Raw genomic sequence first — 286,308 nt, 5'->3', positions numbered from 1 at the left:
TGATATGTAAATGTTTCTAAGGTATAAGTGAAATAAAGTGTATAGAAGAATGACTAATGTGAAATAGAATATATATGGGATTATGTGCAACAAAAATTTCTGAGGAGGTGAATAAGAGACTTGCTATATCTGGGAATGAGTTGTATAGTGGGATGGACTTCTGCCACTTCGTAACTTTTTTTTCCCTGTTTCTCTAAATCATATGCCTATGTTATTTTCTGTATGATACATATATATATGTGTGTGTGTGTATATATATATGTATATACACACACACATATATATAAATGTCCACTATCTTTAATCCAGAAAAGAAGTATCATTAATAGGTTTTTTGAATCTATACAGTGCCATAGACAGTATTTTATGTAGTGATAAACAGTATTTTCATAATCACAAAACTTATAATTTTGTTTAATGTGTTTAATTTAAAACAAGTTTAATTAAACTCTTTGTAAACAGTTAAAAAAAAAAAAAAAGGAATGCTGTCTTGCCCACAAAGTTGTTTCCATGTTGCCTGATAATTAGCACTGTTTTTAGCGCTCTATAATTCTACCAATTAGAGATTTATGAACATTTCTCTCCCTTAACTTTTTTAAATAACAAAAGGGATACTTAATATGGGAACATCTGCAAAGCATAGATTAGTGTATGAACTGGTAAAAAGCAATAAATTATAATTCTACTACCCAACAATTGTGTTATATTTTCTTCTATAGCAATTCATTTTTTACACAGTTGAGTTCATAAAGAATATAGCACGTAGTATCTTCTTTATTTACTTAGCATTTTCTTTTAAACATTTTTCATGTCACTAAAACTTTTTTAATTAAAAAAAAATGCTTTATCTAGAGATGGAGGTCTCTCTGTATATGTTGCCCAGGCTGGACTTGAACTCCTGGGCTCAAGCGATCCCCCCACATCAGCCTTCCTAGTGGCTGGGACTGCAGCTGCATGCTATTGTGCCTGGCTTGTCATTTTTGTAGAATGGTGGAATAATGTTTTGTTGTATGGATGCATCATAATTTACTTGACCATGTCTCTAAAATTAACATTTAGATTTCTAATATTGTTGCTTTTATAAATAACAGGTAGCCTCTTAAAAACTGCTTATAGTCTAGGAGGGATAATATTGTCTGGGTTATTTGTTGAAATGTCCATCAGTTGCTCTGTGGTCATAGAATTACTACTTGAAGGCTCAAGAAAGGGGTGTTGGAAGGAGGAACCCTTTGGTAGGTAGGGCAGCAGCACAGTTAGGGCTAAGTGCCCTACCAGAGTGTAAAAAGTTATAAAGGGAGCCAAAGCTGTGTGATGAAAGTAAATTATTTTAATCATTGCCAACCTCCAGTCTCCTACCCAAGAACAGGGGAGGAAACTCATCTTCTTTATGATACAAGCCCCATTCATAGGACTCAGCACTTGAGCACTTGCTATTATAATATATTGTATAGTTCAGCTATGTCAAGGATCATTTATGCTCTTGTGAGCTGAACTAGGAAGTTAGCCTTCATTTATAATGTTTCCAAAACTTAGACTTACAAGCTTTTGGAGTGCAACCCTTTTGTCAATTGGAGAGTGTGTGATAGTTGTCTTTATGAATAGGTGCTTAGCTAATAATGAAATTTTGAGGCCAGGTACAGTGGCTCACGCCTGTAATCCTGGCATTTTGGGAGACCAAGGCAGGAGGATTGCCGAAGGCCAGGAGTTCGAGACCAGCCTGGGCAACGTAGTGAGACCCCTGTCTCTGTAAAAAAAAATATATAAAAATTTGGTTATTTTTACCACAATTTAAGGTACATCAGTGTGTATCAGTAGTCAAGATTTTTTCATGTGAGACATGTTTCTCTGTTCTCCTGCACTTCCTCAGTTCTTAGACAACAAAAGTCACTTTTAAGGTTAACATAGCAACAGAAATTCCAATGTTATGGTTTATTTTAAGCTATTTTAATATGAGCAGATTTCTGTTAGAATGTCCTTGGTAAAAGTCTTAGGTACTGAGTTATAACCTGCCCACTGGTCTGGTGTAAATTGGCACATACTTATTTCTTCAATTTATAATTAGTCCCTTCATTTTACAGGTGAGAAAATTGGAGACCCAGAGAGGTGGTGACTTGTGCAAGGTTTCTGGGATACTTGTTAACCAAATGAGAATTTAAAACTTAGACTTTCTGATTCTTAGTCCACTAGGGTTTCTGTTATTCCATGCTGTCTTTTTATGACATAACTGCATTATAAAAAGACTTTTGGAGAAACACCTGCAGCCTGTTAATAGTCATGTATGACAAGCCTGTTGAGAAACTATAACTTAATAAGCTGATACTTAAGAGTGATTAATAGGACTGTATTTCTTCTCTCTCACTGTGCCACAACAAGCTAGTGTGGGTATTTTATCATCTCAAAATTAGAAAGAACAGATGTATTGTCAGATCATAGATCATGGGTAGTCATTAACTTTTATTATCTTTATAAAAATGTTCAATTTCAAGCATACTTGGTGCTTCAAAATATATTGTGCATCTAATGTTGCAAAACCATTAAACTATAAACTGAGAATCTAATGACTATTACTATATGTAGTACTTGTGTGAGTGAATCAAGTCTGTTTGACTGAAATGGAGGAAAGTGGTCCTGAGTGGGTGCTGGATATATGGTTAGTGCAGAAAACTTTTCAAATCAACAAATTCCATTGAATGCCTCCCATGTACTTAACCCTGGTTTAGGGACTGTGACCCAGTATTTACCCTTAAAGGAAATAAAATTCACTTGGGTAGGTGAAAAGTATATTTGAAACAGTTTTAAAAACTGTGCAGTATAGCATATGTTTAGGTGTAAAAAACCAGCTACAGAAATATTGGCGCGGCAGCTTGATGTAAACTCTGTGTCCAGTGCGGCTTCACATATCTGGCTTAAGTGAATTACTACATTATTATCTAGATTTAGAGCCAAGTAAGTTGATCAACCTGTTGATTGAGCAAATAACTGAAAAGGATAAAAAATGATAACCATAGTAAAATAAGGCTAATGCGTGGCAGTCATTCATTAAATTGTTCTCAAATTTTTCATTGGTGAATTATTAGCTTGCTCAGTTCTAGCTTCTGGTCATTCCTTGAGATTTCGATATTCTGGTGGTTTTCATGATTTGGAGACTGTTATGTGTTCATATAGCAATCATATTTGGAGATGGCTCTACATTTTTCTCAGAAGATTGGCTTCTTGAAAGAGGCTTATTGTAGGAGTGGGAAGGAGTAATTAAAATGGTATGTGTACAGTATTCCTTTATATAATATTTCTGTTTTCCTAATATCTAGGAATAGAGAAAAAATAAATTGGTATTCAAATTCCAAGATTCTATATACAGTGGCCTACTTTACATCTTCACTTGGATGTTTTTTTAGGAATCTCAAACTTTAAATATGTCCAGAGAGGAGCTCTTGTTTCCCTGTGGTCAGCTGCCATCTGTCACCCCATCCCAATCTTTCCTGTCTCAGCAAATGGGTACCACTTAATTGCTCCAGCCAAAAACTGAGATGATCTTCTCTTCCTCTTATCTAGTACATCCAACCCATCACCAAGTCTTGTTGAACTTACCTGTCTAGTATATATTTTAAATTAGCCAACCTTTATTACCCTTGTCCAAGCCACCCACCTTCAGTTTCTCAGACTGCAATAGTCTAACACAAAAGAGGGCAATATAGCACCATGGCTAGGAGCACAGACTGAGGGGCTAGACTACCTGGATTTGAACTCCAGCTTTGACACTATTAGCTAATAGCTGTTGTCAAGGGCTCAGCTGAGCTGGGAGAGAGATGAGCTGTTAGGTGTTAGAGTAGCCAATTAAACCAAAAATGAAAGAGTTAAGTCTTAAATCACTGTGATGGGATAAGCAAGAGGCTAAAAGGGGAGAAGGCACCGACTTCCTGTTCGATGTCCCCCAAGGAACTGTGCACTGGTTGAGGATTAGGCAGATAAGTACAGACGTGGGGTCATCTCATTGCTGAAGGAGCCCCTGTGGTTTTATGGACTGGGGTTGAGTACAGTGAATGAGAAGTTGGGGAGGAGGGTGAAGGGGGAGAGCTGGGAGTTGAAAACTACTGGGGACTGAGTCAAAGTGGGGAAACGTGTTTTCAAGCCTCCCCCACCATCACTCCCCTCTCCTCCCCTTTTGTTTGAGAAGGAGTCCTGCTCTGTTGCCCAGGCTGGAGTGCAGTGGGGCGATCTCGGCTCACTGCAACCTCCGCCTCCCGGGTTCAAGAGTTTCTCCTGCCTCAGCCTCTCGAGTAGCTGCGATTACAGGCACGTGCCACCACATTCGGCTAATTTTTTATTTTTAGTTGAGACCAGGTGTCACCATGTTGGCCAGGCTGGTCTCAAACTCCTGACCTCAGGTGATCTGCCTCCTTGGCCGCCCAAAGTGCTGGGATTACAGGCATGAACCACCGTGCCCGGCCCAAGGTTTCCCCTTCTGGCTTTGACAGAGAGGAAGATCTTTGCCCAAGGCCTCAGATAAAGAGACTTAGGAATGAAGGTGCCTGGGCTAGTAATGCAAATGTTTGTATAAGAGCGTCGCTGGGCCGGGCGCAGTGGCTCACGCCTTTAATCCCAGCACTTTGGGAGGCCGAGGCAGGCGGATCACCTGAGAGCAGGAGTTCTAGATGAGCCTGGCTAACATGGTGAAACCTCATTTCCACTAAAAAAAAAAAAAAAAAAAAAAAAAAATTAGCTGGGCGTGGTGGCACGCGCTTGTAATCCCAGCTACTTGGGAGGCTGAGGCTGGAGAATCGTTTGAACCCGGGAGGCAGAGGTTGCAGTGAGCCGAGATCTTGCCATTGCACTCCATCTTGGGCAACAAGAGCGAAACTCCGTCTCGGGGGGGAAGAAAAAAGAGCGTGGCTGCCCAGGAATTTCTGAGTTTGACTGCAGCTCCCTTCAAAGACTGCAGTGCATTTGCTGCGCACCAAGTCCATATCCGCAGGTTCCACAGGGCCCACGGCAGAACTCGAGTATTCACAGATTTTGAGATCCTTGGGGGTCCTAGAACCAATCCCCCACAGATACCGAGTGTAATAGAATACTATTCAGCAATATAAAGATACAGGCAACAACATAAAAGAACCTCAAAAGCAAGACACAAAAGACAACATACTGTATGACATTTATGACATTTTAGAAAAGGCCAAATTACTGAAACAAAACCCAGATCAGTTGTCATCAGGGGCTCAAGATTAGGGGAGTACTTCAGAAAAGGACACAGGGGACTTTTTAGAATGATGAAAATGTTCTATATCTGGATCGTAGTACTGGTCACATGGCTGTGTGCATTTGTAAAAAGACATCAAACTAAACTTTAAAAAGGTAAAGTTTATTTCTGGCTGGGCGTGGTGGCTCACGCCTGTAATCCCAGCACTTTGGGAGGCCGAGGCGGGTGGATCACGAGGTCAGGAGATCGAGACCATCCTGGCTAATACGGCGAAACCCCGTCTCTACTAAAAATACAAAAAATTAGCTGGGCGTGGTGGCACATGCCTGTAGTCCCAGCTACTCGGGAGGCTGAGGCAGGAGAATGGTGTGAACCTGGGAGGCAGAGCTTGCAGTGAGCTGAGATCACCCCACTGCACTCCAGCCTGGGCAACAGAGTGAGACTCTGTCAAAAAAAAAAAAAAAAAAGATAAAGTTTGTTTATATAAATTACACTTCAAGCAAAAAAAAAAGAGAAGAAAAGAAAAATCTATCTACTCAATTCACAGAAAAGGCCTGGAAGTTTCAGAGGTAAACAGAGGGAAAACATGAGCCATAAGCTAGAAAAGGAAGTTTGTTACATCTGTCTGACAGGATTTCTGTGCATAAAATATTAACACCTTGTTAATAAAATTATTAAGTAAAGCAATCTCTTTAAGAAATGAGACCTACACACATATAATCAATTGATTTTAAACATGTTCATTATCTCCCAAAGTTTCCTGCCGTCTCTTTATTATTACTTTTATTTTTTTGTGGTAAGAACACTTATCCTAAGTTCTACCCTCTTACCAAATATAAGTATACATAGGATACTGTTAGCTATAGACACTACATTGTCTGGTAGATCTCCAGAACTTATTTATCTTGCATAACTGAAACTTTATACCGTTTGACCATGATTTCCACATACCCCTCACCCCTGTGTTAGTGCTTTTTTTGTCCTATGTCAGAAATCTATTTTAAAACATTTAGTCATGAAGATGTTTTCCAATATTATCTTCTAAAACATTTTTGGTTTTCCCATTTAGATCTATAATCCACCTGGAATAGGTATTTTTATATCTTTTGTGAGGTAGGAGCATGTTTCCTGTCTATTGATTGATTGACCTGTCATCTATTTAGTGTCCTTCTGTGCATGGGTCTGCTTCTATTGTGCTGCCTTGGGCTATTGTCCTTGTATAGTCTCTTAATTACTATAGCTCCATAAGTAAGTCTAGATATCTAGTCGTGCAAATACTCTTGTCTTCTTTTTCTTTTTGGGATCTTCTTGACTGTTTGCATTTCCATAGAAATTTTAGAGTCAGCTTGCAAAATTGCACAAATTATCCTGTTTTACAGTGAGACTTACAAAACATTTAACAAACAGCCAATTCAAGTTATTCCATAAAAGAGGGGATGTAGAAAAGTGCTGACTCATTTTATGAGGCTAGGGCCATTCTGATTCAAATTCCAATAGGATAATTTTTAAAAACTACATGCTTATTATACTTACAGATATGCTTATGAAAATTCTAGTGAAATATTGGGTAATTGAATCCAAAAATGATGAATTAGGTTTGAGTTCAGAAGTATATGATGGTTCAGCATTGGAGAATCAGTGTAGTCTGTTATTGATCCATTTTTGGAATAGGGAGAAAAATCCTATGATTACATCAATTGCTGTAGAAATAAACACTTGATAAAACTTCAGCCCCTCTTGTTAATAAAAACTATAATAAAATTCAAAATGTAAAGGCATTTCCTTGATTTTATAAAGACAATATATCACAAATTCTTCAGCAAATATCTTGTTAATGGGGAAACTGCCCTTCTCATTAAGATCTCTTTAAGATTGTTACTAATTGACATAATACTGAAGGTTTGACCAATGCTATGACGTGAGAAAAAGAATTAAGAGTTCTAAGGATTGGAAACGAAGAGATGAAATTGAAATTCTTTGCAGATGTTATGATTTTATATATGTAAGAAATATGTGGAATGAGCAGACTGTTGGAACTGTTGGGAGATAAGAATGATAGCATTCATCTTTATCAGCAGTAACCAAGCAGAAAATGTAATTGGAAATTAGATACTACCTATGATAGGGGCTAAAGCTGTAAAGTTTCTAAGAACCTTTCAAAGAACACACACACACAAAATCTACAGATAAAACCTTGAAATTACTTAAAGGAATTATGGCCTGAGAGTGGGGAAAAACATAAATAAGACTCCAAAAGCACAAACCTTAGGGTGAAAATTGATTACTGCAAAATTATGGGGTTTTTTTCTCACTTGAAGGATATCACAAAGTTAGCAGAAGATGGCAGATTGGGAAAGATATCCATAATGTCTAAGTCCAATGAGGGGTTAACATACAGAATATATAAACAAATCTTGCGTAGTGATAAGAAAGACAGGACACTCGATAGGCAAATGGACAAAGGATATGGCTAGGCATTTTATAGAAAGATAAGTCTGACTGGCTAACAAGTATATGAAAAGATGCAAATCAAAAAAGGCAAGTTTAAAATAAAAATTAGATTCCATATCAGAATAGCAAATACAGTATTAGAAAATAGAAAATACCAAATTTTAGTGAGGATACAGCACAATGAGAACTCTTGAACCAGGCTGTCTAGAGTGTTAACTGGTAGGGCCATTCTGGAAAGAATTCTGAAAAAGTTTAGTGAAATTCAATATGTATGTACCTATGACCCAGCATCTCATGCTTCGTATTTCCCAGAGAAATTTTACACATGTTCATAGGTGGACACTATTATTCGTTTATTGTGGCCTTATTTATGATAAACATTTAGATTGCCTCCAGTTTTTACTATTAAAACAATATTTCTGGCTGGGCGTGGTGGCTCATGCCTGTAATCCCAGCGCTTTGGGAGGCCGAGGAGGGTGGATCACCTGAGGTTGGGAGTTCAAGACCAGCCTGACCAACATGGAGAAACCCCATCTCTACTAAAAATACAAAATTAGCCAGGTGTAGTGGCACATGCCTGTAATCTCAGCTACCCGGGAGGCTGAGGCAGGAGAATCGCTTGAACCCTGGAGGTGGAGGTTGCAGTGAGCCGAGATCACACCACTGCACTCCAGCCTGGGCAACAAGAGTGAAACTCTGTCTTAACAAACAAACAAACAAACAAACAAACCCCCCAAAAAAACCCAATATTGCTTTGAATATTCTTATACATCTATATACGTGCCAGAGTTTTTTTGGTGGAATTGCTGAGTCATAGTTGATGTACATCTCCAACTTTAATACAAGATCCCAATTGTTTTCCAAAGGGGTGATACTCTCTAGCAGTGTCTAAGAGATGTGGTTTTGCTAGATTCTTGCCAGCACTTGAGACTGTCAGATTTACAAAATCTTGCCAATACAGTTGGTGTCGAATGGCATCGCTGCATATTTTAATTTTAATTTTCCTAATTATTAAAAAGTTAAGCAGCATTTTTATAATTTATTGGCCATTTGTGCTTCATTCTATGAAGTGCTTTGTGGCAAAAAATATAACCTGTATGATATCAATCCTTTAAAATTAGTTGAATTTCATTTCACGGCCCAGAATGTGTTCAATTTTTTTTTTTTTCCTCGAGATGGGGTCTTGCTCTGTTGCTCAGGCTGGAGTGCAGTGGCATGATCTCGGCTCACTGCAACCTCTGCCTCCCGGGTTCAAGCAGTTCTCCTACCTCAGCCTCCTGAGTAGTTGGGATTACAGATGCCCACCACCACAACCAGCTAACTTTTGTATTTTTAGTAGAGATGGGGTCTCACCAAGTTAGCCAGGCTGGTCTCGAACTCCTGACCTTGTGATCCGCCCGCCTCGGCCTCCCAAAGTGTGGGGATTACAGGCGTGAGCCACTGCACCCGGCCGAATGTGTTCAATTTTTATAAATTACTGTTTCAGCTTGAAATGCTTCTCCACTCTTTGAGTAAAACGTTCTATATATGTCAACAGGTAAAGCTTGTTAACTGTATTGTTCAAATCTTCTATATCCTTACTGATATTTTTCTGCTTTATTGAGTGAGCTTTCAACCACTGAGGTGTGTTAAAATCTTCAGCTTTACTGGTATGTATATATTTTTGCTTGTAATTCTTTTAAGTTTTACTTTCTATAGCTTCAAGCTATATTATTTAGAATTTAGTTTGGAATTCTTATATCTGGCTGGTGAATTTAACCTTTTTTCATTATTTAGTTTCATTGTCTTTTGCCTTAAAGTCTATTTTATTTGATATTAATATAGTAATATCAGCTGTACTCTGTTCATATTTTAAATATATATATATTTTTAAACAACTTTTATTTTAAGTTCAGGGTTACATGTGTGGGTTTGTTATATAGATAAACTCATGTCATAGGAGTCTGTTGTACAGATTATTTCATCACCCAGGTGCTAAGCTTAGTACCCAATAGTTATTTTCTTCTGATTCTCTCTAAAATATGTATATATTTTCATCCTTCTAATTTCAACCATTTGTTATCCTTACGTCACAGCCTTCTTTTTAACATACCTCAATGGTGGATTTAAAATTTTTTATTCAATCTGATAATTTTAACTTTTAAATAGGTTTATGTTCCCATTTGCATGTATTTATTTTACATTTATATTTATTTCCACATCTTAATTTATGTTTTTTATTTGTTCAGCTTTTCTATGTTTTTTCTTTAGCAATTTAGGATTTGTCAATCTGATTTGAGTCATTCAATCTGGACAATTCATCCATTACTTCTTTGAATATTGTTTCCTCAAAAGTTCCCTATTCTGTCCTTCAGGAATTCCAATTTGACTTTTGTAGATATTTGCACTCTACCACCTTTTTCATATTTTACATATGCTTATGTCTCTGTTCTGCATTATGCAAAATATTTTTATTTATCTTCCAGTTCATTAATTCTTTCTTATACTATATTCTTTTGTTTAACCACCCTTTGAATTTTAAATGAAAATGATTTTTTATTTATAGAAGTTCTATTTGGTTATAGTTTCCAGATACTTCTGTTCATGTTTTATAGTCTCTCGTTCCTTATTCATATTTTAAATTCTCAAGCAGGTAGTTTCTTGAAGTAATCCCAGGGAACAGGTGTAGGGGACTGGAGAAAGTGAAACAAGGAAGAAGAGAAAGCCAGCACGAGAGTGCCTTAGATATTGTCCACTATGGGCAAGTGGGGCTTAATTTCGTCAGGACCTTTTGAAGAGCTGACATCTCAGAATTGTCCACCAAGAGTGAAAGATGGGACTTATGTATTAGCTTTCATATCCCATCAATCAAAGATTGCCCCAGGGATGAGAACGTCCCTGTGCTTCCAGATAATACAGGTATGAGTGCCAAATTATTTCCGAAGGCTTCCTAACTGATATCAGAGAAGTGCAGGGACAGAGCAAGAAATAAATGCAAAGCACTACCAGGTTATGCCTCTCATTCTCTATAGTATAATTGCACTACTTGATGTCTTTTGGGGTTTGATTCTTATGATTATAATTTCTATTGGCTCTACACTCATGGTGTTTTGTTTATTTGTGTGTTTTATTGGAGCTTATTCTGCTCTAAGCTTTTATTCTTTGCTGGTTTATCTGTGGGAATTGTTTGATGACTGATTTTAAGTTTGACTCCTTTCCAGTGGATTTGCTTTTTGATTCTGCCAAGTGTGTGTCAACCTAATAATAGGCAGACAGAGATTCTCCAAAGACAATCAGTTTATTTGGGAATGTACAGGGGATTTGCAAATTTGGGGTATGTGGACTATGGGGACCAGAGTCATATCCAAGGTGGTTAAGGCAAGGGGAAGATTTTAAAGGTAAAAGAGAGAAGTACATGTAATTTGTTTTTGTTTTGAAACAAAGAGAACATTGGTTACTGGGGCTTATTTCAGGAGTCGAAGTTAGTTTATTAGTGGAGACGGTGTGTCAGGTAAGTGTTCTTTTGCATCCTGCTATCTGTCCTTGTGACACATATAGCAAGCTGCAATTTTGAAAGTCCTTGGCAAAAGTTTTTGTTACAGACATATGTGCATGAGAGCCCTCACTCAGTTATCATAGGCTTGTGTATGTGAGGCTCTCTTTTCTTAACCTCCTATTTTATTTGGGTTTGACACAAGTGATTCCATCTTGATATTGACAACTTTCACACATCTGAGTGCATTTCCAACGAAGAACGATTTTAAACCACATTCTTGACCTGAAATTTTGGGTGGAATTTGGATTAGAAACCCAAATGAAAGTCTGTTTTGTTGTTATGAATTCTTTACATTGAGGTCTCTTATTAGACTCCCCGGCTTGGGCAGGCCCTAGACTTTGCCTTGTATCCCCATATCCTATGACCTTATGAAAAACAAAAGCCAGGGTCATCAAGGATCAGTGCATATCATTAGAGTGGAAACTGACTTTGGTGTTGAGCATTATGCCTCTCTGGGTCCACATTTTCATGTAATTTTAGGCATCTCACTGTTCCTTACCTCCTGCCAGCTTAACAGCACATCTTAAAAAGTTTTTTTCTTTTAATTTTATGCATCAATTTTGGATGTTTTTAGTGGAAGGGTCAATCAGACTAGGTTGTAATACTACCTGAAATGAAAATATTCATTATTGTATTGTCAGAAAACTAATGAAATTTCCCGTAATTCAGAAAGCCATCTCAAATTCATTATTAGCATCACACCATCATCAGAGCACAGGTTGGCTAATCAGTTTGCCTAGGTTGGAAACTTGGCTCTAATATTTACTAGCTGTGCGGTCACAGGTAAGTTAATCAACCTCCAATTGTCTTGGTTTTCTCAGCAGAAGAATAGTACCTACTTCATAGGCTTGTGATGAGCATTTAATAAATTACTATATATAAAGCACCCAGATTTATGGAAAATATTAAGTGCTCAATATATATTAGCTAGTATAATTATTATTATTCTTTCAAGGTTACCTTTAAGCCAATCTATTCTTTCATTGCCCTTTGATTGAACTAAGTGAAATAATAATAATTATTTCTCTTAAAACAATCCTCCAACTGTTAATAAGAGGAGGTCATTCTCAAATAACACCTAGCCCATCTCTTAGGGAGAATTTTCAACCCTGCCCCCAACCAGACACTACTCAGCAAGCTGCTTCCCCATTTGCTGTCTTCGTTTCCTTATCTAATGTTTGATAGGGTTGTCTATGGGAGCAGAGGGACCCCAGCAACCTGACCCCAGTCAGGCACAGGACTCTCAACACTGCTATCCCACTCTATCCCCTTACTTGTTCCCTACCTCATTGTCCTAGCCTGTTTTGTGCTGCTGTAACAGAATAGCAGAGTCTGGATAATTTATAAAAAATATAAATTTATTTCTCACAGTTACAGGGGCAGGGAGCTCAAGATCAAGGAGCTGGCAAGTTTGATGTCTGGTAAGGTCCTGGTCTCAGCTTCCAAGGTGACACCTTGAATGCTGTGTCCTCCACCAGTGGGGAAATGCTGTTCCTTACATGGCAGAAGAGCAGAAGGGGATTAATTCACCCTCAAAAGCCTTTTTTTTTTTTTTTTTTGAGACCGAGTCTTGCTCTGTCGTCCAGGCTAGAGTGCAGTGGCATGATCTCGGCTCACTGCAACCTCCACCTCGCGGGTTCAACCAATTCTCCTTCCTCAGCCTCCCAAGTAGCTGGGATTACAGGCACCCACCATGACGCCTAGCTAATTTTTGTATTTGTAGTACAGATAGGATTTCACCATCTTGGCCAGGCTGGTTTCGAGCTCCTGACCTCATGATCCACCTGCCTCGGCCTCCCAAAGTCCTGGGATTATGAGTGTGAGCCACCGTGCCCAGCCAAAAGCCCTTTTATTGCAGTATTAATTCACTCACGAAGGCAGAGCCCTCATGACTTAAACATTAGACCTCCAGCCCCCAACACTGTTGCATAGGTGATTAAGTTTCCAGCACGTGTTTTGGAGGGGACAAACTTCAAACCTTACTACCCAATCACCCTAACAATAGAACAAAAACTCTAATAATATGATTTAAAGCATTGGAAAGACCTTAAAACCTGAAACCATCAGATCGAAGTTTGAGTCTTAGTTCTGTCACTTACTAATAATGTAAATGATGTAACCATCTACTCACCTCTCAGTGTTGTTGTGATAATTAAACAAGGTAGATTTCTTAAAGTTCTTGGTAACTGCAAAGCCCTACATTGATACAGGTATTATTAAGAGGTTGGAGACCCTGTTTAAAAGATAGGAGGCGAGGCTGGGCTTGGTAGTTCACATCTATAATCTCAGCATTTTGGGAGGATGAGGCAGGAGGATCACTTGAGGCCAGGAGTTTGAGACTAGCCTCAGCAACATAGCGAGACTCCAGTCTCTACAAAAAAAATAAATAAATTAGCCAGGGGTGGTGGTCCATGCCAGTCATCTTTCCTACACAAGAAGCTGAGGCAGGAGGATTGCTTGAACCCAGGAGTTTGAGGCTGGAGTAAACTATGCTCGCACCACAGCACTCCAGCCTGGGCAACAGAGCGAGACCCTGCCTCAAAATAAAAAATAAAAAGCTAGGAGGTCATTATAAACAACAACCACAACCCTTTCTTTTCATCTAGGAGAATCAAGCATACTGTTGATCAGTGCTTATGAGGACAGTGGGTTTTGCAACATGAAGCCTAGTTGCTGTAACATCATTAAACATGAATTGACATCACCACACACAAGAGTGTGCTCCTCTACCAGACTAAATGCAGTGATCATTAACTTATGCACGAGAGGCTAGAGTGTGTGTGTCAACACAGAGTTCAGCTGTATGTACTTATTCCACTAAGTACTTGTGACACGCTATGTCAAGAGTTCAGTGGCTGAGTTTCACATAGGGCAGTGTGACTCATTGGGATTATTAGGATCCTCCTGGAATAACTTCCCTGAGTTGATTGTCTTTGACAGATCAGTTTGCTTAGATTAAAAAGCAATTGCTGCTGTCTAGTCAAATTTAAACACTTTGGGTGGAAGAAGCTGAACTCTAACTCTGTCTAGTCTATAAAAACACCTTGATGTGAAAATTACATCGAATGTAGTGAAGAAAAAAACTGAGTTAGCAAGACTCCAGGGTATGGTTTTGTAATAACACAAGGACGCATAGGTGCCAAACACAAGTGACCCCAGGCATATGTGAAGGAGGCAGGAGTACATTGCTTTTAATAGCAACTTGATCTGTGCCCAATGTACTGCTAAGTCAATAACAATGTTTGAGGTACACCACTCTGCTCTGCGTTCATGTAACATTGACCACCAGTAGAATCTGGATAGAAAAGATTTGTCTTCTGGGAAGAACAATGACAGGTATTTTGGAATCTAGGCATCTCTCTCTTTCCTCTTTCTGAATGGACTCGGGAATTTAATAGAAGAAACAATAGCATCAAGGGGAATGAAATAGCAGTATGCTAAAATACAATTCCTGTTCTAAAAAGCTGAGTGGAACATCCAGTTTTAGTGAAATTTAAGCCTAATGCCTGAAATTACATTCCCAGCCTGCATGAGCTGTAGATGAAATGGAAGCTGAGATGACATTAAGCTGACATCCAACTTATCTGTGGTGGATCAGCAAATAAATAGAGTTTTGAAACTAGTATGAGCAAGATTTCATACATAGCCTCACTTTCATCACAGCCTTCTTTTATGTTTATGTTTCTTGATCTCTTTGACTGTGGAGGCTAACTGGGATGTTCAAAGTGGAGAAGATGAGAAGCCGGGTTTGTTGGGCTCCTCTCCCCTTAGTATGAGATACCCTGAGTGTAATCCTTACATGGACCAAGGCTACAGAAAGCATTGGTTATACAGAATTTTAATTGTAGTAAATTTGGTGTCCATTATCCTCACAACAAAGAGCATTGCTACCCTTTCCATCTGTTAGTATATTCATGGAGTTATGCAACCATCACGATTATCTAAGTTTAGAACATTTTAATCATCCAGAAGAAACCCAGGTATCTGTTAGTAGTCACTCCCATCCTCCTTTCCCCAGTCCTAGGCAACGACTAATCTACTTTCTGCCTCCATAGATTTGCTTATTGTGTACATTTCATTTGAGTGGAATAATATAATATAAGATGTGCCCTTTGGATACAAGTTTCTTTTACTTAGCATAATGTTCTGATAACTCATCCATGTTTAGCAATGTAGCAGTACTTCGTTTCTGTTGCTGAATAATTACATATTAATTGTATGAATTAGAGAACATTTTATTTATCTACTTATCAGCTAATAAAAATTTGTATTATTTGGCTACTACGGATAATGGTGCAATGAACACTCATATACATGTTTTTATGTAGAAGTTTGTTTTCATTTCTCTTGGGTATATCCCTAAGAATGTAACTGCTGGTCATATATTAGTAGTAACTCTATATTTAACTTTTTTGAGCAATGACCAACTGTTTTCCAAAGGGCTAGAGCATTTTACATGTGTGAGAGTTCCAATTTCTTCACATTTTTTGCCAACACTTATTATTATCTGTCTTTTTGATTATAGCCATCCTAGTGGGCATGAAATGTTATCTCACAGTGGTTTTGATTTACATTTCTCTCGTGGCCGATGAGGTTGGTTGTGTTAGTCCATTTGCATCACTATAAAGGAATAACTGAGACTGGATAATTTACAAAGAAAAGAGGTTTATTTGGCTCAAGGTTCTGCAGGCTATACCTGAAGCATAGTGCTGGCATCTACTTCTGGTGAGGGCCTCATGAAGCTTACAATCATGGCAGAAGGCAAAGGAGAGCCAGCGTGTCACATGACAAGAGACAGAGCAAGCAGGGCATTGGGGTTGGAGTGGGAAGGTGCCATGCTCTTTTAAGCAACAAGATCTCATGTGAACTCATCACCGCTCATTACTGCAGGGAGAGTACCAAACCATTCATGACAAATCCACCCTCATGACCCAATACCACACATCAGGCTCCACCTCCAACACTGGGGATCACGTTTCAACACGAGATTTGGAGGGGACAAACATCCAAACTATATCATTGGATGAACATCTTTTCATGTACTTAGTGGCCATTTTATATCTCTTTTTTCGGAGAAATTTCTATTCAAATCCTTTACCCATTTTAAAGCTGAGTCATTTTTATTATTGAGTTGAAAGAGCTCTTTATATATCTTCAATACCAGTCCTTTTATCAGACACATGATTTGCAAGTATTTTCTATCATTCTGTGGTTGTCTTTTCACTGTCTTGAAGATACTGGTTTCAGCATAAAAGTTTTAAAATTTGGTGTAGTCCAATTTATCTATATCTTCTTCTGTTACTTATGCTTTTGGCATTGTATCTAAGAAAACATTGTCAACCAAGGACGGAGATTTATATCTAAGTGTTCTTCTGGATTTTATAGTTTTAGCTCTTACATCTAGGCCTATAATTCACTTTGAGTTAATTTTTGTGTGTGGTTTAAGGAAGAAGTACAACTTCTTTTGCTTTTCATGTTGATATCCACTTGTCCCAGGACCATTTGTTGAACAGACTATTCTTTCCCCATAGAATCATCTTGACACCTTTGTTGAAAAATCAATTGGCCATAGATGTATGAGTTTATTTCTGGACTCTCAATTCTATTCCATTGATCTATATTCTTATCCTATTCCAGTCTTGTACTGTCTTGATTACTGTAGCCTTGTGGAAAATTTTGAAATCAGGAAGTGTGAGTTCATCAAAATTGCTTTTCTTTGTGAAGTTTGTTTTGGCTATTCTAGGTCCCTTGCATTTTTATATGAATTTTAGCATTATCTTGTCAATTGTTGTCAAAAATATAGTTGAGATTTGACACGGATTGCATTGAATTTGCAGATAAATTTGAGGACTATTGCCATCTTAACAATAACAAATCTTCTAGAAACTCACAAATACAGGATGTCTTTCCATTTATTTAGATCTTCTTTATTTTAACAATGTTTTGTAGTTTTCAGTGTACAAGTCTTGCATTTCTTTTGTTAAGTTTATTCTTAAGTGCTTTATTCTTTTTGGTTTGTTTTAAATGGAATTTTTCCTTAATTTTACTTTCAGAATGCTTACTGCTAGTACATAGAAATAAATACAACCAATTTTTGTATATTCATCTCAAGTCTTGCAAACTTGTTGAACTCATTTGTTATTTCCAATAGCTTTTTGTGAATTCCTTAGGATTTTATATGTACAAGATCATATTATCTATGAAGAGAGATAGTTTACTTCTTCTTTTCCAATATAAATGTCTTATTTATTTTTCTTGCCTAATTGCCCTGGCTAGAACCTCCATTAGGATGTTGAATAGAAGTGGTGAGAGTGGACATCCTATTCTTGGATGGACATCCTCATCCGTTCTTGCTCTTATGGGGAAAGCATTCAGTCTTTCATCATTAAGTGTGATATTAACTGTAGGTTTTCATAAATGCTGTTTTTCAAGTTGAGGGAGATACCTTCTGCCATGGGTTGAATGCATCCCCTCCCAAATTCATGTTGAAACTTAATTTCCATTGTAATGGTATTAAGAGATGAAGCCTTTTGGAAAGTGGTTAGGTCATGAGGGCCTTGCCCTCATCAGTGGATTAGTGCCCTTTATAGAAGGGTTGGGGGAATCTAGCTCAGCAGACCTTTTTGCCCTTCTACCTTCTACCATTTGAGGATACAGTGTTCACCTCTCCTGCCATGTCAGGATGCAGCAAGGAGGCCTTCACAGACACGGAATGCGGCCTTCCCAGCCTCCAGAACTGTGAGAAATAAATTTTTATTGTTTATAAATTACCCAGTCTGTGGTATTTTATTATAGCAGCACAAATAGACTAAGGCACCTTCTATTCCATTCCCAGTTTGGTAAGTGGTTTTATCCAGAAGGGTTGTTGGACTTTGTTAGATACAATACCTTTACTGTGTCTGTTGAAATGATCATGAGGTCTTTGTCATTTATTCTGTTTATATGGTTTATTACACTGATTTTTGTTTGTAAACAAACTTTGTTAACTTGCATTACTTGGATAAATCCTACTTGGTCATGGTATATAATCCTTTGTATATGTTGCTGGGTAAGTTTGCTAGTATTTTGTAGAAGATTTTCTAACTTATATTTACAAGGAACCTTGGCTTATAGTTTTCTTTTTTGTGATGCTTTTGCCTGGTTCTGGTATCACAATAATACTGGCCTCATAGAATGAGTTGGGAAGTGTTCCCTCTTGTTCTATTTTTTTTTGGTAGAAAACTGCAAAGAATTGGTATTGTTTAAATGAATGGTAGAATACACTCAGAGAAGCTGTCGGATCCTGAGAGGTCCTGAGGTAAATTTTAAATTAGTAACTAAAGCTTTTTACCTGTTATAGATTTACTCAGATTTTCTATTTCTTCTTGAGTCTTGTTTTGTGTTTGCATTTTCTAGGAGTTTTTCCAGTTCATCTAAGTTATCTAATTTATTGGTATATGGTTTTTCATAGTATTCCTTTGTAATGCTTTTTATTTCTATAAGATTGATAGTGATCTTTCTTTTTTTCCTGATTTTGGTAATTTGAGTCTTTTTTTCTTTGTCAGTCTACACAAAAGTTACAGTAGTAATTTATCTATAGGACTTTTGTGTATAGAGTTTGCTTTAATACAGGAATTAAACAAAAATTCCTGAAGGAATTTCTTTTCATTTCTTGGTCTTCCCAGGATGTAACCTCCCCCTTTTCTCTCTACCATGCTCATAAGGATTGTTTACTCCTTCCTTTTATCCCCCAGTTATGCCATCTTCTTCTTTGTCCTTCAGGACACAATTTTGATCTCACATTCCAACATCTAATCAGATCAAGGGGTCCAATGACGTACATTTCAATGTCTGTGTGTGTTTCTTTGGTGTCTTTGCCCAATCTCGTGTAGCACTACTGACTCCAGCCTTTTTATTTTAAATTATCACAATTCAGAAATTCACTTTACTTCATAGACGTATTCTAAGTTTCATGCTTGGGAAGTCTATTTTGTTCATGCCATTTGAATTCAAAGTTTAACAACAAACTTGCTGCATCATATTTAGACACTCAGGATTTTGTTCCTGGAAGGATTTTAGAGATTATCCAGGATTAAGCAGCAGCCACTCAGTACCAGTCAGTTATTGCCAGATGGGAATGAGAACCTACTGTGGCTGGATCTTCTCATTGAAACAAACAAACAAACATAAATCTGGATATTCGTGGGAAACTTCCAAATTTTTAAATGAAAGCAATGAATTAAAAACTCTTAAAACTCTGCTAACGTCAAGGACCCTGTTCTTTTAGTTTATTTGTATCCTGTTTTGTCCTCAGCACACAGTGGATTGGTGATGTTCCTGAAGAGTTTAGTTGAAGGAATTCTAGGAGATTATAGGTCTTGCTGTATCTTAAGAAGGACATAAACAAAAGAAGTTATTATCTTCAGCCTTTTAATATAAATATAGGCTATTTGGAACCAGATGGGTATTAAGAAGCTATGTGAGTGAACTTTCTTCCCTCCTTAAACTTTTACACTTGATTAACTAGTCATTTATGAAGTTGGATCTTCAAAGACACTTTATATTAGCCCTGGGAGTTGTCCCTTCTACTCAGCTAGAAATTGAAGTGATACTTTAAAATTAAGCATCTGTTCTCCTATTCAGCTCAAGTTTTAAGGATTGGTGTCTTCTGGAAGTGAGGTGCCCATAAAGAAGCATCCTGGGCAATTTGACATTCAAAGAAAATGGCTTGGAAAACATGCCCATGGTGAGTCCAGCACCATTATTCGAGGCAAAGCTGTCAACATGTTTAAAGCCATCCTGGGAAGTGACTAAAGACACTCACATTTTAAAAACTGAAAATAAGTGCTATTTGTTTTGGAGCTAGAGATAGAATATCCCTTTTGATCTTTTTCTTTTTCTCGCTGGCTGATCTCGGGATTTGATTTCTCTATTCAGAAAAAGAGCGTGGTTGAACATTTTGCTCTCTTAAGAGTTTTTGAGCCCTTTACAGCTGACTGGCACAGTCCATAGTTTCCTGATACCTTTCTTAAGATTTCCTTCCTGAGGAAACTGTGTCTCACAGAGGAGGAATGACGCCTCTGACCACATCCTGCTGTTCTTGTGTGTGGTTGAGCAGCTTTTTTCAGATCTCAGGGAAAGGCAAGGTGAAGTCACCTCCTAACGCTTCTCTTTTTTCCCTATAGACCTTTAGAACTAGAAGCCTTTGAGCCAGCACGACTGGATGTGTAAATATGTTTTGCCAAGTAAGGAGATCCATTTAAACAGGGACCATTTAATGGTGAAAATGAAAATCTTGAACATTCAGCCTGGGAGATGACTGATGCTGGAGAATGCCAATAAATTTAGTATAAAAATCTCTCTATTGAAAAATCAAAGTGCTTTTACATCCTTGTCTGTGACTTCTGTTTTTAATCCATTTAGGCAATGTTGATTTTTTCCCTCTTAATGAATAGCAATTGAGCTGTACATTTTACATACCAGTAAGTGACTATGAGATGCTTTTGAAAATTAGCCACTAGCAAGTACATTTCACGTCTGAAGCAACATTTTGGCAGATGGACTCAGCTTAAAATTGGGACTGCCGTGAACAGCCCCAATTTCAGAATCAAGTTAATTCCATGTGGAACCCCACCAAACCTTTAGGCATTAAACAGAGCATTGTGTAAATCCTCGATGTGTACATTGCACTTGATGAGATGGCTGGCCATCCTAATAAAAAGTGAATCCAGAGGCTAGACATCTGGTGTGGTTGTTTTTGCAAAATACATTGTCACATTGCAGCATATAGAAAAATAATAATTGTCATTCTCTTTTGCCGCCATTCCTCCTAGGAGTGTGTTTTTGTCTGCTCTCCTGTCAAAATTATGTTAAACAGTAAAAATAAAAAATATGTTCCATAGTTTTCCAAACTTATCTTTCTCAGTTGGTTGCTCTTAAGGAATGTGACTTATGACCTCTACTTTCGGATGCTGCAGTTTCTTTCTTTCTCAAGCATATAAGTAAGATCTGCTCACAGGGTAAAGGAGGAGGATGTATGTTTTTCCAATGCCGACTTTCTTTTATTACCTGCTTGTATTTATATCAAAGAACATGTTGTATTTCCTCCTTTTCTGAAAGTCACTTACTCCACTTCATTTTGCTTTCCAGTTCTGGTTAATATTTATTATTTTGAAGGCTTAGTTTTATTTTTGTAAACGTTGAGATCTGTGACTTCAAATTATTATTCATTTACCCATTATAAATATCTTTTTTTTTTTTTTTTGAGATAGTCTTACTCTGTCACCCAGGCTGAAGTGGTACAATCTTGGCTCACTGCAACCTCTGCCTCCCAGGTTCAAGTGATTCTTGTGCCTCAGACTCCTGAGTAGCTGGGATTACAGGTGTGCACCACCATGCCTGGGTAATTTTTGTATTTTTCGTAGAGACAGGGCTTTGCCATGTTGGTCTCAAACTCCTGGCCATGAGTGATCTGCCCACCTGGACCTCCCAAAGTGCTGGGACTACAAGCATGAGCCACTGCGCCCGGCCCATTATAAATATCTTTTAAGTGTTTAATTTACTGGAGCATCAAAATACTTAAATTGATGAATTTAGTATGGCTTGTTTACCATGAATTCTAACTTTGAGATGTTCTGAATGTGAAGTTAAGTAGAATATAATGATTTGATCCATATATCTCACCTCTTCAGTCCAAGGGCTATAGGTTAGAAGTTAGAATGGGAAAGGAGTAGAGGTGTTTTTTCATCTGTCTTCTGCCTGGAAAACTTCTAACCCTATCCCTTTGTACATTTGTCAAATCCTACTTGTCCTTCAAGCATCTTGATACACTGGTAGCATTAATCATGTATTCTACAACTCCTTACACTGATGCACTATGAAAAGCTTCTTTCATGCAATGTTTCTTTAAATATAGGCAGTGTTAATGGACATTTGGGGCCATGCTTTCAATTACACTTTGAAGAGACTTGCCCCAAATTGCTACTGTCAAAGAGAACCCTATGTTAAAAAAGAGGGGACAGAGCAATTTATATCAATGAAAAAAAAAATCTAAACTTTATTGAAATCATTGTATTGTTCACCAACAAAAAGGTACACTGTATTTTGAAGGTTTCTTCTAGAGACTGAGCTGCCACTTGGCTGAATTGCCCTGGCCTCACTGTGAGTGAATCTCTGCCCCTAAAATGAAATATCTCCCTTACTGTGGTTATAAGTTTTTGTTCTTTCATAATAAATCTAGCCCAAAGACTTTTTTTTACTGTAAATTTGCCTCCACAGAAGTGCTCATAAACAGTATCTGCCTCCATTACCTGTGGTAGACCCAAGTTTGACCATTTTGTAGAGTAAGCATATGCCTAAGAATCAATATGTGTTTTATTAGCACCAAGAGACTCATTGGATTGATTTTTTTTCTTTTTACCTTTATGGGCAATTGCTATAAAAAGGTAAATTAAAAAGTTAACCATCTGCTACCTCACTTTTCATTTAAAATCTTTTATTTGATTACTCTTTCCAGGTAATCAATGCTTTCTATTTTGCTATTATGCTAGCTAGTGAATGAAGGTGGTTTTAATTTATAGCTTTTATTTATCTAACGGTATTGTCAGAGTCACAATCTTTATGCGTCCTATTAGTAGTCTGGAAAATATTTCTTACTACATCGAAACAGAACAAAATTCAATTTAGAAATATAATTTCCTGCCATGGAGACACTTGATAACAGGGGGGAGATTAATGGAGCCCAGTGACAGAAACTTGATTTAAAGCAGGAGATTAATACTGCTTTATCAGCCTACACTGCAAGTGAATTGGCTCCTAAAGAAAAAAAAATCTGTTTGAAGTTGCTGAGTTGTCTGCTTGTCGGTTGGAAAAAGGTCCCTGGACATCTATTTTGTTATTGCTGAGTATTTGCTGCAAGCTTGTCCGTTTGACAACATAGGAACAAACCTGCTCACAACACCAGTCTGGCTTATTTTACAGTAGTAACATGTTTCTTATTATTCCTTTTGATCCCACAGGAAGCTTGGACGCTGTGGAGGTCAGCCTCTGACTTAAGGGGATTATATTCAGTAAATCATGTCAAAATTAACGAATAGAATTGCGCTGACACTTCAGTTTGGTTGGATTTAAGTAAAATGTTTAAATGGTATTTTTAATTGCAAAGCTCCTGCCCCTAAGTCCCATTATAAATATTTTTTTCTATCCTTGACAGAAGTCATTAATTTCCTTTTCCAACTAGAAAAGTACGAATCTTCCAGAAGAACCTCAAGTAAATCTGAAGATTACCTTAATAGATTGAAACGCTCACTATATGTTCTGAAACAAAATTTGGAGCTTAGTGAACTGTTAGAAATAAGTGCTAAAGGAAGTGGGTCCAAATTTTGAGTTTGATTCCCAGGAAACGAACGCATTTATATTGCTGGAATTAAATTTTTAAACTTGCTGTTGAACTATGTGAATTTTTTAACTTGATATTTGTCTGGAAAATAAAAAAGAAATAGAATGAGTTCCTCACCCAGTTGCTTCACAATAATGGCCATGTGTTTTTCAAAAGCTAGAAATTTTAAATTAATAGCTTAGCTACCTTATTACTGAGGGAAAGAGAAATGTTTAACAACTTCTGCTTGTTTTTACTGACTTTGAAATTTTGTAGAAATGAACTGAAAATATTTTTCATTAATTTTATTAAGTTCTGTAATAGAGTATTTTGCTGGAGGTCAGAATATCTAGATTGTAGTACTAGGTCAGTTAACAACTTTCTGGGTTCTTATGGAGTTTTTAAACCACTTTCTATTTCCAAGAGAGCTGGAGGGTAATAATTAATACCTATCTTACCACATCACACAGTTATTGAGAATATCAAATGAAATGATTTCTGCAAAATATTTAGACACAGAAAGGGCTGTAGGAATATAAACAGTGTTACCTAAAATATTATTAGTATGTATAAACTACTTTAAACATATTGCATTTAGGATTTTCTTAGGGGAAGACGCATAATTTCACAGACATCTACCTTAATTTTATGTTGATGTGACTGAAACCATTAGTAGTTATTGGAATTGGTCCACTGAAGGTTGTTTACATTTTAAAAAATATCTGGAGAATAACTAACCTGTGGTGCATTTGTTCTTGGAACCAAATATGTGGAATAATTGAAATAAGAGAAATGTGGGGTCCATTTCATTTGCTCACTGTGAGCTCTCAATACATGGAAAGCAGGAATGGTATGACTGAATAATAGTGAAAATTAACAGCCTGGTGGACATGAGTTCTAAGGACTCCAGGCTAGATTCTTTGGGTGCTGCCCTGTCTGATGTCAGCTGTGTGACCCCTTTAGGCTTCATTAGCTTGTCCACTTCGTTTGGTGCTTGAGAAAACACATAAGTCTGCAGGGAACATTAGGCCCCGTTAAAACTATTTTCCTGGCTTGCGGGCACATACCAAACTCCCAGGTAAAGCACATTAAAGTGGCTACACATTCACTCAGAGGGGAAGGAGTTGCTTTCAGGAATTTAAAATCATTTCTAAGCCTTAAAATTCAGGACGACCTAAAAACGTTTTTAGTTTCAATGAACATGCATATGCTTTTCTTTCCTCTTGTTTCACTGATCCAGAGGGACCCTCAGCGAATATGCCCCTTTGACCTTTTCCTAGTCATGCAATTACCCTCATCCTGCTTTTTCTCTTTTGCACTTCCTTTCCCAAATAGCCTTTCTTTGGTGGTGTGGTTTAAATTGTTCAGCACCTACTTCAGACATGGCCACCTGGATTAACTTTAATCCTCCACTCTGACTTGGCTGGGACCTGACCATCAAGGGCACTGCCCTCTTGGGAGCCAGTCTGAGGTTTTGCCTGAGGTTCACAGCAACCCAAAATATTTACAAACATTTCGTTTTTCATCCTTGGGAATGCAGTATGGAAGATTTTAGTTTCTCTCTCTCTCTTTTTTTTTTTTTTTAACTCCCTCTTCTCTGTGCTGAGTGACATTTGGGAACAAGAGAAACAGGTATGAAGATTACCAAATGCGACAGTTCAGCAGCGGTTATGAGTTTGAGTTGGCAAATCAGGCCCAGGAGACACAATAGGCTTTAATCTAACACCACTTGTATTCAGCTTTCTGGAAGGAAACAAGGCAGGAGACACAGAAAAAAGATTCAGGATCATCATCATGGGGAGGCCCACCAGCTACACTAGTGACAGCTTTCTTTTTTTTTTTTTTCTGTCTTTTCTCCCACACATGGCCAAGGTGTGACAGCCAAGGTGTGGGGTAACCTTGTCACAGAGAGGCCAGTCCCCTTGCCTCACCAATGTTGTGTATGGTTTTCATCAAGCCCGAGGTCTGCATGCCAGTTCGCAGATCCCTCGACCTGGTTTTTTTTTTTTTTTTTTCCACACAATAAGGAGGGAGAAACCCTCATTTATCTCAACTCTACTGTTTCCAAGGAAACAGGGCCATGCAAGCTGAGGTCATTCTCAAGCAGGCCTGCCTCAGCCGAGGGAGGCCTGATGTTAACCCTTTATTCATACTCACGCCTACTGCTGTAGAAATGGTAGCATCACTATGTACAATGCTAATGCTCAGCTTCCATGTGCTAGTAGAATGTCTTTACCACTGTCTATTTTCTAGGGCAATAGATAGAAAGGAAAAGGCTGAGATAGAGATCTAGCCATCTATCCCTTCATCCAACCATTCAACTCTCCAGTTACTGAGTGTACATTGCATGCCTCACCTGAGTGTAGGGACAGAGGATGAAAAAATGGACAGAATGCAGAACTGACCACTGAATGCTTCAGAATCAGCAGGGCAACCTCTCCGCATGTGGGTTACTGTACTGCTAATCTCCAAGTTCCATACAAAACAGAGTGCTGTGAGAGCACAGAGAAGAAAGCAACTCACTTTTTGGCCAACATTTTGTATCTTATAGACTTTATTCAGCATTTCCTTAACAAACATGTCCATATAGAATAGTAACTGATCTCCACAGTGGTAACTCTGGGATATTGCAAAATCCTAAGGTGCCCTCTGAATCACTGAAAAAAGACTTTAGAGTTATCTGTATTTTATTATATTCTAGACCATAAATATTAAAATAAATTTTGTATTCCCCCCAAGAACATTAACGTAGTATTATGCGTCTAGGAAATGAATGATAAAGATTTGTTGAATTAAATCTAAATAATACCACTAGGGGCATTTCCTGGTATTCAAGACATGTAGTTATGGACAAATAAATAAGATATACTTCAAATTCAAACTTTTGGAGGTTATATCTTCCAAGAGTTCATATCTACTGAAAAAAGATAACATTATTAAAAAAAAATGTTAAGGCTGGGGGCAGTGGCTCACACCTGTAATCCTAGTACTTTGGGAGGCCAAGGCGGGAGAATTGCTTGAGGACCGGAGTTCGAGACCAGCCTGGACGACATAGCAAGACTCCATCTCTACAAGAATAAACATATAAAAACACATTAGATAAGTCCATTAATTGTTTTTCTGTAATAGGCTATGGGAGAGTAGTGCTGAGGCATGTTACATTTCTAACTTTGAAACAGACGTCAAGGGCGTAACTGCTCCCTTCTTCAACATGCTTCTTGATGTCATCATCAGATGCAGTTCTAAGCTGGGGAAAAGCCATTGATCTGATCCAGTCATTCTGATTTCATTACTTAGGATACTTGTTTGTGACATTCACATATATTTTTTCCTTTTATTATTTTCTCTGAATACGATACAAATTCATGAGTCTTTTGCCAGCTTGGGGGAGAATCCAAGTTTATTGTTAGCTTCTAACACGATTAATATCCAGGTTTAGTTTCAACAAAGAGAGGAGGATAAAATTAAAGAAATCAGCCAGAATGTAGACCAAAAATAATTTAAATATAGTTTAAAATACCCTAAATTTAAGGTTATGCATTTCCAGAATCCAAGAGCTCACGGACCCATGGGAGTGTTAAGGGACTCCAGCTAATTTGGAAAACAGTTTCTCATTGCCTGTGGAGTGGAAAGTAGGCATAACATAAGGAATAGTGCTATCATAACAAGACCGACAGCCTCATTTGACCATTTAAACTATGTGCATGTATAACTTCATTAACAATAGATTATTTTTAAAATGCTATTAATAGTTGCTTGCTTTTCATAATAATAATTACTCTTTACCGAAGACATTCTGTGAGGCATGGAGACAAACTTTTTTCAGACATTATTTGTAAGTTTTATATGACCCTGGAAGTGAATTATTATCATCAACATTTACAGAGACAAAAACTACCCCTAAGAGAAGTTAAATGACTTTTCTAATACTACATCTATCTTGCTGTAAAGCTCACTCTCTGGCCAGGTGCAGTGGCTCACGCCTGTGATCTCAGCACTTTGGGAGGGATCACCTGAGGTCAGGAGTTCAAGACCAGCCTGGTCAACATGGTGGAACCCTGTCTCTACTAGGGTGTGGTGGCAGGTGCTTGTAATCCCAGCCACTCTGGATGCTGAGGCAGGAGAATCGCTTTAACTCGGGAGATGGAGGTTGCACTGAGCCGAGATCATGCCGTTGTGCTCCAGCCTGGATGACAAGAGTGAAACTCTGTCTTAAAGAAAAAATAAACATAAAAAAATAAATAAATAAAGCTCACTGTGTGTCCTCCAGACCAGTCATTCCTCTGAGGTAAGTTCCCTAGGACCTAACTTAGGAATATTCCTTTTATGGTATTCCTGGGAACTGAGGCTCACGTAACTTTGCTGTGTGACATACATTCATGATGGTGGCAGCAATAACAGGATGTTCTGAATTTGATCATTAGAAGTGACAACTTTGTTCTCTTCTAGCAACTGGAGGCATTTAGAGGGCTTTTCTGATGGCCACTGAAGGAGAGAGAGCCCTCAGACGTCAGGGGCCTTCCCAGTAGAGAAAGATACTGAGTAGAACTGCAAGGGTGGACGGCAAGTGTCAACATGTGGATGAACTATGGCTTTTGATTCCCTTTTTTGGTGAGCTAGTTTCAGACTGCTGGGTTCTGTACAGGCAACTTCTAAGTAAACTAGAACTGACAGATAATAAATATATAGCTAGGGCTGTAGCAACAGAAATCGATGCATTTCAAGTTCCACATAAGAGAAAGCAGTCAGGGTGTTTCAAGTCCTTTTAGAGTGATGAATGCAATTTACGCAATAAGCAAGAAAACATGATTGGGAGTAGATGGTGTAAAATCTCATCTAGGAGAAGGAAAAGAAGTGTCTGATGGGGTGATGTTGCTAACCTTAGAAACCGCCGGCAAAATCAGCTCTGAAAGTTATCAAAAAGACAAACACACACAAGACCTTGTGAATATAAGCCAAAGAAACAGAAAAGTTCAGCTTGTGTGTTGATCCACATCACCCTCATAAAAGATAGGGCCCAGCCTGGAACGTGCAGTTGACTACATTTGTTTTAAGTGAGTCTACCTTTCTTGCCTGATAGAAGTGGAACCAAATGACAGCCAGATCTAGAGACACATAAAGACATTTTATGCAAGTAAGGGCAAGTGGACCCTATATGTTTCCAGAGAGCTTTTGCCATTTCACTGCCAAATCTTAGACTAGTAGCTAATCAGAATGGCACAGTCCTCTGATGGGAGCCCTTATGGGGCACAAAATAAGCTCACTGAAGTTTTTTTAAAATGACATCTCTTATAAAATAGGCCTCATGTATCCCCCAAACTGTAAAGTCCATATATTTCAATATCTAATAACACAGTGATGGCAGTTGAGGGAGATGTCCCCCTATGCCCTCCAAAGACCAAACTCCCGACATTGGGGTAAATCTTTCCCCTTTCCTCTTCTGCAGAGGAAGCTTTTCAAGGAGGCAATAGAGTATCCCTTGGGTTGAGCCTGGGCTTTGGAGTTGCCCTAGTAGAGAGACTCTGTGTATAATTTTGGATCAGCATCCCTGCTCTGCTATTCTGTGATCTTGGGCAAATTACCTAATGTTTCTGAGGGAGAGTATCACCTGTTGTCAGTGGGGATGGTGTGATCCCCTCCTTCAGAGCATGACTGTGAGCATTCAGTGGGGTAATGCGTATGGAACACGCAGCAGAGCCTGCACACAGTCAGCACTCAATAGATGTTACCTTTATAAAGCTACTTCATTATTCTAAGCTTCCCTTCCTAACTTTTAAACTGGGCATAATACAGCCACGCCCCTGCCCCCACCATGGGGCTATATGTGAGATTCAAGCTAGTGTAGGTGGGGAGTCTGGCTCACGATGAGCCCTTGATGAATGGTGGCCGTTAATTCTTAGCCCCACAAACTCTATCAGAGGTTAGAAATGCAAAAGGAGGGCTGGGCGCGGTGGCTCACGCCTGTAATCCCGGCGCTTTGGGAGGCTGAGGCTGTTGGATCATGAGGTCAGGAGATCGAGACCATCCTTGCTAACATGGTGAAACCCCATCTCTACTAAAAATACAAAAAAATTAGCTGGGCATGGTGGCGGGCACCTGTAATCCCAGCTACTCGGGAGGCTGAGGTGGGTGGATCACTTGAGGTCAGTATTTAGAGACCATGTTAGAGATGGTGAAACACCATCTCTACTAAAAATACAAAAATTAGCCAGTCATGGTGGTGGGCACCTGTAATCCCAGCTACTTGAGAGGCAGAGGTTGCAGTGAGCCGAGATGGCACCACTGCACTCCAGCCTGGGCAACAGAGCGAGACTCCATCTCAAAAAAAGAAATGCAAAAGGATTCAGCAGTCTGAAGGTTAATCCCAGGACACACACACACACACACAAACCGAATGAAGATGAATTAGGTGAATAAGGTTCTGTCTCTCTTCACTCTCTACCTCATTCAATTAGGCTCTTCACGTTGATGCACCACTGGTTCATCTGGCTTCAGGTTCAGGCTCCACCCCAGGAAGTGACTTGTCAAGACGTGCTTGTTTCCTGGGTCCCAGGGCTATGTGCTCTCCTAAACTATCTCCCTTTCTTGCTTAATAGCTAACAGCTGGAGAAAATGGACGAAAGAAGTGTTTCCACCTGTCCTTACTTGCGCCTCTCTTGTTTATTGCACACAAAAGATTAAGAACTCATGGTTTAAAAAATCAAATCTGGTCTGACATAATGCCATGTTCCAAATCACTATTGTTTTGTAAAAAATCAGCCTAAAACTTTAAGGCTTAGAACATTGACAACTGTTTTATTTTCCTGCTGATCAGGTCTTGGGAAGGGTTCAGGTGGGTAGGTCTGGCTCTGGGTTTCTCAGGTGCTTGCAGTCAAACTGTGGCTGGAGTCTCAGTACTTCTCCATCTGGGCTCTTTGAATGCGAGTGCTCACAGGGTGGCTTTAGCTCTCTGGCATGAGTGTTCCAGAGAACAAGGAGGAAGTTGCATCACCGTTTATGACTCAGCCTCAGAAGCAGAACTGATTCTATACTTCGTGGACCCAAGGCAAGGTGAAAATGTGGGCCCCTTGTTCAAAAATTATCAAGAAGCTCAAGGCTGCAACAGCAGAGCATTATACCAAGTGCAGGGCTCTTTGAGCATGCGGCCCTCTATGATTTCACAGGTCTCATGCCTATGAAAGTCACATGGTGTCACTCTGACCATACTTTATTGGTGACTAAAGTTAAGTCAGATTCAAGGGGGAAGGGATGTAGAACCTACATTAAAAAAAAAAATTAATTTTTGTGGATACATAGTAGGTATATACATTTATAAGGTACATGAGATATTTTGAGACAGGTACACAATGTGTAATAATCACATCAGGGTAAATGGGGCATCCATCACCTCAAGCATTTATCCTTTGTGTTACAAACAATTCAATTGTTTAGTTATTTAAAGTGTGAAATTAAGTTATTATCGACTATTGTCACCCTGTTGTGCTATCAAATACTAGATCTTTTTTATTCTTTCTATTTTTTTGAATCCGTTAACCATCCCCACTTCCCACTACCCTATTACCCTTCCCAGCCTCTGGTAACCATCATTCTACTCCCTATCTCTATGCATTGAATTATTTTACTTTTTAGCTCCCACAAATAAGTGAGAAAATTTGAAGTTCATCTCTCTGTGTCTGTCTTACTCCACTCAACATAATGACCTCCAGTTCCATTCATGTTGTTGCAAATGACAGAATCTTTTTTTTTTTTTTTTGTGGCTGAATAGTACTCCATTGTGTATATGTACCACATTCTCTCCATCCATTCATTTGTTGATGGACACTTAGGTTGCTTCCAAATCTTGGCTATTGTAAACAGAGCTGCTACAAACATGGGGGTGCAGATATCTCTTCGATATACTGATTTCCTTTCTTTTGGGTATATAGCTAGCGGTGGGATTGCTGGATCAGATGGTAGCTCTATCTTTAGTTTGCGGAACCTCCAAATTGTTCTCTATAGTGCTTGTGCTAATTTACAATCCCACCAACAGAGTATGAAGAGAACTCGCCTTTTGCAGACAGGAGTACTGAATATTTTGCAGAGATGTATTACAGTCCTCACATCCAGTTTCCTGTGATGCCGCCTCTCTCTTACTTTTCTGTGTTCTGCTGATCATTCTCTGTTTTAAATTAATTCTTGCTGCCTGTGGCTTATTGTTTCCTCATATAGCCAGTGCCCTCTGTATCTGCGGGTTCTATATCCTCAGATTCCACATCCTCTGATACAAACAACTACTGATGGAAAGTATTTGGGAAAGAAAAAAAAACTGATATAACAATAAAAATAATACAAACCAAAAACAATACAATATAACAACTATTTACATGGCCTTTACATTGTTCCAGGTATTATATGTAATTTAGAGAATGTGCATAGATTATATGCAAACACTATGCCATTTTATACCAGGGATTTGAGCATCTGTGGATTTCAATATCCTTGGCGGTTCCTGGATCCAATTCCTCGAGAAGACAGAGGGATGACTTTATTAGGGTCCTTAGTACTAATCTGCAGAATTTTTTTTTCAGTTTTCATATGAAATTCATTAAATAGCAAGGCTTTAACAATTTTATGGAAATATGACTTTCTAATTTCCTTGACAAAATGCTTCCCACCTACCTGGAAAAGGCTTGTCAGAGTTTTCTGCCTTTCACTGAGCTCTCTGCTCCATGGCCAGCTGCCCCTGGGCTGTGTCCCTTTGTGTTTAACATCTGCCAGTATAGAGGGAGGGGTTGAATTCATTGAATTACTCAAAGAGAAAGAATAACTTCTTTATTGGGGTTAAAACTGAAAAGAAAAAATGTATGCGTTCTACCCCCACCCCAGCGCACGCACACCCACGCGCGCACACACACACACACACACCACTCTTTGGACAGATGTGTGAACAGTGCCCTCTACTTGGACACATTGAGCATCTTTGTCTGCTGCAGCTGAGGGGTCTATTTAATCTTCATTGTCATATGGCCTTCATTAAGATTTTCCAGATTATTTTCTTCCACCCAGGCCACTGAGTTTCTAACTTCTTAAAAATTAATTAGATATTAACTAGCTTGTTTATGTCACTTTAAGTTTACATGGCATTAAATTCTTAGAAATTAATTAGATGTTAACTAGCACGTTTATGTCACTTTAAGTTTATATAATACTTTCAGCTATATTACCCAGTTGCAACCTCAAAAGAAACCCCTGTCTTATTTGTCCCTATTGATAGTTGAGAAACTCGAGTTTCAAAAGTGTAAGTGCCCTTTTCAAGATCACACAGCTTTTAAGACATGGAATTGGGAACTAAAGCATGTCTTCTAACTCCAAATACCTACTGTGCATATGCAGTGTATCATGCTAGTGCCTACTGAATTTCAGTGCAAAATTCTTCATTACTTGTGTCAACAAGGCTCAGTGGTGCTGACAATGGATAATCTGCCCGAATATTTCAAGGCCTTGCTTAACATTTTTTCTTCCTTAATTTTTTGATAGATAATATGTGAACATGATAAAAAATTTAAAAAAATACAAGTTTGCCTCCATCCTTGATCCTAAAATATACATATATGCCTGTATACATATATGTCTAATACATACGCAAATGGTAGAACACTGTATGTTCTGTTCTACACCTTGATTTGTTTCACATAACAGTATAACTTGGAGCTCATTCAGTGCACCTAGAGCTATCTCACTCCTATTAACAACTGTAGAATCTTTTTCTTTCTTTCTTCCCTTCCTCCTTTCCTCCCTCCCCCACTTCCTTCCTTCCTTCCTTTTCTCCCTCCCTTCCTAGCTTCCTCCTTTCTTTCCTTCGCTTCCTTACCCTCCTTCTGTCCCTTCCCCCTTCTCTTCCCTTCCCCTTCCTCCCTCCCTCCCTTCCACTCCTTCTCTTCCTCCTTCCCTCCCTCTTTTCCTTCCTCCCTCTCTCCCTTCCTTCCTCCCTCCCTCCCTTCCCTTTTTTCCCTTCCTCTCCTCTCTTCTCTTTTCTTTCAAGACAGGGTATTGTTCTGTCACCTAGGATGGAGTGCTAGGTGTGATTATAGCTCACTGCCCCCTCAAACTCCTGTGCTCAAGAGATCCTCCCACCTTGGCCTCCTAAAGTGCTGGGACTACAAGCATGCACCACTCCGCCTGGAAACTCTTTAAATATTTTGTAGACATGGGGTCTTATTTTTTTGCCCATGCTGGTCTTGAACTCCGCATCGGGCTCCCAAAGTTCTGGGATTACAGGCCACCATGCCTGGCCAAGAATATTTCATTGCATGTAAGTGCTATCACTTATTTAATCAGTCTCCAACTGAAGGATACTTGATTTGCATTATTTTCTATTACCAAAAAATATTGCATTAATTTCCCTTTCTTATATACATGTGAAAATATTTTTGTTAGATATACTAGGATCAGAATATGTATATGTAAAGGTTTCACAGATATTTAATTTTGATGTAAGTATAATTTGTGGGTCAAAAATATGTACATTTATATTTTTGACAGATATTCCCAAATTTCCTTGTATAAAGATTGTTCTAATCACCTTCCCACCAACATTGTATAAGAGCCCTTGTTTCACTTTTCTAATACGTCATCACATTTTTGTTTTTCACCAATCTGATCGTTAAAAATGGGATCTTATAGTGTTATTTGAATTTCACTTATTTTGAGTAAGGTTGACTACTTTCTAATATGCTGGAAAGCCATTTGTATTTCATTTTTGTGAGTTACTATTTTTACCCATTTTTTTCTTTTGTATTGTTGATATTTTCTTTATGATTTGTTGGAATATTTTATATATTGCAAATAATTTTTTCTTTTTGTTATATGTAAGCTGGAGAAAGAGCATTTTCAGGCAGAAGGAATAGCAAATGAAAATATCTTGAGGCATACAAGAAAAGAAAGAACCATGGGGCGATTTTTCTCCATGTTGTGGTTTCTTTACATGTAGAAATTAAAAATATTGTATAGTCAAATTCATTTTTTAATATTACAGCAGATTCTACATAGTTTCAAGACTAACTGATTTTGAAGTTGTAAACATTTATCCCATGTTTCCTTTTAGCAATTTTAATGGCTTCATTTTGTATGCTGAAATCTATCCATCAATAATTTATTTTTTGTGAAAGGCCAAAAGTCAAAATATATTTCCCTCAGATGGCTCTTCAGTTGTTCTGACAGTTATTGGACAATCCATCTTTTACCTACTGATTTGAAATGACACTTTGATCATATCTTAAATTCCTGCATGTATTTGAGTCCATTCCAGGACTCCCTGTTGTGCTCTATTGTTCTGTTCTCCCAAGTATAATACCATATTGTTTTAATTAGTATAGCTTTATAATATCTTTTGCTCTCTACTTGGACTTACCTTCTCATTACTCACTTTTCTCAGAATATTCTTGACTGTTCATTTTTCCATATTAACCTTAGAGTTCATTTTTCCATATTAATCTTAGAATCAGCTGGTTTCATTCTAAATATTCCTGTTGGTGCCTTCATTGAGATAGCTTTGAATGGACATGTTTAATTTAATATTGAGTCTTACTAGTTATTCCTCTGAATTTTAAGATGAGTTTTCTTGAAGTCGACAACTATATGAGGACAAGCATTAATAATATTCTCATTTTACAGAGGCAGCAGAAATCTTCTGAGAGGTTCAAAACATTTCTTATTCCTCAAGTTCACAAAACTGACAAGCCTTGGAGAGGGCCTAGGTCCAGATGGTCTCCCTTATACACTTGATCTTCCATCTACTCAGTCTCATCCATGCCCTTATGACAGGGAGAGGCAGCTCCTGGAAACCAGTGACACACCTGTTGTGGCATGCAGTCAGGCAAACCAGCATGGGGTGGCAAAATAGCATGGGCTTTGTGCCTAGCAAGATCCCAGTTTCCTTCATGACTTTGCTATTTCCTATCTGTGAGACCTTGCAGAAACTATTTCTTAGACAGTATTTAATTTGCAGAGGATTAAGAGACTATGCCCTACCTAATACTTGGCACTTGGAGGCACTCAACCAATGGTATGTTCCCCAGACCCCTTCAGAAAGGTGTTAAATTCTTTTCCCATGTGACACTGATCTTAGTGATATCTTTGTGATGTTAAGCTTACCATACTGGTGATTTTCCCTCACAGATGAAGTTTCAGGCTACATAATAAGGGGATAATCTTTAGGCCACATAGGGAAATAATCTTTAGGCCACCTAAGCTATGCTTAGGGTAGCATGTGGCCTTGCTCTCCACAGCTTCCCCACTCAGCGGTGCTAAGGCATCCTGTCTGCCCCTTTAGGATGCTTTCTGGGGGTCTTCATTGGAGGCTTTCCCCTGCTCCCCCACCCTTTCTCTAGGGCTAATTTTTATTAGAAAACAGCCATTTAAAATGAATCCACTTAGAATAGGGACTAAAACTTTATAGTAAATAGTGAAAAATGTCTAAATTGGTTATTGGTTATCTTGGAAAATAAAACTAAAATTTATAAAAATAAGTTCTGTTTTGGGGATAAAATTAACACAATAATTATAATTATAAGTTTAGAGTGAACAGAGAATGAATCATGATTGATTCATTTTTGGTAAAAAATGTTTCAAAGATAATTGTATGATTATATATATTTATTTCACATTTTTGCATCATAAGGAAAAAGTTGAGCACTTCATTAGTTTTCCTAAGGGTCCCTCTTCATCAGGAGGAATTTCATTAACACTTGCTTTGCTGGATTGAAGAGTTCTGTCTCTGCGGGAGCCTCATTTGTCAGTGGCATTGCTCATAATTCCAGCAGCTCTCAACCGTAACTTTGGTCAACTTTATGAATTAATTCATCTTTTGCAAGTTTGGCAATTTCACATTGCAATTTTATTGCATGAATTTGTACTGATTTTTTCAAATGAAGTTTGTGGCATGTGAGAGCCAGTGTAGTAAACTGAAATCATTGTCCCCCAATCATGTCCATGTTCTAGTTCCTGGAACTGGTGAAGGTTACCTTATAGACAAAGGGGACTTTGCAGATATGATTAAATTAATGATCTTGAGATCTTAAGGATCTTATCCTGGATTATCCAGGTGGGTCTGATGTAACACAAAGATTCTTAGAAGAGGGGGACAGGAGATCAGAATAAGTAGTAGGAGATGTGTTCATAAAAGCAAGAGATTGAAATGAGAGATCAGAAGAGACTGGAATTTCCCATCAGCTGGGAAAAGCCCACAGCCTCTACAAGTTAGAAAAAACAAGGAACAGATGATCTCCTGGAACTTTCAGAAAGAACAAACTCTGCCAATACCTTCATCTTAGCCCTAGAATTCTTTTCAGACTTCTGACCTTCAGAACTGTAAGAGAATAAATTTGTGTTGCCTTAGGCCACTAAGTTTGTCTAATTTGGCTCAGCAACAATATGAAGCTAATACTGTCAAACAGTGACCAAAGTTCTGATGAGAGCACCGGAGTGAATAAGTCTTGTCATGAGGAGTGTCAGTTCATACTGAATACTTTAATGACTTTGTCTTCTTCATATAGCCTGTTGTGATGTATGTGTCTGTAGGTGTACACATGTGTGTGTGTGTGTGTGTGTGTGTGTGTAGAAAGGAAAAGTAATATTCAAAGGGCAATTGGTATAAACTTTTCCTCTCTTCTGTCTTATCAGGAGTGGGGATTCTTCCTCGCAGGATGCCTGTATTCATTTAGGGAAATGGTTGAAGACAAAAACTGAAGAAGCCATGGAGGACTGGTTATTGCACTTAAGAAACAGCCTGAAACTATCTGAGGCCTAAAGGAAGATGCTGACAGGTTAGTGAGACATCCAGCCAGGTGATGTCAGAATATTTTCAGAGACAGAGAATGAGAATAGGTGCAGCTGTGCCAAGAGGGAGGACTCTGGGGTGGGAGGGGCAGGGTGGAGGCAGAGAGAAGTCAGGAGGATTTTAGAAAGTTTTACTGTGTGTTTTGTATTATAATTTATACCTCTGCTGCTGCCCAACCAGCCCCCCTTCATGGAAATCTTTAATAACGATCCAGGGTTAGGCTTTTGTTTATTTTTAAAAGTAGCTCTGGAGTGCAGCTGGTCCTAAAGCAGGAGGAGGCACAATTTTATCTGGATGGCATGTTATCAAAAACTTTTATTATTTCTTACCAGAGGCTTCTCAGCCTGGTCTTTCTGACCTATAATCTAGGCTGGGACCCAAAATGCCTGCAGCTCTGGTCTTCAGCATTTTGAGTAAAGCCTTCTTGTTGACTGTCTTCTTTGAAGCTGCCTTTATGGCAATTTGTGCTTTCTGAGCAACTGCTTTGTGGGAAAGGCCTTCGAGAGAGAAGCCTTTTTAACCTCAGCTTTATGCTTCTGTTTCTCATTTTCTCTGCTTTTCTGAACTTGTAACAGATATCTGTCATTTTGGAATTCCTTTCTCTGGCCACTGTCTTTTTGGTTTATCTTGTAACTTACTGTTTTGGATGGATACTCCTTTCTGGGGCAGCTCCTATACTGTTTGGTGAGCACTGTGTGGAGATTTGCGAGTAAAGTCAATGAACTGTGTATGTTTGCACACCAAAAGCTCACATCATTATACTACTTCATACACCATCAACCAAGGTTTGGTTCTGATCAATAATAATGATGATTACAACCAGACTCCCAGCATGTGGCCCACAGGAAAAGCAGACTCCCCAGCCAGGTTCCATATAGTGTTTGGTGACATCCAGCCTGAAGCACTGGAGGCTTCTGTGCAGTTTCAGTTAGATGTCTCCTTTACTGTGTCCCTGCCTTGGCCCCAGAGAGAATTAAATATGGTTTTCGACTTTGAAATATCCTCTGCATGTTATTGGGCTTGTGGGTTCTGCTTGAAATTATCCTAAAATGTGCTGTGTGATTTGAGTGATTTAATTTTATTACTACTTTTTCCCCAATTGAAGTTTGGCTGAATGATTAACAGTTGGTTAGAGAGGTCATTCAGGAGGCACAACTCACTGGGAATTCCATTGCAGATCCTCACATGTTCAGCTTCCCATTCCAGTAATGACTTCCTCCCTGGAAAGAGGGGCTCTGTCCATGTATTTATGATCTGAACGGATCAAGTCAGGGAGAACATAATGGGATTTATTTTTCTCTGGGGTCTGAAAGTCCTGCACTGCAGTGTCCATTTGGACCATCTTGCCTTGCCAGTGCTCCATGAAATGCGGCTGAATCCAAAGAGCTGGGGACTCCAACTGGCCCGTGTACCAGGAGGCAGGCACGTGGTGTGGCTGGTGTATGGAAGTTTTATGGCTTTAAGGGTATAATTAAGTCCTGAGTGATGACTACAGAAAACTAATAGCTCTGGAAGTGCAAATAAGAAAGGAGTCTTTAGCACAAATGAAAAGCAAGGACTTGTTTCAGGGAATTTTTGACAAAGGTGAAACAAATGGACAAGTCTGAGTTACTTTTTTTTTTTTTTTTAATAGATTTGGTGAGCAGAGGAATCTGTCACCCAACAGAATCATTTACTAAGCAAAGATGAAAATTCTTAGATAAACATCTATGTTTTGCCTGGTGGCTGGCATGATAGGGTTATTTTGACAGAAAGTAAATAGCAGGGTGATATGTGTGACTTGAGAGAAAAAAATTTGGGTCAACTCATGTTATTCTGTGAAAAGATCCAATCAATTTCACTCCCATTGCCAGAGGAAGAAGTTATGTAGGCACGTTGGGTAAGGCTCACAAATTACTCTACAATCAAGAAGTAAATAATATCTAAACCCTACAAATTGAGTTTTTATTAAGAAATTCATCTCTGCTTACCTCAGGGTTTATAAAATCTTTTAGAGCTTGTGAGAAAGGCAATATGTCTCAATGTACAAAGCCAGATTGATTGGGGTTAGGAATTTTAATTCTTAGGGTCAGGAATATGCCTCACCTTTTAAAACAGGCTTAATGAGAAAGGAGCAGACAAATGTTGCTTTAAAAGCGATTCTAATTCTTCTTGTGTTGTCTTTTATCTATATTACCACTCCTGTTGCTAGTTTCATGTACTTTACAAATTGGGATTAACGGCTTTTTTTTGCATAAGAGTTTCAAGGCCACGATTTCATAAATTGAGTAAATAAATAAATCCCTCTCTATCATTGACTTTCTGTATACTTAACATTTATATGTTTATTACTTTCTGCATTCGTAAGATGCCAGTACTGCTATTAATAAAATTTGTAGTTTCCGTACCAGAGCTTGTTGTTTAACCAAAAAATACAAGTGGCAAAGCTTAGCATAACCTTTTTCAAAGGTGAACAAGTGAAAATGTTTATTCTGCTTTTGCGCTGCCCATTGTCAGATTCTCTTCTATAAGAATGGATGATAAAAATAGCAGCTACAGTTTGAGAAATTATGTGAAAGGTATTTTGCTTGTAGGTGGCTCATTTAAGAAGGGTATTATTATTCCTATTTTATGGTGGAGGAAACTGAGATTGAGAGAGTTTAAGGAACTTGTCTGTGTAATTAAGGGTGGTTTCAGAGCCAAATTTTGAATGCTGGCCTGTGTTGACTCTGAAAGCCTGGCTCTTTCTACATTTCCCACCGTATTTCAAAAACTATATCCCTTCTGACCTATGATCTAGGTCATATATCCCTTTACAGCTCTGCCCCTTGACCCCTTCCCTGACCTCTACCAGTTACAGAGGTCTGGGTCATGGAACATTGTCGAGGCAAGAATTTCTGATGTGGCATCAGTCAGGGTAGGCTGGATTATGCTGTGGTATAAGCAACCCTAATATCTCAGTGGCTTGAGATGGCAAAGACTTATTGCCTGTCATTTGTCCAAACTACATGTCCAACTTGGAGGTGTCTCTGATTCAGGATTTCCCTAGGATCAGGCTGTTGGAGCCTCCAACATATGGTACATTGCTGGACCCTGTGACAGGGTGAGGGAACAGGGTCAATCAGGCATGGGCTTTCCAAGGCTTCTGATGGGAAGTGACACATGGACTTCCTCTCTCATGTCCTTGTCTAAATCATTTCACTTGGCCCCGCCTAACTTCACAAGGGCAGGCATGGTACTGCCATATCCCCAGAAGGGAGGGAACAAGCAGTGCCACACTACTTGGCACACTACTATGTAGATCCAAAAATAAAGCTATGTTGATCTTAAAATAAATACATGTTAGCTTTAAAAAATTGCAATACATAATAGTTACAATTTAAAGAGTTCCCTAGACCCATTCCTAAGGACCAGAAAAGACATGACTACTCCAGAGATTGTTCTAATTCAGTAACCTACATTAACGACTTCCTTGTAGCAGAATTGAGAGGTGACATGTTTTCCTTCTCTAAAAAGGCACTATTTATAATGACTTGTTTGTTAGCTGGATTTTAAAGAAGAGATAGAGGTAGATTTAAAAGTAACCAGCACAGATGTGTTGAAAAAATAATTGAAAGGACAGAAAAATTTTCCTAGTTCATCTGGGCTTCTCCCCAAGGGTTCCCATTTATATAATCCATATAAGACTGAAAACTGGAATTTAGTGTTTTAATTCAAATGAGATAGATCACTAGGTACCTTCTAGATTGTTTTTGTAAAACAGGAAGGTGTAAATTAACTCTCAGGTGTCAATTTGAACGAGCCCATGAGGCAAATGACAGGAAAATTGGTTAGAGAAATTTCTCCAGCAGAGAGGACTACGTTGGTTGGGGCTTGGAGGCAAGGGAAACCTTAGCTGTCCTAAATAAAAATTCTGTGCAGTGATTGCAATTAATAGCCCGTCACATGAAAATAGAATGAAATCACCTGGAACTCTGTCCTGTAGTTGAGTTCAGAATTTGTGATTTTTAACTTTGGCATTTTAATTTTGTGCTGCTTTCAACATAAGCTAAGCATAGCAATCCCACAAAGGCATAATATAACTACTGGAGCTCTTAGCTTCTGCCTTGCAGTGCCCGGCAGCGCTCTTGCATGCTCTGTGAAAGATGCAATCACACAATCAAAGTAATATTTTCCCTGAGGTTCCCTGGGGCAGACTGGTTCTGCAATTTTCCAGTAATTGTTTTAGAAGGACAGCCCTGGATTTGGTTTTTCTATTAGATCTTTCCCCCTGGATTCTTCACACTGTGAAGAATCTTCTCTGTTGCCAGCTTCACTTAAGTACCCAAGATTGGGGTGGAATGGCGTGTACCATTAATTACCCAGTGGGATTTGGTGCCTCTCTGAACGGACTCCCTACTCCACAAATCCCCACTATCTGTGCAGGCTGGAACATAAGTATCTTTCCGAAGTACGTGATAAGGCATCCGGATTCTGTGGCATGAGGAGTGAGTTGCCTTTTAAGATTAATATACTTCTTTTGAGTTCACAACCCCAGAAATAACTAAGGTTTGTGCTTATAGATCTTTTTTTCCCTTTTATTTATCAGCCCCCATAGCAAACCTGTGAAGTTGATAAGCCACACACCATTGGTACGATTATTATTTTTTCCTTCCATTTCATAGGTAAGAAAATAAATGGAGGCTCTGGGTGTTTGGCCAAGTCAAAAAGCTACAAAATGCTAGAATCTGGCTTTTCAGACTCCAAGTCTTGTGTTCTTTTTTTATACAATGCTTGTTAGCGTTCTGGCCATGAGGTTTAATAAATAACATGGGAACAATAATAATAATCCAGTGTCCCCTCCCTTCATTGTCCCGAGTTACCAGCGGTTACAGACCCGGACTTCCTGTGAGGCGCCGCTGGTGGTCTGGCGCCCTCTGCTGGTGAAGCTGCCTGGCTTTCTCGTTGCTTGGTTTCCTCTGGATTTTATCTCCGTCTTCCTGGCGCAACATCTTTCAGCAGAATGTGCCATTCTTATACGAAGGTAAGAAGCCATTCTGCTGGGCACCTTATTTGAAGAAACACTCAAAGAGAATCAAAGAAAGCAGGACTTGGCATTTCTTCATCAGTATACCCCTGTGTGTGAATGCTTCCCTTTTCCTGCCATCCGCCGAGGGGGCACTTTCAAGTACTCAGTTCCCAGTGTGGCCCTGGCCCCCCTCAGCTCTGGCACTCTTTAAATTCCCTTTGAAAGAGAATGAATATTCTTCTCCAGAACACACCAGGGGAGGCAGCCAAGAGGAAGAGAAGTCTGGGAGCCCTGGAAGAAGTTAGGCAGGAGAGCCTCATCCTCAGGGAGCCAAGATGGAGACGACCCATGACTCGACCCTAGAAAGGCAGGTCAGCTTCTGCAGAGTGGTAGTGAGCACGGGCTCATGGTGGAAAGAAGCAGGTCTTCATGGACTGGGACCAAGTCCAACAGATCAGCTGAGACGACAAGGCAGGCAAGTAGAAATTGAGTAGAAGTGCTTAAGCCAGAAACAGATGAGTGACTCAACTGGTTAAGATTTGGTTAGTAAAAGGCTAGGGTTCTCACATGCTCACTTGAAATTTTTGTTTCATTGTCTTCTCTGGGAAAATAGAAAATAAATTGTGTGGTGGCCCTGCTGCTGTCAAAAGGAGTTGTCAATTTGCATCAGTTGTCAGTTTGCATAGTTTCTAATACACCGTCTAGAGGTTATTAATAATTAGGATTTTCACTCTGATGAGTCACGGAGCAATTTATATAAATTACAACACACAACATTATCTGGAACAAGTATCAGAAGAAAGATGGCAAATTACCTATATCAGTGGTTCTTAAAGTGTGGTCCCTGGACCACCACCATCATCATCATCATCATCTGGGAACACATTAGAAATGCAAATTATCAGGCTCCATCCCAGACCCATTGAATCAGAAATTCTGGAGGTGGGCCCGGCAATCCACAGTTTAACGAGCCCTCCAGGTGATTCTGATGCACACTCAAATGTGAGCAGCACTGCCTTAGATGATAGTATAAATGATGAATACTAGATCATTTTCACTAAGGAAGGCCTATAAATGTGATGGTTGGAGGGAAAGGAGGCAGGAATATGAGGCAACAATTTGAAAGACACATGTCTGCTATGTACTGAATAGTAAAGATTGCTTGAAGTTTGACAGTGAGATAAATTGAGCTAATAACAATACCATACAGCTTGAAGTTAAATTGCCACGATCACAAAAGGACAAGGTGGAGAGTCTGAAAGAAATGATGATAACTGGGATTGTTCAGGTCCATTCTGTGATTGTTCTAGGGCATTGCTGTGAGGCTGCCCTGTGTTCTGACACTGTGACCTTCTTTGATAGAAATGCAGGAAAATTATATCTTCTTGAAAAGGTCAAGAACAAAACCATTTCATAGAAATTAATTTTCTTAGAGGGAAAAAGGAATTGACAATGTCATGTGAAAATTTTATTGAAAAATGTTTATTCAATTTAGGTAATAGTAAATGATAAAGCATCAGAAATGTCTTCTTTAGTCTTTTATTAAAAGTGTGATTCATAAGACTTCAATGAAAAAAGATACAAAAGGGCCATAAGCATCATTCTCATCTTCACCATCCAATTATTTCTTTCTTGAAAAAACAGCACTTCTTTAACATAGTGTGAGATAATAAAGGGCTTCTGGAGAATTTAGTCCTTATGGCTGAGATTCCTGAAATTGCCAAATAAGTCACTGACTGTCATTTTATGTGAAGGAGACGAAGAAAAACCTGTTCTCAATTACTGGGCAGCTGGTATGTTTTAATTGTTTGCTTTTTATGAGCAGTAAAATAAAAGGAGTATTCCTTAAGTATCCTTATATGCTATTAATGCAGTGCTTCTCACACACATTGTGCATCATGATCCCCAGTGAACTTGTTAAAAATGCAGATTGGTTGCCTTTTGAGATTTTGATTTAGTAGGGATATGATTTTTAACAAGCATCCAAATGATTTTGGTGTAGGTGGTTTGAGGACCACACTTTTAAAAACCCTGCCCAGAGCCTATCCATAATTTATGTGCTCATTATTTGAGCGTATCTGAAAGTGACTGACAATTTATAAAATGCCAGTTTAATGCAGATACAGACTTAACAGTGAGCAACAGCTGCTTATTCCAATAGAGCCTTGTTGTTTGGCATTTGGGAAAAATGAGCATTATACATAAGACAATTTTTTAAAATTAATACTTTATTTTTTTTAGAGCAGTTTTAGGTTTACAGGAATTTGAGCAGATAGTACAGAGAGTTCCCACATATTTCCTGTCACCTACATCTCAGTTTCCCTGGGTACACTTGTTACTGTTGTACACTAACACTTGTTAGTATCAAACTGATACTGATACCTTATTATTAAATGAAGTTCAGAGTTTAGGGTTCACTCTTTGTGCTGTACATTCTATGGGTTTTGACAAACGTACACTGTTCTGTATCCACCATTACAGTGCCCTACAGAATAGTTCCAGTGCTCTAAGAATCCCCTGTGCTCCACCTATTCATCTCTTACCCACTCCCCTGCTCCAAACTTTTGGCAACCATTGATCTTTTCATTGTCACTATCCTTTTGGCTATATCAGAGTGTCTTCTTGTTGGGGTTCAATTAGGTTGGTGGGAAAAATATTAAAGATAGTTATAGTAATAGTCAAAAACTCTCTTGGAAGGCCTGAGAGTTTTTGACTATTACTATAACTATCTTTAAAGGCCTGAGAGTTTTTGACTACCACTGTAACTATATTTAATATTTTTCCCACCAGCCTGATTGAACCCTAGCATCTTCTATAGTTGAATCATATAGTATAGTATATGTATAGTACAGTAGTCTTTTCAGATGGTTTCTTTTCACTAGGCAACATGAGTTTAAGATTACTTTATGTCTTTAAGTGGCTTGATAGCTCATTTCTTTTTATTGCTGAATAATACTCCATTATACGGATATACCACAGTTTGTTTATCCATTTGCCTTTTGAAGGACATCTTAGTTGCTTTCAGTTTTTTTGCAATTATTGAGTAAAGCTACTATAAACATTTGTGGGCAGGTTTTTGTGTGGACTTGAGTTTTCAACTTACTTGGGTAAATACCTAGTTGTGCAATTGCTGAATTGTATGGGTAAGATGAGGTTTCAGCTTTGTTAAGAAACTGCCAAGCTATCTTCCAAAGTGGCTGTACCATTTTGCATTCCCACCATCAGTGAATGAGATATTGTTCCACATCCTTGCCAGCATTTGATATTGTTGGTTTTTTTTGGATTTTCACCATTCTAATACGTATGTGGTAGTGTCCTACTGTTATTTTTTATTTTATTTTATTTTATTTTTTGAGATGGAATCTCAATCTGTCACCCAGGCTGGAGTGCAGTGGTGCGATCTCGGCTTACTGCAACCTCCGCCCACCAAGTTCAAGTGATTCTCCTGCCTCAGCCTCCTGAGTAGTTGGGATTACAGGCGCCTGCCACTGCGCCCAGCTAATTTTTGTGGAGATGGGGTTTCACCATCTTGGCCAGCCTGGTCTTGAACTCCTGACCTCGCAATCCACCCACCTCGGCCTCCCAAAGTGCTGGGATTACAGGCGTGAGCCACCACGCCCGGCCTATCCCACTGTTATTTTAATTTACAATTCCCTAGTAACATATCATGTTGAACATCTTTGCATATATTTATTTACCATCTGTATATCTTCTTTAATGAGGTGCTCTGTTCAGATATTTTGGCCATTTTGTAATAAAGTTGTTTGTTTTCTTGTTAAGTATTGAGTTCTTTGTAGATTTTGGATACAAATCTCTTATTGGATATGTTTTGCAAATATTTTCTCTCAATCTGTGGCTTGTTTTTCATTCTCTCAATAGTTTCTTTTGTAGAGCAGAGTTTTGAATTTTCATGGAGCCCAACTTACCAATTTTTTATTTCATTGACTATGCTTTTGGTGTTTATCTAAAAAATTATTACCATACAAAATGTCATCTAGAGTTTCGCCAATTTTTATTTCTAGGAGTTTTATAGTTTTGAATTTTACATTTAGCTCTATGATCCATTCTAAGTTAATTTTTGTGAGGGTGTAAGGTCTGTGTCTGGCTTCATTTTTTTTTATGCATGTGGATGTCCAGTTGTTACAGCACCATTTATTGAAAAGACTATCCTTTCTCCATTGAATTATCTTTTGCTATTTAGTTTAATATCAGTTGACTATATTTGTGTGGGTCTATTTTTGGGGTCTGTGTTCTGTTCCCATGATCTATTTGTCTGTTCTTATACAAATATCACACTGTTTTGATTATTGTAGCTTTATAGTGAGTCTCAGAGTCAGGTAGTGTCAGCCCTCCAACTTTGTTCTTTTTCAGTATTGGCTTTTGTAGTCTTTTGTCTTTTCATTTAAACTTTAGTTTACATTTTGTCGATACACAAAATAAGTTGTTGGGATTTTGATTGGGATTGTGCTGAATGTATGTTAGGAAGAACTAACATTTGAACAATATTGAGTATTCCTATTCAGATAAGTTTTTTAATGTGTAAAAATATTTCTCTGTAAGCTTTAAACCTTTAAATATAACAATATTTTAGCTAATACTTATATAATATGTTAATTTCCATAACTTTCCAAAAGTTTATGAAACAAAACTTGACCTTTTCCTTATGACTTAGGATCATCCCTGTAAGCTTTATTGTATTGGATGTTAATACAGTTGTATCAACTGCTTATTCTTCTGTCTCTCAATTAGGTGTTTAGTTATCATCATGGTTGTTTGGGTGTCTCTGCCAACAGCTGCACTGTGGACTCCTTCAAGGCTAGGATCGTATTTTGGCTGTTGATGCTTCCCCAGTCCAGTAGACACTTTATACTTGTTCGTTGAATGAATTGTGATCGTCTCCAACATCCATTTATCTTTTCTTATTTTTCTGCTTCTAATCTGTTGTACTCTAGAAAAACAGAAAAACTTCATTAAGAACTGCATGTTTAAAAAGAGTCAGTTAGGTTCAAAACAAAGCCCTTTGTACAATCTTTGTAAGAGCTATTGTGGCTTTTAGAGAAGTACAGTGCTACTGTGTATATTCAAACATATAGAAAATTTGAATATCCATGTGTCTTCCATCTAAAAAAAATTGTTAATGTCTTGTCATATTTTCATGTCTCCCTTGCATATATTAATACATACATACACACGTGCTGTGCCATGTGAAAATTAGTAATGAGTTGTAAAGTCCCACATAATTGAACATGCATCATTTAAGAATAAATATGATGGAAATACTTTACTATATCTAAGAAATTAATCATAATGATGTAATATCATGTAGTAGACATACCATATTTAATTTTTTTCAATTGTTACAATAATATCTTTTTTTGTGATCCGTCCTAAATTCCCACTTTGCAGGTGGCAAGTGTATTGTGTTGTGTGGTGTGATGTGTTGGGTGGTATGATATGTTGGTTGTGCTGTGTAGCCTTATGTAAGTCATTTCACATTCCTGGTAGTATAGGATGATCTCTAGTGTCATTTTGAGCTCTGAGAGTCTATGAGTCTATAATTATAGGCCATTTTAGTTCTATAATGTTGTGATTTTATTTATTTATTTGTTAGAGACAGAGACTTGCTCTTTTGCTCTGAAGTGCAATGGTTTGATAGGAGCTCACTGCAACCTCAAACTCCTGGGCTCAAGAAATCCTCCTTCCTTAGACTCACAAGTAGTTGGGACTATAGGCATGGATCACCATGCCTGGCTAATATAAAAAAATGTTTTGTAGAGACCAGGTCTGGCTATATTTGCCTAGGCTGATCTCAAACTCTTGGCCTTAAGCAAAACTCCCACCTCAGCCTCCCGGAGTATTGGGATTACAGGCAGGAGCCACTGTGGTAGCTTTTGTGATTTATTTTATTTATTTATTTTTCTTTTCTTTTTTTTTTTTTAATTATACTTTAAGTTCTGGGATACATGTGCAGAACGTGCAGGTTTGTTACATAGGTATACATGTGCCATGGTGGTTTGCTGCACCCATCAAATGGTCATCTGCATTAGGTATTTCTCCTAATGCTATCCCTCCCCTTGCCCCCTAACCCCTGCCAGGCCCCAGTGTGTGATAGTCCCCTCCCTGTGCCCATATGTTCTCATTGTTCAACTCCTGCATGTAAGTGAGAACATGCAGTGTTTGGTTTTCTGTTCCTGTGTTAGTTTGCTGAGAATGATGGTTTCCAGCTTCATCCATGTCCCTGCAAAGGACATGAACTCATTCTTCTTCTTGGCTGCATAGTATTCTGTGGTATATATGTGCCACATTTTCTTTAGCCAGTCTAACATTGATGGGCATTTGGGTTGGTTCCAAGTCTTTGCTATTGCTAGTAGTACTGCAATAAACATATGTGTGCATGTGTCTTTATAGTAGAATGATTTATAATCCTCTGGGTATATGCCCAGTAACGGGATTGCTGGGTCAAATGGTATTTCTAGTTCTAGATCCCTGAGGAATCACCACACTGTCTTCCACAATGGTTGAACTAATTTACAATCCCACCAACAGTGTAAAAGCATTCCTATTTCTCCACATCCTCTCCAGCATCTGTTGTTTCCTGACTTTTTAATGATTGCCATTCTAACTGGTGTGGGATCGTATCTCATTGTGATTTTGATTTGTATTTCTCTAATGACCAGTGATGATGAGTTTTTTTTCATATGTTTGTTGGCTGCATAAATGTCTTCTTTTGAAAAGCATCTGTTCATATCCTTTCCCTACTTTTTGATGGGTTTGTTTGTTTTTTTCTTGTGAATTTGTTTAAGTTCCCTGTAGATTCTGGATATTGGCCCTTTGTCAGATGGATAGATTGCAAAATTTTTCTCCCAGTCTGTAGGTTTTCTGTTCACTCTGATGATAGTTTCTTTTGCTGTGCAGAAGCTCTTTAGTTTAATTAGATCCAATTTGCCAATTTTGGCTTTTGTTGCCATTGCTTTTGGTGTTTTAGTGACGAAGTCTTTGCCCATGCCTGTGTCCTAGGTTTTTTTCCTAGGGTTTTTTTTATGGTTTTAGGTCTTACGTTTAAATCGTTAATCCATCTTGAGTTAATTTTTGTATGAGGTGTAAGGAAGGGGTCTAGTTTCAGTTTTCTGCATATGCTAGCCAGTTTTCCCAACACCATTTATTAAATAGGGAATCCTTTCCCTATTGCTTTTTTTTCAGATTTGTCAAAGATCAGGTGGTTGTAGATGTGTGGTGTTATTTCTGATGCCTCTGTTCTGTTCCATTGGTCTATATATCTGTTTTGCTACCAGTACCATGCTGTTTTGATTACTTTAGCTTTGTAGTATAGTTTGAAGTCAGGTAGTGTGATGCCTCCAGTTTTGTTCTTTTTGCTTAGGATTGTCTTGGCTAGACAAGCTCTTTTTTGGTTCCACATGAAATTTAAAGTAGTTTTTTCTAATTCTGTGAAGAAAGTCAATGGTAGCTTGACAGGGATAGCATTGAATCTATAGATTACTTTTGGCAGTATGGACATTTTCACGATATTGATTCTTCCTATCCATGAGCATGGAATGTTTTTCCATTTGTGTCCTCTCTTATTTCCTTGAGCAGTGGTTTGCAATTCTCCTTGAAGAGGTCCTTCACATCCCTTGTAAGTTGTATTCCTAGTTATTTTATTCTCTTTGTAGCAATTGTGAGTGGGAGTTTGCTCATGATTTGGCTCTCTGTTTGTCTATTATTGGTGTATAGGAATGCTTGTGATTTTTGCACATTGATTTTGTATGCTGAGACTTTGCTGAAGTTGCTTATCAGCTTAAGCAGCTTTTTGGCTGAGACGATGGGGTTTTCTAAGTATACATTCATGTCATCTGCAAACAGAGATAATTTGACTTCCTGTCTTCCTATTTGAATACCCTTTATTTCTTTCTCCTACCTGATTGCCCTGGCCAGAACTTCCAATACTATGTTGAATAGGAGTGGTGAGAGAGGGCATCCTTGTCTTGTGCTGGTTTTCAAAGGGAATGCTTCCAGCTTTTGCCCATTCAATATGATATTGGCTGTGGGTTTGTCACAAATAGCTGTTATTATTTTGAGATATGTTCTATCAATACCTAGTTTATTGAGTGTTTTTAGCATGAAAGAGTATTGAATTTTATCAAAGGCCCTTTCTGCATCTATTGAGATAATCATGTGGTTTTTCTCATTGGTTCTGTTTATATGATGGATTATGTTTATTGATTTGTGTATGTTGAACTAGCCTTGCATCCTAGGGATGAAGCCTATTTGATTGTGGTGGATAAACTTTTTAATGTGCTGCTGAATTCGGTATGCCGGTATTTTATTGAGGATTTTCGCATCGATGTTCATCAGGCATATCGGCCTAAAAGGTTGTTGTTGTTGTATCTCTGCCAGGTTTTGGTATCAGGATGATGCTGGCCTCATAAAATGAGTTAGGGAGGGTCCCTCTTTTTCCATTATTTGGAATAATTTCAGAAGAAATGGTACCAGCTCCTCTTTGTACCTTTGGTAGAAATTGGCTGTGAATCCGTCTGGTTCTGGGCTTTTTTTGTTTGGTAGGGTATTAACTACTGCCTCAATTTCAGAACTTGTTATTGGTCTATTCAGTGATTTGGCTTCTTCCCAGTTTAGTCTTGGGAGGGTGTATGTGTCCAGGAATTTATCTATTTCTTCTAGATTTTCTAGTTTATTTGCATAGAGGTGTTTATAGTATTCTCTGATGATACTTTGTATTTCTGTGGGATCAGTGGTGATATCCCCTTTATCATTTTTTATTGTGTCTATTTGATTTTTCTATCTTTTTTTCTTTATTAGTCTGGCTAGTGGTCTATCTATTTTGTTAATCTTTTCAAAAAACCAGCTCCTGGATTCACTGATTTTTTTGGAGGGTTTTTCATGTCCCTCTCTCCTTCAGTTCTGCTCTGATCTTAGTTATTTCTTGTCTTCTGCTAGCTTTTGAATTTGTTTGCTCTTGCTTCTCTGGTTCTTTTAATTGTGATGTTAGAGTGTTGATTTTAGATCTTTCCCACTTTCTCCTGTGGGCATTTAGTGCTATAAATTTCCCTCTAAACACTGCCTTAGCTGTTTCCCAGAGATCCTGGTACGCCATGTCTTTGTTCTCATTGGTTTCAAAGAACTTACGTAATTCTGCCTTAATTTTGTTATTTACCCAGTGGTCATTCAGGAGCAGGTTGTTCAGTTTCTATGTAGTTGTGTGGTTCTGAGTGAGTTTCTTAATCCTGAGTTTTAATTTGGTTGCACTGTGGTCTGAGAGACTGTTTGTTATGATTTCCATTCTTTTGCATTTGCTGAGGAGTGTTTTACTTCCAATTATGTGGTTGATTTTAGAATAAGTGCAGTGTGGTGCTGAGAACAATGTATATTCTGTTGATTTGGGGTGGAGAGTTCTGTAGATGTTTATTAGGTCTGCTTGGTCCAGAGCTGAGTTTGAGCCCTGAATATCTTTGTTAATTTTCTGTCTCATTGTTCTGTCTAATATTGACAGTGGGGTGTTAAAGTCTCCCACTATTATTGTGTGGCAGTCTATGTCTCTTTGTAGGTCTCTAAGAACTTGCTTTATGAATCTGGATGCCCCTGTATTGGGTGCATATATATTTAAGATAGCTCTTCTTGTTGCATTGATCCCTTTACCATTATGTAATGCCCTTCTTTGTCTGTTTTGATCTGTGTTGGTCTAAAGTCTGTTTTATCAGAGACTAGGATTTCAACCCCTGCTTTTTTCCTGCTTTCCATTTGCTTGGTAAATCTTCATCTGTCCCTTTATTTTGATTCTATGAGTGTCTTTGCATGTGAGATGGGTCTCCTGAATACAGCACACAGATACGTCTTGACTCTTCATCCAATTTGCCAATCTGTGCCTTTTAAGTTGGGCATTTAGCCCATTTACATTTAAGGTTAATATTGTTAGTGTGAATTAGATCCTATCATTATGATGTTAGCTGGTTATTTTGCCCATTAGTTGATGCAGTTTTTTCATAGTGTCAATGGTCTTTGCGTTTTGGTTTGTTTTTACAGTGGCTGGTACCACTTTTTCCTTTCCATATTTAGTGCTTCCTTCAGGAGCTCTTGTAAGGCATGCCTGGTGGTGACAAAATCCCTCAGCATTTGCTTGTCTGTGAAGAATTTTATTTCTCTTTCACTTATGAAGCTTAGCTTGGCTGGATATGAAATTCTGGGTTGAAAATTCTTTTTTTTAAGAATGTTGAATATTAGCCGCCACCCTCTTCTGGCTTGTAGGATTCCTGCAGAGAGATTTGCTGTTAGTCTGATGGGCTTCCCTGTGTGGGTAACCTGATTTTTCTCTCTGGCTGACCTTAAAATTTTTTCCTTCATTTCAACCTTGGTGAATCTGACAATTTTGTATCTTGGGGTTGCTCTTCTTGAGGAGTATCTTTGTGGTGTTCTGTGTATTTCCTGAATTTGAATGTTGGCCTGTCTTGCTAGGTTGGGGAAGTTCTCCTGGGTAATACCCTGAAGAGTGTTTTCCAACTTGGTTCCATTCTCCCTGTCATTTTCAGGTATACCAATCAAACGTATGTTTGGTCTTTTCACATAGTCCTATATTTCTTGGAGGCTGTGTTCATTCCTTTTCATTCTTTTTTCTCTAATCTTGTCTTCATGCTTTATTTCATTAAGTTGATCTTCAGTCTCTGATATCCTTTCTTCTGCTTGATCGATTTGGTTATTGATACTTGTGTATGCTTCACGAAGTTCTTGTGCTGTGTTTTTCAGCTCCATCAGGTCATTTATGTTTTTCTCTAAACTGTTTATTCTAGTTAGCAATCACTCTAACCTTTTATCAAGGTTCTTAGCTTCCTTGCATTGGGTTAGAATATGCTCCTTTAGCTTGGAGCTGTTTGTTATTACCCACCTTCTGAAGCCTACTTCTATCAATTCATCAAACTCATTCTCCAACCAGTTTTGTTCCCTTGCTGGCAAGGAGTTGTGATCCTTTGGAGGAGAAGAGGCATTCTGGTTTTTGGAATTTTCAGCCTTTTTGTGCTGGTTTTTCCTCATCTTTGTGGATTTAATTACCTTTGGTCTTTGCTGTTGGTGACATTTGGATGGCGTCTTTGTGTGGTCATCCTTTTTGTTGATGTTGATGCTATTGCTTTGTGTTTGTTAGTTTTCCTTCCAACAGTCAGGCCCCTCTCCTGTAGGTCTGCTGGAGATTGCTGGGTGTCCACTCCAGACCCTGTTTACCTGGGTATCACTAGCAGAGCCTGCAGAACATCAAAGATTGCTGCCTGTTACTTTGTCTGGGAGCTTTGTCCTGCCAGATGCCAGTGGGAACTCTCCTGTATGATGTGTCTGTCGACCCCTGCTGGGAGGTGTCTCCCCATCAGGAGGCATAGGGGTCAGGGACCCACTTGAGGAGGCAGTCTGTCCCTTAGCAGAGCTTGAGTGCTGTGCTGGGAGATCTGCTGCTCTCTTCAGAGCCAGCAGGCAGGAATGTTTAAGTCTGCTGAAGCTACATCCACAGCTGCCCCTTCCCCCAGGTACTCTGTCCCAGTGAGATTGGAATTTTATCTTTAAGCCCCTGACTGGGGCTGCTGCATTTCTTTCAGAGATGTCCTGCCCAGAGAGGAGGAATCTAGAGAGGCAGTCTGGCTGCAGCAGGTTTGTGGCACTGTGGTGGGCTCCACCCAGTCTGAACTTCCTGGTGGCTTTGTTTACACTGTGAGGAGAAAACCACCTAATCAAGCCTCAGTAATGGTGAACTCCCCTCTCCCCACCAATCTCGAGCGTTCCAGGTCGACTTCAGACTGCTGTGCTGGCAGCGAGAATTTCAAGCCAGTGGATCTTAGCTTGCTGGGCTCCATGGGGGTCAGATCTGCTGAGCCAGACCAGTTAGCTCCCTGGCTTCACCCCCTTTCCAGGGGAGGGAATGGCTCTGTCTTGCTTGTGTTCCAGGCGCCACTGGGGTATGAAAAAAAACTGCAGCTAACTCAGTGTTTGCCCAAACTGTCGCCCAGTTTTGTGCTTGAAACCCAGGGCCCTGGTGGTGTAGGCACCCAAGGGAATCTCCTGGTCTGTGGGTTTCAAAGACCGTGCCGAAAGCGTAGTAACTGGGCCGGGGTGCAGCATTCCTCATGGCACAGTCCCTCATGGCTTCCCGTGGGTTGGGGAGGGAGTTCCTCAACCCCTTGCACTTCCTGGGTGAGGTGACGCCCCACCCTGCTTCTGCTCGCCCTCTGTGGGCTGCACCCATTGTCTAACCAGTCCCAATGTGATGAGCTGGGTACCTCAGTTGGAAATGCAGAAATCACTTGCCTTCTGCATTGGTCTCGCTGGGAGCTGCAGACTGTAGCTGTTCCTATTTGGCCATCTTGCCCAGGAATCCCCCGTTTATTTATTTATTTATTTAGACAGAATCTCGTTCCTTTGCCCAGGCTGAAGCACAGTGGCACAATCATGGCTCACTGCAGCCTCAAGTTTTCAGGCTCAGGTGGTGATCCTCCTACCTCAGCCTCCTGGGAATCTGGGACTACAAGTCATACCAGTATACCTAGCAATTTTTTTTTTTTTTTTTTTTTTTTCACAGAGATGGGGTCTCACCATGTTGCCAGGCTGGTCTTGAACTCCCAGGCTCAAGTGATCTGCCCACCTCGGCCTCCTGAAGTGTTAGAATTACAGGCAAGAGTCACTGCTCCGGTCTGTAATTTATTTTTAAGGAATCACAGATGTTGAAATGTTATGCAGTAATTTGACAGGAATTGATTAAACTACCAAGTAAAAGAGCAATGTATTAAATAAGATTTCAAATAACCAAACTCAGGCTTATCTCCATGGGATTTTTAAATATTTCTTTTACGTGGAACTCAGCTATATGAAAATAAAAATATATCTATTTATTGATATCTTTAAAGACTACGGAGAACCAAGAAGAGAAATGAGGCCACTGACCACTTGTGGAAGCTTTTTTTCCAGCACAATAACCATTTTAACTATACAATGACCCTGTTGAGAAAATAATTTTTTTTTTTGGGTAATTGAATTGATTTCTCATGTCAAAATAGTAATATATTTTTTTTTAGCTAGAAATTTTCTCTCTCTCTCTCTTTCTGTCTCTTTTTTTTTTCTTAAAAGTCCAACTTTTAAGTTCAGGGGTACCTGTGCAGGATGTGCAGATTTGTCATATAGGTAAATGTGTGCCATGGTGGTTCGCTGCACAGATCATCCCATTACCCAGGTATTAAGCCCAGCATTCATTAGCTATTCATACTGATGCTCTCCCTCCCACACACAACCCTCTGACAGGCCCCACTGTGTGTTGTTCCCCATCATGTGTCCATGTGTTCTCATCATTCAGCTCCCACTTATAAGGGAGAACACATGGTATTTGGTTTTCTGTTCCTGCATTCATTTGCTAAGGATAATGGCCTCTAGCTCCATCCATGTCTCTGCAAAGGACATGATCTCATTCCTTTTTATGGCTGCATAGTATTCCATAGTGTACATGCACTGCGTTTTCATTACCCAGTCTAATATTGATGGGCATTTAGGTTCATTCCATGTCTTTGCTATTGTGACTAATGCAGTAATGAACATATGTGTGCATATATCTTTATAATAGAATGATTTTTATTCCTTTGGATGTATACCCAGCAATGGAATTGTTGGGTCAAATGGTATTTCTGGTTCTAAATCTTTGAGAAATCACCACGCTGACGTTCTCAATGGTTGAACAGATTTACACTCATACCAACGTGTAAAAGCATTCCTTTTTCTCCACAGCCTTGCCAGCACCTGTTGTTTTTTGACTTTTTAATAATACCCATTCTGACTGATGTGAGACGGTATCTTATTGTAATTTTGATTTGCATTTCTTGAATGATCAGTGATCTTGAAATTTTTTTCATATGTTTGTTAGGTATGTATATGTCTTCTTTTGAGAAGTGTCTATTCTTGTCCTTTGCCCACTTTTTAATGGAGTCATTTGTTTTTTTCTTGTAAATTTGTTTAAGTTCCTTATAAATGCCGGCTATTAGACCTTTGTCAGATGGAGAGATTGCAAAATTTTTCTCCCATCCTCTAGGGTTTTCTCCCATTCTGTAGGTCTGTTTACTCTGTTGAGAGTTTCTTTTGCTGTGCAGAAGCTCTTTAGTTTACTTAGATCTCATTTGTCAATTTTTACTTCTGTTGCAATTGCTTTTGGTGTCTTTGTCATGAACTCTTTGCCCATGCCTATGTCCTGAATGTTATTGCCTAGGTTTTCCTCTAGGATTTTTATAGTTTTGGGTTTTACATTTAATTCTTTAATCCTTTTAAGTTAATTTTATATATAAGGAAGGGTCCAGTTTCAATTTTCTGTATATGGCTAGCCAGTTCTCCCAGCACCATTTATTAGATAGGGAATCCTTTCCCCATTGCTTGTTTTTGTCAGGTTTATTGAAGATCAGATCGTTGTAGGTGTGCAGTCATATTTCTAGGTTCTCTATTCTGTTCAATTGGTCTATATGTCTGTTTTTGTATGTGGACCATGGAGTTTTGGTGACTGTAGCCCTGTAGTATAGTTCGAAGTCGGGTGGCATGATGTTTCCAGCTTTGTTCTTTTTGCTTAGGGTTGCCTTGGATATTCAAGCTCTTTTTTGTATTAGTCAGGGTTCTCTAGAGGGATAGGACTAATAGGATATATATATATATATTTATATATATATATAATATATATAATATATATATGAAATGGAGTTTATTAAGGAATATTGACTTACATGATCAGAAGGTGAAGTTCCACAGTAAGCTGTCTGCAAGCTGAAGAGCAAGGAAGCCAGTTTGAGTCCCAAAACCTCAAAAATAGGGAAGCCAACAGTGCAGCCTTTAGTTTGTGGCTGAAGGCCTGAGAGCCCCTGGTGTAGGTCCAAGAGTCCAAAAGCTGAAGACTTGGAGTCCGATGTTCGAGGGCAGGTAGCATCCAGTAATGGGGAAAGATGGAGGCCAGAAGACTTAGCCAGTCTAGCCCTTCCATGTTCCTCTGCTTGCTTTTATCGTATCTGCACTGGCAGCTGATTAGATGGTGCCCACCCAGATTGAGGGTGAGTCTGCCTCTCCTAGTGCACTGACTCAAATGTTAATCTCCTTTGGCAACACCCTCAGACACACCCAGGGTCAATACTTTGCATCCTTCAATGCAATAAAGTTGACATTCAATATTAACCACCACACATATGAATTTTAAAATAGTTTTTTTCTAATTCTGTGAAGAATGTCAATGGTACTTTAATGGGAATAGCATTGAGTCTATAAACTGCTTTGAGCATTATGGCCATTTTCATTGATATTGATTCTTCCTATCCATGAGCATGGAATGCTTTTCTGTTTGTTTGTGTCCTCTCTGATTTCTTTGAGCAGGGGTTTGTTGTTCTTCTTGAAGAGGTCCTTCACTTCCCTTGTTAGCTGAATTCCTACGTATCTTATTCTTTTTGTGAATGGGAGTTCATTTGTCATTTGACTCTTGGTTTGCCTGTTGTTGGTGTATAGGAATGCTAGTGATTTTTGCACATTGATTTTGTACCCTGAGACTTTATTGAAGTTGCTGAGACTTTGCTGAAGTTGCTTATCAATTTAAGAAGCTTTTGGGCTGAGTTGATGGGGTTTTCCAGATATAGCATCATGTCATCTGCAAACAAAGATATTTTGACTTCCTCTCTTCCTATTTGAATACCCTTTATTTCTTTCTCTTGTCTAATTGCCCTGGCTAGAACTTCCAATACTATGTTGGATAGGAGTGGTGAGAGAGGGGATCCTTGTCTTGTGCTGGTTTTCAAGGAGAGTGCTTCCAGCTTTTGCCCATTCAGTATGATATTGGCTATGGGTTTGTCACATATGGCTCTTATAATTTTGAGGTATGTTCCTTCAATACCTGGTTTATTGAGAGTTGTTAACATGAAGGGATGTTGAATTTTATCAAAGGCCTTTTCTGCGTGTAATGAGATAATCATCTGGTTTTTGTCTTTAGTTCTGTTTATGTGATGAATCACATTTATTGATTTGCATAGGTTGAATCAGACTTGCATTCCAGGGATGAAGCCTACTTGATCATGGTAGATAAGCTTTTTGATGTGCTGCTGGATTCAGTTTGCCAGTATTTTGTTGAGGATTTTTGCATCAATGTACAATCAAGGATATTGGCCTGAAGTTTTCTTTTTTGTTGTTGTATCTCTGCCAGGTTTCAGAATCAGGGTGATGCTGGCCTCACAGATTGAGTGAAGGAGGAGACCCTCCTCCTTGATTTTTTGGAATGGTTTCAGTAGAAATGGTAGCAGCTTTTCTTTGTACCTCTGGTAGAATTCAGCTGTGAATTCATCTGGTCCTGGGTTTTTTTTTTGGTTGGTAGGCTATTTATTACTGCCTCATTTCAGAACTGTTGTTGGCCTATTGAGGGATATCATTTCTTTCTGGTTCAGTCTTGAGACGGTGTATGTGTCCAGGAATTTATTCATTTCTTCTAGATTTTCTACTTTGTGTGCATAGAGTTGCTTATAGTATTCTCTGATGGTTGTTTGTATTTCTGTGGGGTCAGTGGTGATATCCCCCTTATCATTTTTGATTGTGTTTGTTTGAATCTTCTCTTTGTTCTATATTGGTCTAGCTAGCAGTCTATCTATTTTATGATTTTTTTCAAAAGTCCACCTCCTGAATTTGTTGATTTTTTGATGGGTTTTTCATGTCCTTACCTCCTTCAGTTCAGCTCTGATCTTGGCTATTTCTTGTCTTCTGTTAGCTTTGGGGTTTGTTTGCTCTTGGTTCTCTGGTTCTTTTAATTGTGATGTTAGGTTGTTCATTTGAGATCATTCTAACTTTTTGATGTGGGCATTTAATACTATAAATTTCCCTCTTAATGCTGCTTTCACTGTGTCCCAGATTCTGGTACATTGTATCTTTGTTCTCATTAGTTTCAAATAACTTATTGGTTTCTGCCTTAATTTTATTACTTACCTAAAAGTTATTCAGGAGCAGGTTGTTCAATTTCCATGTGGTTGTATGGTTTTGAGTGAATTTCTTAATCTTGAGTTCTAATTTGCTTGCTGTGGTCTGAGAACTGTTATGATTTCAGTTCTTTTGCATTTGCTGAGGAGTGTTTTACTTCCGATTATGTGATCAATTTTAGAATAAATGCCATTTAGTGATGAGAAGAATATATATTCTGTTGAATTTGAGTAGAGAGTTCTGTAGATATCTATCAGGTCCACTTGATCCAGCACTGAGTTCAGGTCCAGAATATCTTTGTTAATTTTCTGTCTCAATGATCTGTCTAATATTGTCAGTGGGGTGTTAAAGTCTCCCACTATTATTGTGTGGGAGTCTAAGTCTCTTTGTAGGTCTCTAAGCACTTGCTTTATGAATTTGGGTGCTCCTGTGTTGGGTTAATACATATTTATTATAGTTAGCTCTTCTTATTGAATTGAACCCTTTGTCATTATGTAATGCCCTTTGTCTTTTTTGATCTTTGTTGATTTAAAGTCTGTTTTGTCAGAAATTAGGATTGCAACCCTTGCTTTTTTTGTTTTTGGTTTGCCTGGTATATTTTCCTCCTTTTCTTTATTTTGAACCTATGTGTGCCTTTGCATGTGAGATGGGTCACTTGAAGACAACATACCAATGGGCCTTGGCTCTTTATCCAGCTTGCCATTCTGTGTCTTTTTTTATTTTTTATTTTATTATTTCAATAGTTTTTTTGGGAAGAGGTGGTGTTTGTTTTACATGGATAAGTTTTTTAGTGGTGATTTTTGAGATTTTGGTGTGCTTATCACTTGAGCATGGTACATTGCACTTAATGTGTAGTCTTTGATTCCTCTCCCCCTCCCACACTTCCCTCCGAGTCCCCAGAGTCCATTATATTATTCTTATGCCTTTGTGTTCTCATAGCTTAGAAGTGAGAACATAGGATGTTTGGTTTTCCATTTTTGAGTTACTTTTAGAAGAATGGTCTCCGCCCCCATCCAGGTTGCTGCTAATGCCATTATTTCATTCCTTTTCTAGTGTCTGAGTAGTATTCCATGGTGTATATATGCCACATTCTTTATCCACTCCTTCGTTGACGGGTATTAAAGCTGGTTCCATAGTTTTGCAATTGCAAATTGTGCTGCTGTAAATATGCATGTACAAGTTTCTTTTTCATATAATGACTTCTTTTCCTCTGGGTAGATACCCAGTAGTGGGATTGCTGGATCAAATGATAGTCCTACTTTTAATTCTTTAAGGAATTTCCATACTGTTTTCCATAGTGGTTGTACTAGTTTACATTCCCAGCAGCAGTGTAAAAGTGTTCTCTTTTCACCACATTCACACCAACAGCTATTATTTTTTGATTTTCTAGTTATGGCCATTCTTGCAAGAGTAAGGTGGTATTACATTGTGGTTTTGATTTGCATTTCCCTGATAATTAGTGATGTTGTGTATTTTTTCATGTTTGTTCACCATTTGTATATCTTCTTTTGAGAATTGTCTATTCATGTCTTAGTCCACTTTTTGATGGGATTTTCTGTTTTTTTTCCTTGATGATTTGTTTGAGTTCCTTGAGATTCTAGATATAGTCCTTGTTTGGATGCATAGTTTGTGAATATTTTCTCCCTCTCTTTGGGTTGTCTGTTTACTCCACTGATTATTTCTTTTGCTGTGCAGAAGCTTTTTAGATTAATTAAGTCCCATCTATTAATATTTATCTTTGTTTTTGTGGCATTGCTTTTGGGTTCTTGGTCATAAACTCTTTGCCTAAATCAATGTCTACAAGAGTTTTTCTGATGTTATCTTCTAGAATTTTTATGGTTTCATGTTAGATATAAGTTTTTGATCCCTCTTGAGTTGATGTTTTTATAAGGTGAGAAATGAGAATCCAGTTTCATTCTTCTCTGTGTGCCTTGCCAATTATCTCAGCACCATTTGTTGAGTAGGGTGCCCTTTCCCCACTTTACGGTTTTTATTTGCTTTGTCAAAGATCAGTTAACTGTATTTGGCTCTACTTCTGTGTTCTGTAATCTGTCCCATTGGTCTACATGCCTGTTTTCATACAAGTACCATGCTGTTTTGATAACTGTAGCCTTGTAGTATAGTTTGAAGTCTGGTAATGTGATGCCTCCAGATTTGTACTTTTTTTCTCAGTCTTGTTTTGGATATGTGGGCTCTTTTTTTGTTCCATATGAATTTTAGGATTGACTTTTCTAGTTCTGTGAAGAATGATGTTGTTATTTTGTTGAAAATTGCATTGAAATTATAGATTGCTTTTGGCAATATGGTCATTTTCCCAATTGATTCTACCCATCCATGAACATGAGCATGGGATGTGTTTCCATTTGTTTGTGTCTTCTGTGATTTCTTTCAGCAGTGTTTTGTAGTTCTTGTAGAGGTCTTTCCCCTCCTTGGTTAGGTATATTCCTAAGTATTTTATTATTTTTTGCAGCTGTTGTAAAAGGGGTTGATTTCTTGATTTGATTCTCAGCTTGGTCACTGTTAGAGTATAGCAATACTACTGGTTTGTGTACATTGATTTTGTATCCTCAAACTTTACTGAATTTATTTTTCAGATCTAGGAGCTTTAGCGTTTTCTAGGTATACAATCATATTATCAGTGAGCAGTGACAGTTTGACTTCCTTTTCACTGATTTAATGCCCTTTGTTTCTTTCTCTTGTCTGATTGCTCTGGCTAGGACTTCCAGTACTATGTCGAATAGAAGTGGTGAAAGTGGGCATCCTTGGCTTGTTCCAGTTCTCAGGGGGAATGCTTTCAACTTTTCCCCTTTCAGTATAATGTTGGCTGTGTGTTTGTCATAGATAGCTTTTATTACCTCAAGGTATGTCCCTTCTATGCCAATTTAGCTGAAGGTTTTAATCGCAAAGATGTTGGATTTTGTCAAATGCTTTTCCTACATATATTAAGATGATAATGTAATTTTTGTTTTTAATTCTGTTTATGTGATGTATCATATTTATTGACTTGGATATGTTAAACCAACCCTGAATCCTTGATATGAAATCTATTTGATCATGGTGTATTATCTTTTTGATATGATTTTGGATTTGGCTAGCTAGTGTTTTGCTGAGGATTTTTGCATCTATGTTTATCAGGGAAATTGGCCTATGGTTTTATTTGTTATGTCCTTTCTTGTTTTCGATATTATGGTAATACGGGCTTCATAGAATGATTTAGGGAGGATTCCTTATTTGTCTATCTTTTGGACTAGTATCGGTAGGATTGGAACCAATTCTTCTTTGAATGTCTGGTAGAATTCAGCTTTGAATCCATCTGGTCCTGGATTTTTTTTTGTTGGCAATTTTAAAATTACTGTTTTAATCTTGCTACTTGTCATTGGTCTGTTCAGGGTTTCTATTTCTTCCTGGTTTAATCTAGAAGGGTTGTATATTTCCATGAATTTATCCATTTCCTCTAGGTTTTCTCATTTGTGCACATAAAGGTGTTTGTAGTAGCTTTGAATGATCTTTTGTATTTCTGTGGTATAGGTTGTAATATCTCCTGTTTCATTTCTCATTGAGGTTACTTGGACCTTTTCTCTTCTTTTGGTTAATCTTACTAATGGTCTATTGATTTGTTTATCTTTTCAAAGAATCAGCTTTTTGTTTCATTTATCTTTTATATATTTTTTTCAATTTCATTTAATTCTGCTCTGGCCTTGGTTATTTCTTTTCTTCTGCTGGGTTTGGATTTTATTTGTTCTTGTTTCTCTAGTTTCTTGAGGTTGGAACTTAGATTGTCTGTTTGTGGTCTTTAAGACTTTTTGATACAGGCATTTAATGCTATGAACTTTCCTTTTAGTATTGCTTTTACTGTATCCCAGTGGTTTTGGTAGGTTGTGTCACTATTATCATTCGTCTCAAATAATTTTTAAATTTCCATCTTGATTTCATTGTTGACCCAAAGTTCATTCAGGAGCAGATTATTTAATTTCCATGTATTTGTATAGTTTTGAGGATTCCTTTTGGAGTTAATTTCCAATTTTATTCCACTATGATCTGAGAGAGTACTTGATATAATTTCAATTTTTTAAAATTTATTGCCTTGTTTTGTGGCCTACCATGTGGTCTATCTTGGCGAGTATCCCATGTGCTGATGAAAAGAACGTATATTCTGCACTTGTTGGATAGAATGTTCTATAAATATCTGTTAAGTCCATTTGTTCTAGGGTATAGTTTAAGTTCATAGTTTCTTTGTTGACTTTCTGTTTTGATGACCTCTCAAGTGCTGTCAGTGAAGTATTGAGGTCCACCAATATTATTGTGGTGTTGTCTATCTTATTTCTTAGTTCTAGTAGTAATTGTTTTATGAATTTGGAAGCTCCAGTGTTAGTTATATGTATATTTAGGATTGTGATATTTTCCTGTTGGACTAATCCTTTTATCATTATATAACATCCCTCTTTGTCTTTTTAAACTGTTGTTGCTTTGAAGTCTGTTTTGTCTGATGTAAGAATAGCTACATCTGCTCGCTTTTGGTTTCTATTTGCATAGACTGTATTTTCTATCTTTTTTCACCCCTTTACCTTAAATTTATGTCTGTCCTTATGTGTTAGGTGAGTTTCTTGAAGAACACAGATACTTGGTTGGTGGGTTTTTATCCATTCTGCCATTCTGTATCTTTTAAGTGGAGCATTTAGGTCATTTACATTCAATATTAGTATTGAGGTGTGATGTACTGTTCTATTCATCATGCTAGTTGAATACCTTGTTGTTGTTGTTTTTTAATCTTTTGTTATTGTTATAGGCCCTGTGAGATTTATGCTTTGAGGAGGTTCGAATTTGGTGTATTTCAACGTTTTGTTTCAATATTTAAAACCCCTTTTAGCATTTCTTGTAGTGCTGGCTTGGTAGTCAAGAATTCTGTCAGCATTTGTTTGTCTGAAAAGTATTTTTATTTCTCCTTCATTTATGAAGCTTAGTTACATTGGATAGAAAATTCTTGGCTGGTAATTATTTTGTTTCAGGAGGCTAAAGATAGGACCCCAATCCCTTCTGGCTTGTAGGGTTTCTGCTGAGAAATCTGCTGTTAATCTGACAGGTTTTTCTTTATAGGTTGCCTGTTGCATTCGCCCCATAGCTCTTAAGATTCTTTCCTTCATCTTGACTTTAGATAACCTAATGATTATGTGCCTAGGTGATGATCTTTTTGCAATGAATTTCCTGGGTGTTCTTTGAGCATCTTGTATTTGGATGTCTAGATCTCTAGCCAGACCAGAAAATTTTTCCTTGAGTATTCCCTCAAATAATTTTTCCAAACTTTTATATTTCTCTTCTTCTTCAGGAACACCAATTACTCTTATGTTTTGTAATTTAACATAATCCCAAATTTCTTGGAGGCTTTGTTCATTTTTTAAATTCTTTTTTCTTTGTCTTTGTCAGGTTGGGTTAATTCGAAAGCCTTGTCTTTCAGCTAGGAAGTTCTTTCTTCTACTTGTTTGATTCTATTAACTTTCCAGTGTAATTTGCATTTCTCTAAGTTTGTCTTTCATTTCTAGAACTTGTGGTTGTCTTCTTTATGACATCTATTTCTCTGGAGACTTTTTAATGCATATCTTGTATTGTTTTAAAAATGTCTTTAAGTTTTTCATCTTTCTCTGGTACCTCCTTGAATAGCTTAATAGTCAACCTTCTGAATTTTTTATCTGGCAATTCAGAGATTTCTTCTTGGTTTAGATCCATTGCTGGAGAGCTAGTATGATCTTTTGCGGGTGTTATAGAACCTTGTTTTCTCATATTACCAGAATTACTTTTCTGGTTCCATCTCACTTGGGTAGACTGTTTCAGGGGAAAGATATGTAACTCAAGGGCTGCTGTTCAGATTCTTTTGTCCCACAGAGTGATCTTTTGATGGGGTGCTCTCCCCCTTCCCCCAGAGATAAGGCTTCCTGAGAGCCAGACTGCAGTGAGGGAGTTTGCTATTGCCCTTCTGGGTCTAGCCATTCATCGGGGCTACTGGGCTCCAGGCTGGTGCCAGGGAATGTATGCAAAGAATCCTGTGATGTGATCTGTCTTCAGGTCATTCAGCCATGGATACCAGCACCTGCTCCAGTGGGGGTGGTAGGGGAGTGAAGTGGACTCTGTGGGAGTCCTCGGTTGTAGTTTTGTTTAGTGCCCTGGTTTTCTCGAATGCTGGTTATGCTAGCAGTGAAGTTGTCACATGGACAGATTCAGGACCCCTGGTTAGTCAGGGTGTTGCAGGTGGTGGAATTAGCTGTTGTTTTCTCCTTTGGAGCAGGGTTGTTCTGTTGTTATGAGTTGCTATAATGGCCTGAGTGTGTTGACCTCCAGCCAGGAGTTGGTGCTTTCAGGACAACACCAGCTGCAGTAGTAGAAGGGGGATATCTTCTTGCCCTACATTAACCAGGTTAAGTACGTGGGTTTCTCAGTTGATGGGTGGGGCCATAGAGCTCCCAAGATTTTATGTCTTTTGTCTTTGGCTACCAGGGTTGGTAGGAAAAAACCATAGTGGGGGCAGAGTTAGGCAGGTCTGAGCTCTGACTCTCCTTGGGTAGGGCTTGCTGTGGCCACTGTGGGGGATGGGAGGTGGTTCTCAGGCCAGTGGAGTTATGTTTCCAGGGGATTATGGCTGGCTGTGCTATGTCATGCAGGTCATCAGGGAAGTAGGGGAAAGCTGGCAGTGGGAGGCCTTACTCAGCTGCCATGAAGCCAGCAAGGCCAGTCTCAGTCCCACCGTGCCCTACGAACAGCACCAAGTTCATACCTGGGCAGCTGGTCAGCATGGCTGAGATCTTGCCCTAGATTATAAGCCTTCCAGCTGAGAAAGGAAGCAAGGATCTCAGGCCCCACCCCTCTCCACCTGCCTGCACCTTTGGCTGTGGCTGCTGTGCTCATATCTGCACTTCCGGTTTGCCTCCTGGGTCCTGCTCAGAAAAATTCATGCTTGGCTGAAATTATTACAAAGTTCAGCTAGGAGCTTCCTTCGAGCTTCCTTCACCCTGTGGCCCCTCCCCAATTCTACTGGTGGCCTTTCCTGAGGGTCCCTGTGAGATAAGGCAAGGGATGGCTTCACTGGGTTTGAGCTGGGGACCAGGACTGCCTGCAGGCCTCTTCTCACTGCTTCTTCTACTTTTATATTTCGCTTGGCTTCCTAAATCCATGTCAGCTCTAGGTAAGGTTAAATTCTTCTCTTGTGATCTGGATTTTTAGGTTCCCCAGTGGGGATTGTTTTTGGAGGCAGACATTTCCCCTCTTCTGCTTTGGGAACTCACAGTTTTTTGGCTAACGGAGTTTGCACCAGCAAGCCACTGCTTTCAAAGGGGCTGTGAATTTTTCAGTTTCCCTGGTATGTTCCTGCAGTGGTTCTTGGAGCAAAAGTTCACCATGTGAGTCTCCACATGCCCCTCCACAGTTCTGTCTGTCCAAGCGCGAGCTGCAGGTTAGTCCTGTCTCCTATCTGCCATTTTTCTGGCTATGATTCCTTCCATTCTGTGTCTTTTAATTGGGGGATTAAACCTATTTAGATTTAAGATTAGCATTGTTATGTGTGGTTTTGACCCTGTCATCACAATGCCAGCTGGTTATTTTGCAAACTTGTTTATGTGGTTGCTTCATAGTGTCACTGGTCTGTGTACTTCATTGTGTTTTTGTAGTGGTTGGGAATGGTTTTTCCTTTCCATATTTAGTGCTTCCTTCAGGAGCTCTTGTAAGGCAGGTCTAGTGGTAATGAATTCCCTCAGCATTTGCTTGTCTGAAAAGGATCTTATTTCTCCTTTGCTTATGAAGCTTAGGTTGGCCAGATATGAAATTCTAGGTTGGAAATTGTTTTCTTTAAGAATGTTGAATATTGGCCCTCAATCTCTTCTGGCTTGTAGGGTTTCTACTGAGAGGTCCACTGTTCGTCTGATGGGCTTCCCTTTGTGGGTGACCTGGCCTTTCTCTGTGGCTGCCCTTAACAGTTTTTCTTTAATTTTGACCTTGGAGAATGTGATGATTATGTGTCTTGGGAATGATCTTGTAGAGCATCTTACTGGGGTTCTCTGCATTTCCTAAATTTGAATGTTGGCCTGTTTTGCTAGGTTGGGGAAGTTATCCTGGATGATATCCTGAAGTATGTTTTACAACTTGGTTCCTTTCTTCTTGTCTCTTTTAGGTACTCCAATCCGTCATAGATTCAGTCTCTTTACATGATCCCATATTTCTTGGAGGTTTTGTTCATTTCTTTTCATTCTTTTTTTTTTTTTTGAGACAGAGTCTTGCTCTGTCTCCCAGGCTGGAGTCTTGCTCTTTCACCCAGGCTGGAGGGCAGTGGCACAATCTTGGCTCACTGAAGCTCCACCTCCTGGGTTCCCGCCATTCTCCTGCCTCAGCCTCCCGAGTAGCTGGGACTACAGGTGCCTGCCACCATGCCTGGCTAATTTTTTTGTATTTTTAGTAGAGATGGGGTTTCACTGTGTTAGCCAGGATGGTCTTGGTCTCCTGACCTTGTGATCCACCCGCTTCGGCCTTCCAAAGTGCTGGGATTACAGGTGTGAGCCACAACACCTGGCCTCTTTTCATTCTTTTTTGCCTATAGTTGTCTGCCTGTCTTATTTCAGAAAGATAGTCTTCAAGCTCTGAGGTTCTTCCCTCTGCTTGGTCTATTCTGCTATTAATACTTGTGATTGCATTGAAAAGTTCTTGTTGTGTGTTTTTGAGCTCTATCAGGTCAGTTCTTTTCCAATCGAAACTGGCATTTGGCTGTCAGCTCCTGCATTGTTTATCATAATTCTTAGCTTCTTTGCATTGGGTTACAACGTGTTCCTTTAGCTCAGAAAAGTTCATTTTTGTCCACATTCTGAAGCCTACTTCTGTCATTTCAGCCTAGTTTTGAGCCCTTGCTGGAGAGGTATTGCAGTCATTTGGGGGAAAGGGGGCACTCTGGCTTTTTGAGTTTTCAGGTTTTTGAGTTGATTCTTTTGCGGCCTTATCATCTAGCTTTGCTCTTCGAAGTTGCTGACCTTTGGATGGAGTTTTTTTTGTGTGTGTGTGTATGTGTTTTGTTGTTGTTTTCTGTGTGTTTGCTTTTCTTTTAACAGTCTGGCCACTCTTCTGTAGGGTTGCTGTGGTTTGCTGGGGGTCCGCTCCAGACTGTAGTCACCTTGTTTTTTCCCATACCTGGAGGTATCATCAGCGAAGGCTGTGAAACAGCAAATACGGCAGCCTGCCACTTCCTCTGGAAGCTCTGTCCCTGGGGGGTACTGACATGTTGCTGGCCCTGCTGGCCCACACACATCTGTAGGAGGTATCTGGAGACCCTGGTTGGGAGGTCTCACCCAGTCAGGAGGAACTGGATTAGGGACCTGCCCAAGGAAGCAGTCTGGCTGCTTTAGATAGTGCAACTGTGCTGTTTTTGGGGTCTGTTCAGCCCTTGATCAGTTTGGGTTCTCCAAGACCCACAGGCTGGACTGGCTGAGATGCTCAAACAGCTAAGGTGGTGGCCTGCCCTGCTTTCCGGGCACTCCATCCCAGGGAGAAATTAGACCTCTGTTGGCCATAGAACATGGGTGGAGGTGGCTGGAGGCCCTTACTGGGAGGACCTGCCCTGTGAGGAGGAGTGGATCGGAGTCCCACTCAAAGAAGCAGTCTGGCCACACCTTAACAAAACAGCTGTGTGATGCTGGGGAACTGCCTCTGCCTCTGTTGGCTTGGACTCTCCAAAGCCTGCAGACTGGGAAGGCTGAGTCCTCCAAAGAACCAAGGTGGCAGCCTGCTCCTCCTCCTGCAATCCTCCCAGGGAGAGATCAGAGCTCTGTCCATAGAATACAGGTGGGGCGATGGCTGGAGGTCAGGGCTGGAAGGTCCTGCTCAGTGAGGAGAAATGAACCTGGGTCCCACTTAGAGAAGCAGTCTGGTCACATTCTGGCAAAGTAGATGTTCGCTGAACTTGGTTTGCTAGTATTTTTTGTTGTTGTTGTTTTGTTTTTTGGGGACAGGGTCTCACTCTGTCACCCAGGCTGGAGTGCAGTGGTGTGATCATGGCTCACCCCAGGCTCAGGCAATCTTTCTCTCTCAGCCTCCTGAGTAGCTGGGACTATAGGCACACACCATCACACCCAGCAAATTTTTCTATTTTTTGTAGAGACGGTGTTTAGCCATGTTGCACAGGCTGGTCTCAAAATCCTGGGCTCAAGCAATCCTCCTGCCTTGGCCTCCCAAAGTGCTGGGATTACAGGCATGAGCCACTGTGCCTAGCCAGTTTGCTATTTTGTTGAGAATTTTTGCATTGCTGTTCGTCAAGGATGTTGGCCTGAAGTTTTCTTGTTTTGTTGTGTCTCTGCCAGACTTTGGTATCAGGATGATGCTGGCCTCATATAGTGAGTTAGGAAGGAGTGCCTCCTCCTCAGTTTTTCGAAATAGTTTCAATAGGAATGATAGCAGCTCTTCCTTATATATCTGGTAGAATTTGGCTGTGAATCTATCTGATCCTGGGCTTTTTCTGGTTTTTATTACTGTTTAGGTACCCTCCACCTGGACCCTCCAGATGTTTACATTTTGCATAGCTGAAGTACAGTGATCAAAATTCATTCAAATTGTCCTTAAAGAAAATAGTTTCTTTTTTAACTTAAGGAATAGCTCCATTCAGTTTCATATTAGGCTGTCTGCTAATTTTGTACTTTAGAGATCTCATGCCACTTTCTAGCCTGTGTAAGACTGTTCTTTATCATATCTTCATAGTTATCTCTAAAAGTCCTAATCTCATCTCCCAAATTCTTCATTACAAGGAGCTAGAAAGACACTAAAAACATGAGAGGGTGGGTTCTGAATAATTTGCTTTTGAACTTAACTTAAGGTTTTGTTCTGGAGAACTCCCCTTAGAGCATAACACAGGGACAAAAAAATTAGTAAGGCACTTGTGTGACAAAATTGGCTCTAAACTTCAGAAATGAATGTTGACATCTCAGCTTTTTTGCAGTTAGAATTTTTAAAAATAGCTATTGCCCAGGGATGCTTAAGAGATTATTGCCTTTACTTTTTCATTTAAGAGCAAAAAAGTCCTTAGAATAATTTATATTCGAACTGCTTATTTTTGTTACTTTTGAGATGAATATGTAATGTTTAAATAGTGTTAGGTAGTGGTGCTCCCTAAACCCCCTGCAACTGTACTATACTGTCATATATTTCATACATAAGCATTTCATTTTTATTTTAATATGATCCAGCCTAAATAAGCCTAGCATCCTCAAGCAAAATATTTAAAGTCTAATTGTAATTAACCTTGACTTGTGTTATGATTTGTAATTAACACAGGCCTTTCAATTACTCTAGTTGATTTTATGAATTCTGACACTTGTCTTGATAAAGTTCACACAGAGAGACATTCAGAAGTGGTATTGATGAAAAGATGGCATAAAATTTAGAAATTTTGGCAGGAAGTTATATAAATTCAATGTCATTCCTATTTATTTTTATGTATACAATTTAATCATTTCAAAATTTAATAGAATGTTTTTATATGAAGTTCACCATTATGTTCATCTTCCTCAGGGGATTAGTGAGATTAAGGGAATAATGTTAACTCAAAGCTAAGAAATTAAACTGTGAAAGCCAAACAGTCAGGCTTCAAGGAGTTGCTGTAATGAAAGTTTATGAAAAAAAAATTGAGATAAGAATTAGAAAGCTTCCACCTATAACTAATTTTTTTCTTTCTCTTTATTTTAAATAGGGAAAAAGGATCTTTGGTTAAAATGAATGTGTTTGGCTATCATAAAACACTATAGTCTCATACTGATTTTTCTGTGGCCTTAAAAATATAATTTGTTCCCTACAGGTATAGTAACCATGTATCTTTGATAAGGACATTTTCTTATAGTAGATTCCCAAGGTAAAATATAAAACATGAAGATAAATTTACATCTGCCACTGAGGAAAGCTAACCTCTACCTATAAAAAAAAGTCAGTAACAATGACATTATGTTAAGAATATTTAAAATGTTGGTTGGGTAGAAGAAGAAAGGGGTAACAGAGAGAACTAATCTATATGTATCAGTTTGGATGAGTTTAGCTTAGTGACAGGAAACCCTGACTCAAAATAACTTCAGCAATGAGGAAGATTTATTATCTAACACAACAGGAAGTCTGAATGTGGAACAGCCCCAGATTGATTCAGTTGCTCATTACTAGCAGACCCCTAAATTCTTTGCATTTTTCTGTTTTGCCATCCTAGACTTGTTGACTTAGTTTCCCTGCATGGTTGCAAGATGGCTGCCACAGCTCTGGGAATCATCATGGGCACAATGACATCCAGCAGCAGAGGATATTTATCTTCAATTATCCTTTTTTTTTTCTGTTGATAAGAAGAGCCTTTCTTATATCTCCTACACAGTATCCAGAATTAAATTACATGCCCACATCCGAACAAATCCTTGGCAGTAGGAACAGGAAATCAGGGCGTGGGAAGTGTGCCCCCCATCTCCTTAGCACCAGGATATATAGAAGAGGGGGGACATCCAAACAGCACAGGCACTCTTAGCAAGGGGGAAGAGAGAATGGATTTTGGGTTAGTAGTGTCTCTTCTATTATGGGTAACTTCATTTTTCTCATCTCTAACAAAACAAATATTTGGTATGAAGGAATTAGGAAGAACTATCAAATGAATTGGCCATATATGGGCCTACAAGTTAATGTTCTCAAATGAACTCAGCTTAAAGACATTGATGGAAAGAAAGAAATTGGAAATGATTCAGTCAGTGATTTTTAAAAGTTCAGCTGTGCTCTGAGGCTGAAGCACATCAGTGCTATGACCCACAAAAGAGCGGTTAACCTTGTTCATCTCAAAATCTTTCTTTAGTTGTCTCTGGAAGATATTTTCTATTTTAAGCTGCAAAGCCTTCTGCAAAATATCTGGCCATGGAGTTTATGAAAAGGATTCAGAAAAAATGGTGTGTTTGGTCTTATCTTAATAATAAATACTATCCTGAGGCTCGTTTGAAGTTGGTAAATAGAAATATGTATTTCCAAAAGAGATTTTGGTGTACATACTTATATGAGAAATGTGGAAATTTTAAATACTTCTGAAGTGTAAAAATATAGCTCATTACTTATCAAAGTATATTGAAGACAAGAAATGTGACTGATGCTTTTTACCCTTTACTTTGAAACTACATTGCATGGTTTGGCCCATACTTCTTGCTCTTCCACTTAATATAACAATAACATAAATAATCTGATAGAACTCGACTTCACTGCCCACTTATGTATAATGAATTACATAATTTTGCTTAATTGCTTTTCCATCCCCACTAAACTCTAAGCTCTAATGATAGTTTCTGAATTTTTATATAGGATGGGCTTGGGACAGCAATCCATTTGAAGGGAAGGGGTGTGTACAGGTTTGAAGTTTTGTTTTCCCAATGCTAAAATAATTATGAAAAATCAAAATAATGGTAGAGAGGGTAGGTATGGGGTTAGTTGAGACTGGGGTTTAAAGCACCCCTCAAACCACACCTTAGCTTATGGTGAGCTCCTGAAAGGCAGGGTCTGTGTCAGCCTTCTTATCCTCAGGGCTAAGCAGTGTGATTCAGTTGTATTGTCTAAACACTTGCCGAATGACAGAATTACCAGAATCCATTCATATTTGCCAAAAGTAGACACTTAGTAACTTGCTACATGAAGAAATGAGTGCTAATCTTCTTTGTTTTCCTAACTGTGAACTTCCTAAAAGAGGAATGACAGATTTTTTTTTTTTTCAACTTGAGAGACCCAATTGTGTAGATAGCCCAATTTCTGGCATAAACTTCATGCAGGTTTTTTGTTTTTTGTTTTTTTTTGAGATGGAGTCTTGCTTCATTGCCCAGACTGGAGCGCAGTGGTGCAATCTCTGCTCACTGCAACCTCAGCCTACCAAGTTCAAGCGATTCTTCTGCCTCAGCCTCCCGAGTAGCTTGGATTACAGGTGCATGTTACCATGCCAGGCTAATTTTTGTATTTTGAGTAGAGACGGGGTTTCACCATGTTGGCCAGGCTGGTCTTGAACTCCTGAGCTCAGGTGATCTGCCCATCTGGCCTCCCAAAGTGCTGGGATTACAGACATGAGCCACCACGCCTGGCCTTCTCTGTGAATTTGAGGCCATTGTTTTGCTATCTTCAGCATTTAGTGCAACTGATGTGTATATAAATATATACGGCCTGTCTTCGAAATTGTCTTTGGTCAAAGGAGCTACCTGTGAATTCAACTAAAGATCTGTCAGAGCTGACATAGTCGATGGAGACAAGAGTCTTCATAATGCAGGTTCAAAATCACAGGATAGAACAGGCAGTAGAGTTTGGTGGTTGTGAACATGACCTTTGGAGTCAGACAGACCTAGGTTTAGGCCTTAGTGTCCCTACTTCTTACTAACTACGTTACCTTAGGAAATTACTTAATCTCTAAGTCTCAATGTCCTCATGCATAAAATGTAGGAGATAATAGTATCTACATCATAATCATTGTGACAATTCAATGGGAGTGCTCAATAAGCCTTTAGCACATAAAAAGCCCTCAGTAAAATGTAGCCATTATTCATTGTTACTGTTATAATTAATAATAAGAATACTTACATAAATATCTTGATTAGAATTTATGAAGCAGCCCACCTATACAAGAAGCACATTTCTTTTTAAATTCTAAAAATGCATACGAACATTGAAGTAAAAATTCAGGCAGTATGAATGTGAATAAAATAAAAATGAAAAGACTTTGTTGCCTTACAAACTTAACCTCACTTCCCAGAGGAAGCCACTAAAACGTGTTTTAAGATTAATTTTTATGTAAAGTATGTGCCAACATTCACTGAGATGGTTTATCAACTTTAAACATCAAGTGTTTTTATGGCTAGTGTCAGTTGACAAATGTCACCTGCTTATACATACCCATACCCATTTGGGCTATTATATTTTAGTTTCTCAATTGATTACTTTTGTAACTTTAAATTATTTACATATTTCTTTGTCTGTCTTACCTATTTCTTTGTCTGTCAAACATTAGGCAAAATCCTCTCTCCCCACTATACTCAGAGGAAATTAGCACTTCTATTGTTCTTTCCAGTTCCCCTTCCCCTACAACCAACTCCCAACTATCATCAGCTATGTTATTACTTTTCTATTGTCAAGATATGTCAGATTTATATTCTGTCTGGTAATTCTATTTATATCTTCTCTCTTTTATAGGTTGATTCTGAAAATGGAAAATCAATAAAGAATTTTTATGTTATGATTATATAAATATTCTCTGCAGTACCAAATTGTATGATTGAACCTGTAGAGAAGATAAAATCTTAGTGTGGCAAAGCTTGTGTTGTTCAAAAAAAACCATTCTAAGTATAAACCCAAGTAGATTTTAATTTTTAAAAATCTTATCAATTTTTGAAAATCATGCCACTGTTTCTTTGGTGAACAAATTTTTCTACATTTCTTTGTTTCTCCTGTTATTTCTAATTCTTTTTCTTTTCTTTCTTTTTTTTTAACATGAGAAAGATATCATATCTTAAGGGTATCTAGCTGCTTAATCACAATATTTCTTTAATGTATGCTAACCATATTAGGTACATATTAGGGTACAGGAGAAATAAGCTTTCTCAGTTATTTTATGTCTGAAAATATCTCTGTCTTCCCCCCACATTTGGTAGGATTCCTTAGTATTGGATTTCAGATTTAAAATTAATGCCTCCAAATTTGAGGCTGTTACTGGCTATCTTCCAGTGTTGAGTGCAATAGAAAATGGATCTGATGCCATTGTGGTTCTCATTCCTGTGTAAGAAACCTGTTTTTTGTTGGTTTGTTTTATCCTGAGGAAGGCCTTTTGGAACTTTTGCTTGTCTTTGGGATTTTTCATTTCACAAGGATTTGTTCATGTCTTCTGTGTGGTTCTCCCTGGGACTCTCAGTATGAGGACCCAGGTCTTTCTTCAGTTCTGGGAGATATTCTTCATTCATTTATTTGATTATTTCATCTCCATTTCTTTTTTTGGTCTTTCTTTTCAGAACTTTTATTTGACGAATGTGTGTTCTTGAGGATTTATCTCTTATGTTTCAGCTTTTCTTTCATATTTTTGATATCTTTTTGTTTTGATTCTGTAATATGTATGTATTTATTAAACATATTTTTACTTTCCAAGAACACTTAGTTTTCTGTTTCCTTAGTTTTTTGGAGGGTGTGATATCATCTGTCATCTCAAATATCACTGGGAATATTAAGTAGTCTTCTTTCATATTGGGTAGATTGTTTTCCTTGCTCGTGTTGGTCCTTTTCTTTTGGATTGTTGATGCTCCACAGACACTATTAATTCTTGATCGTTCAGATCTATGGATAAAGGGCAAAGCTGATCAGTATAGGTAGCTGATGTGAGTTTTCTTTATCACTGTGATGAGACATTAATTTAAAAAAAAATCTTAAATTAAAAAAAATTTTTAGAGAAAAGGTTTTGCTCTGTTGCCAATGCTGGAGTGCAGTAGTGCAATCATAGCTCACTGTAACTTCAAACTCCTGGGCTCAAGCATGCTCTTGTTTCAGCCTTCCAAGTAGTTGGGGCCACAGACATGTGCCACCATGACTGGCTAATTTTTATTTTACCTTATTGTGGAGATGGGGTCTCGCTATATTGCCCAGGCTGGTCTCAGACTCCTGGCTTCCAGTTATCCTTCTGCCTCAACCTCCCAAAGTGTTGAGATTACATACATGAGCCACCACACCTGGCCTAAAAAATCTTTCTATAATTAAAAAATTAATATGAACCAAGATAAAAAAAACTAAAAGTAAAAAGGATATATAATAAAAAGTAAATTTTTGTCTTACCCAAAATTACCAGTTTCTCAGAAATCCAACTAAACCACTGTTACTAGTTTCCTTTGTCTTCTGGAATATCTCTAAGTAGATAAATATACATTTTCTTGTCTGTCTGCCTGCCTATCTATTTATAGCTATCTGTCTGTCTGTCTGTCTGTCTGTCTGTCTATCTATCTATCTATCTACCCATCCATCCATCTAAGCACATACACATTTTGCAAAAAGTGGTAACATGCTGTATATATATTTTAATTTTTTTGTAAAACAGTTTATCTTGCAGAGTATTTTGTTTTTGGCTATATTATTCTTTATCATGGTTGCAGAGTTTTACATTGAATGGATGTGCTAGAATTTATCGAACCATTCTCCTATTGGAGAGAAATTAGATCCCATCTAATCTTTTGTATTACAGACGTTACTGCACCAAATATCCTTATACAAACTTGTTGGCATTTATTTGTACATACATTTAAAAGAGAAATATCTGGGTTACAGGGTATGCATATTTGAAGCATAGGTTAAAAAAACTGCAATTCATATTTATTAACTTCTTGAATATGTAATGCACATTTATTGGACAAAAACCCCGAATGTACAAAATAATATAGTAAAAATTAATCTTTTTCAACTCTTCTTTGACTATTAGCCCCCTCTGCTGCTCTTCTCAGTCTCAACTATTGTTATTATGTGTGTGAGTCTGTGTGTGTGTGCGTGTGTGTGTGTGTCTGTGTCTGTGTATTTCATTTTTGGGTTAAATTCTTATAGGTGAGTGAAAGCCTTGGGAAGTGTTCCTTTTAAAAAGTGAGTACGTATTTTCTGTGAAAGGTTTTCAGATTTGACTACTTTTAAATTGAGCTGTTTGAGCCCTCCCAGAAGTGTGCCATGAGACGGGTACTGAGAGTTCCTCCTATGCCTCCTTGATTCACTGCAGCTGACCGAACCCCACATTCCATCTGGATGCCAAGGGTTTTTCCAGGGACACACTTCATCCTTACCAATATTAGAACAGAGCAGATACTTATGGTTTTATAATCTCTACTTCTTCCTTCTAGTGTTGGAATCCATGGCAAATGACAATAATAAAGAAATGATGCTTGGTTTTTTTGGTCCTCTCTTCAGCATTATAGAAGGTAAATAGTGCAGTTAGATTTTTGCATGACAACATAAAGAGGCCAATGTTTGATGTTGGACAGCTTTCTGTGCAGAACATTGTAATTGCTGAAATGCTGTTTGTCTTCCTACCTTTTCATTACTATCATTTTTGTTCAGTTCCAGTGCCTTTTACAAGCTTTCATTTCTCCGTCTTCAAATAGTCTTGGTATATCAAGTTTATAATAACACTGATCTACAGAGAGGCATATGCCCCTTATTATAGCTCTAAAAGAGAATGGTATCACCAAGGAAGCATAGCTTTTGCACTGAAATCCTCAAAGATGGGTAGTTTATTTTATTAATTTTCATTGTGAGTTTTGGTGAACAATGTGGAGGTTTACATTAGTAAATAAAGCATGACTGGGTAGTAAAATGTTAATGGGATTTTAAAATCAGAAGATCTGGGACTGAAAACCATCTGTACTTGTGCAAAAGAGTTGAAAGATATTAAGTTTTTACTGTATGATGTGTGTGACCTTGGGAAAGTCAAAATAATATCCTTGGGCATCAATTTCCTAATTTGCAAATGTTCACAGGATTTTTGTATGGATTAAAGAGATAATATAAGCAAAGCACCTTGTCAAGTGCTATGAAGTGTTATGTAAAATTATAATCATAATGTTAAAGTGAGAAATGGGCAGGCTTATTCAACTCAACAGGAATAATTTTCATTAAAGCTTCCAACATTGCACATCATACTGGAGTTCTAGCTTCAGAAATGTTGTGTTTTTATAATTCAATAAGTGGAAAATAAGAAAGGCCATACTCTTTTTTTTGGATGGGGTATCTCAGTGATTCAGATTCTTCTTGGTCTTAATAAATGTTGCAAGCAGCCCATTAGGATTAGAGCATATGGTAGTGTATTAGTCTGTTCTCACGCTGCTAATAAAGACATACTGGAGACTGGGCAATTTATAAAGGAAAGAGGTTTAATGGACTCACAGTTCCACATGGCTGGGGAGGCCTCCCATGGTGGAAGGCAAAGGAGAAGCAAAGGCACATCTTACATGGCGGCAGGCACGAGAGCTTGTGCAGGAGAACTTCCCTTTGTAAAACCGTCAGATCTTGTGAGACTTAATCACTATCATGAGAACAGCATGAGAAAGACCTGTCCCCATGATTCAGTTACCTCTCACCAGGTCCCTCCCATGACACGTGGGAATTATAGGAGCTAGAATTCAAAATGAAATTTAGGTGGGGACACAGCCAAACCATATCAGGTAGGTATACAGGTATAGAGGGAGACAAGGCCAGAAGGACTTATGAAGCCAAACTGGAAAGGCCTGGAATGCCAACCCAAAGGAGTATGGGTCTTAATTGTTGGGTACTGCAGATCTATGGGGCCATCACTTTGAGAGAGTGTTGTAGCATATAGAAAGATGACAGCAGATGTGATGAGATGATAAAAAGTCCTTCAGAGGCAAAGGATCCACAAACATATCCATCTGGAAGTATAGTTCTCCCTCAGTATCCATGGGGGATTGGTTCTAGGACCCCTGCAGACTCCAAAATCCACAGATGCACAAGTCCTTTGCATAAAATGGCATAGTATTTGCATATAACCTACCAACATTCTCTCATATACTTCAAATCATCTCTAAATTACTTATAACACCTAATACAATGTAAATACTATGTACATAGATGTTATACTGTAGTTTAAAATTGGCATTATTTTTAATTTTAAAAAATTATTACATTTGATCCATGGTTGGTTGGATCTGTAGGTTCTGCATCCTGGGTACAGAGGGCCGATGATAGCTATGAAAGCAGGAGACTGTTTGGTGTGTTCCCCAGGTGGAGGCATGGGTCTCCCAAAGTTCATACAAAGGGCACTTTGGATTCTTCTGGCTGAATTCTCACTCACAGAAGTAGATTCAACAGCAGCAGAGTCTACTTCTGTGGGTGAGAATTTGGCCAGGAGGTAGAAGCTTACCCTTGCATTCTCAGGGGATTTTATAGCCTCCTGGCCACCTGCCTGACTGTTCAGAAGACTCTGGCTCTAGCCCCACCTGCTTACCATGTGCAAGAAACTATTGCAAAACAAGCTCAGCACATCCCTGAGTCTTTAATGGAGACGCTGGGTGATGGAGTGAGGTACCTCAGCAGACTCAGGCTGTAGGTCTCTAAGTCTATTCCTGCAGGGTGCAAGAAAGTTTTGTAAGAAGGAAGACACACAATCACAGAGCACAGTGAACCGATTGAGGAAGAGGCTGGGAGCAGGGAGATTGCTGAGGACCACTGCCATGGGCTAAGCATGGAGCAGCAATGTTTTAAGTTGGAAGGTGGTAGTGGACATAGGAAGGCACAGGCAGATGGCAGAAAGAGTGTGAGAGCGAAGACCCAGTATTAACCGTAAAGGAGAAACTAGAGGGAGGAGTCAAGGATTGTGTCAGGATTTCCCACTTTAATGAGTGGGAGAATGAAAACATTATTATACAGTAATGGAAAATTGAGGGCAGTTGGACACACAGGAGTAAAGTTCGTAGGGTATGCAGAGTTAGGGAGATAGGAAACAGATTTGCAAGGTTTCCATTTAGAAGCCATAAGAAAAGTCTTGGTGGTAGAAAGTTTTCACGTTATACTACAGCGAAATAAACACTTTACTTTCATGGAAAAGTTTATTTAAATGATCCAAGGTACAATCTGAGAGAGGAAGTTCAGCAATCTGTGCTGGCTTGGCCAGTTCCCTTGCCTTCCTGTAGTCCCATGGCAAGGATACATCAGAGCACTCAACAATACTCGTTGAATGAGTCAGTGGAGCTGCCCTGGCTGGCAGACCTAGAAAGCGGCAATTTGCGTTAGGTGGAACTCATCAATTTTGAGTAGTCACTTAGCCACCATCTACACCAGTGGTGTTCAACTTTGCTGCGTGTTAAGAGTCATCTGAGGGGCTTTTAAAAAATCCTGAGGCTAGGATATAGCTCAGACCAATTAAAACCCAACCCCCTTCCCAGATGATTTTATTGCGCATCCAAGGATCAGAAACACTGCCACATCTCTTCCTTTGCAGGCAAAGTACAGTTGATGCTTATCTTAAACAACATTGTCCTCTGAAAAGTTGCCCCTGTGGAGTTCGTTTTCCAGGGCTTCTTTCCATAGAAACTTCCCACATGTGTGGCTGACTGCATCTCCAAGGTAGTATAGAAGGGTGCAGGAAATAAAGAGCAGGGAGAGGAACTGGTGAAGGAATAGTCAACGAGGGAAGAAGACAAACAGGAAAACACCATGTCATGGAAACCAAGAGAGGGGACTTCTAGGAGTGTCAGTCACTGATGTGAAATACTATGGCAATTTGGGGATGGTAAGGACTGAGAAGGAGCCAGAGAAGGTTGCAGTGAGTTTCAGTATGGGGGTGAGATTGGAAACTGGACTCCAAAGCAAGTAAGGAGTAGGACTCTGAGGACATGGAGGTAGCAAAGGTAGGCAGCGGCAACAGACAGGGTGACCACGGGCCTCACAGATGTGCTTTGATTGAGGTCCACAGAGTGTTCAAAGATTTTTAAAAAATTAGTTATCAACATTTACAAATTGGGAGGTTTTATATAAAACATAATTTCTGATTTCTCTTGAAAAACTGGGAGATCTGACAACACTAGAACTTTGTCCTCTCTTGGCACCAGAGGGAATTGGTTGTCCACCTTAGGAATGACATCCTTTCTCCCCACTTATCACACAGTCTCCATGCCCGGAAGTTATCCTTTAAACCCAGTTCACTTCTCTCACTTGCATGACCTCCCTGGCCTTGGTAGGCAAGTGAATTTGGGACTTGGGCTTGATGCAAATAGCTGTTAGGTGGTTTGTCAGAAAGGGAAAGGAGAAGTCCTGATCACCTTTGTAGGATGGCGGGGAATAGGCAGAGGGAAAGATGGAATAAAGGAAAAGCTTCTCAAGGTTAGTCTGCAACAGGAAGGACCCACAACTGGGGAAGGAGAAGAGAATGTATGAAGACATAAAGAGATTTTGGGGAGGAGAGAATGGAAAATGGAAGCCTGTTAGTGGCAGTAAAATGAGCTAATCACTGCAAGTTAGGTGGGAGAGAGCGCTGAGGTCTGAGCAATATGAAAAAGATTTGGAACAATCAGAATAGGAACTAATGAAAAGAAAAACATGGGGGCAGTTGGTGGAGGTGGAAGGAACTGAGTACTGAAGAGTACTGAGTACATAAGGATTTCAGATGACTTATTTAGAAGCAGATTTTTCTTATTTATTTGGAGACAACAATTTTAAAGTAGAAAATTTTCTAGCTTTTGTAGTCATTTTAAAACCAATCTTTTTCAAATATATAATCTCAAGGGCATTAAGGAATAAATCCCATATAAATGATTCGTACTATAATGAAGATTAATTATCATTCAATTGTATGTTGCAAAGTTTTCTGTTTCATTGTTTTTCCACTGGTAGTACAGTTTTGATTAAATCATGCAAAGGAATGGTTTAAAAACACTATTGCCAAAGTATTCAAATGTTGTGGCTCAATGCCAGTATTTGTATTTGACTGACCCCTTTCAGATGAGAGAAAAGCAATTTGTTTTTATTGAATCGAACAAATGTTTGTTTGTTTCTTAGATAATTTTTTTATTGTTGTTATTCAGGTCTGCTTATTTTTAGAGATGGAAGGCATTATATATAGCCAAAATGGTGTTGCATCAAAATTATCCTTCATCAATTTGTTTTACATCACTTATTTTTAATTGATGCTGGCAGTGCCCAGGTTTCTCCTGGGTAAATTTGTTTTGCTGATTTAAGTATTTGGAGATTGTTACATGGAGTCTGGAGAGCACTACAAATGCTAAGTCTGTAGTCGAGGAGGCTATGGTTTATAGAAAAACAGGACAGTCAAAAATTATATTGTTTTATCAAAGACTTTATAAGTTAGGGAGAAAATTGACTTTCATAGTACAAGTTTACATATCTATTTTTTTCTTCCCCTCAGAATGCTGTTACAGACTGTACCATTTAACTTGCTTCATAAGGAGAGAGATTTTTCTATGATTTACAAGGCAGTCTCATAAATAGTTAACTAAATTACATAATTTAAGGGATGTTGGGTTTGGGGATTTTGGGAGGCCAATTAGTCCATTCCATCTTTCCTCTGAGTTCTGAACCAATTGACACAGGAAACAGACACAGGAAAATAGACACTGAGACTAGAACATAGAAATAGACATAGGAATTTTATGATGACTAAAACTGAAGAATGTGGCTTTGATATGGGGCCAAAATGGGCTTCCTATTCCCCTTCCCCATAAGTTTAGTTGGTGGGATCTTCAGAGAGATGGGTTGGGCCTGCAGAGTGATATTCCTCTAGCCATCTTCTTGAAGGACTATGGCCTGACCCATACCCATTGTGCTCAGAGAACCTAAGTGAGAGGCCATTCATGGATAACAATCATGAGCCCCCTAATTCACCCAACAGAGAAAAGTGGAACAATGGATGTCAGACTCTCAGCACAACACAGAAAAATTGCTCCTCCTGTGAGAAGGAGGAACCAGGTAGTCACAGTGTCCATGTAATCTTTCTGTTAGAACAGAAGTTCTTAGCTTCTGAGCCAGCAGCAATGTGAGAATGTGAAAGGAAGTTTCCCCTTACATTCTAGGAAACTCAACTACTTACCTTCAAACTAAGTGCCAAACTAAATGTAAAGCTGCACAAAGTTTTACATTTAGACATGAATACCTTTGGGCTAAATATTCCCATTTTTATCCCTGTGATCCATTTAACGTGAATTAATGGAGAGAAGGGCAGTCACAGATAGAGTGGGAATCACCATACTGTGCTATTGTGAGTAGTGCTGCAATAAACGTACGTGTGCATGTGTCTTTATAGCAGCATGATTTATATTCCTTTGGGTATATACCCAGTAATGGGAAGGCTGGGTCAAATGGTATTTCTAGTTCTAGATCCTTGAGGAATCACCATACTGTCTTCCACATAGCAAAGACTTGGAACCAACCCAAATGTCCAACAATGATAGACTGGATTAAGAAAATGTGGCACATATACACCATGGAATACTATGCAGCCAAAAAAACCGATGAGTTCATGTCCTTTGTAGGGACATGGATGAAGCTGGAAACCATCATTCTCAGCAAACTATCACAAGGACAAAAAACCAAACACCACATGTTCTCACTCACAGGTTGGAATTGAACAATGAGAACACTTGGACACAGGAAGGGGAACATCACACACTGGGGCCTGTTGTGGGGTCGGGGGAGGGGGGAGGGAAAGCATTAGGAGATATACCTAATGTAAATGACGAGTTAATGGGTGCAGCACACCAACATGGCACATGTATATATATGTAACAAACCTGCACGTTGTGCACATGTACCCTAGAACTTAAAGTATAATAAAAAAAAAAATATATATATATATATATATATATATATATATATATATAACAATAAAGAAACTTGGCAAAAAAAAAAAAAAGAATCACCATACTGTGTGTTTATTAGCTTTTTCACATGTTGGGAGAAGATAATGTAGCAGGAGATATGGATTGTTCGCCCTTTTCTTTCCTTCCTGTTTCCCACTCTTCTACTTCTCTTCTGGCTGTAATGCTGAGGCAGGTAGCAAATCCGCTACCTTCTGGGTCCTCTAGCCCTAATTCAAAGCTCATTTCTGTGACCTAGTTATTAGGTCTTGTTATGGTGAGGCTTTTGATTCTTGCCCTGATTGAATAGCTGCCCATGATTTAAAAAAACAAAGAGGCAAAGACACTGAAAAAAAAAAAAAAACTGACGAAAAGGCCATTTTATAAACTTATCTGTTGCCAACATTTTATTTAATGAAACATGATCTGGTGGCTACACAAATACACAATATTGATTAATGATAATCAGCCAAACTCAGACTTATCCTGTGTTTCCTAGCTGGTCTCCTGGCCCCCTTCAAATCTTCTTCCACAGTCCACCAGGAAAAGCTACCAAATGATATGGAAAAGCAATCATCAAGTTCAGAATAGTGGTTACTTTGGGGTAGGTGAGTGAGTGTGGGCAGTTGTGGAATTTGGGGAAGTCTTATGGGGACATCAGAGGCACTGGTAGATTTTTTTAAATTGGGTGGTGTATTAGGCTGTTCTTGGGTTGCTATAAAGAAATACCTGAGACTGGGTAATTTATAAAGAGAAGAGGCTTAACTGACTCGTGGTTCTGCAGGCTGTCTAGGAAACATGGCTTCTGATAAGGCTTCAGGAAGCTTTTACTCATGGCAGAAGGTGAGTTGGGAGCTTCTATGTCACATGGTGAAATCAGGAGCAAGAGAGGGTGGGAGGGGAGGTGCCGCACACCTTTAAATGACCAGATCTTGTGTGAACTCAGAGCGAGAGCTTTACTTGCACCAAGGGGATGGCCCAAGCCATTCATGAGGAATCTGTTCCCATGATCCAAATCCCTCCCGCCAGGCCCCACCTCCAACACTGGAGATTAAAATTCAGTATGAGATCTGGAGGGGAGAAACGTCCAAACTATATCAGATAGTAAGTATACACGTTCATTTTACTGATACTTTTCTACATTTCACAAATATTATTTATATCTTTTACACATATTTTAAAATAAAAAAATATTTTATAATTTAAAATTATGAAAATGATTTTAGAAATAATCCAGATTGCTTTTCTTCTTGGCTCTCTGAAGCCTCTGTTCACCAGCCTCTGGAAGTATGAATTTAAAAATTTCCTTATTAATCCACATATGCCTAACATATGAGGCTCTACCAGTCAGTACTCTGGTTTGCAAGTGACAGAAATCCAACTCAAATTATTTAAGCTCTCCACCAACTCAAAGAAAAAAAGAAAAAAAGGAGAAATTGTTGACTTACATAACAAAGAAGGACAGGTGTGCAGTTAATTTTGGGTCTGGCCACACTCAGGAGCTCAACAACGTTAGTTCTCTCTTTTTTTTCTCTCAGCTATGTTTCTCTTTGCCTGCTGGCTTTGATTTCTCTTACTACAGATAACTTAATCCATCTGGCCAGGCAAGATAGTCACATGCAACTCCAGCTCACATTGTTCTTATAACTCGGGGTCCTAGAAGTAAATAAAGGATCTTTCCTGATAGCCAGGGCTAGCAACATAAGTTGTGGGGTCCCATGTTCAAAAAGCAGGAAAAAAGTGTACTAAATATACTAAACTGGAAAGTTTTTTCTTTTCTCCTGTATTCTTTTAGTTTGTCATGGAGTTTTAAAAATTTCCCATTGAATATCTATGTAAAGAAAAATTAAAAATTTAAATTATGAACATGAATCTTACCATTTATATTGTGTGGTGCCAGGTTCCAATGCAAATATAAGAGCCTTTAATTCATATATGGAATCACTGAAGTTACACAATTTATATTTGGCATATGTATTTTGTTCTTACTAGAACAGTGGAAATGATTGCAAAACTAACTTAACTGTTTATATTTCACTTCCTGATGCACTTACATCTACCAGTGCTCTTCAGCTTACTGATGAGTAAGGAAGGGGTGAAAGGGAAAGGAACTATGGGTGGCCCTTTCTCTCTTCTTCTATGCCATCATTTTCAGTGAGCTTGTCTAATAAAGAGAAGTAACACAAGTGAGAAAAGGATATGATAAAGTTATTTGTAGTTGTTTCTTAAAACTCCATTGCTTGTCTTCTGCATTGGAAGCAAGTTCTGGTTTGAATGGAAGACATGACCCTCTTGGGGCTGTCAGCACCACCATTTATTCAGTTTTAAATATAACATACTTATTTGCACTCACTTCACGTCTTGTGGTACTTCCGTGCAAAGTGAGTCCACTGGACTGCTGTGCTCACAGGGAGTCATAAATGCTATATTGCAAGTGAGGTGTGTATTTCCTTGCTCATGTGCATTCCCTATTGTCCCACTGGACATCACTTACAAAACATAAGATCCAAGCTGAAATTATTGAGAATTTCAAAATGGCAGCAGCTGAGCAGTGAACCAAGTGCAAGACTCTTCTAAGCACAGGGGCTTTGCAACTAACAGGTCGCATGCATGAAGCTGGACCTGCTGATAACCCTGATGGGGATTCTGATTGTCCCAGTTTGGGTCATGCGTCTATGCGTGATCCTTTTACTTGATCTAAGTGTATATGGAGCACTCAGATTGGCCAGGCCTGGCTCACTTGCCCACAGCTGGAGCTGAAAGCAGGGTGTTATCAGCCTCCTCAACTAGGAGGAGTAGAGGAGTGCTTCCTCAAAAAAATTAACAATGGGCAGACAACATATGTTTACTGTCAGGGGCCTTACATCTGCCCCTTCCTGCCCTTCACTTTCATTTCCTGCCGGTATTTTAATCCTCAAACATTTCACATGATTGTTTCAAGGATTCTTTTTTGATTGTTCCTCAGATAACCAGGTTCTTGTATGACTGTGCTGTTGTACATGCTGTTCCTTCTTGGAATGTATTTCCTCATCTCCTGGAAGACTAACAATTCTTTGGCACTCAGTTCAAATTCAGTTCCTCTCTGGGGTCTTCTCTGACTTCCTCAGGCATAATAGTTACTCAGACCTTAAATACTTACAGTTTTTTAATTTGTTTTTTTTTTTGAGTCACAGTATTTATTGCTTCTATTTCAAAGTATCTGTTTTCTTGTCTACTCTCTGGACCGCCCCCCACTCCCACCACCACTGGCCTTGAGAGCAGGAACTGTGTCTTATCCTTTTTAAAAATCAATGCCCAGGGTAAAGCAAATGCCTGTTACGTAACAGGTACATGTCTGTTGAATAAAGATATGAAAGGGTGTCATCAAATAGTGTTTTCAAGTTACTGTCTCTAACATTAATCCTGTATCCTAGATGAATCGCATATTTAGAATATCATTGGGAGCATCAGAGAATTTTCAGATTCTTCTTTCTCAAGCACTGGGCTGTCTTCTGATTAAACTGAAGTATTTCTTGGTTAAAACTCTGAAAGGAAACTAGTTAAATGTACAACTCAGAAAAGTAATATTTTGAATTCAAATAAATCTCCAAGAGTCTATTTCCTAAGATGAAGCACACTGTCTAAGGGCTGGTCCTTGGATACTAGATGAGATGTCAAGATGCGTACTCTCTGCAGAGGAGGTTGTTTCCCACCTTGCCCTCTAAGCAGATCAGCCTGGGCTTTTGGGTACTCAGCAGCTACACTGTCATGAATATGAGACCCGCCATATATCACTTTTTGTCTTGATGTTCTTTCTCACATAATATGCTTTTTTTTTTTTTTTTGGTATCAGTGCCGTCTAGGGGGTGTGAGAAAACACATATGAACCTGTGTTTTCCTTGAGACCCTCTTTCCAGACCTGCATAGTTAGAAGCTCCAGTCCAGCACGTGCTAACATGAAAGAACTGCTGCTCAAAATTCTGCCTTTGGAAAATGTTCTGCAGGGAAGGAGCAGCCATTGGAACTGTGGGGGCAATTTCCTTATGTGAGAAACGGGGTTAAGCTGAGAGTCTGGAAGATCTTCTGAAACTGACTATATAATTCCTGGGTTCTAATAGAAAGGATTAAAAAAATGGATCTAAGGTATGCAAGAAGAAAGAGGCAAAAAAACAGAATGACATAATAAAAATCAATCGATTAGCCATAAGATAGTGGTATATGTGTGAATTAGGCTGAAGAATGAAAACAACAAAAGGAAATATGACAATTCAGAATTGTGGAAGGGAAGAAAAAATCTTTATTGTCACAGTATCTGTTCTGCTTAGCAAAATCTTGAGCTATTTCTTTCTACTGTACTTTAGGTTTAATCTTTAAATCTTGTCTGCTTTCTGAGGAAATGAAACATACAGATCATTTTATACAGTTCTACTTAAAATGTTGTTTTCTCTGGATAAATCACACTACTAGCTGTTATTTGCAGTTTGACCTCACATTAAAGTGCAGAAAAAGCTCCACATTTTGAACTTATTTTTCAGTGCATAATGGTAAAAACAAGCTGGTAAACCCTTAAATATAAACTAAACTAAATGGAGTTTATAATTAAAAGACTGCCGAAATTTTAAAAACATAAAAATCAAGCTGGTCTTGTCTCTGCTCCCATATCTCTAGTCCTGAATACTTTTTTTTTGCTAGTTTATTGATTCATAAACTGTTCACTATCCATCATACCTATAAGAAAACTGTAAACCATGATTAATGCACCCTGTAAACATTCTATTTGATTGGTCAGGATGCTGTACCCTCACAGAAAAATTAATCACTTAAATCAATATCGAATTGAGATATATGGTTAGGATATTTTAAAAACCGCTGCCTCTAATCATTATTTGGTGATTTTTCTAGTCCTGAAAGAAGATGAATGTTGTATCAGCTAATGACATCTGATTCAGGGCATCTTGTAAATAACAGCCCCAAGGAGAGAAAGTCCACTAAAGGATGTTGTTTTAAAGGGAAAGGAATGAATATGACAAAAAAACATTCAGAGGTGCCAAAAAAAAATTGGCTGTAAATTGATAGTAATGAATGTAAAGTTTTCCTCTTACATGGCAACAATAATCTATCACCTCCCAGACCCTTCTCAGATGAAAAGCCTAATTGGCCTTGGAGGTAACTTCCACTAAATGTAGTGTCAGAATAACAGGTGGTTAGAAATGTGTTCAATAGTACACTACTTAAGTTGGTGCCCATACATTTTCAAAATTTTAAAACTTACTATTAAATAAATGATTGCGTACATTTGAATAAATCCATGGCTTATTTTTTTGAGACGGAGTTTTGCTCTGTCGCCCAGCAGTGATCTCGGTTCACTGCAACCTCTGCCTTCTGGGTTTAAGCAATTCTCCTGCCTCGTTCTCCCAAGTGGCTGGGACTACAGGCATGTGCCACCATGCCTGACTAATTTTGGTATAGTAGAGATGGGGCTTCACCATATTGGTCAGGCTGGTATCGAACTCCCAACCTTAACTGATCCGTCTGCCTCAGCCTTCCAAAGTGCTGGGATTACAGGCACGAGCTACCGTGCCTGGCCTTTTTTTCCCTTTTTTGTAAAATGGAGACACCCTAAATTCAAATACAATAAAAAAAACTCTCTATTCCTGACTTTGTGCTGTTCAGAATACCTGTCTGTATTCTTAAGTCTCCATTGACTTAAGTTGGTAATTAAAGTAAAACTCACTTTTTAACCTTTTGATACTTTATGACAATAAAAAGATAATTCTTGGGTGAAAAAAAGTTGAGTTGAACCACTGAACACTCAAAGGCTTTGTGTATCCATGTGAATGTTGAGTACATACAATCAAGTAAATATTACAACATTGTCCTACTATGATTAAATGTAGCATATACATGAACACCAGGCATGAACAAACATTTTTTACTTTCAAGTTTGGCCATCATTTAGCCTGGTGTTTATGTTTTGGAATTCTGTATTTCAAGTCATTCCTTCATTTATACAATAACACGTGAGTCCCTGCTGTGTATAAGACTATTCTTTTTCTAGAAAATATGTTTCAGAGGAGGATGAATTACCTAATTCCACTTGATTCTGAATGCAGAATACTGGTTCCCAGGTGTATTGATACTAACAGGAAAAAGGGTTCTGTGCTGTACTGATTTTGCAAAAATACCTGGTAAAAACTAAGGTAAGGTAAACATGTTTCTCTAACATATCACTTCTTAGAGCCTACAGTATGACTGGGGTACATTTTGACTCTCTAAGAAGGAGATATGGTACTTAGCATTGCCATAAGTGTTTTGAACATACGAAACTCTGCACAATGGAATCCTTGACCGTAGGATGGAGGAATGTATTACCCAAAACCAATTTTCCTATTTGTGAAGGTCATTGTCTCCGTCAGAGGAGGGTAAAACCTGAATTATGAGTGAGGAAAGGGACACCTGCCTATTAAGCCAGCACCCCTAGCCTGGACCCCAAAGTGTTTTCCCTATTCATTGGATGATACAGACAGGTATTCTGAATAGCACAAAGTCAGGAATGGAAGAGGCTGGGTGAGGTGGAAGGGGACCCTTCCTCCATGTTACAGTTTGTACTGTCCTTTCAGTTTCATAGAATTTATTCTGTAGTATTTACATTGTATCAATTTTTTATATGGACCTATCAACTGATGATTAATGCATAAAAGATGGAATGGTGAGGGCAAACCAGGGCCTGATCCTAATGGAGAAGCTGATGGCCGATTTCTTTGGTCTGAGGAGTTTGAAGAGCTGCCCCCAGAACAGTCTTCTCTTCATTCTGTGGGACTTCCATGTACCATCTACTCAGGGCTCCCTCGGCCAACCATATCACTCAGAAATACTTTGAACTGTTTTTCATTCATTGCTACCCATTTTTGTATCCCTTGCTAAGACCTCAAATGTTTTCCTATGTTTCTCCAGTATTATTTCTGCCTCCAGTGACACTATTTGTGACAGTGATTTGTGTCATAGGATTATTTCTAAGTACATCTCCCATGTTGGCCCCCAAAAGTGGCCCACCAAGGGCAGTGGTGGGAGCTGTTGGCCTCCGGTACAGTCAGTTAGTGGGTGCATTATCTGCAGAAAATTTAAAAACAGTAATAAAACCAGGTTGCTCTGCTTTTTATTGTCATCATGCTCCAGTGATTCTAAACAATGCCAGTATAAAAATATTCCTACCTTCAGGGGCAGATGCTCCCTCCCCACAAATGGCTGTCTATTAGAAACTTGGTTGGAGAAATTCAGGATACTTTATTTTTGCATTTTATGCTTTCCCTTTCTAACCTATGTCAAGGACAATTTAGTTTCTCTTACTTGGTAAAATGGAATTATTTAAAATTAGGAATCTTAGCCACACAAATCTAAACCCAGTTCGTCATTGTGTTGTGTCTCTCCTTGATTACTTTTCTGAAGGAAAAAGAACTGATGTAATAAAAAGCACTAGGCTTGAACTTCATTAAAGCTTAGGCTTTTTTTTTTGTTGTTGTTGTTCAAAGAGGCAGGGCTGGCACAGTGGCTCAGGTCTGTAATCCTAACACTTTGGGAGGCTGAAGTAGGAGGATTGCTTGAGCCAAGAGTTCGAGACCCGCCTGAGCACCATGGCAATACTGTCTCTACAAAAAAGTAAAAAATTAAAAATAAAAAAAATTAGCTTGGTGGGGTTGTGTGAACCTGTAGTCCCAGTTACTTGGGAGGCTGAAGTGGGAGGATCACTTGCACCTGGGAGTTCGAGGCTGCAGTGAGCTGTGATTGTGCCATTGCACTCCAGCTGGATGACACAGTGAAACCCCATCTCATATAAATTAATTAATTAAATAAATAAAATAGAAGAGGCAGCATTATATAGTAGGATTTACTCTCGAATGCAAAGACCTTACTGACCTAAGGCGTGGCATTAGATCTCTGGGTCTTAGTTTCCCTCTTTCAAAGTTAGGCTGATGTTCTTAAAGGTATTTAGAGAAGGAAATAGCCAGATTCTTTAACAACATGGTCAATCCAACTGATTATGCCAATTAAGGTAATTTTAAAAAATCTGGGTTGAAGGAATAATTGATTATATAGCCATTACAGCCTTGTCCATTTGCAGAAAAATAAATACGTAAGGCCTACCAATTCTCAAATACTAAACTCTTGGCATTTGAAGATGGTCTGTCAGATTTCTTAAACTCTTAAATGGGAAGTGATATCATTTGGCTGTGTCCCCACTCAAATTTCATTTTGAATTGTAGTTCCCATAATCCCCACCTGTTATGGGAGGGACCTGGTGGGAGGTAATTTAATCATGGAGGCGGTTACCCTCATACTGTTCTCATGATAGTGAGTGAGTTCTCATGAGATCTGATAGTGTTATAAGGGGCTTTCCCCTCTTTGCTTGGCACTTCACCTTCCTGCTGCCATATGAAGAAGGACATGTTGGCTTCCCCTTCTGCCATGATTGTAAGTTTCCTGAGGCTTCCCCAGCCATGGTGAACTGTGAGTCAATTAAACCTCTTTCCTTTATAAATTACCCAGTCTCGGGCATGTCTTTATTAGCAGTATGAGAAGTGACTAATACAGGAAGAGAAGGAATTCCTTTATGACTCAGAAATTATCTTGTAGACTTTAGGAGGTAAAAGCCCTCAGAAAGGCATGTTGTTGGCAGATGGTGGATGCATTATAATCAGGCTGAAATTGGATCGCCATAAAGATTTTGCTGCTCTTGCTGCCTCCGTGTTTTGCCTTATTGTTTTCTTTAAAGTTTCTCCCAGATCACTTCTCTACTTTGGAACCCTCCAGAGTATACAAAAGTATTCAGAATCCATGGTGGACATCACTGAATCTTTCTGGTTTTCGCCTGGGGAATGGAAGCTTTAGACATGGTTCCCAAGGATCCATGAATGGCAGCTGCTTTTTTTCAGTGATTGAAAAGACTGATTTTTATTCATTCATTAAAAAGGAAATTGCTTTCTTAGTCTGTGCCAACACCACTGTAGGGGCTGCAACACAACAGGGAGCAAGTTCTCTGCCTTTGAGGAACTTGCCTTCTCGTTATGGGATGGGTGTAGCAAAAAAAACAGATGGAACCAAGATGTGCAAAGGTAGTTTTTAGATTCATTTAGAGTCCTTACACAATAAACCATACCCCACCTCCCCGCCCAAACATTGAGCATAGCAATGTAAAAGTAATGTAGTTTTAGGGGTCAAAGTCCCTACAAACATTTCCAGATGTCAGTTGGACCTTATATTTTGACTTAAACTGAGCAGACTCTCTGCCTACCTTTCAGGTCAGGCCAGTCCAAATTCCCTAGGCCTGGCCTTCATCACTTTCCCTCAGTCAACATGGTCAGAAGCTTTGTTTCTTGTTCTATATCAGTGCTTCCCAAACTTGGCTATGCCTCAGAATTACATATAAAGTCACTTAAGGTACCAGTTTTAAAAATATGTATTATAAATATATATGTGTTATGTATTTAAATAATATACATATTATTAATTTTTTAGGCATATGAATTGGAATTTCTAGGGATGAGGGACCGGGGATCTGTATTAGCCACAGTGCTCCAGGTGATTCTGATTAAGCCAGCTGGCTTTCTTTTTCTTTTTCTTTCTTTTTTTTCTTTTTTTTGAGATGGAGTCTCGCTATGTTGCCAGGCTGGAGTACAGTGGCACAATCTTGGCTCACTGAAACCTCTGCCTCCCGGGCTCAAGCAGTTCTCCTGCCTCAGCTTCCCAAGTAGCTGGGACTAAAGGCACACATTACCATGCCCAGCTAATTTTTTTTGTATTTTTAGTAGAGACGGAGTTTCACCATGTTAGCCAGGATGGACTCAATCTCCTGACCTCGTGATCCGCCCGCCTTGGCCTCCCAAAGTGCTGGGATTACAGGTGTGAGCCACCACGCCTGGCTGGCTTTATTTTTCAAACCAGAATTTAGGAGCCAGTCACTACCAGATTAGTTTTTTTAATGCAAGGATTCCTTCAATATTCTCTTCTGAATGCTCAGGACTTTACTATGCTGTAAGGGATGGGGTATTTGAGGAGTCTCCCTACTCTTCTAATGCCATCTCTCATTGCTTCATTACTGGTGCCCTCTGCTTCAGGAAAACCCACTTGCTGACTTTTTTTGGATGCCATCTGCCTTCCTGCTTTCAGAAAGTCTTCTTCATGCCTTTCCTCACATCCTCAACACCCTCTTCCCTCTTCTCTAGTCTCATCCATTTTTCAAGACCCACTCAAGTCCGACCTCTGAAATGATAACCTTGTCACCCTGCCAACCTGCATATCATTATTTTTGGATTCCCCTAACTTTTATCCTTTGAGTCACTCACTTGTCATTATGTCATAGAAATTTGTGATCATGAGTTTTAGTTCAACCTTGGGAAGGCTTCTAGGTGACATACATACAGCATATCATTTATAGCATATCATTAATGATAAAGGAGTAAAGAACATTTATCAATACTCTTTAGAAATGAATGCTTCTATTTTGTATTTCAAAAGGCATTTTATAAATTTTGCAAAGGCATGCACTATCCCTGTCTTATTCACTAGAACTGTCTATAATTATTTGTTGAACTAATTTAGGAAAAATCCTGTATTATTGTTTCAAAGTCTTTGGGGTTGCTTTTTGTTAATTTTTTGGTGCCTGCCATAATGAGAGTTTGAAGCTTTTCTTTCCACTCTTGTGTCATTGTTATTTCTTTTTTAGCACCTGGCAGGAGTTTAAGCTGCCCACTTGACTGTATGCCTAGTTCCTGTCCCAGAATGATGCTGTTTATCATGACTTCAGAAGGTACGGAGAGTAACCTAAATTATCCTGTTATTAAAGTAATAGGTAAACCTAGAGGGTACTCCACAATGAACATTCCATTAGCTCAAAAAACCCACTGTGCTCCATAAAACTGATCTTGTTGGCTATCTGGGCTTGTTTATTGTTACGGGATTTAAGGCAACTTTGAAGATCTGACTTGACTCACTAGAGAAATCTCTGTTTTATATTCTTTCCAAGTACACTAACTTAAGTTCTTCTGATTTTAATTTTGTTCATGCCTTGTACTCTATCTTCGTTGGATTTGATCTTTCTGATAACTATCAGAAAAGCCCTGGGTATATTTGAAAGCAGACATTCCATCAATTCTCACAGTAATTTGCATAAGAAAAAAAAACACTTGGGAAAGCAGTAGCCTATACATACCTGGATTTAGAAGGCATCTTTTGCGGTCAACTTTGTAGTTCTAAGTATTCTTCTGTTATACACATACCTTGTGTGAATGGCAGCCAGACTTTGCTTACTTTGGTGTGCATATTTACTGGAAGCAGAAAAGCAGTTTCTTGACATACGTTGCCTGTTTGCTAAACTACACAATGACCACAGTTCGATTCCACATGGACCCTTGAGATTCAGGCTGGTTTATGCAGAGCTGAAAGCATAGACCCTGATATTTTACCTGACAGCAACTGAAGGTATCATTCATTAATTTATTCAATATTTATTTATGGGGTGGCTTTTCTAGGTCAGATACCATGGCAGGACCTATGATGCAAAGATGAACTAGACAGGTACATCTTTGTCTCAAAGGAGTTATAGTTTATTCACATAGACATTAAGCAGGGGATTATACTAGTAATAATTTAGTTACTCTTGTGATAGTGATATGAAGTAAAAATCTAGTGCATAATGAGAGAATATAATAAGAAGCCCCAACCTCATCGGAGATGGTGAGTTCCAGGGAGGAATGAGAGTGGGAAGTGTTCAGAACGGCTTCCCAGAATGGGTGTTATTTACTCTAGGGGTTGGAAAATAAGTGGGAAATAGCAAGGCAGAGAGCGGAATTAGCACCTCCACAAATATGAAAATAATGAATGCTTAGAAAACCTACATTGTTATGACAAAATCTGAGTTATGCTTATCTAATCCTATATTTGTTCTGTCACTGATACTAAGTGAGAAGGACTGTATGATCTGTAAAATCTGTTTAACCTGGTTAGAATAAATTATGAAGAACTTGAGTGGTGTTAAGGAAACTTTGAAGGTCAGGAGATGAGGCAGAGATTATAAATGTTTGCAAGAAAAAACTTCCTGTTATAGATATCCCATGAGGATTCTAACCCATTCCAAACAGAATTATTTACACTAAACAAATGAGTTTTTTTGGATATATTTGTTGACATATGTGGATTATAATATAATTTAGCACTATAGATCAAATTGAACCTAATATATTACCAACTATAAGAAAATACTTAGCATTTTGGGTGTTTAATAATGTAACTATTGTGTTCTCTATATGTCTAAAATAATACAAGAAAGAAAAACAGAAAGAAGGAAAGTCAGATACAAAGGAGAGTCAGAAGGAAAGAAATAAGCAAGATGGGTACATTTAACATTTTATGAAAAATGTGTTTTAAATCAAGTAACATCATTTTTTAATTCTCCCACTGAAAAATGCTCATAAGGACTGGAATCCTTTTTACATTTTACATTTTTACATTGACAAGAACAATAAACATATGTTAACTGGAAAATAATGTATAATTTTCTCTATCCCTCACTTTGTAGCTACTAGTCCTTTAGGTGAATCCAAAATACAGTTCCTATGTAAAATTCACTTGTGTTCCCTCTCAATTATGGATGCTTTACCCGTTTTAAGGGCCAAGAGAGAGAAAAGGAAAATAGTGTTGTAGTTGCAGTCAACTGTCGGCTAGAGCTGCAGTCATCTGAGCTAACTACTTTACTTATGTTATTGAACTTAATTATAATGGCAACTTCTTTTTTTACATGTGGGAAAACCAAAGGTCAGAGAGATTAACTAATTTGCTGAACATTTGAGCTAGAATTCAAATGCAGTCCAAAGCCCATTTTATATCTTCTAAATTAAAGAAAAAATGTTTTTCCCCCTAGAGAAAGAATGCCTGATTTTCTTTATTATTTGGGATTAGTGGCTGTCTATAAAATTCTGAAAGGTCTCATAAAGGTAAACTTACATCTGGTGTGTGGTTCAAAGAGAATTTTCTTAACTAGACGGTAAAATATTCCTTCAAAGGGCTGAGCATAGAAACATTGCTAATGACTCTGTTCACATTTCCTCTTAAATTTTTATTTTTCATTATAATTATAAATATGCTTATTCTAGAAAATTAGAAATACATACGTGCACGAAGAAATAAAATCTCAACATGCCAAAGATAACCATTAAAAAAATTGATAACATTTTCTCCTATCCTATTTCCTTTGAATATCTATTTCCAAAGATGTATTAGATACTAAATGTAAAATTTTGTATCATCTTTCACTTAATACTGTAAGGCTTTTTATCTATTGCTAGAAACTGTTTATAAATATAACTTTTAATATGTGCATATTGTTTCATTGCATAGCTTAGAAATATGGGAAATATTCACTTTATAAATCAATTATTATGACATGTTTAGAACTATTAATGGAAATATAAAGTATAATTAGATTTAATATTTTCTTTGAGTGAAACCCTTCTAAAAATAATTAACTTGTTTCAGATTAGGTCATTTGCCAAATGGGTTGAATTTGCAGCAAACCTTCTCAGTCAGGCTGTGTATCTTTCATCCACATTTTTGGAGAAAATTTTGACTTTCAATTCTTTAAACTTTACTGTGATTTGGGACAAGGCATTGCTTATTTTTTCTGCTTCTTAAGATATATTGGGTAGCAATACTTCTTATTTTTTGCTTTTTGCTTACATAAAGCAAATAATTCAGCAATTATAGTAATAGAAAATAACAAGCATATCCCTTTTCTTGACTTTTAATCAGCAAATATTTTTTCCAGGAAAACCTGAAGCATTAAGATCCATTTCATGTATATAGTTCTACCTGTAGTCTGACATTTCCTTAACTGGCAACTGAGTAAAAGCATGGATTCTAGAATTAGATAGTCTGGTTCTGCCATCTAGGCATTGTGTGAATTTGAGCAAGTTACTCAAACTCTGACCTTATTTCCTTGCCTGTAATGTGAGCATAACAACCATTAGCTACCTCCAAGGGATACTGTGAGGATTAAATAGATTAATAAATACAAAGGATTTCAAATAGCACCTGGTATTCTGTAAATGCACAATAAATATCAACTATCATTATTGTATGATGCCCTTATCTTTCATTTGGTAATGAAAATTTTGTTATGCTGATCTTTGGTTAAAACACACCATTTTCAGATTAAAGCCTGAGCCAGTCTGTAATGCCTTTGAGGGCACAGAATCTATATCCCTCGGATAGGCTATTCATTGTTTAGCTCAGTACTTGGTGTTGGGTGTCTATTTCTAGATGTTTCTTACTGAGATTACTCTTTGGCCGAGTTGCTAATTTGATTATCTACAATATGATTTGAGCATCTGGGACTCACTGTAATGGTGCAGAGACATCCCTTGAGTAATGGAGCTGATTCTGAAGCAGAACTGATTCTCCAGCAAAACTTCTGCCTGGCCCTATCTCCACCTGAGGGGAAAGAAGAAAACATGAACTGAGGACAATGATTATGCTAGTCTGGTTGGGGTAAAGGCTTTGTTATGGGGAAGGTGGGATATGGATTGGGACTAGATGATAGAGGACCTTGACTGCATGGGCAAAGCCACTGGATTCTGTTCTTTACAGTATGGAGAAAAATAAGGGAAAAGAGGGGCATCTTTCCGTAGGACCCAGAGTCTGAGTCCAGTCTGTTTATATTCACAAGTCCCCTGATTCTTGGGGGCAGATAGTTCTTCCACAATCCTCAAATGATCATATGCAGATGGCAGCCTCCTTTGCTCCTGTAGTGTTGGCCTTGGCCCCCAGTGATTTTTTGTAAAATTTCTGTTCTTTAGGAGCCCCCGAAATTGAGATTTGACTGTTATAGATACATGATTATGTGGATGATCATTATTTAACCCTTTAACGATAGCAAAATTTTATTTTTATGAGTAGTTATTTGCTAGGCTATACATACTACATACACATGCAAAACAGATGCTCTATATTTTCTAAGTACTGTAGTCAGAATCCCTGAGAGTTGTGCCTAGCAGTAAGTGGCCATAGTAGTCCAAAAGGTTAATTATTTTATCAGCTAAAGAAGTTCTCAAGCATCTTCCAGAACAGAAATATCTACGTAACAATCTTGCTGGATAATGACGGGAAACATTTCCATTAATAATACAGTGTGGGAACCGGGACGCAATTGAAATGAGGTTAAAGGATAAGGACAAAATGCCAGAAGGACGTAGTTAATCGAAAGGGTATCTAATTTTTATTGTGTTTGCAACAAATTCTGTGGAGATTTTATAAACCACCTCAGACAGAAAATGGCAGAAATTAATTATATCCAGCTCTGTATTTTCACAATTTGTTCATGCCCTCATTTTAGCCCTTCCACATCATGTTATAATTTCATATCATGTCAATCAAGTTATATCTATCTTCCCTACTAGATTGCTGATCCTTTGCCTTGGAGATGGGCCACTTATTTTGTGGTCTCCAGCACCTGACATAGTCATGACACATGGTAAGTACTAAAATGCCTGATTCTTGATGTATTTATGAGAATCTGTACTTATGAAAGTCGATATAAAATAATAGATGTTTCCCACCAGTCAGTGGTGGCAGCAGCTTAAAAGAAAACAATGCTCATTACAGAGAGTCTGCTTTGGAAACCAAGTATTCCACAGGGGCATAGTCAGCAATGATGGGGGCTGAAACTGACATGTGATCTATTCTCTGTGACTAAGAAGTAGATCTACTAGGTTACATCCACAAATTACGCCATGTGTCATTTTTGGTGAAAAGTAGGTATAAATGACATAAGAACCTGATGCAGGCTTAGGAGTGGATCAGGACTGCTCTTCCAGTGGAGACTGATTGAGTTCCTTCACAGATAGCAAAGAGGCAGCAGTTGGAGTAGAAATCGGCTGCAGCTTTGTCCCATGTCCAGAATTCCTGGGGTCCCTAGAACTACTAAATACAGAGTAGCGCTCTGCTTTTACTGGACTGGGGTTGGTCTGGGAAGCCCACGTGAAAACACTCCCCCAGGAGTGCTTGCCTCAGCTCGTTCCTGTCATTCCACACATACTCTCTGACTCAGACAGTCTTTGGGTCCTGCCCTGCTCCATGGCGTGAGAATACATGTCCTGCCTACAGTTGTGCCCTGGGGTTAGGTATAGAAAACCTGTTGCAGGCAATGATAGGCAAAGGAAAGGGAACTAATCATTACAGCATGCTCTAACAGACCCAAACTGAGATTCACTCAAATTTTGTTCACCATTTCCATCTTCACCACCAGCTCTAGTCTCATCCACCATCTCCTATATGTTAATGGTGCTTGCTATGTGCTTAGGTGCTGTGTGATGTTCTTTATGGAGATTGCTGCATTGAATCCCGACAGGGACCTTGTGAAGGAGAGGGACCCCATACCTTTAGGATCTTGGCAAAATTGGTCATTATGAGTCCAGAGAGCAAGTGTTCTACCAAAGAATAAAAAATTAGGCTGGGCATGGTGGCTCATGCCTGTAATCCCAGCACTTTGGGAGGCTGAGGCAGGTGGATCACTTGAAGCTAGGAGTTTGAGACCAGCCTGGCCATCATGGTGAAACCCTGTCTCTACTAAAAATACAAAAATTAGCAGGGTGTGATAGCACATACCTGTAATCCCAGCTACTTGGGAGGCTGAGGGACGAGAATCTCTTGAACCTGGAGGCAGAGGTTGCAGTGAGCCGTAATTAAACCACTGCACTCCAGCCTGGGCCACAGAGTGAGACTCTGTCTCAAAAAAAAAAATTAATTAATTAAAAAAACAATCTAGAATGGCCTGTTCTTTGTACAGCTGGATGCTGATGGCAGAATGCACTTTTGAAGCTCACTTGAGGTTATAGAAAGCAATATAGCACATATACACCATGGAATACTATGCAGCCATAAAAAATGATGAGTTTATGTCCTTTGTAGGGACATGGATGAAGCTGGAAACCATCATTCTCAGCAAACTATCGCAGGGACAAAAAACCAAACACCACATGTTCTCACTCATGGGTGGGAATTGAACAATGAGAACACGTGGACACAGGGAGGGGAACATTACACACTGGGGCCTGTTGTGGGGAGTTGAGGGGGGGAAGGGATAGCATTAGGAGATATACCTAATGCTAAATGACGAGTTGGTGGGTGCAGCACACCAACACGGCACATGTATACATATGTAACAAACCTGCACGTTGTGCACATGTATCCTAAAACTTAAAGTATAATAATAATTAAAAAAAAAAAAAAGAAAGCAATATAGCAGTAAGGGACATTTAAGCAGGAGAAAAATCTTATGATTTATGTGTTTTCCTCTTTTCATTTAAAAAGTGCAGCTGCTGATCAGGATAAAAACCACACAAGCAAACTCTGGTCTGAAATATCATTTTACTTCAGTCTCTTTAGTGTTATGCAGTGTGGTTGCAAGATATGCTGAAATGGAAATTTAATGCTACTGTATCCTGAGATGTATTTACGTGGTATTTTTGTAGTCTGTGCATGTACCTTCTGCTTATTACCAAATAAGCTGTATATTCATTGTTGTTGGTTCAGTCTAAGACTGACATATTGACATTGAAAAGATGAAGCAAGATTATATCTCAGAGTAAAAACATGCAGGGAAGAAAATGGAAACTCAGGAGTAAATACTGATATCTGTGAATAAAGAAGCAATTTTCAGTTTGCTTTACATGATTCTTAAGGAACCTATCATGTTTATATCTGTGTATGTTATTTCTCACTACAAAACTAGTGAATGCTTGTTTAATACCTTCAGATGAAGGTGTGGTTTTAGTGAGGACTTGATTCTTCCAGAAAAGCAAAGAATAATAAGAAAAAAACTCAAACAAACAAATGCATCAAATGACTGCCTGTATTGATTGCAAATAGCTTTTTTCCTCAAAAGAAGGTTTCTGGTTGTTGCAAACCTAGTGTCAAAGGAGTGATTTGTTCAGAGCTCTCATTTGTGGAAGTTGCCTCTAAATTATAGGCTAAAGATATGTCAGGACATGAATAGAAATATTCTCTTTCTGAGAAACACATATTTATGTTCCATGTGTGATTTGAAACATGCCTATTTGCCCCATAGGTTCTTAATTTTCCTCCATTAACCTCTTTAACTTTTTGTTTCAGATTTACAAAGAAATGAAGTAGAACTGAATTTTATATGAAAATGGTGGGAATTTCTCTCTTTCTTTTTCGGAGTTGAAAGATTTTTTTTCCCAGAGAGATTTGCTGCCACCTGTATCTTTGGGCTTCACATAGCTGATAAACAGCTCATGGATTATACAAACATAACTGCATTTCCATTACCTACCCTCGACAAATTACAGCCTGCCAATAGAACTGCCATAGCAGAGAGCAGGCATTTGGTTTTAAACTGTCTTCTTTTTCTTAAATCCTTAAAACAAGACCATGATTCTTCATATTCAGTGGAAATAGAAAATGCTCAGGCTCAATGCACACAAGGAAATTGCAACCTTGCTCTCTCCCTCCCCGCCGCCTTTCGTTTGAAAGCGACTCTTTACTGCATTGCAGTCCTGCAGAGCTCTCAGGGAGCCAGAACCACAGGCTGTGGGTGGAACTGCACGACGAGCCCAGCCGCCTCTTTTCTAGGCAAACCACAGATTCTCGCTGGAGGTCATCTTTTACATTGTATTTCGATTTTATAGAGCCGCTTTCGATAAAGAGAATACAGACACATTGCTGAGATGTGTGCAGCATGACAGTTTTATAAAAAGAAAAGAAAAATCCAAAGGTTATTCAGTTACCTACCAGTCTCATTCAATGCTGCGTTTTGGAAGAGGTGGTGGGAGAAAGAAAAGTTTTCATTTCAATGTGTGATGGTAGATATGAGAAGCTGTTTTGGCCTGATTAATTTGGTAATTTTTCTTGAAGAAAATATTTAATAAAAGAGAATGTGTTAGCTATTCTGCTCCCTTTCTTCCTCTCAAAATTTAATTTTTATTATGAAATAATATCAGATTTTGAAATAAATTTACCTGGTCTGTTTTTGACAATGTGCATTAGTAAGATATTCTTCCATTCTGCTTGGGTTTTTAGGATTGTGGAGTGGGCTCTTTCTCCATTTGGACCCCAGAGGGAAGCCTAATCTCATATTTTCCAGGCTATTGAAGGAGGAGAGGCTTGTCCTGGTTAGGGGGAAGTTTCCCTGGATTGGCCTCTCCTGCACCCATGTCACCTAGGCAGCCCAGCAAACCCTTCTCACCTGGGTGAGGGTGTATGACTGAAGGGCCCCCTTCAGTGGGGCTGTGCAAAGAAGGATCCATTGCCTAGGGGCTGGGACCTTAGTTAAGGCCCTTTACTCTCTGAGCCTCAGTTTCCTAGACTAAATAATCTGGATGTTAAATATTAACCCACTTATCACCCAAAGGTTATTGTGAAAGTTAAAAGCATGTGGGACAATGCACGTGAAATACCTTCTGTCACAGAAAGATCTCATCAAATAGCATTTTTTGAGTTACTTTTGCTGTTATTTGAGGAAATGAATGTGTCTCTCCTTACCCTCCTGAATATATGTGAACCTCTTATGTAGGCTGGCTCTGCATTCTGAAATTCTTCTTTCTAGCAGGTATCAGAAGGATAAATAAAATATGTGGTTTGTTGTCTGTCTTGCCTGCTAGGTGTTAACTGTAGGAGGTGAAGCACTGCATCATTTTGCTTAGCAGAATGGTTTTCTTGTAGCTCAATGCCAAGCACATGCTAGGCATTCAGCAAGTATTTGTGGAGTGAACTCAGAAAGTTCGTGAATCTACCTGCTGAGTGTAAGGATGCCTTCTGTTTTGTTCCTCCACTTTCCCTTTTCTGTAAAGGCTGCCTTACCTTTACTACAGTAAGGGACTGTGAAGATGTACAGATATTTTGGGCAAGTTTGAGATATTGTCTGAAATAGTCTAATGATTTTATATTTCACCACAATATTCCCCAGTTCCACTATGGTTTGATTTTCTTAGCACCTACTTTCCTTTTAGGAAAGCAGGCCAAATATCTTTAGTAAATCATGTGATTTTAAAAAAATGCTTCAAGGAATTAAATAATTGAGTGTTTTTATACTTGTTCATTGAAACTAGACCTCTGGCTAAAAATACTTGTTTCCTTACTGACTTCTCATCTGAAGCTAGTTCAAGTGAAGCCTAGATTGTTTTTTGAAGGTTACAGTTGAACTTCTGGGGACCTGTGTAATAGACTGTGGTCTATAAGTGTAGTACATTAATGATTTGACGGATTTAAAGAGCAATTGTTTTCGCTAATATGTGATTATGTTGAAATCTTAATAAAGTATACAACTCTTACGAACTGTGGAACTGCTGTAATGTTTTGAAAGTTGTTTCTTATTCTGTGTTTCACTGACTGTGTGATACTGCAGAGAGCTTTGTGAGCTTTATATTTGGATATTTAAAACTCAGATAATATGTAACACTTTTTAGCTGCCCGTTTGAAGGGCTATAGAGTGAAAAAGCCATGATGATACTTTGCCACTTTATTGCAAATGTTAAATGTAGCCAAATGAATGACATCTCCTTTGTAGCACCCAGAAACAAGGCTGGGTAGGGTAACATTCTGCGTTGAAGGATGGTTAATGGGTTGGCTGATAACCTGGGCCCCTCCAGGCACAGGGTGAACCCCACTGTTAGTGTGGTCCCCACTGTTAGTGTGGTCCCCACTGTTAGTGTGGTCACTCCATCCAGAGACCAGGAAGGATTATGAACATCAGGAGAGTTTCTTTAACTCAGGTTTAAGCCAATAAAGGTATTAATTGAGAATGATTGAATGTATACTGTGGAATATGAGTTGCATAGACTTTATTTTACTGTTGGCTTAAGTGCGATCATATTAAACAAAAATACCAAATGGTATACCAGTGCACTTAGCTATTCATTCCTGGCTCTTCCTGATAAGAAATTGATGCCTAATAATTTTGTATCTCTAACGATGATGCGAATTATTTCTGTTCTGTTCTGGTTCCAATTTCTCCTGTTTGGTAGTTCAGCTTCTCCACATCTTCTTCTCTCTGTGGCATTCTGTTCTTTTTCCATTCATTTGTGCTGGAATCAGAATCGTCTTGTTATTAGAACTCTTTTCACTAATTGCAGAGAATTTTCATCGTCTGTATCAGCAGTTACCCTAAGTCTAGATTTGATCTCTTGTGACTTCGTCATCTGTATTGCTTCCATGGGTTACTTCCTCTAATATACCACAAAGTGTTTGTACCCATTATTATTTGAATATAACTTTTCTAACTATTTTTCCCAATTCTTCATTTTTTCCACTTCCATTTGAGTCATTCCCTTGTTTACCTTTGTGCTAAAGTGGAGAGGGGTTTATGGATTCTTAAGCTTTTTGGTAGGAAGAGTAATTTCTACATTGGGTTTGAGCTGACAGTGGGTTTCTTCATTGGGCAGACATGTAGATACCATTACACTTTGGCATAATTAGGTTTCATTATTTATTAAGGGATTATATAACATGTCTGCTGGTCACAAAAGCTTCAAAAATCTCATGAGTCAAGATATACATATTCATTCTGTATGTAATATTTCCATGGAAATAATGAACATAGGTAAGTTCAATATTTTGCTATGTCCATGAATACAGATTTTTCACAAAGTGTGGTTTTTAAAATGCTTTACTATTTTGGAGAATTCTGTTCAAGAAATAACTGCTTTCTCTGCCTTTCTGTGATCAAAAATAGATGTTGATATAAAGAGACTTTGAAAGGCCTTGGTCTAAATGAGAATACAAATACATTGTGCTCATGTTGGAATCCTGACTCTTTTGCTTTAATGTGGTTTCTAGAACTATAAAATAGGCTTAATGTCAGAAGTCAATTGAGAACACATGTTTTCTGTTAATTGCATGTTTATGAATAGACTCTAAATTAAATGTTAGAAGATTTTTTTCTCCAATTGCCCATCTTAAATTGAAATTCAAAGAGTAGTTTTTATTAAAAAACCTTTATTTTGAAATAATTTTAGAGTTACAGAAGACTTGCAAATACAGTACAACATTTTTGTATTCCTTTCACCCAGCTTCACCCAATGGTAACGTCTTACATAATGACGGTATATTTATCAAACAAAGAAATTAACATTGGTACAATACTGTTAATTAAATGACAGAGTTTATTTGGATTTTACAAGTTTTTCCTTCTGTAAAGGACAGGTTTTAAAATCATTTTTACTGATAGAATATAGAAAGAATATTTTATTGAAAAATTCAATAAAATTGTACCTTTAAGAGATTTGGCAGTCTAATGTACATAAAATTTGAGAAGCTTCTCAGAGAATGTTAATGATGCATTCAAATAATTTTATAAGATGAAATATTTAAAAACATTGACATCTTAATTTTGATGTAGAGAATTGATTATTCTGACCAACCAGTGTAATGAATACAGTATCATTTATATGAATATTTTTTCAAATGAATGTAGTTTTGCTTTTCTTAAAATTTGGCAGTGAGGATACAAGGAAATTTCTATAGCAATTTCTTCTTTCATTCTGCAATCTTTAAATTCAGTGACTCTCACAAGCTTTTTCCTTTAAACTTAATAAATTTTGCACGTTGTGGAAAATACTGCCCATTTTGAGAAAAGCTGAAATAATTTTTAAGAGTACATAAAAGGAACGACCAACAATCCGATGAATAAAAAGAGATAAATTCAAAGGTGTGCGAGGGCCGGGCATGGTGGCTCACACTTGTAATCCCAGCACTTTTGCAGGCCGAGGTGGGCAGATCACCTGAGGTCAGGAGTTCGAGACCAGCCTGGCCAACGTGGCGAAACTCCCATCTGTACTAAAAATACAAAAAAAAAAAAAAAAAAAAAAAAAAATTAGCCAGGCATGGTGGGCACCTGTAATCCCAGCTACTTGGGAGGCTAGGAATCGCTTGAACTCAGGAAGCAGAGGTTGCATTGAGCTGAGATTGCACTACTGTACTCCAGCCTGGGCAACAAGAGCAAAACTCTGTCTCAAACAAACAAAAACAAAACAAAAAAAACCTTCCAAAAAACCAAAGGTGTGGGAGGACAGAATGTATTATTTAGTTTCATTTTCTTCATAAAAAGTCATTGTATGAACCCAGGAAGCCATCTTTTTAAAAATTGTATTTGATTGCTTAGTAGCATTAATACATATAAAAAGATCATCATCTCTGCCTCACTTTGCCCTTTGGTGCTCCTTTGTGCTTGGTACAGGCATGATACCTTGAGATCACTGACTTTTCAAATGTTCTGTTTTCATAAATACCTGAGCACTAGGCTCAGTAGAACATAAAGCAACTATGTGCAGCATTAAAAAAAAAAGAAAAATGAATTTCTAACTTAAAAAATCTCCTAATGGACTCGATATATGAGGGAGTTGGAGGTTTAGTCTTTGGGGCTTCTGGTAAAATTTGAGGCTTTGCTCTCACCTTTTAACTACAAAGCAAATGCTATATAGCAATGTCGATATTAAAGTGAAATTTAAATATATATATATTATACATATACACGTAGATATATTTAAAGAACTTCCCAAACTTTAACCCTAGGAGAAACATTGTGATTTTCAATAAGAGAGAGATTTAAAATGTAAATGCTGAAAAGGATTCTCAGCAAGGTAAAAGTGAGGGTTATCAGTGCAAATCTAATGGGCATAGATTAAAAAGTAGATGCCTGAACATTTATTGAATCTGGCAAAGGAAACTTTAAAATTGAAATTCGATTTCTTCTTTTGAAGATGAAATATATCAAGGAGAGGTTTACAGGAAAAGCATGTTTTTCCATTGCTTCCCACAAAGTTTCGTTTGTGAAGGTAAATTTTAAACGATGGCAAGGATGATCGGTGTTGTTAGAGCCAAGTTCTAATTTAGGTATTCTTACTTGGCATTCAGTGATTTCACAGCAGAGAGTTTGGCCTTAAATCTATAGCTGTTCCCGGAATGGAAACCTATTTACAAGAACTGTTGATTATGAAAGGTTGGCTTATATATTGATTTTTATGTAGGCCAGTGTTGTGGAAAGATTTAAACAAAGAGCTGGAAGCAGGGGAGTTCTCCAAGGCTTCTCTCCTTTGGATTGGCTCTGTTGGACTGGTTCCCCTCACAGTGAGGCCACGGGGCAAGGGAGGAATGCTTTCCAAGGTCTTTTAAATGTATTTTTTTGTCTTTATATTTGGAAGTTCTCCATAGTACAGAACTGCCTGTTTGAATTTACAAAGGCCGATATCACTGGTGTTGCTGTGGTCAAGAAGACCTACTGTGTAATGCCTTGTTGCTGATAGCCAGTGACAGGTGCTATATAGGGGCTGTCTTTTTTGATTAGTATTGTATTTATTTTGGGATGATAGGAGCAACCTTGTACAGGTTCTGGAGAAATTCCTTAGCTTTTCAACAATAAGCAAGGAGGGTTGTCTTAGTCCATTTTCTCTTGCTTATAACAGAATACCTGAAACAGGGTAATTTATACAGAGAAGGAACATATTTCTTGCAGATATGGTGGCTAAGTCCAAGATTGAGGGGGGTACGTGTGGTGAGGGCCTTCTTGCTGGTGGGGACTCTCTGCAGAGTCCTGAGCCAGTATAGGGCATCACGTGGAGAGGGGGCTGAATGTGCTCTTCATGTCTCTCTTCCTCTTCTTATAAAGCCATGAGTCCCACTCCCATGATAACCCACTAATCCATTAATGCATTAATCCATGAATGGACTAATCCATTCTTGAGGGTTCTATTCACCTCTTAAAGGCTCACCTCTCAACCTCTCAATACTGCCACTCTGGGGATTAAGTTTCAAGGTGGGTTTTAGAGGGGGCATTCAAACCACAGCAAGCATGTTATTCATTTACACGCTTATAAGAATAGCTCCTTTTTGGTTCACCTGAAGTTAAATTTATATTAGAGACATGATGATGTTTAATCCAAAAGTAATTCAGTTTGAATTCCAAACTCTTAATGATAGTAATTGATTTAATTCTCTTTCCTGGTATTGGTTGGGAGCTTATCATATTTTATTTGCTTCTATGAGTGGTAAAGTCAAGTTGGGAACTTCAGGGGCCACCAAGAAAGAGTTGCTGCTGGAAAGATTGGCTGTAATACTCTCAGGCAGTGGGAGGATGGGGATTTGGTTCTCTTCTTTAGGTGGAGAGGGTGTGGTATCCCTTGGTTGCTTGAGCTTAGTGATGCCCAAACTAACCCCAGAAAAGAAAATCATCAAGATCTGACTGGTTAAGCAAATAATTAAAATTATAGACAAATAGTCACTTTGCTAGGGTTTTACCATGTGATATTATTATGGGATTGTATTAGGAATGAAATAGAATTTAATGACCAACTATTGTTATTATTCTTTAACTCGCCACCTTTGTTTCCAGTCCCACCTTGGTCCCAACCTTCAGTAGATCCTCAAGGAAGCATGGGAGAGACAGAGTTTTACCCTATCAGCAGGACCTGGGGGAAAGCATAAAACACCAAAAGGATGAAACCACAACTTGAAAATACTTTCAAGTATATATTAGTTGTCTGTTGCACTGTAACACGTTACTCCAAAACTTAGCAGCTTAAAGCAACAAACATTTATTATCTCACTGTATGGGTCAGGAATCCAGATATGGCTTAGTGAGGTACACCTGCCTGTTTCTCTCATGAGGCTGCTATCAAAGTACTGGCTGGAAATGCAGTGTCATCTAAAGTTAAACTGGGAGAAGATCCACTTCCAAACTCACTTATGTGATTGTTTGGTGGGATTCAGTCTGATATGGTTTGGCTGTGTCCCCACCCATATCTCACCTTGAATTGTAATAATCCGCATGTGTCAAGGGGTGGGGCCTGGTGGAGATAATTGAATCATGGGGGTGGTTTCCCTCATACTGTTCTTGTGATAGTGAATAAGTCTCACGAGATCTGATGGTTGTATAAATGGGAGTTCCCTTGCACAAGCTCTCTTGCCTGCCGCCATGTAAGATGTGTCTTTGCTTCTTCTTTGCCTTTCGCCATGATTGTGAGGCCTCCCCAGCCATGTGGAACTGTGAGTCCGTTAAACCTCTTTCCTTTATAAATTACCCAGTCTTGGGTATGTCTTTATTAGCAGCATGAAAACAGACTAATATACAGTCATCCCTCAATTTCTTGCCACATGGGCCTCTCCGGAAGGCAGCTCATAGCATGGCATCTGACTTCTCTGAGAGAAGTCACATTTTCTGTCTTTTATTGAATCTGTCTCTAGGTCTAACCCACACTTAGGAAAGACAATTACATACGGGAATACCAGGAGGAGGGGATCACTGGGGGTCATCTTAGGCTGACCACTGCGGTATTCTACAGCTTATCCTATTTCAAAAGAAAATCGAACTATTAATTTACATAAGTTATCTATGTAAAAGTCGCTAATTAAGAAAGTGTCATGTCTGAAGTAAGGTTATTGGGGGAAAATATGGCTAAATCTAGTAGAGTATGCACTTATAATTGTGCTTGAAATATTTCTCTCCCTTTTAGTAAGCAGTTTTCCCTGTTTTCTCCTTCACCAAGGTCTAGGGCTTGCTCTTTAGTCTGAATTCTGGGTTCCCAACCCATTGTATTCTTCCTTCCCCCTTATCATATATAATCTATTTTCTCTTCTTTTTCTTTGTTTTACACAGTTCTATAAGGTATTGGGAAAAAAAATCTGAGAAATTAATTTGGAATGAGATTTTAGTAAATTATAATTTTTTAAAATGCCTTTACTCCCCAGGTCATAATTATAGTTTGGTATGGACTTTCCTTATGAGTGCCTGATCATTCAAATTTTAATTACTTCAGTGTCACCTCCTCAGAGTAGTCTTTTTAAACCATCCTCCTCAAATAGTTCCCCTATCCCTCTCCTGTTTCTCTCTACATCATTCAGTTTATTAACTTCCTAGTGCTTCCTATTATTTGAGACTGTCTAGTTCACGTCTGTTTATTTATTGTCTGTCTCTGCTCACTATAATTTAAGCTCCACAAAGGTAGGGATATAGTCTCTTTTGTTGGCTATTATATCATCAATGCTTAGAACAGTGCCAAGCCCATAGTGGAGAGTCAAGAAATATTGTGTGAATTAATATGGAATTTCAGGAACTGAAGCAGGAATAGGGAGAATCATTTTTGGCTAGGAAAGCCTTTAGGTACTCTTATCACACCTGTCTCTGGTACTGGGTTTGACTTAAATAGTTCTAGAGTGGACTATAATGTGGTTGGCTGATATCACTGAGCCCTTGGGTCTGGCAAGGTCATCTGCTACATGGTGCTAATAATAGCTACTCTCTTTATAGTTAGGAGGCTCATAAAGGTATACTTAGAGCGCCTTTCAGTTTTAAAAGCTATGAATCTACGACTCTTTTTTTTTTTTTTTTTTTTTACCACCACGACCACCACCGATACCACCACCACCACCACCACCAACAACAACAACAACAACAACAAAAGGAAAATCAAAAAGAAAATAAAAGGAAAAAAGGCAATGTATAGCTTTGGCAAAAGGAGCCACTTAACCTTTGCCATCTAAGCGTCTTCTGTTTGTACAGTGATGGCTCTGGCTCTCAGGTGTGATGACAGTATTCTGGGGACCCTTGAGTAATTGTGAGACAACATGGAAAATGACAGAGAATACAAGCAAATAATAAAAAAACACATTTCAATAAATCTGTAGAAGACAATTGCTTAAGGTTGAGATTTAAAAAAAAATCAGTGAGGATGGTCCTGCCCTGAACAGAATGGCAATTAAAAAAAAATTATTCTTTTCTTGCTTTGGTTTCATTTTCACCCAATGTGGAGCGTGACTTGATTGTTGTGTATTGTGGTTTAATACAGCTCATCATCGTGTTTCTTTTCCATAGCAGCAAAGTGAGCTGAAAGCTTGAGGGATTTCTTCTGCATTAATTCCCCAGATCTCATTCCTGGTCAGCACCGTGCAGCTCATTTCCATTAAGCAGACAGTCCTCCTTTCTCTTCTTTGCTTCCAGACTCATAATTCTGTGCTTATCTGCACTGAACTTCATTTGCATTTATTAGCTGGGTAGGTACTTGAAATATCTAAAACTCTTTTATCTGCCTGCTTTGTTTCTCATTATTTGCTGTCTCTTCCAATTTAGTATTAACCGCAAACTTGAAATGTTTCTTCTGAAACTGTTGTTCAAATTCTTTGCATACCAATGTGGCACCTGGAACTGATGTCTGCAGGGATCCCAGTCAACAACCTGGTTCTGTCTTGAAAAGCTGTAACTTCTCACATTTTACTTTTCTCACTTGACTGACTGAGTATGAACTGTTTATGTAGATTTGTTTTTTTTTTTATGTAGATTTGTTTAGTTCTCTGTTGAACATTTGAACTCTTGAGCTTCCCTACTGTGGTAGACAGTGTGCTAAGGCACACAGCAATGAACAAGAGAGGGGCTTCTTGCCCTCATGGAGTGTACCACCTCTTCAGTGCAGAGAACTGTATATATTGTCCATATTATTTTGTCCTCCACTCAATTCCCCCAATTTTCTTGAATTGCACTTTGTTAATGCTTTGGAACTTCATTGAAGAATATTATACAGAATGACATTATGCAACTCAGGATTATTTAAAAGATACTGTTTATTTCATTTTTTTCTTCACAAAGACTTATGGGAGAAATTTCTTTCAGATTTCAGCATCAGTGTAATTTTTAATATTATACTGTAATTCAAGAATAGATTATACCTATTTTCTGTGAGTTTAAAAGCAAATTTGTAACCTGCTCCTAGAAAATGCACCAGATCTCATTATGGAGCTTTAAATACTAACTTCACAGGGGTTTTGGCCTGTCTCTTTCTGGCTTCCCTATTTTTGCCCCACTTCACAATCTCCATCTTCCAAAATTGTATGATTCTTTTATTGGCTTTAAGAAAACTAAGTCTTATTTTAAGTATTTATTCAAACTGTCCTAAATCCTTTCTGTAACAAAATAGGGTATAAGTAAATAGATGACTTAAATGAACCTGGAGTGGGATGTGTTCAAGTTTGAGGCCTGGGTTCACATTACTTACCCTTCCCAAACTGGTGTTCTGGGATGAGCCTGGACTGCATGAATAACTGTATAAAGTTGAACAAGTCACGTGACCTCCCTAAGTATTAGGGGTTTCATGTGCAAATGGAAAGAACTGTTTGATCAGATCTGTAATGTTGTCCTCAGCATTAACATTTTGTGTTTGCACAACAGATTTGTGATTGTGCCATCAACATGCCTACTTTTCATCTTAGAACCTAGTTGCCGTCTTAGCAGAGTTTTAGTTGTCGGGTGCCTGATGCTAGGTTGCAGAGTTAAGAGACTCAACTCAGGAATTCGAGTCTACTAAGTAAGGCTGAGCAGCAAACCAGGAGTGAGGCTTCTCTGTGATAAGGACTAAAGCAAGGGCAGGCTTCAAAGACCACCCAAAGGAGGGAGCAAACTCAGACTTCAGGAGTTAGGGAAGACATGGGAAGATGGAGATATGGGTAGCATTTAGAAGGGCAGGAAGGAGTTAGGAAGGCATTTTTGGCTCCTGGAAACCGCATTTTCCAGCATGCTGAGACATGAACAACTAGTTTGTATTAATGGCAGGAGTAGACATTTTTTTTCCTTTAGAGATTGAAGATGGTGGGAGGTAAGACTGTAGAGTCAACAGAGACTGGATGTTGAAGGGTTGCCTCTGCTGAGATATTTGGATCTCATTCTAAAGATTATGGTGATCTGCCAGAGAATTTTATATGAGGTGAGGAGAGGTGGGCAGATTTGAAATTTAGCAAGACACCTTCTTATATGAGTATAGATGATAGATTCCAGAGGTTTGAAGGGCTATAAGGTTACTTATGTTGGGCTGACCCAGGTAGTCTGAAATATAATAACAATAATAATTATAGTAGCTAATATTTATTGAATATATATTAAATGCCAGGTGCCTTATAGGTATGGTCTCATTTAATCCTTGCATTAGCTCTATTATTCCATTTACAGATAAGAAAACTGAAGCTGGAAAGTTTAAGTGCCTTGTCCAAGGCCATATAGCCGGCAAAGGATGGAGCCAGCGTAATCATCTCTATATCTTCCTTTTAACTACAACCATGTACTGATTTGAGTTTAGGAGAGAGGTCTGGGATGGACATGTGCATTCGGCCTATTATATTGGTTGATGACATGAATGAAGATAGAAGCTTGGTGATACAGTTTGACTCCGTGTCCCCACCCAAATCTCATCTCGAATTGTAATCCCCACATGTTGAGGGAGAGATCTGGTGGGAGTGATTGGACCATGGGGGTGGTTTTCCCCTTGCTCTTCTCGTGATAGTGAGGAAATTCTCACAAGCTCTGATGGTTTTAAAATAGCAGTTTCCCATGGACTTTCTGTCTCTCCTGCTGCCATGTAAGATGTGCCTTGCTTCCCCTTTGCCTTTCTCCATGATTGTAAGTTTCCTGAGGCCTCCCCAGCCATGTGGAATCGTGAGTCAATTAAACCTCCTTTCTTTATAAATTACCCAGTCTCAGGTAGTATCTTTTTTTTTTTTTTGAGATGGAGTCTCATTCTGTCTCCCAGGCTGGAGTGCAGTGGCACAATCTCGGCTCATTGCAACCTCTGCCTCCTGGGTTCAAGTGATTCTTGTGTCTCAGCCTCCTGAGTAGCTGGGACTACGGGTGTACACCACCACATACAATCTGTTTATTGTGTCTGAGCCTAATTTTTTGTATTTTTAGTAGAGATGGGGTTTCACTGTGTTGGCCAGGCTGGTCTCAAATTCCTGACCTCAGTTGATCTGCCTGCCTCAGCCTCCCAAAATGCCAGGATTACAAGTGTGAGCCACCGCGCCCAGCCAGGTAGTATCTTTATAGCAGTGTGAGAATGGACTAATACACCCAGGAATCACCGACATATTGGAATCCATTGGAGTAAGAGGGGGCTGTGAATGAGGTTAAGAAATAGAGGAGATACAGGAAGAAAGAAAACCAAGAGAGACAGTATCATGTAGTGCTCAGGGACACTGTTGCCACCAGACAGATACTAGCTATGTCATTGATAGCAATCCGTTTATTGTGTCTGAGCCTCATGTGTTTTTCCTTGTAAAATGGGGATAATACTACTTTTTTCCTTTTTTAAATAGTAGGTGTATATATTTATGGGATACATGAGATATTTTGATACAGGCATGCAACGTGTAATAATCACATCATGAAAAATTGGGTATCCATCCCCTCAAGCATTTATCCTTTGCATTACCAACAATCCAATTATGTTCATTTAGTTATTTAAAAATGTGCAATTAAATAATTATTGTGCTATCAAATACTAGGTCTTATTCTTTCTAACTATTTTTTTGTACCAATTAACCATCCTTACTTCCCCCTACCTTCCCATTACTCTTCCCAGCCTCTGGCAATTGGGGATAATATTATTTTAAAAGCTTCTCTGAAGTATTAATCCGGATATTATTTATCAATCTGTTCTGTATCTCATAGGAAGTGTTCAGTAAATGGTGGCTGCTGTTGTTATTACTTCAAAGCAGAAAACAACAAAAGAGGCAAGAAAGTAGGTGGGCAATGGGGACAGTGTAGCATATGTGTTAGAAACAAAAAGAACAGAGTCCAGGAGTTTTAATAACTATGAAAACAGCAGGAAAATGTTTCCCTCAGTCATGCATCTGCTATTAATTTTACATTACAGAGAACAAATATCCCTGGTATCAGTTTTCTTCAAAATCAATCACAGTGAATTCTATGAATTATGAATGCCAATACAAATGAAATGAAATGTTGATATTTATAATTACTTGAAAAAAACATTGCATTGAAAAAGTTTTAAGACACCTTATCATTTAGAACATTAAAACCTACTGTACACTGATGACAAATGAGGGGCTTTGGCAAATGGCAAGAGAAAGTGTTTAAGATTTAAACTTTCTATCCTCCAATCCCCACTTCATGGTGTCATTTTTACAGAAGCAAGAGAGGCTCAGGAACCCCAAAATCAGAGAGGCCTTTAGATTTGAGTGGCTATTTTTCCCTTGATTGAGTCCTTGATGTTGGACAATTTCCTTTACCTCCTTGTCACAAATTTTCTCATCTGTGAAATCTGAAGGATGCATTTTGGATTTGATATAAAATCTCTCAGTATTAAAATCATGGCAACCACTAAAGAGTCACCATGGGCTAAACAAATCATGCTGTGGGCAGAATCTGGTTTCCAGACCACCAGTTTGAAACCTCTGGCTCACACAGATTTTCAATATAAATCTGAAATTTTAGTTAGAAATGATTGGGAGCACTTGCTGTATGCTTGGCCCACAAAACTGCCAGGCTGACCAGAGGTTAGGGGAAGTTTTAATCAAAGGTTTTGACCTTAATGGAGTTAAAATATTCTTGGACAGATAAAATTTACCAATAAGAAACTCAGAATTCAGAGTTCTAGAAGAGTGGAATTATAAAGGGGTTGCAGATTAGTTAACCCAAATACTCCTTCTTATAGGTAAGAAATCTAAATCTGAGAAAGACCTAAATTCACAGGGCTAGTGAGTAGCAGAGCTGATTCTTGAACAAGACTTTCTGAGTCCTAGTAAAGGTCTCTTTCTGGTCCTCCAGGTTGCAGTTCACTCCCTGAGCTAGGCACGGTAAGGCTAGCTCGGGGAGTCTGGGGAAAAAAAAGCAAACTAGAACTGCTACTGCAATTAGAGCCAGTGAATTGCCCCTTCCAGGTTGAAGTACTCTTTTGAATGCTGGCGGAAATAGGGAGCAAATTGGAAAGAACAAGCAAGATTCTTTTTCTCTCCCAGTCCTTCCCCTAATTCCCTTTATTGGTAGAGCCCACCTGGCAAGGCAGACATGATTTGCAGAGCCCAATTCTAGTGCTACAAAGCCAAGTTGAGAAGAGTGAAGGTGAGGCTTAGAGGCAAAGTTTTCAGTAATCAGCCCAGTCAGCATAGTGGTCAGCAGTGAGGAGCTTGCCTGGGGTAGGAGGCTCGTGTGAAGGCATGGTGGGAGATAAGGCTGTAGAGCTTGGCTGGGACAGGTGTGGACAATTTAGAATGTTGGGAAGCGCTATTTAGACTTAGATTTCATGAGGGACTTAAAGACTAGTAAGAAAGGTGGGATTCTGAGTCATGACTGTATTTTACTCATTCAGTTGGGTTCTCTTGACAAAGCCATTTTTCTGTTTAAGTGACTAGATGGATAAACAGATGTTAGTTTTAAGAGAATGGATCTTTCTCAGGAATCAATAGAAGGCAGCAGTAACAAAGTCTTGAAGCATGCAAGGAAGGTTTTGTGTAGCAGAAAGGCATAGCCAGAATTTACAAGGTAGAATTTAGCTGCAATCTCCTGTTATTCTACACATTGACATGTATACTTTCTCCATGAGTCTATCGGCTTCCAAAGGGAAAAATTATGTCACATTTTACTTTTGTATCTGCTTGGCTCAGAAGATTGTCTGAAACACAAAAAGTCCTAAATAAGTGTTAAGTAATTTGACTTACATAATATTTTGTGAAACATAAGATCTCTACGACAGAGATCATGCTGTGTATCTATCCAGATAAGAATCAGTCTCACTTTAGCTCATGTGAATTTATCATTGGCAGCGTAAATAGATTGGATGCAATGCCATATACTAATCAAAATGTGGTAGGCTTCACAAAAGTGTCTTGAATTAATTAGCTTTTGCTGGAAATCTTTCTGTGTATCGAACAATCCTCAAAATTCAATAGTTTTGGAAATAAATAAGGGTTTATTTTTCCTCATGTTACATGTCAGTGGCTGTATGTCAGTGTCTTAGCTCTGTGCTTCAGCTCTGATCCAGGTTGGTGGTGAGATTTTGATTGATGTGCTCCACACACTGTATTAATTTTAGGACCTAAGATAAAGGAGAAGCCCCTGTTTGGAACAAGAACCCATTCTCATAACAGTGGAGAACAGCCAGACTGAGCCAAATCAAACCACAAAGGGACACTGACAAAACTGTCTCAGAATTAGCACATGTCCCACTTGTCAAAGCAAGCCACGTTGTCAAATCACAGATCAGGAAAGTTTATTTCTCTTACTGCGTGTAGGAAAGAATGAATGTTTGCACTCAATAATACCATCTACCAGACTGGCTAGGCTGTGATGCCCAGTTGTTTGGTTAAACATTAGTGTAGGTGTTGCTGAGAAGGTATTTTGTAGGTGTGATTCATATTTACAATCATTTGACTTTAAGTAAAGGAGATTGCTCTGGTTAATGTGGGTGGGTTTCATCCAATCAACTGAAGGTCTCAGAGCAAAAGTTGAGGTTTCTTGGAGAAGAATTCTGCCTCAAGATTGTAATATAGAAATCCTTCCTCATCATTCTCAGTAAACTATTGCAAGGACAAAAAACCAAACACCGCATGTTCTCACTCATAGACGGGAATTGAACAATGAGAACACATGGACACAGGAAGGGGAACATCACACTCTGGGGACTGTTGTGGGGTGGGGGGAGGGGGGAGGGATAGCATTAGGAGATATACCGAATGCTAAATGGCGAGTTAGTGGGTGCAGCACACCAGCATGGCACATGTATACATATGTAACTAACCTGCACATTGTGCACATGTACCCTAAAACTTAAAGTATAATAATAATAAAAAAAAAAGAAAAAAAAAAAAGAAATCCTGCCTGAATTTCTAGCTTGCCAACCTGCCTACAGATTTTGGACTGGCCAGCCCCCCGACCTCTCTCTCTTGGGTTCTATTTCTCTGGAGAAACCTGATGGTTACTCTCTTAAGTTTAGGTGTGCTGTTTTTTTTTGTTTGTTTGCCCAGTTTAAAGCAGAAGCAAAGTATAATCAAGAATATTTCTCTTGTACTAGTATCACTTACCTTTAGAGAGTGAAATTTTAGTATTAACAGAGTCAAGGATAGAGAAAACAGGCCAGATCCTGACCTATGCATAGGTATCAAAGCAAAACGGAGAACAAGGTAGTTAGTAAATGGGTAAGTTATTCTACACATTGACATGTATACTTTCCCCATGAGTCTATCGGCTTCCAAAGGGAAAAATTATGTCACATTTTACTTTTGTATCTGCTTGGCTCAGAAGATTGTCTGAAACACAAAAAGTCCTAAATAAGTGTTATAGTTTGACTTACATAATATTTTGTGAAACATAAGATCTCTACGACAGAGGTCATGCTGTGTATCTATCCAGATAAGAATCAGTCTCACTTTAGCTCATGTGAATTTATCATTGGCAGCATAAATAGATTGGATGCAATGCCATATACTAATCAAAATGTGGTAGGCTTCACAAAAGTGAACTCAGAACTGGTTCTGAGTTGCAATCCGCTAGTAAGAACATGCCACAAACCTAAAAACCAAATACCTGAACTTGTCAATACTATTCTGATTATACTATTACAATTCGTTTCCATCAAACCAAATTCATATTTAATGAAGTAATATTAGGGTACCTTCAGATAATGACAGGTCAGGAGATCTGCTCTGTTCATCTTCTCTTGGTACCTGACACTGTCTGTGAATGGGCCTTTTGTTTATATATTCATTAATTTATTGTTTAATCAATTAATATTCACTGAGCATTGTTATGTGCAAGGCACTGTCCTACAGCTGGAGATAGTTAGTACATAGAAGGTATACAGTTCCTTCCTTCATGGAGCTGACATTCTAGTGGAAGAGTTAGACATGTGACAATTGCACACATTATTAATTGCTGCAGAAAAAGTGGAGGTGGCTGGGCCAGAGATGTGTTTCAGGCAGAGGGAATATATGGAAAGCACCTGAGACAGAGCATGATAGGCTTTCTTTGAGGCACAGAAAGCAGGCAGGTGCAGCTGGAGTTCATAGAGCGGGAATGGAGGGGTGAGGAGTGAGGATGCAGGGCTGGCAGGAGCTTTGTCAGGCTCTGTGGACTGAGTAGGCACTGTTGTCTGTATCTTATGGCAACCAGAAAGCCATTGCAGGGTGTTAAGCAGGGGTGTGAAGTGTTTGTGAAGGAAAGAATTAATTAGTGAGTAGGGGTTATTTGAGTTACAGATATGGTAATTGTATTAAACAATACAGGGAGACTGCAACTTTTGATGATTCTATACAATTGTCTTAATTTTTGAGAATTTTTTTTTCCTGGTAGAATATAATGTGTGTTACATAGCATAGTGGAGATATATGTTGTATCTGTATCTATATAGATATTTATTTGTTGTTTTTGGCCTACTTCCTGTAAACATAAAGTCTTATATGAGCAAAAACAGAGGTCAAATTTATGATTTATCAAAAATGAAGAATACTACCGCTAATCATAAATAAGGACCAATTATTAAAGAAACACAAGTTTAAATTTTTAGGAAAGTTTGATAACGAGAAAGAGTTTTTTTTTTTCCCCAAAGCAACGATACAAATTTAATTATTGGAAGTTAATAATACAAGTAAGGATTCTTCTTTCCCCAGCTTTACTGAGGTATAACTGACCAATAAAAATGATATATATTTAAGGTATACAACGAGATGTTTGGGTATGCATATATACTGTAAAATGATTACCACAATCAAACTAATTAACATACCCATCATCATGCAAGGATTCTTAAAAATCTTCAAGGCTGTCAATTTTATTATAAATATTATAAGTCAACATAATGTCTGTACACCATTCATAATGGATGGTTGAATCACATACAGTTATAGCTAATCAAAAACCATTACAAATGTATTTACTCTCTTTAAACACTTTCATATTTCATTACAAATGGCCGATTGAACACTTCCACATCCATTACAGTATTATATTTCCATTCAATTTACTATTAAGATTTCTTGAACAGCTACCGTGTAATAGTAGCTATTGTGAATTATAAATATTTCATCACCTCTCTATGGTAATCCATTTCTCATTTGCTTGCCAAAGGTTATAAAGTGCTTATTAAACATTGATAAATAATATTACAGCACATGATATGAAATATTGTCTTGCAAATCACCTTATTGGTAAACCTTGAAGTTGGTGATACTTTGTATTATTCAGTCTTCATAATTCATTATAAACAATGATTATTGCTATGTCATTGGATTGTGGAGAAATGGATCATCCTCAGAGACAGCGTCACCAACTTGAGCAATTTTCTTATTATACAGAGTTAATTAGGTGTGTGCCTGTTAGCCTCTGAGGGAGGGCAAGTAGGAGTAACAGTGCTATTTTCTATCTAGTCCTTTGTTAGAATCATAGGGAATCTTCAAGCTTACTCTGGCCAGCTTTCACTATACATTTTCTTTATTTTGAGTCTCTTTTTTTTGCCAAGTTGGGCATCATTCTGTTCAGTATTTCCAAAGTTAGTGGCTTAGACATTCTGCTATGATTTGAGAGAGACATTTAACCATTTGTGGTAGGTCAAAATCCTGGACAAGAAAAAAAATCTGTTGTATGTTACAGTTAATAGAATCACAGAATGTTACAGTGAAAGATAACTTTAAGAATCATTTAATGTGGTGATAAATTAGTGTGGCAATGTTCCCACATTCCCCTTCCATGGCAGACATTACTAATTGAACACAGCACTCTTTCTGGCTGCATCTGGATTCAATTCGATATTGAAACACAGTTCTCCAGGCTCCCACTATTAATTTACTATCAGTGGGATGTCAGGTGAAATTTCTTTTCTGTCCTGGACCATGTCCAGCATCTCCCTTTACAGGCAAGGAAGTGGAAGTTCATAGAAGTAAAATGACTTGGCCAAAGTAACTTTTCTGGTTAGAGACATAGCTGGGGTCCAAGCCCTTGTCTCCCAACTCCAAAACTAGCATTCAGCCTATCATCCTTGGTAAAGCTTTTCTTTCCTTCTACTTTTCCCTTCCTTAGGCCTTTCCAAATGACAATCTTTGTTTTCTCATGGAATTTCAATGGTGGAAATCATTCTTAGTTTCCTGAATTGCTTGAATTGTGTTGTCACTTTTGCCCCCATTTTTTTTACTCCCAAACTTGGTGTTTTTCAGAGGAGGCTCTAGATGAAGTATGGATGTTTAGCAATACCTATGATAGAAGAAATATTTCTTTGTGTATTAAATGCATACATACCTGATATAAAAGTATGTAAGATGTCAATTTTATGTTACTACTTTTAACACTAGAGCCACTTAATTCCAAATTCAAATTCATTTTCTAATGAACAATTGAATGAAGTTTTTGCTTTAATTAGTGAAAATATTTTATGAAAGACAAGTGTGATAATTGTCTTGTTTATTTACAAGAAAAAGGATGACGGGTAATATATAATTCCCTGAGAAAAATATGAGACTTTAGGGAGAAAGATGCTACCTTATCTTTAGTGGAGGATAATAAAGAAACCACTCTGACTTATTTCAGTAGATGCCCAGTGTGGTACCAACATTATGGGTCCTGAGAATTGTAATGGGCCTCTTATTAAAAATCACATTAACCCTCTATTGACTTTAATGACTTTTGTCTTTTGGAAGTTGGTATTCTTTCTTTATTCCATATGGGACTCATTACTCTGAGGGAAAGTTAATAAGTTCTCTTCCAGACCTTCTTTGCCATGAAGCCTTGTTAAATTCCAAGACTAATAGGAAATGAATTGAGCCAATAAAAAGATACCTTAACACTTAAAAAACAGAAAAAAATGAAAAGGCAATTGGCAATAGCATTAAAGAATAACCTTAAACATTAGCTTCAGAGTTCATAATGATCTAGTTTTTAAAATATATAATCTGCTTGTCTTGATGATGTATGCATACTTCCACCTTATCTGTATTTAGCTCCATGATTAACTATTTGGAATAACATTCATGGTAACTGGGAGCTAAGAGGTTGCTTGTCAGTTAGCACAAAGTGCTGGTAATTAACTTCCTAAAGCACCTCTACTGTTGGGTAAAAAATAGGCTTGATAAATTTATACCATGTCACATGGTATGACAGAAGCTCATCCATCCTCTGATTTCAAACAAGGTATTAGAAACAGGTTGAGTTTCCTGAGGAATATAACCCCAAATTGACATTTATATAAGACCAATTCATTTTATAACAGTGATGACTCACTTTGAAAAGGATGTATAGTAGCAAACTTAGCAGGTATTTTGAGCTGACTACGAGTGCAAATTCTTGTAATTTGACATTGTTTCCAGGAACTCTTGGGAAAATGAAGTCTAAGTCACAGGAGGCCTAGGGACTTTCAGTTGCTATTTGTGGATGCCTGGGGAGCTCAGATGAAGGGCGAATGTCATTTCTGCAATTTGTAATGGGTTGGTTGGCACAAACAGCATGATAGGAATCTGAGGAAAATCAGAAAAAAGAGTTTCCTATCTTTTGAACTAAAAGGAAATAATTTGATGCTACAATGATTTTTTAAAGTTAACAAAAGTAAACATAGAAACATTTCACCTATATCTCCTCTAAGAATGATATATTCTATAAACACAAACAAGTAAAAGTTAATGTTCTTCTTTAAAAAGTAGCCTTTACTGGTCCATTTCTATGGGTACTAAGGCTGTTTCTTGAATCATTGTATTTTCCTCTGAATAGAGATGGCAGAAGTTTTAAGTTGCTAAGTGTTCAGCACTGATATTGGTTTGGACATGTGGCAAAACCTCCCTAATTATCAGTTTTTCTCATCTTTTAACTGGAGTCAATAATACCTGCCCTTCTTGTTCCACAAGGCTAGTGTATCACATGAATCAATGTCTATAAAAATAATTGGTGATCAGGAAAGACTGAGACAATTTTAATGAGAAAGAGAGTTCCAGCTGAACCTTATTTTTAGTTGAGGAAGTACAGTGAGTTTCTCTGTACATGTTTTTCTAACCCATGTTTGTAAGATTCACTGTTCTTATTAAAATATTGCCTTGAAGAAGGGCTTAGCAGTTGTAAGATCTGAGACTCTAAATGATCCCATTGTCTATTTCAGATGGATTTCACATATTCCTCCTTGGTTTTCTGCTATCTCTTTGTTATTTATGCTTCATTATAAACGATGTTTTAGATGAACCCACAAACACAGAAGAATCAATAATTCAATATCTTTGGGGAAGTGGGTAGGTTCATTTGTAGCAGTGAAAAATGTAGTAGGTATATTCCAGTTTTAAGGCCAGTTATATATTTTAAGTTTGTAGTTATTACAAATAATAGAAGTCAGAAGGAAAAAGAAAACCCCATCTCCAAATCTCAGCATTCCAAAATGCAGTCTTGGTGGCAACAGGGTTATTGTGGTAGAGGAAAGAGACCTGACTGATATTTTATACTCCTTCCTTTACTTATTGTTGAGTAGACATTGAGGTGATAGCAACAGCATGTAGCCCCATAGCAATGTCTCATGTCCCTCGTCAAGGGCATCCTAAGTGCCAGGCGCAGTGCTGGGTGTTTACATGCATTTCACATTTCCTTTCCTAACATCCCTGTCAGACATTCGTACTCTATTTTACAGACTGGGCAGTGAGCTTGGAGAGGTGAAATACCTTACCAAAAGACACACAGCAGGCAAGCAGAGATGGCAGGATATGAAGCCAGATCAATTTGATTGCAAAATCCAAACAGTTTGAAGCTCTACATTGCACTGTCACCCTTCATCCCCCGAAATTGTGGATGCCTTAATTTATATTTCAAAATACTAGCTTCTTGTGTAGTTCACTGAAATCTCAGTTCTCTGCATTGTTTCAGGTTTATTTCTTTTTCACAAAAAGAAAGGAAAATGGAAAGGACGGTAGGGAGAAAGAAAAGCTCACTTAGGTTAAATCAGTTTTTGAAGGTTTTAGTTCTTATTTCTCAACAGGATGATATACTTCTGTTTTAAAAAATTATCTGTTCTCCTTCTGTAACCAATTTGTTAATCATGTTTTGGTGACTGACTTTTGGGCACATTTCCCAGAAACTTTAAGGCAACCCTTAATAAACACTAATAAGTCTGCATGCAGAAGCAGCCTATTATTATTCATGGACAGTATTACGTAGAATTAAACTTTTGGAAACTGCACCAAACACATTCAGCTAGACATGAAAGTAAGCTGAATTTCCATTTGGTTTGCTTCTTGCTGAGCCTTCAAATTATAAAGTGAAGCAAAGCCAAAAGATTAATACAATGAAAACAAAGATTGGGAAATTAAATGACACGATGCAATTTTCTGCCTCATCGGGCTGGCACCAATAATATGCAAAGGAAAGTCTGCTTAGTGTTGGTTAGCTGCTGTATAAATGCAGGACAATCAGTCTCCTTCTCGAGGGAGACTATTTTCTTGAATCATATAGCCATTGACTCTTCCAATTACCAGAGCCCCCACGCACAGTTCGGCTTTATCTATTTTTTTTAACTTGCTGCTGTACTCTGCCAAGGTATTATTATTATTAGTGTTTACACAGGTACATGCTTTTACCTTATCTGAAATATTTTAGTGATAGCTTCAGAGCATATATAAAAACCTGGAGGCTACTGCCACACTTATAATTAAATAATAATAATATTTTGGAAAATGGGTCTTTATGGGCAGTTGGAGGCCATAATGGAGTATCTTTAAATCACAGCTACCAGAGGAACATTAGCTCATGGTTGATGTCTCACATTTGGGCCTCTGTTGACATGCCACTCATAATGTATCATTGCTGATCATTGTCAAGATTTGTTTTAAAGTGATCTGGGTAATAAGAAATGGCTCTAAGCCACCCGTAATGTTATTTGAAATTACTTTTATCACAGTTGTATTCAAAGGCTGTCATGTTTATACTACCAGAATTCTCCAGATGATTCAGAAGTCCTCTGGAGAATTAAATTGTGCATTAACTTTCAAATTTCCCTCTAACTCTGCCAGACAATATAAACCAGTCAACACTAATCCATCTCCTGCAAAGTGTGGTGTACCATATTTTATCTGAGGAAGGAAAATAAAGAACAGACTGCTGCAGGCCCCCAGCACCTTGGAGAGAGATTGTTCTCTCTGATATCACTTCTGGGTTATCGGCAGACAACAAACTTGAGTATAGAGGACTTGCCTCATGACCCAAGGCCTTCAATAGGCTTCTTGCCCATTTTTTCCAAAGGCAAATTCCTTCTAAAGGGAAACGTGTATGTGTGTGTGTATGTATGTGCACATAATTGTTTTTATTCATTGCAGTAATAGAGGGCAAAATATGCAAAGGAAGTAATATTTGCTGCAGTTGATAATCAACTCTCTACTTGTTTGGTAGACTCTACTTAGTTATTGTACTCTGGAATTTTCTATAAAAACTCATTTTTAGAAATCAGTTTTAGACTTTTTTTTCCCCTTTGGATTTCTCAAGTGTCTCTGGAGATATTGATTTCAAATTTTCTATTTAAGCAATCAAAATGCTTAAAAGATGTGTAAAGTTATTTCAAATAATGACAAATAAAAACTAAAGCTGCCCTGTGGTCAAACATCCAGAAATGGAAAGGAAACAATTGGGATGAATCATATGGACTAGAGCAGAGTGAAGAGAAAGGACCCTTATAGTTGCCAGATTTTTTCCCCTGTTTTCTTTTACTTTTTTGCTGCTTTATTTAAAATATAAAAAGTAGATATTAGAATTTTAGAATGATTAGCTTAACATTCACTCCAGTTTTGTAAAACAATGTGCCTTGTTTTTTTCTGGCTGCCTTCTAATTTGTATCTTGCTTACCTCCCAAATATGGTTGGGATGAAGATAGTCAAAACCAACTGTATTTGAGACTTTCTGATGTGGTAATTTTGAAACATGATAGTCAGCCTTGAAAATAATGAAGCTGAAATATTGCATTTCTTATCCTGGCTCTTCTCATTATTATTATGTTTTCTTCTTAATGGAAATAAACCACCTTTACCCTAGAAAAAGAATACTTCACATTTTGTACAAAATTCTGAAATGAATTTAGGACCGACATTATTTCACTTGAGAGAAATACACTGAAATGTGTAATCTCACCTTTTGGGAGCTTAATCGAGTGCACAGAGACTGAAGAATTTCTTTTTGGTTTATTATTAAAATGAAAGCTTCAGGTTTTCCTCACTGCCTTTCTTGAAACCGTTCGGCATGGGTAAGTGCATGGGTTCTGGAGTATGACGGCCCTGTGTTGAATCTGGCTTCCACCACTTAGAGCTATTGGCCTTGGGTAAATTACATAGCTCTGTGCCTTGATTTCTTCAGCTCTCAAATGGGGATAATAACAGGACCTTTATCACAAAGCTGTTGTGAGTACAAATTGAGTTAATACACTTAAAGTGCTTAGAACAGTGTCTGTCTCTTTTCTCAGATGTTTTTCACGGTCTGAATCTTCTTAAATAATAAAATAGTTCAAGAAAAATAAAGGTTAATAAAAAGGTGGCGACAAGCCCCTAATGATTAGTAACAGTTTTCTGGGCTGTAAATGTTCTTTTTGATTTTTCTTTATACAATATTTCAGGGACTCTTGATGCTTTCATTACCTTGATGGAAGGAAAAGAAGGAATGAAATACAAAAGCATAATGGGAAAATTTTTAATAGAATGTTTTCCCAGATGAAGGAGCATTGCAAGTGCTTCAGTCTTCAACATAATCTATGGTTGCTGAACTTAATAATAAAATGCATTTTGACTTCATCTACTTTTTTTGTTCATTTAAAGAGAAACATGATTCTTGGTGCACCATCAAGAAAAAAAGTTTTATAAAATTTCAAGGGACTAAAATGCTTCTACAGTGGTACAAATTTGTTATCATAAAAAGAATATAATCCCGAGAAGGGAAATAAAATAAGGAAAGATTTTGAGAAGTTTATTTTCTAAAGAATATCTAACTATGTCCTCTGGTTATTACTAAAAAGCTTTTGTATAGGACCAATGGTAGAAATTGCTATAATTTATTGGATTCCAGCTGAATTTTTGCTAAATCAATTATCTCTAATGTGTGTAACTTGATATGGATGTCTTATTCTCAGCCCTCATGAAACGTTTTTCTGTAATGTGTTGATTTTTCTGTTTCTATGACAATGTTGAAATTATAAGGATTTTTTCCTCTCGAAAATGTAAAACTATTGGCAGAACTTAAAAGCCCCTAGGATTAATTTTTATTTAAATTAAAATATGTTTTGATGATGACTGTAAATGACACTGGTAAAATCATCAACTTGGCTTTTGGCTTATGAAAGCATAGTTTGAACTACAATTTCAGGATGCTGATGGTGGTTCAAAAAAGAGAACCCCTCCATTTTCACTTCATTCACACTCCATTGAGCTATAGAAACAGGAGTTAATCCTGCAAGAGTAGTAATTTTCAAGTAAATAACCCCAAGAACCCTGGTCAGACTACCCTAAGATTTTTTTAGTGATAGTTTATAAAGTGTAGACTTTTGCTTCAATCAGTCCATCAATTACTGAAGGGTTAAAGATGAGATTTGGAAAAGGAAGAGGGGGAGTTTTGGTGGCCATTTCCTTAAGCTTTTAGCATTCCCGCGTGACAGGTTGAGTCACACCCATCTTTATTAAATGATGCATAATTCAGTGATACATTGGCTTAGCTCTGCCTGTTACAAGTTGGTCTTGAGGTGTTACAGGGGTCAGCATAGAGGCAATGTGGCTGTTTCATGTCATTAGTTTTCTATGAGTTGCAATGTGTAACTACTCTAACACATGTCTTTCATTAGTGGCTACAATGCATGCTTTGTGTGTGAACATCCTTAGATGGTAAAAGCCAATTTAGAGTGTTCTCACCTTCCTTTTATGGCAGTGAATTCCATCAGCCTCACATGTGTGTGAAGCTAAAGGCTTTTGTGGTGGGGTCAGGTTCATTTCCCATTTGCATTGCATCCTGCCTGGCTGATCCAGGCTAGAAGCTCTCTCTGAAGTTAATGGGTGTTGAGCACTGAATAAGACCATAGTGTCAACTTGCCAAACTTCCTCCTCTGTGGAGTTCAGAAAGCTCTTATAATCCTACTTCCGTTATAAAGCTTTCTTTTGCTAAGTGGAAGACAGTGAATTATTTTCTTCCGTTAACTCAGATATAAAACCCAGACTTTTGTTTTCTATCAACACGTACACCCCTTGCCTGCCCCCCTACTGGTCCAAATACTACTAACAATGCAATTAGCTTTTGGTAAGGTCTCTGTGTGTGCAAGTAGTTACCTACATGTTAATATGTTCCTTTTGGGCAGATAGATCCTTAGTTACTACAAAGCTAGAACTTGTAAACTCGTCTTGTAGAGCATCTACAGTAATAGTGAACACATGTACATTTTATAAAATGATGAAGATCATGATTTCTGTGTCACTCAATCTCCACCTCTTCCTTAGACTTGTTTTCCTAGTTTAGATTAGATTTGTTTGGAAAGAGAGTAGTTTAGCTGAAATAGGGGAGTCTCTGTGAGAATATGGCTTTGAGTTGGACCAACAGGGTTTCACACCTGGGCTCTATCCCTCATTACCTATGTGATAATCTCATGTGATTATCTGAGTCTCTGTTTTCTCAGTCGGAAAATGGATATTATAATATTCCTCTCCTGGAGTTGTTGTGACTGTTATATGAGATATTATACACAAATGTTCCTAGGGAGGTTCCTGACACACAGTCAGCATTCATTCATTCATTCATTTATCAAGTATTTTGAAGACCATGTTCCAGGCACTGCTCTAAGTAGGGAGGATAAAAGAGACAAAAAGAAAATTCTCATAGTGAGATGAGAAAGATAATAAATATAGTAAATAAGTGTACTATACTGTATATTAGACAGTAAGTGGTATGCAGAAAAACAACGTAGATTATGGGGTATGGCAGTTCTAATGCCATAGGAGGGTCAGGAAAGGCTTCTTTGGGAAAATAGCATTTGAGCCAAGACTGAGAGGTGAGTAAACTTTGTGGCTATGTAGGGGAAGAGCATTCAAGAAAGAGGGAGCAGCTAATGGAAGAAGTGTCCATTGAGGTTGGGGCAAGAGTGCAGGAGATGAGACAAAAGGGGTGGCTTCAATTTAGGACCTTTAGGACACTGTGAGGACATGAGCTTTAATTTGAAATGGAGAGTCATTGGAGAGTTTTGACCAGAGGAATAACATGATTTTATTTCAGTGTCTTCAGTTGAGTTCTCCTAGAAACAGACTCTGAGATGTATTGTTGCAGGCAGTGGATTTATTTTGGGAATGTTCTTAGGAGCAACACCTCTGAGGGGGTGAGAGTACAGGATGGAGAGAGCAGGGAGAAGCTGAAATGGAATGCTGTTGCAACAGAGGCTTCCACTGCTCCACAGGGAATCCTGGAAGTGGCAGGGTCTTCCAGAGTTGTCCCAAATCGAGGCAAAGGGATGGAGCTTTTGTATCATCACATTGACCAGTCATTGTTTACACTTTAGAAAAGGGCATAAACTTCAGAAGGCAGCTCCCTTTGAGTGAGGACAATTCCCAGAAGGGGATTCAAATGTAAGCCATTGGCAGCCAATGCTTTTGGCTGCTGGGGTAGTGAGTTCCTCAGTCCTGAAAGGAGGAATCTGGGTGAGGCCCCACAGTATCATGTTTTATCAAGACCAGGCTGGCTGCTACCATAGGGGGAAATGGTGAAAGGAAGATGACCAGTTCATAGGCTATGGCAAAACTCCAGAAGAGAAGTGATAGTGGCTTGGACCAGTGTGGTGGTGTGGTGGAGATGAGGAGATACAGGATTCTGGATACATTTTAAATGGAGTGCTGACAGGATTTGCTGATGGATTGGATGAAGGATATCAAAGTAAGAAAGGAGTCAAGGATAATTCCAAGGTTTTTGGCCTGAACAATTGTAAAGATAGTGTTTCTATTAAGGGGTGTGGGGAAGACTGAGAGAAGTAGGCTTGGGAGAGGGGCAATCAGGAGCTCAATTTTAGACATGTTGAGTCAGACTTGCCTATTAGATATCCAAGTGGGTGTATTCAGTAGGCGTCTGGATAGATGAGTTTGATATGGAGAGGTATTTTTGGAATCCTTGCCATATACATGGTATTTAAGACTATGAAACTGGATGAGATCACCAAATGCAGTGAATATATAAGAGACATTCTAGGAATGCTCCCTGAGATCTAGATTCCTTTGGCTACCTTTATGATTAGTAATAAGTTACCACCTTAGAAAAAGAAGATCCTTCCCCCAGCAAGCCATGGGGATCCACTTATAGAAAGATAGTGGTAGACAGAATAATGGTCCCCCCCAAAATATTAACGTCCCAATCCCCAGAACTCCTGAATTTTTTTGTTTTTGGTTTTGAGACAGGGTCTCACTTTGTCACCCAGGCTGGAGTGCAGTGGCATGATCTTGGCTCACTGCTGCCTTGACCTCCTGGGCTCAAGTGATCCAACTGCCTCAGCCCACCAAGTAGCTGGGCCTGCAGGTGCACACCACATTGCCTGGCTAACTGTTTTTTTTTTTCCCTGTATTTTTTGTAGAGATAGGGTTTCGCCATGTTGTCAAGGCTAGCCTCGAACTCCTGAGCTCAAGTGATCCTCCCACCTCAGCCTTTCAAAGTGCTAGGATTACAAGTGTGAGCCACTGCACCTGGCTTTGAATATATTATTTTACATGGCAAAAGGGGCTTTGCAGATGTGATTCAGTTAATGATCTTGAGATAGGAAGATTATCCTGGATCACTAGTGTAATCATAAGGTTTCTTAAAGGAAGGCAAGAGGATCAGAGCCAGAGAAGGAAATGTGATGGAAGCAGAGGTTAAAGTGATGTGCTTTGAAGATGGGAGAAAAAGCCACAAAACAAGGAATGCAGGCAGTTTCTCTAGGCTGGAAAAGGCTAGAGCTTCCAGAAGGAGGGCAGCTCTTCGAACACCTCGATTTTAGATTATAAAACTAATTTCAGACTTCCAGTCTCCAGAACTGTAAGATAATAAATTTGTGTCATTTTAATGCAGTAATTTGTTATAGCACCAATTGGAAACTATTGAGCTAAATACAGTTGGCTTTGCCCTGTCTTGCAACAAAATTTAGGAACAAAATTTTGTGTTGGGGAATTAGGAATAGGTAACTGTTAAGGATCTAAAATACTGATGTTTGCTTGTAAGTAAAAATTCCTTTCAAATATTATATCTCTAGATCTATGTATCTATCTAGCTATGTATCTATCTATCTATTGACCTACCTGCCTATCTACCTGCCTATCCTTCTATTATCTATCATCTTCCTTCCATCCATCCAGCTATCCAGCTATATGTCTGATAAATTAAAAAAACTTAAATAATTGTTACAAATTGCCTGGTTCTCTAGGATAGTATTACCACTTTGTGAATGCAAGACTTACACCATATTGGCTAAAGATCACTACCTCCTTTTAAATATATCAGCTAGGTAATACATAAGATCTATAAACAGAGAGAAAATTTAATAACTTACATTGTGTTTCCATTAGGTATGCTTTATGATTTATTTACAAAATCTGCGTTTGTTTGGGGGTCTTCTCTGAAAGGTATCTAGTCAATTTGTGCTTGCCAACATTAATGATGCTACAAGTATAATGTAAAATTCACAAACATTATTTTGCTTTGCATTTTAGTTTAAATTAGTGAGATTTAGTTCTATCGTTGGATTTTGGAAAAGTTTTTTAAAAAATTGTATTGGCGACTGCATTTCTTTGCCTTCTAAGAGACTTAGAATTTTTACCTTCCAATTATTCTGAATATGAGACTCAGTGGAGCAAGTGGTTAAGAGCATATGTTTTGGAATCAAGTAGTACCAATTTTAATGCATGATTTTGGCATGGGCAAGTTATTTTTCTGCTCTGAGGCTCAGTTTCCATGTTCATAAAATGGGAATCATAATTTCTTCCATATAGGAGTGTTCCTTATGGGTCAAGTAAGGGAATGCATGTAAGCCCAGGGCTTGGAATATAGTAAGTACTTAAGAAATGGTGGCTCTAATGATAGTTATTATTATTCTTCCATAGTAGCTGAATTAGGAACAGAAGCCTCAAAATCTATCTGAGAATTTATGCCACTTGTGCTCTTTTATTTTGATAATCCATATATCAGGCCTTTGGTATTCTGCTGCCCAGCAATTTATAGGCCGGTTAACCCTGGTTGCTGGACACGTCCAGCAGCATAACATTGTCATACATGTCACAGACAGTGCAGGGAAAGAAGAGTTCACCGCCTCCAGAGGCACATTATTCACCTGCTCCTCCACCATAAAATTTGCTATGTCTCTGAAGGATCCCTTGGTTATATTTTTATTTTATAGCACCCTGCATTGACCATTTTGCAAAATAATGATGCTCTTCTTATCAGCTCATCTTCTGCCAGTCGGTAATTTATCCGAATGGGTTCTTTCAGCATCAATATATACAGTACAGGTGTAGGTGAGGCATTGGCTGTAATAACAGTGGGCCTCGGTGCAGCAGACAGGATTTAAAGTACCCACTGCTTACACCAGTGAAATGGATGCTAAGCAGAGTTTGCTATTTTCTAGAAGGGAAAACATCTGGAACTAGGTACAAATTGTTTCCAGAAGAAAACCCCTTTGAATGCTGGTGCTCATTTGGAAGTCTGGCTAGTATCCATATTTAAGCCTGTGCTCTGTTTATCTTTTATGCTTCACAGAAAGGCAGCTTGGTATAATATAATCAGTTGTGTTAATAATTTTAAGGGGGAAAATACCCTAGACTATAACTCTTTTCTACCATTATCTTTTTTTCCCCCCATACTGAGAGAAGATACTACTATCAAGACTGCTTCAAGGAAAGATTTAATTTTTATCCTACCCCCACCTTTCCACCCCCTTTTCAAGTTAAAATGATTTAAAAAGTCCTTTAGGAAGATGCTGAACGCTTAAAGATTATCCTTATGTCCATTTTCCAGTAGTTAGTTTAAAGCAAATATTTTTAAAAGCTCTACTTTCCACTGTCTTTGGGTGGGAGGGCAATGGAAATTGTAGGGAGAGAAGGAAAGCATGTTGTTGAGGTTGGGGGAAGGTTGTCACTTCCCTGAATTTCTGCATTTCCTCTCTTCAACGGACAGTTGGAAAACCTCTATTGTAGATGATAAATTGAACTTTATTTGCTGCCTCTACGTTTCTCCCCTACCTTTTATGCCTGCTTACTGTTAGCGTGGAAAAAGTGAATGCATTTTAAGCAAATTAAAAAAATGTGAATTTTAAGTGAAAAAAAGTGAATTTGAAGCTTCTATCTAAGCCTAAAATATTTGAACTCCTTGTGTCAGCTTTGATGTCATTGGAGGCCATGCTGATCACTGTCATAGCTTATGAAAGTCATTTGGCTTCCAAATATTTCTACATAGGAACATTTTACTGAAGCTTTATTCATAACATTTAAATTATCCTTTAACCAATTCCGATGATTAATTTTATCCTTCCACTATTCTCAGTCTCCATCCCCCTTCCCACCCCCATTCCTGCCCTTCTGCCAGGTTTCCTAACATAGATACTCAGGAGCAGCCAATCAAATATGTTACTTGGATCTTGGTTTTTCTTAAGGAATTGATCTGCTCTTCTGTCTCACACCCTCTATGGCTACCTTTTGTTCTTCTTTGGGTCTGTAATCATGTTGAATAGAGCAGTAGATTCACAAATTATGACTGTGAGAGTTAAAGAACAGTGTCTCACTGTTAAGGCAAAGGGTAATGACTTAAAGCATTTGCTAGTGTTTGTTATGAATTACACAACAGCACTTGTACATGTGGAGGGTTGCAGTGCAACTGCAGAGAGTAATCAAGCTGAGTTTCCCACGGGACAAAGCATCATGGGTGTATTTACTAATGAATGGATAGTTTCCTGTACTCCAAGGAGACTGTGACTTCCTTCCAAAGACCTATATGTGTGATCCTCATGGTGAAAAGGAATTTCCCCAGAAATGGGAGTCTAGGGAAATAATAATTATTTCTTTATGCTGCAGAGACTTGGGTGAATATTCATCAGGCTTTTTAAAAATTTATAACTTGTGAGAAAAAGTTTTAAGGCAGTTTTTGTTCAGTTGTGAATATAATTATGCCTTCAACTAGTAATTGAGGTATAAATAATTCACTTTTGAACATTTTGTAATTAGTTGAGACATAAATACTGGATCAAGGATTTCAATGATAGAGTTTCCATTAGGCTTCATGCTTTGTATTGCTATTTTTCCTCTGATGCAATTAAAACACTCCTAAATATACTCAAACATATGTGTGGGTATCAACACAAATGCTCACATAAGTAGGAGTATCATGTACTATGTCCAACCTCAAAAAGGCTAAAAATTTAATAAATAGGGCAACCCTGTCATGAATTCTAACTGTTTCCTGATGAGATAAACAATGACTCTTAATTAGAAGCTAAAATTTTTAATTAAGATGATTCTGCAGTAATTATCCCAGTTGTCTGCTTCACTGGATTTTAATGAAAAAGATTGATTAAGTATAAAACTAGTAGCATAATTAAACATTCAGGGTTGCGCTGGCCACTGAGGTGAGAGTAATGTGATTAAACCCTAGCGTACATTCCTTAACAAAGTATTTTAGACAGTCGAATCTGGTGCAGTGTCTGAAAGCTTCATTTTTATGTGTAGCTTCAACATCTTAAGGTAAAAAAAAGATTCAGCCACAACTGATTCATTTATGCAAAAATATTTATTGAGCACTTACTATGCGCTGAAGCTGTGCAGTGGTGTAAGGCATGATCTTTGGAATTAGATACATTTGTTCAACGTCTTGGTTCTTTTATTTAGAAGACTTGGGATATTGGAAAGGCCCTATAACCTCTGGGCACAATAGTTGTACCATCTACAAAAGCAGATAATTAATACTTTATGTGGCCGTTGAGTTTGTAAATGAGTCAGTACATATTCCTACCACAGTTCTGGTACTGGGTAGATGCCTATAAATAGGGGCTATTATTACTATTTCCCTTATTTAAAAAACAGTTCTATAATTTCTTTCAGTCACAGTAAATATGGTGTGCAGATTCCTACTAGTTTATAGAAAACTTAAGCAGAGGCAAAAATTATGTTGATAGGTGATGTTGAGGACTTAAAAGCATGATGGTATTAATTATCTTTGCAACAGTAGTAAACAGATGTTAGAAGTTCAACAAGTTAATATTTTCAGAATTTGAAGGAAATTCTTACTCTCTTTTTTGCCTTAGTAAGCCACTTCATGGAAATGCAGGAAAACTGGCTTCTGGAATTGCTTCATTTTCTTATTTGCTTTAGACTGTAGGGTTTAATGAACAAATTTCTGCATTTGCAAGGATCAATTCACATTATCTCAACTAGTCTCTGTTGGCTGGGGATACGTTGTTTGCCAGGCAGTAGGAATAAGTGAAGAATGTGTGTACAGTGTTGGACAGATTAATCCAACCTAGCTTTGTAGACATATCCTAACTTTATAATCCTGGTCTCCTTGGCCCTGTGCTGTAACTATCTGAGTTAGCCACCTACAGACAGAACAAACATAGTGTGACTAGGCATGAGTGAAGAGGAAATTCAGAATAATTGAGGTAGTTAGAGGTTAATCACCAAGTACTTCATAGAGCACAGAGGGAGTTGCAGGCAATTTGGACCATGAGGTGGTACAATTTCTGTGCCAGTGAGGTTCTAAGGCATCCTTGAATATTAAGATTATGAGCACCGCATTTATAGCCAGACCGTCAAATCCAGTCTAGAGACCTGGATTTGAAACTTAGATCCTTGATTTACAAATAGTATAATCTTGTGCAAGATAGTTTTCCTTTCTGAGACTTTCTTATCAAATGTAATAATCTCTGTAAAAATAACAAATCATGCAAAACATGATTCATTCATTCCTATATTTGTCAGTTTCTTGACTACCATATATATGGTAGTCGATATATACAATATATACAATTTATATATATATATTAAAAACGGTGACCAGCAGCAAAAATTCAAACGTAAATGAGACACACCCATGCCTTCAAGGAGCTTTCAGTTGACTAGTATATAATTCAACAGAAAATTACCATGTAGAGTGGTAACTACTTGGTCTAACAAGTAGTTAGGTCCACTATGGATGGCTTTGGGAGAGAGTGAAGAGCTGTCATTGGCAAGACTTGTTTATAAATGGACAATTAATTATAAATCTGATGAGTTATATGAATCTAGACCAGAGGATGGGGAATATTTACCTTCTGGGCCTCCTGGGCCACCCAGTTCATGGTGCACAATAAGTTCCACCAGAATTTCATAAGGATTCCACTAAACTTGAATCTGAGGCCAGCACCTGGATATCTGGGGACTCCTTATGCCACTAGGGGAATATATAAAAATGAGGACGGTGTTTTTGGCTGGTTTATTAATCTTACCAAGGAGAAATAATACTTCCTGCTTTTTGTAAAAATAAACAAACAAGTACCAGAATCTTAAATAAATATTTTCTAATAGATGTTGCTGTGGCCAGCTCATTAATATTCTTTCACAATTGTATTTTCAGCGTGGTGATAGTGGTTAGGTGACTGTCTAAAGGTTGGAGAATGACAAAAAGCAGGTGTGGATGATTTCATAAGAAACTTAGCAAAGAAATAGATATCACCTGGAGACTGAGGTTTTTAAGGCTGGCAGTCAGCTTCTGAAGAAACCTGGCCAACTTATAGTTGCTAAACTTGACATTAAGTTGCTATCTTCTTGGGGAACATTTGAGACTGTACATATGGTGGTTGAATTATATTAAGGGTGGGACTCTTTTAACCTTCAAAAACAAGATGAAGATTGCTTGTGTCAAGCACATTGCATGTGCGACACAAAGGAAATCAGGCCATGAGCTAGGAGAGTCCACAAGGAGATTCTCTTATGAGGTGGGCAGGTCAGTTGCCATGACCTCTGTTACTGAGATGGCAAAGACAAGGAAGCTCAGCTCAGCCTTTTTCTTGTGTGGACATCTGGACACAGGATGCTGCTGCCCATTCCATTCTTCTCTCCCATTTTCTGGTATTTTGTTTTGAGGAAAGACTATACTATACACTCATTCTACTTACAAGGTTGTTAGCTAATGCTGCCTACAAAGCAGAATAGTGGAGGTCAGTAATGTTACTGTCCTTTAAAAAATTATTTTATTTTTATATTTAAGAGACAGAGCCTTGCTCTGTCACCCAGGCTGGAGTGCAATGGTGCAATCATAGCTCATTATAATCTTAAACTCCTGGGCTCAAGGGATCCTCCCGCCTCAGCCTCAGCTAGGACTACTGACATGCACCACCACACCCAGCTATTTTTTTTTTTTTTTTGGTAGATACAGGGTCTCACTATGTTGCCTAAGCTCGAGTGATCCTCCCACCTTGGCCTCCCAAAGTGCTGAGATTTCCTGTGTGAGCCACCATGCCCAACTGTTACTATTTTATATGAACTTTTTTGGAGTAGGTGTTGGTTCATTATTTCAATTTTTGAAATATAGGAAAAGTAATTTAGGAAACCTGCTTGAGAAGGAAGGATCCCAATATTAGAAGATTCTCAGTAATTCATCAGTTTTGAACTCAAAAGCCACTTACTTTTTGTTATGTTAATATGGAAAAAAAGATGGTTCATAACCTGGTCATTTCTGCTCACAAAATTTTTTAAAATAAACATTCATATCACTTATTTTGCAAAACAGAATATTCCAGCTTGTGGCACTCAACAGTTAATTACTGATACTCCTCTTGTATGTATCAGCAAATGGGATAACAGATGGGAAGTGAGTGACTGTTTTATATTAGTGCCTAATTAGAATGGAGTTTTTATTTATTAATATGAAAGATTACTAATGTGTAGTTATAAATTACAGATGCATGGATATTTTATTACAGTGCAGAATTGAGGTGTTATTTATAAAAATGTATCTACCATTAATATAACTTTTATAATAACGTTACTGAATTGCAACTGGTTGGAATGTGTCTTCATTTCCTAGCAGTCTGTGAGTTCCCTGAGGCAAGAACAGACATAGTAGACATTCAGTAAATTGTGTAGAAATGAATTGCTTTAAGTTATAATGATGTGCTTGTCATCACAGAATCACACTTAGAAATCTAAGAATTTGTGTTTAAATTCCTCATATAATTTGTAGCCAGTCTGTTGTTACCTGAGTGGTTGGATAATATGGCATACGAATTGATGTTTTTTTCATATATGACTATTACTTTTTTCTTTTCCTTCAAAATTTTAGCATTAAATATACTTTAATTGGTAATATGCTTAACTTAAATATACTTTATTTCTAATAGTCTCTCAATCTAAATTTACAGGTTTCAAGAAATTTGAATGTTTCATGATCCCTGATTGCAGTGAACACTATTCATAGTGTCAGTATACTTTTAAAAATGTGATTATACTGAATATGTGAGCTTTAATGACCTGCTGTGTACAACTGCTTAAAGGAGTGGCTTTTGAGTGAAGTTAATGTGTATTTACCTTCTTTCCCTGATTATAGTTTTCTCCCATCAATCTAGTCTATAACCCAGTGAAGACTGTGACTGGGTTTATTACAAAAATAGGTAAAATTGGTAAAAAAAAAAAAAATTCAGCTATAACTTGGAACCATGGGATGGACACACACACCCACACACCCACACACCCCCCCCCCACACACACACCCACACACACACAGGCTTGTGGAAAATTAAAGGCTTCAGGCAAATTAAAGTTTGAAAACATAAATTATATGCTAAGCTGGTCTCTACAGGCAGTGGAGAAAGTTCTGTAAGGATGGCTATAATATTTGGAAGAGACCATTGCTGTGATCTTTCTATGCATAATTAAAAGACCAGAAATATGATACATTTAGGAAAATAATCAAATACCACAGAGACAAAAAAATCTATATTTTGCTTACTGCATAAACAAAAGCAGAAATAGGGTGAGTTTTTTTCAGTATGATCTTAGAAGCATATAGATTTTATGACTCATTAGTAGGTAGTGTTTATATGTCTGTTCTAAAGGTTTTTAAAAATTTAACTGATGGCTATTGTCTTCATTAAGCAAGCATGTTGGATAAAGATCAAGGTCTTGGATTGGGTGTGGTAGCTCATGCCTATAGTCCTAGCACTTTGGGAGGCCAAGGTGGGAGGATTGCTTGAGGCCAGGAGTTTGAGATAAGCCTGGGCAACACAGGGACACCTGGTCTTTACAAAAAGTAAAAAAGTCAGCTGGGCGTGGTAAAAGTCAGTTACCCATCTGTGATCCCAGCTACTTTTATGGAGGCAGAGGTGGGAGCATGGCTTGAGGCTGGGAAGTGAAGGCTGCAGCAAGGTGTGATTGTGCTACTGCACTCCTGCCTGAGTGACAGCACAAGACGTGTTTTGAAAAAAAAAATTCAAGCTGTTTTTAAAAGCAATCTTAGTATACATATTAGGATAAAAATTACTATTAAACCTGACAGAAAACCAAACCAAACCAGCTGTCTTATTGGTGAAAAGAGAACATGTATATGTTTTATTTCTTATACTAGTAATTACTGGAGGTCTTGAAAATAACAGAATAAATATGTAAATAAAATTGTAATACTTTGCAAACATCAAGAGACATTGTTCCACGTTTTCACAAATCATTTCAATATGATCTTCAGTAAGCTATGGAGGTACATTGAAATGACATGCTTCCCAACAGCCACTTGTGAGGTTTAAATGATTCTAGGGTTGTCAGGGAGTATTGACGGGAAGTGAGTATACAGAAGGCACTTCCACGTTGACAGCTCAGGAATGACTTGGACCTAATTTTAGTTGGTTTCTGTCCAGAAATAAATGAAAAAGATCTTTGTGTAGGATAAAACCCCTTATCTTTGGAATTCAAAGAGGAAATTATAATAACTAGGATTAGGCTTAATCTACAATCATCATAGTAATTACACCAGTGAAACAAAATACGGAGTGCAAGATATCATCCCCTTTATCCTGCCAGGCTTCGCAGCTGCTAGCCCTTCAGATCCACCCATTGTGAAAATAACTCAGAGAGAAAGAAGTAATGATTGAACTAGAAGTCAAGTGCTTACTAAATCACTATTCAGAAGTAAGCAACCACCTAGGAAAGTCATCACCTTTTGAGTTCCAAAACTAACCACATGGATCCTGAGAAAATAGTACAATGGCAATACCATGAGACACATTACCCAGTGACGAAAAACATTTGATTATTTCAGTCAGCAACTATTTAATGAGTGTACTTTATTCCACTCATTGCCTTTGGGGCTGGGTTGTTTAACAGTGTGAACCAGATAGCTCAGGTCCTGGCCCTCATGGCGCAGACAGTCTTGCTGAGGGAGAAATCAATAATAAAAAGCAATTATATTATAATATCTTCAGAAGAGCACTGAAGTGGCACCTAATCTAGAACACAAAAGGGGTTATAAAAGAAGTGTACTATGTATGAATGTCACATGAGGCAGTCACTATCATTAGACGAACTGATTCTGTGTTGGCTGGGTGGAGGCGATTCACTAGACATACAGAAATAGGTGTGGAAGGAAGAAGGGGAAATAAAATTTTAAAAATCTTGCATAAAAATTAGCCTGTGCACAAAAACTATAAAACTCATTTAAAAAATCTGATGCTAAGGAAGAAAGCCAAAATAAAGATGAACATAAACCAAACAATCAGAACATGAACTCATTCTGATTAGTTAATTTGAGAGAAGTCTGAGAAAGAATTTGAAATAATTGTTTAAAAAATAGAAGGTGTGAGATGAAACAAGAGAGGAATAAAATAATGCACTGGTAAATAAAAATGATCCAAACAAATATGATGGAAATAAAAATTTAGTCAATGAAACAAAAATGCAATGTGTGGGACATACTCTAGAATGAACATAGTCAAAAAGAATAGTAAACTTGAAGAGGACTGAAGGATAGCCACTATTCAGCACAAATAAAACATATGGGGGAGGAATTAAGAAACATGAAAGATGAGTTGAGTTGCTCCCATATTCATTGAATATGAGCTTCTGAGAGGGAGGGTGTATTAGAGAATCAATAAATACACCATCGATAAATTGTTAATACCATTTCTAGAATTTAAGATTATCATTCACATATTAGAAGAATACTCTTGAGTATGAAACTATATAAATAAAAATAAATTCACTTTTAGACATAAGGAACTATGTTATTGAGAATAAAGGACACTCTTCAAAGCTATCAGAGACAATATACAAATCATCTAAAAGTTAACAACAATTAGACAAACAGCAGCCTTTTGCTCTGGACAACTGATGCCAGAGAAAATGCAATAATATCTTACAAGTGCTGAGGAAAGATATAAGTATACTTAGAGTTCTATACACAAAAATCATGCAAGAATGAGGACAAGGTAAAGAGAATCTGAGATGCATAGAAGGCAAGAGAAATTTATCATTCATAGTTCCTAAAAATTTTTTCTTTGGCAAGAAAAAAGATGAATGCAGAGGGAAAATGTAGAGCATGAGAAACAACAGTGAACATAGAAATTAATAAAATATGTTGACCAATGTAATCAACTATCGATTACAAAAAATGCTTTCTTTGTTTAAAAGATAAGTGAAGCTCTATATAAAAATAACCAGATGTGGAGCTGTTCCAGGGTTCAAAATATGTTATACTCAATGTTATAAATAGAATTGATGTACTAAATAATTCTAGATTGTGTTAGAAAATTTTTGGTTAAGTTTCAATCTTAATATGCTAGGGGGAATCACCAAAATAATAGCAATATAATTTACAGCTTTTAAATTAACAGAAGGAAAAACTAAATGTATAAAAATAATCAATACAACAATAGGCAGGACAGTGAGGAAAGGACCATGAAATAAATAAAAAGAAAGCACAAAATCAGATGGTGGAAATAAGTCCAAATATACCAGTAATGCCATAATCTTAATAAACGTACATGACTAAACTCTCACTTTTTAGAGTGCGGTGGCTCACACCTGTAATCCCAGCACTCTGGGAGGCTGAGGCAGGTGGATCACAAAGTAAAGAGATCGAAACCATCCTCACCAACATGGTGAAACCCCGTCTCTACTAAAAATAAAAAAATTAGCCGGGCATGGTGGTGCGAGTGCCTGTAGTCCCAGCTACTCGGGAGGCTGAGGCAGGAGAAACGGTCAAACCTGGGAGGTGGAGGTTGCAGTGAGCTGAGATTGAATCACTACACTCCAACCTGGTGACAGAGAAAGACTCTGTCTAAAAAAAAAAAAAAAAAAAAAAAGAAGTTGTATTATCAAGTTGTTACAAAATTCATTCTGCTTTACTTTGCATCCAAGAGAAATTCCAAAACCAAATGACACTGAAAGGTTGAAATTCTAGGGATGCCAAAAGATCTAATGTGCAAATATGAATTAAAGTTGGGGTCCTCAAATGAGACAGAACTTAAAGTTTAAAAAAGGATAAAGGGATACTCTGTAAAATAATTTTAAAAAGAAATTATCTTCCAAGATGTCACAACAATCAATAAATATGTGTATATATAACAGAACACTTTCAAAAATACATAAAGCAAGAACTAAAAGGAATAACCAGCAAATCCTCATTCATAACAAAACTGATAGATTAAGAATATAAAAACAAGATCAAGAAATAAGAAACATTGAAAGCAAAATTAATTCCATCTCTAACTCTTTATATGCATACATTGTATGTATATATGTATCTCTATATGTCCATCTATATATCTATATATCATCTCCAATAATACAGAATATATATTTTTCTATTTTTTTGACCACAAGTCAGTTAAAAAAAAGCTAGTTGAAAAATTGCCATGTATTTGGAAATATCAAAGTGTATTTCCAAATAACTTATGGGTTAAGAAAGAAAACACAATTTAAAAGTTGTACAAAACTAAAAGTACTACATATCAAAACTTGTAGGAGGCAACTAAGGCAGTATTTGAGGTAACTATTAAAAAGAAAAAATTGTGAAAATAAATGATTCATGTTCCATTTTGGAAACTAGAAAAATAAAAAACAGAATAAGATTAAAAATGATTAAAAGGAACATTAAAGATGAGAACAAATATTACTGAAGTTAAAAAACCCCCAAACATAGATCAACATAATCCAAAACCAGTCATTTGAAAGAACTAATTCAATGGAGAAACTTTTAGAAGGACTAATCAAGAAAAAAAGGACACAAATGAATATTTATGATGTTTGTTATGCTTGCTGTCCCGTGGGTAAAAAGTCTTTTAATTCCGACCCTGGAGTCTTACATCTTTTGCTGGCACCCATGAAATTGTGAGAGGCTAACTTGTTAACTTGCAAGTAGGTTAAAATACACCATGGAATACTATGCAGCCATAAAAAGGATGAGTTCACGTCCTTTGCAGGGACATGGATGAAGCTGGAAACTGTTGTTCTCAGCAAACTAACACAGGAACAGAAAACTAAACACCACGTGTTCTCACTTATAAGTGGGAGTTGAACAATGAGAACACATGGACACAGGGAGGGGAACAACACACACTGGGGTCTGTTGGGGGTGGGGAGCTAGGGGAGGGACAGCATTAAGAGAAATACCTAATGTAGATGATGGGGTGATGGGTGCAGCAAACCACCATGGCACATGTATATCTATGTAACAAACCTGCACGTTCTGCACATGTATCCCAGAACTTGAAGTAATTAAAAAAAAAAACTTACACCCTTCACTGTTCTTGACAAAACATAAGACTTTCATTAATAGCTGCAGATTTGGCAAGATCCAAAATTTATTCATGATAAGTTTTTTTTATAGCAAACTAGGAATCAAAAGGAACTACCTTAACCTACTAAAGCATATATAGAAAAAACCTATAGTAAACATATGTAATGATAAGATTTTAGAATTATTTCTACTTAGATGGGGATCAAGACAAAGAATTCTGCTATCATTACTTCTAGTCAGGCTAATATTTGGTGTCATAGACAACGAAATAAGACAAGACAAAGCAATTAGAGGTATAAGAATTAAAAAGAAACTGAAAACTGAGATTAAAGAGAAAAAACTCAAGGTAGTCTACAGGCAGACTAATAAAATCAGTAAGAAGTTTCAGCAAGTGACTTAGCCTTATGAGCAGACTTGGGGGAGAGAAAAAGATGGAAATCAGCTTTCCCCTGGGAATATTGTTTCCCCTCACCCACACTTTAGTGAAATAGCATTCCAACCTTCCAGCCACTATAACTTCTCTTTTAAAACACATTCCAATTTAGTAGGAAAAGTGAACATTCTTTATATCACGGAAATGCATTATACTTACATGGCTTTTGTGACATTTTAGAATTTTACTCCAAGTGAAAAATGATGTCAACAAGATTTAGATTCAAATCCTGTAGACATTAGTTGAATACCTACTGTACCTTTGATTTGCAAGTATAAGCAGTATTTCTTGAAAAAGAAAATTCCCTCATAAGATTTTGAATAGTCCTTATAATAATAATCAGTTTCAGTAAAATATTACCTCTGTTAAGATATATGAGGTATCACTGGAATTGCACTTTTGGATGACAACCTGTCAAGTTTTCACCCATTCTCTTAGGCAGAAAATTCCTTCATAAAACAACTTCAGTGAGAAGTTACAATGGTATATAGACACCATAGTATCTTCCAATGCCTTTGCCTGTAATAATTATTACATTAAATTATTGACCATTTTGCCTGGTTAATAATTATTTTCAGTTAGATTTTATAGGGAATAAATAGAGAAATATTTTCTTTCTGAAACACTGTGAAATGTTATGGTAATATACAGCTTGAGTTTCTGAAGATCTTTACTGTCCTGGACTGGGTTGGTACCATGTCCAAGACAACCATCTGTACCATTGCCTCACTCATTTTAAGGGCTGCCAATTCTTCCGGCTGAGAATCCTTTCAACCTTTAAGATAGTTACTAATAAGTCCCAGCACTGGATAGGGGCCAAGACATGCTTTTTTATTTTTCTTCATTATTAGTTCTTTGGCAGACGTAGGAAGGGCAGAGTAGAGTCTCTGGGGAATGAGTGGTTATGTTCAGTTTATTAGTATTATTTTTTTTCCATTCCGTTTTTTCTCTCTCTTTTTAGTTTGGATTTTTGTTTGCTCTTTGGAAAAGAGCCTAAAATAGTATTGGATTGTACCTTCTGTTCTTGTGGATATATTTGCTTGTTCATATGAGATGAAAAATGTACAGTATTTTTGTCTCCTTTATAAAATTCTAGATGCATGATAATCAATTGAAATTTCAAAATTCAGAACATTTTATCAGAACTAGAAAGATTACTTTCTTTTAGCAACTTGTTTCTTTTTACGACATGAGCTGTAGATGACCATAGCCTTTGTAATCTGCTTCCTCTTCTCTTGTCTTTCCTCTCCACGGAGCACTGGCCTGTTTTGTGTTTGTTCCTCTTGGAGCTTGACACTTGGTGTGTTTCAGGTGTGTACACCTTAATTTAAGCCTCTTTTACCCTCTGACCCTTCTTTGGTGCCTCCAATCTCTTGGTTTTAGAATTCTTAAAATATGCTCTGAGATCCATTTTTCCCTGTTAATTTTTATATCATGTGGGTACATTGATAAAGATGTCATTCTTATATAATCAGTTTTGTAGTGATTGAAATGCTAAATGTAATTATTAAGGTTCTGCTATGTGTCAAACCCCAGGCCTGGTGTGGAGGACACACAGATGACCCAGGCAGAGGCTCTGCCCAGGGATTCACTAGTCCAATAGGAGAACCACGGAGCTGACAACGTGAAGCTGGGTTTCAGACCCAGTCTGTGAGGATAGGGAAACTTTTCTGCAGGGGTTAGACCTAAACTGTATCTTAAAGGATGAGAAGAGGTTATTTTAAGTAGGGGAGAGGAGTTGGGTAGAGGGCACTACAGGCAGAGGGGACAGCTTGAGCAAAGTGGTAGGAGGCGCTTGCTATTTGAGACATTTGAGGAATGGCATCTGGCTTAGTCTTCCTGGTTTCGAAAGAGCATGAGGTGAAGCTGCAGAGCCAGAGGGGTACCAGTGGCTTGAATTCTATCTGTATGCCATGGTTCTCAAACTTTGATATACATCTGGCCTTTTGCCACTAATGTACTATGCATAAGAACTCAGCCAGGAATATCATGTTGCATAAGGAGAGCAGGCCATTCTTGATGAGAAATCACTGCGAGAACTGCCCTTACTTTGGGACTCACCTTAGGAAATAGTCATGCTTTTTGGAGGAAAAAAAGAATTTTCAGATAACCAAAATTTAAATGTAGGCAAGAAAGGTTTCCCTTGTTGAATACAAGTAGATTGCTGACATCATTCTTAGTTAAAACTAAATTTAACTCTTTCTTTAAGAAGCTTCATCCAATATCATCTGTGCAAAAAATTCCCACAAAGGGATACTTACAATATAACTTTAATTAAAAAGTTTTGTTTACACACTTAATGAAATTTTGTCAAAGCATACTTTTGTGAATTGTATTTATTTTTATGGCTCATTTTTTTACTATTTTTAAGACCTCAAGTTGGTTTCTAGCAATTAAGCATACACTAAAATTTGGCTTCACCTGTAGTATTTGGCCAAATCTGCTATTCAATTTTTGTATGAGATGAGCCTTTAAGGGTGGGTTAAGGGCTGCATGCTTACTTCAATGTCATTTCTAGTATCTTTGAATTTGTCTGCATGGTTAATGATCATGTGACTGCACTGGATAACATAAACTCTAAACATGTAAAAATGTCAATAATATGAATAAAGAATGTCTTTAAATTTGTAGTTATCTTTAATTTTAATTTTTATTTATTTTAATGTATTCCTAATTCCTAGAAACAAACTTCATTCTTAAAAATAGTTAAAATTTGTCATAAAAATAAACAATACAATTCGCAAAATTTAATTTGATTTAATCTTGATTTTTAGAGACAGTGTCTTGCTCTGTCACATAGGCTGGAATGCAATGGCACTGTCATAGCTCATTGTAACCTCAAATTCCTGGGTTCAAGGGATTCTCCTGCTTCAGCCTACAGAATAGCAAGGGAATGTCACCACATCTGGCTAATTAAAGCTTTTTTCTGTAGAGACAGTGCCTCACTATGTTACCTAGGCTGGTCTTGAACTCCTGGCCTCAAGTGATCTTCCTACCTTGGCCTCCCAAAGTGCTGGGATGACAGGCATGGGCCACCACACCTGGCCAGTCAATATCTTAATATTCACTTTTCATCAACTAAGCAACCTAAATGTAACTTAGTGAAGTATTCTTACATACTTCGTATGTTGAGCTCTATCAGTCACTTGAAGTATAAAGTAAAATATAAATCATAAATCGTAGATTGTTATAGCTGTTAATTTAACTTTACATAAACGCTCAATTAAGATTTTTCTTATGGTTGAATAGAGAGCAAATATATAGATTATGATCATGAATTTATAGCGTATGATGGCTAGATAACTTTAGGAAGAAGATTATATTATTTTTGACCTGAGACATTTAAAAAAATTAAATAATAAGCTATTAGGAATTATACCATAATTCAAATCATTGTAGAATTCTTATATTTAAGTAATATCTTTAAATAATATAACTTTTAAGAACAGTATTTAATATTTAGTTACTTAATTCCATTTAGGCCACAAGTCTTTCAAGAAAAAGTCCTTATTGGCAATTTTTCATATCTCATAAGGATAAGTGAAAGCCATAATATGTCACTTTAAATTTCATTAATGAAGTAATTTCCAGAATATGAACAAAATTATCAGTGATAAATTATCTTTGTTCAGATATAATAAAGAATATAGAGTAGTTGAAAAAAAAGAAGAAAGTGTAAGAGAGTAATGAGATGCTTCAAATATATCAGGTCAACCTTAGTTGAAAGTGAGCATCTTTTTGTTGTTACAATGTGCTATAGTGAATGACCTCCAGGAAAAATCTAGTAGTTGGCATAGCTGAAAAATTATTTTTTAATATTATACTATAGTACTTGGAAAATTTAATTACGTTTTTTCATAAAATTATAGTAATAATTTTTGGATATAAGTTAGGATTTATTTCCATATTCTAGAAGTTCATTTCTTGATGATGATATTCATCTTTGGCAAAATATTGATTTTAATACTCAGCCACTTGGTATTTGGACAAAATATATATTTGGTGCTTTTTACTAGGAATATAACTAATTCAATTTATACCTATCGGGGTAGAATTTATAGAAGCTCAACTTTCAAATGCTACCTGTCAACAGACTGGGTCTTAAGTTGTGGATTTCCTCTATCTATAATCCATATAAAAACCTCTCAGAGGGAATCTGACAGACTGTGACACTCCTTGGTAAATGACAGATTCACATACAAGTCTATTAAATTTCAAAGATTGCATTCTTTTTCATTACACTGCATCCATCTTCTACATATCTCTATTGTTGCTTATAAGTATTAATTGTATTATAAATATTGTAAGCATTGTTAATATTTACTATATTAACTGTATTATAACTATTGTTAATATGTCTGCATTTTCTGCTAAACTCAAGTTGAGAACCATATCTTACTCATCTAGATTACCCAGTATCTAGCACAGTGTCTGGCATATAGTAGATACTGATTAAATTGTTGAATAAATAATGTATTGGATACCTAATATATGGGAATATGGATTCCTATACTTTCAATTTATAGATGAGGATACTGAGACTCAGAAAGACTGAGTGCTATCCTCAACTTTACGTAGTCTATTGTTAGTAGAGAAGATTCAGATATTTGAATCAAATTCCATCCTTTCTATATACCTATGTACTTACTACCTTTGATGCTAAAGTGACAGCTTTTTGTAAATTAGAGAGGCTAATCATTATTTCATATGATCATAGTGCTGATCTGATTTAATAAAACAAAATAAGAACTTTGCTTGAAAGACAATCTTTTGGGACTTTTCTCCTTTCTTTTGTGTCTCCTTTAGATGACATGTGTTAACAGGCTAATGTATTTTCCTTTTACTTTAATGTTGAAGACAGTCTTTAACTAGGCACAGTGCCTGGCCATCCATGGAGGGCACGTACTGTGTTGAATGAATTCTGGTATCAGCATATTCTTGCCCGAATCATCCTAAGTAATTAGTTTCATGGAATGTTGCCTGGTTGGCATATTCACACCCCTATCTTCTCATTCCTAACATTTCCAGAAATGCTTGTCATACAGGATAGGTACAATTAGGATAGAATAACATTTTAATACAATACTTGCTATGTTCAGTTAAACCTCTCCACATTCATGCCTCTGCATTTCTGATCCTGGGAATATCTGACAGTCTGCAAGATGGCCAGAGATAGCAGAAGTTATTCTATTCAGACTTCCTGCCCTGTATCAACAGGCTCTTCTGCCTGTGGCTTCTGGTTAGGTTGACCCAATGTCCTTTTTCCTCCCACCCTGTCCCCAGCAGAAGATTAAGGCAGTCGATGTTCTATGACTCTGCTGTCCAGTCCCGGAGCCACCACCACTTGTGCCTATTGAGCACTTGAAATGTGGCAAGTCCAAAATGAGATGTGTTGTAAATATAAAATACGCACTCAACTTTGAATACTGGATGTGAAAAAAAGACTGTAGAATATCTCATTAATACATTTTCTATCAATTAAATGTTGATGTGACATATTGGATTAAAATAGGTTATGAAAATTAATTTCTCTTGTTTATTTTTAGAAAATGTGCTTTCTAGAAAAGTTTAAATGACATTTTTGGACCTCCTTATCTTTCTGTGAAACAGCACTGGTCTATAAATTCTTCCCCTGCTGAGCACTTGAAACTTTGCTCTCTCCTCATCCCTTCAGTCCTAGATGTGGTAGCAGCTCTCCTGCTGCTAGTTCTGGGTTCCTGCATTAACCTTAGCAGTTCCCCATAGCCTACCCACCCCTTAATATTGTAATTAGCTTTTTTGTAAATAATCCTTCCTGGAACTATACCTAATAACTCTGTTTCTGTTGGGACCCTGACTGATACAATGACTATCTGACACAGGCTGGGAGATGATCAAATTAATTACGGCCTCTACCTTTGGCTGCAGAAATTACTAGAAACAAAGCATTATCCATCTATTCTTATCTAGTTTAAAATGACTATAAAAAATAGTAATGTGAAAGTATTTTTATTATTTTGTTGTTTACATTATTATATTTATCTTCCTCCCCAGCCCTCACTTTGATTAAACCTATACCCTTAATAAGAATAAAAAGATTTGAAACTGATGTTTTACTGTATAGAAAACCATTAGCTCATATGTTTTTTAAACATATAAAGCCTCCTTTGATATTTGTCTACCCAATCATATCTAAAACATTGATAAGGCCAAGAAAATGGTTTGGGAGGATAATATAATAATACTGATGATAGTACTGCCACTACTAATAATACTAACCACACTTTTGCACATAGAATATTTCTGAACATTGTAATTCAGATCAGATTGTGTGTGTCATAGTAAACAGAAATATAAGAGCAAAAATAGGATGGAGGATTGGGATAAAATTAAATAATTTCTTTATCCATCCCTTCAGCAACAATAATACCACACATTCTGTTGTAGCTTTTGTAGAAGTAAGAGCCATTTGTGATTTAGTTCACAGTAGGAAATTAGAAACGGTGATTGCAGTAGCCTCAATACTTACTTCTTAAAATACTTCTCAATTTATTTTTATCACAATAAAATTTGCCAGAGATACTTTTTTATTTCTAGGATCACCAAATGTTTTTGTGGGGAATTTATTTTATTGTTCCAAGTTGACACAAGAGGAAAAATTCTGGATGTGAAAATATTTTGCCATTGCCTTTGTATAGGCTAGTCATTTTCCAGCTCTGTTCTCAGGAACTCCAGGGTTCCCTTGCTTAGGGGAATGCAGAGCATGCAGGAAGGAGGCCACACAGGTTGGGTTCCAGCCCCTTCACCTCACTGCCCTCTCCTTTAGCTAGAGTACCTCCGACTTTACACACTTAAGACCCACATGTTTTAAAAAAGGTTAACTTGGCTCAAAAACATTTAAATTCCCTGCTATAAGAACAGTCCTCTACCTTCTCCTCATTCTCTTCCTTCTTATTCCAGTAAAACATCACCTGGAATTTGGTAAGTCAGGAGCAATTTTCTCTTTTATAAATGAGGAAACAGGTTCAGAAAGTTGAAGTGAGATTGTCCAAGGTCACAGAAAAAGAAAAGTAATTGGATGGACCTAGATCCAGGTCTCCTGCTCACATTCAGAGTTCTTGGCCATTTACCGCAGTGCCTCCCCCTCTGGAGTGACACTGATCCGTGTGAAACTGAGAAAGCCATCAGAAGGGGGATCTAGATGAAGACATTTCTTAATGACACTACAGCAAGTAACTGAACAGAACACAAATCAAGACTTAATTGCTTATGTTGTAAAGTACTGGATTGCCCCTTCAAGGCACCTGCTGTATTAGACCACATCCTTCCAAAAAGGTCTTATGCCTTGGAGATAAGTCGTCTCTTCCTGGAACAGGATCACCTGCTGACAATTATAGCTGATTGGATTAGAGATGGGAAGGAGTCTGGCAGGGCAACTGTAACCATGTGGAGTTCTACCTCTTGGTTGGGGAACGGCTGATTCGATCAGGTTCCTTCCCTTCAAGAGTTTGAATAATGAAATATATGGACAGTGGCAAGAAAACCCACAGAAATAAGGTAGTATGAAGAAACCATAAAGTAGAGAGAAGGAGATAACAGTTAACCCGTTGAGCAGGAGAGTTGAGAAGCTGAGTCAGAGTTTTTGAGTCATCTGTGGTATCCTAAGAATCCATAGTGCTTGTGTCTCCCCATCTCTGTTCTGTGATAGTATGTTTTATCTTGAAATTGGTCATCATGGGGGTTTTTACACAACAGAAACTGGGAAAAACCTCAAATCAGGGATCACCCCTCACAGAATCTGTTGTTAAACCATTTATTAGCACACCACCGTGCAAAGCACTGAGTAGGCAGTGATGGATGCCTCTTAGGAGGGAGTGGTTATGGGAGTTCCTACTGGGTTGCTGGAGCTACTGCTGTGTATACAGAGGCATCCTAATCTCTGTGAGCAGTGTGGAACATGAACTGCTGGCTGTGTAGACATTATCTTCCTTCCTTCCAAGCTCTAACTCTCCATTTAAGGTAGCTCAAATATCTCTGCTTTTACAGCCTGAAAGAGCTTAACTGTCTTCATGGTACCGAGCAGCTGATTTAGCTGATATTCACACCTCTATTGGTGCTTTGGCATCATTTTTACCTGGGGATTCCAACCTTTTAAAACTCAGTGTGGATATACTGTTATACTGATCCAGTTAGAAAATTCACAGGATTTCCTTCGTCAAATATAAAAGCCAGCAGGGCTTTGTTTCTGAACGATCAGTGTTAGCAAGGTTCTTGCTGTGTTTATTCGCAACCTATGAAATAACCTTCAGCATGCCAATGTGTTTCCTGGGTTTGTTTCTGACAATTGTTACAATAGAAAAAATTACTAAGACCGTGTTGGTGGTGTTGGGAATCACATTTTTTATTAAGAAAGTCATGCCCATCAGTCTAAGTCAGGCTGCGAGTCTTCTCCCCCAAGAGGGCTCCTTCCTTCTTTCTTTGTTTTGTCTTCCTCACCTTGTTAACATGTCTGACTCAAAAGCTCTCCTGCTCTAGGAAGCCTTCCCCAATATTGCATTAAATGCAGCGATCTCTATTTTTGTCTTTTCTCTGTTTCCTTAATGCATTCCCGTTCACCTTTCTCAATATATTCATATTTAAGTGATTCTTAAGTGTTTTTCATGTCTATAGTGTTTATTGCTCCAGTTAAATGACAAATTGCTTGGTGACAGAGAAATTACTTTTCTTTTTCTTTTGCTGCTGTCTATAGGTAATGACCTATGTGTGGTTATTAAATAATTAAAACAAAACATTTATGACTTTTTTAAGCATTTATTCAGTGCCTCATATAAGCAAGACATGTATTCTATATTAGCTCAATAAATCTTTAGAGCAATTCTTGGAGGCAGATATGACCATCCCCATTTTACAGATGAGGACATTGAAATTCAGAGTAGTTAACTAATTGCTTAAGGTTATATAGCCAATGCAACTCGGAATGTATCACCACTGTTCTACCTTTGGGAAAAGATTGGTTTTCTTTAATTCTCTTCAAGTACAGATAGTTTTCCTTACACGAAACCAGCATCCCATGTGAAAAAGAGGCAATTATGATAGGAGACACAGAGTCTTGGGTCTCAAGTGATCTCATTCCCTGGTCAAGCCTCCTGTGTTTCTTCGCTTCCTTTAGACTGGATGACACTTTGCCAGTATTTTCCTTTGATTACTGCAAATAGGGTTTCTGCTCCCGAGTCTGTGCCTCTGTTGGTCCACCCTGCTTCGGGTACCTTCCACAAAAGTTTCTAAGTCCTTCTCTGAAGCCTGGGCCTGGCCAGGTCTGGCAATGCCAACTGAGCAGGACACCTTGGGGGTAGACTGGAATCTAAGTGGGCCTTGATCCTAGCTCTCTTTTGGGGCACTCTTTGACCCTCTCTTCTGCACAAGGATTCAGTCAAGGAGCTCTGGGATTCCTGCCTAAGAAGTTGCCCCAGGGCATCATGACTGAGCCCAGTCTTAGGAGGGCAGCCTGCTGAGAAGATGGCTCCTGCTGGTTGGCATGGTATTTTTTTTTTTAATGAAATTGCCAGGATGGTGCTGATGGATTGATTTTGGGTAATTTTCATGTCAAACACAGGATGGAGAATCTTTACATTCATTGATTAGATAGTAAACAAATACAAAAGTACCTCTTCTCTACCCATTATTGTAAATGTTTATTGATAAGTCACTATACTCACATGAGTCCATGAATTTTGTAATATATTTTAAGTCAGATTCTTATATAGGCACAGCCACTTTACAAAATATTTGCCTGGGGCTCTGCATACTCTAGGCATAGCTTTACCCTATAGGGAAGAGTAGCCTGGCTCTCCTCTCATTCTAAATAGGAAGCAGATTTCTATCCATTTATTGTGGGTTTAGCTTTTGAATTCCAAAATCTTTGGCTTTTCTTTTCTTTTCTTTTTTTTTAAGGCATTTGATCTTTATTGCCAAATTGCTCATTAGAGATGGAAACAGCTTCTAGCAAGGTATAATCTTTAGGACTATGTAAATTTTTTTAAATTATACTTTAAGTTTTAGGGTACATGTGCACAACGTGCAGGTTAGTTACATATGTATACATGTGACATGTTGGTGTGCTGCACCCATTAACTCATCATTTAACATTAGGTATATCTCTTAATGCTATCCCTCCCCCCTCCCCCTACCCCACAACAGTCCCCGGTGTGTGATGTTCCCTTTCCTGTGTCCATGTGTTCTCATTGTTCAATTCCCACCTATGAGTGAGAACATGTGGTGTTTGGTTTTTTGTCCTTGTGATAGTTTGCTGAGAATAATGGTTTCCAGCTTCATCCACGTCCCTACAAAGGACAAGAACTCATCATTTTTTATTGCTGCATAGTACAGAATGGGAGAAAACTTTTGCAGTATACTCATCTGACAAAGGGCTAATATCCAGACTCTACAATGAACTCAAACAAATTTACAAGAAAAAAACAAACAACCCCATCAAAAAGTGGGCGAAGGATAATGACAGACACTTCTCAAAAAAGACATTTATGCAGCCAAAAGACACATGAAAAAATGCTCATCATCACTGGCCATCAGAGAAATGCAAATCAAAACCACAGTGAGATACCATCTCACACCACTTAGAATGGTGATCATTGAAAAATCAGGAAACAACAGGTGCTGGAGAGGGTGTGGAGAAATAGGAACACTTTTACACTGTTGGTGGGACTGCAAACTAGTTCAACCACTGTGGAAGTCCGTGTGGCGATTCCTCAGGGATCTAGAACTAGAAATACCATTTGACCCAGCCATCCCATTACTGGGTATATACCCAAAGGATTATAAAACATGCTGCTATAAAGACACATGCACACGTATGTTTATGGTGGCACTATTCACAATAGCAAAGACTTGGAACCAACCCAAATATCCAACAATGATAGACTGGATTAAGAAAATGTGGCACATATACACCATGGAATACTATGTAGCCATAAAAAATATTTGGCTTTTGAAGATTAAAAAAGAAAACTTTGACTTTTAAGTATATGGTTTCTGGAAGGGGAAGACAGAGTCGGGAAGGAAATATTGAAAGCCAAAAAACTTACACTGAAGTACATTATATTGCAGTATGCTGTGGTTTGGATGTCCTTGCCAAAACTCATGTTGAAATTGAATTGCCATTGTGACGGTATTGGGAGCTGGGACCTTTAAGAAGTGATGAAGTCAAGGGAGCGTCATCCTCGTGAATGGATTAACTGTAGTGGGAGCTGCTTTGTTATAAAAGTAAGACGTCTTTCACATGGGCTCACTTGCCCTTCCACCCTTCAGCCATAGCATGACCCTTGCCAGATGTTGGCACCGTGCTCAGACATCTCAGCCTCCAGAACCATGGGCCAAGTAAATCTCTGTTCTTTATAAATTACTCAGTTTGTAGCGTTCTGTTATAGCAGCAGAAAATGGACTAAGACACAGTATTACAGTGAAATACATCATATCTTACATACAGTGGAATGTACCATGCTATTGCATTACAAACCAGGCTGGTGTGATTACAAAGATGGTGCTCCTTATGTCTCATGACACGGATGCCAACTTTATTCTAAGACTTGTGATGTAACTTAGAGCGAATCATGAAAGTTTTCTAAACCTCAGTTTCCTCATCTAAAAAGGAGGATAAGAATAGTAGTTTTCTTATAGAGTTAAAAATTAAATTATTTTGTCTGACATTTGTAAAAGGAAGTTTTGATCAACACTGCATTTTTGGTAAGCACAGCTCTAGGCCTCACTTCAGTGTCACAATAATCTTTGCACCTGGTGCTCAGTGCTGGGGTATCTGCAGTTGGTACTCATTGTTGCTTCATAAATGAATGAGCAAGTCCATTGTGAAGCATGAGCCAGTGGGAAAGCATAAAGACAGAGAGATGAAATTTCTTAGCACTCATTGCGGAGTATATGAAAATGACATGAAAGTCCTATTCAGCTACCAATTTGCAGGAAATACAGTGGATAGGAGAACAGGTGAAACAACACTACAAGGAAGCAATTGGCAAGATCCAGACTGTGAAAAACCCTATGGTTTGTTTAAAAAATGAATTCCAAGAAGGAAAAAAAGAATAGCAACCTGGATTAAAGAGACATGAGACCTACTGGCTAGTCACAATGTATGAAATATGCTGGAACCTTTTTAAACATTTTATTTTATTTACTTTTAATTGACAAATGAAAATTGTATATGTTGGCTGGGCACAGTGCCTCATGCCTATGATCCCAGCACTTTCAGAATCTGAAGTGGAATGATTGCTTGGGGCCAGGAGTTCAGGACTAGCCTGGACCACATAGTGAGATCCCATCTCTACAGAAAATTTAAAAATTAGCCAGGCATGGTGGTACATGGATATAGTCCCAGCTGCTCTAGAGGCTGAGGCAGGAGGATTGCTTGAGCCCAAGAGTTCAAGGCTACAGTGAGCTATGATGGTACTACTGCACTCCAGTCTGGGTGACACAGTGAGACCCCATCTCTATTTTTTAAAAAAGTATACATTTATTGTGTACAACATGATGTTTTGAAATATGTATACATTGTAGAATAGCTCAGTTGAGCTAATTGACATATATTGAACAGTAACTGGATATTTGTGGGTGTTAGGTAATGACTATGAATTATAATGTAATAATGGTATCGGGTAAAAATTTTTGGAATCCTGCAATATTTATAGATGAATTGATAATATGAGATTTACTTCAGTAATCTGGGACTTGGAGCATTGGTGTGTTACAGATAAAACAAGATTGACCAGAATTATTGCAGCAAGGTGGTGCCTACATAGAGGTTTATGCTATTCTTTCATCTTTTATGTGTTTGAAACTTTCCGTAATAAAAAGTAAACATGTAAATTATAAAAAGAAAATAAAAAACAAAAATAGAAAGTTCTGTTAAAAACAATTAAGTGCTCTTTCCATTTAGTGGTAATTATTCTTAAGGACTGTTTGGTCAGAATTTTTGATAAAATCTTATGATTACCAAATTTCTTTTTCATCATTCCTTCATATTTTTTCAACCTTTTTCCTCAGTCTTCTTCATCATTCCTTCATATATTTTTTCCCCAAACTGAATTAGCTGATAAACTCTATAGTTCTTGTACTGTTGTCTTAATATGCATCAAAAGAGAAAACTTGGAACTTTTCTGTTTACCTTTCGTATTAAATTTAACATAAATATAAGAAATAAAAGAACATCAGACATTGCACTTCACAGAGGCAGATAAGTGTAAAGCTCCTGTTGGGGGTAACATTCCTCCCCACCACCCCATTAAGTTTTCCCTATCACCTACCCACAGAAGGTAGGTATAAACCCTTCACGCCCTGCCTCTCCATTCCTGAAAGACCGTACTCAATGTCTGCTCTTGACTAGGGAACCCGCTGGTTGCAGTGAGAGTTCCAGGTAGGTAAGCTGCTGGCCTTTGATCCCTTCCTCACCTTGTGACCACAGGCTTATGTATGGATCTGAGCTATTTCCTGTGACTCTGACTGACCACTTGGGATTCCTATGGTTGGGTTATCTGCAAAATCCCCATTCATTTTCCTTCTTTATGTGTACTGGTGCTACCACCTAAAATTTTATCAGAGTGGACAGGGCCTGTGGTTGAGGCAAGAAATTCAGGGCCCAACTCTACTTGAAAACTTAATGATTTTGGATGAGTCACTTGACCTCTGTCTTCAGCTTCTTGTCTTAAAATCAGGTGTAATATTTACTTGTTCCCATGTTTGCAGTAGGGCCTAGTGACATAACTGATATATTAATAAAAGCCGAAAAGTGGTAGGATGGAATTTCACACCAAAACATGCTGTATAAAATGTTCATATGGGAAATGAATTTACTATTGAAAAAAACTATGAATATTTCCTACAGTTTTAAAGAAAATAAGGGCATCCTTCTAGGTTAATTATCTTGCTGAGAGGAAATAAATTATAGATCCCCAAGGCCCAAATGGTTTTGCCTAGATTAGAAGACTCTACCTACTCTCCCAAAAAAGATAAATTATGTTCTTAATAATTATGAATTATAATTAAAATTGAATTTTGCCAGAGGACTCTGGTGAAATGTTGGTCTTTTAGAAATGAATTTCTTCCTGAAGTCTTAGAAAATTAATAAATATAACTAGCAGAGGGGCTAGAAGTTCTAAATATTTAATTGAAAATATTTATTGTATTTTGTTTTCATTAATGTTATATAAATTTGATAAAAGTGACTATTTTTGGTTGAGCTTAGTTTATTTGCATATTTAATAGAAGGCAGAATTTTATTCTATTATTGACAAATTTTGACCACAGAATTAAAAAAATAATAATATCTGTACCATATCCCTTATTTGTACTTGAGAAAATACAAAACTACATTACTTTCAAATACAGAGGTTTTTCTTATATATGCAGTGAAAACCTCTTCATACAAACTTCTTTACATAAGGCCTGTAAGACTTAAGTTTACATATAACTTAAAAAAATACTTCTTTTTAGTATTGTTCATATTCCTTAAATAGTTCTCAACTTCTTCCACTGAAGTAGCATGCTCTAAATAAACACAAACATGCAGGTGGTGCCCTTTCTTCAGGCTTTGGTTTTCTTTTGACCTGGATCAAAGCCAAGCAAAAGGAAATTGTAAAAGTTCTGACCTTTGATGGTGATGACTGTATTAGAATGTCATCTCTGACCGTATATGAGGCTAGCCTTGGCTGCAAATCGGTGCCCATGAGAGTGGCTGAGGCTTTACTGTTAGTGGTTAGGTTTTATGTAAAAGAGAAAATGGATATCTTGGGTTGGCTGCAAGACAAAGAAAAAAAAAAAGAAGAAATGTTACCAGGTGGCACTGAATCGCATCACACTGCATATCTTTTACTAGATTTTTGTGGCTATCAAAATTTTGTAAGTGAGTATGATGCACCTGGTTAAGATCTGTAAGATGGCCGAATGTGCTATGAGTCAGTATGATCAGCACATTTAGGATGTTTTGCTTACGGAATGTCTCACGGGCTTTAGGGAAATGATGATGGTCAAAATCACTTTTGTGTTTTATGGGCACATACAATATTATCACTATCTAAAATCACCTTTTTTTGTTGCTGTTGTTGCTTAAGTCTTTGTCTCTTTTTCTTCCACTATTATGTAAACTTCAAGAGAGCAGGGACTTTTATCTACTGCTGGATGCCTGGTGCCTAAAACAGACTGGTTCAGTAAATATTTATTGACCGACTGCCACTAGGGGTAATTACATATTTGGACTGTATACCAGAGTGAGATAGAGTGAGGTAGGCATTACCAATAATACAGAGATAAACATAGGGTCAACTTAAAAAACTTAGGGTAAAACTTAAAACAATTGTTAGTGAACTATGAGACTACACTCAAGAAAGAGTGCAGAAGAGATTCTTTTCATGAACTATGTTTGCAATAGACAAGTTCAGAGCTTGAAAATTTTCTTAGTAGATGGATGACGAGAAGGACAAAGTTTGGAAGGAAGTGGTTTGGCAGATGAATAGACAACCAATAATCACATACACAGGGCAAAAAGGAAGTGTCTAAGGAGAAGGGAATGACTGGAGAGGGGAAGAAGAGGGAAGCAGGATAGAAAGCTCAATCTGAGTTAAGGAAACTTTGAAAGGCCAATTCCCAGAAGCACCATGATGGGATGATGTTGACCAACCAGGCCAGAAACTTAATTTTGATTTTGAAGGCAATACAAAATCAAAGGAGAGCTTTAGATATGTAAAATCATTACAGCAGAGGATTACTTTGTAGGCAGTATTTGAAACTGATTTTAAAAATGAGGGAGAAGAGTGTGATTATCATCATAGAAAGTATGTTTTTTATATGTAAGGACAACATTAACCTGTATTGCAAAGTTAGGTTATTATTTCAGTCCTGATACATCATCAGAAGCTGAAAAAATTGCTTCAACAACAAACGTGAAATGGCTGTGTTGGGCAACCACAGGTATTAAATCCAGGAAATAGAAATTGGCTATCTTTCAATATTTGTAATGAAAAATATAACTATTTTCCTTTACTTTTTCCAAGCTTAATAAATCTTTACTCTAACTTCTTTTTAAGATATTTTTTATACATCTACTTCCTTTGCAAGTTTTCAATTCGTGTGTAAGACCGGAAGTATTTGAATTAAGTTTCTCTGGGGGATGATTTGAAAAAAGGAATCAAATACAACTGTTTTTTTGGCAGTATACTACTTTGGTCCTCTGATAGTTTTGTATTATCCCTTTTTTAGATTGAATTTCTTTTTAGACCAGGGACTGAGTGTAAAATCTAAATGAGGAAAAACATTTTTTAAAGCATGATAGTGTATGCATTGTAAATATAATTATATATTGTGAACCAAGACAATAGGCTTTTGATTATTTAACCTCTTTCAATGTGCAGCAATGAACTAAGAGCTACTATTTAATGGGTTTCTATATATGAGGGTTTTGCATACCTAATTTCCAGTCCTTGCAGCAGTTTAAGGAAGTACTCTGGGCCTCAGTGTTTGGACCTGTCTTCTCTTACCACCCTTTTCTTAGAATTTGGATAAACTGTGGGTCACATTAATACCTCTTAAATTATACTTTAGAATGTAAAAACCTAGTATACCATTCAGAGTCTACACTGTATACTATACATGTAAAATATTAATAACTATTATCATTTATTTAGCTACAAGTACCATGCATTATGCTAAGTGCTTGACATGAATTATCAGTTTGAATTCTCCCTAGCAATCTGGGATGGTCAACATATTATGGGATGAAGACAACTGGTTCTCTCAAGTTCATGCAGCTGGGTCCTGAAACCTCTCTGACTTCAGATTCATACTCCGAGCCCTAGGATAGATTGCTTTCCATCACAGCTGTTGTTCTACTTGATTTGTTTAGTAAAGGTTCTTTCTATCTAGAATCTTTTAACGGGAGCTGAGCCATCATCTATTCTGAGCCTTTCATGTAGTAAATGAGAAAACAGTGATTTGGAGAGGATAGATGGCCACCAAATGTCACTAGAGACAGCTCTGGGAATGAAACAAAGGTTTTCTCACCTCCTGTCCTGACGTCTTCTGTCTCTATACTGTTTTTCTCCCATCTTTAAGTTGGTTTGAAATGAAGTGGGCTTAGGATTATCATTTTTTCTTAAAATAATGAATCAGTGTAAAACTGCAAGCGACCAGCATTGTTTAAAGACTGTTAAATGAGGTCAACATGTCCAATTTTGCATTCCAATCACAGAGGCATGGATTCAGTATGCAGTCTGAAGCCAGGCATTCAACCTGTACAGCAGCCCCCAAAGAGTGGAAAGTAAAGGGAGACCATTAATATCAGACAATTTGTACAATATTTTCCCTGAATTTTAAGACATGGGAAGAGATTGGTTCTGTAGCTTTTCAGGTTCCTGACTGCCCCCCATTAAGGCTTTAGCATTTGATTCTGAATTAAGCAACCACTGAATGATGCTTTATTGACAAAAGTGGCCAATCTGCTGAAACAGAGGAGTGTAAAGGATATTAATAGCTGCGTGGATACAAGAGGGACTGTATACATGTGGGCATTTACTGTCCTTACCTTAGACTGCTTTCACAGCTGCATACTACACAGTTGCAAAATATATCAGTTTAACACGTATTTCAAGTAACATTTTGTGTAGACTCAGCTAATTTCTTTTTATGTTGAATGGGGCTGTTGGCAAAATGTTATCACTAAAGAATGCTTTAAAAACAGGGTTAATGCAAAAACTAAAGAAAAGTAACTGAGGAGTATGTTTATTAGTAATCTTCAGGAAGTGTCACTACTGCCATATTCCTGCTGCATAGTGGGCATATTTTTCATTTTGCTTTAACTCTAATTAAGAAAACATTCTTCCAGTAGTCAAGAATACAGAAAATATAGAACAGAGTCAGAGAGCATGGCATTGTAGACTCTGGGCATTCCTGAGTAAATAAGTGAAACATGCAGCATCTTGTAGTTCTTTGCTCTTTAGCAATGCAGTGGCAGAGGTCTGCGCATTCGAGGTAACTTGTAACGTATATGGAGATGAAATCAATGTCAGCTTAGACCAACAAGGACAAACACAGTGTGTGACACACAGAGGGGGCTCAGCTAAGACAAAGAGAAAAAAAATTAATTAATACCAAATCTGAAAAGATATTTCCTTCAGCTACTCTTAAAGAATGGTTTTTACTAGTTTTTTGGCTAAGATGATCAGGAAATGGATAGCAGACACTCACTGTAAAAATTTTATACATTTTTTGGTGTTAATTAGTGCTAAGACATAAGTGAGTATAATTCTTATAACTGTCTGGGCTCAATCCTTCTCAGCAAGGCTGTCAGTAGTCTACTGACTCCGTGAAAGAATCCCTGCAGGAAAGATGAGAGGCGGACTTGTCTTGGTCCCTATTTGATTATTCAGGTCGAGACTCTAATGTCTAAAGTGGCAACCTAACCTAGGGTTGGCAATGACCCATATACCATTTATATTTATGTGAATGTGCTACACATTATAAACACAAACATTTTGGATCCAAACAGCTTAAAATTTCTTTTGCAAGTAAAAAGATACAAGGATCTTTTTATTCTCTTCATTATACTGGAGGGATATGCTTTATCGTTCATTATTGCCTCATGTTTTCCCAGTTTTCTTATTTTCATCTGTGCATCTATATTTATATCACTTCTCATTATGACTTTTACAGATACAGTCTTGACTCTAAATTATTCTTAAATATTCTATGTATTTTAAAATATGTGTCATGTTACTCTTTAAGTACCTTCTTTTTCCTTCGTTTCACGGCAATCAAAGACAAAGAAAATGATGTCTGACCTGCTGTATATATCAAAACACAATATTCAGTTGGATACAAATTCGTTACTACCTTCATTTACTTTTGAAAACATGACAGAGGTTTAAGTATAAGGCATTAGTATATTGTGGCAGATTTCTCTGTCTTCCATAGTCTACCCTGCTCTTCCTGGGCTCACAGCAGCCTAGCTAGAGAAGCTGGGAGTGGTCACTTGACTAAGTTCTCACTGAAATGTGATTGAAAGGTGTGTATGACTTCCATCTCACTTGCTTGAAAGGAAGTTGCTTGTCTTGCATACTTTCCCTTTCCCATTCATGCAAGCTGGATTCTGGATGTAACTCTTCTTGACTTTGACTTGTAATGAGGACAATGGATAATGTTTTCAAATTTCCCATGGATATTAATGTTTGGGATTCAGGATGAAGTTACCTCAGGAATTCCCCGAGTCACAAGTTATTCTATATTTTTAAAATCACACTCTGTGTGTTTTTTTATATTTAGTGAGTGATCATAATAATAACAACCAAAAGTATATATTTTTAATGATAAGATTATACTAAAAGCTTCAGAGATTTTTTTAAGAAGACATAATGATAAATACATGATTTATTATTACCATGAGCCAATATGTAGTGACAAAATTATATACTTCTGTAGCTTATAGAAATAATCTTTACCTGATATAGACCCTGATAATGGAAAATATTAAAAAAGAAATATTGATACAATAATAATTCCAAATCAAAATTATCAAAAAGAAAAGATATGACCACAAATATTTGAGATTTAAAAATATGAGCTTCACATAAGCTCATATGCTTTTTTTAATTATTATTATACTTTAAGCTCTGGGATACATGTGCAGAACGTGCAGGTTTGTTACATAGGTATACACGTGCCATGGTGGTTTGCTGCACCCATCAACCCATCATCTACATTAGGTATTTCTCCTAATGCTATCCCTCCCCTAGCCCCGCCACAACAGGTCCCAGTGTGTGATGTTCCCCTCCCTGTGTCCATGTGTTCTCATTGTTCAACTCCCACTTAGCTCATTTGCTTTGTTAAGTGATTAAAATATTTGGCGGCCTTGCCCTGGTTTTAGTTTTGCTTTGAAATGGAGTTGCTTTTTCTAATTCAGACTTTAGATCAGTTTCTGATTTCATGTTGGAGTATTGCTTTTTTTTTTTTTTTGAGACAGAGTCTTGCTCTGTAGCCCAGGCTCGAGTGCAGTGGCACGATCTCGGCACACTGCAAGCTCCACCTCCCGGGTTCACGCCATTCTCCTGCCTCAGCATCCCGAGTAGCTGGGACTGGGACTACAGGCGCCCGCCACCACGCCTGGCTAATTTTTTTTGTATTTTTAGTAGAGACAGGGTTTCACAGTGTTAGCCAGGATGGTCTCGATCTCCTGACCTCGTGATCCGACCACCTTGGCCTCCCAAAGTGCTGGGATTACAGGTGTGAGCCACTGCACCTGGCCTCATGTTGGAGTATTTCACAACATTCATACCTTTTTCTCTTTGCATTTTTTCTCTTAACATAATTATAAAGAATTTTAGCCTATAAGGAAGACTCAAACACTGGCATATGCCAATGAACATTATTTGAGTAGTATTAGAATAATATAACATTGAGCTCTCCCTGCAAGCTTCAGAACTATGCATTAAATCACATGTTGAAATTGCCAAATTAAGGAATTATTTTGCTACTAAAACTTGTTATTTCTTCTAATACCATCCATAAGATTTGTACTATATATATAAATTGATTAATATTTATTTTATTTGCAGAAATGACTCATTAGCAGGCAGGGACAGGAATAGACACTTATAACATGACAATGACTATAAAAAAGATTGGCTGGGCGCGGTGGCTCACGCCTGTAATCCCAGCACTTTGGGAGGCCAAGGCAGGCGGATCACGATGTCAAGAGATTGAGATCATCCTGGCTAACATGGTGAAACCCTGTCTCTACTAAAAATACAAAAAATTAGCCGGATGTGGTGGCGCATACCTGTAGTCCCTGCTACTTAGGAGGCTGAGGCAGGAGAATTGCTTCAACTTGGGAGGCGGAGGTTGCAGTGAGCTGAGATCGCGCCACTGCACTCTAGCCTGGGCGACAGAGCAAGACTCTGTCTCAAAAAAAAAAAGACTGACTGATAGCCACCACTTTTCCTTTAGAGTCCTTCCAACTGATGATTACAAATGGTGATATGTTTTAATTATTATGGGAAAATTATGGCACATTTTCCTGGTTTTCTCACTTCTCAACTGATTTTTTTTAAGGATTCACGATTTGGGAAAACATATATATTCCTCCAAGAAATGCTAGGCAGGAGTTCCCCTTTGGAAACCCCAGCCTAGGGGATAGTGGAAGAACAAGTAACCAGAGTTCCTAAATGATGTCAGGATCAAGGCTCCCTTGCCAGCCTACAGTGGCTGGACAGTTACCTGAGAGGGACAAGAATTCAAGTCTTTTTTTTTTTATTTTTAAGTCTCTCTTCTAAAAGCTTTGCTTTCCCTTAACTAATTAAGAAATACTCTAAATGTCTTATGCCCAGGACTACATGGATATTTCCCTCATAGCTTGTTCAGAGACTTTGTCTTATTATAACCTTGAATTTAAACATTTAGAGATGATCTAGTTCAGCTGCCAAATTTTATAGATGAGTCCAAGAGCTAAGAAATGACTCAAACCAAGGACACTGAAACTTTTTTTGGATTTATCAAGTGTAGTTACTGTGGAGAAAAAGCCAGGTGTGGTGGTGCATGCATGGGGGGCTGAGGCAGAGGATGGCTTCAGCCCAGCAGTTCGAGGTTGCAGTGAGTAATTGCACTACTGTACTCCAGCCTAGGCTACAGAGCAAGACTGTCTCAAAAAGAAAAAAAAGAAAAAACAAAACAAAACAAAATTCTCTCTGTCAATTAATGCACAGGAATATGCAAAATGTTTTAAAGTATAAAGGATAAAACTATAATTTTTTTGTAATATTAATACAGGTACAGAGTAAATGTGATAATGTTTGTTCCCCTGTATTAGTTCATTGTCTGTTGCTTATAATAGAATACCTTAACATGGGCAATGTATGAAGGAAGAGAATTTATTTCTTATAGTTACAGAGGCTAAGGAGTGCAAGGTGGAGGGGCCATATCTGCTGAGGGCGTTCTTGCTGGTGGGGACTCTCTGCAGAGTCCCTTAGTGGCACAGGGCATCACATGGTGAGGGGGCTGAGCATCCTAGTTCAGGTCTCTCTTCTTGTAAAGCCATCAGTCCCGCTTCCATAACAATCCATTAATTCATTGATTTATGAATGGGTTAATCCGTTCGGCAGAGTTCTCATGACCCAATTTCTCAATACTGACTGCCACATTGGGAATTAAATTTCAACATGAGTTTTGGAGGGGGCAAATATTCAAACCGTAACATTCCCATTACAGTGTTAGAAGTCTTTATTGCTTAATCTTGGCTCAGTGTCTAGATATATTGGTGTAGAATGGAATGAGTGGAGTAAAACCATATGTTAAGCCTTTTACATGTTATTTCACTTATTTAGTCCTCACAAAAATTGTGTGAAGTGTCACCAGCCCCATTTTACAGATGGGAAATTGAGAATCTGAGTGGCTAAGACACTATCCTTAGGTTGCACAAGACATGGCAGAGCTGGAATTTTTGGATAAATAGCTGAATATGTGCAGATGGGAAACTTTGAGAAAAAATGTAATTAAAACATTGTCCAGTAATTTTCCATAATATTTTCTTGTTATCATATTGGCTAATATTAGTACACACAGCAGTCCCTTTCTCACTGAAAAGATACTGAACACACTAGAAAATGGGGTGGATGTTTCTTGATATTTTAAGTAATTTATTGTTTTTCACCTTTGGACTCTGTGAATTTTTAAAGCATACAATAAAGAAATACAAAAATTGTTTGGAATAGTTTTGTACAACCAAAGCTCAAGGTAGTTTAGATGAAAATGGGAAATAGAACTATGAGAAACTACAATTGACTTTTAAACAAATATGAGACTATTATAAAGCAATATTGATGTCTTGAATCCTAAATTCCATATTAAGGTCATAGTAATAGCTTAGTGTTTTTTGAGCTTACGTGGTGTTAGTGACATCATATCTTTAATCTTAACTTTGCCTCAAGCAAAAATAAACCTTCATGTTAATAAACTGTATTATAACATAACTGCTTTTTTCAGTAGGTATCATTTTTTCCCTCTAAATATTACTAATAACTTGCTGTGGCTCAAAAAGGAAAAAGAAAAAAGAAATACCTATTCTATTTTGTTGCAGTGGTAAATATTTCTACTATTGTGGAATGACTTGTGGACAGAAACCTTTCTATTTTTGCTTGTGCATTAAATTCTTATGCATTGGTGCATAAATGAGTCAGGCTAAATATACCAGACCAATTCTGCATTTTTAGACCACCTAATTGCTAGATTGCCAGTTAATGTTTAGATCTCACACTTACGCATTTTAAAGAGAAAGCAGGCTCAAGAGATAGACCAGAAAAGGCTCAGCATTTTTAGAAGAAACTCAAGGTTGAAGGAAAATGAGGAGCCTCCTGAGGTCATGGTTTACCAGGAGACATTAAGGGGCTGGTTCCTGTGAAGCTGTGCAAGGAAAGGTTTCAAACAGTTATGACCCAGAAAAGTCTCAGGGTGAAAAAAAGTAGTAGTCCTTCTCACTATATAAAGAAAAGCAAATGTTAAGCAAGCAGAATTTATTAAAGGGATAGGTTCTTGATTTGTAGTTAGAATTTGATATTTCATTTGGCTCTTGATCTAAATTACATGTCTTATAATTAGAAATATGTGTGTCCCTTTCCTAAGGAATTATATCTTTATAGGAAAAACTCAGCTATATGAATTATAAATTTTATCCCCACTTTCCTCTGTACGTGCCTGAAGAAACTCTACACACCAAGTCTAAGCTTTTGTGGATAGATGTAATTCACTTAGTGACAATTACTGAAATTGCAGGCATAGGTAGAATTCTTTTTCCAATTAGGCAGGAGACCTTAGACGTTTTGGTTTTGCAAACAGCCATGTTGTAAAGGAAAGATTTTCTAATCTTGCTGTCTTAATTGTCAATATTCTTTTTGGCTTTAATCCCCATTAGGAAAAGATTTATTTTGTTGGATTTCAGTTAGAATATGGGTTTTTTTTTTATGTTTTAAGTTCTTATTTGCATGGGGCAATGGTATCTTTCTTCCTTTAAATTTTAAGATGAGGAAAATAAGATTAACATAATTTTAAACTAGTAAAATCCACAAAAAATATGAAAGCAATTAGTTTCTCTGGAGAAAAAACTCACTCAAACTCAGAGTGCTTTTTCTATTCTCTCACTCAGCAAGAATAATCACCAAAGAACACTTCTGTGATCCCAAAATATGTGAGTTTTCTCCCCAGTAGCAAGCAAGCAATCAGTTCTGTAGCGGACACCAGCTGGGCATTCTCCAATTTAATTCTGACACTATCTGCCTGAAGATAGTGTTAGATCCCACAGGCTGAGGGCTCTGTCCCCAAGATGGACCCCCAATTCATGCCCATTTCAATCCCCAGGTTGTTTTTCCTATGTTTCTGACCAACCGGCTATGAATTGGAGTTCCCACAACCCTCTCCTTGGGTTTGATTAATTTGCCAGAGTGGTTCGCAGACCTCAGGGAAACACGTTTACCGGGTTATTATAAAGGAGATTACAAATGATACAGATGAAGAGATGCATAGGACGAGGTATGCGGGAAGGGGTGTGGAGCTTCCATGCCCTCTTGGGTGTGCCACCTTCTAGGAACCTCCATGTGTTCAGCACCCAGAAGCTCTCGGAACCCAGTCCTTTTGGCTACTTATAGAGGCTTCATTAGGTAGGCATGATTGATTAAACCATTGGCCATTGGCTATCAACTTATCTATCAGCCCCTCTCCCCACCCTGGAGGCTAGTGAGTAGGGCTGAAAATCCCAACCCTTTATTTAGGCCTTGGTCTTTCAGGTGACCAGCTCCTTCCTGAAGTTACTGAGGAGCTGTCAGCCATTAATCAATCATTAGCACACAAAAAGATATCACTTTGGAGATTCTAAGGATTTTAGGAGTTGTATGCCAGGAAATGGAGTCGAAGACCAAATACATATATTTCACAATATCGCAGTTGCCTTTGATGATAAACCAAGAGGTTTCGATATTTGACTGAAGAGTTTAGAAACATCTCATATTCTATAGAATAACACGTGAAATGTCAGAGAGGCAAGCCTGGGAAAAACTGATTATAATTCAGCATGAGAAAAGTAATCACCTATATTGTATCCTTTCTGGAGGAAGACACTGTGAACAAATCCAGGTTAGGGGCAGGAAGTCAGCAAAGCTCATAGAAAAAGGAGATCCCAAGAGCCAGAAGTTGGCAGTGCCTGTTCTGTAATATCCTGAAGAGAACCAGAGACAGAGAGATGCAGAATGGGGTGGGCACACTTACAAGAAAGGAGAGAGGTGCTCTTTTGTGGAGCTGTGATAAGTACTGAGGACTTACAATGACTTGTGTCTTTTGGGATTAGCCACCTCCTTTTGTGGTGTCTCTCATTCAGGGTCCCAACAGAACAGAGATGATACGCTGAAATCAGGATAATGCAAGGAGGTGTCTTTCAAAAAGACTAATTATAAAGGTGTGAGTAGGGTATCAAGAAATGATAAAGGATGGTGCAGGTGCCCTGTGTTAGTAATGAAATTTTCACCATCCCTAGGCTTGAAGGATAGAGGGGAGGAAGAGTTTATGAGAATCTGGACAGATGGAGAGAGTCCTGTGGCTTGGGCTGCTTTGAGAGATGCAGTGACTTTGTCAAGAGTCCTAACCAGACAGAGGCAACCTCAAGGAGAGGGAGTAAGGGAATGAATACCCTAACCTCAATCTCCTCCTTTTTTTGATCTCCTGCCAGGGCTCCTCAACCAGAATTCAGAGGGTCTGGGATCTACTGATAAACTCTATAGAGGTCAACCCCTATCAGCAGGGCAAAAGGGGAAAGAAAATAGGACATTATGTATGTTATGAGTGGAGGACATGAACATTCTCGTCAGTGGAAAAAATGTCTCTTCTGAATACTTAACAACAGTTGATATCATTTATTTGTGAGTTTGAGAAGCATGAGTCATCTGGGTGAATCCCATCAGTCCTATATCTCTGATAAAGTTACGTCAGATCACAGTAAATTTGCTAAGGCTCCTGGGCTGTCTTAGGGGACAGGTCATCAGGTCTTCTCTTGGTGACACTCAAATCTTAACATGGGCCCCTTCCAAAATATAATAGGAACAAGTTGATAGAACTTACTTGACATTTCTCCTCAAAACATCTCACACTGAACCCAGTTCTGTTCTGAAATTTTTAGTATTCTTTGATCTAGGTGCCAATAAAGCAAGTGCATCAAAGTAAAGATAATAAATGATATATCTTTGAACTATAGTTTCCTGAATCCATAAAACATGAAGTTACTTCATAGATTTTTCCAATGTGCTTCTAAAAATTCAGAATGTTAATTGAATTTTATTACCACACTCTAAATGAGAAATTGAATAAAGAGCCCATTTCTTCATAAAATGCTTTCATAACCTTGTACTCTGCTTTAATGACATCATTGTATATTAAAAAGTCCAGAAGACCCTCAGTGCCCTGCAACAGAAATATTCATTTGAAAATATCATTCTCAATGTTTAGTTGGATTCAGGTGGAAGATTTCCCTTGTGAGCAAAATTATTTCTGTACTTTTTGTAATTTATTTGATGATGGGTAGATTTTCAAAAGAATTTGCCACTGTGATATTCTCTAGCAAATATGAAATAAACTAAAATTTCCAAAATTTGATGTTGTACGTAATATGTAGGAAAGTACAGAAAGGAATCCATACATGCACTTAACATGTATTGATTGCTCATCATGTGCATGGCACTGTATTGGGAACTGGGAATGCAGAGATGGAAAACATCATGTGTGCCCTCCTAATGCTGAGTCTAATGAAGAAAAAGGTGAGGAGGCAACCACTGCACACAGTGACCAGAGATGTAAGAAACATGAGCAGAGGGAGCTTGTTCTCTCTCATTCTGGAACTTCAGTGACTTGAAAGCTAGATTATTATATTCTCACAGTTTTCTGAGGCTGTTCTCATTTTTTTCCATCTATTTTTTTCTTTGTTGCTCAGACTGGGTGATTTCCGTGGTCCCATCCCCAGGAATATTGATTCTTTATTCTTTCCTCTCCATTCTGCTGTTGAGCCCATGCCTTGAGTTTTTTTTTTTTTTTTTTTAACAATTTTGGTTACTGTATTTTTCAGTTCTAAAATTTCTATTTGGTTCTTTTTTTAACTTAATCATGTATGTATTTATGGTATGTAACATGATGTTTTGAAATACGTATACATTGTGGAATGACTAAATCAAGGTAATTAACATATGCATTACCTCACATGCTTATCATTTATTTGAGAACACCTCAGATATACTCTCTTAGCAATTTTCAAGTATATACATGGTTATTAGCTGTACTACCATGTTTTACAATACATTTCTTGATTTTATTCCTCCTAACTGAAATTTTGTATTCTTTGACCAACAGCTCCCCAATATCTCCACCCTCCTGCCTCTGGTAACCACCATTGTACTCTCTGTTTCTGTGAGTTCCACATTTTTAGGTCTGTATATAAGTGAGATGATGCAGTAATTGTCTTTCTACGCCTGGCTTATTTCACTTAGCATAATGTATTACAGTTTTATTCATGTTGTTGCAAATGTCAGAATTTCTTTCTTTTTAAAGATTGAATAGTATACTATTGTGTATATGTACCATATTTTCTTTATCCATTCATCTATTGGTGAACAGGTAGGTCGATTCCATGCCTCAGCTATTGTGAATAGAGCTTCAATGAACATGGGAGTACAGCTGTCTCTTTGACTACTGATTTCATTTCCTTTGGCTATATATCCAGCAGTGGATTTGCTGGATCATATGGTAGTTCTATTTTTAATTTTTTAAGAAACCTCTACTTTTTTTTATATCGCTGTACTAATATACATTCCCACCAACAGGGTACAAGTGTTCCCTTTTCTCCACATTCTTGCAAGTACATATCTTTTGTCTTTTTGATAATAGCCATTCAAACGGGTATGAGGTGATATCTCATTATGGTTTGATTTGCATTTCTCTGATGGTTACTTATGCTGAGTAATTTTTCATATACCTGTTGGTCATTTGTATGTTTCCTTTTGAGAAATGTCTATTCAAGTCCATTGCCCATTTTTAAATTGGATTGTTTTCTTGTTATTTAGTTGTTTGAATTCTTTATAGATTTTGGAAATTAAGCCCCTTATCAGATGTGTGGTTTGTAAATATCTTCTCTCATTCCATGGGTTGTCTCTTCACTCTCTTGCTTGTTTCCTTTGCTGTGCAGAAGCTTTTTACTTTGATGCAATTCCATTTATCAGTTTTTGCTTTTGTTGCCTGTGCTTTTAGGTTATATCCAAAAAAATCATTGCTTAGGCCAATTTCACAAAGCTTTTCTCCTATGTTCTCTTCTAGTGGTTTTACAGTGTTAGGTCTTACACTTAGGTATTTAATCCATTTGAGTTGATTTTTGTATATAGTGTGAGATAAGGGTCTAATTATATTCTTCTTCATGTGAAAATTATGTTCTTCTTCATATGAAAATGTTCCCATACCTTTTACTGAGGATACTGTTCTTTCCCCCTTTGTGTGTTCTTGGCACCTTTGTCAAAAATCAATTGATTGTAAATGAGTGGAGTTATTTCTGGGCTCTTTGTTTGGTCCCATTGGTCTATGTGTTTCTTATGCCAGTAACACAGTAACATGCTGTTTTGGTTACTCTCTCTCTCTATATCTATCTATCTATCTATCTATCTATATATAGATAGATATATAGATATATATATATTTTTTATAGATGGAGTCTCACTCTGTCACCCAGGCTGGAGTGCAGCGGTGTGATCTCGGCTTACTGCAGCCTCCTCCACCTCCCTGGTTCAAGCAATTTTCCTTGAACCTCCCAAGTAGCTGAAACTACAGGCACATGCCACCACACCCGGCTAATTTTTGTATTTTTGGTAGAGATGAGGTTTCACCATATTGGTCAGGCTGGTATCAAACTCCTGAACTCAGGTGATCCACTTGCCTCAGCCTCCCAAAGTGCTGGGATTACAGGTGTGAGCCACTGCGCCTAGCCAAGATTAGTGTAACTTTGTGTAGATTTTGAAATCAGGTAGTGTGATGCCTTCAGCTTTGTTCTTTTGCTTCTTTCTTTATTCTATTTCTCTGTTGAGAATTTCTATTTCTTTGCCGAGAGTTTTGCTTTTCTCATTTGTTTTAAATGTGTTTGTGATTGCTTATTGAAACATTTTTATGATGGCAACTTTAAAATCCTTATCAAATAATTCCAACATCTGTGCCATGTCAGTGTTGACATCTGTTGATTAACTTTTCTTATTCAAGTTGAGATTTTCCTGGTTCTTGGTATGATGAGTAATTTTTGATTGTATCCTGGACACTCTGGGTATTACATTTTGAAACTTTGGATCTTACTCAAATCTTGTGTTTTAGAAGGTTTTCTCTGATATCAGGCCATTGGAGGTGAGGTGGAAAACCCACCTGGTTTTCCTTGACACCCTGTCAATGGGGGGACTGATTAAGGTGTCCCCATTAATGCCAGGTGGGTATAGTCATTCAGGCTCCATACTAGGCCACCATTGCCATCACCCTAGCTGGGAGGAGAAGGGGCACCTCATTACTTCTCTCCACTTGGCGTCCACTGACACAGTGGGGTTGGGCCTCATTACTGTTGGAGGGTCACCTCCCTGTCACCTGGTGGGGGTGGAAGTTCAGGTTCTCCATGTGGCCTCCTATGAAACCATGGGGGAGGGACCTTGTTATTGCCAAATGAGGATGGAAGTTCTGGCTCCCTATTCAGCCTTCTCTGACACCACCTTGTAGGGATATTGATCACCTCACTATAGCCTGGCAAAGGTGGAAGGCTAGGCTCCCCAGTTGGTCTTTGCTGACAGGGCTATAAGTGGGGTTGCAGTTTTTTCCATGCTCTTTGGCTGGAGTGGGGCTATTATTGTCTAAAAGTTTCCTGTCTTTCTTGGCTTCCTTTTCCTAGTCTTTTGGCTAGATGTTAGGTTGTATTATATATATAATAATGTGGGTCTTGGTTTTGGACTTATTTGTGTGAAGAAATGACCACATTCTAATTTTTATGTTTGTTTCGAAATAGTATTGGGGTAACTGTTGGTTTTCATCTTCATTTTTTCATCAATAGTATGGTTACTTTGAATAAATAAATTAAAGCTTTCAGTAGTCTCCAAAAATAAATAAATAAGTAAATAAGGGTGATTGGAAGTATAAGGCACTACCCTAGCAGCTTGGAGTCAGAGTCCAAGAGTCCATGCCTGCTTCTCCACTAATGATGTGAGTGATCTAGGATAAGTCATTTGCTCTTTTTGTGCCTCAGTTTCTATTTCTGTAATTGGAGGGTTAGATGTTTGACAGTTTGTTAAGTTTGCACTAACTCTCAAAATTTCTATGCTGGAAGAAAGTGGGGCAAAGCATTTTACACTTGGTTTCTCTGTGATTTAGTGTAAAGTACCAGAAAATTAAAGTTGACATTATTTATTGCTACTTACCTTCACTTGGAATGCAAGAAAAGGTTATTACTGTGCTAATACAATGGAGGGTGACATTTTCCTACAGAGTAGCAGTATAATCACAGTAACAAAAATAAGTAAACAGGAGGTATCTTGGCGGCATATGAAGGTTAAGAGCTGTCAAATGCATTGCTCTTTGAATCAAAGTTTAAAAAATTATGTCAGAGACGATGTTTACTTAAATGATTTAATTACAGGGAGGTAAATGATCAAGACAGAGTGCTAGATAGGTATTTCTTATGCTATAATTATTCACAGCAATAATGGCCTCACGAAAAGAGTTGCATTTTTCCTTTACTTTTGTATGATCTTCTTTTGAATACTCTCTTCGATATCAATTAAGTCTCAAATTGTTTATTTGGTCCATATATATATATATATATATATATAGAATATGTACTCAGTGGTGGAAGAAAATGTTGGTGAAGGATTTCAGGAGAACATAATCTTGTCTCTTCTCCATCATGTCTCGGGGCAGACCCAGGCGAGTAGGCAGAAGAGGAGTTCACCTGTCCACATGGCATTCCCATGTCCTGGCTTGGCCAGGCAAAATTCTGCAAGCCAGTATTCAGTCCCAAGTCAGGGAATGAATTTTAGAATTTATGAGAGAATGTGTTGTATTGTGTCTCCTTTTCTCTTATTTCAAAGATAGCCAGAAAGGAGATAATAAAATCCATGGAATTTAAGGTGAAAAAAGCAGGCTTCCATTGAATTTGTGGTGAGTTAGAATAGTTATTGTTGCAGTTAAAGCTGCCTGTCCTCATTTATAAATAAGTTTTTTTTTCAAAGGAAGGGATTAATTTTTGAGTTAAGGAAAAATACAGCAGGAGTTTTTCCTTCTCAAAATAAGTCAGGGAAGTTGTATCACACCCAGGCAGCTTTGGATAGTTTTCTCAGATACAGTTTCTTGTGGCTGCCCAATCTGATTGGCGTGATGCTCATTTCAGTTACAGAAATCTTTAAATGAAACACTCACCTGTTCTTTCCCTGCCTTGTTAACAGGCTGTCATTCAAGACTGAATGGTACAGACTGGATTTATTTTTTTTTATTTATTAAAAGTTTTGCACTATAATAAATCTGCTCATTCAAAAGAGTTAAAAACAGCAACTTGATTATTTTACATTTTGGTCTTTAAAAATAAGATAGGCTTTTATGGCAATTACTGGATTGCAAAGACATGTAAATATGATGGCTAATGCAGTGACAATTTATGTTTTTAGTCATTTTCTTCCTTATAATTATGAATTTGAAAGACAAGATTGCTAGCATCACAGTTGCCAATATGTTTTAGAAGGAAAGTCACAACAGAATAAGTGCTCCAAAGTGTTTTAAAATGTTTTAGGTGCCTTTTAGCTTTATTAGTACAAGTAACTGTATAATATGATTTATATTTTATTATTCCTTCTCATAGAAAAGTAGAGAGTAGTATGTGAATAGGAAGTTAGTTTGTTAAGAAGAATTCCAGGTGAATCATAACATCCATTTCTTATATTGTGATAGGGTCCTTCCTTCTTTGGACAACCTCTACCGAAGGCTGATTCATAAGTGCATGGCTGTTGTCTTCTCATTGTCATTAGCCTATCTGCAGTGATATGTGTGGCTTGCAGCATCTCTGTTAAATGTCATTACAAGTGTTTCCTTCTGTGCACAAAAATCTGAAGCAAGAATGAAGGTGATGGAGCTAATAAAGATTTTGGATTAATGATTTTTCAAAAAGTCACGGGTTAGTCTAACTGAAGTTAATAGTGTATGTGGAAACCAATGTTCTGAGACTTCAGGCAAGGGTATTCAAGCTATCTTTGATTTCAGAGGATTTGAGGTTTTTTTTTTTTCATGGTTAACTTGATAGTGAAGGAAGTACCTAGGATGTCAAATATGCTTTGGAATCTTTGCTTATTAACAAAGATGTTTATTATTTTCTGTTTATTATTTCCTGAAATGGTCTCCCATTGTATCTATGTGCAATAAATTATGAAAGAGCGATATGCTGTATTGACTATCCAATTTGGAAGGCAGAGGAATACAGAGGACATTCACGTGAGGACAGAAAAAAATTTCAGATGGGACAGTAAAAAAAAACGTGTAGGGAGGTATAAGAAGGCAAGTGACTTTAGGAGACATTAGGGCCCTTAACCAGATCTTGCCAATCCTTTGGTGAGTCATTTATCTCAGGAGGGGAGGAGACTCAACCATCGACATCTATAATGGGGCTGGTGGTTTCCTAGAAAGCAGAAGTGAACCAATCCCAAAGCAACCAGAAGTCTTTGGGGGTGAAAAGCAGGACAAAATGGTGTGATTGGAAAAGGTTAGGGGTTGATCTTGGAGGCAAGGACAGCTTGTACTCTATGAACGTTATGTGAAGGGAGGAGTAAAAGCATGGCCATTTGCAGGTGAGTTGAATGAACTTGCGGGCTACATTGTTTCATTATTTATGAACCTTTCTATATGATTTATTCTCTTACTCTTTGATGTGTGCACTTTATTATACTTTCTATTAATTAGACATCTCAGTTGAACAATATGCAAGAGACTTTGTCCAGCATTTCTGATGTGACTATGGATACTAGGTATGACCTGGAAATCTTCTAGGAATTTCTTGGAGAGGATTCAGGAAATATTGTATAGATCACGTATATATGTATTCATTATATTTCTAAATTATATTCTATTTTCTTTCAAAAACTTCATCCCAAACATGGAAAGTGACAAAATTATCATTAGATTTTCTTTATTTTTGGGAAAAATTTAAATATGTAAATGAAATACCGCAAACTTATCTTTGGAAAGTTTTGCAAATACTGTACATTACTACTTTGCGGACAACTATGGAAAAGTGTTAGAAATAACTATACTGTATTAATATAAAGGAAAAAAGGAAGGTCAAAACATGCCAGGGTGATTCCACTGAATAAAGAAAACCCTTGTCTAAAATTGAACCATAACAGGAATCCTGGTTGTTCCATGAGAATGATTTGAGCCATTTTGCCACTATCAGATTTGGAAACTGGAATTTTAGACAGCCAGAGAATGGGATGGCAGAGTATCTGTCCCTTTCCTTTCCATCCTGAGGGTTGTCTTTCAATCCCTTCACAAGCTATTTATACTTCTTTGGGGATGGAGTGAAGAGAAAGTAATGAAAGTGAAACACAAAATGGTCAGCTTAACTAAAGCCTTTTTTTTTTTTAAACAACAACAACAACATAGGTTTTAATGTATCTAGATTTTCTTTTGTCTCAAGTAGTAGATAATGAAATCTAATGGTACACAGTTGGACTCTAGCTATGAGATTATTTCCCTAGTTATATATAAAAATAAATTTCAGCAAATTACATTTATGTTTCTGTTTTCCCAAGGTGAAACAGAAAGACAACACTGAACATCAGGTATTCTAAATATTTCGCCATTGTTATCAATCACTAGCTCATGTTGTGGGGCTTTTTGTTGTTGTTTATGTGTTGTTATATTCTGTAGGATGAAGTTTTATTACTTGAATTTGAATGACTTGACCAAAATGTCTGATCTGTATAATTATATTCATTCTCAAATAGTTTGATGTAAATGGTAAATATATATGAATAAAAGGCCTTGACAGATTTTATTAAGTTCCAACTATGCACATGTTCAGGAAATTATTTATGCTTGCCCATCCCCAAACACACACTCTTTATTTTTTTTTCTCTGAATTTGATATTTTAATAGATATTTTTTGAAAAATATTTATTATATGTTTATTGAGAATATTGCTTTTCAATTTTAAAAACTGTATTTTGTTTTGTTTTGTTTTTAATTTCCTTTAATTCTTCATGGCATGTTCATTCTCATTCTTTTTTTTTATTTTATTATTATTATACTTTAAGTTTTAGGGTACATGTGCACAATGTGCAGGTTAGTTACATATATATACATGTGCCATGCTGGTGTGCTGCACCCATTAACTCGTCATTTAGCATTAGGTATATCTCCTAAAGCTGTCCCTCCCCCTCCCCACCACCCCACAACAGTCCCCAGAGTGTGATGTTCCCCTTCCTGTGTCCATGTGTTCTCATTGTTCAATTCCCACCTATGAGTGAGAACATGCAGACACACTCTTCTTTTTAAGTACAGTACCTGATAACTTACAGATACTAACATAGGCAATGGACAGACTGGTAGTGTTCGTTCTTTTAAAAAACTGAGTGCATTTCTAAGCATTTGTTTTCTTAAGCCAAGGCCTGAAACAAAAATTACAAATCTACTGCTTCAGGAACTAGGGAGATAATGTATTAATTCTAATGTTTTACAGTAATAAAATTCACTAAATATTTTACTTTTAACCTGATGATGATAAGCAGCAGCTGATTCTGATCCCAGCAGAGGATGAACCATAGTCAGGGCCAAGCTGAGATGGAAGGAGGACAGTGGCTGCTTGCTTTCACAATTGATACCACAAGGGAATGTGGGCTTAATGTTGCCAGATCTCCCAGTTTTTCAAGAGGTATCATAAATTTGGGTTTTTATATAAAATATTTCACACTTTACACATTGGCAATATAAAATGGATTTAAAAATCTTTCTGAACATTGCATGAGTCAGTGCTTAAGAGGGCAATGAAAACATATCTTCAGCCCAGATTTGGCCCATATCCGGCAGGCTCTGGTCTATATGCCAATTATGCTCAAAGCTATTTCTCCTGTCTTAAGCTTCAGTATCATATATAAATCTGCCGGGTGGACATTTTCCTGCATATCCCTTTAACTAATATGTTCAAAACAGCACTCATGGGCTCCCCTGCTCTTGGCCAAGCCTGCTCTACAACCAGACTTCCCTTGGCCCAGTGTTCTGTTCAAAGTCAATGACACGACTATGGCCCATATGGATACTACTATCTCGCTCACCTCTCCTTCAGTCAGCCACTAGATCCTCCCAAGTTCTCCTAAATATTCCTCTGTTCAACCTCAATTTCTGCTTATCATCTGTTTCTGTGATTGCAGCCTCCTAATGGTCTCCTGGTTGCCGGAATGGTCTATTGAAAATGCAGATATGATCTGGCTCCTCTCTTGCTCCAGTGTATCCTAAAGGCTGGTCTTCAACCACAGGATGAAGTTAAGCCTCACCTCCTCAGGGTGACAGAGCCCGTCTGTCTTTCCTTCTGCCTACCCGTCTAGTCCCATGTTATGCCGTCTCCCATCTTTCGTTCTGTTGACAGGAAATGCCTGGTTTTCTTAACTACACGTACACTTTGCTGACCTTGTGCCTTTGCTCATGCTGTTCCCTCTTTCTAGCATTCTCTTTTCCTCTTCTTTGTGTGACTTACTCTCATCTGTTCTGCAGAACTCCGCTTAGGCAGTATGTCCCCCCACTCTCGGCATGCATTTCTCACACAAGTTAACATATTGTGTTAAAATGACCTGTTCATCCATTAAGCTGCAGTGTTCCAAACTGCAGGATCCACACATAATTACCCTTTATTTCTCAGTTCCTAGCAGAGTTCCCAGTCAAAGGAAGGCAAGCAAAACCTATTTGTTAAATTAAAATGAACTATGTGGTCCTAGAATCCTCTCAGAGGGCAGCAGAGTGTATTAGTGTGCAGAGTGTATCAGTATGCAGAGTGAGGTGCAGGTTGAAATTCATCTGTTAAGACAGTGGAGGTATTTTGCTGCCCACTCCCTTTCTTACCAACTGCCCCGCCCCCCACCACACAAGGCTATTGTAAAAAAACTAGGCAATTAGTTGGTTGGCTGAGAAAACATTATCAGCTTTGGTTTAAAAAGTCCCTCCCTAGCTGACTTGATGCTTTTCCCCCAAAGACTTCAGGGAAGGTGTATATAGGACTCAATATTACCCAGTTAAGTATTTAGTTCATTGTGAGCTGCTACATGTGACTTTCAGTGGAATCCAGAAGCAGCAGTTTTTAATTTTTAGCATTTTCCTTGGGGCAACTTGACAAGGACCCTTGATGCCATTACTGTGGGACTCTCCAAGATGTCTGTTAATCCAGTTGTCCTCATTCACTACCTGCTGTTTGGAGAACACTCTAGAGGTGCCCTGAAGGTGCCCTCAGAAAACCCTGAAGCACAGGGATGGTAAGTAGGTTTCACCTCACATGTCATTTTTAATTAAATGGTAATGGCTCCAGCACAACAGTCAGCTCAAATCCCTGCTCACAAGGAGTCCATAGTCTAGCTTCAGAGGCAAACAAACAGAGAAGTTAAGGAAGGCAGCAAGGAAGGCAGGCACACAGGGCAAAATTTTAGAGCAACTAGTCAAAGTGGTCTCAGGCAATAAGGAACATGCACCAGAAAGCAAATCAATGCATTGCTTCCTCCTTCTTGAAAATCTTGCCACAAAAAGTGTCAATGGGCTTAAGCAATGTGGATAGCCAGACTACATTGAGGCACAAACCCTGTTACTCCAGGCATATGGGTAATCAGCAGTTGGTGACAGGCTCTCTTAAGGGCATTGTTCTAAAAAACCCCAGAAGGTAAACAAGGGGACAAAATGATATTTGGTTATAAACAAAGCTGTGGTAATGAATTGTATGTGTCAACTAATATGTTAGGGGTTGCCCAGATAGCTGGTAAAACATTATATCTGGGTGTGTCTGTGAGGGTGTTTCTGGGAGAGATTCATATTTAGAGCAACTAGTCATCTATTCGAATGAGTAGACTGAGATCATAATCAAGTGAGTTAAGAAGATCATGGGACTTCTTGGCTTCCATAATCACTCTGTTTGAATGGGTAGATCATCCTCCTCAATGCAGCATCATCCAGTCTATTGAGGGGCTGGATAGAGCAAAAAGGTGCAGAAAGGGCAAATTCTCCCCGTCCTCAGACCTTTGGTCTGAAACTGGATTATTCCTCCAGTTTTCTTGGTTTTCCAGCTTGCAGATGGCAGATCATGGGACTTCTTGGCTTCCATAATCAAGTGAGCCAGTTCCCAAAGTAAATCTCCTCTTATATATCTGTATATATCCTGCTGGTTCTGTTTCTTGGAAGAACCCTGAGTAATACAACAGTCTTTGCCATGCAATAGACTTAGGTTTGTAACCTTGAGAAAGTAACCTCAGAGCCTGAGTTTTCTATTGTGTAAATCAGGCAACAGTGCAAACTTCATAAGTTTCTTGTGAGAATTACGTGAGAAAGTGTTCATAGGTGTCTAAGCCTAGTGGCCAAGAACACTTAACCAATGTATGTGTGTTTCCTCTTTGAAGTCATTCATATTATTATGCCTAACTCTCCCTGGGAATTTGGGGGCAGCTTCATGGAGCAGGTATCAAAAGTGTGACACCAAGTCCAAACACTGGCAACTGAAATGGACCCAAAAGAGTGCAGCTTGCCAGGCATAGACACACATATTTCTTTTAGACCCTCAGCCCACAACTATTTTCCATCTGGCTGACGCTGCTTAGCTTCTGAGATCAGAGATTGGGTGCATTCAGCCTGCATCTATCTGCTATGACTGGGGTAAAATGACTTCAAACTTAGAATTCTTCAAGCACAGAGGCATGCCAGTTCTTTAATAAGATTTTCTGTAATTAATATTCATTCTTAGGTTCCGGGCTATAAAAAAATCAGCTTAAGCCCTATAAAAAGATGTTTATTCTAGCAACAGAAATGTTAGTCCTATTTGCATGTGCAATAATTTCCTTCAACAAAATAGTTTTGCTTTATTTCTAATTTGTAATCCATAATTTAATAAAGTAAATATAAGATGTAAAATAATTCTGCCTACCTTTAATATGTTTGATGTGAAAATATTAACAGTAACCTAAGCAGGCTCAAAAGTACTTAGTTATTGTTAATTGTCCCTTGTATATATTAATTGAAGCAAATTTTTGGTCATTTTTGCTTATAGAATTGGGAGGGGAGAGGATGAAGAAAAGGAAAAAGGCAATAACATTTATTGAGTGCCAACTACTTGCCAGAAAATTCATATGCCATCTTCATCTTCATTACCACCCTGGGAGGTCAGTAGAGCCATTCTGTTTGAAAAATGAAGGAATTCAAGAGCAATGAGTTTGCATGACAGGGGCGTTTCTTAATAAGCGGGATATACAGATGGCAGGGCCTTTGTTTTAACAGGGTGTGTCCATGTTACACTGCCTCAATAAAGAAACAAATGGGCTTTCAGAATGCTATACCAAATTCAGTCAAGGGATATCGAGTGCCCGGTGTTAAGTATGGCATCAAACCAGGCACTGCAAGAGTTAAAGAGATGCATGAAACTGGCTTCAGGGGTTCAGTAAGGAAGATCCACACACAGGTCTCAGGTGCTGAGACACAGGTCTCAGGTCCAGGAACTAATTACCTAGTACATCCATTAATGTTTGTTTACATATCTGTTTGTAGATACAATCATTACCTAGAGCAATTATTTTGGTGTCATTATTGGTAAACTAGACATACACTTAAATCTTCAAATTTCATTGCTATAAACATCTTCTATAATACTGGGAGCATATCCATATTATAGCACATATCTGTCCCCCTAAGTGGACTGTGATTTCCTTGAGGTAGGGTCGTGCTTTATTCATCTGTAGTGTCTGGAAACTATATGGTCTAGTATCTGATAGGTATTGAATACATATTTGTTGAATGATTTGAAGTATTGGAACAAAACATTTAAAAATATAAATAATTATTGTTAACAATATATGTCTACATCAGATTCCAATTTAAGAATCTATTTATTGCATTTACTTCCTACACATATGTATTTATTGTCAACAATCCATAATCATTGTCCAGAGTCCTTAACAACTGAATACTATTTTTCTCTGTCTCTACAGTTTAGTAGGTTTTGGCAAGTATACAGCAGTGATTATTAGATGTGTATTTCTTTTATTTCTCTGTTTTGAATTCTATTTCTCTAATTTGAATTCAAAATGATTTTCATCTTTGTTTCTAAGAGGCAGCCAGAGATTACTTCTAGAGTTAAAAGGAGAGCCCTCATTTGAACCCATTTGAGTATTTCTGATACTCAACCCCTTTGATTCATGGTTTAAATAAAGTTACAGAGTATGCATTATATTTTTCATGTACTGTGTTATGTTTTACCCAATGGGTTTTAGAAACAATCTTATTTTTAAAAAATGAGGAAGTACTGCTATGGTTTGAGTGTATCATCCAAAGTGCATGTGTTGGAAACTTAATCACCGATGCAAGTGCTGGGAGGTGAGGCTTAATAAGAGGTTATTAGGCCACCTCTTATTAGAGGATTAATGCTGTTATTCCAGAAGTGGGTTAGTTACCTTGGGAGTGAGTCCCTGCTAAAATGACTTTTTTGGCCCCCTTCCCCACTCTCTGTCACACTTTCGTCCCCTTTGACACAGAATAACTTGAGACCAGTTGTTCATTTCTTTCTGCTTATTCTGCCATGGTGTATTGTAGTAAGAAGGCTCTCACAAGATGCTGGCACCTTGATATTGGACTTCCCAGCCTCCAGGACTGACTGTGAGGAATAAATTAGTTTTCTTTTAAAGTTACCCAGTCTGTGTTGTTCTGTAATAGCAACACAAAGCAGACTAAGACAGAAAATTGACTACCAAGAAATGGGGCTGTTGCCATTATAAATACCTGAAAATGTGGAAGCAGCTTTGGGACTGGGTAGTAAATAGAAGCTGGAAGAATTCAGAGGAGCAGGCTGGAAAAAGCCTGGAATGCTGTGAACAGAGCACTAAGATCAATTCTGGTGAAGGCTCAGAAGATAAGAGCTATAGGGAAAGCCTGTCTTAGGAATGATTTAAGTGGTTGTGGTCAGAATCTTTGTAGAAATGTGGACAGTAAAGGCCATTCTGATGAGGTCTTAGATTGAAATGTGGAACAAGAAGGCATTGAAAACTGGAGGAAAGGTCATCCTTGAACAAAGTGGTGAAGAACTTGGCTGAATTGTTTTCATGCCTGAGGACTTTATGGAAGGCAGAACTTAAGAGCAATGAACTAGGATATCTGGTGGCAGAACATTTCAAAGCAAAATATTGGCAGAGCTATGTGGCTACTTTTAACTGCTTATAGTAAGATGCAAGAAGACAGACATAATTTAAAGACAGAATTTATAGTTAAAATGGAAACAGAATGGAAAGATTTGGAAAACTTTCAGTCTGACCTTATGAAGAATAAAAAAGTGTGACTCCAACTCAGAAGATCTGCTGAGTGGATTGAACCTAGCGAAGCCATAGGAGCAGGGCTGCCTGAGGCTTTGGGAGTCTAACCCCTACACCAGTGTGCCCAGGATGTGGAGCATTGAGTCAAAGGAGATTACTCTGGAGCTTTCAAACTTAATGTTGTTCTCCCAGTTGGGTTTTGGACTTACTTGGGACGAGTTATTTATTTCTTCCTGCTTATTCCTCCATTTTGGAATGAGAATATTTATTCTAAACCTGTTCTATCATTGTTTTTTTGGAAGTATGTAATTTGCTAACTTCACAGGCTCACAGCTAGAGAGAGAGTTGCCTCAGGATGAATTGTGCCTTGAGTCTCACCCATATCTGATTTAGATGGCACTCTGGACTTTGAATTTTTGAGTCGATGCTGGAGTGAGATAAGACTTTTGGGACTCTTGGGATAGTATGAGGGTATTTTGCATTGTTAGAAGGACATACATTTGGGAAGCTGGGGTGGAATTCTATGGTTTGAATGTATCTGCCAAAGTTTATGTGTTGGAAATTTAATTCTCAGTGCAAGTGTATTGGGGAGTGGGACCTAATAAGACTTCTTATTAGAGAATTAATACTGCAGAGGAATGGGCTTATCATTGTGGGAGTGGGTTCCTGATAAAAGGATGGGTTTGGCCCCCTTCCCAGCTCTTTTTGCATTCTTTTCCCCTTCTGCCTTCTGCCATGGGATGATGTAGAAGATCATCTCACAAGATGCTGGCACCTTAATATTGAACTTCCCATCATCCACAATTGTGGGAAATAAATTTATTTATCTTTTAAATTACCCAGTCTGTGTTGTTCTGTTATAGCAACACAGAACAGAGCAAGACAAGAATATTACCTATAAATAAAGCTGGCATAGTGTTACCTGAATAATTCTCATTTAATTGAATCTTATCTTACTCTTTTGAAAGGAAAACGGAGACTTAGACTTCTAAGTCCTCCTGCAGTTGCTGTGACTTTTTGATTTCTTAATAATATTACCAGCACAAAAATATGTTCTTAATAATATTACCAGCACAAAAATATGTAGCTGTGCTTTGTAGGTTGATATTTTTAATATGTTGAATATCTAAACTCTTATTTCTTTGTAATATTGGTGTTTTCATATATTGTACTATTTTCGTAGCCAATATTTATTGAATCATGATTATATGCTAAGTGCTAAGCTAGGTACATGATTTCCTCATCATGACAACATTAATCCGGAGACTTAAGTACTATCATTTTCAGTACTGTACTGATAAAGAAACTGAAGATGAGGAAGATTATATTGTTTGCCTAAGTTACATAGCTGGGAAGAGGCAGATCAAGGACTAAATTACTGTTTGCTTGAATCCAGGGCCTTAGTCTCCATGTTGTACTGTGTACTGCAAATAGTTGCTTACTGTGTATATTCTTGAGAGAATTCTTATGTCTTCACATAAAATTACAAGGACAAGTAGAGTTATTATATTTAGCAAAAAAGTAAGCATATGAGATTGTTCTGATTATTTGATTCAATTTGTACTTTATTTTTTTTACATTTGTATAGGTCCCTTTGCTCTGGAAAAATGGTGTCTTTGGAAGGCACTGAGAAAACATCCCTGGTTGTGGTATCAGATAAGATGCTTTTAACTGCATATAAATTTGTTATAACGAAATAGGCTCAAATAATTTATTATTTATTATCTCACATAAGCAGAAGCCCTGAGGTAAAGTGGTTCCAAGATCAAATAACTGAACAGGTCAGTGTCATCAAGAATCCAGATTTTTCCATCTTTCTGCCATTCTCAGTGTACTGGTACTTACCTTTTGACTTGATCCTCATTGCTTTAAGATGGCTGCAGCATCTCCTAGCATCACTACAAACTCAAAGGCAGAAAGAAGAATCATTTTCTGGAATATATCCAGCTATGGAAGTAAGGAAAAATGTCCCCAGAACTCCCCTGTGCCTTCCCCCTTAATGTTGCTTTTGCCCTAATTGTATCAGGTGACCGTCTAAAACTCAGTCACTAGGAAGGGGAATGGAATGATCATGACTGATTATGATTAGACTAGTTCAGCTTTATCTCCTCACTACCTGTTATGATCACCTCCCAAGCCTGCAAAGGAGCAAAGGAGTCCAGGCTCTCCTAAGACACATTGTCACCAGAAAGTGTAAAAAATAAAGGTTCTTCACAAAAAAGAAGAGAGAGAGAGAGAGAGAGAGAGAGAGAGAGAGTGTGTGTGTGTGTGTGTGTGTGTGTGTGTGTGAGAGAGAGAGAGTATTGGGGGTAGGGGTGTGTATGTCTCTTGGGTTAAAAGTAATGCCTAAAATTATTTTTTTGAGCAGGGTAAATCCAAGGGAAGATTGTCACATATACTCAAGTTTATGAACCAATAGTTTGGGACAATCATTTTAACATGGCAGTAGGGATCTAAATCACTATTAGTGGCAATTTGGCTACAAGGAGAATTGAAATAAGGATGATCAAAGACTATTATCAGCAGTTGACAGTACCTGACACCTTTCAAACAAAGTCCTTTATTTTCACTTTCATTCCTGACAAGTAGATTGTCACTGGAGTCTATATAGATGTCTTGGGGACACATGCACCTGCAGGTCATGTGGGAAAATGATGAGTGGGTCTTTGTCATTCTCATCTCCATTCATGAAATCAGTGAATAAGGTGCTAGCAGTGGTTTGCCTAGTTTAACTTATTATCTAGTACATTTCAGGATCTTCGTAAGTTTTATCCTTTGTTAACACAAATATTGAGAGGTTGATATGATAGAAAAACTCAAGAAAAATCTTTCAGGCCGCGTTGATGTAGGTTTAGAAAGATATTTTTCATCCTATGGCTATCGATCATTCAACTCTGTAGATAATGCTATCCCGCATGTAAAAAGGGACATTGAAAAGGAAAAAGGTAGCTTTTGCTTCAAAAAACTTATTACTGCCAGTGATAATCAATTACTTTTACAAACAAACTTATGGAATTAATGCAAGATTACGTACTTGAGCTTTTTCACCCTAGTCACTATAGGATACTCTGAGAGAATTTTAAACATGCTTCTGATTTAAATTATGTATTAATTGGTTCAGGCATCACATTGAAAGGCCTAGTACTAATGATAAAGCCAGGTAAGCAGTCTGATTAATGAAAGGAGCGGGGAAGACTTTGCTACAGGAGCTGAAGCACTTTGTCTACTAGCACTAATCATCATAATTTATTATGGGAAGCTTTTTCCATAGCCCTGAGTCATAGTTGTAATTCCTCTGTCTAGAAAGTATTGACTCACTTGTTTAAAAATACTTTCCAGGAAAAATGTTTATTTTAAAATTGAAATAAGAAAATATGCTTCTCTTATTATGAAAATGGAACCAAGAATTGAGAAGTTAGATGGGTTGCTTAGTGATATGTGTACACTTATTTGAAAATTTGGTTCCAATTAGAACAATAGATGCTGTATAGGGTAATCATTTTATATAATATTAACATGTTGGAAAATATTCCATTATTCTTGTAACTGCACTAAGTCCTTATCATTTTTATATTGTGAATGAGATTGTGAAGAGAATGGGGAAACCCAAGGATAGTGAAAAGGAGCTCACAGAAGACAGAGCTGGAAGGAAATTATGTACATTGACATTGTTATTGACTTGATCGTGTAAATGAATATAGTTTGCAATATAAACACTTTAACTACATCTTTCTGTTCCCCAACGTTGCTTGTTAGTTTTTCTATCACATGTGACTTAGAGACTTACTTCAGCTGTGTCTGTAACATAATATTTTTCTAGTCATGTTTATAACACAATGTTTCCATTTATTTCATGTTTTGGCCCAAATGAAGGAGTTGTTCAAGAAAGAGGTGGTTTACATGTGCCATGTTGGTATGCTGCACCCATTAACGTGTCATTTAATATTAGGTATGCATATGTAACAAACCTGCACGTTGTGCACAGGTACCCTAAAACTTAAAGCAGAAAAGAAAAAAAGAAAGAGGTGGTTTGACTTGTTCCACCTTTGCAGTTGCATCTTTGGATTCTCCTGCACCTCTCTTAAATTGTCTCTCTTCAATTTGTTTCATTCTTTTGTTTTGGCTATTATAATGTTTCTTGAAGCCTGGAACATTTCTGTTCTGTTTTCTTGACACCAAGTAGGATTGGATCCCCCAGGGCTGTGCATTCCCTGGAGACCGAACATTTTCAGCTGGCACTGCTAAGTTGAATATAATTGCCAGTCTCCGTCATTCATTTATAGCCAGGTGTAAATAAATATTTTCTAGGCAGAAGTTACAGAGTTTCCAATAAGAAGGGAACTGTCTTTTTTGGGGAAATTGCATTTCAATGGAAGCTTATAGCTTAAAGGCATTCATTAGAGGTAAAGCAAGAAAGAGATGGCTAAGATGCTTTGAGTTAGCAACAACATTTCTGTTATGTGGTAGAGGTGGACAGGTAAAAGTGAGGGACAAGGATGAAAGGGAAGTGAGAGCCAAATTCTTTGAAAGGATGTCCAGACCATGTTAGCAACAGGTATGACTAATACTGTATTTGAAAAAAAATTTTGCATTGCTATGATGTTAGTCTGTCAGCAGAAGATCAAGAACATCCAAGATGACATCTGGGTTTTATTTATTTGTTTAGTTAAATGTGTATTTGAGGAACATTTATAATATGTATAGTGCCCTTCTTATAGCAGTCCTCCTAGAAGAAGGATGCCTGAAGATATTCTTGAATAATGAGTAGAGATTAAATAGCCAGTGAAGAAGAGGAAAGATGAGAAAAAGAATTCAGGTGGTTCTGTAAAGCAGGAGGGTGGAATGCCCTGAATCATTTCTGTACCTCATCATGCTGGATTTGACATACCTTGCCAAGGTCGCTTGAAACAAGAGGTTTCTATTTTATGGGGAGTTAAATGATGATAACAGCAATATTATAATAAGTTAGGATAACTGTACCTTAGTGAATTCGTCCAATGTGGCAGATGCCGTTTAACTGTTTCACATATATCAGTTTTGTTTTATGAATCACCCTAACAACTTTTGAGGTAGACAGTATCGTGATCCTTATTTATATATGACGAAACTGCCACAAAAATAGCTAAGAACCTTGTCTAAGAAAGGCCATGTTGATAGTGTCCTTCACTATCATTTAGCTCACATATTTAAAGCTTTGTAATGCTGCCAAATTATACATAGACCCTCATGGAACTTACAGACAAGCATTGGAAGTAAAGATCATAGGGAAGTAAAGAAATATATATGTGTATTTACAATTTGTGATGAGTGCAAAAGTAAAGAGAACTGATTTGTGAGAAGAGAGACTGGAAGTAGGGAAACCTGTTGCAAGACCAGCAGAAGTGCAGGTGACAGACAAATAGCCACAATTTAGACTAGAGTTCGAGCTAGTGGAGAGGCATTGGGAAGCAGGGATGGCTTGATAAAGGCTTTAGAAAAAAAATTTGCTAATGCCATCAGCATGCTCTTCTGTAGTCCTCTGGAATCCTGGGGGAGGGGGAGATGGAAAGGGAAAAGGAGAGAGAGCCCTGTTTGGTTCATGTTTTTATTCAGCTGTGTCAACTGTGGCATAGGAGCAAGGTTTTGTCTCTAGCCCAGCTCAAATGGATTATATTTTTATCAAGGCTTAACCACATCTTCTATATTATTAATAATATTAAAAGGCCAGGCATGGTGGCTCACACCTGTAATCCTAGCACTTTGGGAGGCCAGGGCGGGCGGATTGCCTGAGCACAGGAGTTTGAGACCAGACTGGGCAACATGGTGAAACCCTGTCTCTACTAAAATACAAAAAATTAGCTGGGTGTGGTGGTGCATGCCTGTAATCCCAGCTACCCAGGAGGCTGAGGTAGGAGAATTGCTTGAACCCCAGAGGTGGAGGTTGCAGTGAGCTGAGGTTGCACCACTGCACTCCAGCTTGGGCAACAGAGCAAGACTCTATCTCCATAAAAAAAATAATAATAATATTAAAAATACCATCCAAGTTTTATTACACTGCATGCTGCCGCTCTTCTTCAGTTTGTTTCATATTTTCTTCCCATGACTAGAATAACCTATATCTGTAATAAGTAGTCAAGTCTTTTTCACAAAGAAAGTGGGGGACATCTGTGTTCTAAGTTCATCCTTGGATGTCTCATCTTCCTCTTGTCAGCTCTCAGTATTTTCTGCTACAGAGTTTCTCAGACTTATCCAGGTTTTACTCAATATCCTGATTGCAATTTGAGTTCTCATGCATGTCCTCCATGAATAAATTAATCATGTAAATCCTACATTCAGCTAGTAAAAATGGGACATCAATGTGGTCTAAGACAAAAGAGAGCCCCACTTAGCTCTACGTTTAATAGGTACAGAAAGCCAAAAAGATATAAAGCTATAACAGGACATTCTCCTGGAAAATAAAAGGAAAGAAATGCAGTATGTCCTTGATTGTAAATAGTGCGTGTCCTCCCCTGCAATTTAATGTTGCTGAGATGAACATGGGTCTTACATTTGATAGCATCATAGAATTAAAAAAAGACAGTAGCCCCAACAGCTCTGACTCCAGACTCCTACACTGAAATGATGAATCCAGAATAAGAGCTCCTCTGTTTACATTGAAAGGCCTCATCATCAGAACTGATGACACGGTAACTGAGTGTGGAGTGTGTGTGTGTGTGTGTGTGTGTGTGAGAGAGAGAGAGAGAGGAGAGAGAAGGGGTGGAGAGAGAGAGAGGAGAGAGAAGGGGTGGAGAGAGAGAGAGAGAGGAGAGAGAAGAGGGAGAGAGAGAGAGAAAGAGAAAGAGAAAGGGAGAAAGGGAGAAAGGGAGAAAGGGAATCGTGTGGAGGATGACTCACACTTCTGGCCCTAACTGTGCTGCTGGTGGCCAAGTTCAATGAGATGAGCTCCTTTGGAGAGGAATTAGGTTTGTAGGTCAAATGGTCAGTTCAATTTTAGACTGTGTAGGATGAGCTTTCTGTAGAACACCAGGAGGCAGTTCGATGTGTAAATCTGAAGCTCATGAGAGGGGCCAGGACAGAGATGGATTTGGGTATTGGTAACGTGTTAGGGAGCAGTTAAAGCTGCAGTTGCATTTGCACCCGGTGCGTGAGGAGTGCTGAGGACACATGTGATGATGAGTGATGAGGGCACACATGATGATGGGTGATTTTCCTTTGTGATCATCCCCTTTTAGAGGTTGTAAATGCAGAGGCTGTCCTTGGGGGATGTGAAAGAATGGGAGTACAGTGACATACGCCATACTAATTTAGGGTTGAATTTATAGTTTGGATTATCTGTTTTAACCCTAAGCATTTGATTACGTTTATCAGAGAGTTTTAAAATCCCTGCTTTGCAGACCCCAATGCCTCTCTAGTACTTAACACAGTACATGGCCCATGGAAGGTGCTTAGTAACTAGTTGTTGGAAAAATGTTAAGGAAGACACTGCACCATAAAAATTAGATGGTGCAATTTTTATGTTGATGTTAAAACATCATCACAAAGCAGTACATGGTTAATGAATTAAAAATAGACACAATTCCTAGTAGCCTTAGTCAGTTAGCCAATATGGGTACTATTCTTTAATCTGACTTGTGGTGTAGTAAATAGCAGGCTATCTACATATCAGCACGGAACCAGAGTGTCAAAACATGTTAAACATGAAGTAGGTCTTAAGATTTCAGTTTGAGTCCAATTCAGAAACTTTTTGGGAGGAATTTCTTTGCTTGTAATATTTTTCAAAAGTCAAACAAGGTATTACTATGATTTTTGGCACCAGCTGTTAATTTTACATGCTGATGCCTTCTTAGATTCACTGTCTTCCAAGGCATCACAAGATTTCAACAATGGATGAAAAGTTGCCAAAGCACTATCCCTGTATCATGACCACCATCTTAGCCTCAAACTGAAAATCTAAACCAGTATCCTGCCCAAATGGCTCTTTGCAAGGATACTGGCAATCAGAAGGGTTCCTCTTTTGGCCTCTGCTTTGGTTGGTAATACTTCCTCTGGGGAAGAGAAATAGCTCATAGTATAATCTACTAAGGCCCACAATTTCTTGAGTATTTCAGGCTGTCCTTTCCAAAGCATAAGATCAAGGAATAAATCTCCACCACAGAATGTCATGAACGACATCAGCCAGAGCCTTTGTGAAAAAGAACTGGCATTCTGCAGATATACAAAGGCAGACATAAAGCCTCGACACAGACATATATAAAAATCATGTCAGGAAGCCAAACTTAAAATACTCAAAAAATAAAAGCATTTGCTTTGTAGTGACCTTAATGGTAACCTCTTTTCTTTACTAGTAGATATTACCAGCATAAATTAAAATCTCCTTGCTAAAACAGCATATTTAAAATCTTCAAGGCAGGTAGTGATTTGGAAACTTTGGGTGTGTATGGTTTTATCCCCTCAATTCCTTGCTGAGAGAGCTTTGGGATTCATGTACTTTCAGTTTTAGTGAACATTTCTGAATCTACAAGTTCTGACCTAATTTCTTGATTGGGAATTTGCATGTTATCTGCATTAAAAACACATTAGTGAATCCTGACCTTGAATTAGTGTACCCGAATAACTAGTTTCACATAGTTCTTCTAACTTTTTGATAAGTGAAAACAAATGAGAAAAGCTTGCAATACAACTTGCTTTGAATGGCCATATATTGTGAAACTTGCTAAGGCTTGTATAAAGAAGACAGAAAGCTAAATCAGCCCAGCTCTGTATGTATGACACTTATGAAGAAAGAGTACTTGTTCTAGAAATAAAGCTAAATTTACTTATGCCAGAAAAGCCTGCCTCGGGAGCAGAGTCATAAGGGCAAAATTATTTCAGAATAGGGATGGACTATTTCCAGTATAAAAGTAACTTTCTGATGGCCTTCCTTTAAGACTTAGTTCCTCTTACAGTCTTACTCAGAATAAGGTTCCAGTTTATGGGGAGGAAAATTGTTGCTTGAATGGCTAAACTCATAGTTAAACTCTTCCAAGAATTTAGCCGGTTTGTGTGTGTGCTTTAATAAAGTGAGAATAATTCCTTAAATCATTGACTAGGTTAGATTTTGTTTTCATCTGTAATAGTTAACTTCATATATAATGGATTTGTCTGACCGATAATTTTCATTTAATTTTGATGTTTGTTAACATATATGCCTGATTGGGTACTGAAATGTTAAGAGTCAGTTTATTCATAAAGAAAATGGTGTCCTTAAGTTTAGACAGCTTCATAATGGATGAAAATAGAATCTGTTGAAATTATATTATCTCTATATAGTATGAGAAAAATAAGCTACTCTTTTAATTATGTAGCTTCCTGGATGGAGCTCTGGGATATAAAATACATGGAGCCTAAGAGAACACACAGCAACTTGAGTCAGTATTGTCAAATGAATGTACAAATGAACAACAATAAAACCACATAATGAAAAGTTTTCCCCTCATTTAATTCTAATATGCTATAACACAAGTATGTTATTGGGAGTCTTTTCACATGTAATTAAACTATTGAGAGACAAAAAATTGAGTAAACTGAAGGCCAGGGAAGGACAGATAAAAGAATACTAAATTCCACAGAGCATTTTATCAGCTTACCACTATTCTCTCCGTAGTCTGATAATAAGATGAAAAAAATAGAGTACTTAAAGGTCTGGTGAAAGGCTGCATATAACTGAATATATCTTATTAATTAAAGAAGCAGCATTTTTATTTTCAAAATGTAGTTCGTGCTTTTGAAAAATGCACCAATAATTTCTAACACTTGGAAGACAGCCACCTGCAGCTTTTCTAGTCCTTTCTGACCTGACCTACATTGTTAAATGAAGGCGTGCTTTCTAACAGGTTTGATATCACAACAGTTTGCTCTTTCTCTTTGCTGAGTGTTTTCACATAATTATTTAAAAGCATGTCTTTATCACCCTCAAAGTGCCAAACTCTTCTATGAATGACAATCCTCTGCCTTAGGATAATTTCTTATATGATGTAATTATATGTGGCGAGAGCTCTTGCAATGTTAATCTTTGAACTTTCTTGTATGTGACCCTCCCCTTATTCTGTTATAGGTATTCCCATTGCCCTAAGGAGAAATAGGTTTATAGCAGAGTTGCAAAGAGATTTATAGTAGGAAGAATACTTTTAATTTGCTAGATATTTTGTTGAGAAAATGTCTTGAAAATTAAAAGTTCTGAAACAGAATTGATATTCTCCAGTGCCCCGAACTCACTGAGCTTTATCTAAGCTACCCTTATGAACATGCCCTTATTAATGTGCCTGGGGTCTCAGAAGACTCCTGACCCGGGAGTGAGTTCCTTGGTCCCCAGAAGGACAGTGATGATGACGGAACAAAAAGTCACCAGGACTTATTCATGGAAAGGATTTGAAAGTAGAGAAAACTTGTTCCCTTTAGGTTTCATACTAGTCTTCTTTGGCCTTCTAAGTGTAGGACAAAAAATCAATTCCAAGAGTGATTCTCACTCCCATTGGCCAAGAAGATATCTTAAAATAACAAGAAAAGCATTGTACTGGGGCGATAAACCTTCCATTGTAAATGAATTGCCCGTTCTAGATTGTGATGAACATTCATTAGTAGCCAGAGAAGTCATGTTAGAATTGCAGATGCACAAAGGACTTCAGAGGTCACTCACTTTCACATTCTACTCAACACCAGAATCCTCTCTATACCATATATGACCTGGCATTTGTCATTGATTATACTTTCTCCATGAATAGCTTCACCAGTGACTCCTCATTCATATGCCCATCTTTTTCATTGTTGATACCTCTGGTTGCTAAGATCGTTGTCCTACTGCCCACCACTAGTTTTACAGTCTGTATATTTTACATCTGGAATAAGACATAATGCATTATTGAGTTGAGTTGAAGGCCCTACTTGTTAGCAAGCTAGGAATGATTTTTTTTTAATTCAGTGGACATATATTTGGGTGGAATTTATTGCATTTTTGATATAGTATCTTATTAACACCTAAAGATCTATCTGTGAGAAAGAAGAAAAAGTTATTGTCTTTTCAATTGATGTAGAAACTGAAGCAGAAAGAAGTAAATTTCACAGTATCACAGAATCAATGGCAAGGTTGAGAGCAGATGGGGGAGGAGCCTTTTCAGTGGAGTGGGGGTTAAGAAGGGAGATCATAGTCAGAAAGCATGTCTTCTAGAATCTGGTTACGTCAGTCGCCAAGTCGTTGCATTTTGATAATATGGAATATATTTACTTGAAACATCAGAAAAAGTGCCCGGTAAGGAAGGCTCCTTGAATAATTAAACTCGCATCACAGGTCAAAATTACCAAAAAAGAATAGGTTGCCATGTAGTTGAAACTCCTTTGAGGGGCAAGAATCCTGTCCTTGTGGCCCAGAGAAGTTTCTGATGGTGCAATTGGCAAAGTTAATCCACAAAGAGCAAAACTACAGATGTGGAGCTGGACAAAGCTCCTCCGAGCAGAGAGGATGGGGCAGGTTGACTTTTCGGTTGTTTGAGAGAGGAGAGGAGTACTGTGGAAGTCTCCAGAGGGTCTCTGCTTAAGCACCTCGTGAAGGTGATAGGAAAGGGGCGACCTCATTGCCCTGTCTGCCCAGCAGATGATATAGGAAGAGGAATGAGAATTTTCTCAGCTTCTAGGACCTCTAGGAATAAGGATAAAGCAGCTTTGCCCCTTCCTTTGACTCCCAGATATCTGTGTTTCAACTGGTGCTTGTCAGATTCCCTGTTCTGTGGCTCAGGTCTCAGGAGACACTGTTGTGCTCTAGAGAAGGAGAGGCTGTATCTTGGCCAGGGGGCTTTGGGGCAAGTATTTGAGCCTCAGGTGAGAAGGTATTGATCTAAAGCTTGCCCATAGTTCCTTAAATCCTAGATAAAGGTGAAGCTGGGGGCAAATGATGGCTAGAAATGGCAAGGCCAAAGCGTAGGACAGAGAGCAAATTGAGGGCAGAGCCAAGAGAACAGGGGGGTGCCCAAACAGTCAAGGACAGAGCACAGGCAAAGACGCTATGAAAAGCCAGAACATTATTTCAGTCCACCTGGTGGCCATGAAACATGCTCTGAGAACAGTGGTTCTCAACAGGGGTAATTTTGCCCCCAGGATCATTCAGCAATGTTGGAAGATGCTTTGGTTGTCACAACTGGGGATGACAGGAGCGTAAAAGGCATCTAATGGGTAGAGGCCAGGGGTGTTGTTAAAAATCCTAAAATGGACTGGAAAGCCCCCCACTACAAAGAATTTTTGAACCTAAGGTGTTAATAGTCCTGAGACTGCGAAGTCCTGTCTTACCAACTCAGCATACAGCCCCATGTTAACATTAAGGTTGGAGAAATTCCCATTGCTTACACATGGTTTTCTTTGTGATCGTTCCAGCTGGTCATTCCTTTCTGGGCTGAGCCTTGGCAGTGCATCCTGCATTTGGGACTGTGCCTGCTTGGATTGGTTGGATGTTGTTTCAAGATGTCACACCAGTGTCATGCTGGCCAGAGATGATCCTGACAACCATCCCTGCTCCAGGTGATATTAGGAGCGCCCCGGTCTACACTCTGGTTTACCTGTTTGTGTCTGACCCTCTCCAGCTCTCATCTGCTGACCACCAACTCTCCTCTTGCCTCCTGCATAACCTCCTTTGCTTTACTTGTTTCTGAGATGACCATCCGCTTAACAGTGTCAGAGCTGACATTGATGTGGCCCAACCTCACCCCCCCATCAGATGTGGAAATTGAATTTCCTCTGGAGTGTTCTTGCCCAAGGTTGTACCATCTCTCCTATAACACAGCCTCAGTTATTTGAGAACCACACTGAGGCTCAGAACTCCAACTTTTGTGTTCACTAAGTATCTTCTCTCTCTGTGATGTGCCAGAACTGCTGAGTGAGGGTTGGAGCTATGCTCTTCCTGTAAACTCTCCAAATTTTATTTGCCTAACTTCTGATGAAATGTTTGTATTTGAACCCTGCTGTGAAGATAGATATATATTTTAAAAGCCTATTGAAAAACACTGTGGAAGGTCAAAATGTCCTGTGGAGAGAAGACACTTCTACTTCCACGAAAAAAGGAGGAAGCGTTGTGCAGAGCGGGTAGTGAGGGGTCTGTGGTTTTATCGACGTCCTGACACGGATTGAGGGAGGTGCCAACATAGCTCTCCTAACTTCCCCCGGGAGGGCCCATTGATCGAAATGAGCTCTTGTGCATGTCATTCAGATGTCACTGAGTTTTCTGGTCTCATTCTTTTCTTGGAAGGAAGGAGGGCTCCAAAACTGGGGATAGGTTATCCGTGCTCTCAGTCTGAGAAGGGGATTTGGGGGAGGCTTAAGGCAGAAACAAAAGATCTCAGTTTTGCCATCCAAATCAACCCATGGCCAGATCAGATTTAGGGTAAGAAATCCATTTTTGTGCTTTGAGCATTTCCCTCATCTAATTGTGTGTGTGTGTGTGTGTGAGAGAGAGAGAGAGAGAGAGTGTAAGCAAGCACACTTTGGAAAAATTTGAATATTGCCAAGTACAGGGGGAAAGTTTTTTTCTTTTTAAACTTAGGTCAGATAACTAGGACACCAGAGTGCCAGGCCTTCCTTAGTATCCTTGCATGGGAAGGGGTCTTGGGCATGTCTGGCTCTTTGGATGTGCATTTTCACATTGTATTCATTTCCACAGGTTTGAGCTGTGCCTTTTCTTTCTGCTTCAATCAGCAGAAATAGATTTTTTTTTCTTTTTTCTGGTGAATAGTTGACAATGTAGGGGAAGTCAAGTTTTATAGGCTTTACTCTGTATCTCCACATGTGCCTGTTTTTCCCATACAGGATACTTCAACTTATGAATAGGCTATGTTCCAGAAGTTTATTTTGGATCAGGTTTCTGAACCTGAACAGCATGTTAATGGGCTTCCAGGGGCTACTGAAGTTCCCGAGAGTGCGAGCAAAATTTTGCATGTTTTGTGCACAGTGCATATTTTCTGGCGAGGAAATCCACAGCTTGTATTGAGTTCTGAAAGGAGGTTTTGATTCCCTGGTGTTAGAAACACTGGCAATCAGCTGTTTGGAGCTTTTAATGCATGATTCAGAAATGGACTCTGCCCCAAGAAGCTGAAAGCCTAGCGAGAGAGGTAAGACACAAACATAAATAGCTCTAAAGGTTTGACAAAGTGTTCTGGACATTTTGAGACAAAGGGATGACTTTGGGCAGCAGGCAGCAAAACGGCTGCTTTTTTCAGAGAGAATCAGGTGTATACATAAGACCATATGAAGAGCGTGACTTTAAAGAAAAGGGGCCCATTCATACGTTAGACATTTACAAGTTCGTTATTTGTAAACCTTTGCCTTGATTTGAAGATAGCCAAATGGTATCTATGGCCACAAACACATTCTTTGCCAAATATAAAAAACTTCAAAATAAAAAGCGATGCTGATTTTACTGTTTTCTCCTTTAGACCACATCAGTCTCATTTAAGAATATGTTAAAAGCAGACGTTGGATTTCGCTTTTTGGCACTGTAACTGGACGTGCTCTCATAAAGTCATATCTAGGCAATGAATGGAATGTTTTTTCTTTTTTTTGGTCACAGCACGCCTGGAAATTGGAAACAAAAGCAGAATGTCCCTGAGGTCCCCTTCTATTTATTCCTCCTGTAGTCTAGCTTGAAGTGACATTCTCTGACCACTAGATGGCACTCCTGCATAGACGAGCCGAGCCCGGACTTACCCGATTTACTAAGGGCGGGGCTGCAGTCCCCCACGACTCCTGAAAGTGATGACTGAGCCTGATAAATGAACTCATGGAGGCAGAAAGTCAAATAGAGTTGTGTAAAAGAGACTTTCACGAAATCAAATCGATGATATTTGAGATGACAAAATGCAGGAACTGCTTGTCTGCTTTTCACATTTACATTTTTTAAAATTTGAGATGCTTCCGGCATGACTGTCGCTGGGCCCCAGGTACGATAGATAAATTAATATGCACAAAACTGAATTCTCGCCTTCCTTCAAAACTGGTTGTTCTTTTACATTTCCGTTTTTCTTAGCGGGACCGCCTGTTTTCCAGGCTCCAGAGCTGAGTGTTTTCTGAACTACATCTTTGATTTTTCTCTTTTCCTCTCCCCTATGTACCATCACGTCCTGTAGTTTGTTTCTTCAAGGTATCCTCTGGGTCCCCTGTTTCCTCTTCCATTCCAGTGTCATAAAACCTCTGCAGTATTTAAAAGTATATAATACAATTATTTAAATGATCATAAAACCTCTGTGGCATTTAAAAGTACATAATACAATTATTTAAATGGTAAATAAAATTATTTAATAAAATTACTTAAATAGTAATTACATCAAGGTTAATTCAGTAGCCTTTTAGTTGAACTTTAAAAATCATTTTCAATAAGGAAAACTGTCACAGCCTCTAAAATATAGTTTATTCAGTCATTTACTCATTGATTGATTTCATCTACTCCTTTAACAAATTTCTTGAGCTCCTCTTCAGATACTGTTTTAGAGGCTGTGTTAGACTGGGAAGGATTCCTTAAAGATAATGGAAGTGGGTTACTACCCTCAAGGAGTTCCTGTGCCACTTCTGTACTCAAGAATATATGAGTCTGTAGGACCTCTGGGGAAGGGAGGAGTGACTTGTCATGTCGTGAGCTGCCTTGAATGGAGTGAAATTTTCCATTGTTGATCTGTCTATACTTGCTGTTTTGTGGCTAGCAAACTGACTTGCTGTAACCTTGTCTGCTTCTCGAACATCATAGGTAAACAATAAATATATGTGGAATGAATAAGTAAATAAAAAGACATGACTGCAAATTATTCCGTAATTTTCATCACGATAATCCCAAATAGTTTAATAATATGGAAACCTTGCAAAACATTAGTCTTTAAATATTTGTTGAAATTTCCTTAGATAGCTCTGATTATTTCCAAGAAAAAAGACTGAGAATAAAACAATAAACGTCTGTGTATGCTGCTTTTTCAAATTATAACATTTTGTCATATTTGCTTCAGAGTTATTAAATAATTTAGTTTGTATTTTGATCAGATTCTATGTGCATGGAAAGAACAAAATTGTTAAAAACATATAATTGGTATAATAAACAATACCACCTGAATCCCCCTTGTCATAATTTCTTGCTCGTCAGAGGCAACCCATTTCAAATATGTTGCTATTTGCTTATTGGACTTATAATGCTATTTACTGATTTTTTTAGTTTTGATTCTCTACTATGGAATATGAGGATATAGGTGTTTTCATCCCTCTACTACTATCTATAGAATATTTGGAACCTCCCAAATTATTAACTATTTGAAATTCACATTTAAGTGGGTATCCTGTATTTTTATTTGCTAAATCTTATAACCATAATCCCTAACCATACACATGAATACTTCCTGCTGAAACCTTTAAATTTAGTTACATTTCACTTTCAGCTTAATCACTCTTTGATTGTCTATGTTCTGAGGACCACGCAAATGCTAATCATGGTTGAGCCAGGTAACATATAAAATATCACTCATTTTGCTTCCTATTTTTTATTTTTGTTTTCTTGGATTGAAAATTGCTTGGTTTTAGGTTTGCTCAATTTTCTTTGTATTTACCTAATTTACACTAATTTATCTTCTAACTTCTCCCATTGTGTAATTCTCAACTCAAGATATTATCCGATCATTTCACTTCTCTGGACCTGCTGTCCAGCCTGTGTCTTGGGTTTCTCCCGTCTCCTTCCTCCTAGGGTCCTTGCCATTGCTTTGCTGTGAGTGGTCTTCTCTCTGCCTCTGGGGTCCCACGTGTTCCTCTATATTTGTTTACTCCTATATTTTGGTGGGAACTCCATGAGAAAGCTTACTACCTGGATGGTAAATGGATTGAGAGTTTGCATATGTGGAAATGAGTTTGTTCCACATTCACTCCTGATTATCCTTTTGGTTAAGAATAGGATTATATGTTGGGATTTATTTTGAAGGCACTGTTATGTTACTTTCTAACAATGTTGCCATTGAGAAGTGAAATGCTATTTGAAGTCAGCTTTTTTTTGGTCCCAGGTGTTCTGAAATTTTACAGTTATGTGTTTGCCCTAGCATGGGCCAATGTCCATCTGTTGTTCTAGAATCTTGATGGATACCTCAGCCTCCAGAGAAAAATATTAGAAAAAAAATTCAAAATTAGTCAACCAATAAATAACATTCATAACAAATTTCCACCAGAACATCAACTTTTCTGTTGTTACCTTGAAATGATCAAAGTATAGTTTTTTCTTATTATGTAATATTATGCAGAAGGTTGTTACTTAAAAAACATAGTACTGAGGTCATTCCTAATAAGTATCCAAAATATTTTTGGAATACAACTCATAGTTTTTCCTGTCACTGCACACCCTCCGATCCCATTGAAATTTAAATTCAATTTAAATTTAAAATCTAAAGTTCTAAAAATTAAACTAAAATTGTTGTTTTCCAATGTGAATCTTTGTGAAAAGCAGAAAAAAACACTAAACACTGGTTGTGGCCAAAGTTTACTTAAAATACCTGGTTTTGGCCAATGTTACTTAAAATACCTGAATTAAATTTTTTTTTCCTGTTTGAAAAGCTCAGGCGTGACGCGGTGGCTCACGCCTGTGATCCCAGCACTTTGGGAGGCCAAGGTGGGCGGATCATGAGGTCAGGACTCTGAAGTTTATCCCGGTAGGCTTTTCAATTTTGGTTTCCTCAATAATTTCATTTAACCTCATTGAGTGCCACCCCTTAAATGGCTTCTTTTAGGAATAGCAAAATAATAAACTTCAAATTGCCTTGAGCCTGCCACCTGGTACACCCTCCAGAAAGTCTCGCGGGCCAGTTCTGGTCGCCTGCTCCAACATGGAGTGTGACGGGCAGGAGGCACGAGGCAATGACAAGACCCACGGCGCTCTCAGCTTCCTGTTTTTCTTCCGTAGGAAAAACTTGAAGAACTTTAGAGAAATAATATATGTATCTAATAGTTGTCAAGTAGCTCATTCCAGTTTTTGGATATCATGAATGTTTAAATATTAAAAAGAACAATTTGGGGAAATCAGTCATATGTTATTTTGAGGAAATTGCTTCAGCTGCATCAAATTGATAAAAAAGGATGGTTTTTTCCTCTAAAGATTAATGGATTTTTAGATTATTTCTGAATAATATCCTCTACAGAAAGTAAATAAACATCTATTTTCTTAGCAATAGTGCTTTTTATATTGATATAAGTTAGAAATTAGTAGTAGTTAATACCTTCATGAATAATGTATATTGCTGGAAGTACTGTAATGGTCAGTTTCACATATCATATGCTGCCTTTTAGAAGTATATTTTATGGTGTGCAAAAGAACAGTTACATTTTTTTTTCTCATTGCTGGATAGCTGAGATAATTGATAAATATCTGGTAACATCATACCTTGATTCTGATCACATGGAAAAATTGTATTTAGCAAACATCTAGCAAAAGGTATTTTTATCATCAAACAATATTTTTCTTTTTAACAGAAAACACATTTTTTTCCACCTTCTTTTTTTCTCCATTATAATTATTTGAAATGTCTGCTGGCAAGTAGCATTTGATTAGGGAATTTTTGAGAAGCAGTCTATTTTTAATAGGATTATCAATGGAAAATATAAATATAATAATATATTTATATAAAATTTTACATTTTATAATAAGCATCTGATTTTTTTAATTTATGAACTAAAAACAGAAAAATGTACTTGGTTTTTTATAGTTAAAAAATTGTTTTTTCTTTGGTAGATTTTGGCCTGCACCTTTCTTTTTTAAAACTGAGTTTTAGTTCTGGGTTATTTTTATTTTTTAAAGGAAACTGACATTCCAAGCAGAATTGCTATAGTGGACCTGAGATTCTTTCACATCACTGCATGGGAATATTTTCCATGTCACTAATTCCCAGCGGATGCATTTCCCCACCCTAAATGGGGCATTTCTAAACATTACCATTTCAACCAAAGTTGTTTCATAGATCACTATTATTTATTGATACTGTCTAAGTCTTGCTGCCAACATAATCTTAGTAAGTCATTACAAGTCCACTGGGTAAGCTGTTTTTCCATTTCTTAAGCTTTAGTGCCTGTGCTGTATGGATTTGGCATTTAATAAATCACTGGAGGGTCAGCGAACACATTATATTCCTGTAGTTGAGACTGTCTAGACGAAAGTGCATGGAGAGATCTTTCCACTCTAAGTAGCAGGAGAGCATTTGTTTGCCACAAATTGGTTCTGAATCAATTGCTCAGAAACTTGGAATATCCAGGCTTACTTGGTTGCAGGAGGAGGGCAAGACTAAGTGCTGCATAGGGTGCTTTTCTGCCTTCTAGTTTAATCGAATAGACGAGAAGCAGTGCCTAAGAAACAACAGTCCTGTGGGATAATGGCCTAGAATTTTACCCTTTTCAGATTGAAGAATTATTATACCAATCTTTATGTTAGATGAGCTTTGTTTACAAAAAATATCTGAAAGATTTATTAAAGCTGAGTAAATGATACTATTAAGGGTGTGCAGCAAGAAAAAAAATGGGAAGGAGAGAATAGGATTTCTTTCCTGATAGATATATTATGTATGCATATGTATGTTTATCTTGGTTCCCCCTGTGAAGTTCTTTTCTTAGAGAGAGAGAGAGAGAGAGGATGTTTCATTAGTGAGCTTTTTGAAGCACAGCTTTCTTTCCATTTTTCAGAGGAAACTTGTTTTAGAAATGATCAGGGACTGTGATAGGGTTCGATCTTGCCCTTTCAAGGAGACCACTAGTAGTGCTCTTAACTGTTGCTGTTCTTGAAGGTTAAATTAGACTGTGTTGTAAATTTCTTAGCAATATAAGCATCAGCATATCCCTTGAACTGTCCAGGCTATCCTGTTGCTTTTACTAGTTCTATGTTGGTTCTTTTTGTCTCTCTGCTCTTAGTCTTCTGGTTGTGTAACACCTAATATTCTTGCTTTGCATATCCTCCTTAAATTTTCTTAAATTTCAGGTGTTTTTAGCAAAATAAAAAAGAAAAAGAATTATGAAAATAAGTCTAGAATCATGCAGATCTTAATGACACCAATAACAGAGAATTTATATTCAGAAGCATTTGGATTATGTCTCTTAACAATGTATTACCATAATATACTGGCCCTTTTAATGGATTTGAAGCTATTTGGTTTCATTTGTAAACAAAATGAAAAAGAACATTCACCATGGATGTCCATTACCTGAGAAGTGTCCACCCTAAGGGTGACTTATAAAGTCCACTGGTTCAGCTGAATACAAGTTTAATTGACTGTTTTATATATGAACATTATGAACATATTTTTCAGCCTAAAGTATTCACTTGTTGTGAATATGACTTAAATTCCACTTTCATTTTTCACTTTTAATTTTAAGATAGATGAATGTTGAGGAAATAATTGGGTAAGTAAATAAACGAACACATTTGAAGGCAGTAATCGGGCAGCAATGACATTCAAGTTTAATTGCCAAGTTACCTGAGGGTAGAATGCACATCTCCTATCATGAACATTGTAGGTACTTCTGGAGATTTAGGCAAAAGCAGAAATCAGAGGCTTTATATCCTGCCTGGAATAAAGTTTTTCAGCAGTGATAGTAGAATTCCTCCTGATTTCACTAAACAGGCTTAAATTCTATAGTTTCTTGAAATGATTATGTATAGGGATTCTTGTTTTCTGTGCTTTAGGTCTTTGACTTTAAAACACTACTTAATCCAAATCCATAAATGCTCACGTCATCTTCTAGCACTGTGATTATGCTCATCATAGCATGTGATTATGCACCCTTATGAATATGAGCTCATGGATCTGTGACTGCCTGTCAGCATGTTTGCGTTCATAGCGTTAGCATCGTCTGGAGGCAGATTGGATGAGTGTAGGTTTGCAGTCACAGGACAGGTGTCCAGAAGGCTTCTCTTGTATCCAAGTGACTATGTGATACATCTTTCACCAAAATAATCTCTTTGGAGTAAGATTGTCCGACTTCATTTCTGTAATACACGGGAGGTTGGGCCAAGAGAAGGTCTGTAAGTCTTTGGAAAGGGAAATGGAGAACGGGGACAAGAATTTCTGAAAGCATTAATTGGTGGCAGAGAAAGGCAAATTGAAGGAGTAAGGGTCCTTAGGAGGAAATTTCTCTTACTCTGTAACATTACCTATGGCTAGTCATTGTTACTTAAAGCAACATTTCTTGCCTTGTCTCATTTTTAAATTTAGAATTCTATTTCTCCAAGTGCAGAAACTTAATATTTAACTCCGTAAGCCCTAGAAGGAAATATTGCATTTTTATTCTTTGCAATTAATAGTTAAAAATCAAACTCTTTTACCATGGATATCAGTAGGGTAAAAATTCCAAAATTTATTTTTTTCTTTCAATGTTTAAGAGAAAACATTGAAAACAATCCTATAATAAGAAAATATTTCTTTTAGAAGTAAAATTTAATAATACTTTGGAAAACATTTCTTTTTTCTCTTTTCCATATGTTTTGAGCATATGGATGCCTGGAATAAATTCAACCTAGAGGCCATTCCGAAAAGGCAACAAAACCAAAGAATTCTTCTGTATGATTGGCAAATCTCAAGAGTGCCATTTAGAAGGATGCTAATAATTAAGGATGCTTCTGCAAGTTTGGGATGCTTATCAAAATCTTCTTTCTGCTGCCAGCTGAACCTGAGAACACTTTGGCCTAGCTCCGAACATTGGCAAAATGGTTCTTTAGTTCCCATTAGCCCCCTTTCCCTCCCTTTGTGATCCTCTTGCATGGGGACTTCTACTACTAAAAGGGCACATCCAGACTGCCCTGGGCCCCTGGATCTCACCTTTTCTGGCTCCTAGGATGCTACCTCAAGCTCACCTCTTTACCTAACCCCTCTTTTATCCTATCTTCTCTCATGCTCAGATTCTAGAGGGTATAAGGCAAAAGTTCACTCATATTCTATTATGGCAATGTCCAATAGACATATAATATGTGCTGCATTATGTAATTTAAACTTTTCTACATTAAAAAGGCCACATTAGCCTATAATCCCAGCACTTTGGGAGGCTGAGGCGGGAAGAGTGCTTGAGCTCAGAAGTTCGAGACCAGGCTGGGCAACATGGTGAAACCCATCTTTACAAAAAAATGCGAAAATTAGCCAGGTGTGGTGGCACGGCTACTCAGGAGGCTGAGGTGGGAGGATTGCTTGAGCCCAGGAGGTTTAGGCTGCAGTGAGCTGTGATGTCAGCACTCCAGCCTGGATGACAGAGGAAGACCCTGTTTCAAAAAAAAAAAAAAAAAAAAAAAGGAAAGAAAAAAAAGCGAAGTTCTGTTAGAAAAGTAAAAAGAAATAGGTGAAAATAATTTTATAACAGATTTTTACAAAACCCAATATATCTAAGATTTCATTGCTGCATGTAATCAATATAAACATTATCAAGACGTGCGGAATGTGCGGGTTTGTTACATAGGCAAATGTGTGCCATAGTGGTTTGGATTGACCCATCACCTAGGTATTAAGCCCGGTATGCATTAGCTATTTATTCTGGTGCCCTCCCCAACTGGCCCTCCTCCGACAGGCCCCAGTGTGTGTTGTTTCCTTCCCTGTGTCCATATGTTTTTGTTTTTCAGCTCCTATTTATAAGTGAGAACATGCGGTGTTTGGTTTTCTGTTCCTGTATTAGTTTGCTGAGGATAAGCAGCACTATTCACAATAGCAAAGACATGGAATCAACCCAAATGCCCATCAATGATAGACTGGATAAAGAAAATATGGTACATATACACCATGGAATACTGTGCAGCCACAAAAAGGAATGAGATCATGTCCTTTGCAGGGACATGGATGAAGCTGGAAGCCATTATCCTCAGCAAACTAATGCAGAAATGTTTTAAGTATTTAATAGCTACACATGTCTAGTGGCTACTGTATTGGACAGCACAGTTCCTTAACGTCCAATCAATCCACAGGCAGTTTGAATAGGAGAGGGAAAAAATCTGCTCCTCTGATGTCGTTTTTGATCCTTCCAGGTAATATATGATTGTTTTGTAGCAGTTTCCTGATATAATGCATGTGCTTCTGTTGTTTAACCAAGAGACTTTGGTGAGGACTTTCTGGCAGATAGGATTTCAGAGGAGAAGGATCTCCATTGTAGCTGCATGTTTATTGTGTGTCTAATCCTGTGGTTTTGTAGATCTGCCTGAAGATGGGCCTTGGTTTCTACTCCTTTTGGTGTGACTCTGTGACCCAGGCTCTTCTTAGGAAATTAGAAATGGATTTTAGGGCTTTGCTGTGGCATGCAGCATATGAATTTCTAGGCTTTGGGGATTGTTGGAACCATAATTTTATAAAAAATCTGATCAATTTCTGATCCAACCTATTCAGCCAAAACCTAGAATATTGAATGGTCCAGGTCCTCAAAGGAGTGGAGATGTTATTGCTCAGGTTTCAGAGGTAGATGGGAGAATTCCATTTCTAGCTGCTCCACTTTCCCTACCCTCCATCTCTTCAGTTTGGAAGGTGTGTCTTATTGCCCTTTAATAAAGTGAAAGGGGAACGACAATAACCTTGAGAGGGAAAAAAGACAATATCAGAAAGTAAGACAATATCATAAAAAAAGTGTTTAAAATAATTCCCTAATGCATCCTCCAAAGCAAATTTAAACCTTTGTGCAAAGGAGTAATTTAAATGATTCGTAGTAAAAGTAGAGCAAATTTATCCAGTCATCAGTCAGTATGCCAAATGATGGTGTTAGAAGAATTGCACATCAAAGGGGAAAATGAAGTTAGTTCACATAGCAACTGGGTTGTTATCCAAATTGAATAATCAAAATGAGAAAAAGTTATGTCCTCCACAGCCATAAATCAACAATAGTGGGCTCTACTGCATTTTTAATTGGCAGCATGTTTCCTTTTGTACACCCAAATATGGATTCAGGAAGTATCTCTTTAGCTGTCTGGGCATTTTTATAATGCTTATCATTATAAAACTGCAGAATCAAGGGAAGTAAAAAGGGGACCACAAGAGACAAAAGCTTTTGTGTGGATTGTAAATTATATGCATTAATGTCATTAAGCCATTACAAAATTCAATTTCTATGTGGGTTTAAAGCCAATTTTTAAAGTCAACTACCCACCAATTAATGCAAAAATAAATGAGGGCTGTTATGAGACTTAGTCTTTAGCTTTAAAGAAGGTTTCTTTCAAATGTCAAGAATGGGTCTTAATGAATATTGGGATCAGTGAATGTTTCATAGCAGAAAAGGGAATTTCTGAATATGAGAAAAATCACATGGTCTTTTATTAAAGACAGTAGGTATGTAATATAGAGAGTTTGAAGGACTTAATATTTTTGATATTTGCTTTGAAAATTAGATGAAATCCATACTACTGTTAAAACAGTTGTCCTCTTGAAGCTAATTGGGTAGTGCCCTGCAGAGACTGAAGTGTTTCCTTATAGCAAACATGCTAATACTCTGAGAATCCAGGACATGCCTCTTGGTGTTATAAAGGTTTACACTGTTGCCCAGAGGTAAGGAGCTGCAGCAGTGGTCTTCCACACATGTGCTAGAGTGGCCAGAGGAGACCTTACCTTTGGGAGGAGCGGGTAAAATTGTAAGGTGTCATTATCCTCCTGACTCCCCAACCTGAGCTTGTAGACATCAACCATTATGTCTTTAACTCAAGGATTTCATCTTAGGAACCGCCTTATTATACAGTAAAAGTAATCCTGATTTGAATTTATAAGACTTTTCAAATTAGCCAAAGTGCAATGAGATATTCTCCTGCAGTGTGTGCAAATGCAAACCCTCAGTGGGCCAAGCAGGAGACTTAATTTAAAGAAGACGAATGAATATGAAGGCCTGGGAGGAAGTGATCTTGCTACTTTGAGAGATTATGCCTGTCTAAGGGGTATTCACTGATCAGGTACAGCTGATCATGGCTCTTCAGGAATTCTTGAGAGATGTCAGGATTCCAGATTTTTATGTGAAATTGCTTGATTTTTTAATGTTCGCAACAAATTCAAATTGACAACCCAAACAGAATGAAATAAAAAAAAAACTTTGTGTGCGTCAAACAAAACCAGCCTGTGAGGCAGGTGCAATCAGATAGCCTTTGAATTGCAATCTCTGTTTTATTGCTTTAAAAAAACTCTACATTCATGAGAAAGAAAAATTCCATGATCACAATTTTCTTTTTGAAAAGAGTTTAGTGCCTTAAAGTAGGCCTTAATTACTCATCTGTTCTTATTTTATACAAGCCCTGTTCTGGGTCCATTTTACTTTGGATTGAATATTTTCTGAGCTGTGAAATATACTCAGAATCCTTAGTCATTTAAGTTCTGCCTTGAATGTAGATTTTATCATAAAGCTATCTTTAATTCCTTTTCCCTTAAGCCATCTCCACGTATTTTTAAAAGCTCATCAATATAAATGTTTGTGTCTGTCTTATTTGTTTCTCATGTTTAGAAGGGGAAAAAGGAGATTGATTACAAGGGTCATAAAAGTAATGATGCATTTAATGAAAGCATGTATTTTATAGATAAAATAAACTTTAAAAAATAACTTGAAGCTAGTACCCAAATTAATGTCATGAAATGACCTTCAGAAAGTAATTTCTTTATACTTGGGTCATTTGAGCCCTTTTTTTGTTTTTATTTATTTACTTTTAATTTGATTTTCTGTTTTAATTTTGATGACTTTATCCTAGTTATAATACTCCAGATTCTTTATAAAACTTTAAAAATTTCTGATAAGCCTTGTAAATTTCTGAGTTTTATCATAGTTATGATGGTTTTAACTGTATAAAATCTGAATGACCTGTTACTTCAAAAAAAAATGCTTATTACTATATCTATTGCATACCCGATGTAGTTCAGGCAGTGTTCTAGGCAATAAAGTTCCTGTTTTCAGGTAGATTACATTCCAGTAAGGGATATAATGTACATGAAAACAGGAGGAGAAAGCCAATAAGAAAATAGAGCTGATTTTAGTTAAAATCCAGATTAGAAAATAGGAACCAGTCTATTCCAGTGGTGGAAAGCCAATAAGTAAATAGAAAGTTAAAATCCACATTGAAAAATAGGAAACAGTCTAGGACTCTTGATTGGGGAGTTTATTATAGGGAGATTTTAGACCCCCCAACAAGACATGGGATACATAGAAAACTAAGTAAATGAAACATTACACAGTTTTGTAGTTCAGAGAAAAAACAAAGTTGTACAAGAAAGGAAATACAGTTGACTCTTGAACAACACGGGTTTGAACTGCACAGGTCCACTTATATATAGATTTTCTTCAGCCTCTGCCACCCCTGAGACAGCAAGACCAACCCTCCCTCTTCCTTGCCCTCTTCAGCCTACTCAACATGAATACTATGAGGATGAAGATCTTTATGATGATCCACTTCCACTTAATGATTGGTAAACACATTTTCTCTTCCTTAGGATTTTCTTAAGAACATTTTATTTTCTCTAGCTTACTGTATTGTAAAAATGTGGTATATAATACACATAACATGCAAAATATGTGTTGACTATGTTACCAGTAAGGCTTCTGGTCAGTAGTAAGCTATTAGTAGTTAAGTTTTTGGAGTGTCGAAATTTATACGCAGAGTTTCAACTGCCTGGGGGTTTAAACAACCCTTGCATTGTTCAAGGGTCAACTGTATAATCATAATACACCTATCTAATATTGCTTTGCAATGAACATTGACGATTGATGTCTTAGTCTGTTTGTGTTGTTATAAAGCAACCTCTGAGGCTGTGTAATTTATAAAGAGGTTTACTTGGCTCATGGTTCTTCAGGCTGTATTATAAGAAACATGGCACCAGCATCTGTTTCTGGTGAGGGCTTCATGCTTCTTCCATTCATGGCAAAAGGAGAAGGAGAGCCAGTAAGTGCAGCGATCACATGGCAAGAGAGTGGACGCAAGAGAGAGAGGGAAGGTGTCAGGCTCCTTTAAACAACTAGCCCTTAGTGGAATGCTCATGGGAACTAATGAAGCAAGAACTCACTCATTACCGCAAGGAAGGCACCAAGCCATTCATGTGGGATCTGCCCCATAACTCAAACACCTCCCCCCAGGCCCCACCTCTAACACTGGGGATCAAATTTCAACATAAGACTTGACAGGGCCAAACAAACCATATTCAAACCATAGCAATTAACTTAACAAAATGTTATGAAATAACTGACCTGAGAAAATTGGAAAGGGAAATATGGTAGTGGGGCAAGAGCTAAATTCTCATCTACCATGAAGGGAATTAATGGGTGTTGTCTAAACTTGCCAAACCAGGACATAGTTTAACATAAGTATTTAGAAATAGGAAGATCAGAATTATAATTTAGCTCCAAGAAAAAGTCGCTGCCCTGTGACATAAGACCATGTAGTGGGGCAAGCCAGTGCTATCTTTTATTTTAAGCCTTTAGCATTTGCATATTTATTTATTTATTTTTTGAGATGGAGTCTCACTCTGTCACCCAGGCTGCAGTGCAGTGGTGCGATCTTGGCTCACTGCAAGCTCCACCTCCCAGGTTCACACCATTCTCCTGCCTCAGCCTCCTGAGTAGCTGGGACTACAGGCAACCGCCACCACACCCGGCTAATTTTTCTTTTGTATTTTTAGTACAGACGGGGTTTCACCATGTTAGCCAGGATGGTCTCGGTCTCCTGACCTCATGATCCGCCTGCCTCAGCCTCCCAAAGTGCTGGGATTACAGGCGTGAGCCACCGCACCTGGCCTCATATTTTATTTTTAATAAAAATAATAATTCTACCTCTCTGCTTAAGTGTCTTTTAAAAAGTCACAAAATATCCTAAAAAAGATGATTCATAAAATATTTAGTTGATACTTCTCTTTTGACAGTGTATTTCTACCTCATTTGACTGTTTCTTGTGGATTTGCCTTATTTTTTTGATGAGACCAGAAATTCCCAAACATCTGTTTTCTTGCATTGTCACTTACAACAGTGGGAAATAACTCCTTCATATTATTAGGTCCTTTAAAATGGAGGCTGTTAGTTTTTAAAAAATCTTTGTAGCACCTAGTAGGCACTAATTTTTTTTTAAATTTGTTAAATATAGTTAAATGATGAGTTATTGTAAGTTGGTTTTAGGATACAGAATAAAAATTCACTTTTAATTAGATGCCCTAATTTTCACTAAGCCAGGAGATGGATAATATGTTTTAGACTCTTGGCCCTTTCTTTCTTAGTCTTGTCTAAGACAAAGGAATCTAAACAAACTATTTCATTTCACAGGTAAATTGATTTAATGGTCAGGAATGCATTTGGTGGCCAGTCTTCCAGGGGGCCCATGATAGTTCAGGGTGAGTTGTATGATGATTGTTTTATAGTAGAAATAAATGATTGATAATACCCGCTTTCAACTTCTCCAGGAAAAGGTAATATTTTTCATGCTTTGTATTGTCAGGCTCTAGGGCTTTAATGACAAATTTGTTTCAGTGCCCAAACAGGTCTAATGCCCTTTCTGAAGGCAGTTTGGTGCTGCTGAAAGGTACTTTGATAGGACGGCATTAGGACAAGGGTGTATCTGACAAAATAATGTCAGACAAAATATTGTCCCTGGCACTCTGAGGGTGGATCTCTGCCATTTGGTAAGGAGTTTCACCTTTGGTAATTGCATACTTACTCATTTACACTATAAATATTCATTGACTCCCTTCTGTATGCTTGGCATTGTGCTAGGTGCTGAGGTTATGGTATAGGAAGCAAAACATGCTTTTTTCTATTGAAGAAAGGCAAATGGACTACGTATAAGAAGTACTATAATTGAAATTCCAGAAAGAATGCTTGAAAAACATGATTTCTATTCCATATAATAAATCTCCTATAGTAGAATTTCATGTTTCAGGTGCCTCGTAACCAGAAAGATATTTCTGGTAAGGAGGCCTTTAAATCACACCTCCATGTCTGTTGCTGGTATCTAAAGCAAACTGATATTTCAATCAGCAATCCAAAGTAACTGAACTTCAAGAAAAGGGCCAGAAGATCAATGCTGGGAACTCTCTTCAGTGACTTCATGCCTAGCATCTATTTCTCCAGAATAGACTCTCTCAGCTGTCACACTGGGTCAAATTGGAGATCTAGAAACCTTCATGTCTGGGCTGTAATACTTCAGCTGTAGGTAAAAATGCCTTCATAGAATCAGGATTTCACACGATGTCTCTGACTTTTATAAAAGATGGGCATAAGGAAGCCTCTGAGTCTTTTGTAAACTTACATTTGAGGTTTAATCATTAACATTTTCTTTTTTCTTCCCTAAAAATACAGGTGACAAATTTATTTGGATATTGAATTCCCATTTAGCAGGAGTATACCTGGCTCATAGTAGTTGCCACATAAGTATTTGCTGAATGAGTGGATGAATGAACTAGTATATATTGAGTCTAGTATTTGCCAGGGTTTGTGCTAGGTGATTGGTGATTGTACATGTTATCTATTAATTCCTCTGGTAACACACTTTTATGTTTTAAAATCTTTTAATAAAGTAAAAGTTTTATAAATCATTATGCTTCCCTTTTTGCCTTTCTGAAAGAAATATAATTGTTTCGCTACACTCAATTCATAGGCAGAACTCCATAGCCTCTTACAATCTCCTTTTTCCCTCTGTCCCAACATGTGTACATCACGCACATACACACACACTCATGCGTGTGTATGCACAGCTTTTCTTACTCTGCTGTGTTTCCTTTTTGGAAATAAATGGAGTATGAGTAATAAATAAATGACTATAGGAATACAGGTGGTACATTGGTGTTGCAGATCTTTAATTCTGCTGTGATTATTGTGATAAGAGATTGGTTTAGGAATAACTTTTAGCCTTTTTAAGCACATGTCTTTGATAAGTGTCATTGAAGCATACAAATAGTTCTGTGATCAATACCAGTTAGCTTTTCTTTATGAAGGAAATTTAATCATTGGCCATTAGCGGTATATAAGTTATTTGCTCTTATTTCAACAATAAACATGATGTCATATATGCCATTAGGCTGTATTTTTCATCAAATATTGAACTGTTTTACTCTGCCCATCTCATAAACAGAAACAATTAGGGTGATCCAAAATATGTAGATTTATTCAGTGTAGCAAGATGCAATAATATTCCAAATTAGACTCAAGTAATTAAATCTTTTTTTTCCTTTAATTCAAGTCTACTGAGTACAGAGCTGGGTTTTCATGTGCATAGAAGCTTTACAGTATTCTTTTTCCTTCTTGTCTGAACTCCCCTCCTTTGGTTTCTTTCAGTTTTGTTAATCCAAATTTAGTTACTTTAGTTCTAGAATTCCTAAAGTGCCTTAAGTTGAGCAGATGGCTTCCAAAATTCAAGAGTAGTAAATTTCACTATACATACCAAACAATAAATACGACATCAGTTGATAACGATGGCACATTTCAGATTGGAAATATTTTGTATTCTAAGGTGCCTCTCAGAAGCCACTTGGTTTTTTTCACTTTGCAGACCCTTTCGTCTTCTAAAAGTAAATAATGGTCCCAACATCCCTTAATAAACCTCCAGTGAATTTACAAGGGATATTTTCACAATGCAAAGCTAAAAAATAAAAACACATTTTAAGGCATCTCTTCCCATAATCTGTGAGACACACAGTTTTAGAGAACCACAAATGTGTAAATCCTTTCAGAATTTTGGGATTTGGGATTTGGAGGCAGCCTCAAATACTTTGCTCTTTATCTTCAATCACATTATGTGACAAATTTAAAAATGCAAGCATTATTATTTATCTAGAAAAATACTGTTCTGTATATTGGGAGTGCAGGCAGATAGAAGGAATTTCAGAGAAAGGGGTAACCCCCTTCTCCTGGGGATTGACTTTGAGGGATTGACTTTGAAATCTGTGGGGTTCACAAATGAAAGCTTATGCCACAAAAGCTGCTTGTGGGTTGAAAATAATAGTGATTTTCCGGGTAAAATAAGCCAATAAGGAAGATCATCCAGAAAGTTTATCTTTGTCAAATCTGCCCCTGGGACAATAAAGATAACTGCTTTTCCTTTATTCTATTGGGTTCAAGCAACCATGTGAAATGCTGTATAATCACCGAGTAAATATTGATGGTGCAATTATAGAGTAAATATTATGTTATGACAATATAAGTAGCAGATATCATTTCTGCCTCCTGAACTATTATCTTTTGGTCATGTCTTAACATTGAAAATTCAATGGTGATTATGTTTATAATATCTTTCAATATTCTTTCTGAATGTTCTACCTGGTAGTAGATTATATAGATGGTAATGTTTTCTAAATTGCTGTTGTTTTATGTTCAACTTAATTTGGGGCTCTATGCAATTTCTTGCATGGATGACCAAAATAATACTCTTGTAATGCTTTGTAGTTTTGAAAGGACTTTTACACATACCTTTTGTCAGATAGGCAACAGATAGATGACTCTTCCAGATCCAGATTAAAAAACACAAAAATCCAGAAGTATTACCAGAGTCATTTCATGCAGTTTATGCAGCTGAACTTCCCAGGTGGGGTTGGTGCATAATTTTCTGATTCTTTGGCTAGCACTATTTCCACTTGTTCATCTTCCATCTGCAACAAACATGTAAAGATTACTTATTATGTGTCAGGCATTGTTTTAAGGGGCCGAGGATCCATTATGGCGACAAACAAATTATAGAATGAAGGAACAGGCAGGGAACTAACAGATTGGTTGTAAGCTGAGATCCAAAAGGATCTGGCCCAGGGCAAAGCAGCTGGGATAGAATGGTAGGAATGTATGTGAGGGATATGTCATAAGATGGTTTATGGACATTTGTCATTCTTGTTGGCCCTGCATCAGTAGGACTATCAACTGTATATAAGAGCAACCTAGACCAAATAGGGGCTTATTTATCTCATGCAGTAAGAAGTCTGGAAGTCTTGAGAGCAGGGTGGTTCCTCAAAAATGCAGTCAAGGAACCAGGTTATGCTGTCCTTTGTCATGCTTGAGAAAACCTTGGGGCCACAGACCTATCGACTGCGGGGGCCTGCCCCTTCCCAACCATTGCTTATAACAATTACATGTCAGGGTTCAAGAGACTTATCTCTTTCAATATGCAGGACCCCATGTTGTGAGTTTCTTAATGAAGCTAGGATTGTGGGCTTCAGACAAAAAGCATCTCCTTTAACAAAGTGGTATTTCCTTCCATCTCTGTTTGCAGACTGGTAGTTCCACTCTGGTTCATCCTTCTCTTTTAGGACATGGCTGAAAATAGCAAGGAGATAGCAGATGCCAACTTTATGAAGAATTTTCCTCCATACCTTCTAACACTACCACTCTCGGTGATGCCTGCTCTGCATTTTGCATCTATTAGGTTGGTGCAAAACTAATTGCGGGTTTTCACTATTAAAAGGAATAGCAAAAAATGCAATTACTTTTGCACCACCCTAATAGTAGGTCACCCCAATACATATTAAAGGTCAGCAGCTTCCTAGTTGTCAGTGAGCTAACTTCATATTTTCCACTTTTAGTTTCCAGATTTGGTACTATGTGACCATAACACCAACATACACGTGACCAATGCCCTACCAAAAGCCAGCCTCATAATGGACAAAAAGGAGGAGAAAGTGGAAGAGATTGTGCTGCTTCCATTTTCCTGGCCAGAATGGTGTTGCTGTAAGGGCTTCTAAGCAAGTGAGGTTTAGAAGACAGAAGGGGGTTAGACTGAGTGCTGAATACCTAGTACCTGCCTCAGACACATAGCAGCTGAACCTGTTTCTTATGTTTTCAATGCTCCTGTGGCTCAGTCATGAAGACTGAGCTCCGCTGATCAGATCCATCCACCCAAGACATTAAACTGAACATTAGTGACATGAAGAGATAAGGATGGTATAAGATCCATTCTGGTAAGGGTGACAGTAGCAGTAGTAGCAGTAGTGGAGTGATCTGTGCCCACTTCCCAGAGGTATCACATAGAAATGATCGTTCTAGAGTTCTGGCAGCAGCAGTCTGGGCCCAGAGGGTCTGTGTGTGAGCTGCAGGGATTATGCCTTGAGGTGGTGGCAGTTGCATCCTGCTAGGATGTGTGCAGTGTGCACAATTTTGGGAACTGTTCTTGGTTCTCTGGTCTCATTCTTTTGCTTTCCCAAACATTCTGTGAGTTACTCAGCATCACTGAACAAATTATGATTCTATTGAAACTAACCAGAATTAATTCAGCTTCTTGTAACTTAGCTCTCTGAAGGATTCAGAAGGATCAGTTTAACTTGGTGGCTGCTGGAATGCAAAAGGACCGTGGACAAGGAGTAGGATAATATGACTTTTGTTCTAAGACTGGGTGGCTGGAAAAATGATAGCATCATTAATTAAGTTTTAATAGAGAATAACATGGCACAGGAGCTGGCAAGTCAGGCATGATGTGTTGTGGGACATCCTAGTGGAAAAACCTGGCAGACTGGTGATGACAGGGGCCGGGAGCTTGTGGGAGAAGCTAGAGTTAAGTATATAAAGGACCTGAGCTAGACAAGACCCTTCACGTTTGTGCTGGGCTAGCAGGTTTGGAAGAATGATAAAGGGGACTCAGCTTAAATTCTCTCCATCTCAGTTTTTTTTAATTGAAATAACAAACAAGCAAAGGATGTATGAGATAATAATACAGGTGAATGAGTAGACTCAGCTCCCAGGTGCCTCCTTGTTTCCTTTTGGAGGTGAGTCCACAATTCAGTGGTCAATGAAGTCCTCATGGGAAGAGAAATTTTCCAGGTCAAAAAAGGCCAGGGCTGTGTACTTACTGCTTCTGTGCTGTTAGGCCTATGGATGTCTCATCTTAGCAAGCTAGGGTCTACCCATCACCATATAAGACAAACCTAGCTGTGCCACAGTGATATACTTTCATGTCCTGTTTCCTAATGCATCATTGGGCCTACAGCAAGCCTGGCCTTGGTCCATCAGAGGAATCTAAGCATTTTGTTCAGCTGAAGTAAACAGATATCCTGACACTAAAAGATAAGGCTGTGGTAATCTGCTTAGGACCTTGTTGAGGCATTAAACATCGATTAATTACAAAGAGGACAAGAGCCAGAGCAAAGAGCATCTCTATTAAGCTGGCAGGGCCTGTAAGTCTTGGACAACACAATAGTTGCAGTGACCCTGGGGCTTATTTGTTGGGGATCACAGTTTTTCACTTTGATTCACTAATGGCAGATCTACCAGCCTTGCTAGAATTTGTTAAAAGAGATAAATTCTGCAGGTAAATATAATGCCAGGTGTAAAATATGAAAGAGGGCAGCTAAGACATGTTCTGAGTTGCCCAACTGGGAGATAGGGCTAGCATACACACAACCACTCTTTTGGATGAAATGTTTAGAGTCCATAGAGTAAAATTTCATCCCTGCATATTCTAGTAATATTACCATACCTTCTGGAGATGTTTCTTGATTTAATTCCCTGGAAAATTGCTGGCATCATTCAGACAAACAGAGTAAAGTTAAATTAAGTTTCACATTTAAGTGGGTATGGAAGAGCTTGGCTAACTATTTAGTCTGGGTTCACAGCTGGACTGCATTTCCCAGACTCCCTTGCTGTCAGGTATGGCCATGTGTGGAAGTGATGTGGGCAATTTTCATTCCTGGAACCATTCATGCATGTACTTCTGTGATCATGGAAGGAGCCTGGTCCCTAAATCACCACAGGGTGAAAAGCTGCTCGCTGACTAAGAACATTTATATCAGGCTCTTTCATGGGTGAGAAATAAACTTTTCTTATGTTGAACTGCTGAGATGTTTGGGTTTATGTTTTCCCTTAACTAATGTGGATTGTTATAAAAATATCAACAATTTAAGGCTTTGTTTGTATTTGTCTTGACTGTGTGAAGTTCACCCTGTGTTAGGTAAATCAAGTCTCTAGTGACACATTTAATTAATCACCTCAAGTTCTTGTCAGAACTGTTTACATTCTTCTCTGACTGTTGGATTCCATTTCTCTGCAGTCTTTTATTCTACATCTTCAGGTTTATTAGTCACTTGGGTTTAATTCCATAGTATAAGATAAAAATATGGACTAGACATTTAATTGGTAGAGCTAACTACCTATATAAGGCTTTTAAATCTACAAGTTTATTCAGGGGTTATACATAGAGTGAAAAGAGAAACTTTCAATGGCTAGGCTGAAACAGAAGTTATCAACACTGCCTTTTCACATGCGTGTCATCAAATTACACAGATCTGCCCTACACTGACAATACATCTGTTTTGCATATACTTCCTGAAAATATAATTTTGAACTCTGTGCTTTCCAAACTCGGTTTTAGAGAACTAATGATACCCATCTATATATCTACTAGATCAGAGACTGGCAAACTTTTTCTGTAATGGGTCATATGGTAAATATTTTAGGCTTTGTGGGCCAAATGGTCTCTGTCACCACTACTCAACTCTTGAAAGCAGCCTTGGACAATATGTAAACAAATGAGTGTGGCAGTGTTCCAAAAAAGTGTATTTCGAAAAACAGGTGACAAGACTTAGTCTGCCAACACCTGCATATCCAAATTTTATATGTGGATTAAGCCAAGTCATCAAAGAGCTTGTACCAGAGACTATTTATTTCATCCCTTTGGAATCTGGTTTTTACTGAATTGTGCTTTGAAGTATATAACTCAGCTTCCCCATGAGAGTGTCCACTGTTTCCATTGACATTCTCAAAGGACATCGGGTTAAGATGGCCAAATAGCTTAGATTTAGAGCTTTTCAAATTATCTATGCTTAAGAGATAGTTTTTTTCTTTTTAAAATTTATAATCTAGGCAGAGTGTCATTAAAAATATGATAAAAATGAATTAGTAGAAAAATGAAATGCTGGATGTTGTAGCAGTGTCAGATTGCTGTGTGAGTTTCTAAATGATTACTCTCAGTTTCTGTATTTATCTAGTGACAGACCAGGAATTAAAAAAATTGATTAAGACTTTGGTTAGAATAGGTATCAATGATAGAGTAAAATGCATATAATTTTACCATAGAAACTAGAAAGGCAAGTCTCTTTTGGCCATCTGCTAGGAGTAGCATCAGGAAGTGTCTGGCTGTTGGTAGATTGGGATCAAAGCTCACCCCACAACCAGCCATGCCAAAACTTGAGACATTTTGAGAGATGTTTTGGCAATTGTGTGCACAACAGTCAATATAACCCTCACCAGGTTGATGCTTTTAGGTAACTGGGAATATATTTTGCATTTTGTAAATCAGTATGCCTGTTGGGGCACCCAATTAAGAAAAAGTCAAGAATTCTAGAGAAATGGTGTATTAATCTGTTCTCACACTGCTGATAAAGACATACCCGAGACTAGCAAATTTATAAAGAAAAAGAGGCTCAAGGGACTTATGGTTCCACGTGGCTGGGGAGGCCTTAAAATCAGGGCAGAAGGCAAAGGAGGAGCAAAGTCACGTCTTACATTGCGGCAGGCAAGACAAAGAGCATGTGCAGGGGAACCCCCCTTTATAAAACCATCAGATCTCATGAGACTTATTCACTATCATGAGAACAGCATGGGAAAGACCCTCCCTTATGATTCAATTACCTCCCATATCCAAATTATGGGAGCTATAATTTGAGATTTGGGTGGGGACACAGCCAAACCATATCAAATGGTTAGAGATTCTGTATCAAAACAATCTCTTCCTTACTTCTGGCTCTGGTCCCAGGACTTTTACCTAGTGCTTGGTGGTTCATTTTGGATTTGAAAAATCTTGAATAATTTTTTTTAGCTTTTTTCTGCAGTTTTATCTCTAGTCTGGTTTGATGCAATATGATTTGAGAAACAATATAATCTCAATCAGGACAGCAACACAAATCCATTACTTTGATTATTATAACATAAACAAAAGTATTTCTGAGTGCTTCTTATTAAAAACAAATAGAATTGCTTTAACTGACCATGAAATCCAAATTTTGAGCACTAATTAGTAACTTCATTCTTGAAAAGTCTACTGTCCTATGCTCTAAGCTAGATTGAATTGAAATTCAGGAAAGCAAATAAAATGAAGATGCTTATCATTCATCTTCTAGATTTCTTCTGAATTTTGTCCTTGGAGGTGTGGGAAGAATGAATATTTGAATATTCATACTCAACATGAATATTTTGGAAGCTGGGCTTGAAAGTTAGGGTGTGGTGCAACTATGATAGATTTAGAGCAGGGAGCCAAGGAAGATTCAAAAGACCAAATCTGGAGGTCGGTTGAGGGTTCCAGGTGAAACTAGAATTGAGACTAAGCAAACAGTCCAAATGACAGAGACGTGAAGCCTAGTTATAAGGCAAGAGAATGAATACCAGGTAGACCCAGATGGAACAAACAAGTTTGAAATGGAGGGTTGAAGGCAAAGGCTGGACAGATTCCTTGAAGCTCTGGAGTGAAGCTATAGGGTCTTTTTTAGAGCATTCGTATTTGGCCTGGCTCATGTAAGGGCCAGCCACTGTGAAGGAAACAAAGCCAGACTAAATACTTCATTTTACAATTTAGACCACTAGAAAATCATAGACCTGTACTGTATTACTCTCACTGTATGAATAAATGCCTTAAATAGACTATGATTTGAAATATAGCCTTGAATTTTTTTAAACTCAAGGGTGAGTATGAAAATAGCCAAATGGAGAATATTTCTGCATGCTTATAAAACTTCTATTGAGCAATTACTATTCTTTTCAACAATAAATTGCTTTTTGAGTTCAGAGTTAGGGAAAAAAGATCTCTACTTCTTTAATAGTACACTTTCTAGAAATGGTATTAATAACACAAAAAACAATTATGTTCGTATTTCTGTTTTATAATCTAGAGAGCTTATAGGACAACTGTCTAGAGCCACTTGTTTAGAACTATTTGATTTGTTAGAAAGGCCTTTTCATCTTTGTTCCAGTGGTTCGGGTATACTGCTTGGTGCGATTAGGGACACACAGGTGAATAAGATGTGGCTCTTGAACCCACAGAGTTGAAAGTCCATGGAAAAAAATAACAATAGGCTACTGTATAATACAAGCTGCTAAATGTGGCGACAGAAAAGTATATAACATGAACCAGGAAGGCTACACACAGGAGGTCACATCTGAGCTAATCCTTAATGAACAAGAGCTCATCAGATGAAGCTAGGGAAGAGCATATTCTTGATACAAGACTCTGCATGAGTGAAAGAAACGTGATGTGAGAGTGTGTAATAGAATAGGAAATGGATAAAAGTCCAGTATGGGAAAATTTAAGGACGGTCAAGATCTGAGGGGTGTGTCTGGAGATTTGTTGTAAAGATAAATTTGGTCCTGGTGGTAAACCTTTGGCGACCTTGACAAGAGTAATTGAATGCTACCTCATTGGCCATTGTTTCCCCAGGTGTTGCACGCATCCAGCTTTGGGAAGTTACAGTTAGTAATAATTCTGTAAGCTGGTTTATAAATGGCCACATTTTCACCTGTTGAATTACTGGCTCTTCTCTGTATGGCTGTTGACTGATGAGCTTGTGTCATATCATCCTCATAGGTTCACTGAAAGCTAAAAATGAGATGAACTCAGTGAAAGTACCATGGAAAGAGGCACCTGGCTGGATATTTGAATCTTCCTAACCCTGAGCTCTGCTTCAGTCTCATCTGTTGTGTTCATGACATGACTTTCTAATCACTGTGGGCAATTGGGAAAATGGTTATTTTCAAAAAGAAATTGACTTGCCTCTTCGTAGTTTAATGTAGAAGCAGGTATAGTTTGGTTATGGTGAGATCTGGGAAGCTGGTCTTTGTGATAATACATACCTTTTGGTTTCAGAAAACATTGTATACTTATTTTCTATATGACTAATTTTCTGAGCACTTTTCATTCTTGATAATTTATTTTCATCCCCCAAAATTCCAGCAGAAACAATTCTTCCTGTTTCAGGTATTTTAGCAACTGGTACCCAATTTATCTAATGTATTCCCTTAGCCTCTAGGAGAAATTAAAAATAATCTGTGGAGTACTGAGTATAGTCTAATAGCAGAAGTGTACCATAGCCCATTGTTTCCAGCCATTTGCATCATTTTTGGCAGGTCCAACGACGGCATCCACAGATGAAGCCAAAGCTTGAATGCCCTTGGAGCCTATACTGCTTTTAGGCCCTGGCAGAAACATGGTTTTTAAATCACACTCCAAAGTGCAATTACCAACAATGAATAAATACATCATAACAATGGGGGAAAGCAGAAAATGACTTTAGAAAGACAGAGTGATCTTTTGAGACACAGTCTATATAATTCCTAGGAAGCCCTGATAGTGTCATCTTGGGAAAGCTCCCTGCTACAGGAAACTGCCTTTCTTGATTTCACCTCATTGCCTTTAGTTGCAGTTATTTCAGGTAAACAGACCTCCTTTTAACTGTGACTCTTCCTCAGAGAACCAAAATATGCTTTATTTTTTCTTGGACCCTATAGGATCCTGGTTTGGGGTAAATCTCATATGTCTATTTTCCAAAGATCATTTTGGTTTCTCTGTATTTCTAAATGCACTTGATCGTAATCACAAAAGAAAAGACAGTGATGCACTGTGTTGGCTCTGAAGAAAAACATTGACCAGACAGAAAGTCTTCCCCACCGCCGAACTGAGCTATAATGACCGTGCTTTTCATTTCTCCCAGGAAATAGTAATATAATTGGTCACTGTAGTACAGTAAACAGTTTGTTCATTCTTTGTTCAGCAGAAAATGTTTGGGAGATATGTCTCACATAATATGCTGGCTTCACGATAATAAAGACTGGGAATAGATTTGTTTCTAAATAAATCTCAGTAAATACATTGGTAAAATGAACACAGTAGGAAGAATAAACAATGCAATTAGGAATATCTTAAGTACATTTACATGTGATAATTTGCAAGTGATCATTGCATTAAGACATGTCTTGGGCTGATTTTCTCAAGGGCATTTGTGTGAAAAATGAACATTTCTGAATTAGAATTTTTGTCATGGAATAGAAACAAGAGGTAAGAACATGTTTTCGAATATGCAGTAAAAAGATCACCTGCTCCTCTGAAGACCTGAAACCTGACATTCATCTTAGTACATAAAAGAGAAAATATGCTGAGGATGGGCAATGTAGGAGCAGGAGCTATAACAACAGCTGCAGAGGTGACTGTAATTCTAATGGATTGCTTGTAGTGACATTGGCACACTGCTGAATTTGGCGGGAAAGTAATGCACAGAATTAAGACAGCAGCATTAGTGTTGTGTTTTCTTATTAGAAAACCTCAACAGCTCATTGAATGCAGGAAAATTTTAGAGATTCTATTTTGCAAGAAGCCAATGTAGTGGCTGCAGAAGTAATATCACCAAAATTGAATGCACTAGGGAATGTAAGCAGCACAGGTTGGTACATTAGTTTGAGTTATTCAGCCGGTCCTGAGAAGGGTAATATCCCATTTGAATGACAGGCAAAGGAATTCAGAAGGATAACAGTCATTTTCTTCATTGTCGTTATTGTTGTAGTTGCTTGTTTGTCATTTTTTATTAGCTATTTTAAGCTAAGGCAGCTTTTTAAAACTTATTTTGAATATCCTTTTATACAATTGTAAATCTGCACCCTTTCATTCATGAATTTTAAGTTATATTCTGCATGTTGAGCAACCTGCTCAAAGCAGAGAAAAGTAACTTGTCCTTTAACTGGTAAGCCCATTGTAAGGCATCCTTGCACATTTAACTGGAAAAAATATCTAAACAGCACTTGATAAAATTACAAGAACTTGTATATAAGTTTAATTTTCTCTGCAAGTACAGTTAGCATTATTTTTTACCCCCACTGGTCTCTAACATACTATTTTTGAGGAAGAAAAAAAATGTTTTTGCTGCCATGGCAACAGTATCCTTCTCTTGCTTTCCATCAGAAACTATAGTTTCTGAGCATAACTAGGAAAATTGAAATGTGGGTAGCTCAAAACGATAAGGCCAAGCATGGTAAGCATTCATCTAAATGAATATTTGTGTCATTGTTCTTGCACTCGTGGTAAGACTAGAACTTTCAAGGTCAACATATTTGTTCATCGTGTTCACAGTGGCACTCATAAAAGATTATTTCCACTTATTGGGCAACTACTCTTTTCACTAAATATCTTATTAGCATGATTTTCCAAAGACGATAGAAAATTAAAACACTCCATAGTACAGTTTATTTTATGGTTTTGAGGAAATGTAATACAAAGAAAGGGCACATATTCTAGTGAATTCTAGAAAAGAAATGATCTGCTACTTGACCTGGAGCGTGTGCTGGGGGTGTAGGGGGAGGAAATAGCAAAGGCTTATAGAGAAACTGATTGAGCTCATTCTGTTATTTGTTTCAGGGGTGACTCCAGGATGGTGCTTCTCTTTGTGATGCTCTTGCAATAACAATATTCTTTTTATTTTCCTTGATCTTTCACACCCTGTGGATATTTCAGCTTGCAAGGTAAAATAATGTTTTTGCTCCATGGCCAGTTTTTAAAATCCTCCCTGGCTCTGCTATGACACTAGATTTAAAAAACAACAAAACAGCCTTTGTTTCCCATTGCTTCTGCTTCACATTTCCTCTCTCTTCAGTTTTTCCTTAATCTCTGTCCACATTGACTTTGATCCTTGAACTCTTTTGCCTAACCTTATTTGGATGGGCAATCAGATTTTAAACTGGCCAAGCAGCCTGACCTTGGCACTTCCCTGAGGGAATTGCACTGTGATGCCACGTAGCACACCTACTAGAGGCGATCTTGGGGATACTACTGTGTCTTGTTCAGACATTAAGGACTTCACCCTGCTGACATCCTCTGTGCTCTCTGGGTTCAGCCTGTCCATGCAGGAGCATAGAAAAATGTCCTGTGGGTCAAAGACTGACCTGGACCTCACAGGAGATTTGCTTTGTTGAGTAGATGGCTATATATTTTTCTGCCCTGTCAAGAACACATCTTACTACATTTGGCAAATTCAAGACTGCTTCACAGACAAAACTGATGAACCAGGGGTAGACTGGAGTTTACACTCTTGCCCTTCACTCTACTCTGGTTTCAAAATAATCATTCAATTCCACCTTCATATGATTACATGTCCAGGAAATATATTTTTTGTTTTTAACTCTTGAATTGATTCTCTGTGTCAGAAATGAAGGGGTGCAGAATGCTGGTTTGAGAGTTTTGGTTATATGGCAGCAGGAATTGGCTCTTTACATGGCTGCTTTAATGGGCCTAATTAGATCCTTAGGAAAGGCTTTGTAGTGCCAAAACACCCTGGCTTTGGGTCACATTTTCAAAGATTTAAGTGCCATCTCTATCACTTACTAGGTCTATCACCAGGTACACTAGTAAGTTTTTTTTTTTTTTTTTTTTTGAGACAGAGTCTTGCTCTGTCGCCCAGGCTGAGTGCAGTGGCATGATCTTGGCTCGCTGCAAGCTCTGCCTCCTGGGTTCACATCATTCTCCTGCCTCAGCCTCCCAAGTAGCTGGGACAACAGGTGCCCGTCACCACGCCCAGCTAATTTTCTGTATTTTTAGTAGAGATGGGATTTTATCATGTTATCCAGGATGGTGTCGATCTCCTGACCTCGTGATCAGCCCACCGTGGCCTCCCAAAGTGCTGGGATTACAGGTGTGATCCACCACACCTGACCTATTAAGTTTTTTTGAAATGAAGATATAATGCTTATGTCAAGGCTAATCTGAGATGCAAATGACAGAACCACAGTAGAGCAGGACCTAGTATAAAGGACGTATTTAATACATAACTTTCTTCTCTCTGATAGGACTGTAGGGGCTTGAATGGAGTTGCATAGCAATTGTATGTTGGCATGCTTCTCTTCGCTTACTATTAGAGTATCTTCCATTTAATAAACTTTACTTTGTCCAAGATGGGACACACAGAAGATGCTAAAAAATTATTAGTTTTACTTTTACAACATTGAAACAAATTGATTCTTAATTTTCACATCAAAATTACTTAAGCAGCTGTGGTGAAGTTAACTTCTAGGTTAGAAGTTAAATGTGATATTAGAGCCTGAATAAATGAATAGAGTGGCAACCTTGGTCCCTTCTTCCACTGGCCTAACAACTCTTGAGGCAGAAGAGGGCATGTCTGAGGATGTGAAATGGCTGGCCTATGGCACGGCCAATCCATTCCTTCCAGCCTTCTAAGAATTGATGTGAATTGCAGCCAGATCAATTTGGCTGTGGCGATTGGTATCAATTGTGTAGACGGGCAAAAAGAATGGATTTGCCATGTCACGGAATAGTTCATTTGCCTCTTGTAGATACTACAGTAGTCCGGAAAAAATTTCACAGTGGTGAAAATCAAGAAATGAGGCCTCTTTTCGTGATCCTTTCTTATCTTCGTCTTGCCTTGTGTGACTACTGGCTATATAGCTCCATGTAGGTGCTTCTATGGGACATCTGAACATGTTCTCAAACTCATCTTCTTCACTCTAAAATTACTTCCTAATTGTCCTCAGGGGTACTATCATGTAAGTTTGAATGTTCAAAATCTTCCTTAACTTACCTCTCTCCTTTGTCTGCCTTCTATCCATTCCCCAAGCCCATTCTAATTATGCACCAGATTTGTTTCATTCTTAGAAATGTATCTTAAATTTTTTACCAGTGTTTTCTATACCCTCTGCCAGCCCTCTTGTCTTGTCTGGAAACTATTCTACCTGCAATCCTGCTAAATATTGCTGTGCATGTTCTCTTTTTAAAATGCTGCTCTGATTGTTTAATTCTATGACTTAGAAATTTCCCCAGCTTCCAATAATTCAGTAGAATCTTTAAGAACCACCCCTCTGCTCGATTGGGTGACTTTGAAAAAGATGGATATTTCATCTTCTGTACTTTCTTGGCAGGCTGGCAGGCTTGGTGAGGCAGAGATAGAGAGCAGTTCATCAAAATGCATGCTGCTCTTTCACAGCCTAGAATGGTCACCAAGTGACAGCCTAGCTCAGGGCTACATTTTCCAGTTTCTGCTTAAATCCAGGTGACCATGTGTCCAGTTCTCACCAATGGAGTGTGAGTGGAAGTGATGGATATCTGTTCCAGGCCAAGGAGCTTGACAAGTGGGTATATCCTGGCTAGATGAGAAGACTCTGAGGCCTTGGGAGACAGTGGGACTCCAACATGGAATGACCCTAGATACCTGAATCACGAAGTGGAGAAAATATAACAATCAAGAATATCTACATTGATCTATTACATTACCAAGAAACAAATCTGATGGTTTTACATTGAAATTTTGGGGCTCCCCACTACCACTTTTATTTATGTCTTTTCATCTTCCTAGAAAACCCTGCTTATTCCTCTCTACTAATCTCAGTTTTACCATATTTATAGATTCAGTTCAAGCTTCATTGCTGTTTAGCCTTTCTTAATTATCCCAAACCAATTTGTTGTCTCCAGTCTCTGAATTTCTTCATTGCTTATTTTCCATATTGCTATGCAGTTCTTCTATGGTAATTATCTTTTTGTTCATTCTTCCAACAAATATATAAGTAAAAGTGTACTTTGTTTCCAATTACGACTAGAGCCAAAGTTGAAAAATATACGTGTCCTGTTTTCCTAAACTTAGCATGCCTTTGTTGAAAGCAAAAAAAAAAACAACAAAAAAAAACTCTACTATATTCTTCAAAGTGTCTGGTGTGCAGGATATTATTATTTGAAATTGTTTTCATTTTGTTGTTTAGAGTTGGTATTTTTTAGAATAAGTGTGCTAATTTAATCAAGTACTTTGAGCACCTTAATAAAAAGGTCTACAGTGACTCTAAGGCTGTGGTATCCAGAATCAGTGAAGGTGCTACCTCTCAAATTGAAGAGAAAGATTCATTCATACCACCTCTATGGAGCAGGCTTGGTAAATTCCCAGAATTCCATCCCCTGGTTGGACTTCTAGGTAAATTTTACCTAAGCATGGCCAGGAGGCAATTAATATATGGCAGTCGCCATCGTCACAAAAAAGATTTGTTTTTTAAATCATGGAAGATTCATACTTTTTCCCCTTAGGCAAGACAGGCACCAAAACATGAATAGAAAAGTTGGGTTCTTCTAACTTCAACTTTTAAACTGTCCGATTGTTTTCCAGCTATTATACAAAATAAAGTTGGTGGTAAGAAACTTGAGAATGTTGAAGACGAATGCTTTCTGTATTTCATAGTTTTATGATATCTGGATACCAGTGCCTTCACTCAAAAATGACTAGATGATGTCTCATATTTCCTTTTTATCTTTAACAATATTGATACTTCTTTCTTTTTCTTTTTCATAGATTTTTTCATTTTTACTTCTGTAAAATGAAAAGTAATGTTCAATTCAATGTTGGCTGACATTGAATAATAATTCTTTTTCTTAAAAAGTACAATCTGAACTTTTACAGCATAAATGATAAGTATGTTAGAAAAAATGCTATAATTTAATAATACAGATGCCGTGCCAAGTAACGTAACACTGAACAATAGTTTAGTTTGAATTTGGAGAAACTACACATCTAGGTAAAGCATAAAGAATTACGGAAATGTCAGTAAGATACATGTATTTACAGTAAAATTTACTAATGGTGAAAGTGGAATATAAACTCAGTTTCAGTATAGCCATATCGGTATAACATTTTAATAAAACTGGTCAAAAATAAGACAACCTTGATTGATTATTAGTGTATTAGAGCCAAAAGTAAACTTTAATTCATCATAGTTTCTTTTTAATCAGAATAACAGCAGCATTGTGGATTGGAGGATAGTCATTTTGTAGTGGTATGATTAAAACAGTTTATGATAGTTTAATAATCTAATAAGGAATAAGATGGAAAGATCTTTGAAAAGACAGTTAGCTGCATGCCTATAATAAGCTGGATGTACTTTCATATGAATTTTATCTATGATACCAAAAGATGTGTTCCAAACGTAAAAGGGAAAATTAAATTTGGAGAGGAGGACATTTTTTCCTCTCTAAAACGTGCCTGACCCTGTATAGTTTATGGCATGGTTTAATCAGAATATTAAAATTCTCACAGTATTATTTATACAGAATTTATCTGGGGAAGAGATATATTGAATAAAATTGTTTTTCTGTGAACTTGTGTAAAATTAAAAGTTATCAAATTTAACTTTTGAAAAAAAAATTGCAAAACAGTTGAAGAACAATTGCTTCTGAGTTTAAGAAACAGAACATCAGAAGTGTCACTGCCAAACTATAAACTCCTGTTAAGAGGACTAAACTCCTTTATAGAAAGGACTATGGTGCTGCTGGTAAGATCTGAAACATCACTGTGACTTAATGGAAAGTAATCCCCTTTTGGTAGAAATCACATTAATGTTCCTAACTGATACTTATAAAGTGAACCAATCTGCTGTGCTTAAAGGAAAAATACAATTATCCACATACAAAGCAGTGTGTTGAAAATATAGATTTATCCCCCTGTATGTTTTCTGTAACTTTTTACTAGATGGCAACATTGGCTGTATCTAAGCTGGTTACTATATAAGGCACAAAAAGAGCTCAGAAGATAAGACTGAACAACTGCCATTTTTCTTGCTTAAAGATCTTCAGTACTACAAGAGTGGGCCCACCATTTACTCCTGAGCAGTCACTGTCCTTGTAGTTGCCATTTTGTGCTTGGGTATTCTCCAAAGCCTCTTGTTCCTTTGAAAATTATATATTTTCAAACATTGGTGTTCTGGTCCTTGGATCATGGCTATACCATGCCTCCTGGAGTTTCAGTTAATGTGGTAAGTGTCACTCTTGGAGACCTCAGAAATCCTTCTATTCAGCCTGACATAAAATTACACAAGGTTTTTCAAAAACTTGTTTTCCAAACAAAATTCTCTATTACTCAGGGTTTAGCCACAGTAGTAGATTATTAATATATATAACATGTATACATAAACTATATATATGAAAACTATGTGTCTATATACAACATATATGCAGTTATTTTATATGTGTGTGTATGTATATGTGTATAATATACATACTATATATATATAGACAGAGAGAGAGAGTAAATTAAATTTCTTTGCTTTTGTTACAAGGAGCTTTCACAACTGTGAATTGTTGTCTCCACATCTGATGCTGGAGCTCGAAGCCTACAGCACAAGCAGTTAGGAAGGGAAGGTCATAAGCAGGCTGGAACCCACAAGCATGAGCTGGAACCCTGCAAAGATGGACTGAAACCCTGTTTATTCTTGTTGCCTCTGACCCTAGTGACGTGTGTGTTCTGCAGAAGCCAGGCCCTTCATCGTGGAGTTAACCTGACACCTGGCCCAGGAGTCAGAGGCGCTGAAGGAGGATTCAGGGCAGGTGGATCGAGTTTGGGCCCAGATGCTGCACAATACCATGACAGTGAGCCATGAGCTCGGCAACAGTGTGTGTGAGCTACAGAATGGCTGCATCACTTCTGCTGCTCCAAGAAGCTCACACAGAGAAAAAGTAAATCCCTTCATAAGGAGCTGAGATAACAGAATGAGGAAATTAGTCCTAGGCCAGAAAAGAGCAATGTAAGGTTATTAATATAAAGGAATGTAAGTGTGTGGTTTAAGTTCTTTTTTTTTTTTTGAGACCAAGTCTCGCTCTGTCGCCCAGGCTGGAGTGCAGTGGCGCAATCTCGGCTCACTGCAAGCTCCGCCTCCGGGGTTCACGCCATTCTCCTGCCTCGGCCTCCCGAGTAGCTGGGACTACAGGCACCCACAACCACGCCTGGCTATTTTTTTTTTTTGTATTTTTAGTAGAGGCGGGGTTTCACCGTGTTAGCCAGGATGGTCTTGATCTCCTGACCTCATGATCTGCCCACCTCGGCCTCCCAAAGTGCTGGGATTACAGGTGTGAACCACTGTGCCCAGCCTTGTGTGGTTTATGTTCTTAACATTTATGGACACACATTTTGGCATATGCAGTGCATTTTGTATTCAGTGCACATCTCTTGAATAGTTCTGTGGAGCACTCCTCTTCATTTAGAGGATGCACTTTTGCTCATTGTTGTTATACCTGTTGTTCTTTGAATCTCACCTCTACATTTCATCAGTGGCTAAGCATGTGGATTTTAGCACATGCCTATGACTTTTTGGTGAGTGGAACTTGAAATATCTGACAGAAATTGGAAGTCGGTAGTAGAAATAGATTAATCACTAATAAAAAAGATTCACAGTTGCCTTCTGTAATGTAGCTTAAATTTAGTGGCTGATAGACAAAAAAAGCAAATGGAATTATGAAAAGTGGATGGAATTGATTTTTTTAAGCATAAGGAGTTGTGAGGAAAGACATAGCCATACTGATACAAATGCAGCTTCTAGTAAATCTCATTTTTCTTAGCCGTAATTATGAAAATCCTCTTGAGCATTCCAGCCTGCTGTGAGCTGCTTTGCTGTTTTTCACAACACAAGACAATTTCAGTTATCTTAGAAATCTGGAGCTGTCTTCAGCCCAATGCCCAGAAGAATCTGCTAGTACTGTGCTCAGGGTCAATTGTTGCTTAAACTACTTTTAGAGTCTATTCAACATGACAAGCAGATCAATCTTTTCAATTCAGAACTGATGAAATTTTACATTTTAGAAAGCATTGCCTGGAGAGTATGAATTCAATAGATGTGTTTTAGGACCAGTTGCTGTTTCTTTTGGCTATTTTACTAGGGCTTCTCTAAATGCAGAACACTAAACTCATTTGAAGCTTTTAAACAGGCTTCATTCTCTCAATATATACGTGTGTTCTAGAGTATAAGGAATTAATCTTAGAGCTTCATCTTGTAGTATAACCAAGTATGGACACTGATTTTAAGCAGTTCATGTAGAATATGGAAATTGACATTGCAGTTGTATTTATATCTTATTTTTTAAACTTACGTAACCTATGCCGAGGTATGTATAAAAGAAAATGCTAGGGTAAAATGTCCTATTTCTAGGCTATGGCAAATAGGATGAAAACTCACATTGCTTATCCTTTAGATTTACATTACAATAAAAATGCTTTCATATCTGAGTCACAGTAATTTTATCCAAAAATATATTGGAAAAAGAGCAAATAAATGCACCTTGGAGAGGTAAACAGGCAGCAGCAGGATCAATGACACTGGTAGTGTAATCACCTGTGAAAAAAGTCTTGATTTTTGTCTCTATGTAGTCAAAATAACAGTTTATTCTACGTAACAAAAGAATTAGTGGAAAAAATTGAATTTTTTCTTATGCTTCCTGAAATTGTTTTCAGTTGACTTTTTGATGGACTACGCAGAATAGACTCACCTGTTTTTAGCCTGAAAATTGGCCTATGGCACTGTTAAAAGGATGCCACTGAATCTGTAATGAGATAGGCAGCGAAGGGCATTGGCATTCAGTCCTGGGTGGAAGAATGGTAAAGAAACTTCTCTTTTCGGTATTTAAAGAGAACAGGATAATGTTGGGGGGCATAACATTTTCCAATGAGGATTCCTTAACAATGACGTTAGGGCCTTCCAGCAGCCGACATGAAAATAAAGCTGCTGTGTAGTAGTCTACACAGTTACCCTATCTGTCCAAATGCTAAATCCATGAATCTGGCATTGACATTTTATTTATTTATTTTCCATTTTGCAAAACCTATTTAATCAGAATAAATAGAGTCCTGGGCAGGGCTCTGGCACCCCCACGATGCCAGCTCCAGGTTGCAGCTTTCACAATGGGAAGCAGCATTACTTTGTCATCATGGTGTCTCAGTGAGGTCATTGAAAGGGACCGTGTGGTCTCAGGTGAGCATCTGTGCCTGCAGGGTCCTGGGAACAGGGTGACTGGGGCTCAGGTCCAGCCTTTGAGGCCCATTGCTATCCTGTCAGCCATCTCATTCGTCTGTGAGCAGGGCAGGGAGTGGCACAGCCTCCTTGGTTCTGCCAACCCTGCCAGGAAGGGACATCAGCAAAGAACAATCACATTTTCAGTAAGCAATAATTTAACAAAACAATTATGTGAGAAAGGAAGGGAGACAGAAGATACCTTTGTCTGGGCCACACATTGTAAGGCACTGTAGTGAATTTAGTGATATACAAACAATTTGAAACTGCGTTTGTTTTTACCAACCTCTGGTTTTAACATCAGATATTTTGATTATGAAGCCCATTGAACATTTTGATGTGTTTGATAGAGGTGCTATTGTTGTTTGCTCTCCATTATAGTAAAGGTGTCATTAGGAAAGGTTTAAATGTGCCTAACAACCCTCCTGCCTGTGGAGAGATCAGAAATGTCACACAGGTGCCATGCAGGAGAGAAGGCTCTGAACCATTTTTGTCCTCTGCATTTTGATTGGTTGATGATTTGGCTTCTTTAAAGGCTGCCAAGGCTGCAAAAGGAGTGAAAACTAACCAGCCACTAAATTTTGAAACACCAAGGAGGTCAGAGAAGCTGGGGTTATTATCATCTCTCAGAGAGCAAATAAAACATTAAACATTTTCAGTCTCATTTTTTGTGACAGAGATTTTGGCAGGAACATAAAATAAAAACCTCACAAATTTGTGCTGGTGACAATGATTATAACACAACTGGGGAATGGTATAAATGTCAACATTTCTAGAATCGATTTGAAGATTGTGATCTTGCAGACCTCCGCAGACATCGCAAATGACTACAGTAGAATTTCCCCACTTATGATTACTTTATTGGAAGAGGTGAAGAAATTTCAATATAATACCTGACAAAAAAGAATTTAAAACCCACCACCACATTCTGAAGAGTAAGACATTTTCACATCATTGTGAGATTTCTTCTCGAATCTTCTTGCAAAGTATGTAAAACCAGCCCAGTAATTTTCAAAGAAAGACCTTCATATAATAATATTTTGATTCAGATTAAACTTGTGGTTTCTATTGAATTAAAAAAACTTAATCTTTCTGTTGTAGTTACGTATGTTATTTAAGACTTATAGTTAGACTCTCTTTACCACTAGCTTTTCATGGAATCATTTTTGGTTATAGAATAATGTCTTCATGCAAAATAACCAACCTTCTTTGGCCATGGACTCTTTTTAACCTCGTAATAGAATCACTAGATTAATAGAGATGAGTGTTTTGGTGAAGCTTGTACAAAATGGAAATTAAACACAACTTTAAAGAAGCATGAGAAAGCAGAGAGCACACATTATCCTAACAATCTGTGTCTTATTTAAAATTTCTTAAAAGGAAGCCTTTTTAAAACTGCTCCTTCCCTAATCCTAAATGTTTATCTGAAGGGTCAAAGGAACCACTAGGTGTTGCTCTAAGACAGCTTCCTATAGACAAACCAGTAAATTGCTTTATGGTTTTGAGATTTCATCGGTCATTATAATTTCCTTAAAAATGGTAAGATTAAATCTGAGGCTTAGAAAATTAGCCTTAAATAGTACCATGATCATCTATTAAAATATGTATAACATCTGCACATGTGCCCCTCCCCAACATCTCTGAAATGCCTTTTAAATGAAAATCAAATATAAAATCCTATGTATTACTGATGGTTGTGTGCACTTAATACCAAAATAACCAGTTTGAATTGGAGACAATCACCTTTCTTTTTGCTATACTCAAACGGTCCCCAACAGTTCATTTGGTTATTAATTACTGACATTACTGAAATGAGAGATTGTTCTAGTATTAGGGAATGGAACTTTTATTTTAGCTGAGGTTTTTACCACATCAAGCAGCTTCTGCAAAAGGAATTTTGGATTTGGGCAGTGTGACACCCATTCTCTCTCTCTCTCTCTCTCTAAGCTAACAATCCAGTAACCCATCTAGTATTCTGTGGTGACACTTGGAATACACATGAAATGAGTTTTCTTGGTTCATTGATGTTTCTCCATAGTTGAAAACTACTCTGTGCTATAGTTTGACAAATTTAGACTGATCATTGCAAAAGCCAGGACTAAATTATTAGAAATGTGGCAATATAAAAATGAGGTGAACTAGAAGAACTTTGGGGAAGATACTGAATAACACCTAGTTTCTGCACGGGAGTTTCTGTGGCTCTGCGTTTTACAGGACTTTCTAGTTTTGTGAAGGAGAAAAGGATGTAAATGCTATTCTGGTAAACAGAACGTTGATATACCATTAACAATGACAAATAGCTGTCTCTTTGAACCCAAATCATTCATAGTTCTTAATCTTTTAATTAATATAAAGGAATATAAAAAATTAAACTGTAATGAATTGTGATTTTCTTTCCATTTCATTTTTTATAAAAGTCTGGATATGCTGTTTTCCAAAAGAGACAGTAAAGATCCTTTCAGGCTGGGTGTAGTGGCTCATGCTTGTAATCCCAGCACTTTGGGAGGCCAAGGCGGGTGGATCACCTGAGGTCAGGAATTTGAGACCAGCCTGACCAACATGGCGAAAGCTCATCTCTACTAAAAATACAAAAAGTAGCCGGGCATGGTAGCGAGTGCCTGTAGTCCCAGCTATTTGGGAGGCTGAGGCATGAGAATCACTTGAATCCGGGAGGTGGAGGTTGCAGTGAGCCAAGATCACATCACTGCACTCCAACCTGGGCGACAGAGTGAGACTCTGTCTCAAACAAAACAAAACAAAACATTTCTACACTCTTTTTAATTCTGCATCTTTGGCTGAGATCAGTCAACTATTGAATCAATACATCAAGGACTTAATCTTGTCTTGCCAAGGAAACAGCCCTGTTGATCTAATACCTTTTTAATATCACCAATGATTATGATGTATCATTTATTAATACAGTTTTCCTGAAGAAATATAAAATAGAAAGTTTGCAACTTAAAAAATGTCAGATTTTTTTTGTCATTTTGCACATACAGTTACTACTGAGTGACTATTTATGCTGAATTTGTATATACCAACGTTATTAATATGTTTGGGGTAAAAAGCATTAACAGAGAAATGCACAAGAGCTTGTTTATCTTGGAAGTTAAAGAAATGGCTTCAAGAATTAGGGAAATTGATTTGAATCCAGACTTTGCCATTTTCAAGCAAACTAACCCCTTTAAATCTTCAGTTTCTCACCTGTTAAATTGGGGAAACAATAGCACCGATCCCATGGTGCTATTGTAAGAATTACAAGAAATAAAACATATTAGGACCTGGTTCAGTGCCCATATGATAGAAATGTCCAATAACATTATCTTGAAGTCTGTTTTTCTGAAGATCTGTGAATTTGGTCTCACGGAGATTCACAGCGTTCCCTAGAAGTGACTATTGCAAATAACTGAAATTTATCTCCTTTAAAGAACCAAACACCTTTTCTGTTTTACTCCTTCAAGAGCATTCAGGTAAACAGCATGAGTTTGGTGCATATGTTCTCACCTATTTTCACTGCTGTTCATAGGCATTTTTTGCTCACCTTCTTGATGCTGGCTGTGTTCTGGATGATGGAAGTTTAACAGGTGATATATCTGAGTCAATGAGGTGTTACATCTTCTTTTCTTGTTAGACCAAGAGCGAGAGACTTGACATGCCATGTACTAAATGAGAAGACATTGTCATTGCCTAGAAATGCTGCACCTCTGTCTTCAACTTTAGTATCTCCTTCTTTGAACCTAAACTTCCATTAAACCATCTGACTTCTGTTCCTTCTCTCTGTCTCTTTTCGAACCTCAATAAACTCCCAGGACCTTGATTCTTCAATTTTTCTTTGTCATTGGCCTCTATTGTTTTTATTTTCTTCTCTAGCCTGAGAAAATTACACGATCCATAGCTTAAATTACATCATTTTTAAAACTTTACCCTCTTACTTATCGCTTTCATACTTTTATTTCACTCACCTAAAATGTTCCAACTGTGTATCAATGCAATTAACAACTTGCTGTTGAACAAGATGGGGGTGGGAGACAGAGGTGCAGTAAACAGATCTAATAGATCTAGAAAACTTTACAGAATGGGAACAGGAAGACCTCTGCAAAAGACCAGCGATTTCCTTCCATGTTGCTTGTCATCTGCCTCTCCAATCCCCATGACACTGTCACATGCACTGTGACTACTCTCATTTGGTCTCATGTTCTCCCAAAGCCTCTTTACCTAGCAAACCGTTTCACTTCCCACATCCTAGAGGATCTAGAAGTTATCACAAGCTTCTGAACTTCTTGAGTGCTGCTGACCCCATCTGTTTCTTCTTTCCTTTTTTTCTGCTAGTTCAGTGGATGAATTGTCTCTTCTCTTACATGAAATTGTTCTTCGACCTGTGCTCTGCATACCGTTCCCTTTTGCCTCTTATGCACGTCTGTCCATCAGTAGTATTCTCTCCCACCTCTCTTATCAATTTTTCCTCTTTACTGGATCCCTTACAAAACATTTCTTTCTCTTGGCTCCCACTGGGCAGATATGAGTTAATTTGAGACTCTAAATAAATAAATAAACCAGCAGAATTAAATAATAATCCACGAGTCCAAACTGATGTAAGTAAACACATTAAAAATAGAGAAGTAGTGGAGAAAAAGGTATTTCTTACATACCAACTAATAGGTGGCAAAATTGAATTAGAAAAATCGCAATTTGGGATAATGTTTTTAGGAATAACAGTAAATTCACATATTCTCAAAGAATTTCCCCACAAGATACAGAGGGGAAATGAGTAACTACATAGAAAAGAAAACCAGCAGATGCCACCTTGACTAATGATCACAGTTAATATTACCAGCAATGGGACAAATAGATGTCTGCACTTCCAAATATGATGCAATGAAAAGGACATACCTCGCTTTTGTGGTATTCCTGCCAAAAATGCATAACCTGAATCTAATCATGAGGAAACCTCAGAAAAACCTAAGTTAAGGTAAAAATCTACAACAATAAATGGACTTCAGTCTTCAAAAATGTCAAGACCATGAAATCACAAAAGAGAAAGAATGTGGGATTGTTAGATTATAGGAGAAAAAAGAGATATGACAACTAACTGAAAGTTCTTTGTGATTCTGGGTTCTGGGTTGGAGTCTGGACCAGTATTTAAAAAAAAATTTGCCAAATCTTATTAGTAGGACAGTTGGAAAAGATTTGCACGAGGTCTGTAGCTTAGATTATAATTTTGTATTAATGTTAATGTCTTAATTTTGGTAATTTTATTGTGGTCAAGTAATGAGGAAATGTGTTTACTAAAACACACATATTGAATACTTAGACTATTTAGGGTTAAAGGTGCATCATGTCTGCAACTTACTCTCAAGTATTTCAGAAAATTTAATACACACAGAATATGGCAAATATAAAATGTTGAGATGTGGAGAATCTGTGGAGGATTTATGGGAATACTTTGTGCTATTTTTTTTTTTACAGCTTTCTTGGAAGTCTCAAATTATTTTGGAATAAAAAGGTAAAAAACAAGCTATCGTACTACATTTATTTCTAGGAATACGGACAAGTACAACCACATCTGGATAATTATCATTTTTCTTTTTTGTGGAGATGGAGCTTTGCTGTGTCTCAAACTCAAGCTTACCCAGGATGGTCTCAAACTCCTGGTCTCAACTCATCCCCTGCCTCAGCCGCCCAAAGTGCTGGGATTGCAGGTGTGAGCCACAGTGCCCAGCCTTACTTCACTGTTTGCCAGCAGTTTACCGTTTTGAAAACTTTCTTCTCAGCCAGATTCCTCTATCTAACTTTGCATTTGCCACATACTACAGGCATCCTGTGATCGCAGGATTCCAAACTAAATGTATCATGTTGTCTCTCCCCCTCCTCTCTACTCTTCACTTGCTAAACATGCTCTTCCCTCCTTTTGATTCTGGGGAATGACGTTGCAGTCCATCTATGTAGCTGGGTCAGGAACCATTTATTCTTCACTCTACCTCATATCAGTCATAATTCCTACAATTCTGTAAATGCCTCTCATCTGTTCTTTCATTTTTATTCCCATTTTTGTATCTATTGATTTAATTTAAACTGTTTTATTTCCTTGCCTGGGTTACTTAACTATATTACAGATTTTAGATTCAAAGCGTCTTGACTTGGGCTTTGTAAAATCAGGTGAGTCATTGTTATGGTCTGAATGTTTGTGATCTCCCCACATGTATATGTTAAAACCAAATCCCCTTGTGATGGCATGAGGAAGTGGGACATTTGGGAAGTGGTTGGTGCCCTTATAAAAAGAGCCCTGGAGTGACTCTTGGCCATTCTGCCATGCAGGATGCAGCAAGATGTCCATCTCTGAAACAGGCAGTGGGTCTGTCCTCGGCTACTGCCTTGATCTTGTACTTTCTAGCCTCCAGAACCGTGAGAAATAAATTTCTATTGTTTGTAAGTCACCGGATATAAAGTATTTTGTATAGCAGCCTGAATGGACTAAGGCAGTCATCACATCCCTGAGTCTCAATTTCCTCATTTGCAAAATGAGCATCATAATATGCACATAAGGATATTTGTGAGCATCAGATGAGGAAAGGTACCAGGCAGATTTTGGTAGCTGTGGAGGATTATACGGATGTTAGTTGCTTTATTCTACTTTTCTAGAAGTTCACCTCTTATACTGGCTCTTTGCTTTTACAAAGCACACACTGCCAGGGTGTTCAGGAGAGAGTGAGTGCATATGGAGAGTAAGAGAGTGAGACCATTCTGCTGGTTCCAGTAAAATGCCTTTCTCTGAGCACAGAGATCAACAAATGTGCTCATGTCTATCTCTTGGCATTAAGCAGTCAATAACCAAGTGAAGTATACTTTTACTTACAATAATGTTTAGCATAACACAGGACCTCCACAACTCCTTTCTTATATTTTACAGGAGTAGCTCTTTAGCTCCTCAGGTTTTTTCATTAGTTTACCAAGGAACAAATGTGCCTTGGTTGAGATTCAATAAAATCAATTAATTAGGCAACCCTTTAAAGCAACAATGGAAACAGGAGTCAGGAACTGTGTTAATGCCTTGTCTTGGGCAAGACAATGCTCCGCACTTGCTCCTGTGCTAAAAGCACAGCCACACGGGTCATTATTGTGTTTGTTGAAAGACTGCCTGGGTATTTCACTGAATGGATGCTGCAGCTCTTGTGTCAGGTTTTATATAGCTAATTTAATTGTTGCCAATGGCAACAGCAGGGGGTCATGTCAGCGACTGATGCCATTTATGCTGCTGAAGTAAAGTCTGTGCCAGCATTTCCATTAGAAATCTGTTTAAAAGAATACTGATTGAGTAAAGAAACAAAGGGAAAGAAAGAGGGTTGAAGAGTTTTGAAGATAATGTAGATGTGACCACTCTTGTTCATATGGATACAGATGGTATATAAGTTTGTTCATTCATTCATTCAATAAGTATTTACTGAATACCTCTTATGTCCTAGTTACTACGCACGATATAAATGTTTAGCAAATAATAGTCCTAGATCTTCATGGAGCTTACAGTCTAGAGTGGAAGACAAATGATAAGTAAATAATACATAAATAAATAGGTAATTACTAATTGTGATTAAGAACTGTGAGAGAAATAAACAGCTGCTGAAAAAACTTTAACTGAATGGGGAGATGGAAGCAGTGAAACATCTCAGGTGGCGACATCTAAACTGACTTGAAGGGTGAAAAGCAGTTGTGAATGGTAGGCAAATTTGAGTCAGAGACCTGCGCATTTGAAGTTCCCAAGACTAGGAGGGGATTTGGAGTGTCAAGAGACACAGCAAGCTGACTTGCTTGGCAGCATTGATCATTCACTTCAGTCATCGTGAATTTATAGTGATGCCAACATGTCCAGCTTTACTGTTTCCTCTAGCATCATTTAGCTACACAGGTAAAGGTATGGACAAGATAGACAAGGTCGGGTTCATTCAGATTAAAATGAATTTTTCTTAGGTGAGTGTGATGGTGAAGGGAGAGGCAGGGATTTGGGCGAAGTGCAAGGAAGGGCAAAGGAATAATTTAACGAATCAACCTTATGATCTAAAATGAAGGATGGAAGTACAGACAGGAGGGCTTGTAAAGATTAAGGAGCAGAGGAAATAAACTGATGGTCTGTGGCTGGAGAGGTAAAGACAACATTTAAGCAATGACTGTGAGGATGCTGAGGCATTTTTGGTAATGAGAAGTCAAGAATAAAGGAGGGGTTTAAAGTAAAGACCTTCTACTTAGATTAGGGGTTGTAGTGTCCTTAGAAGTCTGCCTGTGGGCAGGGTGCAGTGGCTCAGGCCTATAATCCCAGCGCTTTGGGATGCTAAGGTGGGAGGATCACTTGAGCCCAGGAGTTCAAGGCCATGCTGGACAATATAGCAAGAACTTGTCTTTAAAAAAAAAAAAACACACACACCCGCACACAAATTAGCCAGGCATGGTAGTGCATGCCTATAGACCCAGCTACTCAGGAGGCTGAGGTGGGAGGATTGCTTGAGCCCAGGAGGTTGAGGCTGCAGTGAGCTATGATCCATGATTGTGTCACTGCACTCTAGACTGGGTAACAGAGCGAGACCCTGCCTCAAAAAAAAAAAAAAAAAAAAGAAGTTTGTTTATATTGGTAGTTTTATGTCCTCTAGGTTTTTCTTAATTATCCCATGTTCCCTAATATTTTACTGTTGGGGCTACTGGTCACCCCTCATTTCCCATTCCATATGAATCTGTCCTTTCTTGCCCTAAAATCCTCTTGGAAAAATCCATTCTCATTAAAATTTACTTGTTTATTTACCCCATTCCCTGGATCCCTACCAGCTGATATGTTAGTTAACAAGAGAAACAAATTCAGTTAAATATTAATTTGGGATGATAGTTTAATTTGTTATTCCAGATAACACATTTGCATTTTAGCAGAGGCTTTTAATAACAAATAGAAAAGGACATCTAATGTAGAAATTTAAGCCAGAGAGAGAAATATTTTGGTGCAGAACATTTTTTTCTTTCACTGTGTCAAATCCTGGGGATCATCACTTAATTTACTTATATGTAGGGTCAAACCTGAAGACCAGATATAAAAGTTATTGTTTTAAAGCTGTAACAAAATTGGAAACATAGTAGAAACTTAATCCCATTCTGACTTTTCATGGTAAGGAAAGTAAGCCTTGAAAACAAAATGAGTTCTTCACCTAGTTAATAACGCGGGTGGACAGCTTCTTAAACCCCAGTGTATACCACACAGTATACACTGCACTTCTTCTTATCTACTAGAGGCATTCAAATTCAACCTTCTCCAGTAGGTAAAAGAAGGTCTTATTATAAAAGATATTCTGAGATGGAGACCCTACAATTTTCTCAAATATCCTGTCCAGTGTTTACTAACCTTTAATGTCTGGAAATGATCCATTTCAATTCAGCAAAGTGTAGTGGAAAAAACAGTGGGTTTGGGATAAGGTGTGGGTTGTGATCATAGTTGTGGAAGGCAGCCTCTAAGATGGTCCCCATGCCCCCACCTCCTCATACTCATGCCTGTGTGTAATCCCTTCCCATTGAGTGTGGGCTGGACCTCATGATTTGTTTCCAATGAAGAGAATATGAATAAAGTACAGGAATGTTATTTACAATATTGAGTTCTGTAAAGACTGTGGTTCCCATCTTGAGAATTCTCTTTGCCCTCTCTTGGATTGCTTCCTCTAGGGGAAGCCAGCTGCCATTTTGTGAGGCAGCATGTAGAGAGATCCATGTGGGGAGGAATCAAGGTCTGCCCACAACCCCAGGAATGAGTTTGGAAGTGGATTTCTCCTCTCTTCTCCATCCCTCACTTGCCCAAAGTGTTGAGCCTTCAAGTGCAATTGCAACCCTGGCTGACAACTTAGCTGGAACTGCAACCTCATGAGACACCTTAAGCCAGAGGTACCAAGTCAAGTCGTGCCCCTATTGCCAACCCACAGACACAGTGAGATAACAAATGTTTATTGTTTTAAGCTGGTTTGGTAGCATACTTTTGCGTTAGTCCTAGCCTTTCTGTGCCACAGTTTCTTCACTTGTATATGTTTGACAATTGAACCAGATGATTTTATTTCTGAATAACAAGGGAATTTATTGATGCATAAGTGGAATGTCTAGAGGTAGAAATGGAGGTTTGACCCAGAAGCTTAAAGATGTCACCAAAACACATATTTTCCCCAATTCTGAATTAGATGATCTTTGAGGTGACTTATATATACACAATTATCTAAATTCCTCATGTGTTATTGTAAGCCAATTCTATTAATACTATCTTCAGTAATGATGAAGAATATTCAGCCACAGTTCTTCCAAAAATAACTCTTTATTAAATCATATGAAATTTTAAAGATTTGATTTTATCTTATTATTCTCCAGTGCTAAATTTACTTATTTCTTTAAACCATAGCATTACATTCAAATGCTATGTCACATAAATCTTATTACACATAAAATTCTGCAAGAAAAAAACACATACATGCATTTTTGTCCATATGATGTGACAATGGTTTTACAAAGCTTTTATTTCAAAGATAAAAACATCTCGATTGGTTCTTAATTTGACAAAACAATCTCAGAGATTCAGACTATTGACCCTAGATAAGTTGAGCCCCCTGAAGATGATTTCAGAAGTTTGTTTTCAGTATCTATTTGGACAAAGTGAATGTGACATGGAGATGACCATGTTCTCAGAAAAGATTTCCCCTAAACATGCAGCAGAGGTCTTCCTTCTGGACACCCATTAGGTGGCCAATATTTTCTCATTTCATTGATCCAGATCCCAGCATATGTTTTCCAAACAGAACAGAAAGTACTCTGTTGGCATGCTGGAGGAATGAAGCCAATTAGTCCTCAGAAAATCCTGGACTCTATTCTGTCATGGTAGTTCTATACAGCAACTCATTAAAAATAATACGAGTGCTATGTAAAACCTTCTCTGGGTATTGATTTCTACTTCTCAATATGTTGTATTTGAGCCAGAGCCCTTATTTTTTCCACATTACGGGCTATCACTTCATCCGTGAAGCCAAAGAAATGTGTTTATTTGGTTTGGTTTCATGTGTGTGTGTGTGTGTGTGTGTGTGTGTGTGTGTGTATTTGTGTGGCGTGGTGGATAATTTCCAAAGGAATGATTGTGGTGTCTCATATTAACTTTGTCATTTCTTTGTGTTATTAAACTACAGAAGTTAGCCAGAGACAGAAACCACATTACAGACAGATGTTTGTAATCCTTAATACCAAAATGATCTCAAAATAGGTATTTAGAAGCTAATAAAATGCAAATACAGTCTGTTCTATGCAGCATATACGCTATTCTTTATTTTCTGTCTTGTGAATTCTCCTCCTCTTCCATTTTTCTGAAACTTGTTAAAGATGCTGGGCCTTAGCCACTAAGGTCCCAAATCTCTTCAGTTATCCACGAATCTGATGCTGGCTAATCAGTGATAGGGAGTGCCCGCAGTGCCCCCAGGCCTCTTCCCACTCCCTGCTGTCTCCACCACACTTCCAATGAGAGCTCAGGTCTCATTCGTCCTTGACAGAGGCCATGGACTGAAAGTGCTAACTGTGCACTGTGATGGCTCAGTTAGTGATGAGGTCACCTGTGGCTCAAGGCTCAGGGAAGACCCCCGACTGCTTTCAGCTAGGTCAGTGACCAGCTGTCAGTGGGAAGAGTCCCCTGTCAGTGCCAGGTTGGGGGAGACTCGGAGCTCTGACCCGGAGGGGAAAAGGTAGAGCTTCACAAGACTTGCCCTATTTGCATCCTAATGACAGAGAGTGAGGTGACTTTGGGAGGCAGCCCCTGTCTTCAGACCTCCCACAAAGAAGCAGATGCATTTAAGGGGAGGGGAACTGGGGGAAAGACAGAGCTCTCTTCCTTTGTTGATTCACTGCCTGATGCTAATGCTACTTTAAAGGCAGAAGCTTTCCTTTATTAGGAAATGTACTGTAGACTAGGGCTTAATATTGCTTTTCGTTGATTTCTTTTTTTTAAACTTGGTCTCATGAATCCTTCAGCCTGATGTTAGGTAATTTGGAAATAAGAAAATGAACAACTTAGGTTTTTTTGCAGAGTTAGAAAGTGGCTTTTAATCCTCTAATGTTTTCTTCAGTCATCACCAAGCTTTAGTGAAGAGAACAGCCTGAAAAACAGAAAGCTCTGCAATGATTCGGCAGTGTGTGCTGGAGAGACAGTGCCTGAGAGCATCATAAACACGAGGGGAGAGTCACTCCATAAATATGCGGGTAGTTATTTATTACAAAATAAATTATGTATTGACATGAGGAATTACACCATAATTTTCTGTTTGAGATGGTACCAAACTAAATTGATTTCTATCTAAAAGGTCACATGGAATGCTGGCTTTGTGTTCCTGTCATGACATTTGCCTTATTGGCATTCAGGTGCATTCCCTCTGCTTCATGCAATCACTGTCTCCTTTCACTGTGTTTACAGATAATCCAGCAACTTTGCAGACCAAAAGGCGTTCTGAATATGAGCCCACAAAGCATTGAATCAGACAGCCTCCTGCTTACAGAGTTTTCAGCACAGTTCAGCCATAAGGCAAACATCAATAATTGCTTTAGAAGGGAAAGTGACAGGAAATTGTTCATAATTTGCCATCACAATAATTAAGAGTGGCTAGGACTATTGCAACCACTATTTAATTTCTCCTTCTTTAAAATTAACTCTGTTATTGTCACCAACTGCTCTGTGGTGAGGCCCATTAACACTGTTTGTCTGAGGGCTTCTATTCCTAGGAACAAATCATTCGCTCACCTTCATGTCAAATCAACGATGCATTTTGATCCAAGCTATTTTACATTTACGCATTTACAGTAAGGACTTGCATAAGCTTTAAAAGAATAGCCCAATTGCTAAGCTGTGGTTGAGCGCGGCTCTGCAGGCTTCTCGTGAAACATACTGTACTGTATATAGTTTAGAACAAATAGCCAGGAGCCTTAAAGCCAGGGGGAAAAAAAGGAAAATAAACAGTGTTTTAACCATTGTTCAGTGGTTTTCATGCCTGATTTGGTAGGTAAAGGTTATCAAAAGTCAGTTCAAGTGTGCTTAGAAAGCACAATGACATCTCTCAACTCCCTTGGCAGGCATCTCATGAAGGCGAGCAGGTTATAGGAGGCCAAAATTAGAAGCCCCATCTTTGGTAAATGAACTGATTAGTGTCATCCTATGTCTTTGCTGCCCACAGCAAGAATGGCTGAAGTTTTTGTCCTGGGTGTCATACTTAAAGTACTATCTGAGGACTCCCAAATCACGCTGCTGTCTGCACTCCTCTCAGGGCTCAGAATATCCTGCCTCTTATTGCACAAATTTGTGTGTCAACCTCACCTCTTTTACTGAGCTTTAAGCCCTTAGAGGTCAGAATTTTGGATGCTCACAGTCCCCTGCATGTAGCAGAAAATAGTTGCTAAATAAATATTTGTTGATTGAATGGATGGATAATTGACACTGCTCACACAGGAGTCAGGGGAAAAAAATCTCTCCACCATAGGTCCAGTGGGCTATTATTGTCTGTCCCAACTCATAAACACACTGGCTACAGGATTGCAAATTAGATTCTACTAGAAGGAAAAGGAAGCACATTACTCTTAAATGAAAGTTTTGCTAAATTCCTCATTCATTAGTTCAACATAATTTGTTGAATTCTTAGCATCTGCTAGGCATCATTTCAGGCTCTTGAGATTTGTGAATGGTCATTACGATTCATACAGTTGTGGAGCTTACATTCTAGTTCAAGCAGTCACATAATAATAAGCATAATAAGTAAATTGAGCAGTGTGCTGGAATGGGACACATGCAATAAAAACAATGAAGCAGAAGAAATGAGATTGGGGTACTGGGGTAGAATTTGGGTACAGATGGGTCTCAATATTATTTTATTTATTTCTTATTTTAGAGGCAAGGTCTTGCTCTGTCACTCAGGCTGGAGTGTAGTGGCACCATCGTAGCTGACTGCAGCCTTGATCTCCTGGGCTCAAGCAATCCTCCCACTTCAGCCTCCCAAGCAGCTGGGACTACAGATATGTGCCACTATGCCCTGCTAATTTTAATTTTTTTTCTTTTATAGAGACAGGATCTTGCTACATTGCCCAGGCTGGTCTTGAACTCCTGGCTGCCAGTGATTCTTCTGCCTTGCCTTCCCAAGGTGCTGGGGTTATAGGCATGAGCCACCACTTTGCATGGCTGGTCTCATTTTTAAATAATGTCAGCAGGGTAGGCCTCATTGAGATGATAGCATTTGGGAAAAGACTTGAAGTCAGTGTGGAAGTTGCTATGTGGCTGTGAGAAGAGCATTCAAGGCATGGAAATGCCTGAGCAAAGGCCCTAGGTTGGGAGCATGCTGAAGTGTCCCAGTAACTGCCAGGAGGACACCTGGATTGGGGCAAATAATGGGAGCATAGCAGGAACCAAAGTCAGACAGGTAGTGGAGTGGCTCATCCAGCGTTTGGCAGACAATCGTAAGGCCTTTGACTTAAGCTGAGTGAGAGAGTTAATTTAATTCACTCCTTCCTTTGTACCTGGAACTCCCATAGCACATTTATACCTATCCAGCAGGTCTTCAAATAATGTCGTTTTGTTCAATGTTGTTTTATTAAAATGTTGATGAGAGAAAACAATCAATTTCCGGCCAGGATCATGGTCTGTGTGCAGCTTGCACATTCTCCCCACGTCTGCGTGGGTTTTCTCCAGGTCCTCTGGTTTCCTCCCATATCCCAAAGCTTTGCGTCTTTGGTTAATTCGTGTGTCTACATGGTGCCAGTCTGGGTGAGAGTGTATGTGTGTGTGTGTGTGTGTGTGGTTGTGCCCTGCGATGGGATGGCATCCTTTCCAGTGTGGGTTCCTGCCTGGCACCCTGAGCTGCCAGAATAGGCTCTGGCTACCCACAACGCAAACTGGAATAATCAGATAAATAATTATTTTACTTGTTTTTATTAGTCTTTTAAAAATGTATGTATAGCTCACATTTATGTCCATGTTTGATATTAGAAGTGTTTTCGATCTTTATTTGGAAGTTTGGTGATATTTGTGGGACCAGAAATAATGCCATAGAAACTTAATTCTTGTTTATGTCTATTAGTCTATGGTAAATTGGTTTTGTTATACACCATTTTGCTTAAAGTTGCAGTTTCCAAGAACCTATTCACAATGTTAGGTGAGGACCTACTGTATTTATTTCAGCAAGCAACACATCACATTTCCCCTGTTAGACTCTTAGGTTCTCAATGTTATTTTCCAGTATTATTCTTCTCTGGCCCAGAGAATGAATGCACATTATAAACATTCCATTACTGTTTGTTGAATTGAAATATAACAAACAAGTCACAGTAGCAGGAATCACACAATGTTGTAAAATAAACATACCCCAAGTCACAGGTAGGAGGCCAATGAGTTGATTTAAGAATGTGCTGCATACTCTTGAGCCATAGGCTAATATTTTTCTTCTGAAATTCACTGTTCCTTTTGTTTTGTGCAGTTTCCTCACCACCCTCTGTTGGCTGCTCCTACAGTCAACTGCAGTGCTGATGTTGACACTACCCTTCTCCCTAGGGTAGCTTTGGTGATTAAGCTACTGGTCTCACGAGCTAGGCCTCTTGATCGCAACCACGGATGCACATTGTAGTCACAGGAGAGCATCTGTAAAATCCTAGTGCCTTGGCCTTCTCATAGAGCAGTTGAACCAGAAGTTCTGAAGGTGAGACTCAGGCATAGGTATATTTTAAAAATTCCTCAGGTCATTGTCATGTCAAGCCAGGGTAGAGAATCATTGATCTAAGGCTGTTGTAAGACTTTCAGAGGTGGACCAAGCTTTCCATGAAAATTTGAACTACAACAAAGAAAATATGGAGAATTTCCACCCAAATCTGTTGATTCCTGTCAGTGACTCAGCTTTTGTATCCTGGTGGCAGCTCAAGGGTGTCTTGTTATGTTTATATAGGTGCACGTGTGTTGGTGAAAGGAGAGAGGTTTGAAGGTTACCTGTTTGCCAGGATAGCAATGTGTTTGTAAATCAGCCCACCTGCAATACATATGCTGAATCAGGAGCCAGTTCCTAGGTTTTCTCAGACAGGAACACATAGCTGGCTGGTCCCGTCAAGGTGAACATCCATTCCGGGAAGCAGTTGTACTGGCCACGTATCCCCATGGATGAATGAAACTACTTTTCATCCCAACTGGGTGCTCCCCATAGGTTGAAGACTCCTCCTTCATGGTTTAACACATTCAAGTCTTGCAGTTGGGAAGGCATGCTTGTGGCCCCAATTTAGGCAACCTGTGCATCGTCCGATTGCCTAGGGCTTAGATGTAAAGTGCTGGCTACTCCAGTGTAGCTGATCCTCAGCAGCCCCGTGATCCTGCTTTCCTTTAACCTAGGTGTGAGCGCTGGTGGTCTTCGCTGTCAGCCTTGGTCATGTATACATTTTCTCCTCACAAAATTGTAAAGCAAGTCTTTCAATATATTGGGGAATAGATCTTGCTTTTTAAATATACTCATTGTCTACACAATTCTCAGGGCCAGAATAGGCCATGCCCTATAAGGCTTTCTGAATGTGTGATGAATTTAATGCTGTCACATCTTCATTTCCCCTTTATTTGTTTTTAACTGAATACTTCTGGAGTATCTACTGTGTACTATACTACATCCTGGGAGCACAACCTGAGTAAGACTCTCTTCCTTCAGCTCACATTCTAGACAAGGAAATGGACACACACACAGATAATCAGCACACAATACAGGAGCTCACCAGGCATGGAGAGATGGGAAGTAGACAGAGGGCCTTTCAAGGCTATGAACACCATGAATTCAAAGTCAGGGAGTTAGGAAAATGCATCAGGGTTTGGAGAGCAAATGTATTCTTGAAATAGAGGAAGTAGAAGGGATGGTGGTGGAGGTGAGGCTGGAAGCATAGGTTGGGATTATAGTATAAAACATCTTCGTGACACGTTAGAGAATTTGAATTTGATTCTGAGACGCTAAGGTGGGGTAAATGAAAAAAAAAAAAAGAAATACTTGAACTTTGTGGTTAGAAAAACCTGATTGAATTCTAGCTCTGCCACTTACTCATTATATAATATTGTGCTAATGATTAGAACTAGCACAGTCTCTGTTCGTTGTCTGTAAAAATAAACATAACACCTAGCTTGCAGGGTTAGTATGAGGGCTACATGAGACAGTGCTCATGACAGTACAGACAGCTGCATGGTAGGTTTTAGAGCTATGTCATCCAACACAAGAGTCACTAGTCACATGTGGCTTCCTAAATTAACTGAAATTAAATAAAATTTAAAGAGTGGCTTTCTGATATGTGCTAGCTACATTTCAAGTGCACAATAGCCATATGTAGCTAGTGGTTGTCACACTTGAAAGCCCTGATAGGGAACATTGACATCACAGAGAATTCTATTAAACAACATTGCTCTAGAGGGATGTTTCCTTGTCTTTCTGAAAGCATCAGCATCTTAACTGATGTAGTTAATCTGTTGATAGTATGTGCTATGTTGTATTATATTAAAAAGTCATTCTTTAAAATAATACTTGGAAATGGGCTCAGATCAAAACTGAGTTTCCCTCTGAGATGTCAGTCAAGAGTGCATATACAGCTCTGTGCTGTCATGCACATGCTACCCTCAGCTCTCTCTTGCAGCCATGCTGCCTACCCTGGCTCCCTGACTCTTGGGTTGGAATTATACTGGTTTTATTGGACATGGCTGGAAAACTGCTCCAGACCTGAGACACACGTGTTTCCCTGGATAACTTACCCTGGGATGTGACCTGTATTCGCTATGAGATTGCCTGTAGGAGTGACTCATGCCATTTCAGATAACAGCTTAATTCATCCTGTTCCCTTTACTAAGGTTTTGTAACCCAGAACATCAGGGATGATGGCCATTTCTGGTGACAGGTAGACATCTGCACTGAATTTTCAATTCCATTCAACTTAGATCACTTTCCCAGAAAGAGTATATTAACTTCCAGTTTCTACTTAACTTGAGTTTTGCTCAGGGAGTTATAGCTGAACTGGTAAGTACAGGTTCTTTTACTACATGAAACAGTTATTTTCAAGATTAAAAAATTTAGGGGGCCTGTTTGGAGGATTGAAGGTGTAAAACTTTGTTGGTAAAATAAAATAAATAAGTAAATAAAGGTTTCCTTAATCACCTTGGAGAAAAAGAAGGGTTCTTGCTGACAGTTGTATCATGGTACTACATTGCTATGTAATTTATTTTGTACATATAATTGACTTTTACTTGGGAAGCAAGAAAGCCACATGGAAATGTTAAAAAGAAGCCAAGTGAGAGATCAGCTGAGAGAAGTTAAATCCATCAATATGCAAATATAATAAAGGGAAGGGAAACTGGCATTTGTTGAGGGGTATATGCAAATGTAGTAAGTTGCCAGAAGGGAAGTTCTTTTCATTCTGCAGTGACTTGGGGGAATTTTGAAGAATTGGCAGAGCTTTAGCTGGCTATGAAAAGTAGTTGGAATGAAGGCAAAAAGTGGGGAGGGATTTTAGATAGAGAAGAGGTGCAAAGTTGTAGAGATGGATATGCACCTATCCTCTTTAATGGGAAGTGAATAGGCCATTGAACACAAACTGCAGTATGTGGATGAGAAATAATTGGAAAGTAAGTTTAGATACTCAGCCTAGACTAGGTAAGAAGGGGCAGACCTTGAATAATACAGTAACCATTAAACATAAATTTGTTTATTGCATACTTTGGGTCAGGCAATGAGCTAAAACATTTTTTAACATACATTATTGAATTTAATCTTGACAACAATCCAATGAAGTAGGTATTATCAATCACATTTTATAGATGAGGCAACTTAAATTTAGAGAGGTTAAATAGTCTTCCTAAGGCTAAAGTTTTGGGAGACAATTCTTCATGGGTTTCTTGCATTTCTGTACATCTTGACAGCAGGGCCACTGACTGTGTTTGTTCTGGACTACATTTTTCGTGGATATTTGCATAGAAAATAGCTTTGAAAGATAGAGATCATGTCTCCTTCTGAAGCAAAAGGCAGGTTTATTTATAGTTTGGCATTATGAGATAATGTGTCAACCTAGAGCCAAGTATGAGCAGGCTTACTGTCCATTATAAAAGATTCAGGTTCCCTGAGTACAGGGTTCCTCTCCTGTAGTGTTACCTACTGCATGTGTGTATAGGAGTCACCTGACCCTTTTACATTGCCCTCTGGAAATTGAGGCTTGGGAAAGTGGTGTGAGTGGTCACACTTCAGGTACTTACTGCTATTGCTGTAAGTAACAAAATACTTTGTCTCTGACCCCAGAGTTTTGTATCTTCTAGAATTTATGAAACTGTGGCAAACCAATTTGTTAACTTGCAAATAGGCTAATTTCTCAGACCATTCATAGTTCTTAACTTAAATAGTGAAATAACCTTAAAACGCTTCAGAAATCAACTATTAGGTGACAAGGGCCTGTACTAGAATGGTTTGAAAGGAACAAAATTGATGCTAGAAGTACAAAGGAAGAAATAGAAAGGACAAAACAAGGTTTGGACAGAATATTTTGGGATGAAGTGTTGGGCAAGAGGTGGTCAGAAATTATAAGGTTAAAGGAGATATGAAAATTCTGAGCTTGAGAGATGAATATGGAAATTAATAAACTGGTTCTTGGAAGAACGGGTGGCAGCTTGTTTTGTGCTTTTAGAATTTTACTTCTCTGAAGTTAAAAACTGGATATTTAAAAATTCTCTGCATAGGATCTTAACAGAGAAAACATGCATAAAATATATCAACCAGATCTCCCCTTTCCTCACTTCTTCTCAAATCTGTGAGTTAGAGCTGTTGAGAGGACCTGGAAAGTACCTACTTATGGTTGGCATCTGTGTGTGTGTGAGGTTGCAGAGGGGAAGAGAAGAGAGTGGTTGGGGCAATGGCCCAGGTGCTTTTGAGGCCATGTCAAGGCATTCTCAGGCTGGCTGTAGGCTGTGTCTCACTCCTAAGGAGAGCGCTTGGCTCCTAAGCACTGTTTTTTTTTTTTGGCAAAAATACCACTGAAACTATGCTGGGTGAATGCTTTACTTTTTAAATTTTTCTGTTTTTTTTTTTTTTTTTTTTTTTTTTAACAGCTTCTCACTCTGTTGCCCAGGCTGGGATACAGTGGTGCAATCTCAGCTCACTGCAACCACCACCTCCTGGGGTCAAGCAATCCTTCCACCTCAGCTTCCCAAGTAGCTGGGACTACAGGTGCATGCCACCATGTCCAGCTAATTTTTGTATTGTTTTTGTAGAGACAGGGTTTCACTATGTTCCCAGGCTGGTCTTGAACTCCTGAGCTCAAGCAGTCCTCCTGCCTCAGCCTCTCAAAGTGCTGGGATACAGGCGTGAGCCACCACATCTGGCCTGCTTTGTTTTCTTAACTGTGAACTTTTTTTAAAATAAAAAAACTTGGATGAACTTTTTTTTTTTTTTTTAAATGAAAGCACAAAATGTCATTTAATGTTCCTTCAGTATCCCTTATAATGTCAGCAATTTGGCTGGGCACGGTGGCTCATGCCTGTAATCCCAGCACTTTGGGAGGCTGAGGTGGTTGGATGACGAGGTCAAGAGATTGAGACCATCCTGGCTAACACGGTGGAACCCCATCTCTACTAAAAATACAAAAAATTATCCAGGCGTGGTGGCACACACCTATAATCCCAGCTACTTGGGAGGCTGAAGCAGGAGAATTGCTTCAACATGGGAGGCAGAAGTTGCAGTGAGCCAAGATCGCGCCACTACACTCCAGCCTGTGTGACAGAGTGAGACTCCATCTCAAAAAATAAAATAAAATAAAATAAAGGCAACAATTTAAATATTTTTACCTTTGTTGTCTATATAATATTTTGGGGGGGAGTTTCCTAAGAAGCAATAAAAGGCACATTAAAGGAAAGGCAAATCCGTTCCATCTATTTGTGTATTATCATCGCCGAGGCTCCTCTGCTTTAATTAATTATCAGTACAGAAAATCATATTAGGTTGTATTTTTGGAACAATAAATCCTCCAAGAGAATCCACGTTGATGAAATCTGAGGGGCACAGTTGCAAAGCTCACTCTATCGCATTCCTTAAGGGAAAAGAAGATTTCTCAGTGTTTGCTATTTCTGAATCAGTTGCCAATGTTTGGTGCATTTTGTTCCCTGACACACATTTCCTTAGTGAGTGGCAAATTACGCAGTGACAAGATTATGTTGCTGTCCTCTCCGGGAAGTCTGTGGAGCCAACACTTCACGCATCTCTGACTGGAGTCTAAGGTGACTTGAGAACATAATAGCACCATTTAGTGGCAAAATGATTTTAATCTTTAAAAAAGGTGGCATGGTGTTTATTAGGTCATTTTAAGAGCTATGGATTAGTCAGCCATAAATGTACTATGTAGGCATGAATCAGTTTTTCTTTCTTTCTTTTTTTGTATGTATCACTTTTAACATCTCTTGTATCTATGGATAACAGGTTCTCAGGTGAAGCGCCAAGTATGTCACTGAAAGCCCAGTGGAGTTAAGTGTGCAAAGTCAGTCTGAACATATGCTGTAATGGATTTGACCTCAAATAGCACTACAAAGAGAAATTGCAGATAACCATCTGAACTGACTTCTGAAGCTTGTAGTTCTGACTCCTGCGATACAGAGAGAAAAGTGAGACCAAACAGGTTGGAGCAAACAACTCAGAGAGACCAGAATGAATATGAGTCTAACTTTAAAAGTAAATAAAATTAAATAAAAATGATTTATTCTATAGCTCTTTGTCTTTTATTGGTTCCCACACAATGTCCACACAATAAGCAGTTTTCAGCACATGTTATACTTTTTCTGATCACATTGGTGTCTGTTAAAATGAATATTTGATCAATATTAAACATATGTATAAAATATGAAATCAGTGAAACCTTAGACTTTAAGTGTTACACAACATAGAGGTGACTGAGTCTTACCCACTACCCGGGAGAAAAAATAGTCTTAACAACAGTAATTTAGGCTAAGAAATGAATGCTTCCTGTGATGGGCATCTCGGTAGTTTATGGTTGGTTACTATTTAAAATTGCAGATATTATGAGATATTATAGTAAGCATTACTTACGCCATTTTTTGCCATGGCCAGCCTATTGATAGCATCTACACTACTTTGACTGCCGAGATCTACTACTGTATATGTTTGAAGTCTTTATTTTACGTAGTCCTTTATAATCAATAACTAGTATTTGTTATATGGTGAGCTAGACTAAAGTCTGAAGCATATGGTCATGAAACAGCTTCAAGCTAAGTGGCTTACCAGGCATTCAGATCTGCTACCTTGATCTTATGTTACCCAAACCTGTAGATAATATGCTCTAATCAGCTAGGCCATAGGAATTTTGTATAGACTCTCACCCATGTGAACATAAACATACACACAAAGGCCTCCCTATTTGGAAAGTTATTCAATGGTACTAGAAAAGGGACTATAGAGATCATATGGATTATGTGATTTTGGATTTTGCTATTCTATGTACAAGCATACAGGTACACTGTAAAATAAGGAATAACGGAAATATAAGAGCAAAAGTTCCAGGAATCATAGAAAACAGGGAGATTTACCAGACAAGGCAGAGATACATTAATTACATTGATTTAACTTGAGGTTACAATGAACTCTGATTTTTTACTTTCTTTTAAAATTGTTTTCATTTGTAGTGAAATGGCTAGGTTTTCACATGAAACATTTTTGAAATCATTTGTTACCTAGTTGCAGCAATACATTCTTATAAGTATCAAATTATGTGCCAGTAGTTATGGCTGCTATGCTGAACAGTTATTTCTAAGTAATGCTTGCAAAATACTCTACTTAATGTAATTCGTTCCTGTAGTTGTAGATCTACTGATGGCACCCTTTAGAAAAATGTTTCTTTACAATTAACTCTCATGGTGAAGATGGAGCAAAATGGCTTCCAAGTCGTCTTGTATTGTCTTCCTCTTTTCTGCTGGGTTTTTCCCTCCTGTTGTTTACAGTCTGAGACCAGTGGAAATACAAGATCATGCCAGACATATGATGATGCTAAGAGGAGGCACAGTTGCATGTATGCAAAATGTCAAGCCCTAAGCTGCCAGGTTTGCATTTTGTTTGCAAATGATATAGAGCCAAAATGCTGAGTGTGCTATTGTAGGCCTGAACTTGCTCTAGCTAAAATAAACAGATAAAATAAGTGGTAGCCTGGAATAGAGGAAATGTTTAATATAACTGCCAACAGAAATATTCAATGCTATAAAACTACAATGTGAAGGCAAACATATTTACAATGGACATTATTTGGATAATTTTTTTGTGTTTCTTGCTCTAATTTTGGAGACTCAGAGCAAAGAACAGACAGTATGTAGAGAAGCATCTGAAAGTGATAGTTTCTGTTTGTTTTGCCGCATGTCTGAGAGTGAAGCGACTCAGCCCCAGTCATTATCATTTTGCTGGTTTTTTAAAAGTGCTTTTTCTTGTTTTATGGAACATGCAGAGCTAAGTGCAGCAGCATGAGTGACACTGTGCCATGGGGTGGGAAGTTGAAGTCATTGAACACTCTGAATTCCCTCAGTGTGTCTCAGTGGCAGAACCCCTTGTACTAAATATGTGTGTGCTGTTCCACTGAGAAAATGTTCAATAACATTCTGTGTTTCTCATTTCATACCTATGGAGAAGCAGCTCAGTGGCTGCCTGTCGAGTTTCATTGTGGAGTACAGATGGTCTGGTTCAAGGTTCTTTCAAAGGCACACAGAGAAAGAAGTTATGTTTCTGCTTATTTTTCTAAAATTATGTGCGTTTTTTTCCTCTTAAAATATATGCTTTGCACAGTCAAATATGATGTTGTTTTAATTTTAATGTAGGTAGAATACATGAAAACTTTAACAATTCTTCTGAAGAAGTAGACATGAGGACTGCCTTCTGCCAGTCAATCAAGTAGTATATATAAAATCAATTGTTGTATTTTCTCTAGTCTCTTCTGGGTTAATGCTGAGTTTGTATATAATAAGAATATATATAGTTGCACTTGCATTGTGACTTTTTCTAAATGCAGCTAAGTATCTCTTGACTGACTGAATTACCTCTTTTGAAGATATTGTTAGTGAATGCCTCAGTCTGTGAAAGTAAAGGAATTAGCAGAAAGATAAAACTAGATGTTAATAACATACAGACAATATTTTTAAATACTTCAAAACATTAGGAAAAGTCCTTGGAACAATTAGATAGTTGACATTTCATAACACATTTGTTAAATGGTTAAGCACTGAATGGAGAAATGTCCCTGCTGTTTCATAAGCAGTTTTTGGCAAATGATCTCTTTGCCCAAGTTATACCTGTGTCCAGCCTTACACTTGTCAGGAGACTATATCTTTCAATGGACTTTTAGCTGGTAAGGGAATATTAACCTCTTTTATCATATGTAAAAAATTTCTTCTCTTCAAAGCAGAGAAATGGTATGCAGTTGACTTTAGCTTTCTTGCAAGAAAAGTGTGATGGTGTATTGTGTTAGAGGATATGTAAATGGAACTTGAAAACTCACCTGTGGATTTACCTATGAACACTACTTGAACTATCTCCAATGGCTTGAAAAGAAAATCATGACAACTGAAACTGAGAATGGAAGAGAAAAAGTGAAAATACAAACAATGTAAAGGTGGGAGTGCAGCTTTAAATGGAGAAACACATTGTAATATAAAGTGACTTCACTGAGTCCATTTCCTTTCTGAAAATAAGCTTCTATTTCATATGTAATTATTAAATAAAAAATAGAGCAAAAAGGGGAAAAGCAGTTTAGGTTCTGGTCATATGTCAGAACACACAAATGCCAACCCAACACAAAACAAGCAGACAGATGACCTCTTGCCCTAGATTGTGGTAAGTTATTTGTTTGATAGATGGTTTTGAGTTCACCATACTGATGCTTTTGCATTGTTTATAAAATACATTCTATTTAAATAGGAAGTATAGACAAGCTGTTTAGCAAAGTACTTCAGAATATTTTGAAGCTACATCACAAATTAAGATATTCAGTTTTTTTTTCTCCTTTTGGAGGAGAATGTTCCAAATACAAAATTGATGAGAGTGAGATTCTTATGTATAAAATAAATTTGACTTGAAAGGAATCTCTGCCCTCAAGTGGAGTTGAGATTTGGGTTTATTAATATAGAAATTACCTTGAAGCCAGGTGCAGAGTTTTTAACCACATCAGTCATTTATGAAGTTAATGATAACATGCTAATAAATTGCTTGTAAGGGGAAGCTTTGTTCAGAAAGAAATAAAGAAAGAAGAAACACTTTGATGATTGGTGTTGATCATGGAAAAAAAATGTTCCTACAAGGACTGAATGACATTGGCTTAAAAAAATAAGCAGAAGTTAATAGAATCAAGGATAAAAAGCAAAAATAAAAATGCAGGGTGCCTGACTAGGAATGAGGGTGATAAAAAAAGAATTGGCTGCTATAATTGACCAAAAAATATGTTCAGATATATGAATATGTTTGACTCTTTTTAGGTTTACTAGATTAAAAAGTCAAATAATAGATTTGTGAGTGTAAGCACAAGTTATAGTCATCATTGGTGAGCTGTTGTGAAAAAACAAATCCAGTATATTCCTAGCTTACATTAAGGACAGAAGTGAAAGAGATGGGCCTGAAAACAATCTATCTTGACACCAGTCAGAAAATTACTAGGATGTTGTGCTTCATCTTCTTTCATATGCTTTTAAAGTCATGTGGCTAAAGGAAATAAGTTTATAAAAGCATATCATAGATGTTAAAGTTTGGAAAAGGGTCAATTGGGTTGAAATTGTTAAGTGATGTAGAGTTTTTATGAGGTAAATGTATGGTAATTGTTTCTGACATCCATAAGCTGAACTACTCATTAGTTAATAGTATGTTTATGGAAGGCTAATACATGGGCACTTTGCCAGGTATTACATGGGGTTCAGAAAAGTCTTAGCAGTCTTTGTTGTAGAAGAAGTTTGCAATCTACTCATGGAAGACATACCAGGCATTAAAAAATTAACAATAAAATAAAGTGATGTGGCTATTGATTATAAGAGCCATAGAATTTGACAAGAAAAGGGGTATTAGCATGATTTGCTGGAGAGGGCTTCTTAGAAACTATGGTTTATTTGGGTTTGCAAAATAAGCAAGACTTGGGAGGAGGGTTGAGATAAGAACATTTTGGCGAGAGATGCAAGGTGAGAGGAATGTGTATACAGACAAAGGAGCAGAGACGGTTGGCGAGAGTGCAAAATGTTTATTTTGGTTTCAAACTGATGTAAATACAGTCCTGAATTCTGAAAGTTTCATATTTATTTTTGTTGGGATTGCCACATTGTGTGGTAGATAAATATATATGTCTGGCAATGCTGAAGTTAAAATGAAGAAAATTCTGGTCTCAATATTTTAAGATTAGAAATGACCTTAAATATATGTCAACTTCTCATTTCACGTGTGAGATTTAAAGAGATGAAGTTAATGATGAAGGTTACCCATCTTGTTAATCCTAGGATGGGGATGAAAGTCAGATCCCTTGATTCCAGGCTGGTGTTATTTTTGCTAACACCCCCTGAGTTTTTTGTATGAAATGAAATGACGATTTTGATCCTGTTTTTAAAGACTTCTTTCATACTTTTGAACCAATTTTTTAAAATTTACTGGTTACCATCCTTGGAAAACAAGTCTGATGAAATTTACAAGCAATTGCTGATCATAGGTGTTTATGCATTAAATCCATTGAGATTACTCAGGGGTGAAAATTCCTTGTGTCGTTAGTGATATTCTTAAGCGATCTGAAGGCTATCATCAGAGCAAAGAAAAATTAGTTTTAGATTTTCTTTATTGATATATGTTGACCTTTTAATCCCACTGATCGACAAAGTCACTGAAGATATGTTCTTTCTTCCGTGGCTCCCAGCCCTGGCTGCCTTCCATACTCATGTCAAAGGTGCTTTACATTCTGCTGCTGCTACCATTTTCTACCAGCTGGCAATGGGCTTGTCTGTCCATTAGTGGTGTGGAAAATGATTAATAAGCTCCCCAACCCCACACCCGAAAAAGGAGGGGCTCCAAATCATTCATAAATGCACAGGGATGAATTTATGCACAGGAGACAGTGACCTCCTTTGGTACAGTGGCCCCATGGGCACCTAGCAACTGAAATATAGAATGAGATGTTCTCATGCTAATGTGGAAAACCTGAGAGAAAATGCAAAATTCAATTTCACTTATCATTGTGTACACTTATAAATTTTAATGTTGTTTTTTACAATTCAAATTAAGGCTAGGAGATATAATGGGCTACCTTTTAAGGTTTTTGAGTGGGTTCAATTTTTATTTATGTTACTAATGCCAAACATTATTCTAAGACTCATTCCCTCTTGAGCTTGTCCATCTGTTATGTGACCTGAACAACCTTCCTTATTCCTTCTATATTTATAGAATTTTCTTTCTTGGTTGAATTAAAAACAGAAAGAATAAAACAGCCTTCTTTCATTTAAAGTGACTAACAGACAACCATAATTATATATATATGATCATATATATACATGTATATGATGTTCTTTCTGCTAACACCTGCTGAGGCCATAATTATATATATAATTATATTAATTAAATATACGATTATATAATTGTATATAATACATAATTAATTATATATAATAATCTCTCCTATATATACATATATAATAATAATCTCTCCTATATATATAGGAGGGAACTGTTCTTTTCCCAACGCACATCATATCCTTAATTAATATAGGCCACCTGAGGCATTAATAAGTATTTTGCATTAAAAGAATTGAAAACGGAAGGTAAACATTAGGAAAGGAGGGTCACACAGTGAATGGTTTCAGGAATAATTCTAAAAATATCTTAAAACTATAAGAGCAGTCATATTTATAAGGTACCCACAAGATATTGTTTTATTTTGAATTAGATTAAGTAGTTGGAAATTTTTTACCACTGAACCACTTGGAAAATCACCATTTTTAAAATTTAATTCACTCCAGTTGGCTAAATCACTTGATTGCTCTGCATTCTTCAAAGGTGCAATAGTCATCACCATTTGATTCAGTAAAAAGCAAAATCCTTGACATAGATGAGATGGGGCCATCTACAAATTATTGATTAAATGACTGAATTTTTTTTGACTTGATTGATTTAGTATCATTTTTATTCAATTTTTGGGCTTCTTTAAAAAGAGTCAGGATGGTCTACAGTAGAAGAAATATCAAGCTGAATATTGAATTTTTCTCCTGATTGTTTAGTTTTCTGGAAGATCTTGGCTAAATTTCAAACCCCAAGTTTCCTATCTGTAAAGTAAGAGCAGAACAACATAATATAAATATCTGTAAAGATAAAATAATACACATAAAACATTTTGAACTTCAAGATGCTATAGATATTTATTTCATTGATATTACAAGTATCTGAATTAGTTTCAGAACTTTTTTTCTGTCATTTTTTTCCACACTCTAATAATGCTTCTTTGCAATGCCTATGTTTTCTTCCTCTTGTTTTTCTCAACCACTTTGCTTCCTGTTTCTTTTTTCTTTTTTGCCTTACTTTTACCATTTGAAGCTATGAGGTTTCCCTACGAATATCGTTCTGCCTATGTGCTCGTTTCCCTCTTCATTGTCAGGATGATCGCTAGCGTCCTTAAGGATGGTTTTAAATTTTCTTTCATGGACATTGGTATATTTGAACTTGCCATTTTTTTTTTTAAGATATCATTATATACTATACATTTGAACTTCTTTTGTGTATGTGCATCACATCCAACTATGGTGTGTGGGTGCAGTTAGGGAAGGAGAGTATGTTCTATGAGAATTTGCACTTCTCTATGTTAGACATTAATGAGTTTAGTAAAATGCATTTTGGAGTTCAAAGATGGAACCAATTTTTAGTAAAGTTGTGAAATCATGACTCTCTGGAAGGCCTAGAGATAAGAGGCAAATCTGTAGGTTCTGGCTCTTTGGTAACCCCATGAACAATAGCCACAGTGATTGTGCTTGTGGTGTACATTCAGCACACGTTTTCTGTCTCCCCATTTAGCCTTGACCTTTGATCTTTTCTGTAACAGAACTATGAGCATATTGTCTGACCTCTTTAGGAGAGGCACTGAGGAGCCACAGGGAAACTAACATAGAGATTTATCCTCATAGCACCTCTTTGTTGATCTTGTGGCTGCCCTGATTAAACATAGTATTTTTATTTATGAAGAACTGTTATGGAGACATTGTTTATTAATTTAAAAATCTTTATTGAAGATGTACTATAAATAAATCACTGTTCAAGGTGCTAGGAATACTTTAACGAAAAGGGAGGCATGATTATAATCTAACAGGACTACCCTTAGTTTTGTTCCTTTGGGTATAGGTCATGAAGATTAGGGAAATCATGGGACCATTGCTTGCAGGAGGTTATTTTCATTTGAAACTTTGACAGATCCTGTGGAAATACCTGTTTAGTATATTTTATTCTTTGCCACCATTTTTGGAAATAATATATTAAATTTGCATATTTTTTTCTTCTCTGTTCACATTGTCAATCACAGAGTCATGGAGTTTCAAAGATAACAAAATTTGCAATTTTAGTATACTCTATGAAATCATACAGAGATTATTTCTGTATTGTTCATTTTAGAGAGAAAAAATTGTATTTTATTTTCATGGGGCCTTGCAAAACAATGCTAACAAAGTTTTTCTGGCAGTGGATAAAGAACTGTTTTCCTGAATTTCTTGATGCATTTTGAATCCACAATAATGTTGCATTTAAATGATTTTTAAAGTTGTCCTCTGTGAATTTACTAATTCATTTGTCTATTTATAATTTTTATTATATATTATTTAAGATCTACTGAAATGTGTAAAACTTTTGTATATTATGAAGCATAATAGAGTGCAGCCAGGAACATGCCTACCTGGGCTGATGGTGAGTAGGTGTTCACCTTAGTGGCTGTTCAGGTCATTTCTGGCTGTTTCTGTTCTAATTGCTTTGGGATTATGTCCCACCATCGGTTAAACATTTTGGATATTTCCCCCATCACCATCCAAGTTTTGAACAAGGGCATTATCAGTACTGCTGAATATATCTTTGCTCCCTTTAACCACTATCCTGAGTTGTGTGTATTTCATTTATTTGCTTTTTTTTTTTTTTTTAAGTTTTGCAACAAAAGAGTATGTCTCTAAACAAGATATTTTGCTTTCTTGTTTTGGGTTTTATAAAAATCGTATACTCCTATATACATTTGTATAATGCTTGCCATTTTCACTCAGTATTTTGTCTCTCAGATTCACTGAGTCTGTTCTTGCAGTAGCTAATGCTTTTTCACAGCACTCTGCAATGCCACTTCTGCCATAAATTACATTTTCTTACGTCTAGGAGCCTGTTTCTGGGCTGTCTATTCTGTTGCATTGGATCAAAGTTTCTTTCGAAATTCCCTACTCTAATAACACATTGTTGTAATTGTCCTTTGTAATAAGTGTTGATATCCACTAGGGAAAAACTCCCATTTTGCGCATATTCCTCAGGAACATCTTGGCAATTCTTGAGCTTCTGTTATTCTATAAAATTTTTAGTATGAGTTTTTCAAGTAACTTGAAAAAAGTTGGGATTTAATTAAAATGTACTCATTCCAAAAATAATTTTGAAGAAAATTAATGCTTTGTAAACTTCAGTCTTCTTTGTAGCAGCCAGCATTCAATCAGAAAAACAAAACAAAACAAAAAACAAAAAAAAAAAACAGAGCCAGCAGGAGATGTTTATCAAGAGATTTATGGCAAGGAATTGGCTTACATGACTGTGGGGCTGTCTAGGACATGCTGTCAGGAAGGACAGGCTGGAACTTCTGGGACATGCTGAAACTATTGTCCATATATGGGATTTCTACTTCAAGGAAGTTTCAGCTTTGCTGTTAAGGCCTTATAACTGATTGAACCACGCCCACCAAGGTATATAGGGTAATCTCCCTTATTTAAAGTCAACTGAATTTAGACTTTATAAAAATACCTTTATAGCAATGAGGCAGGAGAATAGGGTCTGGAGGCAGGGAACCTAAGGCCATTTCACACTGACTTCCTAGAACTAAACTGAAAGGAAAACCCTAACTTTCTACAACTAAGTAACAAAAGGACCAGAGGCTACTACACCCTTTGCAAACCCCCACCTTTTCTGATGGGAAATTGAAAGTACCTCTGATTGGTACAACCAATCAGACATTTGCATAAGAGTGTAACTTTGTAACTTCACCCTCTAATTGGTTGCTTTCTGCAACCAATCAGACTGATTGTGGGCCACCACTTCATTGACATGGGATGAAAACCAAGCAGTCAACGGGAAACCTCTAGGGGGTATTTGGACCCGAAAAATTCTGTAAGGGGGCCCTTTAGCCGCTGCTCCAGCTACTCCCACCCTGTGAAGTATACTTTCGTTTTCAATAAATCTCTGCTTTTATTGCTTCATTCCTTCCTTGCTTTGTTTGTGTGTTTTGTCCAATTCTTTGTTCAAAATGCCAACAACATGTGTGTCCAGAATTGGTGGGTTCTTGGTCTCACTGACTTCAAGAATGAAGCCGCAGACCCTCGCGGTAAGTGTTACAGTTCTTAAAGGTGGCGTGTCCAGAGTTTGTTCCTTCTGATGCTCGGATGTGTTCAGAGTTTCTTCCTTCTGGTGGGTTCGTGGTCTCATTGGCTCAGGAGTGAAGCTGCAGACCCTCCTGGTGAGTATCACAGCTCTTCAGGCAGCGCGTCTGGAGCTGTTCCTTCTTCCCGGTGGGTTTAGTGGTCTCACTGGCTTCAGGAGTGAAGCTGCAGACCTTCATGGTGAGTGTTACAGCTCATAAAGGCAGTGTGGACCCAAAGAGTGTGCAGTAGCAACATTTATTGCAAAGAGTGAAAGAACAAAGCTTCCACTGCATGCAAGGGGACCCCAGCGGGTTGTCGCCGCTGGCTCAGGCAGCCTGCTTTTATTCTCTTATCTGGCCCCACCCACATCCTGCTGATTGGTCCATTTTACAGAGAGCCAATTGGCCCATTTCACAGAGAGCTGATTGTATGTTTTGACAGGGTGCTGATTGGTGCATTTACAATCCCTGAGCTAGACACAAAAGTTCTCCACCTCCCCACTAGATTAGCTCCCCACTAGATTATGTCCACAGTGTGGACACAAAGGTTCTCCAAGTCTCCACCACAGTAGCTAGATACAGAGTGTCGATTGGTGCATTCACAAACCCTGAGCTAGACACAGGGTGCTGATTGGTGTGTTTACAAACCTTGAGCTAGATACAGAGTGCTGATTGGTGTATTTACAATCCCTTAGCTAGACATAAAGGTTCTCCAAGTGCCCACCAGACTCAGGAGCCCAGCTGGCTTCACCCAGTGGATCCTGCACCGGGGCACAGGTGGAGCTGCCTGCCAGTCCCGCGCTGTGCGCCCGCACTCCTCAGCCCTTGGGTGGTCGATGCGACTGGGTGCTGTGGAGCAGAGGGCGGTGCTCGTCGGGGAGGCTGGGGCCACCCAGGAGCCCAAGGCAGGAGCCCAGGGAAGGGGGGAGGCAGCTAAGGCCTGGTGAGAAGTCAATCACAGCAGCTGCTGGCCCAGGTGCTAAGCCCCTCACTGCCCGGGTGGCGGGGCTGGCTGGCCGCTGCCAGTGCAGGGCCGCGGAGTCCACGCCCACCCGGAACTCACGCTGGCCTGCAAGCGCGGCGTGCAGCCCTGGTTCCTGCCCGCACCTCTCACTCCACACTTCCTCGCAAGTTGAGGGAGCTGGCTCCGGCCTCGGTCAGCCCAGGAAGGGGCTCCCACAGTGTAGCAGTGGGCTGAAGGGCTCCTCAAGCCCTTCAGCGGGCTGAAGGGCCCCTCAAGTGGGTGCCAAGGCCGAGGAGGTGCCGAGAGCGAGCGAGGGCTGTGAGGGCTGCCAGCAGGCTGTCACCTCTCACCTGGACACCCTCCACCGGTAACAACAACACCTAGAATAATATTTGATGAAATAACTGACACAATTTGGCACATAAAACTGACCATCACACTTGTCACAAACTTGGTAGGTTTCTCTATTTATTTATATTTATTTTTCCATATTGAATGCCTTTTTATAAACCAATTTTCTCTGTACTGGTCTACTTTTTAATTTATATTTTCTAGCAGTAACACCTCTTGGTGTAGGGAAGTGCAGTTGGTTTTTATATATGGATTGATGTATCTAACTTGTTAAACTCTATTTTTAATACTCTTTCTGGAGATTCTCTTGGGTATTTTATTAATATGTATGCAGTTATATCATTTGTAAAGATAATAATTTTTATCTATTGTGCTTATGTTTTTTAAAGATTAATTTTGAAATTACATATGGTGAAATTTATTCTTTGTGTTGCACAAAGTTCTATTACTTTCAGCAAATGCATGAAATCATCTGTTTACCACTACAAGCAAAATAAAGAATAGTTTCATCATCCTCCAGAACTCCTCTGTGCCACACACTTGTGCGCAGTTCTTCTCTCCCACAAACTCTGGAAGCCACTGATTTGTTTTTCATCCCTGAGTTTTGCCTTTTTTAGAATGTTGCAAAAATGGAATTTCACTGTGGGTGTTGTTGTTTTTCCTCTTAGGAAATTCCTATGAGTGTATGTTTAACTTTCTAAGAAACAGCTAAACTGTTTTCCAAAGTGTCTGTACCATTTCCATTCTCACCAGAGTTCAGTTACGTTGCATCTTTGTTAGTACAAAAAGATGTTCTTACTTTTTTCATTTATTATGCTTGAGTTTTAAGGGTTTAACACGTTCTGAATACAAGCCTTTTATCAGATATGTAATTTGCAAACATTTTCTGCTAGTTCAAGGTTTTTCTTTCTTAATAGTGTCTTTTGTAGAGTGAAATATTTTTAATTTTGATTAAGTCCAAGTTATTATTACTTTCTTTTCTATTTCATGCTTTTGGGGTCAGATCTAAGAAATCTTTGCCTAATTCAGCATTGCAAAAATTTTCTCCATGTTTTCTTCTGAAGTTTTATAGTTTTACATTTTATACTTATATCTATGATATGTTTTGAATTAATATTTTGTATAAAATGTGCAGTGTGGGATGAGATTCATTTTTTTTGCATATTGATATCTAATTTTTCCAAGACTGTGTGTGTGTGTGTGTGTGTGTGTGTGTGTATGGGTAGGTGTTTGAAACAAAAAGACAAACATGCTTGTTTCTACTACCCAGTGGGAATTTGGCTCTTATTGGTCAAGAGTAAAAGAGTAAAATATGCATATTTTAGTCACCTCACATGGGAAATTTAGCAGCTCAAACACATTGAACACAAATACCCCAGTTACAATAATGTAACTGCACATGGTCTCTGATGTGGTTACTGCAGGCATATGAATAGAGGGAAAGTGTTATTTTATATTGCAGTAGCAGAAATTTCTTTTTTTGAGACGGAGTCTCGCTCTGTCACCCTGGCTGGAGTGCAGTGGCACTATCTCGGCTCACTGCCAGCTCCGCCTCCTGGGTTCATGCCATTCTCCTGCCTCAGCCTCCCGAGTAGCTGGGACTACAGGCGCCCACCACCATGCCTGGCTAATTTTTTGTATTTTTAGTAGAGACAGGGTTTCACTATGTTAGCCAGGATGGTCTCGATCTCCTGACCTCGTGATCCGCCCGCCTTGGCCTCCCAAAGTGCTGAGATTACAGGCGTGAGCCACCGTGCCCGGCCAGTAGCAGAAATTTCTGCTTTGTATCACCTTCCAATAAGACTGTGTATTTTTTTTTAGTATACTTTAAGTTCTGGGGTACATGTACAGAACTCGCAGGTTTGTTACATAGGTTTACACGTGCCATGGTGGTTTGCTGCATCCATCAACCCGCCATCTACATTAGGTATTTCTCCTAATGCTATCCCTCCCCTAGCTCCCCATCCCCCGACAGGCCCTGGTGTGTGATGTTCCCCTCCCTGTGTCCATGTGTTCTCACTGTTCAACTCCCACTTGTGAGTGAGAACATGTGGTGTTGGCTTTCTGTTCTTGTGTTAGTTTGCTGAAGACTGTGTGTTTTTAAGATACCTAACTGTTGCAGCAAAATTTCTAGGGAAAAAGGGCAACATCTGTGTAATTTGGTCAGTCGAGACTATCAAGTATTTGAGCAAGTGTGATGTGACAAGTGGTATACAATCCAAAAGGTTTTTATAATGAGGAAGTTCTGCAAATTGACTGCTGGACTCCACCTGTAGCTTATAACCATAGAGAACATAAATCAAATATCAATTCCCTGAAGTCTGTGTCCATAAGCAAAACCTTTTCTTCCAACCTGTTTAGTGATAATCAAATCTTTATACCTAGACATGATGTCATGGGGTAAAGGGAGCTAGTAGTTATTAAGCTTCTGCTGAATGGTACCACAGAATACAGTGTTTTACATACATCCAAATTCAATCCATCTTCACATAAATCTAGTGTGTTAAGTATTAGTATCATATTTCCATGGTTTAAGAGACTGAGGTTCAGAGAGTTATAAGAGTTTACTCACAGTCATACACCTAGAAAATAGAGGAGCCAGGTATCAAACACAATTATGCTTCCAAAGCTCATGAGTGAAATCCAGGAGTGATTCTTTTCTGTAAATCCTTAAATCCCTTTTTTATAAGAACATTCTCATTGTTGCTAAGAAATGACCTTTCCTTGCTTTAGAAAGCTTGTTGCTTAGTCCAAAGTCCTCAATATTGAAGTTCTTTTGGCTGAAGTTGTTGATTGGACTGGTTTAGCTCCTCTTTACATGGTTCTAGTCTGTTCTAACATTATAGCTCTGCTAGGCAATGGGGCCATATAGCCTTGGCACTGATGGAATTAAAGAAAAATAATGAAGTTTCCATCGTTCACAAAGTGATCTTCTACCTTAGGGAGAGCTATAAAAGGACATACAAAAATCAGACAACTGAAAAATCGTGGTTGTTTACTCTCAGCAAGGAGGATTGATTTTTACTTTTTCTGTTTTCAATTAATTTACCTAATTTAACCTTTAAAAATGTCACCTTCCCTTTCAACCTCAGTAATAAATGTAAGTTTTTTCCTGATTTAATTTCAGAAGCCTCCCCATTTACTTTCAGCAGCTGCTTCCCTTTTGGGTTGAGTTGGATTGGGAGGGAGGAAAGAAAGATGTGGAAAGAAAGTTTCTGCAACGTGCCATTTCTTTAACTCACACTAGTACAAGCTTCCAGAGTTGTGTTAGTTTATTAAGCATGTATAAATGTGTGGATACAATGGTAGGGTTGAAGAAGAATAACAAATTGATGAGGAGTTAATAAAACCAAACACCATAAAAAGTATCCTAGCTATTTTTGAAACAAATGATTTCAAGAAGCTGTTACTGAATGAAATAGAAACCTTTTGCTTTGCAGTTGACGTATATTAGTGCCTGTGTGTTACACCTTCACTCAGCTCCCTAGCATGGTGCCAGAGACAGTGCTTCCCAAAATTTTATATGCATTCAAATCACCTGGGATTGTTGTTAAAATGCAGATATGCTCTGCACATCAGGTCTGGGGTGGGGCTTGAGACTGTGGTTTTCTTTTCTTTTCCCTTCCTTCCTTCCTTCCTTCCTTCCTTCCTTCCTTCCTTCCTTCCTTCCTTCCTTCCTTCCTTCCTTCCTTCCTTCCTTCCCTCCCTCCCTCCCTCCCTCCCTCCCTCCCTCCCTCCCTCCTTCCTTCCTTCCTTCCTTCCTTCCTTCCTTCCTTCCTCTCTTTCTCTCTTTCTCTCTTTCTTTCTTTTTCTTTGATGGAGTCTTGCTTGCTTTGTCACCACCAGCCTGGAGTGCACTGGTGCGATCTCAGCTCACTGCAACGTCTGCCTCCCAGGTTCAAGCAATTCCCCTGCCTCAGCCTCCCAAGTAGCTGGGATTACAGGCACACGCCACCATGCCCGGCTAATTTTTTTGTATTTTAGTAGAGATGAGATTTCACCATGTTGGCCAAGACAGTCTGGATCTTTTGACCACATGATCTACCCGCCTCAGCCTCCCAAATTGCTGGGATTACAGGCGTGAGCCACCACGTGGATTTCTAACAAGCTCCCAGGTGATGCTGGCACTGCTGGTCTTTGGTCTGCCTTTTGAGTAGCAAGGATGTAGAAATTTTAATCTTTGAAAGTATAATCTTGTTAAGGATTCTATATGGGAAGTCTGGCTACGTTTACATATACTTTACCTATATAAAGAGAAGAATTTAGGTTAATTTTTTTTTTAATGGAAAGCTTGCACTCAGTATTTTTAAATAAGGAAGACAAAATGAATAACAGCTGTACTTGATGACTTAGTCTATGCCAGGCACTGTGCTAAGGTCTTTACATATATTATGTTATTTAATTCTCATATCCATGATGAGAGACCTAGTTTATTATTTACATGTATGATAAGTAAACTGAGGCATAAAGCAATGGTTCCATAACTGTGTGAGGCCAGAGGGTTAATAAGGCAGTAAAGGCTGCATTCAGACTTTGGTTGGTTGTTGCCTCTAAAACTTGTACTGTTAATCACTACTCTATTATAAAATATTGGATAGTGATTAAAAAACCCTTTTCTATGGAATGAAATGAAGATGAGCATAAACTGTAAGTTTGATGTGGGTTCAAGGCCTGAGTCTTATATTTAACCCTGAGAAAATCTTGTAGCTCCAGACACCTCATTTGAAAGCAGAGATTCTATTTGCTCTGCTCTTGTCTGCATATTGACGTTGTGAAGTTCAAATGAAATTATGACACGACATATTTCGTGACTTGCAAAATAGCACAAAGAGGTAGCACCCCCGCCATTTATTGTCCACTGCATATGAAAAATAGGCATGATGGCTTCACAAAAACTCAAATATTTGGTCCAGTCTCATTTGATGCTTGCCAGTAGGAGAATCTTCATGAAATGGGGAGGTTGCTGCATTTGAGTCACAGCACAGAGTGAAAATATGTCTGGTTTAGGACACTCGGTACTCTCTTGCCCAATCTTGGGCCAATTTCCTTATCTTCCATTTGAAGAAGGTGAGACGGTGGTCTCTAAATTACTTCCCACATCTAACAGCTAAGTTTTTGATTTTTGCTTCCAACTGATTGATAACTGCTGTCTTGCAAGATTTGGATGATGATGATAATAATGATGATGACGGTTTTGCGACTTTGCCTCTGTTTCTTTGTGGATAAATTTTCTCAAATTCTAGTAAAGAAATTAATTTTCTTATAAGCTACGACTAGTTTTCAGTCGGAGTTAATTCAAAAGTAGGAGAGAATGTAAAAGGATGATAAAATAAGGTACAATTTGCAGGCTGGGAGTGGAGATTTCTGGTCAGTACACAATATTTCAGACAGAGGCCTGTTTTAGGGAAATGTGTGAACTGCAACCCAGCTTTAGGAGATATTACAAATCTCAGACCCGAGGAGAAGCAGCAGGAACAAAGTTATTTGCTCAGCTAGTATGGAATCAGGAAAAAAAAAAAAACAGGACAGAATAAATTCCTAAGCTCCATGGAGAGAGTGGAGAAATAAAAGTTGGCCATGTTTAAGTGGAGATTCAGAAACCAGACAAGTGCTACCGAAGAAAAGTGAATGACTCAGATGTCTGTGACACCACAGGGAAAACATAAAGAAAGGGCGTGCTTTTTACATGCCCTTTTAGTGCTTTTCAATTTACACATTACCATCAAGTATAATGCTGCATTTTATTTTGATAACATTCCTTTGTGATATAAATATGTATCTCCACTCCACAGATGAAGAAGTTAAGGATTAGAGAGGTTATTTATTTACTCCTGAAGTGGAGACTCTATAATAGAGACTCTAAATTCCATGCATTTCTCACCTATTCTGTAGGCTCATTTGAGCCAAATTTAATAGAATGCATTCATTCCACAAAGCAATAAAACTTCCCATGTAAAATTACTTTATATATATTCTTCTTGTTCTAAAAATTGATTCTCACAACTTAGATTATGCTAGCTTCAATTCTTTTATTTTTATTATTTTTTTTTGAGGCGGGTCTTGCTCTGTTGCCCAGGCTGGAGTGCAGTGTTGCGATCTTGGCTCACTGCAACCTCTGCCTCCTGAGTTCAAGCAATTCTCGTGCCTCAGCCTCCTAGGTAACTGGGAATACAGGTGCACACCACCACACCCAACTAATTTTTTATATTAGTTGTACATGTTGACCAAGTTGATCTTGAACTCCTGATCTTGGGTAATCCACCTGCCTTGGCCTCCCAAAATGCTGGGATTACAGGCGTGAGCCACTATGACGGGCCATATTAGCTTCAATTCTTAAATCTGTTCTAGGGGAATTAAAAATGCCTCTCTTTCTGCATCTATGTACCCTATAGCCTCCCACATCTAGATGCCTCTTAGAGCTGGAAAAAATTGTGTCTTCTTGCAGGGATTGGCAGGTACAGGAGGGAAGGGAAGATCATGACTGCCATTGTCTTTGTGGACCTTCATTTAATATTTTCTACACTGTCTAGACTACCTAGAGTATGGTATTGGTAATGATAAAGCTCCTGTGGATTGGCTAATATTGTAAAATATATAAAAACAATATTTGCAGAGGTAATAAAAAGGCAAAGACCCACTAGCTGTCATATAGTAACTTTTTTGAGTATTTTATGTCTCCTGCCCAATATGGGTCTCGTTTTCCTAGTTTTTCTATCTGGCTTTGACTTTTATAAGTTACTCAGATCTGTAGACTGTTTTTTAAATTATGTTTACTCTTAATTGACAACCTCCCAGTTAAATCTGATGAAAATTTGATCATATACATTATATATAAATATATATATTTAAGGAGAGCTTCAAGACTGTGTATCTCACCAATAATCATCTCTCTGCTCTACCTGCTGCCACTGAATTGGTGACTTCTGCAGGCTGGGGCCTATTCATACCCTGGGCCTGCCTCTGCCTCCAGCTTGGAAAGAAGAAATGTAATGCCTTTGGTCAAGCCTAGTCTGGACTAGGAAGCAGGTACACAGCTGGAACCTTCCATTGCTAACCCTGCAATCAAACCTCTTCTGGGGGAAAGATTTTCTATGTGTTAATATTAAAAAAGGCAATGTTATTTATATTTCCCACATTAAAAAAATTAAATAAAATTGCTTTTCAGAACTACCCAGTGAGATACAAGGGGAATAGGTGCTTTTTACTACTAAACTCCTTGGGATCAGGTGTCATTTTCATGTTTGGCTACCTTTTATTTGACATTTTCAATTTTTTTGTTGTCGTTGTTCTCAGGCTCAGGTGAATGTGCAGCCTCCCAGAACCCTCATTTAACTGCCAGGTTTGGCACCTGGTTAAATGCATTGGCTTCTTACTTGCTTTTGCATTCTCTCTCTCTCTCTCTCTCTATTGGACTTGGTGTTCTGGGCCACTTGCTTGCTAGCATATTCTAAAATGAAAAAAAGAAGCAAGTAACATAAAGTCCTATTTTCAAATGTTGAGACTACAAACTGAAATATTGGGACTTACTGCTAGCTCTTAACATGTGCATCTTCTTCTTCCCTAAACATATTATCAAAGAAAATTGGCCCCATAGCAGTAAAAAACAAACAAACAAACAAGCAACAAACACAACTTTTCTAAATGGAGATTTAGTTATATATGAAAGATTCCTGGTAATTGATAGGAAAATCTTATTTCTGACCTGTTTCTTGATTCCTGGGGGTAATGTATCACTGTTTACTTGGGTATGTTATAATACTTTTATTTGTAAACACCTTCCCCCACTGTTAGCTTTGGTTTAGTTAATTTTTCGCTTTGTAAATTTTCTGTCTCAACAAGAAAAACCACATCTTATTCATAGGAGGAATAAGGGTAATCTCAATTTAGTTAGAAAAAGAGTCATGGGAAAACCAGCGATGATCTTGAGATTAGATTTGTGTTATATGATTCTGGTAATGTGTATTGTTCACAGGTAAGTGCTTTAGAAGTTCCTATTTATAGGTATTTATCCTGACATATCAGAAAAAAACCTTTGTCATTCAATAATTTCTACCTGTTAGCAGAATGTACTTTTATAGTTTTTTTTAAAAAACTTTATTATAGTATTTATTAAATGCATACTCCAATTAATTTTTTAGAATGATACAAAGGCGGGCCAGGCGCGGTGGCTCATGCCTGTAATCCCAGCACTTTGGAAGGCTGACGCAGGTGGATCACCTGAGGTCAGGAGTTCAAGACCAGCTTGACCAACATGGAGAAACCCTGTCTGTACTAAAAATACAAAATTAGCCGGGTGTGGTGGTGCATGCCTGTAATCCCAGCTACTTGGGAGGCTGAGGCAGGAGAAAAGCTTGAACCCGGGAGGCGGAGGTTGTCGCAGTGATTGTGCCATTGCGTTCCAGCCTGGGCAACAAGAGTGAAACTGCATTTAAAAAAAAAAAAAAAAAATGATGCGAAGGCTACTTTTACTGAAAGTTTTTATTAACTTGTTGACATTTGAAATGAGATGTTATGAAAGTATTGCTTATAATGATAAAAGTAGACAATGGTGATTGAAGTTAGAACAGTGAATTTCTTGGGAGAGGGTGTGCACGAACAGCAGGGCCAAGTGAAGCTTCTGGGTGTTGGAAATGTTCTATGTCTAGATCCAGGTCATGGGTACATGATGTATGCATATTTAAAATTTCACTTAATGTTTGTGTACTTTACTATATGCATGTTATACCTCAATCAAAAAAAGTAGAGAAAAAAGATGCAATGTTTCAAATGATACGGAATGAATTAGTTGGACTTAGGTAGGTGAATATCAACTTTACCTTCTCTTGTTTCACAAAATATTCCTAACTGATATAATAAAGGCTTTATATAATTCAAGTACCAATAGGTAACAAAAACTGATAAGAAATGCATTAATGCCCCAAACTTGAAATTGGTAAGGGGCAGGAAATGAAATTTCAAAAAAGTGGAAATCCAATAATCAATGAACATATCAAAAAGATGTCCAAAATATTTACCTAAATAGAGAAGCTGAGGCACAAAATATAATTTTAAATAGTTTACTTAAGGCAAAGTAGCTGCCTTAAGTAAACTATTAAAGAGGATAGCTGTCCAGGGCACATTTCCAAGTTGCCTTAGAAAGTGCTCCACTTGGCCTCTCTTACAAGCAGGTTTTTATTTTATTTGTAATTTTTTTCAAACTTTGAAGTTCATGGGTACATGTGCAGGTTTGTTACATAGGTAAGCGTGTATCATGGGGGTTGTTGTGCTGATTATTTCATCACCCATGTCTTAAGCCTAGTATCCATTAGTTATTTTTCGTGATCCTCTCCTTCCTCCCACTCTCCACCCTCTAACAGGCCCCAGTGTGTGATGTTCCCCTCTATGTATCCATGTGTTCTCATCATTTAGCCCCCACTTATTTTATGTGAGAACATGTGGTATTTGGTTTTGTCTTCCTGTGTTAGTTTGCTAAGGATAATGGCTTCCAGCTCCATCCATGTCCCTGCAAAGGACATAATCTCATTCTTTTGTGTGGCTGCATAGTACTCCATGGTGTGTCTGTACCACACTTTCTTTATTCAGTCTATCATTGATGGGCACTGAGGTTGATTCCATGTCTTTGCTATTGCAAGTAGTGCTGCAATGAACATATGCATGTATGTGTCTAAGATGGATTCAAGATTTAAATGTAAAAACTCAAAACCATAAAAACCCTGGAAGACAACCTAGGCAATGTCATTCAGGACATAGGCATGGACAAAGATTTCATGACAAAGATGTCAAAAGCGATTGCAACCAAAAATTGACAAATGGGATCCAATTAAACTAAAGAGCTTCTGTACAGCACAGCACAGCAAAATAAACTATCAACAGAGTACACAGAAAACTTACAGAATGGGAGAAAATTTTTTGCAAACTGTCCATCTGACAAAGGTCTAATATCTAGCATCTATAAGGAACTTAAATTTACAAGAAAAAAAATCCCATTAAAAATGGGTAAAGGACATGAACAGATACTTCTCAAAAGAAGACATACATGTGGCCGACAAGCATATGAAAAAAATCTCAACATCACTGATTACTAGAGAAATGCAAACCCAAACCCAAACCACAATGAGATACCATCTCACACCAGTCAGAATGACTATTATTAAAAAGTCAAAAAATAACAGATGCTGGCGAGGTTGTGGAAAAAAAGAAAAGGAATGCTTATACACTGTTGGTGAGAGTGTAAATTAGTTCTACCATTGTCGAAGATAGTGTGGCGATTCCTCAAAGACCTTAAGACAGAAATACCATTAGATCTAGCAATTCCATCACTGGGTATATACCCAAAGGAATACAAGCAGGTTTTTAAAGGCAAAAAGGAAAAAGGAGTGGGCTGATATGAAATTATTTGACAGGCTTTCTCATTGGCTTGTAGAAAAAGTATTGATTAGTAGTTTTCTGTACATTGTTGAACTCTAGGTTATGAGTTATGGTGTCCAGAGCATGGCATTGTTAGGTTAGTTTTATAGGTGCTTGGCATCAGTCAGTCTAGAGTGCACATAGCAAGTGGCTTCAAGAGATAATTATTTAGCTCAAGAGGGGAATGAGACATGATTGCTGTCACATTTCAATGCTTCTCTGGGCTTGATAATTTAGGAGGGCTAGCATTCGTCAGATAAAAAGTTAGAACAAGCCAAAATTTTATTAATCTTATTAGTAAAGACAACTGAGAAAGAGATGTTATTATTTAACATTATTAAAAAGGCAATATTATTATATCTCACACAAAATTTAGAGAAATTCACTTCTCAGAAAAAATGCATAATAGGTACTTTTGTAATGTAACTGCAACTAAACCCCTGGAGATCAGGTACCATTTCTTAAAAGTTTGCATTCAATTTCTTAGTTTAATACACCTAAGGGTTTTAAGTTCTTCTTTTACAAAATTTAAATTTTGTTTTACAGATCATTACAGTTGTGAGCTTCGTGTAATTTTTCAGGAATCCAAAAATTGAGGGATAGATAGCCAATTTCTCCTGAGTTACTGGGCTCAGAGACTGACAAGATACCACAATTTGCTATCCACCAAGAAACCTTGCGCCAGAAGAGTTCACAATGCTGACTCTTGTTAGGAATTCTGAAAATAAAAGTATTGGGATGATAGGCACCAGCGTGTAAAAGATTTCAGAAGTGGAACAACCTCATGGTCAGCATACCCAGGGACATAGATGTACCTGGGGCACTTCAGGCTCAGGAATAGTAAATAATGGCAATAAGTTTGTACTTACATATTGTCATCATCTTTGAGCCTTGTTTTCTGAACGATCTCAACTGTATGCTTCTCCCAGAACAGAAACCCAGTTTGTTTCCTCTGGCTGTCAATCCCTTTTCCCTGTAGCCCACAAGGTGAACTAATCCTTTATGTGTCAGCTTAAATATCTGACATTTGTCTTCAGGCTTCCATCACGCCTCTGTCTGTAGCTAGGCAGTCTTCCCACAAACTCCCACACCACTTTCTACCTGCCCACTCTGCACTGGGCTGTCATTATTTGCATATAAGATCATGGTGTGAACCATGGTTATTCATGGACCACGTGTTATTCAAATGAAGGCGCTTTGTTTCCAGTGCCTGGAGTCTAAGTACGTTAATGTATATTTATGCAATGGGTGAGAATAATTAAAATCACACTGGGAGGTTGTGTGGCAGAGAAGAAAGAACCTTGGAATGATGGGATACACTGGCTATGTAGGTTCGTATCTGTATGACCTTGGAAGTTATTTAACTTATCTGAACCTTAGTTTCTGTGTATTCAAAATGAGAGTAATAATTCTCACCAAGTTAAATGATGGGAACAAAATATAGGGATTACATGAAAGAACAGATGTGAAGATACCAGAATTTCAGCACACAGTGACATTTTCTTCTCCTTTGTTCCTTCCTCCTTCCCATCCCCAGAAAGGCTTGAGATTCTATTTTTTTCATTAGTGTGCAAGGATAAGGACCAGGTACATATCTGCAATGCTTGCCTGTGGGTCTGTGCACACACACATATACACAAACGCACTTTTCCATGCACTTTGTTACAGAGACTATTTCCACCTTGGACCCTTTTGATAACATTTATAACAGGATTTCAACGTTAACTTCAACATTAGCTGGAAAGTTCACTAATTTGTAGTCCCGTTTGGGATGCAAAATAATTTTTGGGGAGGCATCAAGGATTATTTTGAAAATCAAGATTATTTGAATATTTGTCCCACATATGCCTTTCTCACAGAACACACTGTCCTAATGCTTTTGCCAATAGCCATTCTTCATTTTAGCATTTTCATTATGCATTCTGATTTTTAACCTTGAAGGTTTTTAATGGAGCCATATAAATTTGCCTCAAGATGACATGGAATATTACCAGATCTCGTCTATATAAGTTCTTATCACCTAAGCAGGTATTATTTTTGGTAAAACCTAGGAACATGTTACCCAAGTTAAGTCAAGTCAATGCTTATGCTGATAGCATAAGATTTTTAAAATTGTATTTCTGCATTCTAATTAAACTGAGTGGGAAGTATTTGTTGCTGAGAGTTTAGTTATTAAAGATGCTGGCTGCTACGCTTAACCTTCATGTCCTTTTAGACATGTGATCCAAGAAAATTTATTAAAAATTTTCTCAGCCTCATCAGTTCATGATAAGCTATCTTTCAGCCAGGCTTTAACCCTCATTTGAAACTTCTTTATTGTCAAGTTCTTATGCACTGAAATATAGCTCTCTTCGATTGCAAATTTTATTCTTTCAAATATCTATATCTTTAATTTCCTCTTACCTGACTTTTATCTTATTGGAATCTCCAATTTTGCAGCTCTTTCCACATCTCTCAGTTAATTCCCCTGTATTGACAGCAACTACCTCTTCTCTCTACCTGGATCCCATGGGCAGCCATTTCCTTTGTATTTGCTCTTACATCTTTCCCTTCCTCCTTGTTCTTCTGTCAATTCTGTCTTTGATTCTCCAACTCTGGGTAATTGCCACTGCCCACTTCCCCTGAGAGAGAACCCACTCATTCTTTCATTCGTTCAGTACGTATTTATTCAGATCCTTCTATGTGCCAAACATGGTGCCCAATGTTAGAACATAGTAGCAATAGTTTCTACGTTCTTGAAGTTTAACATTTAGTGGGGAGATTACTATATATTAATGTGACTGCTCCCACCCGGAAACCCTACTGCTACTCCACAGTCCTTTTGCTTATAGCTAGAAGGTTTCCTCTGGCCTCCATCTAGATTATGGTTAACAGCGTTCCCAGAGAACCTGATTAAAGAAATGCAGTGTTAGGTCTGGTACTGAATAGATATCTGCACTTTATTAAGAAACTAAGGTGATTTTTATGCATGTTGGAGTTGGAGAAACACTTTTTGATGGAAATCCCCATAGCAAAGATTCTCATAGTTCTCCACTTCTTTCAGGCTTTTACTGAGATTACTTTCTTAATTTTAATGGAGGACCCTGCTTTTTATGCTGACAAGATGTTTCAGACCCTTTAGTATGAGTTCCTTCACGTTTCTCCTGTTTACCTGAAGAGCTCCGTCTATATTGTGACTTCCCCTTCTTACCTTCTTAACTCATGGTTTGCCTCTTGCATAGGCAAATGTTCTCTTTGACCTCTTGATGTTATTTCCTCTTTCCTTTGTCACAAACTTACTCATTGTAAGAAAAAGTTACTCATTTTCTTTACCTACATTTGCCATATCTCCATTCTTCAAAACTGTCGCTCCTTGTCTTCTAGATAGGATACCTTTCTCTCACACTGAAAATCTTCCCTTGATCCTTCTACTCTTCAAGCTATGATTCCATATCTGCATTGCTCTTCACTATGAGAGAAGTCTTGCATCACTTCCTTTATTTCTTCACCACCGATTAACTTTTAGCTCCTTGAAATCTAGATTCTTCCTCTACCCTCTCTATTAAAACAAATCTTCTGGCAGTCAAAAGTGGACCTCTGATTGCCCCATCTGGTTCTTGATTCTCATCTCCTCCTCCCTATGTGGGATCACCTTCAATGAAGCTGCTTACACTTTTTTTTTTTTTTTTTTTTTTTTTGAGACAGAGTCTCACTCTGTTTCCTAGGCTGGAGAGCGGTGGCTCAATCTTGGCTCACTGCAACCTCCACCTCCCAGGTTCAAGCAATTCTCCTGTCTCGGCCTCCCTAGTAGCTGGGATTACAGGCGTGCACCACCACTTCCAGCTAATTTTTATATTTTTTGTACAGATGGTGTTTCACCAGGTTTGCCAGGCTAGTCTCAAACTCCTGACCTCAGGTGATCCACCCACCTCAGCCTCCCAAAACGCTGGGATTACAGGTGTGAGCCACCATGCCTGGCTGTATCTTTTCTTTGGCATCTATCAACCCCAACCTGACCCCTTGCCTCTCTGAATTGATAAAAGAACAACCTTAGACAAATTAAATTTAACAGAGTTTAATTGAGCAAAAAAAGATTCATGAATCTGGCAGCCTCCTGAGCTAGAGCAGTCTCAGAGACACTCCACTGTAGCCATGTGGGGTATATTAGTCTGTTCTCAGGTTGCTGATAAAGACTTACTTAAGCTTGGGTAATTTATAAAGAAAAAGAGGTTCAATGGACTCACAGTTCCACATGGCTGGGGAGGCCTCACAATCATGGCAGAAGGTGAAAGGCATGTCTTACATGGTGGCAGGCAAGAGAGAACTTGTGCAGGGGAACTCCCTTTTATAAAACCATCAGATCTCGTGAGACTCACTCACTATCGTTAGAACAGCATGGGAAAGACTTCCCCCTATGATTCCATTGCCTCTCACTGGGTCCCTCCCATGACACATGGGAATTGTGGGAGCTACAATTCAAGATGAGATCTGGGTGAGGACACAGCTAAACCATATCACGGTGGAAGAAGATTTATGGACAGAAAAAGAAAAGTGATGTACAGAAAATGGAATTGAGGAACAGAAACTGCCATATAGGTGACAGCTCAGTGTTTGCCTTATTTGAACACAGTTTGAACAGATGGCCCATTGTGAGTGGTTGAAACTCGATGATTGGCACAAGAGTAGGTTACAGTCTGTTTACACATCCAGTTAGGTACAATTCATTATGTAGGGACAAATCTTTAGGTTGAACTTAAAATATGTAAGGAAACAGCTTTAGGCTAAACTTAATTCAACAGAACACTTCCTTTTGAAATCTTTTCTGTCGTTTTTTTCCTCCTTGTAACCACTAAATATAAGCTTTTATTTCTTTTAAGTGAATTTTGTTGAGGTATAAATTACATATAACGAAGTGTTCCCATTTAAATTGTACAGTTCTATGAGTTTTGGCAAATGCATATATCTGGGTAGCCACCACCACAATCCCACTAGAGAACATTTTCACACTTGATCTTAGCCAAAAGGTCAGGAAGTGATAAGAGAACATGTCCATCATCTCAAAAGTTTCCCTTGTGCCTTTTGTGGTCCATTTTCCCCCACCCTGGGCAAGCACAGATCTGCTTTCTGTCACTACAGATTTGTGTGCCTTTTGTAGAATTTTATATAAATGGAATCATATCTATGTACTCTTTTTTTCTTTGGATTCTTCCAGTCAGCATACTTATTTTGCAATTCATCCAAGTTACCCTGTGTGTTAGTAGTTCATTCCTTTTTACTGCCTAGTGGTATTCTATTCTATCCATATACCACAATAATTTTTTATCCAAATGTAAGCATTTTTCAGGGCCATCTTCTTTCATTTATCTTTCTTTCAGAAACCTTATTTACTTTCATAGCAGCAGACATCATCTCCTTTCATATGGCTTCTCAATCTCTATTGCTTACCTTTGCTTACTTCATGAATTTTAGAATTTTATTTAAAGCTGTGTGCTTAACATCTGTTTCTAGGTTGCTCACTAGCAATTTAACGTTATTATTTCCAAACTAGAACTCCTTTTCTTCTCCATAAAATAATGTCTATCTGGTACCTTGCCCTTACTGTTTCTCTTAATGGTACCTTGTCCTTTCTGTTACCCGGGCAAAGTATGTCCACTTTGCCTAAAAAATTGACTTGATTTTCAAACTGTGTTTGTTCTGTTTTTTATTATCTCATATCCATCTCTCTCTTTTCCTTTTTTTTTTTTGAGACAGACTCTCGCTCTGTCGCCCAGGCTGGAGTGCAGTGGCACGATCTCGGCTCACTGTAAGCTCTGCCTCCCGGGTTCATGCCATTCTCCTGCCTCAGCCTCCCGAGTAGCTGGGATTACAGGTGCCCGCCATCACGCCCGGCTAATTTTTTTGTATTTGTAGTAGAGTCGGGGTTTCACCGTGTTAGCCAGGATGGTCTCCATCTCCTGATCTCGTGATCCGCCCACCTCGGCCTCCCGAAGTGCTGGAATTACAGGCTTGAGCCACTGCGCCCGGCCCCATCTCTCTCTTTTCTGTTCCTCCTGCCTTCGTCTTATTTCAGGTCTTTTTTGAAAATTCTTCTTTCTCCATTTCTGTTTATCCTCTTCCCAGGGTCCACACTTATTTTGCTAAGGGACGGATCTCATGATATTATATCCTGTACAAAAACCTTGTGGTCCTTCCACTTTTTCCTGGAACAAGTGTTAATAGTAGGCCAGACATATAACACTCATAATGTGTGGCTACAAGTGCTTGCTAAGCTGTGGCAAAACATTCGGTATATAAAGGAACTAAAGGAGACATGATAAATGGTCTGCAATTTCCCTCTTGGTCTTGAACCTTGCCTGCTTCTCTGCTTCTCTCTTTAGGTTATCTCCCATGACTCAGGAAGCTCACCTAAAGAACAACTAAAAGTCTTGAAAAAATGGGTAAGTACTTTTCCTAGAATTGTAGGAATGGGTTTGCACCAATGATCCTGAACAAGAGGCATGAAAAAACAAAAAACAAAAAACAACAGACTTCCAATCTATTTCAGTCTGTCCCTGTTGCAATAACAAAATACCTAAGACTGAGAAATTTATAAATAATAGAAATTTATCTCTCACAGTTCTGGAGGAACTGGGAGATGGAAGTCCAGGATCAAGGTGCCAAGAGGTTCAGTGTCTCTCTGCTATTAAGATGGTGCCTTGTTGCTGTGTCCTTTGGAGAAGAAGATGGATGCTGTGTCCTTACATGGTAGAAGGGACAGAAGGGCATAAAAGGGTCTAGCTAGTTACCTCCAGCCCTTTTATAAGGCACTAACTTCGTTGATTAGAATAAAGTCCTCATGGCCTAATTATCTCCTAAAGGCCCCTTTTCTTGTACTTTTGCATTGGGGGATTAACTTTCACCATAAATTTTGGGGTAAACACAAACATTCAAACCATTAATTCTGTAGCACTGACAGAGAAACACTTTTATCTGAACCAAATCACAAGAACACATAGCATACACATAGCCTCTCTTCTCTTCACTCTATGAAGCTCCAAGTTTTCTACCAGGAAGTTACCTTCTACCTTCTTCTCTTCACTTTATGAAACTCCAAGTCTTCTACCAGGAAGTTACCTGATCTTCAGGTGTTTTCTGATGCACATCAATGGAATCCTTTTTAACTGCTCTTTTAATTATAACTATTTTTTTTTGAAAGGCAAAACTCTCCTGTGGTACTCTGGAAGGCAGATCACCTGCCTCTGCAGCTGATGGTTCTAGGAGAAGTGACTAGAAAAGCTAGATGTTGTGTTTTGGCTGCTTTTTGGTCTTTGTAGAAACTAATGCATAAGAAGGCTCAGTTCAAATAAGTGCTGGCCATTTTGCAGGTGGAGATGGGAAGCAATAGAAATTTGTTAAGAGAGGCTCTCTCTGCCTATGGCCTACAATCTAAAAGGAGTGGGAGCTCAGTAGTTTTAAACAAGCCAACTTCTTTTGTCCACCAAACAGCAAGCAAACAGATTGTTGCCTAGGGATTTCTAGCAGGAAAGATCAGGTCAAAGATCAGGCCAGCCTATTGTTTCAGATGGTTATGGGACAGCTTCCATGAAAGTGAGGAAGAGAACGATGGAATAAACACAGAAGTCAGTGACTGACAGAGGAGAGTGGTAAGCTTAAAACCCAGAAGAGAGCTCTGCCTGTGTTTACTTTTGCACAGAACTGACTGGAAAGCAAATAGATTAGAAGGCTAGTATGTTTTGGGGGAAACTGTATTGCCAAGGTAACCAATGATGGGCCTGGAAATTCTGTGATGTTTCAATACCTAACACAATTAATGGGTTTCCTAAACTGTATGAAGAGGAAATAGTCTAAAAATTGTGCAGTTCTCAAGCAGAGCATATTCTCCAACACCCAGTGCGTATAGGGCCATGGTGAAAGTGGAGAAAGAAAATCTTCAGAGCAGATGTTGGCCAACTGTGGCCCTCTAACTAGATAAAATAAAAATAAAAATAAAAATAAATAATAAATAGATCTGGGTCTTATTTTCTGTGGCCTGGGAGCTAAGAATGGTTTTTACAGTTTGAAAAAATTATAAAAGATAAAAGAAAATAATAAAAAAGGAAAGATATGCAGCAGATACTATATGTAGCTCATGAAGTCTAAAATATTTCTTTTATGGCCCTGTAAAAACAAATAAAGTTT

The 286,308-nt window shown here is 38.0% G+C and overlaps 2 long non-coding RNA genes across 2 annotated transcripts; both read left to right on the top strand.

Moving 5' to 3' along the window:
- Positions 1-94,325: 94,325 nt before the first annotated feature.
- Positions 94,326-256,512, top strand: LOC129060012 (uncharacterized). The gene is made up of 3 exons (XR_008526319.1): positions 94,326-94,409; positions 99,052-99,125; positions 256,268-256,512. It is a non-coding gene; the product is annotated as an uncharacterized LOC129060012 (long non-coding RNA).
- LOC129060011 (uncharacterized) lies at positions 179,379-187,088 on the top strand. The gene is made up of 5 exons (XR_008526318.2): positions 179,379-179,524; positions 180,021-181,112; positions 182,885-182,996; positions 186,721-186,913; positions 187,006-187,088. It is a non-coding gene; the product is annotated as an uncharacterized LOC129060011 (long non-coding RNA).
- Positions 256,513-286,308: the final 29,796 nt, after the last annotated feature.

The sequence above is a fragment of the Pongo abelii genome, chromosome 5, assembly GCF_028885655.2.
Source record: "Pongo abelii isolate AG06213 chromosome 5, NHGRI_mPonAbe1-v2.0_pri, whole genome shotgun sequence".
Lineage (NCBI taxonomy): Eukaryota > Metazoa > Chordata > Mammalia > Primates > Hominidae > Pongo > Pongo abelii.
The sequence above is the reverse complement of the archived record's forward strand: the minus strand, read 5'-3'. Positions and strand labels throughout refer to the sequence as shown.